This window comes from Gorilla gorilla, chromosome 5 (genome assembly GCF_029281585.2).
Source record: "Gorilla gorilla gorilla isolate KB3781 chromosome 5, NHGRI_mGorGor1-v2.1_pri, whole genome shotgun sequence".
NCBI lineage: Eukaryota > Metazoa > Chordata > Mammalia > Primates > Hominidae > Gorilla > Gorilla gorilla.
This window is the reverse complement of record NC_073229.2, coordinates 118,005,325-118,293,682: the sequence shown is the minus strand read 5'-3', so window position 1 is coordinate 118,293,682 and position 288,358 is coordinate 118,005,325. Positions and strand designations below refer to the sequence as shown.

Sequence of the window (288,358 nt, the reverse complement as noted above, 5' to 3'; positions counted from 1 at the left end):
CATGATTTAACAGGCAGAGAAATATATCTATTGCCTGTTAAACCACCTATGGTTGGAATAAGAACTTGCCTTATTTCCTTGATGAGTTACTGATTTATCATGACACATAAATTACTAAAATGCAAAGGGCACAAGGGTACTGTATTAGTTCATTCTGGCACTGCTATAAAGAAATACCCAAATTTGTGTCATATAAAGAAATGAGTTTTAATTGGCTCATGGTTCTGTAAGCTGTACAGGAAGCATGATGGATTCTGGGGAGGCCGCAGGAAACTTTCAATCATGGCAGAAGGCAAAGGGAAAGCAAGCATGTCTTACATGCCTTGGAGCAGAAAGAAGAGATGGTGGGAGGGCTACACACCTTTAAACAACCAGATCTCATGATAACTCAGTCACTATCACAAGAACAGCACCAAAGAGGAAATCCATCCCCCAGGTCCAATCACCTCCCACCAAACCTCACCTCCCACATTGAGGATTACAATTGGAAATGAGATTTGGGAGGGGACACAGACCCAAAACATATCAGGTGTGAATAATGATATTTTATGACTTCTTTATATTCTTTTTTAAAAAATTCTTTCATTAAAAAATTAGTTATTTCTTAATTGTTTGATTACTAATCCTAGTCTTCATCTGGTCATTGCACACCTCATGGCTGTAAAATTTTTCCCTAGAATAATTTTCTGGTGGCTATGAGAATGCCCCTCACAATCATGAAAGCACACGGAGGGTATTTGATGAAGGATCCAACTGTAGTACTAAGAAGTTCATTGAGCATTTCTGCACTGAGGACATTCCTCCCACAGGCTTGCTCCCAGCAATGAACAGGCACAGTTAGGAAACTAAAGCAGCCCTATTGCTGGGGAAACTGAGCCTCCTCTAAGGATTGACTTTGCCCTGGGGGTCCCATGGCATCCTTGCCAAACTCCTTAGACTGCACAAACCCACAACCCTTTAAGATGTTTTCACACAACTTTCTTTCCCTCATTCTTTCCTCAGGGTCAGACTTGCTTTGAGGTCTGATGGCCTTCCCAGCCATCAGACATGGGTCCTGTCTGGGCTTCTGTATGATAAACAAAAGAAGTATCGGGATTAGGTATAGATGTAGATATAGCATATTTGGATATGCCATACATATAATATATAATTATACAAATACTACACGTATTTGTATAGTTATATATATAGTATATGGTGCAAGAGTAAAGAGGTTTTTGCATTGTTGAAATTGCAATTTGATATTAGAATGCATTCTTAAATAAATGTGGTTATGTTATACATCATTTTAATGCACATTTCTTGTTTTGTTTTGTTTTTTTTGCTAATGACTTATTACTTGGTGTTTATTTTATATTTATTTTAGACTATGGAAATAATGTTAGACAAAAGCAAATTTGAACGATTTTCTTATTCGTGTTCAAAATGGGTCATAAAGCAGCGAAGTCAACTGGCGATATCAATAATGCATTCGACCCAGGAGCTGCTAACGAACATACAGTGAAGCGGGGTTCAAGAAGTTTTGCAAAGGAGACAAGAGCCTTGAAGATGAGGAGCTTAGTGACCAGCCATGGGAAGTTGACAACGACCAATTGAGAGCAATCATCGAAGCTGATCCCCTTACAACTACACGAGAAGTTGCTGAAGAACTCAACATCGACCATTCTAAGGTCATTCAGCATTTGAAGCAAAATGGAAAGGTGAAAAAGCTCTTGAGTGCCTCATGAGCTGACTAAAAATTTTTAAAAAATCATCGTTTTGAAGTTTCATCTTCTCTTATTCTATGCAACAACAATGAACCATTTCTCAATCAGATTGTGACCTCCGATAAAAAGTGGCTTTCATACGACAACCAGCGATGACTAGCTCATTCGTTGGACAGAGAAGATTCAAAGCACTTCCCAAAGCCAAACTTGTGCCAAAAAAGGGTCCTGGTCACTGTTTGGTGGTCTGATCCACTGCAGCTTTCTGAATCCAGGTGAAACCATTACATATGAGCAGTATGCTAAGCAAATTGATGAGATGCACCAAAAATTGCAACACTTGCAGCCAGCATTGGTCAATGGGAAGGGCCCAGTTCATCTTCAAGACAAGGCCCTACTGCACCTCGCACAATCAATGCTTCAAAAGTTGAACAAATTGGGCTATGAAGTTTTGTCTCGCCTGCTATATTCTCGCCAACTGACTACTACTTCTTCAAGCATCTTAAAGACATTTTGCAGGGAAAACACTTCCTCAATCAGCAGAATGCAGAAACTAAGGCAGAAAAGGCTTTCCAAGAGTTCATCAAATCCGTAAGCATGGATTTTTACACTACAAGAATAAACATATTTCTCATTGGCAAAAATGCATTGATTGTAATGGTTCCTATTTTTATTAATAAAGATGTGTTTGATCCCAGTTATAATGATTTAAAACTCACAGTCCAAAACCACAATTGCTTTTGCATCAACCTATGTACTACTTCTGTTAAGTACTGCTTGTAGTGGTGCAGTGGTGTGTAGTGGCTTGTAGTGGTGTCAGGCCCTTGTGGAGTAAACCTGGGTTCATGAAAACATGGAACAGAAAATATATCGGGCTGTCTCTGAAGATGTTGACTGTTCAGCTTACTCTGGACATTTTGAGCCTATAAAAAGGACCACTTTCTATAATAAGAGCTAGCTGTGGTGAAAGAAGTTGCAGAAGCCACTCTTACAAAGGCAACAGATGTCAGCCTTGGGAGCTGCCTCCACAGGCTCTCCTGGCTGCCAGGCTAAACACTAATGAAAAATTTTAGTACAACTTCTCTGGGAACTTGCTCGGCCTGATAAAGAAGACAAAAGACTGTATTTCTGAAGAATTGCAAGAACTAGCTGGCATACACTGCCATGACTGAGGGTAGTGAGCGTGGATTGGATTTTAATGATGCTTGATCAAGGGACCCAAAATTTCTGACAGGAAAGGCAAGAATTCATTGACATGTGGGCACTTGCTCAATACATGGCATTTAAACTCCCAGCAAGGATTTCAGGTGGCTCTCAAAAGTTTTAAAATGCCCTACAAATGGTAGAAGAGGAAATAAAGAAGCTGAGTAAAGAGAGCATATGGGATGCATGTATTATGAAAGGCTAGAATGATACTAGTGGATTCTATTTCATGAGATTATTATATTGCAAGTGTTCATCCTGTCAGCAATGGAGACCAACAGTGTAGCTCCAATAAGGCACTATTTCTCTAGGTGACTAATCAGCCACTTTTTGGCAAGTTTTCCACACTGGTTGCCATCTGTCCCAGAAGTGCCAGGTGTCCATTCGGATAGGATTAGATGCCTGTTCTGTGCATAAATTTGCTTTTCCAACCTACAAAGCTTTGGCAAGCACTAATATCTAGGAGCTTATGGAATGCTTGGTCCATAGGTACAGAATCACAAAAAGCACAAAATCTGATTAGGGGATACGTAAGAGACGTGGAAGTGGGTCCATAACTTTGGGATTCAGTGGTTGCATCTTATACTGCACCATGCTCAAAAAACACAACAATGGTGTTCAAAAGTGAGACTAAAACCACATCTGAAAGGATAAGGTGACATCCTTCAGAACAAAGTATACTTATTATACTGCAGAACTCTTTTTGCTCTATGTTTCCAATAGGAAGGATACATTGTCCAGGTAGAAGATGGAGTACTTCCTCCTATCACGAGCTCTGATGACCTAACTGGGGATTTTGTGACTTGTGTCCTCTCAACTTTGCACTTTGTAGGGTTGGATGTCCTCGTTTCCAAACAAGCACATGTTTACCAGCGAATACAGTAAGGGTCCCACTGACCTAAAATTTAGAGCTATTTTCAGGGCACTTTGGCATCCTGTTAACAGGGACAGGAAAGCAAGAGCAGTCACCATCCTGGCAAAAGTAACTAGCCCTAACAGAAAGAGTAGGCATATTTTAGGGCGTTTTTTTACACAAAGAGGACAGGAAAACAAATTAAACACAGAAGATCTACTTGGTCACCTCCTGGTAATCCCTCACCCTATTATAACTGAATGGACAGGTTCAGAACTGAGACTGGTACCATTATCAAGGGTATGAACACCTTAGTAACGAAGGTAACACCAGGTAAACCACCCGAACCTGCTCAGGTGATCACTAAGATTGAGGGGAATTTAAAATGAGTAGTAAGGGAGGAAGAAGATGAGTACCATGTATAGCTCGGAATTCAAGTGCAGAAATGAAAACTAATTTATCCCAATAAGTTTCTTCTTCTGAGATTCCCCTCAGGAAGAAAGTTTCAGAAAAAAACAGAGAAAACTAATTCTGAACTTTTGCGAAGAAGTAGACCTCCACAACTTAGAAGTTGTGGCAAAGCTTCTAAAACTATTTCCACATTAGCACTAAACCCACATTTCTCAAGGGCTACTTCAAGCACATGTCTGAGCTCGATGGGATACTATACTATGTTATATCTGCTCCCGGAAGGCACAGGATTTCTCTGTTGGCTGCATCTATCTTGCATTCTCCTGAAGTGCCTTGTTAACTTCTTTAGAACGTATGGCCATCTAGGACACCACTACCAAACTTCCTTCCCTCCCTCCTCTCTGAGTCAAGACTTGCATTGTTGTCCAGTAGCACTCCCAGACTTATTTTCTTTCAAAGCATTTTGCTGAGTAAAATCCTTGAGCACTGAATCCTTTTTTGTGTTTGTTTTCTGGAGGAACTAGATTAACATAAATTGTAAATTATAACTCCAAATGTGACCTTGGTCTCATTCATAAGAATCAGTTTTACCAAAAATTTAATTACTTCTTTATCATGTTATTAGCCTACAAGAGTAAATATTTTCAGACTTATTAAAGGAATTCATTTTTTAATTGAGGCTACTGAGATCCAGAGTTTTGTGATTTGACTAAGATCATACAGTTAAGAATTTGCTTCTTTTCTGAATCTTACTGATTTTCTATGAATTGCTTCAAATTTTACAAAACTTAGTTTTTTAACCACCTGTCATTCTATTATCAAATACCAACAGGAAATGGGGACAAAGAAAGTTTTGAGGTCCCACTTATAATAATAAACAACTGGCACCCTGAATTTACTAGGAAATTTCTTAGAAACACTCTTTCCTGTATATAACTTCTTTAATAATGCTTACTGTCCAGGATTTTGCTGTCTGTCAAAATACAATAAAATATCTTAGTGATGTCAGGGATGTAGGTCTATGGATTCACCTGAAATTGCTCCGAGTCCTGATGCCACTGGCCTGGGCTCAGGTATTAACTTGGATGATCCCCATGTTGTATTAGCACTCTCAAAAAATAGATGTGACATTTATTTGCCTCAAACTTCAGCAGAAGGAATAATAAAGGAGTCTGTGCCTTGTGAAATTTGACTCCACATTCTAGTTTGTCTGAGAGAGAGTCTTGATTTATTTCTGTTGTTTCAATGTAATTATTAAGATCACCCATCTCATCCTCAAAAGTGAGCTAGTTTTGATGATAAATTATATAATCATCAAAATATTAGAATAATATAATCTGCATACTAGATGTCTCAGTCATATTGCTGCCAAAAAATCCCAACCAACCAAACAGAAACTATAGCTGAAACTGACTTCAACTGAAATCAAGACTGAATTTTGAGTTCTAGCTCTCTACTGCTATTGTACATGACCTTTAGAAACTTTGTGCATACCTCTCTTTGTCTTTTATTATCGTTCTGTAAAATGGTCATTACAATAGAACCTGCCTTTGTGGGCTACTTGAGAAAATTAAATGCTATTACATATAATGCTTAGTTATAAAAAATGTTCACCATTCCATTACAACAGCTTTGCTTAGGGATATCAGAAAAAACAAAAACAAAAACAAAAAAACACCCTTGTGCAAAGATAGCCATTTGTTGGATCAGTTGGAGTATCTGATCCATATGCAAGTCACAGGTCAGTTACCCTGAAAAAAATGCTTTGTTCATTAAGCATCTAACCAATGAACTAAGCCAATCAATTTGGATAAGGGATTCTGAAAGGAATTGGGGAGAAAATAATGAGCCAAAAAAAAAGCATATAAATATATTTTACAGGTTTTTTTTTGAGATTGTAGCATAAGCTTAGAGCTGTATCTGATTCTGAATGACTTTCTGTTTCCAGTCTATGTGAATCCCTTCAGTAAAATTTCCCTTTACTTAATATTATTTGAGTAAATTTGCATATTCTGGACCCAAAAGTCCTTACAGCAGACCAAAGCAGAGTTTAGTTTCCTCCCCCTTACAGCCCTGTCTCCACATTATCCTTAAACATCTCATGTTCCTCAATTTCTTTTTCCTTAGGTGATTTATTTTCCAGGCAACCTGTCACTTTAAATGCAAATGAACACTTGCATGGGCCCAAGAGGACACCTCTACCTCCAAGTCTAGACACATCTTAGGTTTACACCAAGATCATTGTCATATTTAGCCTGGAGGATTGTATTGCTCATATCTGATTTTATTTTCTGATTAATTTTTCAGACTATTTATGACAGTCTTTCCTATACTACACTGTGAGTTCCAAATTATGCAGACTATACATTTATTCCAGGCCCAACAAAGAAAAACAATAAAAACTATAATCTTGAAAAATTCCTCAGCCATTCAAAAAAGGAGACTCCTATGTATAGCTAACATCAATATAGAAAAACAACATAGCATTTATTGAAATCAAGACTTAATTTTGAGTTCTAGCTCTCTACTGCTATTGTCCATGACCTTTAGAAACTTTGTGCATACCTCTCTTGGTCTTATATTATTCTTCTGTAAAATGGTCATTACAATAGTACCTGCCTTTGTGGGCTACTTGAGAAAATTAAATGATATCACATATTATGCTTAGTTATAAAAAATATTCACCATTCCTTTACTTTCTTCAAAATAAAGACAACATGGGCATTTAAAACTCAGAACACAACATGCATTCACATTTGACAAATACCTTCTAAATCTTTTTCAGCAGGAACATTTAAGATTTTAGATTGCAAGCGGTCTGTACTACATTTTGCACTTACCTGAACCCTTAAACACAGAATACATAGCATAACTTAAACTATTTTTGGTGGCTTATTTACCAATATAAGTAATTACTATATTATACTAGTTTGAATTCAGTGATGACACGATGCCTGGTTTTCAGCTCTGTTAGCAGGACGTAAATTAATGATTGATTTCCCTGAGCCTGTCATTTTCTGCCTTCAAGCATTCTTAATTTTTAGCAACAGCCACCCAAACTCCAACCCTTATAAATACTATTTCTCCACTGTCTCTAAGAGGCCAGAGACATTAGGCAAGCCAGAACACACTCATGTACCTGTTTACCATCATTTTTCACCACAGGAGAAAATCTTAGCAATTACACTGCCAAAATCTATCAATACTTCATCTACCACCAATGATAGCATTTTTGTTTCTGCTGACCCATAAGTGATCCAACTCCAGAATCCCATGCTTAATGTTTGCTTCCTAGAACAACTCCTGGAAGCATCATTTTTAGGTAAGATTCCCTAGAAGCAGAGCCTGAGACAGGAATTTGGTAAAGGTAGTGGGGGAGGCAGGATAGAAAAGGAGAATGAACTGAGGAAAGATACAGCCTCAGGTAAGTCTATCCTTGGCCTAATCTACAGGGTGATCACAAATCTCTACCAGAGCTGCAGTTTCTACAGGTAAGTGATCAGCCTTCTGTATTCACCTATCTGTCATTGGCTTGTTGGGTGCACCCAGGAAGAGGGTAAAGATATGGGGTGGTTAGCCTCCTGGAAAAGGGGGCTGCCATCAACAGAGATGTTCTCTAAGGAAAAGGGGGAACTGTGTCTGCACTGGCCATGAAAGAGGAATCTGAGTGGGACACAAACAGTTTTTCTATCCTCAATATTCAGATGAGAAAGCTTGGATATAGGGAATGGAGAGTTTCAGGAACCTGCTACATCTCTCATTTCTTGAGTTCATGTTTGAAGTTAATTTTCTCTTTCCAACGCACGTGGTCAAAGCAAGCCTGTACACCACCTCAAACAGGGGAACAAGGAGTCTAACATGGATTTGGGAAAAAAAGAAAGAGTGGCAAAAATGAGCAACAACGCAGGAAAATTCTATGGCTACACTTTATGGTAAAAAGACAAATGATATTGAGAGAAATCAAGGAAGTAAAGAGACAGAATTATGTCTAAAATAATTTTACTTCAATCTTCCTCAAGTTATATCTCAAAAGACAGAGGCAAGGAAAGTTTTAGAACAAGGATGAAAAACCTGAAGAAAACATGATGAAAAGACAGAGATGCAAAAAAAGGAGGCCTTTGAAATACGCCTACAAGAAAATACATCTTGATTCCGACTATGGAAAAAAACAAGTCTATATATATATACACATTTTTAAAACAGAGACTCAATGTAGCTATTTTAAAAGGGGGTAAGGGAGGGGCATGGACCTACAAATATAGGAGAAGAATTATATAATTTCTGGTTCTCTACATCAATAGAAACTAACTTCAAATTAAGAAACGTCCTTTAACTCTTTGAGAGATGTTTTAAAAATTAATACAAGGCACTGCAATATGCCTATGCTTATTTGTAAAATTATTTAAATGGTGCCTAAATTGTTATTGGGAAATAATTTTAGTATTTTCATTTTCTTTCTAAAGGGAATGTGCTGAAAAACATTTAATATTAATTTCCAAACATAGATGCTTCAAAAAAGAGTTTGAAGACATTGCTTTTTGTCCCCAGATACTTGGTCATCAGCATTCTTTTTATAATCCGCTAGCATTCCTAATCAAACCTTCAGAAGCTTAAATTATTATTGAGCAATTTATTTAGGATTATGGCTTAATTCATGACTCTACAATGAACATACTATCAACTTTTAGGAGTAAAATCACGAGTAACAGTGTAATCTTCAAGACCAAATAGGGTTTGAGCAATTTAAAATACCCAGGATTTGAAGGAATTAATAGATAAGAGGATAGATTCATTATGTGATCAAGAGGTCATTTCATAAAAATATTTTAAATTAAAAAATTAAAAACCTTTTGGTTTTAAGACTCAGGATAAAATGGATTGGCAAGAATTAAAGAAAATGTTGAGAAAGGCTGCAAATTACTCACCTGATTGAAGGACTGATTAAACTTATCTCGAAGGCACTGGAAGTTTTTATCTCTGAATTTTACTGTCTGTGGATGAAATGTTCTTTTATTGTTTTCCAAAGGAAAATATACATAAAAACCAAATTCTCTCCCTCTCCCTCTGAGAAAAATTTCAGATAAAATGTGTAAAGAACAGTTTTGTGCCCCACTCATGTCTTTCTTATGCTATCCCTGAGTGATGAATCTAAGCCAAACTGCTATGAGAGCTGGAAGCTAAGAGCTCATGACAGCACCATTCTGGGAATTGTCTTGGGTATACTAGAGCTATCTTATGCAGGAATACCTGAAGGGCACACCTTCACTCTGGGAGCAATATAGTAATTTAGGAATAACAAGAGTCCTATTCCTTTGCCTCAAATTTTGATTCATTGATGCAGCAGAAAATCAGATTGTGGCTAGACTTGAGCTGAACTCACATGTTTGCCATGCTGCTGTTCCTCACTTCTCCACAGGTTTCACTTCAGAACATTCTGTCAATAAACAATTCCCATATCAATCAGTGTGTCTAGGGAACTTGTTCTCAAAGTTTTGTCTGCACCAGAATGAATCACCAGGAGGGCTTCTTTTTTTCTTGAGATGGAGTATCAGGTTGGAGTGCAGTGGGCCCTGTCTCAGCTCATTGCAACCTCTGTCCCCAGATTTAAGCAACTTTCCTGCCTCGGCCTACTGGATAGCTGGGATTACAGGCAGAGACCACCACTCCCCGCTAACTTTTACATTTTTAGTAGAGACCAGGTTTTGCCATGTTGGCCAAGCTGGTCTTGAACTCCTGACCTCAGGTGATCTGCCCACCTTGCCTTGGCCACCCAAAGTGCTGGGATTACAGGTGTGAGCCACCACGCCAGGCCAGAAGGGCTTCTTAAAACACAGATTGCTGATTCAGTAGGTCTGCAGGGGACCCTAAGAATCTGTATTTCTAACAAGTTTGCAGGTACTGCTGTAGGTACCATTTTGAGAATTATTACTCTGTGATAATCAAGCTAGTACAGTGAGTAAACATTTATAAACTGTAGGCCTCTGTGATTTCTAGAATAAACTGAAACAATAATAAATTATTAATAGAATTTAACATTTAAAATGTATAAAAGAATGTTATAGACCAAAGTGTTAAAACTACTCATGGAAGTCAGAAAATAAAAGGAAAATAAAAGGAAATTTGAGCTAAATTAATTAAATGATTACATTCAATAAATATTTTATGAACTTGTTGTCAATTTTAGTTATAGACCAATAGTACAGAAGTTTGAGAAGAGAGACTCTCCACCCCCACCCCCAACCTCAAGAGGGTATATAATCCTGTATCTGGCCATTTCTCCTTTGAAGCGAAGTGGACAACCAGATGCAGTGCTTGAAGTTCTGCCCACTGGGAGAATTTCCCTTTGCCACTCTCCTTCAGGGGTGTCACAGAGAAGGGCTGTAGTGTTGCAGCTGTCTGTTTTTGAGTGATGTCTGTATGCCTTGCAGAACCATCTGGCCTGACTTCTTTTCCTCTGTCAACTGATCATAGGGAACTCCTCTTGAGGCCATAGATGCACACTAGGAGAGAAAAGGCTGTGTATCAGAAGTGGGAATCATGAGTATCTGGGCCTTCTTCATCTAACCTACTTGTGCCTTTAGGACTTGCTCAGGACAGATCATGTATATACCACTTTCCCTTGATGATAGAGCAGTGCTATTATGCATGCTCAACTTTTTGGCTTGGTAAGTCAAAACTTGGTGGTAGGCAGCTAAGGTCACCTAGTAACTTAGTGGCCCTGGTTAAGAGTTCACCTGCTACTAAGGCTTAGTAGTAGACAAGAGCTGTTTCTCAAAAGGAGGGTAGTTATTCATAGAGGATGGCAGGGCTTTGCTCCAAAATTCAAAGGTCCCATGATACAAATATATGGGTCTGCTAAAGGCTACAAACAGCATCCCTATTTTCCACTGACATTTCAAGCACCATTGAATCTATTAGATAATATGACCCAAGAAGCAGAGGAGTTCACACAGAAGCCTGGACCCATTGCAGAGCCTTCTCTTGTTCTGGGCCCCACTCAAAACAACCAGCTTTTCAAGTCAGTTGGTAAATGCGCCTGAGTAACACACCAAAATGAGAATATATTGTCTCCAAAATCTAGAACGGACCATTAGATGCTGTGCCTCTTTGTTCGTTGTGTCTTGACATACCAAGTTATACCCCAAAAGAAAGACTCAAAACTGTTTTGGAACAAGGATGAAAAATCTAAAGACAACCTGATGAAAAGAAGATGCAAAAAAGGAGCTGTTTTAAATAAGCCTACAAGAAAATATATCTTGATTCTGATGTATCATCACTGGATCCCTAGAAATTTTACTGACATAGAAATCCCCTAAATTTTTGTTGAATTTATCAGGCAAAATATTTTCTCACTCTCTGACAAGCAAATGTCTCACCAATAAGTCTAGAGATGTTATTTCTTCTTGCTCACTAGGTCCGAACCAGCAGAATATCATTATAAGGAATCAATGTGATATCTTGTGGAAGGGAAAGGTAATCAAGATCTCTGTGAACTAAATTATGACATAAGACTTGAAAGTTGCTATATCTTTGAAGTAGGACTGGACAGGTGTATTGCTGGCCTTGCAGCTGAAAGGAAATTACTTGTGGTGGTATTTACTAACAGGTATAAAGAAAAATCTTTGCCTGATCAATAGCACCATACCATGTACTTAGGGGTGTGTTAATTTGCTTAAACGATAAAATCATATCTGGTACAGTGGCTGCAATTGAAGTCACTGCCTAGTTAAGCTTATTATATTCTACTGTCATTCTCTAAGATCCACCTACTTTACAGGCCAAATACAAATAAGTGAGTTCAATGGATATGATGGGAATCATCACCCCTGCCTTTTCAAGTTTCTGATGGTGGCACTAATCTCTGCAATTTCTCCAGGAATGCAGTATTTCTTTTGGTTTCCTGTTTGTTTGTTTGTTTGTTTTTTAAGAGTGGCACTTGTTCTTTCCCACCATAAAGCCCCCACTTCATAATTCAAGGGATTGTGCCAGTTACTGAGGATATCTATTTCAATTATCCATTATGGAACCAGGGGAAAAAACACAGGATGAGTTTGGGAACTCACTGAGTCAAATATAAGATGAACTTGAGCTAAAATTCCATTGATCATTTGACCTCTATAAGCCCTCATTCTGATTGGTGGATCACAGTGACATTTTGGGCCTCCTAGAATTAGTACCAGTTCAGAATACTAAGTAGGCTGAAAAGGGTCTGAATTATTTCCTTTTCCCAATGCACAGTTATTCTGGTTAAAGGCCATAGACTCTTTTAGGGGAATTTGGAGGGAAGATTGACATTATACATTTTTTAGAGCATACGAGAGTTCTTTTTTAAGGGGAGCCAGGCTCTAAAACTGTTCCAAGTCTGGAAATTGAATGTGGGGCTGAGACTCTCTGTTTTTATTATTTGGTGTAGACTTTGTTCACTAGACATAAAACTTCTTATACAGATCAAGTGAGAATTTACTAAGGTTCTTACCCTTTTCTTTTCTATTACATCTTAATCAACTAGCCAATGCCGTATGCTGCAGGAGTCAGGCTATTCTGACTGTGCTTTGACTCTGCTGTCCATTACACTAACCACGCCCACCTTGCCTTTGGTGGGTAAGTTCCGCTACTTGCTCCCTACACCACAGGATTCAATTACTCCCATTGCATTTAGATTTTCCAGTTCAGTGACTGCAATCACGGTAAGACCTGAACTAAAGAGAAGAACAATAATAGAGCTCTTCAAGGATGTCTAGTCTTCCCTCACAAATGTATTTCTTCCAGTCATGGTGAACAGTATGGACCTTAGGTATGGACCCACCCTAGTGTGGGTGAGTAAGTCTTAAATGAAACATCTGCTCTAACATTCTAATCTTCTTGAATTCTTTTCTCTACACTAAACCAATGCAGTCCAGCATTGCCAGTTCATTTGCTGCAGACCATCTTTTGGTCTATACTTCAGCCAATCAACCAAACAAATTGTTAGAAACCTTTTTAAATCCCTGAGCTTCCACATTAAATGCGGAATATCTGCTTAGTGAGACCATATCAATAAGTTCATTCCATTCAAATTTGATTTTCCTTCCACCAATAGCCCAAGCCCATAACATTCATTCACATACATGTTCCCCAGATTTCTGCTCTATAAATAAGAAAATTCAAGTAATTTGGTGTGTAGTGCACCTTTTCATGGTTCACACATTTTACCTCAGTTTCAGGACCCTGATGGGACTTGAGTCTACCTATAAGTCTAGAAGCAATAAAGGTTAGTGTGAGTGGATTCTGAAGAAAATCAGCATTGTCTTGCATGGCAGCTTCCTCAGGAAAGGCTGTTATAGTTCCCTCAGGCAATGCAGTGGTTAATCCTCTTAGGTTGGGGTGGAGAGGAAGCTTCTATCACTGAGAGTGGGTAGGTAGACAGGCATTTTCCACTGGAGGGAAAAAGAGTCATTAGAATTTAGGGGGTCAGTGTCCACTGCTTTATCAAGATCTTCCCACACATCCCCATTTCTACTTACAAGATCTTGTTTTTTCCCATTGAATGCCCTCACTTCAATAGTAGACACTCTGCAATGCTGGAACTTCAACTTGAAATTCAGCCAGTTACAGAATGAGATTGTGTGCCTGCAGGAGAGAGGGGTCTCCTTCAGAGCACACATAGAAGGTTTTAGGTTATTCATGCAGCACTTGAGCTGGAAATTGAAATTCCTGAGCTCATCTTTTTATTTTACCACTTTGTCCAGCAACATTAAGAGAGGCCAGCCAAGCTCATTATATTTGTCAATTTCCTAAAAATGTTTGAAAGTGTCATATATCCAGTGACCCAGTTCCTTTCTTCTTCCAAGTGGTTGATTAGGAGTATACAATATAGATACTTGGTATATCTTTATTGCCATATTATACTATAGACTATCAGTGCTCTACTAGAAAATGAGGAATAAGTTTGTTTTTTTTTTTTCTTTGAGACAGAGTGTTGCTCTGTCACCCAGGCTGGAGTGCAGTGGTGCGATCTCAGCTCACTGCAAGCTCTGCCTCCTGGGTGCACACCCTTCTCCTGCCTCAGCCTCCCAAGTGGCTGGGACTACAGGCACCCGCCACCACGCCCAGCTAATTTTTTGTATCTTTAGTAGAGACGGGTTTTCACCGTGTTAGCCAGGATGGTCTCGATCTCCTGACCTCGTGATCCACCTGCTTCGGCCTCCCAAAGTGCTGGGATTACAGGCGTGAGCCACCATGAGTCAGTATTTTTAAATCTAGTTAAATAGCCAATTCACAAACCCCAGAATCAATTAAGCAAACTCAGATTTAACATTCTGTTTCTCTAGAACCACTTTTTAGTACCAAAATCTTTAGTAAAATAGAATTAGAAGCAATAGAATCTATCTTTATCTATCTGTCTGTCTAATCTCTCTCTTAATAGTTTAACAGAAATTATTATTTAAAAAAAACTGACTTACAATTATGTAGGCTGATAAGTCCCCAGATTTCAGTTCACAAGCTAGAGACCCAGAACGGCCCTTGTAAGTTCCAGCTCAAGTCTGAGTTTGAAGGTAGGAGAAGACCAATGTCCCAGCAAAAAAATTGTCAGATATAGAAGGATAATTCTTACTCAGCTTTTTGATGCTATTCAGCCCTTCGATGGATTGAAAGAGGCCCATCCACAATGGGGAAGACGATCTAATTTATTTTATCTACCTATTCCAATATTAATGCCATCTAGAATCACTCTCATAGATACACCCAGAAATAATGTTAATCAAATATCTGTGCATCCTGTAGCCAAGCTGAGATTACAGATAAAATTAACCATCTCAGATACTACATTTGAAAAAAAAATAAAAATAACCATCTCAGATATTATAATTGGAAAAAAATAAAAAGAACTCATATGATACTGCATCTGTTTAAAGACAGAATGTAAAGATGCAGTAGAAAATAACACAAAAATATGGAAGAAAAAAGAGAGATGTGATAATTTTCTTCAGGAATTTGGTGGAGCAAGGATTCAGAGACAAGAGTGAGGCAAGTGGTATGCTCCTGCTTGCCACTGGAGATTGAAAGGCACAGTCAAACCCATCTTGTTTATCTATTAGTGAATTTTGTAGGAATTGGTAACTTTTTTTCCCTGCTAGTACTAGTAGCAATTTAGGTAGGTTTAGAACAAAAAGACCTTGTATGAGAACTACTTACTAAGGAAAGACAAATGGTACTTACAGCTTGACTATCCTTGCTTTTCATTTTCTCTATCATAATTGAAACTTCTGCAATACATTCTAAGAGATGTTTTGCCCCAAAGAACTAATCAACCTACCATATCCCAATCTTCCACTTTTTTTTCCTGAATTTGTTTATTTATAATAAGACTAATGGAAAGATATTTTCCATACTTTTTTAACAATGAAAGTGTATATATATATATATATATTTTCCTTATTCAACGTCAGCTGGTGAATTTGTGGGTAAGAGGGAAAGTACTATCTACGCATAGAGAAAGATGCACTTTTTAAAATAAGCCACATTACTTCCAAGATTACCTTAGGATAAAAAAATGCTAACATAACTTTGTTCTTTTTATCTCCTTCCTAGGAAAGATGTTACATTTTGTGAGATTTTACAGATCTTTGTGTGATGTTTTCCTGGCCTGGTAATTTGCATTAATGGATATTCAAGAAACCAATTTATACAGCTCACTGATGTAAGTTATAACAAAGTCTGCAGACATATGAGGACACATTTTCAGTAGGCTTTTGAAAATGTGCTGACACATTTTAGGAATGCATCTGTTTTTGCTTGCAAAAACTCACATTTATGTGTGCAACATGAGAAACTGAATGCACAAACAGGTGGTATTAAATGGTTTTAAATACTCAAGCAGAATATAAATGGAGGCACTCACAACCTTACTGGAGCCTTTGAAAATTATCCTGAATCTCACAGTTAGATAGGTGGCAAATGTTTTGGTATTTCTAATATTTGTGACCTTATTATTTAATTTGAAATAGCACTAGATATAAAGCCTTATAAACATCTTTCTAACTTTAATAATGATTTACTATGTTACATTGAATAAGTTGTAAGTTTGCTTTACACTTTGATGTTCATATATTAACTGAAAATAACACCTCAATCTCAGAGAGTAAATATATATAAAAATATTCCTATTCAATACCAAATCTCTTTTAAAGATATGTATAAAGCTATAAATAATGTATAAAATGATGCATTGTAAAGACATTAGATCTTTAGTCACATCCATGTGAATATTAAACACACACGTACGAACATATGCACAAGTAGACATAACAAACACTTGTTTACGGCTCTATAAGCATCAGAAATTCTGTTAATTAATGGAAATCCCAAAAGCTAATAATGACTTGCATCAAGGCACATCAAGTTTATTAAAAAGAGATATTCAATACATATTTCAAGAATTTCAGATAAAGTGGTAGAAACATAAAGAATATACTGAGATTCAAAGATAATAATATGACTTTAGGGAAAAGAGGGCAGTGTATGATGTATATGGGACAGTCACGAGGGAGGTCTTAGGAGACTGAGTTTGACTTGAATACTGAAAGTGGTGTGTCTGTAAAAGTAAAGTGAGAATAAATGACATTCACAAAAAATGAAAATTGTAAAAAAAAAGTAGCTGTAGGAACGTAAAGGAATACATATGAAATTTGTTAAGATGATAGAATTCACAAGATCTGATGAGAAGTAGGAAGGAGCCAATTACACCTCCAAGTTTCTGATTTGAGTTATTGTATGGATAATGACAGAGTTAGGAAATATAGAAGATTCAATAGCTTTGTATTTGAGGTGATGATAATTTCTGCTTTACATAAATATAACTTCGAACTATCTATGGGTCCTTAGAGTGAATATACCCAGCAGGCAATGAAATCTTTTGGTTTAGAGCTTAAAGAATTAATCATATATATCAGGGCTTCTCCCACAAGAAAATATATTAAAATCACGTAGGCTTTTTTTTCCCCCAGAAAAAATAGCCCCAGTCAAAATTATTGACCTAGCAGAGAGATGCAAGATTGTATTTGCAAAAAATTTCCCTGTATTTTGATATGCATTTTAGATTTAGATCTGCTGGTGATGGTTGAAGTCACTTGAATGAAGGCTACTGCCAAGGGGAAGGGCGAGGATTATATCTGGGAGATACCAGATTAAGATATTGGCAAATAATGGATTAGTAAAGATAATAATATAGAAAGAATAAGAGGAAAGAAGATAATTAGAATGGAATAAATTTCTCACATACATTGATTTCAAGAAATGACCAACATTTTCAGATGACACAGAGTCAAATTAAAGAATTAAAAGGAGTATACTGAATTAGGTAGTTAGAATACCATTCGAGATTTTGCCAGATTTGATTCCATGAAGTATTCATTCAGTGAACAAGTGAGCTATTTCTTAGAGACCCTGATTTTGGGCAGAGAGGGCAACATAAAAGGAGCATGTATGTGCATGTGTGTGTATGCGTGTGCACAAGAGCTGGAGAGACCAAAATCAAGGTCTCCCTGGAAAGAAAATTCTTTTATATGGAATAATTTTTAGCATTTTTACAGTTTTAGAAAAGCCATCATTGGAAATGGATGAGTTGAAAGTGAAGAAAGAAGGGAGAAGCAACTGACTAAGTAATATTCAATGGAAGAAATTGTTAAAAACACTTCTACCATGAAATTAAGCCGGTGCAAATATTTACTAAGACTACAGTTGACCTTTGAATAATGGTTAAGGGTTAGGGGCACAAACCCCACTCCCATACAGAAAAAAATAAAACGCATATAACTTTTGACTCCCCCAAAACTTAAGTATTAATAGCCTTCTGTTGATTAAAGTCTTATCAACACGTAGTCAATTAACAGATATTTTATGTTATATGTACTATATGCTGTATTCTTACAATAAAGCAATACAGAGAAAAGATGTGCTATGAAGAAATCCATAAGAAAAATATATGTACTATTTATTAAGTGGAAGTAGATCATTATCAAGTTCTTCATTCTCATAATCTTGACTTTGAGTAAGCAGAGGGGGAGGAAGAGTAGGTCTTGCTATCTCAAGGGTGGCAGAGGCAGAAAAGAGGTTTAGGAGATGGAGGATGTGGAAGGCGAGGCAGGGGAGGCCGACATACTAGATGTAACTTTATGAAAGGCATTGTAATTCCTGTCGACTTTTTTCCTTTTTCATTTATCCAAAAATGTTTACAGTACCGATCTCCATCATTTGCTTTAATTTCAGGGCCCATATCATAGGACTTTTTTCCTTTTCCATTGATCTAAAAATGTTTACAGTACGAATTTGCTTTAGTTTTAGTGCCCATATCATAGAAGGATCCATGTTGTGAAAGAAGTCACAAACAGTTCTGAATAATCAGAACCCTTCTGCCAGATTGTCTCATGTCATTTGTTTTCTGGCACTGCGTCTACATCTTCTTCCTCATTGTCTGGAATTGGTTCAAAATCACTCATCTCCACAAGTTGTCTTCTGTTCATTTCTCTGGTGTCTATTAGCTTTTAAATTTCTCTAAGATTCATATCTTGAAATCCTTCCCCCACCCCATATTTTGTTTGTTTGTTTGCTATATCCACAACCTTTTTCATGATTTCTTCGATTGGCTTTGTTATAAATCTTGTGAAATCTGCACAACAGCTGGACAGAGCTTTCTCCAGCAGGAATTTATTGTTTGGGGCTTGCTGGCTTTCATGACTTTTTCTATAACAATAATGGCATCTTCATAATATGTTCTTTCTATCAGGGTTCTTTTCCATAGCACTGATGATCTTTTCCATAGAATATGGTGTGTAGTGAGCCTTAATGACCCTTATAACCCCTGATGGAAAGGCTGAATAATTATTAGAGGAATTGTGTGTGAGGGCAAGCAGATTACTTTGATGTCTTTGTTGTTAAACTCATAAGATAATGGGCCAGGGGTATTGTTCAATATAAAAAAAAAATATTACAATGTAGTTTCTTATTGACAAGGTACTTTCTGACCACAGGGACAAATCATTTGATAGAAACAATCTAGATAAAGGGTTCTCATTGTCTAGGCTTTCTTTTACAACCAAAAGACTGGATGGTGGTGTTTATTTTTTCCTGCAAGGCTTGGGGGTTAGCAGCATCAGAGATAAGAGCAGCCCTGGTCATAAACCCAATTGCATTTGTACAAAACAGTAGAGTTTCCTCTTCTTTCCTGCCTCAAATCCATTTCTCTTCCTTTCTAATAAATGTCATTTAAGGCTTTTTGTTGTTGTTGTTCCAGAATAGGACACTTTTATCTGCATTAAAAACCTGTTCAGGTGGCTATTTTTTCTCTTCAATGATTTTCTTAATGGTGACTGGGAATTTGCCTGATGTCTCTTGGTTAGCAGAATCTCCTTCTATTATCTTGTTATTTTTTAAGCCAAATCTCTTTCTAAAATTATCAAAGATTCCTTTGCTGGCATTAAATTATCCAGCTTTAGACCCTTCACCTTTCTTTTGCTTTAAATTGTCATAAAATAACTTCACTTTTTCTCAAAATATGTTAACGTCTATAGGTGTGCCTTTCTTATAGCAATCCTTCACCCACATAAAAGCTGCATTTTCAGTATGAGATAAAAAGGAGTTTTACAAAAAGTGCAAGGTTTTCATGCCTGATGGCATAGCTGCAGTGATGGCTTTACAAATTTCTTTTCTTTTTTTATGATAGTCCTTACACTGCACTTATTTATCTTGAAATTGTGGGTAACCACAGATGCAGATCTTAATCCATGATACAGGTCAAGCAATTCAACTATTTCTTGTAAGTCATGAATTTTCTCTATATCTTGGGAGCACTTCCAGCATCACTAGTGGCACTTCATGTGGGTCCCATGATGCTATTCAAGGTCTATGGTGTTGCACTGAAAATGATTAAAAATACACAAGAATCACAAAATATCAATTTTTACAGCAATACGCATTTACTGGGGAGAAGAACTGGTCATGCAGATGTGATTAGCATCACAAGGCCTTTTAAGCAGGCACTTGCAACACTTGAACTCACTACAATAGCAGCAGGAGGTGGCCATGAAATTATTACTGTAGTACAGCATGTCCTACAGTGAATTTTATACAGTTATGATTTAATAGTGCATCTTTACATTTGTTTACACTGCTCTCAACTGTGAATTGTGCCATGTTTGATCTCTAAGTGTGTATGTGTAAGTTTTCATATATCTTAACGTTTTATAATAAATGTGTGCATATTTTTGGTAGCAAATAATAAAATAAACTAGTATCTACATAGATGTCATGAATTCATGACACACCTAATTTTTTCTTGTTTTTTTTTTATATTTCTAGGCTCACAGTTTATCTGTGAGTTTTTTTTAAATTGTTGTAAATCTTCAAAAAAAATTTAATGCATAGCTTGAAAAACATCCACATGTAAGTGGGAACGCACAATTCACACCATTTGTATTTGACTCTGCAGAAGGTAGTATATCCATAACCATCCCTGCCTTCAATGCAAAGACAGTATGGAATAGGTAACACTTATTCTTAAAAACTAATAAAAGATACAACTAAAACGATGCCTAAGTTAAGTGGCAAAGTTATACCATGACTAACCTGTAATTGTGGTTTGTTGATAAATATTTCAGGTCTCTAGACCTGGAACAAACTGCAATGACTATAAACTTACAGATTTATACCTCTTTTTGAAATATCTTCTTTTTTTTCCCAAATCCAATAATAGTGGATGTATGTAAATCTTGAGAAAGAGTTCTGTTTCTCATGGCACCGGCTATTTGGTAGGCTTGATTAACATCATTTGGACGCATTCATACATTCATGGCACAGCAGACTGAACAGACAATGAGAAATATTTGAACTGCCTTTCACTGCACTCCTCCTATCAGTGTGAATGTCAGAGTGAATGAATCTTTACAAACCATATTAACAGTGAGACCAAGTTGAAGTGAAGCAAGGGGAACATATCCTAGCCTGATATAAAAGCAGTAATATTTGTTTCTGAATCACTTGTTTATGCTAATTCATACTAAAAAGAGGGCAGGTGGCGATCACAAATCCTTAGTCTTCTTATTCCCAAGAGGACTTAGTCACAGAAGAAAATACAAGAATGTATCTAATTTCAAAATTTTTGTGGTTATTTTACATTTCACCTGCATATGTATTGTCTCCCCAACTAACATATAAAATCTGTGATGGCAGGGAATATATTTTTGAAAATAGGTGTCTGAGAGCTCTTCGAGGGCCGTTAGTCATCTTTGTATCTGTTTACTAATTACAGTGGCCTTACATAGTAAGAATTCCTTGCTGCATGGAGGGAGTGAATGAATACATGGCCTACTGAATTTAAAAGTACATGGACATCATTATTGTTATTTTAAACACTATTCTTTTTTTCCTGATGTACCCTCATTTTCGCTTTTGATGTTTCAGTACAACAAACCATTACAGCAAATGAAACGGTGCTGTGTATATGGAGACTTCTTTTCTAAAGTAAAAGAACGTAAAATAGATCAATACAAAGATTGTTGCAATATTTGGGCCTCCTCAACCAAGCAGAGTGACAACTTGGAACCACAAAGGTGTATGGACTTATTGTGGAAACTACTGACATTTTTGCTTTCAACTCTTAGTTTGAGTTTTCATAAAAGTTTTAGATTATACGGAAACCTGGGAATTGTCTTCGCTTTAGTAATGTGTCTGGGAAACATCACAGCTGTTCATTAACATATGAATCTAGTAGAGTTTTCAAAATTCCCCAATCATTGTTATCTCTGAGTATATTCTTTGTTGTGAAGGGAAGTGAGTTGTTATTTTATTTATCTGAATATTGTACTGTGATAAGCAAAGTGTCAAGAATAATCACACCAAATGCTGTCTACCACAATAGCAACCAATTACGCTCTGCATGCCTTTCATCGAGGAAAGAAGTGAAGGAGTTTTTAAATTACTTATCATGACTTGATGAGCTGAACATTTTAATGAAAGAGTTGCTTAAATTCTGAGTAAGACTATTAAAGTTATTAATAAGATAGATTTCAGACCTGTCATATGTCAGAGCATATAGATTCCAAGAAAATTCCTGAAAGGTACCAAAATTTACTTTAGCTCTCAAAGTCTAAAGAGTTCACATTAATCTGGGACAAATAAGAAGCAGAATGTAAATAATTATGAATATCAAACAGCCAGCATTTGTCAACAGGGATTTTCACATCTTGGAGGTTAAGAAATGGGCTTCCTTATGGAAAACACAAACAACTCCCTGGAGAAGGATGTCTCTGTTGCTTATCTTTTCTTTTTTTCTATAGTTGCCTCTGATGTGTGTGTGTGTGTGTGGTGTGTGTGTGTGTGTGTGTGTGTGTGTGTTTCCCTTCCTACTCCTACCACCCAGAGATTCTATACAAGTTCAGGGATGGTTAGGTTCTAAAAAACATAACAAAACTAACCATAACTGTTATCTAAAAATGAGTTTATTAATAGATATAGAGTCAAACAAAATAACACTTTAATGTTTCTTTTTTTTTTCTAAAATAGGAAAATTACATTATGCTAAGGCAAGTATAGTCTCTTTAAAAGGCAAGTTTAGTGTACAGTTAGAGGAAAGTAAGGGAATGGATTAAAATATCTATTTTAATACAAGATCTTATTTCAAAGAGATATCACTAGAGGGAAAAGGAAAATGATGAAAGGAATTTATTTCCCATTAAATACATTTATACATTCAGTGTGTACTTCCTCTGGCAATCTGAAATATATGGCTCTATTTTAGCTTTTTAGTTTATAATTCATTAACCTCATGCTAACATTATAAAGTCTGTGAATAGTCTGGTCTGAACACATCACACCACTCAAAGCCTACTACAGGTCATTATTTCCTACAGAATAAAGAGCAATTCTTTAGTCTGAATTCATTAGGCTAAAGTTCAGTATTTCTCTACTTATATTTCTAGCCAGACCTTCATACCACATGTTCACCTAAATGTGATTATTTCCACAGTGTGTGTGTTGTCCTGCTAGTAGCAGTTTTCAAGAGCTAGATGACAAATTTTCAGGAACTTCATGATCTAACTAATAACATTCTTACCTTGACATGGGCCTTGGTGGGTATATTAATATCATGGAAATTGGTGTGCTACAAATGGTGTTTTTGTTTTCTTCCACGAGCCATTTAATAGCATACTATCGTTCAATTCTTCAGACACTCCCAGAATGATCCTGACTGTACTTCATGGCATTCTTGTTTGTGTCTGGGTGCCTCCATTCTGTCTTTGCCTGTTGAATCTCATATATAATATCCATCTTTCTTAAGATTCCACTTAAGCATTCTATTTCTGGCTCATAGTTTCATCTCTTGATACTCTGTTTCCTTGTTGTGTGCAGATCTGTAACTGTGGTACATGTAGCCCAAGTTTCCCGTAAGTCATCTATCTCTTTCCTAAAATGTGGATTCTAACATTTAGGTCACATAGAGTTACCCATCTTCTGCAGTTGCTCAAAAATCAGCAATATTATATATTTACATTTATCAACTACATTTCCACTACTCTTCTGTTCTTATTTGCTAATGCTTAAAAGAGTAGGCTAGGCTGGGCGTGGTGGCTCACGCCTGTAATCCCAGCACTTTGGGAGGCTGAGGTGGGCAGATCACGAGGTCAGGAGATCGAGACCATCCTGGCTAACATGGTGAAACCCCGTCTCTACGAAAAATACAAAAAATTAGCCCGGCGTGGTGGCGGGCGCCTGTAGTCCCACTTACTCGAGAGGCTGAGGCAGGAGAATGGTGTGAACTCGGGAGGCGGAGCTTGCAGTGAGCCGAGATCGCGCCACCGCACTCCAGCCTGGGCGACAGAGCAAGACTCCGTCTCAAAAAAAAAAAAAAAAAAAAGAAACTACTATGCTTCCGAATTCACTGTATAAAATTCACTGTGTTGGTGTGGTGGGAGGAATTCACTCAGGTAAATAAAGTTTCAGAGCTACCAGAAAAGAGGCTTCTGCCCCTTAGCACTAGGTAGAGGTTTGGCTCTATCAAACCTCTACTTAGTGACAACTGGTAAGTGATTAGTTGAACAAGCTTAGATTGTTTTCTCTTAAAGTTTAAATGTTACATGTTCACCATTATATGAATTTCATTAACAACCACATACAGATGTATTTCTTATATTCTGTGTATTTTGGGTGTTTAAGTTTTTCAAATATAAAGTTAATTTATTTATTTTTTCAATAAACAAATATTAATCATGTATTCTCTACCAGGAACTGGGGACATGAAGGAACATAACAAAGTCCCTATGTTATGTGGGCTCCATTCTGGTGGGTGAGAGACACAATTATCAAATGAGGAGTAAAAACGTACACAGTATTAAGTGCTATTAATGTATAGAACAATAATGTAGTATAACAGGATTAAGGGCACTCAGTAATTAGAAATAGCACAATTTTACACTAAAAATCATCTTCTTAATAGCCTGTTCTAAAATATCCTGTTGAACATGCAGTTTCAATCTGTTAACACCTCTATGCAAAAGTCTCCTATAAACGTGTGTGTTGTGCTAGGCGACATAGCTGCCAGTAATTAATATTGTCAAAATTCTTTATCTGTATTCTAACATTTATTCCTTCAGAATTCAATATTACCCTGATTAACATGCTTGTGTTATTACCTTCGTTTTGCAGATGTGGAAAGTGAAGCACTTCTTTTCTTTCTTTCTTTTTTTTTTTTTAACATTTCGTAGGTTATCTATGATCAAAGCTAGTAAATACCAAATTACCATCCAAAATCATTTTATTTCTGTACACTATTATGTTCTATATCTAGCTATTGTGTTTAACCAAATTTAAAAAGTAGGGATCAGTTAAATTAATACAATTAAAAATGTGCATTATTTGGTGGAGTTATATTTTGATATATTTACTGATGTGAATATCCCTCCATCCATATTTCTTTAACCCTATGTCATTCTCCTATTCCACAAGCTAAACTATAAGTCATTTATTTCTCAAGGAGATGTTACCACTCAATGAAGAATTAAATAAATTAAACTTTTGGTACTTGACTTTCAAAATCTGAGGTCTGGATATAGTATTAAAGTTGTTTTAATGTCTTCCTAATCAGTCAAATTTGCCCCCATTACTAGAAATACTTTTCCTAGACCAAAGGGAAAAAGAGGACAGTCATGAAAGGAAAAAAAAAAAAAAGCATCTTCTCTCTGTAGTAGGGGCCCTGGCTTGGTAATCCCATAATATTTTAGAGCTCTTCTTAATAGTAGAGGGGATCAGTGCCCCTTTTTTAGTTAGAACCTGAAAAGACAAGAGAAAGGCCTCTCATGCCATGGAATGGCTGTGGGCACAAGGTCCTCAGAGTTGTATCTACTCCGCTTATGCATGCTAGAGCACTGTATTATAAGAATGGCAAAGAAACTTCAAGCAACCTGAAGATATTTCAGGTAACCCTCTGTGTGGTTCAAAAGGGGTTAAAAGAGAGCTAGACCCAGAAAGTCCTTGCACTCAGAAACAAGGAACAATATCTCAGCAACCCTGAAGACTAATAGAGACAAGGATGTTTCTTGAATGCCATCATAAAAAGGTGATGAAGTTCAAGGAAAACTCATTCTACCCCAAGTCTTTGGTTGACAAAGGCTATCTGGTTATAGACACAGCTCTATATAAGCAGGTGAGAATGCTGGACCTGGAAGTATTCTGAATTAATGGACAATTTTTAGAAACCCAATGGAATGAAGACATGAAATAGCACAATAAGTTGAGGTTTTGAAAAATAACATTACATTTCTTGCCGATTTAATTTCACAGGCCAATTTAATTCACAGAAAGTGACCTTTGAATTAAATTATTCTAAAGTATTTAAGAGGTAGAATCACCCCCTCTCTCTTTATATTAAGAGATAAGGGGACTTATAACAATAACTTTAGCATAAAATAAAACATTTTATTAGTGGTAGATGTAATAGGCAAAGAGAAAAGAAAATCAGATTAATATCTTCAGCTTTTGGACTGTAAAAAATGAGAGTGAAAATCCTAAGACAGTGTCTCTCTACAAATTTGGAGAAAGAGAGATTGGCGTTCAGTATCCAAATCAAATGCTGAACTTGATTGAAGCATTTGATTTACTTGCTCAAGTAATTTTTAACTTCCTCTTCCTTTCAGGCTTTCATGTTAAGAGAAAATGAGACAACATTTTGAGGTACCAATTGCTGGAAAAAAATGAGAAAGGAAAACATCATTTATGTTTTAAAATATTTTAATCACTTTTGACAACATTTATGTACTTCCTGCTTTACTGATTAATTAAGAATTTTTGTCATCTTTTTAAAGGTAACATAAAGCAATGCTCTGTGCATTCATAATTATGGCATGCTTTCCTTTCTTTTTACCTGGTTATATATATTTTTCTATTTAGTGGCATTTAACAGGATTATGTCCTAGAAAACAAAATGTATATTTAAATAAGATAACCTAGCCATTTTTTCCCTCAAGTTCAATGCTCTAGAAAATTATTACTATGGTAAGCATATGTTTTAAAAAATTACTTTGTGTGTTAAATAGCATAACATGATTTGAAACAATTTTGTCATGTGTGGCCCTTTTTACATGAAAAGAATGTCTCTTTTAGTCTTCAGTTTTTACTGTCATTTTTTCCAGTGGCGATCCCTTGCAAAATGTAAGTCTCAAGCTACACTGCAGAATCTATTTTTATAGAAGGAAATATCCTTCTGTACGATCCTCAAATGAAAAGCTGTCATCCATCTTCTGAATAGGCTTTATCCCCCCTTCAATGGCTAGTTTTTGAAACTGCTGATGACTAGAAGCAATTCTTTATAACTCCCTAAATAAAGACATCAGTCTATCAGCAAAAAACAGTACATGAGCTGGAAGGGGCAGCTGTCTCTAAGAGGGGGTGGGAAAGAAAAACACTCACTTACTAGCTTAGTTAAAAGCTGCTAAAGGTTATTATTGAGTGAGTGCCAATGTGATGTGTCCTTACAATTTAAAATGCCACTTCAAGCAAAAGACTTTTATTTTTTTTTTATTTTTTCTTTTTTTAATATATGCTATATTAACCTAAGTATATAAATTCTTCTGTGCAAAAGAGTCTTACCCTACCATCAAAGGTAATTAAAGTCAGAAAGGAAACTTCAAAGCCCAAATGAGAACTGAATCCTAAAATAATCAGTTCATTTTAGGATGAAAGAAAAAGCATTATTCAGAGTGTCTTAGAGAAAAAGTAAAGGTGAAGCAAAAAATTCTATAGTGCCTCACCCACATATCCATCCCTCATTTAACTTGACCTTGCTTCTTTATTTTACTCTTTATGTGATATAATATATATTATAATTAGAATTCAATTAAAAGGTACAGTGTGATGAGCTAATCAAAAGCAAATAGATAGAGTGAGAAATTATCCTTCACATATCTTGTGTTTTTTATTTGTAGACTCCCGTCACTGTCCTTGTGAAGGCTTTGTCATCTTCTGTTTCTCCCCATGTTTTGAAAAAAACACCTTGGGGCAGATTTCTTAAATACCTGTTTTACTGGGCATATTCTTAGCTTCTTTAAAATGCAAAATCATTTCTTCTGTCCTGGAAAATGTTCTGAGATTATGTCATTGAAGGTTTCTTTCTCTTCATTTTTCTTCTCTCTTTTGAATCGTTTGAATGAATCCTCTAATTTTGTTCTCTGTGTGTTTTTGGCATTCATTCTTTCATAGAGACATATATAAGTGTCTATGTATATGTATATATAGTAGAGAAGGGCTCTAACTATGTTGCCCAGGCTTATCTGGAACTCCTGGCCTCAAATGATCCTCCTGCCTCTCAGCCTTCCAAAGTGCTGGGATTACAAGCTAGAGCCACTGTGCCCAGACAAGTACTCCATTTTCAGGACTAGTAATCTAGTGCTATAAAGCTATTAGTGCTCTGTAATCAGAGTAGAGAAAGTGTTTGAGAGAAAGATGGTGGGTCTTATCTTACCCCTAAATTTTCACTGTAGCTATTATTTATCTTTCTCACTCGCTCGTTCTCTCTCTGTGATGTATGAAAAGTATTAACCAGAAAGATGTGGATTTAAAATATCTGCACCTATACCAGTGTAGTCATTTTCTAAAGCAATGTTTTTCCTTATATAATGTGACTGGACACTCTCATCAACTGGAGAGGAAGAATAACCATAGAAAAATTGATGGTCACCTAGAAGTGTTTTCAATACGTGACTATGTGTTAGAATCAACTGGAGAGTGTCCAGTTACTGTATTTCACTATTCCCCAAACCAGCCCCAAACCAGGCCCAGTAAGTCGGAATTTTGGGTTATGAAGCCCTGGGATTAGATTTACTATCATAATTTTTATTTCACCTGGTCATTCTGATTATAGCTACAGGCCTTATAAAATTGAAAATAATAAATTTTCCAAAAATAATCATATCAGTTAAAAAACAGTAAGTAAGGGAAATTTCTTTCTCCCAAATTCTAGTCCTTTAAACTGGAATTCATTCAGGAAATATTTATTTCTGCCCAAAACCACCAGGTTACATAAAAACTTATTTGTTTCCTGATGAAATCTGAGAAGCATCCTAGTGAAGTGCTTGGAGGCTAGATTTATCAACTCAGTCATTGTCAATGTAGTCAGCATACCATAGATTCTGAAAAAAGAAGGGATTTTCTACCTAGGATATTGACCCTATGACCACACAGGCCAAATATATGTTTTATAGAATATCAAGAGATCTGACCTATATATTTTAGGCTAAGTATTCAATGACTAAACAGGGTCAATAGACAAGTATTTTTCAAACTTGTCTTATCCTAAATATCATCTAGTGCACTTATTAAAAACAAAGATGTATGAGCTTAGTAAGATATTACTAGACCTTGCAATTGAGACTGTAAAGAATATTCATGAAATCTGTATTTTTAACAAATATTTCATAATTTTTATAAACAGGTAAGTTTAGCCAACATTCGAGCTAGATTTTTGACTTCATGTTGTCAGGGACATGAACTTTTTTCTTTACTTCTAAATTTACTTCCCACATTGTCTGGTACTGTTTGTGAATGAATAATTTTTTTTAAGTGGTATGAATCTCAGACTTTCAAAATGTTAGAAAAGCCAAGTACAGTATCACAAAGCAATTTATGAAGGTCCAGATGATGAAGAAACTTAAAGAACAGCAAATTTCATGCATGAAATTACTAAAGCTAGGATGTAGCAATGATACTGGCACACTTCATGAGTAAACCTTGTAAAATTATTTTAGAGATTTGGAGGGGCCATTTCATACTGTGTAAAACATTCATAGAGTAGTTTTACATTTTTGTAATGACATATGTATCAAAATGAAAAAAAAGAAGGAAAAAGATAATTAAGAAAATAAGAAAGAGGAACAAAAAGGGGCAATTAATTCAATCTTTTATGTAGCAAATTAATCTATTGGCGTAATTAATATGATTGTCCCACATTGCCTATGCAATGTGACTTTTTATCTATTTATCTATTTTTATAACTATCTTTCTCTCCCTATAGTCACAATAAAAAATACTAATATGAGATAAGCTTATCTATTAGCTAGGGGTCAAAGTTGAGCACAAAACGTAGTTACATGGTAGATTATCTTCCTATGTCCTTTGATCTTTATATATTTTCACTTATATAACTAAACTGCATATTGAATTCAGTTAATTTGCATTGATCATAAAATATTTATGGCTATACTTTTTTCTCTGATCATAGTTTTAAAACTAAATCTCATATATTTTGATATTCTGTGATGCTTGTGATTATTTTAATTATATTCTAATTATAATTTATATTAATTTTTTTATTGTTGGGGAGTTTGGTGTTTTGATTTGCATTTTCAAGTTTGTTTTTTGATTTTGTTTTTTTTAAGTTGCATTGGTTATATTGCATGGTAGTCACAGAATGTGATATGTAAGATTTCTGATGTTTTCTAGTTAATTACAATACAAATTTTTCTCAAAATATAATCGATTCTAATTGTCCATTGGGCAGGGTTTGAAAATGAACATATTCTCTGTTCAAGATACAGTTGAAACTGTTAAATACAGTTGAAAATAAAATCTTCTGTATTTGTTATATTTGTAAAGCCCTCTGTAGTTTTTTGGTGTCTTCAAGATCTATCCAAGTATAATTATATTTATAATTACCTTTTTTATTTTCAATGTAATATTATTAGTACAGCCACTTTTCTCTTTATCAAGTAATATTATTTTTGTGATACACAATCAAATATAAAGCAACTTGCCTTGCTTTGTGTTCTATTTGCTATTAATATTAAAACACTATTTTTCTTTTTATGTTTATATTTTACTCATTGTTTTAATAGCTTGTTTTTATGCATTGCACAATGCATAAAACTATTGCATTTATTTGCTATTGCTTTGCTTTCAGCTAATCTGAGATTGTTTGCCCTCTAATGCAGAGGTTTACATTTAAATATAAACCATTTACATTTATTATCAAACTAGAACATTTGGGATTAACTTTGTTATAATGCTTTATAGCAAAGTTGTTTTATACTTTCAATTTGTCTTTATTATTACTTCAATTACTTATCCCTTAGGTTTTTGTTCTCTGGACTGAATCTAATTCTTAGGCAGATTATTTTTTTTGCCTTATGAGCTAGAAGTATCTAACTTTTATGGCATCACAATTTAACAAAAAATTTAAAAGTTCTTTGCTATACCACATAATTATATCTAAATTTCTTTTACTGTGAATGTTTAAACTGTATCTTGATTATTAATATCTTCTAAAGTAAAATTAGAAGTTGGTCATCTTTTAATTTCCTAAATTTTATATTCTCCAAGTGCAATTGAAATAACCTGTTTTTTAATCAGACGTTATTATTTTTATAATATTTTCCTATGTGACAGAAATTTTTCTTATTTTACTTTTATGTCTATTGAGGATGTCCTACACAAAGTGCTATCTTTTCTTATGATAGCTTTTTATTTTTTTCTTCCTAGCAAGGAGAATAATAACATGCATTCTAGTCCTTTCCTCTTGATAGAAGTGAAATAGTACTTTTCTGGAAGATGAATGCTTACATCTAACTGATCTAGGGTGGAGTATATGTGTAATTTAGACAACATTTTATCCATTTTGATGAATGATTCATTTAGGAAATAGAGAAAGACAGTGCATTCTCCCTTCTACCTGTTCTGGCCCCATATTCACTCTGTCATATATTCCTCAAATGTGATTACTGAGGGATTCTGTCGTTGTTTGTTTGTTATATGGTTTAATGAATTTAAGTGATTGCGAACATAATCTAGATTGGTAAAATAGGATAAGAAATTTGGGGATGGGATGGGGAATATTAGGCAAGAATTTATATATGGTTAGAATACAAAGGACTACAAGATTAATCAACAAAATTCAAGCATAGCTGATGCGCTCTCTATTATTAAAAAATTATGTCACAATCTAAAACTTTTAGCTGAATATGACTGGCTCCACATCACATACGTAATGAAATCTAAACTCACCGGGATGCCTTCTGACTCTGACTTGTGACTTCTGACTTTGACATTCTTTTATAGCCTTAAAACACACTGTTGTTATAGCTGAACCCAGGCTCCAACTTAATTTGACTTCTCTCTTTGCTCCAAACTGACCTCATTTCTCACTGACTGCTTTTCCTGTTTTCTGACTAGAATATCTTACTTCTTCCCCTCTAATAGTGCTGATTTGGAAAAGTCTAGCTAAACCACCAGGTTCTCATGGATGGTTTCTGTGAACACATTATTTGGAAGTAATCATATTCTCCTCCGATGATATATGTCCAAACCAATTATTAACAAACTTTAATTAAAACTTTTATAATTTGTACATCACATGCAATTGTAACAAATAATACAGAGAGTTTATACAAGGAACTGACATTGATACAATCCACTGATTTTATCAAGTTTCTGTTTGACTTGTGCTTGTGTGTGTATGTATGTGTATGCCATGAATTTAATTTTAGCCTTTCTTGCCTCTCATGATTTTACCACTTAAATGTCATGTTTATCTCTCATGTACATTATGGAATCTGGGACCAAGAGTTACATTGTCCATTTTCTTTTCTTTATGCTTAACCAATTCTCCATTCAAGCACATTACTTATAAATAAGATGCATGCAATAAATAATATTAATTGATTGATAAGGTAGTGGGCTGATTATTTCCCTTCATGACTCTGTGTGCTTAAGCATTTAAAAATAGAAATGACTAATACTTTTTTCCCAATAGTGATCTTCAGTTAGGCTGATCATAAATATCACCAAGAATACTTTCGGAACAACAAATGCCCATCTCCAAATGGAAGTTCCTGATTTAATAGGTGTGGGGTGGTTGTGGGCAATTTTGGTTTCCTAGGTGTGTCTGATGAGAGTCTGGCTTTGGCAGTAAAGCTTTTGGCCATCTAGTTTTATACCAAACCCCTCCTTAGAGATACAGAAAACTGGAAGGCAAGCCCAATACACTCATTTCTAGGGTGTAGTGTAAGACAGGAAGGTGGCAAAAGAACTCAGTGACACATGATGTTATTAGAGTAATATGGGTATTTTCTCAATAGTCTTTTGCTTATCCTTAGTATAACCACTAATCCTAAGAAGAGCACTCCATATCACCATTCAAAAGCTTGCATATTAATTTATGCTTGCCTTTTAATTTTCTGATTTACTCTATTCCCCTCTATTGCACAGGTGCAGAGAATATTATCTTTCTACAATCAAGGATTCTAAAATCCAACTTAAAAATTACAAAGTACAATTTATGTAAATGAACTCCCCAAATCTCAAGCCTAAACTCTGTATTGACTAAAGAATAAAGTACTGAAAAAAATTAATGGGCTGTTTATAGGAATAAAAATAAAAATATCATCAACACATAACATTTGAGGGCTTTTTTGTCCTACAGTAGCTTTAATATCCATGACATTTTATACTTTACAAACACTGAATTATTTTGACATTATAAAAAGCAACTTATGCTGTTAAGTAAAAATGTAAAACAAAACAAATATTAAGAATTTGAAATATATTTTATGTATCATTAGTAGACATAGTATATAACTAAATATACAGTTATATAAAACTACATATTATATATAACTATTTAGATTATTATAATTGAGAAATATACACAAAATCTGTATTTGAGAAAATAATTATCCTTATATAATAAATGACTTTGTAAGTTGAAAATATTCAAAATCCTAGGCAAAGACATTCCTAGATAAAAGTTGGTAAATCAGCTTTAGAAGATGACAGACTTAAGACATATTCAATTATTAGCTGATGTTACCTAAATCAAATTTGACACATAATTATATATATTTACATTATTCTAGCAATGCTAGAGTAAATAGCTGTAGAATATAAATACAAGAGTCATCTATTTAAGTTATATTTTGTTTTTCTATTTAATTAGTGGGTGCAGCGCACCAGAATGGCACATGTATACATATGTAACTAACCTGCACAATGTGCACATGTACCCTAAAACTTAAAGTATAATAAAAAAAAAAGAAAAAAAAAATTTAAAATCTTTTTTCAGTGTTAATTAGTCTCTGGGTTGGTATAAAAGAAAAACATGTTCTGGAGAGAAAAAGGGATACTTAATTTTAACAGCTTAGGAAGAGTAAAATCAAAATCAGATGTTCAGTTCAATGAAATAATACTCTTTTGTGAATATGTAATATGATGTTATCTGCCTAAAAACAGTTAAAATACATTCATAATTATTAATATAGAATCAAAATGAATTAATAAAATCCACATAGCAATATCCAAAAAAATCTAGTCTAAGGAAAATATAGTATTTACTATTTCATAAGAAATAACATTTGAAACTTTACAGAGATTGAAAAATATCAGAGAAAAGCACTGACATGATTATATTTCAGATGTGTATATGAAAGATAATTTATTAAACAGAAAATTAATAGTATGGGAATATATTTTCATAATTACTAGGAATGATTATTTTAATACATATAAAATATTTATCTCATTATGTAAATGAGCAAAAACATACACAATAGAGATAGTATTGTAAATGGTAACTAACAGCTACCAATAAGATTACTATTGACAGTAATTAAGGATATAAATATTACACAGTTTTGAGATACTATCTTAAAACTACTAAATTACCAAAACAGCTAACAAAATATTAAAAGCCAGCAAACTACCCAATTTGAGAAAATAGATTATTTATTGCTTGAATTGATATACCAAAAACCTTTTCAATGATCATATTCATTAACTAAGCATAACACTCTGTGGAGGTTATTCCAGAGAAATACATATTTTTTTTCAAGAGGCAAAAGATACTTGCATGAATTTACTTCATCGATATAATGGAATGATGAAAACACTGATGTTATAACTAAATAAATGTAGACAACCTAGCTATCCAAAAACAGATGGAAAACTAGATTATAATGCTTTAATCTTGTAAAATAGTTGGCAACTATTAAAATTAAAATAACATCAATCATAAAACATAAAAATATATATGAAATAATAAAAAGGCAGAAGACAAAATTGGACAGTATGATTATAAAAATCTGTCTCATTTAACTACTTGTATATGTACAAAATACCTTTTATGTTGATGGGCTTAAATTCTTACCTATTTTTCAAAATGTTCTTCTTATTATTACATTTTCATAATCAAAGGGGAAAATTGCTAATTTCAAAAAACAAGCAAACAAAAAACCCTTCTCAATAAAATAGGTATATAACCTAGTTAAATTTGCATACCATAAATAAAAAGCATACATTCTAATACAATTTAAAGGGAAAGATAACCAATGTTAACTTTATTTCTTGTCCGCATGACTTTATAGGTAATTTCTTTATACAATAAATTAATGTCATAAAAGCCTGACTATTTATTGTTGATTAAATACAATAAATGTCAAACAAAAGGGGAATAGTTAGCAAAAGAAATTATTATATATACAAAAATTATGCATGTATAATTTATATGCACTCACTTAAATAGAAAATAAATCACTGAAGACCAAACTTTAATGTTCAGCATTTGCTCTGCAGTGGAAAAAGATTCAGAAAATATCTATTATGAAAGAAACTCCTGTTTAACAAATGTAGTTCTAGGTATTAGACTTTAAAAGGATAGGAGAATGCTTTTTAATGAATGTGAAGTAATATTTCAAGGGAAAACTGTTCTCTAATAGAGAGTTACTATTCATAGAAACTAATTATAAAAGAGGATTTCACTAATTTTAAAGGTGTCTGACCAAGGTGAAAAATTAACAATGAATCATATTGCCATTGGCTGATCACCTGATGGTGTATGAGTACTTCATCATGTGTACCTCAGGTACAGTGCCCATGGAGTTCATCAACCCACCAACCACAGAAATGTTCAGCACAGGACTCCTAGATGTGTGCCTGAACAATGTGAAATCATTAAAAGATGTATTTTTAAATCCTAAATTTCAAAGAATGTCCTTTCACTAAGATATTCATAATTCAGCATAGTGACAAGTAATTACTCTAAGTGATTAATTGACAGATAGACCTTAATTAGGTAATGCTGATTTTGTAATTTCATAATTTAAAGGAAATATAAAAGACTGGGTAATTAATATTTTATTAGATTTATTTCCTTGAGCTTAAAAATATAATGTGTTCTTTGCAAATATTTTCTTCATCTGTATAAAATACAAAGGTCTTTACCACATTAAGTTTTCCAGCATTTATCCAAATACTTCATGCAAAAATTGAATTTTCCTTCTATCTTCACAGTTTGGATGAAGTTTTCATGCATTCGCTTGGTAATGCTTTGACCAAATGTATTAGTGACTTAAATTGTGGGTTGAAAAAATCAAGAAACGTATTTCAAAAACATTATCCTTCACTTTTGAACTAAGGAAATCTCATCTTCCATATTAATATTTCAACTTGTTCAATCAAAGCATTGCATGTTTTTAAAAGGACTAAAAATAATCTAAAGCTTTTGTATATAAAAACAGAAAAAAACCTAAAATGGTATGTTTCAGTAATGCACAATAAGTTAGTGTATTATAAATGGGATTTCTTCAGGGAACATTCAACAGATATCACAAGACAATAATAGTGTTTTCTCCTTTGAAATTGAAAGTTGGTACGCCTTCTCACATGATGTTTGATAAATGATATATATGCTTTAATATTATTTTTTAGGCCACTGTATTTTTTCCTTAAATGTACTTCCTGTATGGCCAAAATTTTTGAGAAAAAAAGATTCATCTTCTTTGAAGGAAGAATGATATCTAAAATCTCTGATATTTGCATGAGAAGACTGACGGATTTTTATTTGCCAGAGATTTCTCCGTGTGTGTATTCATGCGCATGTATATATTTTCTAACAAAGAAGAAAAAAATTTCAATTACAATACTTGGAAGCATCTGTTATTTTTAGCATGTATATATGTATGCATTTCATTTTCTGCTGAAAGAAAATAGTAGACTAGGATAGCCAAAAGAAGATTCATTTATAGGGTCTACCAAGGCTACTTGCTACAGCAGTTTACTACCACAGGTTGATTAACTTGTTGTGCATATATTATACTTGTTTAATTTACATTTAAGAGTGCTTTCCAAATTAGCTCTCAAGATAGAAGCTTCTTTTACTGATGTCTTTCTTCACAGCTCTTTGCAATCTCTAAAACTCATTCTGTCTTCTTACATTCTGTTGGAAAGATTATTTCCAATATACCTCCTGGGAAATATTCTCTTTGAAACTAGCAACACTTAATGAAAAATATATACATATTCATTAAAAGGAAGATACTGAAAAAATATTGCTAGTTTATAATCACTCTGATCAGAAGAATTATTTTGAACATGAAAGAAATCATCAACTGTAAATAATCCAGAGATCAAAGATCTGAGAGGGGGAAAAAGAAATGTGGGCTAGAGGGCGGACACTGCATCCCTGTGTGGGCTGGATGCAGGGCTATCAGAAAACAGGCTGAGAAAGGAAAATGAAATCAGCAAGGTTGTGCCAGCCACGAGGCTTCCTTCAGAAGACCGGAAGCACAGAAGAAGAGTGGCATTAACCATCAGAAGTAGTGAGAAAAGTCATGATTTTTTGTTAGCTACTTTTTCCCTTCAATTACCATATTAATGTTAAGAAGTTTTTCTGTAATTCTGGGTGACTTTTTGACGAAAAAAAAAAAGAATACATTGTTTTGGAAATTTACTTTTCTTCAATCAAACTCATTGACTCTGATTAAATAATGAAGATCCCACTTGAATGCATTTCTGGTCAGGCAAATTATTTATGCACCTTTGGGATTGTCAAAGAGATCATTTGGATCAATTGTGTCATTTTAGGGTTTACATTTGGCAACTATCTCTACTGTTAAATAGTGGCATGCATTTAAAAAGTGATCATATTTTATAAAATTGAGCATTACACACTTATGTTTCTCTACGTGGTATTCTTTTGGATACATATATATAGAGAGAGAGACAGCGAGAGAGAGAGAGAGAAATATATATATATATATGTTTCTGTAGCAGAGTTTTATCAAAAAGCACAGATGTAATTGTTTAAACATTTTTTTCTATTTTGAGAAATACTGTCCTGTCAACTAGGGATATATTTATTTTATAGACATAAATGAAAATATTTGAGGTTGGAAATATTATAATAAATTTGTATGTCACTAAGTTTTTAGGAGCTTAGAAATATACACTTACAAAAATAAAGTGATTAACACATTTCAAGATAATAGAAATTAGAAATAACAAAAAGTTTATTTCCACTTGTAAGTTGACAATGTTTAACACAATGTCTATGACGAACAGGAATGTATGTTTCAGGACAGCAGTAGGAATACATTATTTTGAAAAAGTTCAACTACTTTTATCTGTTTTATTGCAAATTAAAAAAGAATCTATAAATTAAAAATATAAATTTTGGTAGTAAAGTTAAATAGATTTAGAAGAATCAAGAGTTAGTGTTAGAAATTTTATATTAAAATAGATAATAGATACATAGACATATAGATATACATTTATACATAACTTCCAAAACAAAGTAGGTGTATTCATAAAGCATCACCATACAAATGGTTTGATATTGTGGGCAAATGTCCACCTCCAATTTAGTGGCAACAGGCTTATATAGTTCTGAACCATTTCCAGCTATCCATTGGCCTCTGCGCTGAAATGAAAATAACATCGTTTTTGAAGTAAGAAAAAACAATTTCAGTTCTACCTTTGCTATTTATTAACACCCTGACATTGGGAAACTTAGAGAAACAACCTGAGCCTCAGATTGCTCATACAGTCAAAAACTAAGGATAAGAATACATCTTCACAAAGTTATTGTGAGCATTAAACAAAGCAGTACATTAAATCACAGTGATACTACACGTTCACCCAAGTAATGTTTTCTTTTTATTTCCAAGATTCAGAAAGAATTTTGAGTACTAAGGTACAGGGATGAACTAATCCGGGAACCATTCAGTTGAAATGCAGTAGGTTTCCCTAAACTCACAGGATTTTGGTTATTTTTGGCCTAGAAAACAATGCATGTTACATGTGCAAAAGTTACGCTTCAAATCACAACTTTGTCTATTTCCACAGGTTATAAATTGACCCAAGCACTGCACAGTGTAGGAATTAATAACACTCACACTCACTGATAATGAGTAATGACAGTGTGGAAAATGACTCATGACTTGGGGGTATTCCTTATTTTCTCCTGTATATAATTTCTTATTGTTTTGTGATGCTTTGTCTTTGAACATTGACCACAAGCAAATGTTGCAGCCAATGCAAATAAATAAATAAATAAATAAATAAATAAATAAATAAATAAATAAATAAATGTATGTTTGAGATTTAGTTAGTACATTTAGTCTACCGTGATGGTCATTGAAGAAATTTTTAACCCTCAGGAAACATTAAAACTGTAATTAAAGGTGACCATTTTGCAATTTCATCCCTCCAATCTTGATAACTTTAAATCCTAACAAAAGAGTTATACTCAGTGGAATGGGCCAAATAATAACAGGTGCAAATTCTATTTGCATCTGAGTATCCAGCATCAAGATTGTGACTAAGGCTCTATGAAAATCAGTAAGAAAAGTTGGACTTTAAAACTTACATTTTATGAAAGATAAATATATATAAACAGTATGTCATAACACCTTTCAAATAGCTTGTTATTTTGTAATATATTTGGGAATTGATATAAAATTAATTGTTTGCTTTAAAAGATGGGATATTGGAAAGCAACTTTGTTTTATAAAGAAAGCAGGTTTATAAGAAAGACACAAATGCTATGGCTGACTTGTTTTGATTTTTCAAGCTGTGCTTATTTTCACTTTCATAACATCAGTGTAACATTTTACCTATATAGAGCACTTTAAAGTGAAATTTATTAATATATCAAATGTAGTAATAAAGCTATACCTTACCACTAAATTTTGCCCCCCTTCTCTTTGAATACTTTCTCCATATTTGTTGTCATTCAAATTATTTGTCTGAAACACAGACATTGTTTTATATTTTACTAGATCTAATATTACATTTTGGAAATTATCTGTCCTCTTTCAGCAAATATATTCCAGTCAGAAAATAAAATTATCAAAAATGTTATTGTCACACTATATTTTGTAACCAGAATATTTAACTGTCTTTATTAATTACTTTGTTACTGTTATTTAAAATAGCATAGAATAGAAACTCACAATAAAATGACACTTTTCATTTGTAATTAAATTTATTATTGAAATAAAACATAACTTTTCTATAGTATTTTAATGAATTGTGCTATTTTATGGGAGATTTATTTATTTGGTAAAAGGAAGTCATGTAGTGATATTTTATAGAGTAATTGAGTTGAGAAATTGTGGCATTTTCTCTCAAGAATAACTTTAGGGGGCACTGTGCTGCCAGTAGAGTTCTTTCTGGACAAGTCAGATTATCTTGGTGTTTTGTTTTTTTTTTTTTCCTTGCATGTGAAAATATCTAAGCAAATACGATGAAAGAATCATGTCGAAAGTATTAAACATTCTTTAATTTGTATTTTTCACTAGGACATTGCCTGAAAGAACAATTTTAAAAGTTGTTGAAAGAGCATGTTTCCAGAAAAATAGTTGTTTTTCAATAGTAACTTGGAGATGAAGGTTATTATCTACAGTTTGATTGGTAGTTAGGAAACAAATCATCCAGCAAACAATATATGTAGGAAAAAGCATCTTACCTTGGAGCAAAAGGAGTGTGGGGAGAACATTTACAATAATAATTTATTGCACTGCAACTGAAAAAAAATTCATGTTAGTTGTCTGTGATACAAGAGCAGATAGCCAGAACCAGAAGTCACAAAGTAAAAAATTCCTTATTAATTGTAGTGAACAGGAAGACAAGCAGGAAAAAGAAAAACAACAATGGTAACAACAACAAAAATAAAGCATACCAGCACACGTACCCATTTGGTGTTTCCAATGGCTTACCTCTGTAAACTGCCCCCACCGCCCAACTCTATCAATCATCTCTGTCATTCGTATTACATTCTAAAGAAGATCTTTTGTCATCTGGAGAAATCAAAGCAAGAGCTTTCAAGAGACAAGGAAGCTATTGTTAGAAATCCTTCCCTTTTGCTTGCATCTTTTTCAAATTGACTGATTATAAAAAATTAACTCGATTGCTTCTAATAGAGCTACCTGGAAGCTTTCTGTAGTTTATTTCCAAATTATACAGTTTCAGCTAAAAATTATATATAGATTTGGAAGTTATGAATTTATTTTAGGACCAATTACAGTGTTTTCCTTCCTATTAGAAATATATAACTAATATTTCCCCTTCTTACCTTTTCAGCTGATATTTGAGGCTAAGGCTCATAACAAATGTATGGATTTCATAAAAAGGAGGCCAAATTGACCGATTCAGAAAAAAGTTACGTGTCTTTTTTGTATATGACTTAATTCTCTAGAAAATATATGTTTATATATAAAGGTCATGTGAAAAGAAAAAAATAGTTTTGAAGAGATCACACATATTGAAAAGAGGCATGTTAGAGAAAAATGATATATTTTTTAAACATTGATTTTTGGGAAACAGATAAACATGTTATAGGTAAAGAAGAGTTTTGTATGAGTAATTCTATTGACAAGATTTTGCATACTTTGAATTCTAGTATATTTCAATAGATAGCTTATTGGATTGTGGCCCTCTTTTAAAGCCTGTAACTTTTATGATGATGAAATAATACAAAGACTATAAGTAGGCAAATAATGCACATTTAATAAACACTTTGCCACTATATATATATATACACACATGACACACACATGCATATTTTCATATGTATAAGGAAAAATATCTAGCAGTATTTGTCAAAAAATAAAAATATATAAGTTGGGATTTTTTTGCTAGATAAAAGACATTTTGAACAAATTAAAGATTCAGATCAATTTCCACTAATTTCTTTCATTAAGTACTAAAACGTATATGGAAATGCCCAAAAAGTATATGTAACTGACCTTATTTTAAAAAGTATTTAATTTACTCTAACCCTGCATTTGCGGAATCATTGGTGTTTCAAGTGGATTACTTTCTCTTTTAAATTCTGTATTATTATATTTATTAGGAATAGTTTGCTTCCATGTGGCAACTCGAGAGTATGTTATGACAACAAGTGGTATTGTTTTTTAACGTCAAAGGTGTTCAGGGTTACATGAACTGTAATGTAATTATTCTCTAGCTTTGTTTCTAGGCATTCCAATGCTTGTAGGGCTTAAATCAGTGGGAAGAATTAAGAAGAGTAGAAGAAAGAATATCAGATAATCCCAGATTTTATATCTTTATCAGTGCTCACTGAAAGAATTTTAAGAGATTAGCAACAGGCTAAGTGGATTTCTTACTTCCTCCTGTGAAATTTAATCATGTTCTTTATCTCCTATTTATGGCTTTAAAAAATTCAACAATATTTATAATGGAATTTTCTAAAATTCTATTGTCATTTATCTTCCATTTCTGTTGGTAATTCATAGAAAATTCTTTAATATGTCCTTTTTTCTTAAGATTTCTTAAATGAATTTGATTAGGCAAATGCTGTTTCTATTGCCATATGGATTTTGTGATACTGAATTGAAATTATTAATATTAAAAAATTACAATCACAATTCTAATTCTGATTTACACATTATTCACTTAATTTATTAATAATGCCAAACACTTTTACATCAAAATACTACCAAGAAGTTTCTACATCAGAAAGTACACGTATATACTCTTGGGTATAGTTTTATTTTGCAGTAAAAAATACATCGTGTCATCCATTTGAAATATATGAGACCCCAGATTTTAAATGTAATCTTTTTTTCCCTATGTTAAGTTTTACATTTTTACAAATCTAGAGAACATGTTCTGTAAGATGTTAATATATTTTTTAAAAATTTAAACTTTAAAGGATATTTATATGTTTACATATTTTTTTTAGGGATGTTGATTTCAATTTGTCATTTATTTACTTATATCTGTTTATTTAAATCTCTTATTTTTCAAGGTCTAGATTTTCTTTTGGCAATCACATGTTAAGTTAATGAAAAAATTGATTTGTCAAGTGTTAATAATATATACATATATATGAATGCATATATTGGTAAATGGAGATACATTAATCACTTTGATTTAATATTTTACATCCCTGACTAAGGAAAATATTCAAAATGAACAATTTTTTATGAGGAAACAAAAACTCTGAATCTTACTCAAAGAGATGACTGACAACATTTTTCTCTTCTATATTTATTAAGAGCACTCCTAAAAATATTCATAGATTTGTTGCAATTCAGAAACATTTTAAGACTGAAATAGAATGGTTATTTGTGGACATAGAAGGATATTTTTAATATAGGAAAAACAGTCTTCCTTACTAAGAATACTTGTAGAAGAGTCCATTTGGACTAAATTTTGACAGATTTTATGTATTTTTTTCTTGAATTGTATACACAAGAGTAATAAAATAACAACCAAAGTCTTCTCAGGGATAATACATTTATGTTTTATAAATACCCTAATTTTTAGTCCTCATTGATGTCATCTAAGGTCTTGCTATTCAGAGTATTTTCTGGTACCAGCATCATCAGAGTCACCTGGAGTCTTGCTAGAAATACAGAATGCTAGGTCTTACTGCAGACCCACTTAATCAGAATATTTGTTTTAACAAATTCCTAGGTGATCTCCATGATATCATTTTTTAGACGCACTGATAAGGTAACAAAACCTTGAAGTAAAATTTAAAAGCAGTAACCAGAAAAGGCCAGGATAGAATTAAGGAATCTAGCAAAATATTGCCAACCCGCACAAGGGTTTTTTTCTCTTGGGTTATCTGGCTCTATTTATGGTCAAATCTATTAATCCAGTAAATATGCTCTTTTATTCTTGTTTTTTTTTTCATTTATCTCCAGAATCACCAACCTCTGTTACAATGTATAAATATCAAATTCTCAGTAAGAAGTCATCAAATATTGAAGGGTGTTTAAGGAAGAGAAATACCAATGGCTGCTTGGTTGATGGCTTCTTTAAAGAGAACTAAATGGAGTCACTTTTTTCCAGCAATGCCTGTCTCTTTCTTGGCCACCCATAACATGAAAGTTAATGAGTACATTATTTGAGTCTTTCCAGTTTCTTAATTGTTGTGCTTCATCAGAAAGAAAACTGTGATTTTTTTTTTCATGGCTTGTGCTCCTTCATGGGAAAATTAAAAATTATTATAAAAACCTAAAAGCAAATCAAAACAAAACAAAACAAAGTTTGAGTTATGTTACTTTTATAAAAGGAACGTAATGATGGGAAATGGAAAACTTAAAAATATTTTTTTCTTCATCAAAATGTATACGAAGAAATATATGAATAAACACATAAGTATAATTCTTAGAACTTATATTTTATATGTTATCTTTTTTTTCTTTGAGAGATATGAATGACTCACTCTGGCCTGTAATATGTAATATTGAATGTATTAAATATAACATGATTATAACACTTATGTTGATATAAGTTTAGGAATGCATTTTGAATTGTTTAATTATATCATTACTTTAGCTCTATTTGAAAATACTGAAATATTTTTTAAACATTCAAACTTTATGATTAATGGTCTTTATATTTTAACACAAGATATTTATTCTAAATCAGCTGCTGGTAGACATTATTTTTCAAGGGCCCGATGGTAAATATGCAGGGTTTGGTAGCCATACAGTCTCAATCATTCAACACTGCCTTTATAGCACAAAAGAAGCCACAGATAATGTGTACATGAATATGTTCAAATAAAACTTTATTTACAAAAACAGGAAGCTTACCGGATTGGGCTCATGGTCCTTAGTTTTTCAGCCCTTTTTCAGACTAATTTTTATTCACAGATAAATTTTAAAAATAAATTATTTTAAAATCTAAATTAGCTCCTTCCTGAGTAACACAAGCTTAAATACACATAAATATGTATTTATCCAACTTCCAGGAAGAAAATGCTCATTTGGTCTGGTTTGTCCAGACTGGCATCTAAAACTAGGTCATTCCCAAGTCTCCTGTATCTTGGATTGTGCAACTCTGACTTAAGTATCCCATGAGTTAAAATAATACAATACAACAGCAAAATAATACAATGTTTACAACTCTTATTTCCATGGGCAATTTCATTTTATTTGATTCAATGAGAAGAGGATTTGAACATTGCTTAGCTTGTCATGTACACTTGTACCAATTAGTGACCCCCAAAATATTTAAAGAGGCTTCTTATATACCTCTGAATTACTGCTTCTAGCCTAATTTGTTTCTTTCCTCTGAGCAATTTATAAAATATAAACCATTTTTGCCTTTTTCAAACTAGTTTTTCTTGTACACATATTAGGTATTTGTTGATTGTAACCTGGATTATATAGTTTACAAAGTGTTTGCTGTTATCATTGGTATATTTAACAGATTACACATCCTCTGAGATACACCCAACTTTTTTAAATGAGCATTTTAGTGTATCTTATTTATTTCCAGAAAGATTCTTCAAGCTCTATTAGGGGAAAGGGCTTTGTTTCAATATAAATCATATTTGTGTGCTATAATAACAACATAATGGTAATAATAATGTTATTTGAATTTAAATCAAACAAGTTAATTGTAATTAAAGTTTATTTGTTTAACTGACTAGTTTGGCCTAATGTCTAATTTTAATTCTGCTATTTATAATGAATAGGTAGGAGTTTCAAAGAAAGACAGGGTTACTGATATGAATAAATTATTCTTATCTTTTTCTATGCAGACTGATGTAAATTAATACTGAACCTAAAATTTTACAGAAATGTAAATCACCAGCTACCATTTATGTGGTGATTCCTATTAAAGTCCTATTCCGTATAGAATGAATGGTAAACTGGTAATGCACTGAAGCGTGCTCAGTCCCCAAATGTACTGCAGATACTGGGTTACACAACCAAAAATTACTATTAAGACCCAATGACTTCCACAAATAAAAACAGATAAGAGGGGAGGAAATGTTGCCAGAATTGGTTACATTGTATTAATCCACTTAAATCTCCTACATTTAAAAAGAATTTCTATGTCTTTATGAAGCCTTTAACAACATTTCTGTCTTCGTTGGGACTCCCAAAGAGCTATGTGGTAGCAATAAAAAGCTCTTTACCACAGGGACCCCTACAATTAAGAAAAGCAGAGATTGTACACGTTTGCTAGTTTTGAAATATTAGCTTGCCTCCTACTTAAATCCAAACAAAAGCACACTATGGCTCTAGGTCAGCCCAATGCAGACAAGACCCGAGCTCTGATTTGCCCCATACAAGGAACTATAATGGAGTGGAAGCAGCAGCTACTTAATATATGAGTTAAAATTACCCGTGACTGAAATGAGCACATCAATCAAAAGTTTTGGCATGTAATGAGCCAAACAAACCAGTGTGGTAAGCTTGAAGGCAGGAAAAGCCTCTATTCTGTATTCAAAAGTTTTCAAATTACCATGACATCCCTTTGCATACACCACCCGACTTCCAGCAGGTGGATTTTCGAGGCATTGTGCTTGGAACACAAAGATGGATCAACTAAGAGCATTTGAGATAGTTTCCTGTTTTGTGTTCAGAAAACTAGGTCTGCATAAAGCCTCCCGGATTCTTAGCATTTTTTAGGTGTTGGGCAAGGGATAAATATACATAACTGAGAACAGAAAATTAAACAGTGATGGAATAGAAACAGCTATAATTGCTGATATATGTTTCGAGTAAAAATTGCACATCCATTCTGACCATCTCAGCATAAATGTAACTTGTTAATTTAGGTAATTCCACTTCAAAGTGCTACCATGTCTTGTTGTCTTTATCAATTTCAATTAATTTCTAAATATCTTGAAAAATTAAGGGAGACTTTCTTAATAATTATATGTTTAAGCAGCAATTTTGTGCCAGCATGTCTAGAAAGACTGTACAGTACAGAGTAATTGTAGTATACATCTCATTTCTCACTCCTGATTTCAGTTAGTAGTCTGAACGTATTATGCCCATAGCTCTGCATAATCACTTCCAACTACAGTTTCTTTGAGAAGCAACTACAGAAAACCCAGAAGTAGAATTTTATTCAATAAGTATGAATGTGCGGAAATATTACTAGATAATTCTATCAGTTTTCTAGTTTTATTTAACCACAGCATAATGCAAAGAAGTGTGGCATTTTATTTCCTTCAAATATTGTATCCATTGTTAATTTTATTAACTAATCATTTAAAAAACTCACTTTTAACTTATTATTAAGATATTTTAGAAAACATAACTTCCAAACTATTATAATCACAGAGTAATAGAGTCATGTCTGGCTAACTACAAAGAAAACTAAGAATCTTCTAGGTGCTAAATACATGATAAAATGTTTTTGTTAGAGGGTCAGAGAGTAAATGAACTTTGTTAATTCAGTGGCGAATGAAAATTGTTAAGTAGTTCTATATTAATTCTATAAAACTGGCTGGTAAATGAAGAGTGTAGTTCAATAAGTGTACGGTTATACCACCCTGAAAGTGCCTGATCTCATCTAAATGGACCTTTGACAGAAAAAAAGGAAAAAACACTATGTTTCTGAAATTATTACCCACTAATTTGACTAGCTGAGATGACTTCAGGAAAGCATATAAATGACTTCAGCTATCAATGTTTCAGACTTGGAATGATAATTTCCTCCTGTAGCGCCTCTTTTTTAATTTTTTCTCTTGTTCTTCAATAATTGTGTGTTATAATTATTTAAAAATATATATGCCTAAGAGGTCCGGGATATGTATAACTTCTGTTAATAAGAGTGCCAGGAACAGTTTTTAAAGAGATATTTAAAGTGCTTTAGTTATATTCACTATGTAACCACTCTACTATGCCATTTCATATTATACAGTGATAGAATAATCTTAAACCTATAAGCATTCAGAGAAGCATAGTACAAAGTTTACAAAGTATTTTGTACAATAGTTTCTGTATTCCCAACAATATGTTGTTATGCTAACAATATGAAATTTATGATTTGACTTTAGCATTTGCATAAGACATACATAGTTATAATACAAAACACATTTTTATTATGATATGAAAGTTAATTACCAGAAAGCAAAAAAAAAAAAAAAGATACATGAGAATTGTTGAGAAGTGCAAATAAAGAAGCTGAAGTTTCAAAATCAAAAGTTCTCACCTGCTGAGTCGAGAGAGGAAGTAGAGGTTAAAGGATATGGCTTCTAGTCTTTGTTCTGCCTTCAGTTTATTTTCTAATGACAATCGAAAAAGTAAAAACATTTAAACTTGGAGAAGATATTTTGAAATATGGAGTGACAACACATTAGTATAATGAATACATAAAGCGTTTGTAAAATCTGTACAAAAAATTTAAGGCAATAAAATGGTCAAAAGACATGAATGAGTATACCATCAAAGAAAAACATACATAACATAAATAAGTATATATGAAGAGAAATTTAATCTCACTAATAAGCAAAGCAACTTAAACCAAGACCACCATTTATTCCATTTTATGGTCAATTGGTTGGAAAAAATAAGTTTGACGATTGCATGTGGTGCGGAGGGTATATATTCACAAGCTCTCATTTATTTGTGGTAATGCTAACTAGTACACTTTGGAAAATATTTTAAAATTATATTGCAAAACTAAATATTTGCAAAACTTATGACGTAGCAATAAAGCCCACAAGAATATATCTAAGACAAACTTTGGCACATATGTACCACAAAATAATGCAAAAAAAAAGTGTCTATAGCCCATTATTCATTATAGCAAAGCACGGAGAACAAAATTTTCACTAGCAGAACTCATTAATACATGTTGATGTATTGAGCAAAGAGAATATTATACAACGATGAAAATGAGCCACAATGAAACCAATAACATGGATGAAACTTAAGAAAATATTGACTGAAAAAAAGTGAGTTTAAGGAGTTAACATGTAGTAGAAAAAAACTAATATGTTATTTAGTAACAAAGCTAAAAAGAAAACACAAAGGAAAAAAGAAAATGCAAGAGAATTTTAAAAATAAATATCAGAACTTTGGGAGACAATATACGTAGGGAACATATGAGGAGAGGTAAGTTACTGGTAATAGTCTACTGCTCCAGTTAAATAAACACATAAAATAGAAGATGACCTTGCAATGACAACTGGTAACAGTGAGTATGAACCAATAATTATGATCAATCAATTCTGTGAACTTTAGATCCTTAGTAAGAAAAATTAGCAATGGCTGCATATATTAGTCAGCTTGGTCTGTTATAACAAAATACCACCAACTGGGTAGCTTAAACAAGTGACATTTACTTTCTGGCCATTTTGGAGGCTAGAACTTGACAATCAAGGTTCTGGTAAGTTCAGTTTCTGGTGAACTCTTTCTTTCGGCTTACAGATTACTGCTTTCTTGCTGTCTTCATGTATCCTGTTTATGTGCTCATGAAGAAAGAGAGCTCTCTGATGTCTCTTCCACTTTTTATAAGGACACGAATTCTACTGGAGTAGAGCCACATCCTTATGACCTTATTCAACTTTAGTTGCCTTTTTAAAAGCCTTATCTCCAAATACAGTCACATTGGCATTTATGGGCTTCAACATATGAATTACAGGGGGACACAATTTAGTCCACAAGACTACATAATGGTGACAATATGACACTCAAATTTATTTGTATACATCTAACAATTTAAGAGATAAAACATTCTGTATAAACTTTTAAATTTATATTACATATTAATATAAATATTTTTACAATAAAAGTAAAATATTTTACATATTAATATAAATATTTTTTCAATAAAAACTGAAATATTTTACATATTTTGTAATTATTTCTAAAATAAAATAAGTAGTTAAGTTTTTCTCATTTTCTAAGTATATTGCCCAATGTGCATGACAGAAAGAATGAAGACATGGCAATATTAGCAGATCTTTTGAGTTTTTTAAAACTAAAGATATTAAAAATTTATAATTAAATAAATGTTACTTCCATCTGAGTTACTGTATTTAAATAATGCATATCTTCAAGAAAGGGTAAATAATTTTTTATAATGGCAATTGTGTTTAAAAAATAGAGAAAAGTTAACTAGAGCAAAGCCTTACAAATAAGAATATAACTATGCAGAAAATCTCCCTTTGAAGTAAAAATATATATATAAATAGTAAACTAAAACTTTATTTTGACTTCATTATTAAATTTGTTTTCCTAGGCAACTAATTTCAGGGAAATGGTTGAATGACAATGTCTTCATTTTGTTTAAAACAAGACTTCATACTTTGTAGATACAACTCATATAGGAAAATAGTCACTTTACCCTAAACATAGTCATTCTCTAAAGTCCTTCATCTATGGCAAGGAATAAAATAAAGAACTAATGTTTCTACTTATATTTGAATTTATTTACTTTGTAGTTTTGGAAATTTCTGAACAAAAGGTGAAATTGTATTTTCCTCCAATTTCACAGATTTTCAACTTTGATGCTTTTACAATCATACACACTTAACAGAATAAAATTATAACACTTAAATATCACAAAATTAAGCCACTGTGTCTATTTTTTAAAGTTTATTTAGCATCAACATAAGCTGTTTAGAAAATCTGAGTAGGATATTTTTGCCTTCATTCTTATTTTCTTCTTTAACTCCCTAGAGGTACCTTGTCTAGGATGCATAGTTATGTATTTCTACAAACAAGGAAGCACATATAATTATCTATAAAATTTACAGCTCATCAATCTAGCTATTTTTCTGTTGTTTTCCTTTTCATTGCACCTTTGAAAGCTTAACAGATCACATAAGAATACTTGGCTATTCTTACAACTTTTTGAATTTGGGTCATGGCCCCGGACTTCACTCTGAGTGTTTTTCTGCTACACCTTTTATAACATTAGTTATGCAAATATGGACAGCAAAAACAAAGGTTTTCTATTTAGAGAGTTGTATCGTAGGATTCTTTCCCATATTTACTCAGTACATCCATTCTCATGAAAGTCTCAGTGAGGTCAATGAAAATTCTGAACATGTGAAGTTTATGCTGGGCTGCTCTAGATTGGCATCCACAGAGTCTGCTCAAGGGCTGGTAGGAGCAGCAATAAAAACTCATTAGTGATGGAGTTCCAGTCCAGAGCACAACAAGACCTGGACTGCATGTTGTACAGTGCCAATATTTGCATCTATGGGACTTCCAAAATGGGGGGAGGTGAGTGCAAATGGTGACAATGACTGAATTAATAATCAAGACTGAAAGAATTCGCAAGGTGAACAGTATGTTTGTAAGGTGGGAGCCTGATTGAGAATAGCTTTGAAATTTAATTAATAAAAGTAATCAGGAAACATTACCTATTATTTTCTTGGCTGTTTCACAAATTATGATACGATCAAGTTCTGTGAACAAGCTGATTGCCAATAATTTCATTCCAACACTCTAAGGTTGAACCTAAGGTTTTCAGAAGCATAGGAGTCTACGTAGTGGCTGTGTTATGTACATACTTCCATGATGAAATCTTTATGAGTTTTTTTCACTGTTCTGTGACTTAGTCATCTAATTCAACAGTAATGACACTTGCCAAGCGTGACTTCCTCTCACATGAAGGCACCTGGAGACCCAGGTGTGCTTCTGCAACAGAACTGTGAGAACTGGTTACTTCTTAATTTGACCAGGTTCAACTTCAAATTAAGAAGTAGGCAAAATTTGTTATTAGTGCTCTACCACTCTCCTTTTTTTCTGGTAGTTCACATCTCCTTGCATTTAATATGCCCTTTTTTTTCTGTCTCAGATGATTGTTAAATAAGTCACACTAAAGAAAACCCTTTCTAGATGTAATGAAGCTATGGGCTCAAGATTCAAAGAAAGAGATGTGTATTCCAAACATGTCAGAAAGTGAGTGAGGTAGCCACCCCTCAGATTACCCCATGTGAAGATATACGATTCTGCTTTGAAATAAGGTAGACTCCTTTGTAAGAATGATATGAGCCCTCTAAGCCAGCCTCTCACCAAACTAAGGAATCCTTTCAGTGACCATCTGGACAGTTGTCCTGCCGCAAACTCATTGATTCATAAACCAAGTAGTTTTACTAATTGAGGGCTCTAACCAGAGCTTTCATTTTTATATTAAACTGAAATTTATTTATCAGTTTTCTATTTTTCTGTACTGCCATGTTTGAGTCATAAAATATCCTTATTCCTCTTTTCCTTAGTAGAATGGATTTATTCATTTATTTGAAGAAATAAATCATAATAAAGCATGGTTTTCTGAGACTAAGCAAACATAAAGGAAATATACCTGGACTTGATTTGAGTAATGTTAGGGGACAAAACTGTAAGAATGATATTTAAAAATTAATCATACTTAAACCTGAATATTAGCCTGATCGAAATAAGGCACTGTTCAGAAATTGTCAGAATTTTTTAACCAAATGGAATAATGACAATAATCTCAAAAATAATTCCGAAATCAAATAATTATGCATCTTGTTCTAAATATATTACACATATTAATCCATTTAATCTTCACAAAATACCCTGTGAGTTAGGTATTATTATTATCTCCTTTTTTCTACAAATGAGGAAAATGAGGCCCAGAACAGTTAAAAAGCTTGCCCAAGGTGCAAAGTAGAGAATTGAGATTTATTAAATTATTTAAAGTTAAAATTGTATTTTAAAATACAACAAACAGCCTAAATATGAAAGGTCAATGACAGTAACAGTTAATCATTCTTTCATACTTTTTTTTTGTTATTTACAGATACTACCATGTATAGCAGGCATAAGTTAAATAAAAAGCCATTATGGTGAAAAAGGAAAGTATATTTTCATCAAAGAAAAAGGTAGAAAAGAGAATAAAGATTTTAAGTAAAATGTTTTGTGTAGTTTTAGAAAATGCTTCTATTAATTGCTATCCAGAAGGCATCTATTAAGATTGTATAAAAGATGCAACAAACAATTTGGGTGTCTAATTCTGATTAGACTAATGTTCAGGTTTAAGAATGGTTGATTTTTAAATATCCTTCTTACCTATACAGTTTGGGCCCCTAATTATAACACTCAAGCAAATGATAAACCCATGTACACTTCCTTCATGTTTGCCTATCCTCATAAACCTTTGAATAGATAGTAAAAGCAAAAGGCTAAAAAGGCTTTGTAACCTAAATATATTAATCTTTCATATACTTCTGAGAACAATAAAGCAGGATTTAAAAAAGATGTATTGTGTATAAGGTTGAATTTTTGAATTATTCTTTGAAAATATTTATAATCAATGTATTAATATAAACATGCTATTTTCTACTTATGAGATTATTTTAGAAATTGACAATTTTTAACTTACCATCAATAAGTATTGACTTTTCACATAGTGAAGATAAGTTGCTCTAATTTATTCCTAATCTTCTCTAGTATTGGCAATAATGAAGAATAAACATGCCAGTGCAGGATAACAGCCAGAATAAATGGGTGAAAATAAACCTAGAAAAATTAATGTGTTGGCCTTGGCTTCAGCATCGTCACACTTTGATTTGTTAAACTATGGTTGTAAAATATAAATAGTTTATATGAATATATCACATATATTCACTGTTCACACTTTTATTTCTTTATTATTTCAAAGAATAGTTACTGAGGCTTACCACATGCATAGCAGGTATCATTTACTGATAGTACAAACAAATTTTGCACATGATGCTGCTTTCTGGGTTGACAGCATTAACTGGAACCTGGCCTTTGCCCTTAGGAAGATTACAATTAACTAGAAAATAGAATCATATAAAAATATATGCAGAAAATCATAGTATATGGACGAGAGGCTAGACTATAGCATAGGCAGAATGCTATAATTCTGTGATAGTAGAGAAACACTTCACCAAGGAAATACCTTTTGAATTGATCTTAAAAAAATAAATGAATATATTGAGTGGAGAAGTTAGAAAATGACATTTTATTGAGTGGAGGTATCCTGTGCATGGAAAGACAAAAGGGCATGAGAAGTGCCTGGAAAGGTAAATGCTGCAAATACACAGGTAGTATGGGTGGAGTTGTCTCAGTGAACAGTGAACTTTGCGAATAATCCTATTACTTATGACATCAAATCTATTGTTTCTAAAAAGCACCATTATTTACTTCTGAGAAAGAAAAAAAAACTGTCAGTTAAACTATAACACAATGTTCCTTATCACTGGCACGTTGGCCAGTGTAACTACCTCCCTGTACATATAGGTAAATGGGTAGGTAGATAGATATATCTAGATAGCTAATCATACTTGTTGAAATAACTTTTTTTTTGAGGTAGGGTCTCTCTGTCATGCTGGGGTACAGTGCTGCAATCTCAGCTCACTGTAACCTGGACTTCCAGGGCTCAGGTGTTCCTATTACCTGAGCCTCACAAGTAGCTAGGACTACGGGTGTGCTCCACCATGCCTGGCTAATTTTTGTGGGTTTTTTTTGTATACGTGGAATTTTGCCATGCTGCCAAGGCTCATCTCTATCTCCTGGCCTCAAGCAATTTGCCTGCCTCAGCTTCCCAAAGTACTGGGATTACAGACGTGAGCCATCATGGTTGACCTGAAGAAACTGTTTTAAATATCAAGTGTTGATTTTTATCATGTACAAATTTTGTACATACATAAAAATTCATGAGTAAAATAAATTTGTTAAGGTATTTTAAAATCACTTTTATGTTCAGAGTCCCTCTAGCCAGCTCTTCTTTTTTTTTTTTTTTTAATACTTTAAGTTCTAGGGTACATGTGCACAAAGTGCAGGTTTGTTATGTATATATACATGTGCCTAAAACCATAAAAACCCTAGAAGAAAACCTAGGCTATCCAGCTGTTCTATCAGAACAGCTTTGACTCATAGTCATCAATATCAATGTTTTCTCCTCTATGGTATCTCCTTTTATGATTGAGTATTTTCTAAAAGAGTGTTCCACTATGGTCTGAAGGATTTTCTTCCAGGCCTTGACACTTATTCCACAAGTTTAAGGCACTTATGAAGACAAAATAACCATGTCAAAACTGCTGCTGTCCACATCCTAATTCAGAATGGTACAATATGAAAAAGTAGATTTCTAACAGTGAAGAGTCTTAGAAAAACATATTATTATTTTCTCAATAGCATTTTATTGCATATATTACCATTATTTGACAACTTTAGGAAATAATCGCATTTCAATTCATATTTAACACAAAATATATATATTTTCTCACTTGGAGCAGCTTTGCATGATTTTATGGTCACAAATACAAGTGATTGGATTTTGGTATCTTTGATAATATTCATGTTCCCATATTTTACTTACTCTACTCCATTGATATAAGACAGGCGTTTTGCGTTTTTCATAACTAGATTTACCTTTTGTTTTGTGGCAATACTGTTATTGATAAAGTATAGAAGAATAATCTCTAAAACTTCCAATCATTTAGAAATCAAATTTTTAAAATGGAAGAATCTCCTGAAGGTCAGCAATTTTGATGCCTACTTGATACAGTTAATAAAAATGGGCTAGCCCAGCAACTACAATCTATCAAAGCAAATTCTGTCTCACTTTTTGATGAGGAAAAACTTTAAGATGTCATTTTCTCTATGATTTCGTTGGATTGTGAAGCTCCACAATACAAAATGCATGTTATTTACTCCTATCCTGAGGTCATGTAGTCAGTAATATGATGAAGAGTGTTGGAAAACAAACTAAAGGTGTGGGAATAAGTTTCATAAGACTCCTTCAATTATTTAAATCCATGTTTCTAAATTGCACGCATGTTTAACTGTATTACATCATTTCTACATTGAAGATAAGATTGTTGCGAAGACCAAATAGATAGGTAGATACACAGACAGGCAGATAAAAGAAGACAAAATAACAAACAAATGAAGCCCTCCAGGGTTTTATTTTGACAAGCCAAACATTGTCACACAATATTGAAATTATTGCATATAGACATTAAATGATGCCAAATGCATAAGAGGGTATTATCCACTCCGAGCTGAATGCTCTGTTTAAAATATAAAGGTAACACAACAATAGCACCAAGAACATTAGCATTATATAGACCTTAAAACACATAAGAATAATAAATTGCAAAATATATAGAATATTCTTTATTAATATAAAGAATAATAAATTGCCAGCTATTAATTGTTTTTGGATAGTAAAACAGAGGATTATAAATATTCCTGTTTAATACTTGATCTCAATATTATAATTTTGCCACATGCTAACTTTTCTTCACAAATTCAAATTTGAATATATGGGGTTGAATACATATAAAATACATGTTCTAAAAATTCTCTCCATAGAAAACATTTTTAGTATTATTCATTTGAATGTTACTGAATTTTAATTTATTCCAAAATATTTTAATTGGAATAATCTCCAACTTAAAGATACTTTATATAATTTATCTCCTTTTCTAAGTAGAAAATGTATGGACACATCAACAAAATGTTGTTACGAATTCTATTTAGGTGATAATTCAAAAAACAAGACAAATTAATGTTTTGAATAAATACTGTGCTTATCCTATTGTTTCTTCTTAGTTTCATTATTGATTCATCCCAATAATTTACTTATCTTGATTAGATTAGTAAAACTAATATCTTTGGGAAGTTTCTATATTTAAATAAAGTATTTTTGTTTTGTTATATAAGTGTCATAATTAAAAAGGCATAATTATATTTCCCTAAAAATATATTACAAAACAATTCAGACACAGTAAAATGGCAATTTTTTTCTCAGAATAAAACAAACTTAAATATATAAATTATTATTAAAATTTCACAGGAATTCATAGTAATTTTTATTTTTAAATTTCACATACCATATGCTAATTTTATATTGATAGCCGTGTGTCTGGCTAAGAATCAAGGTGATTCTGCTTAATAAAATTTTGCCAACTAAACTACTAAATTACCCAAATTTGGGCCTTGTTAAATTCAACAACATTTGTTATAATTAACCCATGTAATTAGTATATTTATGAAAAAGGTACATTAAAGGACTGGACATTAAAAACAGTAAAATTAAATATAAAACAGCAAAAAATCATAAATATTTAACTTTTGACAATAAATTCGCAAATATCTGACTAAATCATATTCCAGGTACAATTTCTAACAGCTTTGTAAAAACTAAAGGGAGGTCACAAATTGAGAAAGATAATTGAGTTCAAAAAAAGCAAAATCAGGCTATAACAACAGGCGTCATTTTCAGTAAAGTGTAAGTGCCTGATATTTAGAAATCTGCAGATAAAAATACTGAAATACAGCAAATAATTCAGTCAGAAATCAGAGGATATGTGACGAGTGGGTGACTATGAAGGGAAAGGTACTTGAGTATGTGGGGAGACAGTGTGATTCTAAAGTTTGAAAGGAAATGAAAAATCAAATGAAACAGACTAAGCCTCCACTCTCCTTTCTTTCAGAAAGAAGCCTGGGATGATAGAGTTTATTTTACTTTTGGCCAAGGAAATTGTCCCTTTAAGCTATGGGAATGAATTGTCTCTTTTTAACTGCATTTTCTCCCTGCAGTACATAATCACTGTCTGTCACACTTTGATGTCATAATCATCGGCTGAAGCTCCACCGTTAAAGAGTAAATCTGCTTAACTCACAAAAAAAGGAGGAAAATTGCACAGAGGCACTTGCTTCTCTTGCCTCAATGGCCGCCCATTTGAATTACAGAAGTGCAGTATTATGTCACTTTGGTATTACGGGTGCCATTTCAAAAGCCAAAAGCCTATTTTTTAAAATATATCTTAATCATTTCAAATAGAAACAGCAATTATTTGCCATTAAATGAGCATTGTGTGTGTGTGTGTGTCTGTGTGTCTGTGTGTCTATGCGCGTGCGTGCATGCATGAGCAGCATTAAGAAGGCATTAAACAGCGGAAGAATGTCAATGTATCTTCAAGCTGCAACTTCCCAACTGCAAAGAGCTCTTAAACTTTGCATCTACTTCCCTCTCTGAAGAAATGTTTTGCATTAAGAGTTCAGTCCTAAAGGATATCTCTTAATTTGCCCTTCCTGTAGCAGATAAAAGGATAATTAAGTTAATCTTGTGAAATAAAGTGGAAATATTTTACCAAGATTAATTTTATGTCAAATCAATGTGGTTTTTATTATTCAATGTTTTTAAAAAGTGAAAACCTGAATATTCATTCATTTATTCTTGATCTTGGCTTAGCTGGCTATGGAATAATTTATTTTTACAAATGATGCATGGCATATTTCTGATCAGAACAATTTTAATATCAGTAAAAGGAGCTTCTCCCTCCTTACATTGTTTTTTCATTTTTTGTTGTGTTCTACTATTATGCAGCTGGATGTCATGTCAAAAATTTCACAATTTCAAGAAAAAATTGAGAGTCCATGTAAGTGGCCCATGTCATTTCCTCTGCAAGCATTTTCCACTTGAATTCAAGTTTTCTTTGAATTTTCTCATATATCCTGTAAGAATTGTTAAATGCATAAAGATAAAAAATCTCACTTTATTAGTTTCATGTCAATACTACTTTGTTGTATCATAATGGGTATTACATATGTTGAAGAAACCCCACAGGAAATTGTGTCAGTCTATTTTGTGTATAAAAATACTTAAAGCTTGTCCTATTAAGAACAGGGTATCTGAACCTCTATTTAAGTGGTTCCCTGCTGTTGCTCTGGCACTTACCCTTTTAATAATAATAAAGAGTTCCTCAAAAAAAGTCCTTTGAAAGATTATTTTAAATCAGCTTTCACACTAAAACATTCAAAAACCAATATGTGTTATACTGTAAGTCATCATGCAGGCAGTAAAGAAATTGCTGCACTGAATGTTCAATGTTTATTTTGTATGAAGTGGATAACCTTGGGTTAATTTTCAATCCTTTAGTAATGTGATAAAGTCCGTTCGATGTAACCTTTTTGATATAATGGATTTCAGTAGGGTGGGTGTTTTTCTTACTGCTGTGTCTCTAGTTGTCATTTGATGATGAAAGATATTTTGATCTTGTCTCCAAATTTAATCACTTACATGATTTAAAATGGGTTAGGTCACTTGCTATAATAAGGTAAAAACATGATTACTTTTTTGTCATTATGTAAAGATATATTATTCAGTAAATTAATACAAACAACTTTTTAAGCCTCCTAAAATATGTAAAATTCACTAATCATCTTTTGGTCTGTCTTAAAACAAACTCATCTAATGCATTTCAACATAACCATTCCTTTGTTCGTAAAATCTATTATCTCAGAGTTTCTAATTACAACTTGTAAATTACAAATTTAGGTAATGCATCCAGAAATAAGAAAGGTATAGTAAGAAAATGAGATACTTCCTACAAAATGAGGATGAATTGTTTTCATAACTTGATCACTAGAAACAGTACCTGCCTTCCTAGATATAATTTGTCAGAGATTGCATTTTTCTTGCATGTGATACCATGATAAGTTTTAAAACTTTGTCGATGGGTAAATCCTTAAAAAGGAAGCTTTAAATCATATGTTTAAAGGGATCCAGTTCCCATTGTAAGACTGCCCACACTTTTTTCACACCAAAAGGGGATGCTATTCACTAACGAGAGAAAGGCTTGACACAGCAAGCAGTGTGAATCACAGTTCACCCAGGGGTTGTGCAGCTGTGAGGGCAGAACACCTTCATAAATCAGGACATTTGGGGCTTTCTTCCCTCCATCTCCACTTTTTAGGTAATTACACATTCTGAGTTGCAAAACAGTGTGCACTGTATCTAAAAGTCATGAGTTCTGCATTCTGTACCCCATCCCTCACCTCTCACTTCAACCTAGCTCATGGGAACAGGGCCCTTATAGATTTGTTAATATGAGCATTGTAAGCAAAATAAAATTTGTAAATTAGATTAACAACAGTTAAATCTCCTCAAATAAATTTTCTGCAAATGTGCAGCGGTTTAAAAGCCACAGTGCTTTCTCGCTCTCTTTTGTTGTTGTTGTTTTTTTTTTTTTTTTTTTTTTTTTGAGTTTTGCCCTTGTTGCCCAGACTGGAGTGCAATGGCGCGATCTCAGCTCACCGCCACCTGTGCTTCCTGGGTTCAAGAGATTCCCCTGCCTCAGCCTCCTGAGTATCTGTCATGTGCCACCACGCTTGGCTAATTTTGTATCTTTAGTAGAGAAGGGGTTTCTCCATGTTGGTCAGGCTGGTCTTGAACTGCCGACCTCAGGTGATCCGCCCGCCTTGGCCTCCCGAAGTGCTGGGATTACAGGCATGAGCCACCACACCCAGCCCATAATGTTCTTAATATGCAGTACTGATTTTCCAATGGTCTGAGGCCTAGGTTGGAAAAATCATAGTAAGTAGAGGATACATAACTGCATTGATGTAATATTTGTTAGATAGATGATAGATAGATAGATAGATAGATAGATAGATAGATAGATAGATAGATAGATGAGAGATAGATGTGAAAGGCAATGAGAGAGGAACCATGAATGCTCTAATATTGTTAACTATTATTGACAGAGAATTGCAGTTATCATGCAGGTAGGAGAAAAATAATGGTCTTAAATGTCATATTCAAGCATTTTTCCACTGAGCTTCATGATAAGAGACATGACATGACTGTGTCTGAACTTTAGAGAGACACATCTGGAGGCAGTTTGCATAACCGTTTGGTGGGATTGATAAGGAGAATGTAGGGAAGCTAGCAAGAAAGTAAAATTGGAAATACAAATCTACAGTTATGAAGACCTAAGTTAGGAATTCTGCAGTAAAAATGGAGAGGAATCAACAAAATTGGTAGCATCCTATGGGATGCAATAAATAAATTTAGGGACTAGTTAGAAATTGGTTGCAGTAAGGGGGAGGGTTATTTTGTTTGATTATTTGTTTTGTTTTTCTTATATCCAAGGGTTTTGGAAAGGGAAAATAAAAATTATGCCGTGAGTGATGGCTTTAAGCTTTCTGGCTTGGAGGTCTGAGAGGAAGGTGATCATAATTGAGACACAGGACGTATGAACACAGAACAGAGTTATATGAGAGAAAACAAAGACAGTTATTTTGAAAACATGATCAGTTATTGCACTCAATAATGCCATATTGATGTAATATTACCTTAGTGTAATATATTACAATGATGTAATATTAATGTAATGTAATGTAGCAATAAGAAAAAGTGTATTATTTATTTTATTCAGATCATTTTATTCTTAACATTGTGTTTCTTCTTAGCGCTGATGCCTGCCTGCTCACTAGCCAGTGGCGACACTCTCCTGTCCTCTTTTTTTAAATCAACTAACTTCCAATAGACTCCAATCACATGAGGCACATTCATTCTCTATATGCTTATTTATGGACTTCCATGTATCTGTATTTTTCTGTCTAGTAAAACCCTGCCAATCCTTTGAGCCCTGATAAAAAGTGTTCTCTTATTTGTGGTTATTCCTTCCTGCTCCCTTCATCTCCATGTCTATAGCACTTGATTCACACTGCTGCTCTAGCACTATCTCCTTATGTTGGTAGGAGTCATTTTTTCAGTCCCTTTCTCCACTCTTGTCCAGCAGACAGACAGATTGTGAGGACTTCAGTAATAGAGGCTGTCTCTCATTCGCACTTGTATGTCTGACCATTATACAAATACCTATGAGAGGACCTCAATAATTTTCCATTGGGTTGAACTGAAGAGATAAAATATGTGGCTCAACTGGCATGAGCATTGAAAATTAATTTAATAACTAATTAAACAACCTACGAATATATTCCTCATCCTCACATGAAAGCCAGAAGTCCTCAGGGGTTTTCCTACCCATTGAGATGCAGCTATTTGCTTCGAGGATGCTCCTTCCTTATATCATGCCCGCTGGAATTCCAGAGCATGCTGCAAGTATTCTCTATTTAACTGAAGGTCTTAGGATAACCTTATATTCTCATGTTCAACTCTGGAGATACACTATTTTCTTTATCGATTTAGTTCAGTTGTTAGCTCATGTCACTATCCCCCACATGTTGCTTATGTTCTGAATTGCTTGGAACCCAGGCATAAAACTTCAGTTGGGTTTCATAACAAGTCTAACCATTATCAAATGTGTGCATATGTGTGTAATGGGCTACATTAATGGATGTGAGGCTAAGTTGGGGTGCTAATTTTGCAGACGCAAATTACCTTAAATCTAATATTTGACTTTACTCATAGTTTTTCTAAAAGCCTGAATCAACTAACAGGTATATTTTAGTGATCACTTCACAACACACTGTCCTAGCTTCACACCACCTTATTGGCTCCCTGATAGATTTCTCCTCCTTCTGCTTTACTACTTCCCTTCAGCTTTTTCTGTCTTGGTTATTCAACATGATCCAGTTGTAACAGCCCTTTCTGTCCACCTTTGCTGCTCAGATCCACTCAAGAAGTATGATTGTATACAGGAGGTGTTTTTTTTTTTTTCTCCATAACTTCCCTATATTCAAATTATATTTTCTTTAGTAAAGAAGGTAAAACGTGATTGTTACAAAATTAGCCTAGACATTTTTCATTAGATGGTAGGAGTAGAAGTAGTATAAGTTCTCTTATATTTTTCAATAATATCACATATAGTTCATATTTCTGCATTCTCTGAGAATTCTTCAATTTTATGCATTTTCTTTCTTAGTGTCGATTTGGCATTTTCTACGGACAAAGTAGAGTTTTTCATCTTTACTTTCAAAATTATTAGGTATAAATGTAAAATTATTCAGTTTCCTTTATTAACCTCAACTTTGTAATTTAGCTTGTACTCCTCCCCTTTCCATAACCCATTCATTTACAAATGTATTTCCAACTAAGTTCAAGTATCCTTTTGCCTTGATCTTAGCTTTAAACTGCTTTACAATTATCTTCACTATAGAATCAGGAAACTAGCACTATTATCGTCTTGATTTCTTGACATTATCTATCATTGTTTTTATTCTGACTCCTAAGGTTTATTATTTGTTTTGATAATCTTTTTTTTTTTACTTTTACAATTAACACGTTGATATTAAATTCTTTATATAAGATTAAATATTCTACATCTCATATTTCAAGCAGTTGTCAAGAAAACTTTTCCACTGAGAAACCATTATGCTACTTGAAAATCTGAAATTATAATTTCTTTGTTTTTTATCAGTCTTGTTTTTCTTACCATTATTAGATCAATATCATCTTTTTGTGTCTTAAACATGTGGTTCACAGCCATGCCACTTCTCATACCACATTCCATGTATTCCTAACCCTGTTTCTTCCTTCACATTTCTAAAACACCATCCAAAACAAACACGTCTTTCTCCTTCTTCTTCTTCTTCTTTTAAAAACATGTTTTCTCTTTTCCCTGGGGGCAGATACTGTCTCTCACATGGTGGGTCTAAAATGTTTTGAGAACAGATACTATAAGAGAAATAATCTTCAAGACACAAAGCTGTGGGGGGCACAGAATTTATTACTAGAATGCATCTCTGGACCTGACTGTTCCTCTACTCCTTTTATCCCTGACCTGAATGGCAGTTGGGCAATGTCTGTGTTTAAGGGAACTATGAGCCTTTATGTTCAGTACAATGCTTCACTGTCTTAAAGTGCTCACAGGTGCTTTTATTAGTTACTACGGATATTCTTTGTTGATAACTAAGATACTGATGTTAACAATAAAGCAAAAATATTGAATGCAACAGTGGCCACCAATCAGAGGAATATCCAATTTAGAGAATGCAGAAGCTTACCACTGTGCCATCAAAGTAAAATCTTTTGAGGTGAGTCAAGCTGGAAGTGGGGAAACTCTCACATCTCCACAAGAAGAAGCTCACATTTTTAAAATAGGAGGCTCTAAATGTGTGTATCTTGAATGACGGTAGGGTCAGAGATATTGGAGAGGTTTAATATCTTTCTGAAAGTAAGAAAGAGAAGGCTGATGTCATAAATTGTATAGGGAATCATTAATTCTGCTTACTTAGAATTCTGCTTCTTCCCCCTTGCAGGAACATGATAGAATTACACTTTCTTACACTTTTGAGGTTAGTTGTGGCCAGATGGCTTACTTTGGCCTGTGAAATTCAAGTGACTGTGTCACTTCCAGATAACATTTTCATAGCTCATGTGCAATTTCCCATATTCTTCTCTTCCTTCTGGTATGGAGATGAGAAACATTTGGGAGATCACTGCTCCCTCAACCCCGGGCCTCTAGGGACTTCATTAAGCCGTGAGCTCTGATGCCACAGAAGGGCATGCAGAGTAAGTGAGATATCACTTTAAGTGGCTGGGATTTGGTGGTTATTTGTCACTGCACCATATTGTAGCTCAGTCTTTGCACAGGACACTGAATGCAAAAATATTCCACTATTTACTTTACATAGATTGTTAAGATAAAACAACAACAACAAAAACCTTTCCTCGAACTTGATATTTTTACATGTTGAAAAACCTAAAAAAGTATAAATTAAAATCTCTATTATAACCAAATCTACTTGTGGACAATATTATAATCAATCTACGTTTGGTGCAGAAAATTTCTTTATAGCTACTTTCACTTTCCTTTGAAGATTCATACGTGGCTCAATCAGAACATTCAGGCAAAGCTCATGACAAATATTCATAAAGAATGGGTTTTCACTGAAAAAAAAGAGTTTTCAGTAATTGAAAAAAATTACCCATGAAGATACTTCATCAATAACTGTAAAATATAAATTAATTGGGGAGCTAAGTCAAAAAGTCTTCCAAATTAAAATTTTTACCTAATTATCTATTTAGCATTATGAAACTGAATTCTGGAAAATAATATGCGATAAAAATTTAGATTTAAATTCCTTCTAGATATTAAGATATTAGTTTTTAAATTTAGAAAATTTTAAAAATCTGTGTAAAAATGAAAATCATCTGGAAGGGCAAATAGTCATCTCCTACTCACTTTTTGTAAGTTTATTTCAAATATGTATTTATTTTTTAAATAAAATATTCAACTATTAATGTACTTATTAAGCAGGTATTGAGCAACTTTACTTCTAGAATGTTAAGTGTAATGAGATATATATTATATAACACAAGCTATAATTTTAAGATGCTTACTATGGAAAAAATATAAGTATATAAAGAATTAAGGCATTGATATAAATAATGGTGAAGGGGTATTCAGGGGAAAAAATTTAAAAAAATCACTAGCACATATTTTCAGTAGGTATCTAAACATGCTTAGGAAAAATATAGATCCTCTCATAGCCTAGATCTAACATATTTCAGGAAATCCTTTTAAAATTGATAGAATAATGAAATAGAACATTAAAGTTAGTAAACAAGAAAAACACAAACATTCAGGTATTCATTCACATTTCTTTGAATATAATTTCTAAATGCATAGGGATATTCCTTTTCAATAAGTGGAATTATTTTTCATTGACTCTTCTAGGTAAATAGCCTTTAACAACTGTTTCTCTTTTTATAGATTCCTTAGACTACTCTGAGTAAATTCTGTGGGGTTAGTGGCTAAAGTTGTGCATTCATAGGTGCCTGACTCTTTTAGCTAGAGTAACTTTGAAGAATTACAGCACTTAATGCCACAATATACACAGTTAAATAATTTATACAATGTGGAAGAAAGCAAGTCTAAAACCGATTATCAGCTGGTAGGCAAATTCACTTGAATGTTGGGATCACTGTTGAATATTCAATTATATAGATAAAAAGAACTTTAATAGAATTCTAAACATATATAAAAACTTGCAGTTAGTTATTATTGTATATTCTAAAGGACCTTCCAGACTGCATAAAGATGCACATTTAAATCAAATAAATCAAAATTAAAAGAGAAACATTTTACAAGATTTATGCATTAAATATCAAGTCATTGTATGTATTTTACTTTCTTTCCTTTTGTCCTAGTAGTTGTTTTTGGTAACAATTTGCAAGATACTCTAACTTATTAAAATTAAGATATATCTTATTTCTTCTGTATCAATTTCTTCCACATATAAATTCAAGAAATTCTCACAGGTGGAATATAAGATTACAAAATATCTGACTGCTATGGAAAGGTTGTTTTCAGCAAAATAGAAAGGAAATGTTATTCCTTGAATTTTCTCAAGTCTGTATCTCTACAGAGCTCAAACATAATGTGACAATGGAGAAAAATGCTCTTTGTTTGGCTTTACGGCTATGCTGAAGCTAGCCTGATGTTCTGTAAACAGAGGTGTGTTATTGATAAGGTATTGAAATATGTGTGCCAAACAGCCCAGAAAAACCACTATGCTTTCTGAAGAGAAGGTGGAAGGAAAGCTTGCTCTCAACCTAAACTTTCATTTGCTGGAGTTTGGACAGTTTCTTAACAAACAACAAATCATCACTTTCTATCCGTAGGAACTTTGTTATAAAGAACTTTATTCAGTCTTATTTCAATAGTTTTTATTCTTGGTAATATGAAGGATGAATTAAGTTGATCACAAAAGACTTTCACTACTCTGAATTACCTGTTTCACCTTGGAAAGCCACACAAAATGAACCTCTTAAGCCTTTTGAAAATGACCTTTTTCCTCAGAAATGATTTATCTTTCCCCTCGAAAATCCGTTTTACAAAAGGAAGTATGAATAAAGGAAGCCAAGCAGCACAAACACTTGCTGAAGATCTTGCTTATCTGGAACTCACTTGACAATGTGTGTTTTTGGGGTTGGGAATGCTGCAGGTTCAAGGGATAATTCTGCCTTTCAGGCACTTCAATTTATTTCATGCCTGAGCACTGTCATTGTACGCAGACAAGATGAAACGCATCGTTGTGTAAAGAAATTGAAATGGAATCCTACTTGACCCAGCAGGATGGGGCATTATGTTTGACTCAGTAGTGATTCCTGGGATAATATCTAATTCCAGGAGGAAAATTTCTTGATATGGCCACCTGCTGTGAACGGCTTTGTCCAGGGATCACAAGTTGTTCTGGGTGACTAGGCTCAGGACATGCCTAGAAGAATGCAGCTCGTCTCCTGCTGGCATTTAGATCTCTTCATTTTCTCGATGCTTTCTATTCAACAGAAACAACTGAATGGAACAGGGGGGTTGGGAGAATATGAAGCACTCCATACTCTAGCAGCAATGAGAGTCAAGGCCCGCTTGACCCGAGATTCTTATTTATTTAATTTTTTAGAGAGCCATCATTATTTCTTCACAGGGCACTTTTTAATTTTTACACTTCTCGGGCCAGCCCCCTTGCATGTCTTTCTCTGTTCAGTGTGTGTGAAGTATTTACTTTGAAAAGGCTGCACACCAACAGATTAAATAAAATAGGAACATTCTGTCTCACAAGAGAGAATCGTGCAGACAGCTTTATTACTTCTATCAGAGAACAAAGATATTTCCCAGCATGCAGAGGATTATTAGGCCAGAAGCAAATAAATGGGATGTGTGATGTCAAAGCTTCAAATGCGATCAAGAAAAATTGTCTAATTGATTTTGCTGCAATTATCGTTTTTGGAAAGCAATTCCTCATTTTTTTAACTTTTTCTTATCTTTTAGAATTTTTAATGATTTATCTCGATATATACATAGAGGGAATATGTAATCCATTATCCTAATATCTCCCTCACAAAACCTAGAGAATATAGTTTTAAACTAGCCTCACTCAAAATAAAACATTCTTAGGTTAACATGATAATTATCAACACATCCCTCCCTCCTCCATTCCCCTACCCTCAGTCTTTTTTTTTTTTTTTTTTTTTTTTTTTTTTAAGAATGCTGACACCATGACACATTCATTATCTAAACTTCAACATTCCTTACCTTGGTCAGCTAAAAGTGAATTAAATGAATAATGGAAAACTTTCTTCTTAAATCTTGTTAGGCTTTCATCTTTCCTCTTATTTTCTTAATTTCTCTCTGGATATTGAAGTTAGGAGATGTTGCTCGTGAAAATTTATTTCCTTTTTCTGTTTTATTTTTGTGTGATAGCTCTGAGAACAAAAATAAACAATTACTTTTTTTTGTCTCCCATGTAAAAGAAACAAGCTCTCAAGCCTCAATTCTCACTCTAATAAAAATGAATGCTTCTAAAAAATGCACATATGATATTAAATATGTGCATATGTACATTCCCACTATATAAAAATACTTAAAACACATTCACACATGGCCAGCTACATATGGCATAATGCATGAACATATATATGTGTATATACACACACACATATACATACATTATAAGACACACACATATACACACATTATATAATAAAATATAACCATCTCCATATATTGTAATCTCTTTGTGTACAAGTATATTTACACATTAATGCAAATGATTACATTGTTCTGAATTTTGTTTAATTGTGAATAATTTACAAAGATTTGAAATCTATTTAGAAATATATTTTACATTTTAAGCCAGTAAAATTCCAAAGGTATTTGGCAAGTATGTGGGAGTAGTTTTTCTATTGTCTTATTAGATATTCCTGAATTTGAGTCATTTGAATTACACAAGAATATATTTCTATAAATTCAGTTAGAAAATCTGAAGTAATTGAAAACTGTTAGCTTTCATTCTTTAATAACTATTTCAAGCTAAGAAATGTCTGCTATAAATGAAATATAGCAATTAGCCAAAGATTTTATAAATAAAAAACAAACAAAAAACCAACAGAAGTATACTATTTTTAAAGGCAAAGTGGCAAATGTATAAATTATTTCTTTTATTAGAAAAATTACATATGCACAGCTTTGGAATAATAAATATTTCATTAAAAGTATTATGTAAAATTTTCAAATGGTTTCTTGCTTTTTCCCTTCCCTTCTTTTCCTTGCTGATCAATTCATTCTAAAAGTCATTATGCAGGATTGTGTAAAGTAAGGCTCAGCACAGGAAATGTTCAACTACTGTGGTGGACAAGTGCAAGGTATTCAACACAAGCAAGCATGTTGACCAAGGTATCTGCCAAGAAGGGTGGTCTGGCTCAGAGTATTAGAACCCAAGTGGTATAAGGAAGGTTTGTCTGCTGAGGCAGCTGAGTATACTGTGTTGGAGCTCAGACAATGTAAGAAAGGGATTTATGTGGGGCTTGGCCAACTATAAAGTATAAGTACCCAAGTAGGGTAAAAGGGCATCCCCAGGGGGAAGATGTAGTGTAGCATGGAGTATCAGGACACAAGAGAGAAGAGGACTCCTGAGTGAGAGAAATCAGATATGGGGTTTTAGAGTCAGTGCAGGTAAAAAGAGTGCTTGTAGGAAGAGTAGTTTAGCTCAAGATCTTGGAGTCTGAGTGGATGAGGAAAATATCCATGTGGTTTATCTCGGGGATGTGGTCTGGCAGGGGTGTGTAAGTTCAAGCAATGTAAAGGGATTGTTGGCATAGAAAAGTAAAAGCAATGGCAATGGAAGATTGGTTATATAAAGGAATATTTGTTTAAATAAGTAAATATATTGACAATAAGTATAGTTACGGTGAAAAGGCTTCCATTTAACGGCTCTGGTACAATCTGAGCATTAAAATAAATAATGATAGTAACAAATGATAAGCCATTGAATAAAATAGAAATACATAAATTAACGGAGAAATTGAAATTTTGATTAGGAACAGGATATATTCGTAGTACCAAAGAACTCATTCATAAAATTATTAATTTAAAAAGAAACAAAAATATGTAGAAGTCTAAGAAACACTATATTGATCAAGAGATCACAATTAACACCACCACAAAGTGTGGAGATAAGATCTCTGAAAATCTATTTCTCCATAAAAACACTGAGAACATAGGAGGTATTGTTAAAATCAACTTTTTCAGAACCGTGGAAATTAACTAAAGACTTCTAACAACTCAGTAAGTGGTTATTCAAGAAAAATTGCTGAATCTCACTAAAAACATTGAGCATTGTGGCAGATTACTTTATTCTATTTTCATCCTGTCTTCATAGGTCACTAGGAGTATAGAAAATAAGCAGCCTCATACCCATGGTCACAGTGAAAACTAGGAGGATAGCAGCCAATGGAGAGGGAAGAATGGGTTTGGAAATCCCCACAAAGCTCCATCTTCAGAGAACTGTCATTATTTGACCTGCCTGGAAGCTCCCTGGAAAAGCCCCATTCAAAGGGTTGTCTTTATCTGACCTGATTCAGAGCTCACTCAGTGTGAAGGCTCTATCCCCTGGTGCTTCTCTAAAAAATAAGTGGCAATTATTTAACACATAGTTACCTGAGTTGGCAATATCAGCTGGAGACACCAAGAGTCTGTCCAGTGAATTTAAAAAGGAAAGGAGAATTCCATAAAGCGCTTTGAAAGGATCTGAAAAGTCTAAAGGAATCTAGAAGGCTATGCATATGTTCAGGACAGTGCTCATGACTAGGAAAGGCCTGAGTACATCTTAATCGCTCATGTTTGGCTGACATTAAGACTCTGCAAAGTCAGGAAGTGAAGACCAAGATTGAATTGTAAGTTTCCAGAGCATTGCAAAATTACTTCAACAGAGATAGTCGCTCAGCAAAAAATGGAAGTTATTTATTCTAGGCATTTTTATAAGTCTCTGTTTAATCATTCACTGGACAGTGCGGAAACTTTCAGTGGCTACGTAAGAAAAAAAAACACACACACAGACTCCACAGAATGAGTTTGGAAGGTCACTGAATAATCAGCAACAGCAACAACAATAACAAACAACAACAATCAACCATGGAAAAGGGTAAGGATCTGAATCCCAGAGTTACGACATTATATAATTTTAAGTGTCTAGTATTGAACAAAATATGATAAGATACACAAATACACAGGAAAGTGTGGTCTATACATGCTTTACATATATTAAAATCTGTCCCTGTGAGTAATATCCAGAATCTACACAAAAACTCAAACAAATCTGTAAGAAAAAAAACAAATAACCCCATCAAAAACTAGGTAAATTACATAAATAAACACTTATCAAAAGAAGAGAGACAAACATATGAAAAAAATACTCAGCACTAATCATTGGGGAAAAGCAAATTAAAACCACAATGAGATACCATTTGGCCCCAGCCAGAATAGCTATTACTAAAAAGCAAAATAAATAAATAAGTGTTGTCATAAATACGATGAAAAGGGAATACTTATACACTGATGGTGGGAATACAAATTAGCACAGCCTCTATAGAAACTAGTATGGAGATTTCTCAAATAACCAGAAATAGATCTACAATTCAATCCATAAACCCACTGCTGGGTATCCACCCAAAGGAAAATAAGTTATTATATTAAAAAAGGACATCTGAATGCATATATTTATCACAGCATAATTCACAATTGCAAAGATATGGAACCAACCTAAATGCCCATCAAAGGATGTGTGGATAAAGAAAATGTGGTCTATAGGAAATCCATGGAATATTTCTCAGACATAAATGGAACCAAAGAATGTCTTGTACAGCAATGTGGATGGAGCTGGGGGCCATTCTAAGTGAAGTAACTCAGGAATGGAAAACCAAACACCCTATGTTCTCACTTATAAGCTAAGCTATGAGTAAGCAAAGGCATACAGAGTAGTATAATGGACACTGGAGACTCAGAAGTGGGGAGGCTGAGAGGCAGGTGAGGAATAAAAAACTACATATTGGGTACAGTGTACACTACTTGGGAGATGGGCTGACTAAAATCTCAGACTTCAACACTATACAATTCATCTATGTAACCAAAAACCACATGTGTTCCCAAAGCTATTGAAATTATATATATATATATATGATATATATATAGGTGTGTGTGTATGTATATATGTATATATATATGAAATTATATGTACGTATCTGTGTATGTGTGTGTGTGTGTGAATTTATATATGTATATATATGAAATTATATGTACGTATCTGTGTATGTGTGTGTGTGTGTGTGTGTGTGTATTTATATATGTATATATGAAAACAAACCTGCCCCTATGGATGTCTAGATACTGGACATACTAGACAAAGAGTTCAAATCAGCTAATATATATATATGATATACGTGTGTGTGTGTATATATACATGCAACAAACTAAACTTATGTATAAATTCAAAGAAATAAAAACAACCATGTCTAAAGAAGTAAAGTAGAAAACAATGTTTCATCAAATAAAGATGTCAAAATTATAAGGAAATTAAATAGAAATTATGGATTTTGTAAAGCATCACAGCCAAAATGAAAATTTACTAGAGGGTCTCATATGTGTGAGTGCAGAAAAAAGAATCAACAAATGAAGAAGATAGGTCGATTGAGATGTTCTAATCTGAAAAAAAAGAGGAAAACGTATGGAGAAAAAAATCAACAGAGTTCCAGAGACCTGTGAGACAGGAACAAGCACATTAATATAGCATACAGAGAAACTAGAAGTAGAGTAGAGAGTGAAAGGGACAGAAAGAACGTATAAAGAAACTAGGGCCAGAAACTTTTCAAATTCAGTTTTTAAAAAATGTTAGTCTATATACACAGAAAGCACAATGAACTCAAAATAGACTAATCTCAAAGAGATTCCACCTAGACAAACATAATAACACATTTTTTGAAAGTAAAACAGGGAATCACGAAAGTAGAAGGAACAAAATGACTCATGATATATAAGGAATCTTCAAAAAGGTTGATAGCTAACTTTCCATCAGAAACTCTGAGGCTAGAAGGCAAGAGGGTGACATATTTAAAGTGCTGAATTGAAAAACTTTATACAAGAATTCTATATGAAGGAACACTACCCTTCAAATATAAAGGATAAATTAAAACAGTTCATATTTTTTTTAAATGAGAGAATATGTTACTAGCACCAGCCTTCCACAAAATACAAAAGGCAATCTTTCAGGCCAAAACAAAAGGACATTAAACAAGAACTTTAACATGTACAAAGAAATACAACTAACTACACAATAAAAGCAACTATACAGGTAAATATAACCAACAGCATTAAAATATTTTTATGGTAATTCTTTTCTCCTCCTATGTGACATAAAAGACAAGAATATAAAGCAATAATTACAAAAGTTTGTTGATTGGATTATAAATAAGAATGAATTATTAGGATGACTATGATAACAGAAAGGAGGAAGTAAACAGTGCTCTATTAGAGCAGAATTTTTATATAGTATTAGAAATAAATTGGCATTTTTCTGAATGAGATTATTTAAGTCACAATGTTAATTGTATTTCCTAGAATAATCACTAATAACGTAACTCAAAATATAGTAAATGGAATAAAAAGAGTTTGGGCTCAGAAAAGGATACCCCAAAATATGACACTTAAGTAGACTGAGTGTCTTGAATTAAATGAAATTGGAAGGTCTTTGAAGCTGCCTCGGAACCAGTAATTTTCTAACATTATTTTGTTCCTTCTCCCTCCAAGTGCAAGGAATGACTCTCTCTAAAATTTTCTTATCTCATTAAAGAAATTTCTTTCCCAAAGAAATGCAATATTCCCAAGATCCCCTCCCTAAGGATCTCATCAAATAACTAGGAAAGATTAACCACTGGAAAAGAGAAGAAACTAAATATCATCGTCAAACTCAGATAGAGTTTTCCTCTATTCTTCTAAGAGCAATTCTGAGCAATTATCAGGAAGATTTTGTATACATAATAAAACAAACTTTGTTCACAGTGCAGTTCTGACCCTCACTTTCCCTTGACTTGACAATTCTATCTAGTTTCCTAACAGAATCATTAGCAAGATATTGTCTGCCCCTCGGTTCTATCCATTTCTCCTAAAAATCATTTTCCACTCCTCTAAGACTGTCTACAGCACCCCCAATTCCCTCTTTATGAAGAAGGTATTTCAGTCTTAACCATCTGGCCCTTCATCGAATCTCATATGTGTGGGACTCCTGTGTTCTTGTGTCAATCTGTTTATTTTCAGTTCATTTCAGCAGTTAACCTTCAGATGAGAAAGGGAGGCTTTCCCTCCACCCCTACACAAGTAAAAGGAAGAAAGAAGATAAAGTCCAATCAGTAACCAAAGACAGTGGGAGTGGCTGTATTAATACAAGGATTAATAAGCTTCCTTTTAAATACCCCTGAAACTTTCTCCAGAATAGACTATATGTTACACCATCAAAAAGCTTCCATATGGTTAAGAGGATTGGCATCATAGAAAGACTGTTTTCCAATAAAAATGAAATTAAATTTTATACAATAACATAAGAAAATCGGGGAATTCAAAAATATGTGAAAAGCAGACAACACACTCCCAAATAACCGATGGTCCAAAGGAGAAATAAAATGCAAAAATAGAAAATATTTTAAGATGAATGAAAACGAAAATACAATATACCAAAATGTATGACATGCATCTAAATCAGTGTTTAAAGTAAATGTGTGGCTCTACAGCAGGGGTCCTCAATCCCCTGGCCATGGATCAGTACTGGTCTACGGTCTTTTAAGAACCAGGTCACACAGCAGGAGATGAGTAGCAGGCAAGTGAGCCTTATCACCAGAGCCCCACCTCCTGTCAGATCAGTAGTCACATTAGATTCACATAGAAACATGAACCCTCCTGGGAACTGCATATGTGATGGTTGCACGTTCCTTATGAAAATCTAGTGTTTGATTAGGTGAGGTAGAACAGTTTCATCCCTAAATCATCCCCATCCCCATTCTCTTGCTGCTATGAAGAAATACCTGAGAATGTGTAATTTATAAAGAAAAGAGGTTTCATTGACTCACATGGATGGGGAGGCCTCAGGAAACTTACAATCATGGCAGAAGGCACCTCTTCACAGGACAATAGTAGAGAGAACGAGTGCCAAGCGAAGGGAGACACCCCTTATAAAATGATCAGATATTGTAAGAACTCACTCACTGCCATAAGAACAGCAAGGGGGAAACCTCCCCCCGTGATTCAATTATCTGCATCTGGTCCCAATTCAAGGTGAGATTTGGGTGGAGAAAAAGAGCCAAACCATGTAATTCTATCATTCTACTACTGGCCCCTCCCAAATCTCATGCCCTCATATTTCAAAACAAAATCATGCCCCTTCAACAGTCTCCCAGAGTCGTAACTCAATCCAGCATTAACCCAAATGTCTAAGTGCAAAGTCTCATCTGAGACAAGGCAAGTCCCACCTGCCTATGAACCTGTAAAATTAAAAGCAAGTTAGTTACTTCCTAGATACAATGTGGGGTACAGGCATTGAGTAAACACATCAATTCTAAATTGGAGAAAATGGCCAGAACAAAAGGGCCCATGCAAGTCCAAATTTTAATAGGGCAGTCATTAAATTCTAAAGTTCCAAAATGATCTCCTTTCATTCCATGTCTCACATCAAGGTCATGCTGATGCAAGAGGCAGGCTCCCATGGCCTTGTGCAGCTCTGCCCCTGTGGCTTTGCAGAGCACAGCTCCCTCTCAGCTTCTTTCACAGGCTGGTGTTGAGGGTCTGTGGCTTTCCCAGGTGCACAGTGCAAGCTGTCAGTGGATCTACCAGTCTGGGGTCTGGAGGATGGTGGCCTTCTTCTCACAGCTCCACTAGGCAGTGCCCAAGTGGGAACTGTGTGGGGGCTCTAATCCCACATTTCCCTTCTGCACTGCCCTTGAAGAGTTTCTTCATGAGGGCTCTGTCCTTGCGGCAAACTTCTGCCTGGACATCCATGCATTTCTATACATCCTCTGAGATCAAAGTTGTGGTTCCCAAACCTCAGTCGTTGACTTCTGTGAACATACAGGTTCAACACCATGTGGAAGCCACCAAGGTTTGGGACTTGCATCCTCTGAAGCACTGGTCCAAGCTGTACGTTTGTGTCTTTTAGCCAGGGCTGGAGCTGACACAGCTTAGACACAGGGCACTATGTCCCAAGGCTGCATAGAGTAGGGGGATCCTAGGCCTGCCACACAAAACCATTTTTCCCTCCTAGGCCTCTGAACCTGTGATGGGAGTGGCGGCCGTGAAGGTCTCTGACATGCCCCAGAGACATTGTCCCCATTCTTATTGTCATTAACATTAGCCTCCTTGTAACTTAAGCAAATTTCTGTAGAAGTCTTGAATTTTTCCCCAGAAAATGAAATTTTCTCTTCTATCACATTGTCAGGCTGCAAATTTTTCAAAATTTTTATGCTCTGCTTCCTCCTGAATGTTTTGCCACTTTGAAATTTCTTCTGCTGGATACCACATATCATGTCTCTCAACTTCAACTTTCCTCAGATCTCTAGGGCAGGGGCAAAATGCTACTAGTCTCTTTGTTAAAGCATAGGAAAAATTACCCTTATTCCAATTCCCAACAAATTCCTCATCTCCATCTGACGCCACCTCACCCTGGACTTCATTGTTCCTATTACTATCAACATTTTGGTCAAAGTCATTCAACAAGTCTCTAGGATGTTCCAAACTTTCCTCCATCTTTCTGTCTTCTGATTGCTCGTAACTAGAATGCTCCAAACTTTCCCATGTTTTCTTGTCTTCTTAGCCTTCCAATCTATTCCAACGTCTGCCTGTTACCCAGTTCCAAAGTCACTTTCACATTTTTGAGTACCCTTATAGCAGCACCCCACTCCTGGTACAAATTTCCTTTATTAGTCCATTCTCACACTGGTATAAGGAAATACCCAAGACTGGGTAATACATAAGAAAAAGAGGTTTAATTGACTCACAGTTCTGTATCACTGGCGAGTCCTCAGGAACTTATAATAATGGTGGAAGGCACTCCTTCATAGGGCAGCAGGACAGAGAATTAATACTGAGAAAAAGGGGTAAGTGCCTTATAAAACCATTGGATCTCATGAGAACTCACTCACCATTACTAGAAGAGCATGGGGAAAATTGCTTCCATGATTCGGTTATATCCACCTTGTCCTATCCTTGACACATGGGAATTATTACAATTCAATGTGAGATTTGGGTGGGGACACAGAGCCAAACATATCACCCATCCAGGGAAAAATTGTCTGTCAGGAAACCAGTCCCTGGTGCCAAAAAATTTGGGGACTGCTGCTCTGCAGGACTACATCTTAAAAGAAAATCTCAAATCAACTAACTCATCACTTTAAGAAGGGAGAACAAGAGGAGTAAAAATCAAGCTGACAGAGAAAGCAAACAATAATCATCAGAGTGAAAATAAATGATGTAGACAATTTAAAAAATAGAAAAAAACAAAACCAATTTTTTTGTAATTATTAACAAAATTAACAAATCTTGAAGTAGACTGACAAAAAAAAAGAGAGAAGACTCATATCTAAATCGGGAAATAAATCAGAGATATCACAACTAGTCCTACAGAAATAAAATTATTAGAAAATCTCATTATCAACTGTATGCCAACATATTCTATAACTTTAGTTGAATTGAGCAAACACTAGAAAGACAAAAATATGGAAACTGTCTGAAGAAGAAACGGAAAACCTGCATAAACCTATAACACCTAATGAGCTTGAATTAGTGAAAGCAAAACAAAACATAAAAACACTCCAAATTTTCTTCAGTAAAATTACCACTGAAGATTCCCAAATATTTAAGAGGAATTAACAGTATTCCTTCACAAAGATATACACAAAATAGATGAGGATGGGACACTTTTCAATTTATTTTATGAAGCCAGCATAACTCTGACATCAAAACTACACACATGTATCAAAAGAAAATAAAAGGAATTAATGAATAAAAGAAAAAAACACACACCATTATTTCTATTTCTCAACAGCAATAAATTTGGGAGTGAAATTTAACAATGAATAGAAACAAATGAATATCAAGTAATTTTACCTCATAGAGGATTTAAAAGTAAGTTAAATAATTCCATGCTTTATTTTGTTTAGAATGAAGATGAACATCACCTAACTAGGGATCCAGTTGAGCAGGAGTCATCTCGACAATTTCATGAATGAGAAGATGGACACACTCTCCACTCCTCAATATCCATGAATAAAAGCTCTTTATGTATAAGACAATCTATATTTACAAATTCTAATCTAAGGTAGACCAATAACAACAACAAAACAAAAGTTCCTAGGTAGAGACAATTCTAAAATATATCAACTAATTTTTCTTTTCATCCACAGTTAGGTGCAGGGGCAATCATTTCATATACACTCAACTTACACAGCAATTGTTGGTTGTGAGTTAAGGGTAGAATGACCCCATGCTTTATTGCTTAGAGATGCAACTAACAATTACAAGTCTATTCTTGGGCCTTTCAGGGTTACCGCTGCTAATGAAACCTGCACCTGCCAAATTTTGAACTTCTAAACTGCTGTACACTTGAAGGTAATTATCCAAATTCTACAGTGCATCAAATAAGGATGTATTGTGGTAGTTGAACATTTAGTCATTAAATATAAAACTGATTTGTGCTGATATATGTCTTTTTAGTTTAATGGAGAAAACGCCAAAATAATTCTCAGACATTTTAAAACTATAGTGAAAACTCAGAGAGCATCCAGAAAAACTAATGAAAATTGGATTTGGAAGCAAACTTACAAGATGTAGAGTTTGCGTTTTCTGAAGAATAAAGTAATTGTCATTTCCTGCTAGCAACAGAATTTATTCTTATACACTTGCTTGGACTAAATTAACTGAAGTAAATCTACCACATAAATATCCCATTTTTATTCAGTAATTGTTCTAGCAGGACACACTAAAGAGCAAGTCATGTAATTAACAAATTATCTACTCTCTCCTTCGAATAAATTTTAAGAGGAGAGAATTTTAAATGGCTATGTAGACAAGTAGGCCCTGGCTAAGTGTTGACCAGTCATCTGCTACAGCTTGAAGCATCTTTTTTCTCATGCAGAAAATGGTCTGGAAGTTATTCCAGCAATGATGTTCAAGAACATAAATTATCACAACAGTCCCCTATGAAATTATCGGTATTTATTTCAGTCAATTACTAGCTTTTATCATTCCAAATTATTGTTTTAGTTTTTTATCCTCTTTACCCAAGCTGAAGAAATTATATCTCATAAGAAGCTAAACTATTAGCAATTAATTAACTCACAAATTGGAGTATCCAAACTACCCCAGTACATTTAATTTCTCGGTTTTAAGACTTCATCTACCTCATACACTTAATATTTTTCATATTCTTTCAAAATAAAAAGGTTGTTTTCACATGCTCAGTGACATCAATGAAACTTTATAACACACACACAGACACACAGACACACACACACACACACACACACACATAGGGAAATAAAGCTCATAATAATTTAGCCCTATCTGTTGAAGATCACAGGGCAGTAAACTAGAAGTGTCTAAAAATGTCAAGCTCAGAATAAGAGTTAATTTATAAGTTATTGTATAAGTTAATCTTTAATTCTAACTCTATTTTTTCCACCCTAAGATACAGATTAAAATATAAAGCCAAACAGAAAAGAGAGGTACATGTATACCTTTTCTTCCAAATCAGTTTATTGAATGTAGTAAGCCCTTCACTCTACAGAAGCTCACTGTTCCTTCCTTCATGGTGGATAGCTAAGGCAACTTCTACTGATAATTCTTGGTCACCACTACTTAGCAGATTTAGTTAACTATTGCTATTCTAATTATTTCTATTTTATGACATGCCCCAATTCTGCTGCTTACTTCCAGGCACTGATGCAATAGGCTCCTTTACCTTGTTACATAGCATCTTCAATAAGTTGTGTATGTGTGTGCATGTATGTGTCAGTGAGTCAGTGTGACTGTGTGTCTTCTACAAGGCCCTGGCAATTCTTCCCAGGAGAGTTAAATTTCAGGCTAGCTCCTAAAATTCTCTTAGGGAATCAGAGTAATTATAAAGTATAGCCTTCCTTACCATCAATCAACCAAGCCTTGTGATTTAGTGGAAGCCTGTTTACTATCAGTTTGTTCTAATCTTGATTTCACATATTCCTGGAAATGCAGGGTACAGCCCACCATTCGTCATAAAATATAAATTCACATAGCCCTAAACCATTGTAAACTCGTGTATTTCCTTTATACGCTCACTGTCATTTCTATAATGCAATGATGCCAATTAAATAAACTTATCCCATGATGTACATTTCTCTTTAGAAATATATCTTTAATGTTTTTTAATTGTGGGGGTTCATAGCAGGTGTATCTACTTGTGATGAACATGAGAAACTTTGATACAGTCAAGCAATATAGAATAAAATTTTCTTTGTCATGGAAAATAGGGTATTATTCTCAAGTATTTGTTATTTGTGTTACAAGCAATTCAGTTATACACTTTGGTTGTTTTTAAACATACAATTAAATTGTTATTGACTATAGTCACCCTGTTGTATTATGAAACACTACCTTTTATTCGTTCTTCATTAATAGTTTCTGGTACCCATTACTGATCCCTACTTCCCTCGCGATCCCCACTATCCTTCCCAGCCTCTAGTAACCATCCTTCTGCTCTCTATCTCCATGAGTTCAATTGTTTTCATGTTTAGCTCCCACATACAAGTGAGAAATTGTGAAGTTTGTCTTTCTGATTCTGATTTATTTTACTTTACATAATGTCCTCAAGTTCCATCCATGTTGTTATCAATAATAGGATCACATTTTCTCAGGGCTAAATAGTACTCCTTTCTGTATATGTACCAAATTTTCTTTATTTATTTATCTGTTGATGGACACTTAGGTTGCTTCCAAATCTTGGCTACTATGAAAAGGGCTTAAACAAAGATGGGAGTGCAGATATCTCTTCAATATACTGATTTTCTTTGTTTTGGGTACATATCCAGCAGTGGAAGTGCTGGGTTGTATGGCAGCTCTATTTTTAATTTGTTGAGGAACCTCCAGACTCTTCCCCATAGTTGTACTCATTTATCTTCTACCAAATGTACAAGGGTGCCCTTTTCTCCACATCCTCTCCAGCATTTGTTATTGCCTGTCTTTGGGATACAAGCCAATTTAACTGGAGTGAAATAATATCTCATTGTAATTTTGATTTGCATTCCTCTGATAATCAATGAATTAGAGCACCTTTTCATATGCCTGGTTTTAATTTGGATATTTTCTTTTGATAAATGTCTATTCAAATCATTTGCTCACTTTTTCATTGAATTATTAGATTTTTTTCCTATAGAGTTCCTTGAGCTCCTTATACAATCTGCTTATTATCCCTTTTCAGATGGATATTTTGCAAATATTGTCTCCCATTCTGTGGGTTGTCTCTTCACTTTTTTGATTGTTTCCCTTGATGTGCAGAAGCCCTTTAGCTTGATGTAATCCCATTTGTCCATTTTCACTTTGGTTGTCTGCCCTTGTGAGTTATTGCTCAAGAAATTTTTGCCCCAACCAATGTCCTGGAGCATTTCCTCAATGTTTCTTGTAGTAGTATTATAGTTTGAGGTATTAGATTATGGCGTTTAATCCATTTTGATTTGATTTTTGTACATGCCAAGATATATAGTTTCATTATTTTGCAAATGCATATACGGTTTTCCCAGCACCATTTATTAAAGGCACAGTTTTTTCCCTAGTGTGTGTTCTTGGCACTATTGTCGAAAATGACTTCATTGTAGGCATATGTTTCTGGGATCTCTATTCTGTTCCATTGGTTTATATTTCTGTTTATATGCCAGTATTATGCTGTTTTGGTTACTATAGCTTTGCAGTATAATTTGAAGTCAGGTAATGTAATTCCTCTAGTTTTGTTCTTTTTGCTCAGGATTGCTTCAACTATTCTGGGTCATTTGTAATTTCATGTAAATTTTAGAATTTTTTTTCTTTGAAGAATGTCATTGGTATTATCATAGAAATTGCACTGAATCTGTAGATTGAGTAAGTAGTTTGGTCATTTTAACAATATTGATCTTTCCAATTAATAAACATGGAATATCTTTCCATTTTTTCTGTCTTCTTCAATTTTTTTATCACTGTTTTATAGTTTTTGCTACTACTACAGAGATCTTTCACTTAATTGGTTAAGTTAATTCCTAGATATTTGCTTTATTTGTGGCTATTGTAAATGTGATTATTTTCATTTCTTTTTCAGATTATTCACTATTGGCATATAAAATACTACAGATTTTGTATGTTGCTCTCGTATCCTGCACCTTTATTAAATGTATTTATTAATTCTAATAGTGTTTTGATGGAGTCTTTAGGTTTTAGATTTTTTTTAAGTATTAGATCATATCATCTGCAAACAAGGATAACGACTTCTTTCTTTCCAATTTGGATGGCATTTATTTCCTTCTCTTGTAGATTGTTATAGCTAGGACTTCCATTATTATGTGAAATAATAATGGTGAAAGTGCGCATCCTTCTCATGTTCCAGATCTTGAGGAAAGGCTTTCATTTTTTCCCCACTCAGTATGATAGTAGCTGTGGATCTGTTATATATGGCTTTTATTATGTTAAGGTAAGTTCCTTCTATGTCTAATTTTTCTGAGGGTTTTTAATCATGAAGGAACGTTGGAATTTATCAAATGCTTTTTCAACATTAATTGAAATGATCATATACATTTTTATCTTTCCTTCTATTGATATGATGTATCATATTGATTGACTTGTGTATGTTGAATCATCCTTGCATCTTTGGGGTAAATCCCGCATGGTCATGATAGACACTTTTTAAATTTATTGTTGAATTCAGTTTGCTAGTATTTTTTAAGGATTATTGTGTCAATATTTATCAGATATATTGGCCTATAGTTTTCTTTTTTTGATGTGTCTTTGGTTTTATTATCAGGGTAATCCTGGCCTTGTAGAATAAGTTTGGAAGTATTCTCAATTCCTCTATTTTTCAGAATAGTTTCATAGAATGGTATTAGTTCTTCTTTGAATGTTTGGTAGAATTCAGCAGTGAAGTCATTGGGTTCCAGACTTTTTTTTTTTTTTTTTTTTGGAAGACATTTTATTATGTCTGTGATCTCATTACTTGTTATTGGCCTATTCATGGTTCAATCTTGGTAGGTTGTATGTGTCTAGGTATTTATTCATTGCCTCTAAATTTTTCTCACATATTTGCTGACTGCAGCCACTAATGATCCTGCGTATTTCTGCGGCATCAGCTGTAATGTCTCCTTTTTTATCTCTGATTTTATTTATTTGGATCTTTCCCTTTTTTTCCATTAGTGAGGATAAAAGATTGTCACTTTTATTTATCTTTTACAAAAAACAACTTTTTGTTTTGTCCATCTTTTGTATTGTTTTCTTCATTTCAAATTCATTTATTTCTGCCCTGATCTTTATTATTTCTTTTTTCGTATTAATTTTGGGTTTGGTTTGCTATTGTTTTTCTAGTTCTTTAAGATTCATTATTAGGTTATTTACTTGAAGTTTTTATTTTTTTGATGAAGGCATTTATAGCTACAAATTTTGCTTTTAGAACTGCTTCCACTGTATCCCATAAGTTTTGGTAAGTTGTGTTTCCATTATCATTTCTTTCAAGAAATTCTTCTAATTTCTTCTTAGTTTTTTCAATTTTCTTCTTAATTTTTTCACTGACCCACTGGTCATTCTGCAGCACATCATTTAATTTCCATGTGTTTGTATAGTTTCCAAAATTCATCCTGTTACTGATTTCTAGTTTTATTTCCTTGTGGTCAGGAAAGATGCTTGATGTTATTTCAATTGTTTTAAATATTTTAAAATTTGTTTTGTGACTTAACATGCTGTCTATCTTTGAGGATAACTCATGTGCATAGAAGAATATGTATTCTGCAGCCTTTGGATGAAATGTTCCATAAATATCTATGACATCCATTTGGTCTATAGGGCAGATAAAGTCTGATTTTATTTTTGTTGTTTGTCTGTTTCAGAAATCTGTCCAATGCTGAAAGTGGGGTGTTGAAGCTTCCAGGTATAATTATATTGAGGTCATCTCTTTCTTTAACTCTAATCATATTTGCTTTATATATTTGAGTGCTGTGGTGTTTGATATTTACATATTTATAAACATTACATCTTCTTGGTTAATTGACCCCTTTATCATTATATAATGATATTGCCTCTTCCTACAGTTTTTGCCTTGAAATTGTTTTGTCTAATATATGTATATCTACTCCTGCTCTTTTTGGTTTCCAGTGGCATGGAACTTTTTTCCATTCCTTTATTTTCAATCTATGTGTATGTTTATAGGTGAAGTGTGTTTCTTTTAGGCAACAGATCGCTGGGTTTTGCTTTTTTATTCATTCAGCATCTCCATGTCTTTTGATTAGAGAGTTTAGTCCACTTTCATTCTGTGTTATTATTGATAAGTAAGAACTTACTCCTGTCATTTTGTTTATTTTTTTATTGTTTTGTGATTTTGTGTTCTTTTTTTCCTTCCTGGTTTCCTTTTACTGAAGGTGATTTTCTCCAGCCATATAATTTAATCTCTTGCTTTTTATTTTCTGTGTATCTGTTGTATGTTTTTCAACTTTTTGTTTCCTTGAGGCCTTGCAAATACTATCTTGTAACCAATTATGTTAAATTGATGACAACCTAACACTAAACAATCATGTAAAAAGAAAACTAATAAAATTTCTACATTGTGATTTCTTTCTCCAGTTTAAAACTTTTTATTTCTCTTTATGTCTTATTGTACTATGTCTTTAAATGTGGTTGTATTTATTGTATTTGATTGATTCATCATTTAATCTTTCTACATCATATAAAAGCAGTTTACACAACACAATGACGTTATTATAATATTCTGTGTTTTTCTGTGTGCTATTACCAGTGAATTTTGTACCTTCAGCTGACTTCTTGTTGCTCATTAACATACTTTTTCCTTCAGATTGCAGAGTACCCTTGACCATTTGTGTAAGACAGGTCTAGTATTGATGAAATCCCTCAGTTTCTGTTTGTATAGGAAGGTCTTTATTTCTCCCTCACTCTTGAAGGTTATTTTCACCAGATATACCATTCTAGGATAAAAGTTTTTTGTTTTTTGTTTTTTGTTTTTTCCTTCAGCACTTTAAATATGTCATGCCACTCTCTCGGCCTGTAAGATTTCCACTGAAAAGTCTGCTGCCAGATGTATTGGAACTCCACTGTTATTTGTTTCTTTTATTTTGCTGCTTTTAGTATTCTTTCTTCATCCTTGACATTTGGAGTTTGTTTATTAAATGCCTTGAGTACTCTTTGGGTCAAATCTGTCTGGTGTTCTGCAACCTTCTTGTACTTGAATATTAATATATTTCCTTTGCTTGGGGAAGTTCTCAGATATTATCCCTTTCTATAAACTTTCTAACCCTGTGTCTTTCTCTACCACCTCTTTAAGGACAATAGCTCAGATTTTTCCTTTTGGGGCTATGTTCTGAATCTTGTAGGCATGCTTTTTTGTTTTATTCTTTTTTCTGTTGTCTCTTCTGGATGTATATTTTCAAATAGCCTATCTTCAAGCTCAAAAATTCTTTCTTTCTGCTTGATAAATTCTGCTATTAAGAGACGCTGATGCATTCTTTAGTATGTCAGTTGCATAGTTCACTTTAGAATTTCTGCTTTTTTTTTGTTATTTCAATCTCTTTGTTAAATTTATCTGAGAGAATTCTTAATTCCTTCTCTGTGTTGCCTTGAATTTCTTTGAGTTTTCTCAATGCAGCTATTATGAATTCTCTGTTTGAAAGGTCACATATCTCTTTTTTTAGGACTCATCGCTGCTGTCTTATTTAGTTCATTTGATGATTTCATGTTTTCTTGGATAGTCTTGATGCCTGTAGATATTTGTCAGTGTCTGGACACGGACAAGTTTGCTATTTAGTTTAGTTTTCAAATTCTGGGCTTGTTTGTGCCCATCCTTCTTGGGAAGACTTTCCAGGTATTAAAAAAACTCTTGGGCTCCAAGTCCAATAATGCTGTGGTTCTTGCAGACTCATAGAGGTACCATCTTGGTGGTCTTGGATAAGATCCAGAATTATGTGAATTACTAGGTAGAGATTCTGTTCTTTTCCCTTAGTTTCTCCCCAACAAATAGAAGCTCACTCTCTCTGTGCTGAGCTTTCTAGAATGTAGGGTTGAGAAAAACAAATCCCAGTGGCCACCACCACTGGGATTTCACTGGGTCAGACCTGGAGCCAGCACAGAACTGGGTCTTGCCCAAGGCCTGCTATAACCACTACTTGGCTACCACCTACAATCACTCAAGGCCCAAGACTCTATGATCAGCAGATGGTGAAGGCAGCCAGATTTGTGTCCCTTCTTTTAGGTCAATGAGCTCCCCCAGGCCCCAGGTGGGTCCAGAGATATTGTCCAGAAGCCAAGGATTAGATTCAAAGACCTTAGAAATTTACCTGATGTTCTATTCTACGTTTGCTAAGCTGGCACTCAAACCACAAATAAAGTCCTTCCTGCTTTTTCCTCCCATTTCCACAGGCAGAAGAGTCTCTCCCTGTGGTTACCATCACCACTGGCCCATGAAGTTTTCTGCTAGGTCACTGACATTGTTCACTTAAAGCCCAAGGCTCTTCGATTAATTTGTGGTGAATCCAATCAGGCCTGGGACTAACTCCTCAGAGCACTGGTCTCCCCACCAGCTCGGGGCTGGTCCAGAAATGCTAACCAGAAGCCAGGCCTGGACTTGGGCACCTCAAGAGCCTGCTTGTTGCTCTATACCACTGTGGTCGGGCTAGTACCTAACGTATAAGATGAAGTCCCCTTTAATTTTCCCTCTGCTTTTCTCAAATAGAAGGAGTCTTTCACTATAGCCACCACAGCTTAGAATGTGCTGGGTCACAACTGATAGCAGCACATCTCAGAGCCCAAGGTTCATAGTGTACTCCCTAAGTATCACTGTTGTTTATTCAAGGCCCATGGGTTCTTTAGTCAGTTCTTTAATCCTGCCAAAACTGGGTCCTTCCCTTAAAAGAAATGGGTTATTTTCTGGGCCAGAGAGTATCTTGAAATGTCATCCACGAGCTAGGGCCTGGAATGGGGGCCTCACAACTCTATTTGGTGCCTTATCCTACTGTTGTTTTGCTGATATCCAAGATGTAAGATAAAGTCCTCTTTGCTCATCATTCTCCTCTCTTCAAGCAATAGGAAGGAGTCACTTTCATTACACTGCCTGGGGTTGGGAGAAAGGTGGTGCAAGTACTCCCTTTGCTGCCCAGTCTGGTGTCTCCCTAGGTCATGTGACCCTCAAGTCCACTGGCTCTAAGCCCAGCCCAGGACTGAGACTTGCCCAGAATTTGCAGTACTTATGTCCTAGGCTGCCTTTCAATTTTACCTATGACTCAAGAGTATTTGGCCTGCCATAGTGAAGCCTGCAGAGAAACTCAAATTCTTACCCCTGGGCTGGGCTCTTCCCCTTCCCTCGGTGTGAGGGCGCTGACTGATTCCAGCATGGCTTTGTTCTCTGCTGACAGGGCAGCATTGACTTTCAATGTAAAGTATTCTAGTCACTGAACTTTTTATCCCCCAAATGCACAGATTTTCTCTTGGCACAGTACTGCGCTGCAGGACAATGTGAGAGGGGTGACATCCAAGGTTCAAGACTGTCTGTCTTAGCCTCTTTAGTGCATTTTTCAGTGATATGAAGTTAAAACCAGGTGCTGCAATTGCTCACCTGGTTTTTGGTTCTCGTGTTGGTGTTTTTTTGTATGTAGTTATTTGTTAAAATCTGCTGTTTCTGTGTGTAGGATGAATGGTATAGTTCAGCCATCTTGCTCTACCCTTAGAACTATATCTTGATGTTTTAGAAATATGTCTTGATTACATAAGTGGGTAACAGTGGCAAGTTTGAAACACAGCTGGATATTCAATCTTGAACAAAATATTCAATCATCCATTCATTCATTCAAAAATACTCATTGAGGAATACCTGCTCCATTTCAGGCATCATGCTGGATAACTGTGAACAAGAAACAAGGCAGATCCCTATGGTCACTGACTGTAGCAAAGTTACATTCTGGTGAGAAACAGAAATAAATAATATTTTTTTCTATCCTTGAAGATATTCAAAATTCCTTTGAAATGGAAAATTCTGGTTTTCATGACAAGAAAGAGATTTGGGAATAGGCAAAAATTGAAACAGAAAAATACAGAGATTTTTTCTTTTAAATTATGCCAGAATTGAAAAAAGCTCATGACTGAGCGCAGGTCTCTACTGCCTAAGGAAGTATGTGAATTCAGGTGCCTACATGAACTAATAATTATTTTAAGTTTTATTTCCAGTTTCCAGTATGAACGGATTCATCTTCCTTATAGGGTTTCCACAGCCCCTCAGAAAGAACACAGAGAAAACCCAGACATTGGAGCAGGCACATGGGCAAACTGGAGCTATAGAAAATTCAGAGGGTCAGGAAATGGAGGTAGTGTTTATAAACAGCCACAGAAGAATCTGATTAACAGCACTTGGTTTTCACTGAGTCCCGTGCTTCCCCAGAAGCCGTGGTCCATGCCCATGACCTTTGTCTCCCCAGCACTGAGGCACAGCATCTATTCTACTATGCTCACTTAAGTTATCTTGAGCCAGAAGCTATCTAAGAGACCCTTGCCTTAGTGGATATGGTAAGATTCTGAGTATAGACAGAATTTGGGATAGAAGTTATGAACCATAAACATAAAGTATTTAAGGATTCCACAACTTTACCAGGGGAAAAACTAAATTCCAAGGGATTTGAGGAGAATATGACAAAGCAGAAGTGATCAGTGTAGTCACTGGGTCAGTGGAAACAGGGGCCCCAAGCCTTTCTTCTAAGCAGAGAACAGGGAGACAGCAAAAATCCCAACTAAGCATCTGATTCTGACAGCTAAAATTAGTTATGCCACAGAGAGATGGCAACACCTGAGAATAGAAACAGTTCTGTGATGTGGTTGGACATACGATAACAGTACTTTCAGAGGAATTCCTCTGCTGAGCATGACCTAGAAGGGGAAAAGTGATTTTTGTGTGCCTGTGCATGACACAGAATTAAATATGAAGGCCATCAGACTTGAAGCTCTTTTGCCAAGATAAATGAGAGGTGTCCCAGCAGATTCCTTTATGAACAAATTGTGTGGAAGACCAGACTCTAGCACATCCACATTACACCTCATGTCCATCAATACCTTAGTGTTGAATGAAATCATGGAAAATTGACACCTTTATCAAGTTGAATAAAGAAAAATAAAGTTACATATTATGTGGACCCAAATTTGTGGACTGAGATGTATATCCACCAAAATTCAGTGACAAAGGCAGCAATTTGAGAAGATTCATTAAGATAAAGTAACAATTGTATACCTGGACTTGGAGTCTCTTCCAGAGAAGATATGACACCAATAACTTGGCAAGACACTAGAGAGGATCCTGGATAGGCCTGGGCAGCCACCTTAGCCATACTGGCTAAAAGTGGTCATAATCTCTTTGCAAAATGTTATTTAGAAACTTCACAATCTCACACAAAACCACACATTTGTTCCCTTTTAGAGCGTGGGTTTAGATTTCTTCAGAAGCGATTTTCTTGTCCTGGTAAAGTTTCTATGAAGAATCCCTACAGACTCTGTTAAAGGTGTCTGATACTTACGCTTTAGGTCTTACCTAAGTCTAACATTGATTCCGGAAGCACAGAGTGGAAAAACCCAACAGGCAACGTCCTTAGAGATGCTGCCCTAATGAGGTTTATTTCTTCCTGGGTATGTTGCCTGACACACTTGTACCTGATACTTTTGGTGTTTTCTTATGAGCAGATCACGTTTTTTCACTTCTACCTTTGAGAATTCACAGTAAGTGGATTCACATATAACGAAATAGATTCATCACTACGCCCTATACTTTTTCTGACTATTTCTTCAGTAGTCAAGTGTACTTTTCAAAAATGAAACAGATGATGAAACAGAGGGGACAATGTTCAGAATAAAAGTCCACATAATGAGCACATATCAACCCTATCTTGTCACAATTTACAGGTAGATGTGTTGAAACAGCCGGGCAAGTTTCTGAGGCTAATTCATTGGTGGATTCTAGAATATTATATAAATAAAATTAAAATCTCCATATACTCTTTATTGCTTTTATTCTTTTCTCCCACACTACCATCTCCTTTCCTGATTAATATTACTTTTCCTGGAAGCTGTTCTTTGTTTTTTTTTTGTTTTGTTTTGTTTTGCTTTGTTTTGTTTTGTTTTTAATCCCGTGAGGACCATTTATTGTGGCAGTCCATGTCCTGCCCCCATTTCTCATTGTTTTCCCTTCACTATATTATTTCTGGTGACACTGCACGACTTCCAAGTGACTCTCCCTCCGTATTATTTGTCAACTTTTCCTGCCCATTCAGTGTCATTTTGATGTTTTTCTGAGAAGCTGGCAGCAGCACAACAGATGTAAAACAAGACAGAACTGGCAGAACCCATGGGTGAACAGTTACACTGGAAGACACTGTCCAACATGAATAATTCAGAACTAATTTAATGATAGCACTATGATGTACATGTTCATGTGAGGCTAGGAAGAGCAGAAAAATAAAATATGCATACACATATACACGTATCAAACACATTTAGTGAGCATTTAGTAGTAAATCATAGGATGTTTAAACTTTAAAATAACTTAAGATCAACAACCCAGTATGAGAAAACTGAGTATTAATCATCATGATAGGGGTAGAGATGGACATGATCTTGTTCTCCTCACTCAGAAAAGTTTCCATTCCAGTATGTAGTATATCGACAGGATAAATGCATGATTTTCATCAGCCACAAAAGTTTAACTATCTGCTCTTTTAAAATTATCATTTTCCCCCTTTTGATTAAGATAGCCATAGTTTTAATGTTTGATATCAAGAACTGTTTTGATTTGGACCTGATAAGTGTTCATTGATATATTTCCAGTCTGGTAAAACCCGAGATGAAATTTAGTCTGCAAATAATCTATACAATAGTTTTTAATCTTTTCACATTTTTACTTTATTTTCAGGAATATATAAGGTTTATCTCCTAATCTTTCTAGTTTTTTTTAATATTTTGCTACTATTCTATATATTTCTAAGAACTCAGCCTTGATCTCTAAAAACATTTTTTTATTTATTCATTTATTTATTTTATTTTTATTATTCTTTTGAGACAGGGTCCCTCACTCTATCACCCAGGCTGGAATGCAGTGGCACGATCTTGGCTCACTGCAACCTCTGCCTCCCAGGTTCAAGAGATTCTTGTTCCTCAGCCTCCTAAGTAGCAGGGACTACAGGCATGTGCCACCACGCCTGGTGAATTTATGTCATTTTTTATTTTTTTGAGATGGACTCTAGCTCCGTCACCCAGACTGGAGTGCAGTGTTGTGATCTCAGCTCACTTCAACCTCCACCTCCTGAGTTCATGCTATTTTTCTGCCTCAGCCTCCTGAGTAGCTGGGACTACAGGCATGCACCCCCACCCCTGGCTAATTTTTGTATTTTTAGTAGAGATGGGGTTTCACCATATTGGCCAGGCTGGTCTCAAAATCCTGACTTCATGATCCGCCCCCCTCAGCCTCCCAAAGTGCTGGAATTACAGGCATGAGCCACCGCACCCGGCATTATTTTACTTTTAGTAGAGACAGGGTTTCACCATGTTGTCCAGGCCGGTCTCGAACTCTTGGTCTCAAGTGATCCACCTGCCTCGGCCTCCCTAAGTGCTGGGATTACTGGCATGACCCACTGTGCCCAGCCTAAAAATTTATTTTTTAAACTCCGGTTCTTATTTTATGGGTGAAATAACTTCACTTAGCACTCTGAAGATGAGAACTGTTTTTATTTTTACGTTTTTTATTTTTTTAATTCCTCCTACAAAATATATTCTCCTTCTAAGTTTTACCATAGTAGTAGTTGTGGTTTATTTGTTTGTTCAATTCTTCAGGTAGTCTTTATCTTCCAGATTAGAGTTTTTATTTTTATTTTTATTTTCTCAGCTATCTGGCATTCCTTAGATGTTTGCTCACATTTAAAAACTGAGAACCAAAAACCTGTTTAGAAATTTGAGGTCAGGTGCAGCACAGCAAATGTGAACTTCATTTTTGACTAATCTGATTGGGTCATTTCACTGGGGATTTTTAATGTAAATATCTTCCCTTGCAATGGTCAGATTTTGAGAAAAGATATTTCCAAACCTATAACTTGAGTAATAAATCAGTTTTCTAACATTCTAGACATGACTGAGAGAGGAGTGCTGGAAATCTCAGAAGCCATCATGTAAACATTCACTTAATCACCCTCTTTTGAGTGTATGCTACCTTAAACTGGACCTAGTATCTTTCAATCCAGATACTCTGTTAATCTCTCCAATCTTCTGCTATCACTGAGAAGAAAAGGTGAAGGCTAAAGACTTCTTATTTGGATTTGTAACCAAGTCTCCTGTTTTCAGCCTAGCATTCAACCCCCTTCAATGATACCTTTTGTTACCATGTCATATGATGGATTTTCAAAAAATTCACGAAAAATGTGTTATGAAAAAACTACACGTGGATTGTTTAAAGTTGTACCAAAATCAGTCTATACTAAATTGTTATAACATATACAGGACATATTTTGAGGCATTAAGAAGCATATGACATCTGTTTGAAAAAGCTCTTATCAGAATGACATGAGTTATGCTAAATTTGAAGTAAGAATGAACATCAAAATAATGGTGAAGCTGGGGTGTAAGAATGTTGAAATCACTAATACTTTACAAAAAGCTTATGGGGACAGTGCCTCCAAATAAATCATCAGTTTACAAGTAGATAACTTATCTTAAGAAGGGATTGGACAGTGTTGAAGATAGACCTCACAGCAGTAGACCATTCACATACATTTGCAAGAAAAAATTAATGTTGTGTGTACGTTCATCGAAGAGGACCAATGATTCAGCAGAAATAACAGCCCATACGAAAGTCATCTCTGTTGGCTCAGCTTACACAATTCTAAGAAATTAAACTTGAACAAACATTCCATTCAATGGGTACCAAAACTGCTGTACTCAGGTTGACTGCAGACAAGAGCAGAACCTTCAATGGAAATTTTTAACAGTGGGATCAAGATCCTGAAGCATTTCTTCAAAGAATTGTAACACATGATGAAACATGACTTTACAGGTATGATCCTGAAGATAAAGCACAATCAAAACAATGGTTACCAAGAGGTGAAAATGGTCCACTCAAAGCAAAAGTGGAACAGTCAAGAACAAAAATCATGGCAACAGTTTCCTGGGATGCTCAAGGCATTTTGCCTGTTGACTTTCTGGAAGGCCAAAGAATGATAACATCTGCTTATTATGAGAATATTTTGAGAAAGTTGGCCAAGGCTGTAGCAGAAAAATGTCCAGGAAAGCTTTATCAGAATGTTCTCCACCAGGGCAATGCTCCTGATCATTTCTCTCATCAGAAAAAAGGGCAATTTTGGAAGAGTTTTGATGGAAAATCATTAGACATCAACCTGTAGTCCTGACTTGGCTCCTTCCAACTTCTCTATTTTCTAATCTTAAAGAAATCTATATAGGACATCCATTTTTTCTTCAGTTAAGTAAGACTATACTGATATGGTTAAACTCCCAGGGCCATCATTTATTTAGAAGTGAACTAAATGGCTGGTATCATTGCTTACAAAACTGTCTTGAAGTTGATGAAGCTTATGTTGAGAAATAAAGTTTATATTTTTATTTTTATATTTGAACTTAATTTGTTTATGAATTTTTTGATTTCTCTTATGTATTTTGGTGGCTGTGCCTTACATCTTTTTTTCCTTGCTGATAGCTTTCTCTCTTCTAATTTAGTTAGTTCATCTTTCATTTTTCAAAATTATATTCTAATTCTCTTGATTGTTTTTCTCTTCATCCTCATGAATTTGTTGTGACCTATTTCCCATTTACTGAGGTTCTCTGAGTAAGTATTCACTGCAGTTAATCTTCAGGCTTTACATTAATGTCGAACTTCTTTTTAGATGCTTAAATTGTTATTAGTACTTGTAAAATCAATAGGGAAGGATTCTACTTCGGTTGTTCTGTCACTTAAAATAAGTGCCTGGTGGATCAAGTATCTGAGAGTATTCTCTAAGAAATATGCACCAAACAATCCCCGAAATTTAATCTTCTATTCTATTTTGCTAGACAGGAGACTTAACTCTTTTTTACTGCATTCATACATCCTTCATTAATAAAAGTATGACTTTACCCAATATAATAACCCAACTTTACTTAGTTAAATGTAAATTATCAAATGTCCTTCCATATTACAAGACATTAATTATACAAGAATATATTTAAAATCTATGACAAACTCACAGCCAACATAATACTGAATAAGGAGAACTGGAACAAGACAAGGATGTCCACTTTCACCACTCCTCTTCAACATAGTACAGGAAGTCCTAGCCAGAGCAATCAGACAAGAGAAACAAATAAAGAGCATTCAAATTGGTAAAGAGGAATTTGAATTGTCACTGTTTGCTGATGTTATGATCATTTACCTAGAAAACCCCAAATACTCCTCCAAAAAGCTCCTAGAACAGGCAAATTAATTTAGCAAAGTTTCCAGATACAAAATTAAGGTACACAAATCAGTAGCTCTTCTATATATCAACAGCAACCAAGCTGAGAATCAAATCAAGAACACAACCCCTTTTACAATAGCTGCAAAGAAAAATAAAATAAAATATGTAGGACTATACCTAACCAAGGAGGTGAAAGACCTCTACAAGAAAAACTACAAAACACTGCTGAAAGAAATCATAGACGACACAAACAAATAGAAACACATCCCATGTTCCTGGACGGGTAGACTCAACATTGTGTGACCATACTGGCAAAAGCAATCTACAAATTCAATGCAATTCCCATCAAAATACCACCATTATTCCTCACAGAATTAGGAAAAACAATTCTAAAATTCACATGGAACCAAAAAAGAGCCCACATAGCCAAAGCAAGACTAAGCAAAAGGAACAAATCTGGAGGCATCACATTACCTAATTTGAAACTATACTATAAGGCTATAGTCACCAAAACATCATGGTACTCATATAAAAATGGGCACATAGACCAGTGGAACAGAACAAAGAATTCAGAAATAAAACCAAATATTTACAGCCAACTTATCTTTGACAAAGGAAACAAAAACATGAAGTGGGGAAAGAACATCCCTTTCAACAAATGGTCCTGGAATAATTGGCAAGCCACATGTAGAAGAATGAATGAAATCCTCATCTCTCACCTTATAAAAAAATCAACTCGAGATGGATTAATGACTTAAATCTAAAAACTGAAACTATAAAAATTCTAGAACATTGGAAAAACTCTCCTAGACATTGGCTTAGGCAAGGATTTTATGAGCAAGATCCGAAAAGCAAATGCAATAAAAACAAAGATAAATTTCTAGGACTTAAACTAAAGAGCTTTTGCACAGCAAAAGGAATAGTCAGCAGAGTGAACAGAAAACTCATGGAGTGGGAAAAAAATCTTCACAATCTATACATCTGACAAAGGACTAATATCCAGAATCTACGATGAACTCAAACAAGTCAACAAGAAAAAAGAAATCCCATCAAAAACTATGCTAAGGACATCAATAGACAATTCTCAAATGAAGATATACAAATAGCCAGCAGACATAAGAAAAAAACTGCTCAACATCACTAATGATCAGGGAAATGCAAATCAAAACTACAGTGGGATATACCACCTTACTCCTGCAACAATGGCCATAATCACAGGTGGATCTCAAGGTCAGAAGATTGAGACCATCCTGCCTAATATGGTGAAACCCCGTCTCTACTAAAAATACAAAAAATTAGCTGGACATGGTGGCGGGTGCCTGTAGTCCCAGCTACTCGGGAGGCTGAGGCAGGAGAATGGCGTGAACCCGGGAGGCGGGGCTTGCAATGAGCCAACATTTCGCCACTGCACTCCAGCCTGGGTGACAGAGCAAGACTCCGTATCAAAAAAAAAAAAAAAAAAAGAAGGGCCATAATCCACAAATCCAAAAAGAAGGGCCATAATCCACAAATCCAAAAATAGTAGATGTTGGCATGGATGTGGTGAAGAGGGAATGCTTCTACTCTGCTGGTGGGAATGTAAACTAGTACAACCAGTATCGAAAACAGTGTGGAGATTCCTTAAAGAACTAAAACTAGAACTACCATTTGATCTAGTGATCCCAGGACTGGGTAGCTATCCAGTGGAGAAGAAGTCACTATACGAAAAAGATACTTGCACATGCATGTTTATAGCAGCACAATTTACAATTGCAAAAACGTGGAACCAACACAAATCCCCATCAATCAACATGGATAAAGAAACTGTGATTTTATATATATATATATATATATATATATATATATATATATGAGGGAATACTACTCAGCTATAAAAAGGAATGAGTTAATGGCATTCACAGTGGTGACCTGGATGAGACTGGAGACTGTTATTCTAAGTGAAGTAACTCAGGAATGGAAAACCAAACATTGTATGTTCTCACTCATAACTATGAGCTAAGCTATGAGGATGTAAAGGCATAAGAATAACAAAATGGACTTTGGGGACTTGGGGAAAGGGTGGGAAGGGGGTGAAGAATAAAAGACAGCAAATATGGTGCAGTGTGTACTGCTTGTGTGATGGGTGCACCAAAATCTCACAAATCACCACTAAAGAACTTACTCATGTAACCAAACACCACCTGTTCTCCAGTAACCTATGGAATTGATAAAAATAAAAATAAAATTAAATCTATAACCCTATTCACTGTCATGAATTAATAGCATTTCAGAGCCACCAAAGTAGAGATGGAAGGGATGTCATGTTAAACATCAAAGAGGAGACTTTCTGAACTAGATTCTCAATAGTACAGTGAAGAAATTTCATGAAGCTGTAGGAATCCAATATAAACTTGAAGGGCAGCAATTTGAGGTACCTACTTAGGGTCCAAGAAAGAGAGAAAACACATTCCATTAAGAATTATGCTGCTACCTCAAAAGGAAATCATTATACAAAAAGATACTTATACAGGCATGTTTATAGCAGTACAATTTGCAATTGCAAAAACATGGAACCAGCCCATCAATCAACTAGTGGATAAACAAAATTATATAAATATGAAATTATATATATATGAAATTATATATATATGAAATAATATATATATGAGATATATATATGAGATATATATGAGATATATATATATGAGATATATATATGAGATATATATGAGATATATATATATGAGATATATATATGAGATATATATGAGATATATATGAGATATATATGAGATATATATATGAGATATATATATGAGATATATATGAGATATATATATGAGATATATATGAGATATATATATGAGATATATATGAGATATATATATGAGATATATATATGAGATATATATATGAGATATATATATGAGATATATATATGAGATATATATATGAGATATATATATGAGATATATATATGAGATATATATGAGATATATATATGAGATATATATGAGATATATATATGAGATATATATATGAGATATATACATGAGATATATATATGAGATATATACATGAGATATATATACATGAAAGATATATACATGAAAGATATATACGTGAAAGATATATACATGAAATATATACGTGAAAGATATATACATGAAATATATATGTGAAATATATACATGAAATATATACGTGAAATATATACATGAAATATATACGTGAAATATATACGTGAAATATATACGTGAAATATATACGTGAAATATATACGTGAAATATATGTGAAATATATACGTGAAATATATGTGAAATATATACGTGAAATATATGTGAAATATATACATGAAATATATACATGAAATATATACATGAAATATATATGAAATATATATGAAATATATAATATATGTATATACCATTGAATAGTATTCAGCAATAAAAATCGTATTCAACAATAAAAAGGAATAAAATAATGGCATTTTCAGCAATCTGGATGGAATTGGAGATTTATTCTAAGTGAAGTAAGTCAGGAATGGAGAACCAAACATCGTATATTCTCACTCATATGTGGGAGCTAAGCTATGACGACACAAAGACATAAGAATGACACATTATCACACCACTGCACTCCAGCCTGGGCAACAGAGCGAGACTCCGTCTCAAAAAAAAAAAAAAAGAATGACACATTAGACTTTGGGGACTCAGTGGAAAGGGTTGGGAGTGATGAGGGATAAAAGACTACACATTGGGTATGCTGTATGTACACTGCTTGAGTAATGAGTGCACCAAAATCTCAGAAATCACCAATAAAGAATTTATTCACATAACAAAACATTCACTATTTGTTCCCCAAAAACCTATTGTAATAAAAAACATTTAAAAAATTATATTACTACCTCAGATGAACAATGATCATTAGCAAGTCTATTGGCCTGAGGATTTAAGTGGTCAAATTAATTCATAACTGGGAAAACACTTTCCACATGTGGAAGACCACACCTTCTAGTAGAGAGTAGTTGGAGAGAGTATGGGTTGAATTGTGTTACCTCCAAATTCCTGTTTTTCCCAGAATCTCAGAATGTGACTTTACTTGAAAATTGAATCAGTCATTGCTGATGTAACTAAGATGAACTCCTACTGAAAAATGTGTGACTTAAATCTTTTTTATGACTGATATATTTATAAAACAATAAGAAACAGAGATACACTAGAGAATGTCATGCAGTGACAGAGGCAGAGATTGCAGTGATGCATCTACAAACCAGCGAAGGCCAAGTAATGCTGGCAACACTAGGAGCTGAAAGAAGGGAACTGAGCAGATTCTTCCTACGGCCTTCATAGAGAGCAAGCCCTTCCACTGTCTCAATTTTGGACTTACTAGTCTCTGTGGAATAAATATATGTTTTTTAAACCTCCCTAAGTATGATAATTTGTTAAGCAGTTCTAGGAAACTAATACAGACACGATTCCCCAAACTCAGAAGGTGGAATCTTCTAGAAAAATGCAGAACATAACACAATATGTAGCTAAATCCAAGACCATGGCAATTAAAAAGCTAGGTAGAAAAGGCTTGCTCACTTGCAAGTAGTTTCAAAACCCATAAAAAAAAAATCCAAGCAGAGAAAATGTTGCTTCCAGAGGTCTCCCCAGTCTTCCTAAAATGCTAAAACTTTTGAACGTATGGACCTACGACAGGGTGACTTTTTATAGTACTGAGTCAATATGGCAGTTGCCTGAAAATAATTTACTACAATTATATTTGTACCTGGAGACATATGTAGGGATAGGACTAGACTGGACACAGAGCCTGGGGACTTAGGAACATATACAAAAAGAAGGCACTGCACTTTGACTAAGTCGTATTTGATGATAGTCTTTACAACTCTCAGTTAGTATAGTCTCTATTCGTTCTCCTTAGATAAGTACAGCACCTACCCAAATATCTTGGTGCTTACAGGAGGACAAACACAACATGTAAGAGATAAAGAAGAAAGCTACGCGTAAAGGCAAGCAATTCAAGTAAACCAAGTATACATTTGGAGCAACTGAACTGCAATACATTTTTAAGAAAATTTTAATTGGCCTGGTCTTGGATTTAGCTACATGTTGTGTTATGTTCTGCATTTTTCTAGAAGGTTCCACCTTCTGAGTTTGGGGAATGGTGTCTGTATTAGTTTCCTAGAACTGCTTAACAAATTACCACACTTAGGAAGGCTTAAAAAACATATATTTATGCTACAAAAATAATAATAGTAGTAGCAGTACTAACAATAATGATAGAATAACGTCGTAGTTTGTGGATATATAAGAGAATGTCATGGCAACTGTCTCATATGATTATGGAGCCTGGGAAGTTCCATCATGTGCTGTCTGCAAGCTGGGGACTCAGGAGAGCTGGTGGGGCAATTCAGTCTGAATCCAAACACCTGAAAAGCAGGGGAGCTGATGGTAAAACTCCTAGTCTTAGGCCAATAACCTGAGAACTCTGGGGATTGGAGTGGAGGATGGAAGTCTCAGATCCTAAAGGCTGAAAACAAAGAGATGCAATGTCTGAAGACAGGAAAAGATGGATGCCTCAGCTCAAGAAAAAGATGAATTTGACCTTCTTCTGCCTTTTTGTTCTATCTGGCCCCTCAATGAATTAGATGATGCCTGTTCACACTGATGAGAACAAATTTTCTTTACTCAGCATACTGATTCAGATGTTATCTCTGCACTTGTATGCCTGAACTTAAAAGTTAAAATAAATAAACAAACAAACAAACTGTCTAACAAGTGTTAACCTCTTCTGGAAAGCCAGAAATAATCTTTTACTAGTTATCTGGGCATCCCTTAATCCAGGCTACTTAACACATATAAATGGCAATTACAATGATGAAATCCAAATCCAAAGACAGGCAGACTGATTCCATAGTCCTTAAGTACTCTGCCTGGATTGTCCAGTCGAACATTTCTCCAATAATAGAAATATTCTTCTGTGCTGTTCAATACTGTTTCCACCAGCCAAACATAACTGGTAAACACTTAAACCTGTCCAATGTGATGCAAATGAGAAACTGAATTTTTAATTTTATTTAATTTAAATTAACTTACATTTAACTAGTAATGTGGCTAGTAGCCATTGCATTAGGCAGCCAACTCTATAGTTTATAATTTCTATAGACATGTGGAACAAAAGGGCTCAGTATTTTGCAATGTTCATGAAAAGTAAGCAATATCTGGATGTATCCTGAAATGTTATTGAATCCTAAGACTGAGGATAGAATCTGTCATGGACCAGTTTCCTTACCTTTTTTTGCATGAGTAAATGAGTTCTAACTAGAATCATAATATTAAATATCAGACAAAAATGACTCTATAACTAAATAAAGTCACTAATTATAAATTAAGTACACAAGCTGAAATATTTAATATATGCCTATAAATTGCATTTATAAAATGTATTGATTTAAATAGTCACATTCATAATAAGCAAAAATATAAAATACTAAGGAAAGAAGTGAATGAAAGAAGTATAGAATTTGTATCAAGAAAGGTCTAAACATCTCCTAATAGTTATAAAATTTGCTTTAGTGAATGGAAAGTTATACCACCTTTTTATATGTGAACACTCAATCACATAACTTTGCCTATTCTTTCTAAATTTACATATGAATTAAGTGCAATGCCAATAAAATTACCTTGGCTGAAACTACATAAAGTAAGTTAAAACTTAAAGAATAAAACTAAAAAGTTATTAAACCATATATATGGCAGGAAAGGACAATCTACATTTTAACAATTTATAAAAATATCTGACACCCATAAAGGAAAGAACATGCCAGTAGAAGTGGAATAGAGACAGAAAAGGGAAAATAAATGAAAGAATTTATAAGCATCTAATCAAGAGAAAGTACATTGTAATTTAAAAAGTTCTTTTCTTAAAGTTTTGAAGGACAGTGATTGTTGTAGTCTCAGATTTTGAAAAATTACATTAAGAATTACCAGCTGATAGTTAACATGTACTGGATTAATTATGTAATCAATAATGTCAGCTGGTAGTTCTTGGTTTTCTATGTAAACCAAAAATTTGCAAAAATAAGCTTTACTGCCTCTTGCAAGTGAACTGAAGGTGAATCTGTGTAATTTTGTGACACCTGCTGAACCTGGCCAAAGAATTCCATTCCACTTCCTTTCAAGGAAAGTTTAGAAAAGACAGATATAACCTTAAGTGGATAAGTTATCAAATCCATGTTCTCTTATCAATAATTAGGGAAGGCTGATTTGTAATACAGGACAGAAGAGATTGTTTACCTTCTTTTAGAAACACTTATCAGAGGGAGACTTGAGGATATTCCAAGTCTATTGCATGGCACTCTGGAAGAAGACTTGCATTCCCTATTTTTGACTAGTCATGGAGGGATTGGGGATTCTGTCATACAGGTTTTAAGAGCAGTACAATGATTTAAATAAAAACTATTATTATCAGACGAACTAACTGGACAGCATTTATAATATTCTGAACAATGGATTTAAGATCCATGTGGACAAACTTTGTCTGTTTCGTCACTGATGTTTCTCCAGCCGAGTCTCTGTCATACATTTGATACTGAATAAATATTTAAGTGAATAGATTAATTGATGTTCAATTAAATATTTTCCCATTCTGTTCAGTTTTGAAGCAGAAAGTGTTCTTCTCAGGCCATCTACAGTCTACTTTTGAACTAGGGGTGAAAAATTATACAATTTAAACAAAAACAATGTAGTTTATTGCTTACAACCATAATCACTGATCAAACCCATATGTGGGTTTTAATTTTGGAAAATTAAGCCAAGGTCGGTAGCAAAGGAAAGAAGAAGGAAATCACTATAGGAAAATTAGGTAGGAGAAAAATGTGGAGCGTTCACAAGATGAATTGTTTATAATTCATCTAGAAATGAGAGAATGTGTTACATCTAAGTAGAAGAAAAACATATCCTGAAATTCTGTATCTCTTGCTTCCACTGACAAACTTAGATACTTAAATTCACATGTTTTAATCAATGGACTATGCATTCTCCGTTTTTGTTTGTTTGTTTGTTTTGTTTTGTTTTTTGAGTAACAAAATAATGGAGGTAGCAGGTGGCAAATATATTACAGGACATTTAGCTAAACAATTTGTATACATCATACACCATTATTGTCTCCTTTTCTGCTATCATAAATACTGTTTTTCAATCTCTTCCAGTTTTAACAATGAGGCAATTGAGGTGTTCTGAAAATGTATTTTCAGATTTGGTGAGAAAAACATGTTTCTCCTTGAGCGTCTTCTGATGCCTAATTTACATCTGGTTGCTAAGAAAGCCTTCTGTGTGTGTGTGTATGTGCGCGTGCGTGCAGTTGCGCACATGTAGATGCATATATACTCTTGCATGTTCATTCTCTTGCTCTCTGAACTAATGCTTAAAAACTGATAACGAGTTTTAGATGATAGAGCATTAAAATAGACATATTGCAAAGATTTTAAAAATAAACACATATCTGCCACCCTCATTGTCATTTATTATAAGAAAAAAACTGCTGAAAGATGATTTCTATTTTAGGAGCAAATAAAAAAATACACGGATTCTATTACTAAGCACATGCTAAAATAATTTTGTTTGCCTATGTTTGAATGCAATAAAAGCATCACAGCTGAAAAGCTAAATGTAAGGATCATTTAAATTAGTGTCTGTATATCTTCTAGAAGGTATATGGTAATTAATTTATCCCTGGTCCATCAGGGGCTATGATTTTTTGTTCAGCCTCCTTGGATGTATTCTCTCTTAATGATTATAGTATTGCAGAAGGAAAAAAAAAAAACCTAGTGAGATTGTAAGAATATTAGTTTCTCATTGCCTTGGTTACAAATTAACACAAACTTAGTGACTTAAACCAACACAAATTTATTATTTCATAGTTATGCATCAGAAACCCAGCAATAACCTTAAGTGGATACATGATCAAACGGTATGGTTCTCATGTCAATGATCAGGGATGACTGAGCTGTCAGAAAAGAAGAGGTTGTTTAACTTCTTTTATAAACATTTATCAGAGGGAGACTTGATGATCTACTAAATCTACTGTGGCCTGGCACTCTGGAAGAGGACTTGGGTTCTCTATTTTTAATTAGTCAAGGAAAGATTGTTGATTCTGTCATATAGATTTTAAGAGCAGTACAATAATTTAAATAAAAGCTGCTACTTTCATGTGAGCTATTATGTAATTGAGTGTTCATATATAAGAAGGTGATATAACTTTCCATGTACTTAAGAAAATCAGTTTCATTTGGTTAAAATGAAGATATGGCAGGGCTGCATTCCTTCTGGAGTTTTTAGGGAGAATCTGTTACCTGGCTTTTTGCAGCTTTTGGAGGCTGCCCTCTTTCCTTGGCTCCTGACCCTGCATCATTTTGATTTCTGCTTCCTTTATCATATCTCTTGCCTTCCTCTTAAAAGGACTTTTGTGATTATAGTGAGCCAACCTGGATATTTAAAATAATATTACCATTTCAATATCTTTAATTTATATCTACAAAGTGCCTTGTGCTATGTAAGGTAATGTATCGCAAACACTGGATTATGGCATGGGTACCTTTTGGGGTCATTATTTTGCTTAACACAATGGATTTCTTCAAAAAATATCAACTTGACTATGTGAATTAGAGAAAATATTTTGAAAACGTAAGTAAGTAAAATGATTTCTTCTTTTATATCTCTTGACTAATTGTTTTCCAAGCTGGTATTTGAAAAAACAGGTAATAAAACATCTGTGGCGTGCTCCTGGCTCAGTTTGGCACAGAGTAACAACACAGTTTTAAAAATCATGCCCAAAGGCATGGCATCTCTCTCATGTTAAACATCAAACTAAGTTTATAAAATATGTTCTTGAATGCAAAGGATAGGGTAACTGGTGGCTATCAAGGATCTAGGGAACTTAGATTGGGAGGAGACCACCTTCCTCCACTTCCCAAACCATTGTTCATTAAATCAGCAGTGTCTCTGACAGGTGCATGACAATTTTTCTCAATGATAAACAATATTTTGTTTCTATGCGGCCTGAGGTTACTGAACATGAGACATTAAATTAACCTCAGAAATCTAAGTCTTGAATAAAGTATTTTTCTACCTTATTCCCTTTTGCTTTAATATGAGATTACATAAACTGAAATTCACTTCAGAGCCTCAAACACAGTGAAAACTGTCAGAGATTCCCATTAGAGAACAACCATATTTTATGTTTTGTTTGTTTGTTTGTTTGTTTGTTTTAAGGTTTAAGACGTTTAATCTGGGCTTGTGCATTTGTGCATGGATATTGCTTAGATACTAAGATGTGCCAAAAACAATTTCTAACTCCACGCAAAACACAGATATTTCTATAATTCCTCTAATGAGACAAAAAATGTATAGCTTAAAAGAAAAAGACCTAAAATCAGCATTAGCTACAAATCTTAGAGGGTTAGAAGCAGACTCTTCCAAAAGGAACTCTTTATAACTCATAATATTTTGTATTTTATAAAAATGTTAATTCAGAGATTTAAATGATTTATTCAATGTGAAAAAATAAGAAAATTGATTAAGCAAAATTATATGAAATAAAATTTCATTAGATCAACCAATTAATGACCTAAAATATAACTAATTACATAAAATTTTAAAATAGAAACTGCATTTAATCAACTAGACTTAGATATGCAGTTAGTTTTAGACAACGAGTTGAAAGATTCTACTGCCAGGCGCAGTGGCTCACGCCTGTAATCCCAGCACTTTGAGAGGCGGAGGCAGGTGGATCACCTGAGGTCAGAAGTTCGAGACCAGCCTGGCCAACATAGTGAAAACACGTCTCTACTAAAAATTAAAATTAAAAAAAAACAATGAGCCCGGTGTGGTAGCGGGCACCTGTAATCGCACCTACTCTGGAAGCTGAGACAAGAGAATTGCTTGAACCAGGGAGGCAGAGGTTGCAGTGAGCAGCGGTCGCACCATTGCACTCCAGCCTGGGTAACACGAGTGAAACTTCATCTCATAAAATGAAAAAAAAGAAAAAAGAAAAGAATTTCAAACTAAATCCACATAAAGAAAGACTGTGTCTGTAATCTTTAAGACAATTTAAAGTCTAATTTGATATTACTTTTTTTAAAAAAAAGTTTATATCCATGGCAGAAAAGATGTTTGAATTTGGAAAGACAAAAGAGTTTTAGCAAGAATATTTAGAAGAATAAAACACATTTCAGGTTGAGTAATGAAATGAAAACAGTGATAATTTTTTAAAATGTTTTGTTTTCCATAAATTTATTTTACATTCTATACTAAAATTTGTGATGTGTCAAGAAGTTATTTATATCTAATTGAATCTATGAATTGTATTTCATTCTTCTCTTTTCAAGATTGTTTCAATGATATAGTATTATAATTGGTATTTTTTAGAATTGTGAAAGTTTTTTGAGATCAAATAATTCAGTTAATTTTAAACTTTAAGGAGAGCTGAGAGAAAAGACAGAATAGAGGTGAACTGATTTGCTACCACGTAAAATAAATTACATAGTATCGTTGGTTTACTACAAACATTTATTTAGTACCCACACATATTCGTTGGCTGAAGATCAGCTGCAGATCATCTTTAGGCTAGGCATACCTAGGATGTCCCTGCTCCATATAACTCTACTCTTCCTACTGGTACCCCTGAACTAGGCTGTGCATATTCATTGTGTATTGATTGCAGTGGCAGAGGTAGTTGAGTCAAACTTTTCTTTATCCTTTATGTTACAAATAGTCCAACTGTAATATTTTAGTCATTTTAAATGTACAATTAAATTATTTTGACTATAGTGCTATCAAATACTAAGCATTGTTGTTCTATCAAATACTAAACATTATTCATTGTTTTATCTATATTTTTGTACCCAAAGCCATCCCCACCTCTCCCAACACATCTCTTTAATATGCACCAGTATATATTGATTTTCGTTCTTTTGGGTATATACCAAGTGGGACTGCTGGATCGTATGGAAGCTCTATTTTTATATTTTTGAGGAACCTCCAAACTGTTCATCACAGCAGTTGTATTAACTTATTTTCCCACTAACAGTATATGAGGTTTTCTTTTCTTCACATCCTCTCCAGCACTTGTTATTGCCTGTCTTTTTAATAAGAGCCATTTTAACTGGAGCAAGATGATATCTCACTGTCATCTTGATTTGCATTTTTTGATGATCAATGATCTTGAGCTTTTTTTTTTTTTTTTTTTTTAGAGAGTCTCACTCTGTCGCCTAGGCTGGAGTGCAATGGCACTGTGTCAGCTCACTGCAACCTCTGTCTCCTGGGTTCAAGCAATTCTCCTGCCTCAGCCTCCTGAGTAGGTGGGATTACAAGTGTCCACCACCACGCCCAGCTAATTTTTATATTTTTAGTGGGGGTGGGGTTTTACCATGCTGGGTAGGCTGGTCTCGAACTCCTGACCTCAAGTGATCCACCCGCCTAGGTCTTCCAAAGTGCTGGGATTACAGATGTGAGCCACCACACCTGGCCTGAGTACTTTTTATATGCCCATTTGCCATTTGCATATCTTCTTTTGGGAAATGTCTATTCAAATTATTTGCCGATTTTTTATTGGATTATTAGTTTTTTTCCTATAAAGTTGTTTGAGCTGTTTATATATTCTGGTTATTAATCCAGTGTCTGATGAATAGTTTTCAATTCTCCCATTCTGTGAGTTGTTTCTTCACTTTGTGGATCGTTTCCCTTGATGTGCAGAAGCTTTTTGATTTGATGTGATCCCATTTGTCCATTTGTGCTTTGGTTGCCTGAGCTTACAGGGTATTGCTCAAAAAATTTTTTCCCAGACCAATGTCCTGGAGAGTTTCCCCAAAGTTTTCTTGTAGTTTCATAGTTTGAGGTCTAAGATTTAAGTATTTAATCCATTTTGATTTGATTTTTGTATATGTCAAGAGATATGGGTCTAGTTTTATTCTACTGCCTATGGTTATACAGTTTTCCCAGCACCATTTATTGACAAGACTGTCATTTCTTCAGTATATGTTCTTGACACATTTGTCAAAAAATGAGTTCACTCTAGGTGTATGGATTTGTTTTGGGGTTCTGTATTTTGTTCCATTGATCTATGTGTCTTTTTATGCCAATACCATGCTGTTGTGTTTACTATACCTTTGTAATATAATTTGAAGTCCGGAAATATGACTGATTACTCCAATTTTGTTCTTTTTGCCCAGGACAGCTTTAACTTTTTTGGGTCTTTTGTAGTTCCGTATAATTTTTTAGGATAATTTTTTTATTTCTGTGAAGAATGTTATTGGCATTTTCATAGAGATTACATTGAATGTGTAGATTGCTTTTAAGTAGTATGGACATTTTAACAAATGTTGATTCCTCCAATTCGTGAACACGGAATATCTTTCTAATTTTTTGTGTCCTCTTTGATTCCTTTCATCAGTGTTTTATAGTTTTAATTGTAGAGATCTTTTACTTTCTTGGTTAAGTTAATTCTTAGAAATTTATTTTTATTTGTGGCTATTTTAAATGGGATTACTTTTTAATTTATTTTTCAGATTGTTCATTGTTGGCATATAGAAATGCTACTGATTTTTGTATGTTGGTCTTGAAGCCTGCCACTTCACTGAATTGGTTGATCAGTTCTGGTAGTTTTTTGGTGGAGTCTTTAGGTTTTTCTGTTTGCAGACCTAAGGACCCTGCTCAGTGTCCTATCCTACTATGGGTGAGCTTGTATCTAAGATAAAGTCTTTCTTCTTTTTTTCCCCTCCTTTTAAGCATAAGGAAGAAGACACTTCTGTTGCTGGCAGACCCATTGCCTGAGGTTGGGGTGGGGTGGGGTAAGCAATCCTTTAGCTGCCCTGGCTGGTATCTCTGTAGGTCACATGCCACTCTACTCCTCTGTTTCTGAGCCTAGCCTAGCACTAGGAGTTGCCTAGGAATTACAGTCTTTGTGTCCTACATTGCCTTTCAAGTTTACCTAGAGACCCAGAGCACTTTGGCCCATGATGGTGAGGCTTGCTGAGAAACTTGAGTTTTAACAGACCGGATAGGTGAGATTCCTTTCTAGCTAGGGCTGGTCCAAATGCTCCCTCTGTGCATGGGTGCTGGCTGAGCCCAGCGTGGCTCTATACTCCACCATGACAGGATAGCACTGAGTCTAATATAATGTCCCCCAGCTGCTGTGTTCTACCTCACCCAGGTGCAGATTCTCTGCCCGGCATGGCCGGCCACTGTTGGTGGATGGGAGAGGGAAGGCATTGGCAATTGAAGACTGTCTCTCCTGCACTCTTCTATGCCTCTTTCAACAGTATGAAGTTAAAACCAGGTACCAGGTAGTATGATCACTCACCTGATTTTTGGTTCTGGTGATGGGGCTTTTCTTTATGCAAACGGTTGTTAAAATTTGGTGTTCCTGTGGGGCAGGGAGTACAACCAGTGTTGGCCTCTATTCCGCCATCTTGCTCTGTTCATTGGTCTTGGTATTTTCTTTGTGAAAAGTTATTTATTATTCAATCTCTTTAATTAATATACATCTATGCAAATATTCTGCTTTTTCTTGAGTCAGTTTTGCGAATTTGTGTTTTTCTAGGAATTTGTCCATTTTATCTAGGTTATCTAATGTATTAGCGTACAGTTGTTAATTGTAGTTCACTGTAATCAAGGCATCAGCAGATTCAGTTTTTAGTGAGGGTATGTCTTCTGGTTCACAGATGGCAACTTTTAGCTGTGTCCTCACATAGTGGGAGAGGCAAAGCAGGTGTCTGGAGCCTCCCTTTTAAGGGCAGTAATCCTATTTATGAGGGCAGAGCCCCGTGAATTACCTCCCAAAGGGTGCAGTTCTTAATGCATCATGTTGGTAAGTAGGTTTCAAAATAAGAATTTGGGGGAAACACAAACATTTAAACTATAGCAGCATTTTTATTATTAAAAATGTTCTTCTTTGTCCATAGTAGCATTTTTTGTATTAAAGACTTGTTTTTTGTTTTACTGATACTAGTTTAACCATATTTTCTGTCATAGTTTTCTGTTTGCATAATATGTATTAATTCATTATTTTCCTTTTAATCTTTTGGTGTCTTTGAAAATAAACTGTTTTGTAGATAGCATATAGTTGAATCAACTTTATTTAAAAATCTATTATGCAAATTCTTGTTTTTAATTGGAGTGTTTAATTCATTCACATAATTACTGATAAATTACAATTTATGTCTGAAATTTTGCTTTTTGTGTTCCAAAAATCTTTAGTATTTTTTTCTCTATTCTTCCAACATTGACTTATTTGAGTGAAATATACATTTACAAGAGTAAGATTTAAATTTATTTATCATTTTTCTTACTATTTTTTGAGTTTAATTTTAACAGTTTCCCTGTGGTTACATTTAAGTTCTTAACTTATAAAATCTAGTTAAAACTAATCCAGCTTAACTATAATAGTATACAGAAACTTTCTGCTAATATAGCTCCATTATCTTTCCTACTTTTGTGCTTACTATTTATACAGATGACATTTTATACATGATATATCCAAGGACAGATATTTATAATAATGTTTTAAAATGTAGTTATCTTTTAAACCTATAGAAAAAAAGATCTACCAATATATATTGATAATTTTTTTATACTTAGTGAACTGCCTCTATCACTGTACTTTATTTCTCTAAGTGGATTTTTAGTGTTAATTGCTCTTTCATTTCAGCATAGACTCTTTAGTATTTTTGTAGGATCATATAATAATTCTATTTTTAATTATTTGAGTACCCTTTATACTTTTTTCCATATTGGCTGCACTATTTTTCTTTCCCACCAACATTGTACAAGGTTCCAATTTCTCCACATTCTCACAATCACTTTTTGTGTTTGATTTTTTAAAAATAATAGATATCTTGATAGGTATGAGGTGATAACTCATGGTGCTTTTGAGCTGCATTCCCGTGATGATTAGCAACTTGGAGCATCTTTAAATGTACCTATATCCATTTGCATATCTTGTTTGGAAAAATATCTGTTGAAGTCCTTAGCCTATGTTTTAATCAGGTTGTTAGGTTGTTTCTTTGAGTTGTAAGTGCTCCTTATATTTTGGAGATTAACTCCTTTTCAGACATATGGTTTGCAAATATGTTATTTCATTATGTAGGCTGCCTTTTCACTCTGCTAATTGTTTTCTTTGCTGTGCAGAAGAATTTTAAATTGACGTGGTCTCACTTGTTTATTTTTATTTTCATTGTCTGTGCTTTTGGTGGCATATCTATGAAACCATTGTTAAGACTAATGTTCAGCAGTTTATTTTCTGTATTTTCTTCTCAGAGTTTTACAGTTTTTGGTCTTGTGTTTAAGTCTTTAGTCCAGTTTGAGCTGATTTTTGTGTAGGGTGTAAGATTACAGCTCAATTTTCTTATTTTTCATGTGGATGTCCAGTTTCCCCCAGAATCATTTGCTGAAGAGACTGACATGGTTTGGCTGTGTCCCCAACCAAATCTCATCTTGAATTGTAGCTCCCATAATTTCCATGTGCCATGGGAGGGACCCCGTGGGAGGTGATTACATCATGGGAGCGGGTCTTTCCCATGCTGTTCTCATGATAGTGAATAAGTTTTAATGGATCTGGTAGGTTTATAAAGGAAGGTTCCCCCGCACAGGCTGTCTCTGGCCTCCTCCTATGTAAGACGTGACTTTGCTCCTCCTCACCTTCTGCCATGATTGTGAGGCCTCCTCAGCATGTGGAACTGTGTGTTCATTATACCTTTTTTCTTTATAAATTACCCAGTCCCAGGTATGTCTTTATAAGCAGTGTGAGAACAGATTAATACAGAGACTATTCTTTGTTCATCATGGATTCTTCTCATCTTTGTTGAAGATCAGTTGACTAAAGGCAAGTGTTTTAAATCAAATTTTCTAACAGAAAGAAAGTCCTGCCTATCAGAATATTATTTCACTCCATTTTCACCAAATGAGCTTGCTATTTTGTATTTAATTCATGGGCTTGACAACAAACATTTTCCAGTGTCAAATATAATCTCTCATTTTCAAGAAACAGTGGAAGGAGCATTATATCTAAATAAACAGTCAAATTAGTGTTTCTAAGGACTGAGAATCCAACCACAAAATCAATGTGTTACTTTCTAGCAGGCAATGGCTATATATATATATATATATATATATATAAAATTATTCTTCTAAACAACACAGTGCCTTTCTTATGTAGCAAGTTTTAAATGTTAATATTCTTCAGTAGGAAACTTGCCAAATTCAAAGGAGGGATTAAGCTTAAATAGAGTTGCTCCTCCCTCCAATGCAGATTGCATTTTTCTCCTATACGTGGTTTAAATTTTATGTCCCTTTTTTTCAGGCATATATAAAATTACAAAGACCCTGTGAAGCTGCTGTCATCTCCAGTATGAGAAGTCAGCAGCAGGCACTGCCAGAGCAATCGGGAAACAAACTTTTACTTTCCTACCTGATGCATCCCCTTCAATCAAATCTATCCCAGGAGAAGGAGGAAAGATGTTGTTTGTCAAGCCAAACAGCAGAGTGAAAGGAATGTCACTTTTAACTTAGAAATAGAGGAAGAGAAAATAATAGGCCCAGAAATGAAAACAAAAAAGTTTACTATATATTCAGAATCAAACTGTGTAAATAACATCCTACTATATTCCCAGGTGTGGAAATTGCATGTTATCAGGACTACGGAAAGTAATTGGGTTATTACAGCATTGCATTGTACATATCCACTCTTACATTTTCTCATCTCTCATTGATCATTTAACTCCATTTTAGGAAATCCAGTCTGTCATGAAAATCTTTAGAAATAATTCTTTAATTATTGCACTTTATTAATCGATCTTGAATTTTTCCATGAATGTTGAGAAAAGTTATCTTTAAATGGATAAACTAAGTATTATTTTAACAGCTGCTTCTTTTTGTGTTTACAGTTTACTAACTGCTTTCATTTTAAACCTGTGATAATAATATGTATTTCACTACACAGGCTATCTTTTAACAAAATTATTTGTTTTCATGCTGAAAAGTATGCACACAATGAGATAGTAAAATCATTAGAGGCAACTGAATTTGTGTACAGGATTTTTCAAGTTGCCAAATAACATCTGTCATAAAAGTATAAACATTTAAAAAAGTAAACAGAAATCGTTTTTTGTTTAACCTAGTGGAATGCTTTTTCTGTGGTTCTGTTAAAATGAACTATGGTATATTGTTAAATTTACAATACATTAGATTTATTTTTGAATAATTCTATTGATTATAATGAAATGCTATTTTCAAAGAATTTTTGAATTTCTGGCTTCAAGAGTTCTATTTTATTCTGTTTTTAAAAATTTCCTGAGCAATTTATTGTTTTCTCTCACTTTAATTTTGCCAAAAAGAATTGCTAGATACCAGGGAAAACTCTGTCTTAGTCTATTCAGGCTGCTATAGCAACATATCATAAACTAGGTGACTTAAACAATAAACATTTATTTCTCAGAGTCCTAGAAGCTAGGAAGTCCAGGTACAAGGTTTCAGCAGATTTGATGCCTGGTGACAGCCTATTTTCTGTTTTATAGAAGCAGTCTTCTGCATGTCATCACATGAGGGAGAAAGGAAGCAAGATCTCTGGGGACTCTTATAAGGACACTAATCCCATTCATGGGAACTTCATCCTCATGACCTCATCTAATTCTAGTTGCCACAGGAAGACCCCAGCTCCTCATATCATCACGTTAGAGAGTGGAGTTTCAACTATGCACTTTGGGGAAACACAAATATTCAATCATGCATTTTTTTTATGTACAAAGAGTCCACTCAATCGTTTGGAGGAAGTAATATTTATGCACAAATAATTATAAGAAAAGGATCAAGTTTATTGTCAAAAATAGCTCCTAGGGAATGCTTCCAGTTTTTGCCCATTCAGTATGACGTTGGCTGTGGGTTTGTCATAGATAGCTCTTATTATTTTGAAATACGTCCCATCAATACCTAATTTATTGAGAGTTTTTAGCATGAAGAGTTGTTGAATTTTGTCAAAGGCTTTTTCTGCATCTATCGAGATAATCATGTGGTTTTTGTCTTTGGCTCTGTTTATATGCTGGATTACATTTATTGATTTGCATATAATGAACCAGCCTTGCATCCCAGGGATGAAGCCCACTTGATCATGGTGGATAAGTTTTTTGATGTGCTGCTGGATTCATTTTGCCAGTATTTTATTGAGGATTTTTGCATCAATGTTCATCAAGGATATTGGTCTAAAATTCTCTTTTTTGGTTGTGTCTCTGCCCGGCTTTGGTATCAGAATGATGCTGGCCTCATAAAATGAGTTAGGGAGGATTCCCTCTTTTTCTATTGATTGGAATAGTTTCAGAAGGAATGGTACCAGTTCCTCCTTGCACCTCTGATAGAATTCGGCTGTGAATCCATCTGGTCCTGGACTCTTTTTGGTTGGTAAACTATTGATTATTGCCACAATTTCAGCTCCTGTTATTGGTCTATTCAGAGATTCAACTTCTTCCTGGTTTAGTCTTGGGAGAGCGTATGTGTCGAGGAATTTATCCATTTCTTCTAGATTTTCTAGTTTATTTGCATAGAGGTGTTTGTAGTATTCTCTGATGGTAGTTCGTATTTCTGTGGGATCAGTGGTGATATCCCCTTTATCATTTTTTATTGTGTCTATTTGATTCTTCTCTCTTACAGACACTTCTCAAAAGAAGACATTTATGCAGCCAAAAAACACATGAAAAAACGCTCATCATCACTGGCCATCAGAGAAATGCAAATCAAAACCACAATGAGATACCATCTCACACCAGTTAGAATGGCAATCATTAAAAAGTCAGGAAACAACAGGTGCTGGAGAGGATGTGGAGAAATAGGAACACTTTGACACTGTTGGTGGGACTGTAAACTAGTTCAACCATTGTGGAAGTCAGTGTGGTGATTCCTCAGGGATCTAGAACTAGAAATACCATTTGACCCAGCCATCCCATTACTGGGTATATACCCAAAGGACTATAAATCTTGCTGCTATAAAGACACATGTACACATATGTTTATTGTGGCATTATTCACAATAGCAAAGACTTGGAACCAACCCAAATGTCCAACAATGATAGACTGGATTAAGAAAATGTGGCACATATATACCATGGAATACTATGCAGCCATAAAAAATGATGAGTTCATGTCCTTTGTAGGGACATGGATGAAATTGGAAAACATCATTCTCAGTAAACTACCGCAAGAACAAAAAACCAAACACCACATATCCTCACTCATAGGTGGGAATTGAACAATGAGATCACATGGACACAGGAAGGGGAATATCACACTCTGGGGACTGTGGTGGGGTGGGGGGAGGGGGGAGGGATAGCATTGGGAGATATACCTAATGCTAGATGACGAGTTAGTGGGTGCAGCGCACCAGCATGGCACATGTATACATATGTAACTAACCTGCACAATGTGCACATGTACCCTAAAACTTAAAGTATAATAAAAAAAAAAAGATCGTAAAAAAAAAAAGAAAAAGAAAAATAGCTCCTAATATTAAGGTGAAAAAAGACCAGATTGCAAAAGACAATTCCAGACTACTTCCAGGGTAGCTTTAGCTTTTATTTAGCGAAGTAAGGTAATGAAGTGGCATTGTTTACACATGTAGTAGTTGCTTTGCCAATTTACACTAATGTTGACCATATTAATCAAATGGGCTACCATAGAATACAATTAAAGGGCAAATTTTGAAGTATGTACAGTGTGCTCATTATACATACTTAGTGTTACTTGTATAGGTACTCTATCAACAGAGTTGTAAATTATGTAATGATCTTGTCATTTTGTAAACTTTTTGTCTTAATGCAATTGGTCTTGATTGTTGCAGAGAATTATTCTGGAAAAAATAAACATTCACATGAATTGCAAATACAAATGTAAAAGCATTACATTGTTGAACAATATTGCAGCATATCAACAACAAAGGTAAAACAATGTTTTCATCTACATAATTGACTACATAAGCTATGTATTCATGGAGTAATAAAAGTACTCAATTGCTGTTTAAAATCTTAAAATAACCTTGCTTAAAATATGCTTCAGCCTCCAGTACAAAAAAAGTAATAGTTTAGCTCTCTTAAGAATTTATGTTTAGCCAGGAGCAGTGGCTCATACCCGTAATCCCAGCACTTTGGGAAGCTGAGGAGGGAGCATTGCTTGAAATCAGGAGCTTGAGGCTAGTCTAGGCAACATAGCAAGACCCCCATGTCTACAAAACATAATATAAAATAAAATATTTTATATTTTTATATAAGATAACTTATTTCTAAGTATTAGTTTTAATAATTTTCCCTTTGGAAAACTAAGTCACTACTCTATCTAGAAACATTATATTGACAATTAAAGGGAAAAATAATATTTTTTATTGTAAGGATAATTTTTAGATGGACACAAAGATATTAATTGACATTTTTATTTTTGGGGTTTTCTCTTGGTAGTTATTTTTTCTTCTTTAAGTGTTACTAGAGTTAAGATTTTGTAAGTGGGCCTAAAGAAGATGTTAGATAGAAACACATGACTACCCTGATATTTAGATACAATATAGTCTGAATCAATGAGGCCTGAAAATGACCCAGATATAAACACTATCTGCTTTAACATCTTTACTTTAAGTGAGGGTCCTGAGCCCAGAAAGTGTAGCTATAATTGAGGCAAATTTTAAAGATTAAAAAGTTGGAAAATAGTGCCCTGATTACCTGCAAAAAGGAGTTTCTAAAACTTACTCAAGTTTAAAGTTTTGGCACTTTCAAAGCATGCATTTTACATACGTAATTACCATCTGCTAAATCTTCTGCATTTTTGTTACCTAATAGCTCTAACTAGATTTGAAGTTCATTTGGCTGGCATTCATAGAACCAAACATGAATCACAGAATGTTTATTTTGTTTCCTAGTAATTGATAAACAGATAATTTTCACTTACATATTAGAAACTTATAGTGCCATATACTATAGACTTTTGTGGATTTTACTTTCCTGAATGTATTGAGACATACCTGGAATGTTTTGGTGAAATACTACTAAACAAAAAAGCAATACAAAATGGTATGAATCAACTAAGTTAAAGTATCATCTACTTATGATAATATTTAATTGTTAAACTACAACAAAAATCATTCTACATTAGTTAAACTTGTAATGATGAGTTTTTCCATAATAACATTTATTTATGAATTATCACTGGGGCCATATTGATCCTCTATCTGTGAGTATAAATATCAAACCTGGTAATACTAACTGCACTCTTTTCCTTTACTAATGTGCTTCAATTCAGAACCAAAAAGTTCTTGTAATATAGTTCTCTTTCTGCAGAGGTCTTCAACAAACATAATGGCTGTCGCCAACGAAATTATTGCATGCAAAGCAAATGCTTCAAATTGCAATGCTCTCCATCTTTCCCTTGCCTAATAGATATTGTTGAAATGGCAAACATTTTGTTCTGGCCTAGGAATCTTTGGTTGAGCTATGATTTGTAAAATTTAAGGCCTTGTGCCTTATTGCTAATTTATCCTCAAGTTTCAACAAAAGTGTTTTTGCATCTGCACACCATCCATCTCCCTCACACTCACATTTTTCTTGTCTGGTTTTAAGCTCCATAGTATAATGTGTTTCAGCTTTGATTCTTTGATACAGGCAGCTTCTGCTTGTTTTAATATCTAAAGCTGTAGCTGGATGCATTATTGATAAGTGCAGTGGAACTTCTGCTGAAGCTTGTGAAACAGTTATTTGGTGTCTGAGTCATGAAAAAAACATTCTTATGGAAACTTCATTATGCCTTTTCTTACACATGGCATGTGTTTGATTACTTCTGCCACCTTCTTAATGTTGATTGTCACTTTAGTTTCTTTCTCCTTGAAATCGCTAGGTATCATTTAATGCAGAGAATATACCCATCTGTAGTGTAAATTATGCATGTTTTTATTTTAGCTCACTTGCTATCAAATCCAAATTCTTTTTCTGAACAGCAAAAAGTTAATTTTACATTTATGCATCTTTCCATGTGGTTTGTGCTTAGTTAGATAAAGTTTCAAAGCAGTAGTCACATTTTTACTTGTCTTTTTTAATTAAAAAAAAAGAAAGCTGAAATATTTTCTGCATTTTTTTCCCAAAGGAAACCTAAGTTGCTATATTGTGACCTTGGACCAAATGTACAATTGAACTGTTAATACAGTCAATATTAATGTACCTCATATTAAAAAATGAAACAATAGTTTAATGAATGCAACTTTTATCTAATTTCATTTACTTTTATTGGAATGATGCACTTTAAGCTTACAAGGCTTTTTCCATCCATTTCTGTGGACTTTGACAGAGTAGCAGAGCCCTCTGCTCTTCCTAATAGAGAGGGGACTTTCAGTGGTTAGTTGGTTGCTTTCTTGAAGGGACTAATGCTTACTAGAGAAAAATATATTCTTCAACAGCAGAAGCACGGAGACATTTCAACTGAATGTGTTTACAGAGCACGTGAGCTCTAAACCAACGCTGGCTTTCCATTACATTATAGAGTCTCTCAAAGAAGCTGGATGACACATTTTCTGCACTATTGAATATACTATGTTCCTATATGATTCATATTGTATGCAAATGACCTTAAGAGATATATACTTTTAGTACACTTGAAGTTTAGATTATTTTATTGTCTAACATGCACTAATTTTTATATTTATTTAAAATATTCTGATATAAATCACACTGAATTTAGCATTTAAGAAAATAGTTGTGAGTTTTTGCTCTTGACTGACTCACTTATGACCAACCACAATCTCTACTTACACAAAGACTGCTCAGTAGCTTTCGTTATAATCTACCAAGAAAAGGAACAGACACTTAATGCATATGGAGAAGAAGACATTTAGTAAGTACCTGTCTTGTTTTTCAGTGTATGGTTTAATTATTTATACTCACTATCTAATTGGCATTCTAAGCTTTATTGTCAGGTTATTTTTCCTGATATAGTAATAGATGATGACTTCTTCTCACCCTCCAACTATAGGGAAGTATTCATACATTAATTCAATACATATTTATTAACTACCTACTACATCCCACTTTTCTAGCTCTTGGGATTCATCAGTGATCAAAGCAAAGTAAAAGCTCTGTCCTTTAAAACATTTTATTCCTGCAAGGAAGCATGAAATAAAGATAATAAATAAGTAAATTATACGTGAAGGAGAAGGTCCCAACTGTTGTAATGTAAAGTAGAGCAGGTTAGGAATGGTACCTCAATGAAAAGGTTATTTGAAGTGCATAAGAGATTCAGATATGTAGAAATACAAGGAAAAGAATCTTCAGAATACACTAATGTGGAAGCACACTAAACAAGGTGATAGAAGGCAAGATCATTATAGTTGGAGAAATGTGAGACAGCGGAGGAATAGCAAAAGATTGAGGTTGGAGAGATGTATGTGGAGTATGGGACACTTTGTGTAGGGATTTTGGCCATTGTAAGCAATTTTCCTTTTACTTAGGGTTTTGAATATGGGAATGGTCTGAACTATTTAAAGGAATCACTCTGGATGCTGTGCTGAGAGTATCCTGTAGGGATGAAGGATAGAAGTATGGGAATCAACTCGGGAGTCATTGTAATAATTCTGGTCAAAGTTATTCATGGCTTGGACCAGAGTGGTAACAAAAGGTTTTCAGATTCTTAATATTGATTTAGCAACATTGAAAACCTTAAAAAAAGAAGACCTTAGTACATATTCAGTGAGCCAGAGTTATTGGTTATTCTAAGAATTGCATTTTGGATTTATCATTTGTTTTCCTAAAACAACAGCATAATTTATTGAATTACCAGGCTAGATTAAAATTCCAAGTATTAGGACCTATTTTGACTATCATTTTTAAATGCACGTAAAGGTTCTCCCATGCACAATGGGCATGATATTCTTCATTTATAAACTGTATTATCAATTAACTCTCATTAGCTGCCATAAAGAAGTTGGCTTCTGATGGAAAAGCTGGATTTTACTAACCTCCAATTGTCCCTTAATAAGGTGCATGTTGTATTCATCAGCTCACATCTGAAGGATGCAATCTGTCACACGGGGAAAGTGTGTGAACTGTTAATGTGGCCAACTGAGAATCTGTGTTAACTTATTGAAAACACACTGTTATTCTTTGGGAAAAAAAGGTAAAATGTGATTTATATGTTCAGTTGTGTGGAATCTAAAAATTCATGGGGTTATTAATCAGTTGATCAGTCAGAAATAAAAATTCAATGAGACAAACATATGTTCTACTGAACTCCACAAAACTATTTTTAATTCCCACACTGATCCTACATCATTGATTCTGCATTTAAAGAAATCTCATATGGCTTCTCTGTATGATATTCTAAGTTTCTTCATTTGTATATTATTACTAAATGCATATAGTAGGAAAGAAATAGTCAAAAGATTTTTTATTTTATTACTTGTATTATGTTCTGTGTATTGTCCAATATGTTTTGTGTGTCTCCTGAATAGTCAGTTTTTGCTTTGTTAATATTTGTGACTGTTAGAACATCCTTTTCTTTTGATTCATAATTTTTAATATGCTTGTGTATTTTAATAATAGCTAGCAATGTTATACACATACGAACACATGCTCTTCCATATCCTAATGATACCTTCTTGAAATAAACAATTCATAGGTTTAAACAAGATAAGAAACTCTTTTGAGAATTAGTATAATGTCTTTTTTTTTTTTAACCCAAGAAAAGCCAACGAATAGCCTATCTGAATCTATATTAAGCTTACCTAAATAATTGGTAGCAGTTAAAGTAAATCTTATATCATGCCACTTAGCAGTTTACTCACTTAACTCTCAGGGTCTTGTCTAGTGTTTCCTGTATTATAAAACTATTGTTCATATTATAGTTTTTGTGTATTTGTTATCATAATGATACTTTGAAACTGTTGAGCAGAAATTGTCCTTTTTAAAACTCAAAGCATTTTAAAGTATTATTCTTTATTAAAGATGTTCCTATGAGGTATAAAAAACAAATGTTACTCTGATTCTGTTTTGAATGGAAACAGCGAGTTGATAGATGGTAGTTGATAGATGGTTACCCAGTTTTAGTAAGTAACCAGTGGCAAGAAATGGTTAACATGTCTTCCAGAAAGGGTTAATGTAACTATTTCACATCAAAGTCCAGGAAGTGAGCTGATGGTAAATAAAACTTGACTTTGTGTTCCATTGCCATTTAAATAAGAACAATCATATTAAATATATACTTATAGCATAAGGTACATTTCTAGGTTACACATCTAAAGTCATTAAGCTGTATGTGAGACTCACATAATTTCAATGGGCCTTTTGGAAGTAAATGAATTGTGTTCTAATCCCTTATTGAATAATGTATCAATTTCATTAGTAGTATATTTTTTCATATTAATGGAAGACTACTGCTAAACAACTCCAAAGTATAGTAAGACAATCTTACCAATATTCCATTAGCTAAAGGAATATGGATATTTTGAAACTCAATTGGTTTTAGAAAACATATAAATTTTGATTAAGGATCAGAATAAATTGGGCACTATGTTTAGTTTACGTTATATATATATACTTTTATTTTTATTTATTTATTTTTTTAAGAGATGGTGTTGTGCTATGTTGCCCACTCTGGTCTCGAACTCATGGCCTCAAGCAATTCTTCCACTTCTGCCTCCCAAAGTGCTAGGATTATAGGCATGAGCCACCGTGCCTGGCCTAGTTTAAGTTAAATATTTTCAGTAATATATCTTAAAGTAAAGTATTTGCTTTAAATACATTCCATACTTCTTTTCAAACAACTATAACTGTATATATGCATATTGAACAATTTGTTGAATTCTAACTTTTGTTAATGCATATCCCACATATTTATAAAGTATGTAAAGGCTAGACTTAACATATACAAAAACCTCACGTTTTTAAAGAAAATAAATGTACAAAACCAAAAGTATGTTCCTTTCTTCATTCCTTAGTTCTTCAAGTGGATTCCTCATATTCCAAAATATATTCCTCATATTCCAAAATATACTGGCTCAAAATATATTGCTTTCTTCTCAGTCACTATTTTGTACATAATGATACCCAATTTTCCTATTTTATCTACCTTGAAATCTACTGTATTCTATGATTTTTATTTTTGCCCGATGATATCCATTTTTATTTGTTATCTATTATTTCATTATTTTCTAAATATTCATTTTTGCCTCTGCATGGCAATTCACCTTCAAAACACCTGTCAGATTACCCTTCTAGAACATGATTTGATTGTTCTCTCTTACTACTAGATACTTTTTAAATGCCCATGAACAAAAAACATCAGGTCTTCTCTATGTAATAAAGTCTTAGAATCTGACTTCACTTCTTTTTCTTATTTATCTCTTTTAATACACTTTACTTCTCACAGTCTTTCATCCAGCCAAATTATAGTGCTCACCGTTTCCTAAACACGGCTTGCATTTTCCTTTTATTTCTCCCACCTGAATTCAGTCCAGAAGGCATTTATTGGGAATTTGGACTGTGACAGTTTCTATGCCAGGAAACAAAACAGATTAGTATTCATCTTGTGTTTTGTGAAGCGTTCTCAAAGCCTAATGGTGGAAAGACACATGAAAGTCATTTTAACAAAAATATGAAAAAAGAGTCGTAAGTTCAAAATGACAAAGAGGTAATCTGCCCACCACCCACACCAACTTTTAGCTAAAGATTTCTTCTCCAAATGTCAAGCTTCCGTGAAGCATTGTACGGTTTACCGGCTCACTCACAAGTGTTCTCTCCTTGCTCAGAATTACATAACTCATCGACTTCACCTTCACCTAGACTTCTCAGACACTTTCTTGCATTTCAGTGGTTTGTAAGCAGGTAGAATACCTCCTGCTATATTGTAAAAATCTTCAGGAGAAGACCTTGTCCACTAAAATGTAAACTCTAAATAGCAGCAGCACTTAACCACTAGTAATGGACATTCAATAAAAATTTTCATCAGTGAATAAAATGATCATGCAACATATCTGCAATTTTCATGAAATCTAACAAGTATATGGCATAAAATTAGGCTAAATCAATATTCATTGAAGAAATAAGCAGGAAGTGGCATCTTAGTTACCTTTATATTCTTTGCAATAGTGTGCTGGTAAATGCTTAACAACTGTCATTTATCCCCTCACACAACCCCACTCCACACACAGAAATTTATTTTCAGCATTTGCCAATTTATTTGGTGTAAATATTCCTAGTATGGCAGATTTCAAGATGAATTGTGATGCTACTTATTGCAGACTTGAGAAGAGAGGGGAAAAACTTTCAAGAGCTAGTGCAAGCCAAATCTTGCTAGCATAATTTCTATCATAATAAACCATCAGTGATTATTTAATGACTAAATTAATGAAAGTTTTAGGCATGTGGCTGAACTTTAAGTAAAATTATTTACTACATAAATAAAATGTAAAATATTTTCAAAATTGAATTAAAAGTTCAGAGGTATTAGATAATAAATTATATGTGGACCTTATATAGCAATTAAACATAATTTTACTACATACTAGAGTTATTTTAATAATTTGATATAATTTAAAAATTTTAATAGTTTTAACTAGGTATTTTAATTCAAAATTGATTTAATTTTGTTTTTTCTTGGTGAATGACCCAACTGATCATTGATCTTTTCAAATTTTGAAATAACTCATTGTTTCAAAAATAACACCAAATGATGGTTTGTTAATTACTTCAGGGAAATTCTCTCTTCTGATTTCAGATTTAAAAGAGCTTGGTAAGCAGCAGATCAGGGAAAACTTATTGTAGCATAATATTGGCTTTGATCTTGACTTTGTGAGAAATTGGTGCTTTCTAGTGGACAATAGCCATAGGGAACTTTATCATACATATTATGACCACCTACATCCCTAAGCACAAGTCTTCATGGATAATAAGGTTACTTTGTACCTTATTTCTCTTCCCAAATACTGGATTTGACTTGAAAAGAATGCCATAGTTGGGATTATGTTTGGCTTAGGATGAAAGAAACCCAATTATCCAGCTTAAATAAATTGCTCTCTCACATAACAAAGTCTGGAAGTAAGCCATGCAGGAAAGTTCCATGATGCCAAAAGAGATGGAGATTCTTCCTTCTTCCTACTCACAAGCTGCTACCACACATTGGTCAGAGTCTAAAATGAAGAAAGAAAAGTAGAGGTCATCAGGCCCATGCCAGGATGCTTTGTCCCTTTATTATTATTATTACTTTTTAAAAACATAGTGACTGTTATGACACTCCCACAAATCAATATCTAATGACATCTTATTGCCCCATGGCAACCATCATAGAGGCAAAGGAGCCAAGGAAACTGGACACATTTCTATTCGAAACCAAATTAGGATTATATTAATAAGGGCAGAGGGCAAAAACGATATTGGGCAAGAAACTGCACTGTTTGTCACATGAGTCATACTGATATCTTTGCTGTAGTGTGAATAAAGAAATTGCAATCTCATTGTACTTAATATACCAATGATAAATTTACTCAATTCTCTTACCTACTGTGTCATTGGTTGAGAAAGACTGAATATCTCTGACGTGTGGGCCATACAACATTTTATTAAGTCAGTAATTAATTCGGCTCATACTGTATTCATGGTACTGGAATAGTTGCTATTGAGAATGCTGAAAATTATAACACTACTCCTTGGCCTGGACTGACATCACTAAACAGGACAAATTTCACCCACTTTTTAGAGTACATAGCTAAGAGTCAGAATCCTTAAGCTCTGACATGCTCTTTTCATTAAAGATAACTGCCATGTGTCTATTTTAAAATCTTCTATCATTTTTCCATTGGTAAGATATAGTTAGGAGGGTCAAAATAATACATTTTATGACAAACACTTGGAATTTCCATTTGCAAGCAAAAACTTCCCTGGATCTGAGAGAAAACAGGTAAGCATAAAGAGTGTATTGAGCTCACCTCTGAACTAGGATTGAGAACAAATGGGTCAGAGACAGATCTGTTTATCTTGTTCGTATTAGTCTCTATGAAAATTTAATTACATAAGCACTTGATTTATATTATTATAGATTACTTATTTGGCTTATTTCTGTATGCAGTGTTGAGAGAGGCAGCTACAGATGCAAGAAAAACAGAAATCTTTCCAAATTTCCCGGGGAGAAGGAAAGCAAGAAAGTGAAAGGGTGAAACCGAGAATAGGAGTTCCAAGTCAGAATAATATGTGGATCTAGTCTTGATCTTGCTGCCTGTCACTTTTGTGATCATAAGCAAGTCATTCAAATTCTCAGAGTCTGACATCCTTTTTAAATACATTACAGACTCAAATACCATAAGAACAAAGTTTCATACTTGCTTTACAAATATTCCATAATACCACAAGAGATGTAACTAGGCAAGTCATAGTAAATTGTCAAATGAAAGAAAGAGATTCAATTTTATTCCTAAAAAAGATTTGGAGTACACTGTAAGCTGGTGTGGTTAGAAAAGTCTAAGGTGAACATTTAAATTTACATATAAATTTAGAGAGCTAGAAAAAATCAAATATCAGATTTCAGGCTGTGACAATGGCACAGTCATCATGCTATGTAAATATTATTAATAAAAATGACGATTTTAGAAATGAGGTTTTATTGTATATTTATTGTACATACTTGGGATAAATTTAAAAAACAACTTGAAAATCACATTAAATGGACTTTACTTGAAGGTAATGAGAAAGCCTTAAATATTCTAGAGAAAGTTATTGACATAATGAAATATTATTTATTTTCCTCTGCCTAGGATGGGCTTTATTTCTTCTAGTAACCATCCATCAAACTGGCCACCACATTAGCAGTAATCATTTTATTTAGAAAATTAACTCTAGAAGAACTAAATTAAACAAACAAGCAAATAGACAAACAAGCAAACAAAACCCCCCTGCAATTTTTGACTTTTAAGCACAAAAGGCTTATTTTAGGTATCAAAATGGAAAGGAATGACAAAATATGAGAATAGATTATCAATAATAATGAAATATTTTTATTTCTGAAAACAACATGACTAGAAGTAGGAGAACTGAAAGGAAGCAAGAGTATTAGATGCTGTTCCTGGGCTTTGTGCCATTCCCGCTCCTTGGGTTCAGTGGAGGTAAGAGGAAGAAATGAATCCTCTTTATTGAGCAGAAGGCAAAAGAGAATCGTGATTAATTTCTATAGAATTGCTGGTGTAGATACAGCAAGATGTATAGTAGCACAGTTTAAATGGGTTCAGTGACAACCTTGATTGTGAAAACCTTGACAGTTTTGAGAAGATCTCATCGGTTTTGTTAGAATATTCCTCAATTTGTGCTTGACTGATGTTTTCCTTATGATTATACTGAGGTAATGCATTTATTTTAGAGATGAGATTATAAAAGTAAATGCCAATCTCATGACATCATATCAAGGGCATGTACTATCAACATGACATATCATAGTATTAACTTTGATCACCTGGCTGAGGTAGTGTGTGTCACGTTTCTCCACTATAAAGCCACATATTCTCCCCTTTCCATACTTTTCTGAAGGAAGTCACCAGTGCAAACCACCCTTAAAAGGTTACATGAAATGCTTTGTTTATCAATGGAAAACATAATGTATTTTGAGATTTGTCATAATGTACTTTAAAGTAGTGAGAGAACAAAAGTGATTACTTAAAAAATTAAGAATTGGCCGGGAGCAGTGGCTCACGCCTGTAATCCCAGCACTTTGAGAGGCCGAGGCAGTCGGATAAGGTGATCGAGACCATCCTGGCTAATATGGTGAAACCCTGTCTCTACTAAAAATGGAAAAAATTAGCCGGGCGGGGTGGCGGGCGCCTGTAGTCCCAGCTACTCGGGAGGCTGAGGCAGCAGAATAGCTTGAACCCCAGGAGGTGGAGGTTGCAGTGAGCCGAGATCACGCCACTGCACTCCAGCCTGGGCAACAGAGTAAGACTCCGTATCAAAAAAAAAAAAAAAAAAAAAAAAAAAGAAAAAAAAAAGGAAAGAAAAGAAAGAAAATTGAACCAACTCTAAATGTATTCCTACCACTTTTCAGGGAAAAAGTAATTTATACACCAACAAGGCATATATATATATTTTTTTAAGTTTAAATTTTTATATATATAAACACACACACAAACACATATAGCTTATATATTGCAGAATTTTTAAGTTTGTTTCAGCCTTATTGTCTGGCTTATGTCATGAATTAAAGAAGGCTGGGGAAATAATTGTGAATTGAATATATATTAAAATCTACATTTATTTAAAATGGTGCTACTCTGAATATAGATCCCTGTCTTGGAATTGTCATGATTTTTTTTGTTATTTATAAAAAGATAAATGAAGAGAGCAAGGCATTGTGCATGAAAATAACTTCATCAAGGAAAGAATAGATATACTTTAAGCTAATGCTTGGACTGACACGTCGGCCCAAACAAAACACCTGAAATGTAGGCCAATCTTAAAAAGTTAAAATGAATTATGAAATATCTAGGAAGTCTTTTCAGGCAATAAGGCTATGGAAACCAGATATATGTATTCAACAATTGCATTTTCTGTTGCTCTTCTATAGGGAATTAGGTTCAATGTGGATTGGTGATCAACATCAAAAAGTTTGGATGAAATGGTTATTTGTTTATTCATTGGGTACTTCTGTATTTTGGATTCTTATTATAGAATACAGAGAAGACTGCCAATTTACAGTCAATTTACTGCCAATTGCCTAAATTGAGCTGTTGTTTGGTGTCATGAGGCTAACTTCTGATAATATTTAGTATTATTTAGTATTCCAATATTTAGTATTGGCAATTTTTTTTAAGTGAACTGTTCTATAACTACTTGTTTTAGGGAACCTGTCTTCTAGGAAAACTAATTATTGGATCAGTAGTTCATTTAATACTGCCATCAATTTCTCCTTTCACATGCTATCCCTGCACCTTTCTTAATGCATTTCTGTTCACCAAATCCACAACCCCCATTCACTGCCCCTTACATTTAACTCTCTTTCTGCTAAGTAAATATCTGAATTCAGCTATTCAGCTGCTGTTTCTCTTGGTGGCATTCCAACAGACAGAAAAGATAACATAGGGATTAAAAATGCCACAACAAGCCACACGAGAACAGTAAATGCTTCATTTCAATTTTAGCTCCTTTTTTCCTTTTATTACTACAAAATTTGGACAAAAAAGGTGACACCTTCCAGAAAGGAAGTTTCTTACATCAGTGCCTATTTTAAAAGAACACATGTCCTGGAAACTAAATTAAGCACCATTTACCAATTAATTCTTACTGAGTTCATTGCGAGCTCTATTACTCTCTTATTTAGATCCTGATTTTCTTATGTGAACACAGAAACATACAAATGAAAAATGTTCACGTATGTGTAAACTGAGTTCCCGCTCTCCTTTTTTTCCACATTGCTAAGATTTTGCTTAGCCCTCAGGCAAATTTCTGCTTTTTATATGACCCAATTTAATTTCTTTAGATTTTATGGCCTACCTGACCTATTACAAACAGACCTTGAATTTTATGAGGCAAAGTGAATAATTAAGAGCTCAGCTGCTTTCAATAAATTAGGATCAAATTGAATTTTTATAATCTGCTATTATTTTATATCAGTTTTATTTTAATAATCTTGGCATCTGTATAATGACTCTAGCACTTGTTATACATTTTATGCTATTTTATAACTATCACACAATATTAAAATATTATAACTAAAATATATTTAAATATAAATTCAAACATTTAAAAGATTAATAATTATACTGTGGGAAATAAACATAGAAATGTTTCTTTATAACTTTAAAATATAAAGTTAGAAATTAATAAGTGATGCCCTAAAATCTACAAACACCCAAATAAAGTATATTTTAGTGTTAAATTTATTTATTCAGTTAATAAATTTTGTACCAACCTTTTAAACAATCAACTGTATTATTCATTGAAGCAATATTGAGAGCAATATTTTTGGAGTAAATATTTTTTTCTTTTTAGAACTTACAGTAAAATCTGAAGAAATTCAGGCTATCAACTTAATAACTTTAAAAAAATACATGCAATGTTTTTGCAGTTATTTGAAGCTTTGGGGTAAAGGTGCTATAATTATTGCTTATTGTTCAATACAATTACTTCTTTAATGTTAAGAGAATCACAAAATTTGGGGATGGTTAAAAATAAAGGATCCAAGACACATTTTTAAATTTATAATAAATTCATAATTGTACATATATACGGGGTAGTGAGTGAGATTTCAATACATGTATACAATGTGCAATGATCAAATCATGGTACTTAGCATATTTATCACCTCAAACACTTATCACTTCTTTATGTTGGGAACATACAAAATCCTCTCTTCTAGCTATTTAAAAATACACAATAAATTATTTTTAACTATAATCACCCTACACTGTTACAGAACATTAAAACGTATTTCCCCATCTAACTGTAATTTTGTATCCGTGATCAATCTCTCCCTATCCTCCCCTCACCATCTTCCCCAGACTCTAATATCCACAATTCTACTCTGTACTTTTGTGAGCTCAACATTTGTAGCTCCCATATTTGAATAAGAACAGGTGGTGTTTATCTTTCTGTGCCTTACTTATTCACCATAATGTCCTCCAGGTTCATCCACACTGCCTAAAATGACAGAATTTTGTTATTTTCTATGGCTAAATAGTATTCCATTGTGTATATATACATTTTCTTTACCCACTTATCTTTTGATGAAAACTTAGGTTGATTTTATGGCTTGGTTGTTGTGAATATTTCTGTTATAAACATGTGGTTACAGAGATATCTTTGCCAAACTAATTTCCTTTCCTTTAGATAAATACCCATTGGGGCAATGCTGGATCATTTGGTAGTTCTATTTTTAGTATTTTGAACTAGCCCCATACTGTTTTCCCTAATGGCTGTACTGATTTATATTTCTACCAATAGTGTATAAAAGTTCCCTTTTCTCCAGCATTTGTATTTTTTTCTCTTTTTGGTAATAACCATTCTAACTGGAAGGAAATAATATCTCATTGTGGTTTTGATTTTAATTTCCTTGATGATTAGTGATGTTGAGCGATTTTTCTTATGGTTTTTGAACATTCGTATATTGTCTTTTGAGAAATGTCTGTTCAGATTATTTGCCCATTTTAATCAGATTGTGTGTGTGTGTGTGTGTGTGTGTGTGTGTTGCCACTGAGTTGTTTGAGTTCCTTTCCTTATATATTCTGGATATTAATGATTTGCTAGATGAATAGTTTGCAGATATTTTATCCCATTCTACAGGTCATCTCTTCACTGTGTTGGTTGTTTTCTTTGATGTACAGAAACGTTTTAGTTTGATATAATTTCACTTCTCTGTTTTCTATTTTATTGCATGTGGTTTTGAAGTCCTACCCATAAAATATTTGTTCCAAACAAGGCCTTGAATCATTTCCCCTATGCTTTCTTCTAGTAGTTTTATAGTTTTAGGTGTTACATTTTAGTCTTTAATCCATTTTGAGTTGATTTTTGTATCTGGTGAGTGGATTGAGCCTAGTTTGATTCTTCTGAATATGGATATCTAGTTTCCCCAGAATCATTTATTGAAGAGGGTATCCTTTCCTCAGTACATGTTCTTCGTGCTTTTGTAGAAAAATCTATTGGCTATAGATATGAAAATTTATTTCTGGATTCTCTATTCTCTTCCATTGCTTTTTTTTTTTTTTTTTTTTTTGGCAGAATCTCACTCTGTCGCCCAGGCTGGAGTGCAGTGGCATGATCTCTGCTCACTGCAACCCCCGCCTCCCAGGATGTGTCTGTTTTTATAATAGTACCAAGCTGGTTTGTTTATAGTAGGTTTGTAGTATACATTTGAAGACAGGTTGTGTGACACGTTCAGTTTTGTTGATTTTGCTCAAGACTGCTTTGGCTATTTGGAGTTTATTTTGGTTCCATATGAACTGGGATTGTTGTTTCTATTTCTGTGAAGAATTTCATTGGTATTTTGATAGAGATTGCATTGAATGTATAGGTCTCTTTGGGTAATATATTCACTTTAGCAATATTAATTACTCTAATTAATGGATATAAAATACCTTTCCAATATTTTGAGTCATCTTCAATTTTTCAATCTATGTTTTGCAGTTATTATTGTAGAGATCTTTAACACTATTGGTTAAATTTATTCCTAGGCATTTTATTTTTGATAACTATTATCAATAGGATTGCATTATTGATTTTTTTCTGCTAGCTTATTATTGGTATATAGAAACACTATTGATTATTGCATGTTGATTTTGTATGTGGTAACTTTACTGAGTTTATTTATCAGTTCTAATAGTATATTTGGTGGAGTCTTTGGGTTTTTCTATATATATGATGATGTCATCTGCAAAGAAGGACAACTTGACTTCTCCTTCTCCAATTTGGGAATCCTTTATTTCTTTCCCTTGCCTAGTTGGTCTGGCTAAGATAAAAGAATGGCAAAAGGGGGCACCTTGTCTTGTTCCAGTTCTCAGATAAATAGCTTTCGGCTTATCCCCATTTAGTATAATATGGAATTAGCAGTGGGTTTGTCATATATAGTGCATTGAGGTAAACTCCTTCTAAACCTAATTTCTTGAGAGTTTTTATCATGTAGAGGTGTTGAAATTTATCCAGACTTTTTTCTGTAACCATTAAGGTAATCCTATGGTTTTGGTTTTTCATTCTGTTGATGTAATATATAACATTTGTTAATTTGCATATGATGAACCATTCTTGCATCTCTGGGATGAATCCCAATTGATTATGTTGTATAATATTTCTGTTGTGCTGTGGGAATCTATTTGCCAGTGTTTTGTTGAGAATTTTTGCATCTATATTTATCAAGGATATTGGCTTGTAGTTTTTCTTTTTGTTGTGTCCTTGTCAGGAATTCCCATAATCCCAGCCTTATAGAAAAATGTAGGAAGAATTCCCGCCTCTCTACTTTTTTAAAATACTTTTAGAAAAAAATGGTGTTAGTTATTTTTTAAAAGTTTGGTAGAATTGAGTGATGAAGCCATCCAGTCTTGGGCTTTACTTTATTGGGAAACATTTTATGACTGACTCTATCATTTTACTCATTATTGGTCTGTTCATATTTTTTATGTATTGATGATTTAATCTTGGTAGGTTATATGTATCCAATCATTTATTCATTTCCTCTAGTTTTCCAATTTATTGGCATATACTTTTTCATAATAGTCTCTAATGATCCTATGTATTTTGATTGGTGTCAGTTGAAATATCCCCTTTTTTGTTTCTAATTTTATTTATTCAGGTATTCTATTTTTTTTCTTAGCTGGGCTATATAATGCCTTGTTGATTTTGCTTATATTTTCAAAAAAATACCTTTTAATTTTGTTGCTTTCTGTATTTTTTAGCATCTATTTTGTATAGTTTTACTCTGATTTTTACTATTTATTCCACTATTCTGAATTTGTTTTATTCTTGCTTTATAATTTCCTTGAGATATTTATATCACTGGGTTATTTATTTGAAATCCTTTTACTTTACTGATGTAGGTTTTATTGCTATCAACTCTTTTCTTAATACTGCTTTTTATTTATCCTATAAGGTATAATAACTTATTTTTCTATTTTTATGTGTTTCAAATTTTTAATCTGTTTTTCAATTTCTTTGTGGACCAATTGGTCATTTAGTAGCATCTTGTTAAATTCCTATGTATTTGAACAGTTTTTAAAATTCCTCTCATTATCAATTTCTAGTTTTATCCCATTGTAGTCTGATAAGATACTTGATTTGATTTTAATTTTGAAATTTTTTTAGACTAGCTTTGTGTTCTAGCATATTGTCTATCCTGAAGGATGTTCCATGTGCTGATGAGAAGAATGTTTATTCTGCAGTTGTTCAATGAAGGGTTCTATAAATATCTATTGAGTCAATTTTGTCTATAGTGCAGTATAAGTTTGATATTTCTTTGTTGATTTTCTGTCTAGACGACCTGTCCAATGCTGGAGAGTAAAGTGTTGATGTCACAACTATTATTATACTTGAGTTTCTCTCTCCTTTTAGCTCTAATAATATTCGTTTTAAATATCTGAGAGGTTTGATGTTGTGTAAATATGTTAATACATTTAGAACTGTGATATCCTCTTGCCAAATTGATCCCTTTATCATTGTAATAACCTTCTTTGTGTCTTTGTATGAGATCTTACGTAAAGTCTATTTTATCTTCTGTAAGTATAGGTAGTCTTATTTGCTTTTGGTTTCATGAAATATATGTTTTCTACACCTTCACTTTCAGTCTCTGTGTCTTTACAGATGAAGGGATATTTTTAGGCAGCATACAGTTGTGTCATTTTATTTTTTAAATCATTCATCTGTTCTATATTTTTTATTGGAAAATTTAAACCATTTAAATTCAATGTTGTTAGTGATAGGTGAAGACTTACTTCTGTCATTTTGTAGTTGTTTTTTGATTGTTTCATATATCATTTCCTCCTCTACTATTGTTTATTTTTTGTGATTTCGTAGTTTTCTGTAGTACTAATGTTTGAATCCTTTTGATTTCTCATTTGTCTATCTACTCTACCAATGAGTTTTATACTTTTGTGTATTTTTATGATGGTAGAGATTGTAGATTTTCCCCTAAGCATTTCTTGTAGGTGTGGTCTAGTAGCAATGAATGTCCTCAGTTTTTGCCTGTCTGGCAAGGACTATTTATCCTTCATTTCTGAAGGATTGCTTGGCTTGGTATAATATTCTTGGCTGGCACGTTACTTTTTGTTTCAGCAGTTTGACTATATCATCCCATTCTTTTCTGGGCTATAAGGGGTGTGCTGAGAAATCTGCTGTTAGTCTGATGGAATTTTTCTTATTTGTGACTTGATGCTTTCCTCTTACTGTTGTTTGGATTCCCTGTCTTTGATATTTGGCAGTTTGACTACAATGTGCATCAAAGATAACTCTTTGGGTTGAATCTATTTGGGAATTTTTGAACTTCGTGCATCTGAATTTCAATATCTCTCCCCAGACATGGACAGTTTTTAGTTATTATTTTATTAAACAGGTTTTCTATGTTTTTTCCCATCCTTTCTCCTTTGGTATTCCCACAATGTGAATATTTGTTTGCTTAATCATTTTCCACATGTCCATAGGCTTTTTGCTATTCTTATGTATTCATTATTTTTGTCTGACTGTATTACTGAAAGACTTGTCTTCAAGCTCAGAAATTATTTATTCTTCATGATCTGGTATACTGTTGAAGCTCCCAGTTGTATTATTTTTTTATTCCAGTCTTTGAATTCTTCAGGTCCAAGATTTCTGTTTGATTCTTTTTTATATCTGTTTCTTTGTTACATTTCTCATTCAGATCATGAATTGTTTTCTTTATTTTGAATTGTCTGTTTGTGTTCTGTTACATCTTGCTGAGTTTTCTTAAGATCATTATTTTGAATTCCTTTTCAGGCATTTCACATATTCCCTTCTGTTTGGAGACCTACTATTGAAATATTTTGTGTTCCTTTAGAAGTGTCATGTTCTTTGCTTTTGCATGTTTCTTCTATCCCCCTGCATTCATATCTGCACATCTTGTGGAACTGTTTTTCTTTCAATTTTATGAAGTAGCTTTCAAACTGAAGAAAGTTTGCAGAACTTTCTTCTGTAGATTTGTCCTATACTGTCATTTGGGTATGGTGCTTCGGCTTCAGTTCTGGGTAGAAGAAGTAGGGTAGTTTCTATGTGATTTCATTGGCTGTAAGCCACATCAGCGGTGTCTGCAAGTGCCTTAGTGCCCTAAGTTAGGATTATTGTGGAGGCTGCGATGTGGCTTCTCTTAAGGCTGGGATGCCTGGCAGACCAGTCCTTGGGCCCCAAGAGAGAATGAAAGCATGCAGCTGGTGACTCTACTGCTGTAGGCAATAGGGTTGCAGTTAATGGAGGTACCTGGGTAGGCCATCACTTGGGCCCCTAGGGTGTATGTGCATAAGCTCCTTCTGTAATAAGGAGAGTTTCCTTGCTGTGAAGGATCTTCTGCTTCCCATGGTGTGGGCTCAGATTCCAGGGACACAGCTGCTCCACTGGGTCCAGCTGCTGTCACAACACTACAGGCCTCTGGGTGGATGTGGTAGGATGATGGTAGAGCCCCAGGGATGTGGAGATGCAGGGCAGAATGCACTTTTGTGGTGACTTCATTCTCAAAATGGCATTGTGTAACAGCAGTCACAGTGTGGGGACCCACTATGAATTTCATATCAGGAATAATGCAGTTGAGTGTACTTAAGCAGGTTCCTGTACTGGACTCAAGGGTTGTGAGTGCTGTAGGGCTCTCCTGTAACTAGGATTTTAAGGTCCATGGTGGAAATATGAACTGCTAGGTATCTTCCATTTACTTTTTTCTTGCAATGAAGAGTCTCTCTTGGTTCTGAGCTGATTCTGGCCAGGTAATTTACTTCCCTCTCTCTCGTCATCCCAAGTTTTAATGCCTCAAAAAGTCTTCTTTACTTTCTTGCTGAATTTCAGCATTCTCTCTTAGATACTATATTCAATGTGTTGTTATTTGTTGTTTTCTTCCTTTTTTTGTGGAGAAGGCAAGTGCTGGCCACCTCAAATCAGCCATTTTGAACAGATAAATTTCTGTTAAGATTGAATAAATTTTGAAGCCAGACAGATTTTCTAATCATCTTATATGGTAGGTTAGAAAAACGGAAACCAGGTCAGGGAGCGGTGACTCACACCTGTAATCCCAGCACTTTGGGAGGCCAAGGTGGATGGATCATCTGAGGTCAGGAGTTTGAGACCAGCCTGGCCAACATGGTGAAACCCAATATCTACTAAAAATACAAAAAATTAGCCAGGCATGGTGGTGGGCACCTGTAATCCCAGCTACTCAGAAAGTGGAGGCAGGAGAATCACTTGAACCTGGGAGGCAGAAGTTGCAGTGAGCCAAGGTCTCACCATTGCACTCTAGCCTGGGCAACAAGAACGAGACTCCATCTAAAAAAATAAACAAATAAACAAATAAAAAGTAAAAAAGAAAATGTAAGTCAAAAAGAGTACATTATTATTATTTTTAATGCAGAGATGTATAATGAAAGATTAAACATCAAACATACTTTCTAAAGCCCACATAGACATATATACACAAAACAGACATACAAACAATACTCAGAGACAAATGTGTTAAAAGACAATATAACTTTGGGTGCAAGTTCTTCCAAGGGACTAAGAGAATAAGAACCAATCTGAATTGCAACTAGAATTTTACAAAGAATTTACCATAAGATTATCCTTTGAGAATTAAACAGGAACATCAAGACATAATCAACCTGGACAGGGATGGACTATCTGTCTTAGAAAGACAAAGATCCTCTTAGAAGAGAAAGCTTTTAATGAATCCTGATTGCATAAATTTACACATCCAATAAAATATCAATATCACTAGAAGGAAGGTAGCTTAAGCATGAGAAATAAAATAAGCAGTGTTCCAGTACCAAATATAATGACTGCCCATCCAAGGACAGTCCAACGAAATGGTTGCTATGGGCCAAAGACTTTCTCTGCCCACTTGTAACAATATAGCTTAACCTAATTTTATCAATTATTCAAATATTATATATAATTCTCTGCTTTTGACGCCATATTCACTAAAGTATCTTCTGACTAATCTATGTTTTCCCTTTGAAGCTCCTGTAGAACAAAATATGCCACCCAAGGACTTAAGTCCTCTATATATTAACCTTGCCTATTATATTTCTAATCATAAATCAACAGCAAATTGGTTGAATTTGACAATCTGCGTAATTTATCCAAAGGGAAAAGTGTTGGTCAGAAGACTCAAATATCTAATACCCCAACAATTAAAATGTATGCTATAAAATGACATAGATGTAATTGTTTAACAACAGAATTGTGGGCTTAATTAATATGAATTAATTGTATGCTGACCAATCCAGATTTGGAGTTTAAAGAAACAGGGCAGATTTTGGATCACCTCAGAAATTCATCACCTGACGAATCTGAGGTGAGATTAAGATAGCTCCAGTTTCCCCAGTAACACCAAATTAATGGTAGGGAATATCCGTACTACTTGAAATATCTGCAACTTACTTTACCTTAAATTATAAGATAAAGCAGTTATGGTTCTTATTTTATATAGGAGAAAACTGAGGCTTAGTGAAGTTACATGAGTTTTTTTTTCAAATTGACACAATTAATAAAAGGATCTAGAATTCAAACCACATTTTTCTAGATAAAGATTGCAAACTCAAATAACTACAAAGGTAATAAGCAGGTAAAGAAGGCATACTAAGGGCTCCTTAAACTTGTTATAGCAGTATAGTTTACCAGTTTCTTATGAAAAGCCAAATATCCTGATTCTATGTAAATTCTCCTTATTTTGAAGTGTTATTCAATTCAAAAATAAATTTTGGAAATGAGAGGTCAAATAAAATTCTTATATTTGAGCCAATTTGGGCCATGGTACATCAATTTGCGGCCTCTGGGCCAAAGTGAGTGCTTCCACCATCCATAGTCAAATAAGATTTTTCAAATTCATAGGAAAATAATTATTATTCTGAAATAATACTTTCTGATAAGAACTTAAGAGTGTTAATATTTGATCGTACTTAGTGCTGGTATATAAGATTTAGAAGCCAGAAAAATAAGTGTTATTGCTGTTATTATACAAAATATGTAAAAGTATATCCTACCTCTTTTAAACAAGGATTCAGATGTACCTGAAGACAAAGCTATAATTTTCCTAATGAAATAGTTATCTCTACAAGTGTTTGAAGATTTTTTCTCTAAATTCTTTAGAATAAGGCAGGACTGGAACTTAGACTTGAGACCTTTTTAGCACATTGCTAACAAGACAGAATCATACATTAAAACATGTATAATTTGTGGTATAGATGATTGTATATAAGTAGACTGCTTTGAAAATATAAATCATTCTCATTCAAGAGTGTGTGCTCACCAATCTCAGTTCACCTTTGGTTTGCCTTTCCTAATTCTAAAGTCAAAGAACCTCTGGACTTGGAGAATCCAATTAAAAACTGTAGTTATACCAAAGGAATCTCTTGCTATGTATAATGATGTCTTAGCTACACTAAGTTTTGTCTAGATGTTTATTCATGCATATTCTTGCTCTCTCTGACATGTGAAGTAGGGAAATTTGTTTCCTTTAATAATGTTGCATTTTACTCCACAATATATATTTAAAGAGACCCATCTCTTTATATTAAAAAAAGAATATGCCCCTTATAAAATAGTTTCTTTGGAAACTAGAGTATGGTTTTATATACTGAAACATTTTATATCATCTACATAATATAACTTAAAATTTGTCAATGGTTGTTCCAGGTTTTGTTCAAAGGGAGAATATTTCCCAAATGATTACTTTGAAATAAAATGCTAAAGTTATGAGAAGAATATGTCAGTCTGTGAGGGTCATGTTCAAAAATATCCTGAAATTAATAAATACCAAATGTTTTCATGATGTTGAAGGTTAGACAAACTAGACATGGATTCTATTCTTTTATTCTGAAAGCAGATTTTTGCTCATGACATGAAAATAATTGTTTAGTTTCAGTAAAATACAGGCAGACAATTGTATCCTGCAGCAGTTTCTCCTGCTGCATTTAGAGCTGAAGAATGACTAGGAAACCCTTAAGATAGGTCAGGGCAACTGAATAATTTCAGTTGACAAAAGCAATTGTCTGTTGAGTATAGGCTGGGCAATTTTTCTTCAAGTTTCACACTTCTTAAGGACCACATCTAAGAGGTAGTGTGAGTCCTATTGTGAACATATTAGATATCCCTCTTCGGATTAACTCTACAGAGGCTTCAAGTAATATAAAAACTAACCCAACAGTACCCTAGATATTACACTTCAAAACACAAATCTTGAGATGCAGTGCCTTTTGTTTGATTATTTCAAAAACAGGACTTCTTATGTTCAAAGAGAGGAACTAAAATCACAGAGAATATTACTACAGAAATGTATAAAGTTGATGTCACAAACACAAATTAGGCAAATTTTGCATATAGGAAACCTTTCCATTAATAATTTTCCTAATTAAAATCCCAGTGATGCTAGTATTTTCTGGTCCAAGGATAATAATAAATTAAACTATTGCTATATCTTTCTTTTTAAAATGTAGATGATGCCATGTTATGAAGTTAATAGTTATTTATTTAGTACCTACTGTGTGCCATTTACCTACAACTGTGCTAAGAAGTTCCATTTTTACAGTGAACTGTATTTGATATACTCTACTGATAGAGTGATATTTCTGGGAACTATCAACAGGGGTCTCATCACTAGGCTTCACCTAAATCACTCTTGATTGATGGCTATCTCCACAGTCCTTAAAGATATAAAGTAGAAGTGCTACAAACCCATTAACAAATTATATCAGCAGGAAGTTGTCCCTAATAACCAATGTTATCATGGAGCTAAACTCTTTTGTGTCAAATTTTATCTACGTTAAAATTGTAAATAGCTAGACTATTACTATTTTATCTTAATTAAAATCATCTAAACTTAAATATATTTTAGTTTTTTTGTCTTACTTCAAAAGAAGATACCTCTCATTATTATTATTATTATTATTTTGAGATGGAGTCTCGCTCTGTTTCCCAGGCTGGAGCCTCTCTTTTTATCTCTAACATTAATCCATCATGTTCCAAGTACCACTTTCACATTTTGGACTTCCCTATCTTTTCCCCTCTTTATCCTATATTTTTGGCCCTTTCTTCTCAGCATGTAAATATGTACAGGTTATTCCCATATTTAAGAAACCATTTTAATCTGAATCACCCTCTATTTGTTAAATTATCTTCTTTTCATCCTAGCCAGGTTATTCTGCCTTCTCTTCTATTCTCATCTTAGCCCTTGGTGATCTGCCAACTTTTCTTACCCTAGACAGAAATTGTTCTTGCTAAGATCCCTAAAAGCCTAACTGCAAAATCTAATTGTCACTTATTATTCTTAAATTATTTGAATTTGCAAGATACATAACACAATTGACTACTTCCAGCACTGTTTAAAATCCCTGCCATTTAATGCACTTTAATATATTCTCCTTTACATTTTACCATCTCTTAGATTTTATAAACACAGTCTTTCTTGGTTTAATTGTTCCACTTACTCCTTGCATTATCATTGGTGATTCCTCTTTTCTCCTTAGATATTGGCAGTATTCAGAGTCCTGAACAGTTGTCTCTTCCCTTTATGTATATGTTTTATGAACTATCTCATGCACATTCACAGATTATACTACTACTTTGTTATTTAAAAAAAAAACTCCAAATCTCTATCCCAACACAGAACATTCTCGATTGTTCAAGGTCCAACTGCCTTCTGAATTCAACTTAAACCAGCTGAATGTGTGAACTTTATTCTTGGTTATAATTGATAGGATGGCCATTCTACTTGTTTATCTGCAAAGATATGAGCCACATTGTTTTCTCTCTTTCCCTCTACATTACACATCTAATTAGATACTAGTTCCTGCTCCATGATTTATATGTCATCTCCATTTCATATTCCTGAATCTCCATTTTCAATAGCATTAGTTATTCAGAATCATATCATCCCCAAAGGTGGATGCTCTCATCTTCTTCTAGCTTCACCTTCCTTTGTCTTGTTCTTTTCCTCATTATCAAAGTGGTTTTCAGAGTAATTGTTCTCTAACACAAACACTATACCATATTACTTCTATTTATAAATTATTTGTTCCCCAATGATTATCCCCAGGAAATTTTAGCTTTCATACTTTGGCATCTTAAATCTCATTTTTGCTGGATTTTTCAATACTATTACCACCAATTCACTACTGAGTCCTCGATCCACACTCACACTTATGCACACATCCTATGCCTCAGCAATATCAAATTTCTTTAAAGTCCCCTGTATCAAATGTCTTTGGTGCCTGTGTCACATCTCTGTCCACCTCTGATTTCATCTGCTGCTGTGATAGATAGCAGTCCCATCCAAGTTCTGTTCTCATTGCACTACCACAAATGCATCAAAAGTCATGCAGCATTCTGTCCCATGTCCCTCTCCCCATGCCTCAAGAGCTCCACTGACCCTCGCATGATCACAGCCAGAATGTGGGGATGTTATTCCCCAAGAGCTATCCTCAGCCAATAGTGGACAGAAATGATAAATGAATGTTCCACCCTTCTGACTTTTAGCTTTCAGGGACCACATCTAAAAGGTAGTGTGAGCCCTATTGTGACCAAATTAGATATCCATCTTCAGATTGGATAACTAATAATTAAATATTGGAGCTTTTGTTTCATTGAGGTACTGGCAGAAATGAATCTCTGTTGCCCAGAGCAGGAAACTCAGATGAAATCTTACATTCATTTTTAATCCTTTTTTGTTCCCACTTAGGCCTTCTCCATTAGTCCTGTTTTCTAGGTTCACTCCCACCCTGCCAAGTAAACCACGTGTATTCAAGACGTTATCTCAGGTTTTACTTTTGAGGAAACCAAACTAAGCCTCTGCCAAACATATCAGCATTTGCACATACAATTATCCTGATCTAAAATGCCTTTTTCACAAATAATTCACAAGAAAAATTCCCATGTCCACCCATACTACAGTTTGTGAGCATTTAGTGACCCCTTTGGCAAATATTATTTTCAAACGTTTTAAAAGATCACCATTTTTTATTGTCATTGATAGCAATGGTTAGCTTATTAACATCTCTCCCATAATAGACCATGAGCTCCTTGAGAGTGCAAATCAATCTTAGTTACCTGTGTCCCAATGAGTAGTATAGTAACTAACACATAGTGACACTAAATTACTCTTATTAAATGAATGACATTTGTAATTTAATACAATGGTGTTTGATTGAAGGAGACAAGGCATTTTTTTCTGATAGGAATCACTAATGTAATCAATAATTCTTTAAACTGAATTTTCAGAAAAAAGATAAAGCTTAGCTAAAAATAAAAATATATAAACATATTTAAAATATATAGTTATATATATATTTTATACATAAAATATATAAAGTTAGCCTACTTTCTAGTCTATCACGTATGATATAAAAGGGGCAGCATTTATTAAGACCCTCAAAAGTTAGAGGGTGGAGGCAGTAGTGCCATATGGAGCCAGAAAGGGCAGAAGAAAATAGCCAAGATGAAGGGTCTAAAGACCAAAGGTTCCAGGTGGATCTAATTACCCTTTACTTAGAACTGAGAAATATGTCTAGTAGCTGTGGAATCCTGAATTGTCAGCGAGTACTCCAAATGAAATGAGAAACTATAAACATAAGAGGAAAAAAATGTGCAAAGCAAAAAATCAATTATACATTCACAGGAATGGAGACAAAGTTTATTGGGATTATTGAACCAGGGAAGACAGCCAGATTGTCAGGAATCAACATACATAGGAAGAACAAAATTAAGACATGCCAAAATTTGAATAAAGTTGTTTTAAAAGATGACAGTTATCAGAGTCACATGAAAAAAAGAGACAGAAGTTGAGTTATTTTTTATTTTGGTTTTTTTTTTTTGAAGGCTGAAGGCTACTTTGAAGAAGTAGTCCAGCTCTACCAGCAATATCTCTCTAGTTTTTCAAAGAGCTATTCCCAGCTGGGCTGTGAGGAACATACGAAGTCAGATTTCTCTAAATTAATTTCAAAATAATGGGTACTTATGGAGATTTGATTTAAACACAATCAAGTGATTATATTTTATATTATAGGTTATGATATTTCAAGGATATACCTGCTTCCAAATGAACAGTGGTGGTATTGAGAAAGAGTACAGTTAAAAAAAGTTCTAGAATTACATAGAAATATGCAGGTAAGAGCATAAGTGCAGTGGATATTAAAGATTAAAGCAGGGTCAACTAGAATTGATTTAACGGTGGGAGTATATTACATATTGTTCACCCAATGAAGGTTAATATTGATGTACTCAATATTGTATTTAATAACTTTCCCTGTTGTAATGTGACAGTCTCAGTTGGCTAGAAAAAGCACACATAAGACAAATTTTAACAGACATAAAAGTAAAACACCATACTCATGTCTTTAAAAGTTAATTGCAAATCCTTACCAAAATATTAGTAAATTAAGTCCAGCTATATACAAAAGCGTTAAACACCATGATCAAACGAGAATTACACAAAAAGTACAAGGTTAATTTAACATCTGCGTGTAAACTAACATAAAATACCATATTACTAGTTTCTTATTGCTATGTAAGGTCACATTTTCATAGGAGCCAGGGATTAGGACATGGACATCTTTGACGGTTATTATTCAACCTACCAAAATCCCTCCTCTGGTGCGAAAGGGAGTCATTCCACACACAAAATATATTCAGCACATTCCAAAGTTTCCATTATATCATCAATTCAAGCCCAAAATCTCACCTAAGACTCACCAACTTAAAAGCCCTATATTTCATCATCTAAATTAGCTATGGAGAAGGCTAAGGACATAATTCATCCTAAGGAAAAATTTCCCTTCATCTATGCATCTATAAAACTATAAAACAAATTATCTGCTCCCAAAATGCAATGGTGGTGCAGATATAGGGAAATGATAATATTAATAGAAATTCCCACTGAGGAAGGGAGAAAATGAAAGGACAAAGGAAGTCACCTATCTTAAGAAAATTCTAAATCCATCTAGGTAATCTCCATTAAGTTTCAAGCGCTATGAACAATCTTCTGTGGCTTGCTGTAAGCAGCATGAAGAAATCAGGACACGCCGTCAACACTTTGCTTTGAAATCTCCTCACATAAACATCCAAGTTCATTGCTTAATAAATTCTACCTTTCACATAATTTGTAAGATGCAATTCAGTTAAGCTTCCTGCCAATATACAATAAGGATTCTCTTTCTTCTAGTCTCCAATAACATGTTCCTCATTTTGCTTTGAGTTCTAACCAAAAGCACCTTTAACATTTATATGTCTACCAAGTTTATTTATCACTATTTAGGTGTTCTCTATGACAGTAGTCTTTTTTTTTTACTTCCTCACTTCATTCTGTATTCTGACTAGCTGTTTCTTTAATGCTGTTTGTTCTAGGCAATCTATAATTTTTCTACCATGTTTCTCATAATTCTTTTAGTCCTTGCCCATTGCCAAATTCCTAAGCCACTTCAACATTGTTAGGCATTTGTGAGAGCAGCACCCCATTTATGGGTACTATTTATGTTTTAGTTTCCTATTTCTATTTAAGATAGCATAATCACAGGTCTTTATCACATCATATTAATAAAAGAGAAAAAACACATGGTTTCTCAATAGACTAAAATGAAATGGGTGAACTCCAATACCCATTCATAGTAAATATTCATAACAAACTAGAAATAAAAAAGAATATCCTAAACCTGATAAAACACATCTGTTAAAATTCTACAGTTAACATTATCCTTAATGGAGAAGGCTTGAAACGTTTTTTCTTAAACTGGAATTAGGTAAGAATACCTGCCCTAACCACTTCTATTCAACAACATGTTAGAGGTTCTAGCCAGTGCTAAAGCTATTAAAAATAACTTAACATCCTATGAAGATTAAAAGGAAAGAGTAAACCTGTATTTATAGATGACGTGAGTCTGTATCTAGAAAATTGCAAGGAATACACACATGCACATACACACACACTGTTAGAGCTAAAAAATGAGTTTAGTAAGGTTGCAGAATACAAGAGGAATATAGAAAATTAAGTTGTATTTCAATATTCTAAGTATGTATAATCTAAATTGAAATTATGAAAGTAATTTTGTTAACAATAGCATAAAAATAAATTACTTAGGAATACATTTAACTAAGAAATACACAATTTGTATAAAGATACAAAGCATTGCTGAGACAAATAATAGGAGCTCTAAATAAATGGATAGACATTAATAATGGTAATTCTCTTCTGTCTACTGCACAGAAAGTTTTCTCATCCCAGATTAGCCTCAACACTTTCTCCAATGTGGAATGCTACTGCTTCCCTGTGACACTAACATAGACACTATCTTCCCGTTGCTTGATCCAACAACTCATGCTGCTCTGCCATTCAGTTTCAATGAGTAAACTTACCTTGATCAGCACAATGTAACTGACTGTAGACAGAATCATTTATATTCAGGAAGGATGTCAGAGAGGGAGAGATGGAGGAAGAGAAAGGAGAGAGAAGTGTTTCTTTTCTTTTAAAATTAGATATATATTTTTCTTCAAAGTCATCACCCAATGTCCCTATACGCAGGCTACAAGAGCACAATACTCCCATTTTCCATCTTGGTCATATCAAGATGGAATGTTGTGTTTACTACCAAACATCACAGTTAAAGAGTATGAAGACAAAAGAGTGGTTAAAAGTATTGAACTTCTTTAGCCTGTAATTGTATGAAGACATTATCTTCAAACATTTGAAAGAATGTCATGTTGAAAGTGTGATAGTATTTTTTATACGTTGCAGAAAGAAAAAAGTAGTCTCAATGGAGAGGCCTTGACTGAAAAATGGTAATACCTAAGATTTTGTGTCCTGGAGTTCTTAGACAGAGACCAGATAGTCAACTTTCAGTTTGTTCAAAGACTCTTTGTTCTAGGATGGCAGGCTGTTGCAAGTTTCCTCTGACATTAATTCCATAGCCCATATGTTAAGACTATAACAATTAAAACATTCTCAACTAACCTTGAAATATTTGAAATGTCTAGAGGGAGTAATTTACTTAAAAGTTGTCAAATGCTGGTTCTATAAATGTTGGATGCTCGACTGATATTGATACATGGCTCCTGAAACAATTTTCTTCACAGTCAGTAAAGTCATGAGTTTGCTTCCACACAGCAATATTAAGCTGTACGTCAATTTAGATGACATACATGTATGCCAGAGCCATGTCAGAATGGATAGTTCCCTTTAGTTGGTGATACAGACAGTTTCAAATCAATTCCTTGATGATAGCAATGGGGAGCAAAAAGATAACCAACTGTTGCCACAGGTCTTACATTTTCTTGGCAAATGAAAACACACACCCAGTCAGAAAAATCCTAAATGCTATAAAAATACCTTTACAATGTTGCAGCTTAAAAATGTATTTAAAATATATGAAAATTTTAAGCACCTGCATTTTCATTCATTAACTTTCAGGATAAATCAATAATAAAAGCAAGTAACATGATGCAGAGTAAATGAACTCAATTTAGTAAGCCAGTCATAATTGAGAAGCCTACATGTGCCTTATTCATGAATATGTCCAGTCTTTATATTAAAAATATATCTTATTCTTGGAGCTAAGCCTTACTTTTACTTTATAACATAGTTTGAATAAATATAAAATAGCAGCCAAGTACACTTATATAAATCAGACAGACCTTAAAGGTTTTCACCATATGCACTGAGAAAGAAACAGGTTTACCAATTTATTCTGGCAAAGGTTAGAGCTTGAACTCTTTGAGAGGAAGCAAGCGATATTAAAGGCTGTTTGACAACCCACACTAATATTTGAGTCATTAAATGATGGGTTTTTTAAGGTTCATAATTTAAATGAGTCTGCAATCTGATTAGGTAGCATTAAAAATGAGCTTTTAGCTGCTAATAAGCTTCCCCTTGGTTACACAGCCTGTTGTTTTTCTGAGGCAAAGAGAAGAGGGAGCTGCGTGAGCCACTGTTTGCAGTGTATGAATATGATGACAAATGGGAAGAGGGCATGGATGTTGATGAAGAAGGTTTGATTAGCAATTGGCAGCATGAAAACTTCTGAATTATTTTGCAAATTTAAAGAAAGGTTACACATGCAGTTGGTGAGCAGAATTATAGACACAAAAATAGAACTATCTGAAGAAGCAGACATTTTGTTTCCATGCATGTGATTTGGGTATTTTTGCATCTCTTTATCTTTAATCAAAACTCCAGGCTAGGATCTTGATACAAAGCCGATGAAATTGACTTGCATGGTGCTTGGCCATCAAGCAAATGTCGGTGGCATTTCCCCAGGCCACACCAGTCTCGGATAACAGTGGAATGACAATAAGTAACAGAATGTAAATGATAAGTGCAAAGCTTCAGCAGACTGTGAGAACACATGAGGTCACATTTAAGTTAATACTCCAAATCTCTACACTGGAGCCTCCACCTGTTTGACTAGCATAGGGAACTCTAGGCCATTCCAAGTATTCTTTTCCCCTAAATATTTGCAATACCCCAAACATTGCATGTTGCTTTGGGATGTCTCAGCAATAAATCACAAATAAATTTACTAGAATCGTCTAAAACAAGAGGAAAAAAATGTTTTCTAATAAAAAGAACAGAGGTATTGGTGTTTTATCCCTTACTCACTAGCATCATCAAGCACACAAATTCTGTCCATTGCTCACCCTACCATTACCAGAGGACTGCCTTGGTGTATTAGTTTTCTGGGGCTTCCATGATAAAGTACTACAAACTTTGTGTCTTTAAAAAAGTAAAAATTATTCTCTGACTGTTTTAGGGGCTAAAAGACTGAAATCAAGTCACTGACAGGTCTGTGCTCCCTCTAGGGAAGAATCCTTCCCTGCCTCTCCCCAGCTTCTGGTGGTTGCTGGTAATCCTTGATGTTCCTCAACTTGCAGCTGCATCATACTAATCTCTGCCTGATTGTCACATGCTTTCTCCCTGTGTCTCTGTGTGTCTGCACTTTCCTATTCTTATAAAGAATCAGTCAGCCGGGCGCGGTGGCTCATGCCTGTAATCCCAGCACTTTGGGAGGCCGAGGTGGGCAGACCACGAGGTCCAGAGATCGAGACCATCCCGGCTAACACGTTGAAACCCCATCTCTACTAAAAATACAAAAAATTAGCCTGGCATGGTGGCATGAACCTGTAGTCCCAGCTACTTGGGAGGCTGAGGCAGGAGAGTCACTTGAACCTGGGAGGTGGAGGTTGCAGTGAGCCGAGATCGCACCGCTGCACTCCAGCCTGGGCAACAGAGTGAGACTCCATCAAAATAAAATAAAATAAAATAAAATAAAATAAAATAGTATCAGTCATTGGTTGAGGTCCTGCCTTCCTCAAATATGGTCTCATCTCAGTGCGACTACATCTGCAAAAGGTCTTCTTTTCCAATCAAGCCACATATAAAAGTTTCTAAGTGGACATGAATTTAGGGAAGATGCCTTTCTACCCAGTACATTTGTTCTCTCACTCTCTTACTCATATTTGAAAAATGCAGCAGCTGTTGCAGATGTCAGGTTCTCAACCCAACTAGATTCAGGGTCACAAAAGAATAGTTTGTATTTTTTTTTCTTGTTTTCAGAAGGAATAGTCCATTCCCAAAAGGTTCACCAATTCCACTGGGTCTCCTTGGTGAGAAATGGTTGCCCTTACTAAACCATTAATTAGCCTGGAGAAAAAACAATTTCCATGACTGGTGTAAACTAAGCATATTTTTATTCCTGGATTATGAAAGGATTCATTTTTACTGAAGCACACAAGTACCAAATTCTGAACAGAATTAGTGTTCTTTGGCAAATAAGACTTATGTGACAAAGAAGGAGTTTGAAAATGGCTGTTAAGTTGGCAATAAAAGTCTGTCATATTCAAGTTTCTTTACAAGAGAATCAGTCCTGGCGATTCTCAAGACCAAAAAAAAAAAAAAAAAAAAAAAAAAAAGCAATGAATCAGTTACATATTTCAGGTTTAGACTCTATAATTCCAATTCTTTATTAATTCTAATACACTCCCAATTGATTTATAATTCTCACATTGACTTGTCTCAGTTGTTTCGATCAGTGGAACCACCAAAGAACAGCCCGGGCTATGGATGCTTCTGCCTACACATTTGCCACTGATAAAAAACAAAACAAAACAAAAATACTACCAGTTTTTGCCTTTATCTTTAAAGACTTAACAGTTTGAGCCTGAATAGTCCCAGTTAATCACTCTTATAATCCTTTGTATAACTCTATGTGTTCATGGAATGTATGGTATTAAGGAATAAATTGTGTCCCCCTTAGATTCATATGTTGAAGTCCTAATCCCCAGTACCTCAGAATGTGACTGGAAACAAGATCTTTAAACAGGTATTTAAGGTAAAATGAGTTCATACTGGTGGGCCCTAATCCGATATGACTGGTGGCTTTATAAGAAGAGATGCGTACGCACGCATGCACATGTGCAGAGGAAGGAACGTGTGAGAACACAAGAAGGCAGTCATCTACAATTCAAGGAGAGAGGCCGCAGAAGAAACCATAGATGCTGGCGCATTGCTCTTGGACTTTCATCTTCCAGAACCATGAGAAAATGAATTTCTGTTGTTTATGCTACCCAGTCTGTGGTATTTTGTTATGGCAGCCCTAGCAAACTAATACAGACAGTTTCAGTGTCAGAGGGGCTGAGGACTCATATCAGCCATATGAGGTTAATGAATAACTCAAAGAAAGAAAGTCCTAGAGTTTTCAGATTTCTCGTGAATCTAATCTTTTACCACACATGCATGCACACACATAATCATTCTTGTCAAGATGTGCCCTGGTACCAGAAAGGCTGATTCAGAACACACTTTTAATATCTGTCGTCTGCTACTCAGCTAAGTGGCAGTCCCCTTAAGAATCCTCTCTGTTAGTTTAATGAATCCTCATTGCCTGGATTATCTGTAACTTTTTCCCTCATCAGTAGACTGCTTGGCCAGTGCTCACTGGCAGATGCGCTAGTGACAAGCTTCCTGATGGCAGGATATGTCGTTGTTAAGTGAGCAAACACTAGAGTCACATTTTCTGTGTTTGAATCTATTTTTCTAGGCATCGCTTTGGGCAGGTTACTTAAGACTTCTTTGTCTTTACCACATCATCTAAACGATGGGGATAACATAGCAGCTTACTTTACAGGCTTGTTAAGTTTAAATGACGTAATATGTATAAACTTTTGAAGTTTCAAATGAATGGAAGCTAGAAATAATAGCAGCAACTCCCTCCCTCTGTTGAAGCAGCACTGCACTGTGGAGTGGTAGCAATAAGTTGGAAGGAACGGATGAGCTTCTCCCTGAACCTTCCTCACCTTGATGTCAAAGCAGCACAGTCCATGCTTGAGCTTTCATGATTACATCTCTCATTATTTGTTTTCTGTGCCTGTGTCTCTCACCTTGTCTCTTCTTCCACACCTCTATCCCCATTGCTGTCTCTTAGCTCAAACCAATTCTTAGCACCGAGGAATGAAAGGAATAGATTACAGCTGCTTGTTTATTTAAAGTTGCAGTTGCTTCAACAAAGAGTTACTGATACACATAAGCAATGAGCAATGCATTGTGCTTGACTTGCAGTGAGAAAAGACACATTCCCCACCATCATGGAGATAACTCTCCAGCAGATGCTGTAAGCAATTAGCTGCCAAGAAGTACAAGTCCTATGGATGCATAAGGTATGGAATGAACTACTTCCTGTGTGGAGAGTTGGCTGTCAATTAGCCAAGCTAGGATAGGGAGGGGAGAGGATCCAGGCAGAAACAAAGTATGAGTGAAGGTCCTGAAACAACGTAGGGGAAGACAATTTGAGAAAATGAATGCTGACTAGTATGTCTGAAGCAGGGAGAGCTAGTGTCAAAGCACAAAAGGATTCCAAAAGTCAACAAGGTCCTGATTCAACAAGACCCTGTAGGTCAAGTTAAGTACTTTAATCTTTATCTAAAGAAAAATTTAAGGCATTGTGCAATAGGACAACATAAATATACATGAGTTTCTAAGAGATATTTCGGCTGCAATACAGGTAGATGCTGGATTGGGTAACCGCAGAGAGGGAATGAAAAATGTTCACAGAAAGTCCAGTTATGAAACTATAATAATATTTGAGGTGTCAGATGATTAGGTCATTTGCAGGTGGCAGATGGATGGATTTGAGATATGTCAGCAAGTTTTTGTGACTGAATAAATTCTAGACTTAGAGCTCAAGTGCTGTTTGGATGGTTGTGCCATTTACCAAAGTAAACAGGATAAAGACAAGAATGGAGCAGGATTAAAGATGATGACCTCGGTTGAGCTTATGTACTTACTTATGTGTCTATTAATAATAGATCTATAATTCTGGAGCTCAGAGGAGCATTTTAAGCTAGAAGACAAAATTTGAAAATATTTTTTACAGGAGAGACAGCTATCACTTATGAAAATGTAGTCAAGGTAGAGAATTTAAGTACAATCTCAAATAGTTGCTGTGAAGACAGAATTTAATCACAAGATGCACTTGGCTTAGTGTTTGATGGACAATTAGATGCCTTTCAATAATTGGTGGTTATTATCTTTATTTTTATTTATTTTCACACTAATATATGAGGTTAGTACTGATATTAATCCCATTTTACAGATTAGAAAGCAGAGAGGTTAACATATTTGCCACCATCACGCAATTAGTGAGACTCGGAGCCAGATTTTAGTCCCATATTCATGTTCGTTTAAATCCAGAGCCCATGTACAAACCTTTCTTTCTTCTTACAATGAATTCAAATCTATTTATTATCAGTGTAGTATTTCTTTGAGTATCAGGTTTTCTGAAAAGAGCCAGGCTAGTAAATAATCAGGTCATTCAAAAATTCCACTCCTGATATTGCCCATGAAAACCTGTATAAAATAATTAAAGAGTTGTTTTAAAAAAATATATGAATTAACATTAACAAAATTGCCAGTATGCAAAATCCATGTGTTTTTAGCAAAATATTACAACTTTTATTACCCTGAAAGTAGTTGTTCAGTCAGATATCATTGGTTTGTAAGGTATCCTTGATTTAAAATGGAAGAATTAGCTCTTGAAACAAAGAGAGACATTTGTTACATCTTTAGAATACTCATTTTGAGGCTCATCAAGGGAGCTCCTGGAGGGCTTCTGTGTGTGATGCATTTTTATTCGCAAAGAGTGAAGCTAAGCCCTGCATTGTCGTTTGCAAGGTACTTGTTTGAGTTATCTGGTGCTGAATTATGAGAGCAAGTCCATCATTTAAGTGTTATTGCTCTTTTTCTTTCTGGCTCTTTGCTCCTCTTCCCAGACTTTGCTAAGGTACTTCAGTGGCTATAATGAAGTGAATCCAAATTACTAGTTTGAGACCAGCAAGAGACCTGACTTGCAGACAAAATATTCTTTTAACATTTCACTGAACTAATCGTCCTAAAAGATTTACTCTGCCTTTCATAAGCTCTTCCTTGGCTTTGATTTTTTTTCTCTTCGTGTGTCTTGGTTTAGCTAAAGGAAGTTTCAAAATGTCGACCTGAATGTTTTAGTAAAGTTGTCACAAAATTTCCTTTTGTATATGTATTTAGTTGATGATTTTAAACTTATAGAAAATAGAACAAGACCGATCAGACTAGCCTTAACATTTTCCTGTTTATATATAGACACACAAAATATACACAGTATGTTTTCTGTGACAAATTATTAGACTCTGACCAATATGCATAGTAAAAAGAAATGCATGAGGTTTCAATTTACTCTTCTGTGGTAAAAAATATCACATTAGCTCACATGAAATTTTGTTAAGATATTAGAGCATAGAAACAATATTACACTATTAAAGAGCTTTAAGGTCTATGAAAGGACAAACAGGAGGAGTGTTAGCATTTTATAGAATCAAATATATGTCACCGTCACCCTTAATTCCTCACCTATTTGAAACTTTTAAAATTGACACAGTAGTAACCCCAGTGGAGTTCAACCCATCACCTTTATATTGATGAAAACTGGATTATATGTCATGACTTGATCTGTTAAGTAAGCGGACTTGCCAAAACTGTAGTGCTAAAGGAGTAGTCCCATTCAGGTATGAACACAGGTCAAAATCCACTGGCTTTTCCTAAGAATACTGCATCTATAAAACTCACCACACTAAACCACAGAAAACGTGTGTTTACACACAGGCATATTTCAAAGAGAAAAAACCAACAAAAAGAAGAGTGTGAATCAAGCAGGCTTAGTTCCTTCTTTCAAAGTGACCATTCCAACCAATCAATCTTCCTCCCTTAAACGGAAGGAGAGAGAAAGCAAACTGAGGTCAGCAATACTACTGAAATGATGACTCCTTCACCTGAAAACTTGAGGAAGGGCAAATAAATGTGCCCTTTAAGTAGGAGGTCACAAAAGGATTTACAAAACAGAGTGTCATAGTGTTTTGTTTCTGTTAGTAAATAGGTATTTTCCCTCAGTTAAAATGAAGGGTATTTTAACTCTAGACCTCATTTAAGTTTGAGTCTTGATTAAAAAAAAAAAAAAATGACTCAACTACTAGGAAGCCCTGAAGAATAGTTGTTCAATTTTACACTCCAATAAGGATTACAAGTTTCGAGTTCCCTAATGCTCAACACGCCATTCCTTATTTGTCAATAGGTGTCCATCCTGTCATTACCAATGGAATTAGGTATCCATAGTTGCCTCCATCCAGACCAGGGAAGTCTTGTCACCCAAATTTGCTGCTTACACCACACTCATTTGGCCACAGGTGTTTGCTTATCTGGGATCTATGAAGTAAGAACCACATATACCATTACTAGTGAGGTAATATAACATGTTTTACACAAATTTCAGAAACTATAGACTAGAAAGCAAAGGCCACATGGATCACCTTCTAAATATATTCCACCCAGACTGACCATTGTAATAAAAATATTCAAACTCAAATAATTAAATTAGCAATTATATTTCTTGCATTTAGAATATCCACATTGTGGTCACCTGGAATCTTTACATCTTCTAATACGTAAGTGCCTTCTATTCTCACAGTATTCACTTCCTGGTGGAAAAATGAAATTAGGTAAAGTGGTAAATGTTTTATACATGCCATGGGCAACAGGGATTCAGTTTAATTTTGTGATTTCTCTGGAGTTCTAACAATTATATACCTCAGTGGTAACCTATACTGGTTAATTTTATGTGTCAATTTGACTAAACTAAGGGAGGCTCAGATAACTAGAAAATTATTATTTCTGGGTGTATCAGTAGAATGAGTAAAAAAGATGGCTCTCACCAGAGAGGATGGGCATCACCCAGTCTGTTGAGAGTCCCAGTTGAACAAAAGGCAGAGGAAGGGTGAACTTGTTCTCTCTTCTTGAGCGTGAACATTCTTCTTTTTTCCTTCAACATTAGCACTCCTGGTTCTTGGGCCTAAGGACATGAACAAGAACTACTTTCCTAGGCCTCTGGCTTACAGAAAGAATATTGTGGGGCATCTCATGGTCCATGAGAGTGTGAACTAACACTCATTATAGATATAGATATATATAGATAAAGATATAGATCTAGATAGACATAGATATATACAGATATACATAGACCCTACTGGTTCAGTTTTTCAAGACAACCCTTATGAATACATAACTCCAAGGCAATTTTGTACAAAAAAGACCACCCTGTTTATTTTATCATTTTGATCTGCTGGTATTTGATATGCCTTCCAAAGAGGAGGAGAAACACACAAATTTGTTATGTATAGGTGTTTTAGCATAGGGTTATACCCTTTAACATTAATAGTTTATGCATTAACTCTTAACCAAAGGATATATCTTTTCTACCTTTCTTTCATCTTTGCCTTATGTCCAGTGTCTCCTGCCTCTCTCCACCTTGCATTGTCCCAACACATACATACCTCACTAAAAATGAACACAAGGAAGTTTCCTATCTAAATTTGACTGAGCTCCAATAGGTGGCAACTGACTTTTTCTAAGTGTAGATAAGGGGTAATAAATCAGATATATGTCTTAAAATACACTCTAATTCATTTTTGTTTATTCTAAATTTTCAGTAAAAGCTAACACCACCCTGAAGTTTTGTGTTGTTGTATTGTAATGGGAAGAAATTTATGAGCCCATGAAAGAGACTGAGCCATACTCTGATAACACTACTATCTTTCCCTGAAGCCCTGTTTGTATGGCACAGTCTCACCAAGGTGGAATTGGCATGCATCTGTCCTTCATATACAAGAGTGGAATGAAGAGAAACATCCTTCATGGTGGGGGAGAAATATAATATTTAGAAGAGAGGTCTTCCAGTGAAAAATACAAAAAACACTGTAAGACAACCTCCCTCTCCCATACAAACGAAAGAAAATAGTACTTTGAATAGGAGGGAAAGTATAATTACAATGCCAATGTATAATATACATAATGTGTTTCACTAACAATAACGATTTAGAGTGCTTAGCTCTAGAGATTTGGGAAAATTGTGTGAACCAAAGAGACAAAGCTTATTAAAGCCTGTACAAAGAGAATAAAACAAAAGAATCTATTGATCGTTATGCAAACTTTGTTTGAAACAGAAACAGAACCATGTTATCAGAAGTCAACAACTTCCTGGCCCTGTTGAAGTGAAATAAATAATCTTAAAAAGAGTGAAGTTGTTATCACTGTCACAATAGAGCCTGTGAGAAACTTGAAACAGAGGAAAAGTTTTACCATGAATGGTGTTACCAGAGATCCCTATTTATGGTACCTATTCAGGAGATCCATCCCTATGCATCCCTATGCAAGGGTCCTGGTTTTCACCTATTTTCCGATATCTATCAACAGTGCCACTTCCATTCTCGGTAGTCTTGGTTTGAATAACAAATGACATGATCACTCTAAATACAACCCTATACCTCTGATGAGACTAAAATATATCTCAGTGTCCTAGACGAACTTTGGGATCCAAGGCTCCATACTTGGTTATCTACTCCAGATAAAGATGAGACCTTCTTTGGTCCAAAAGACAATCCAGTGTCAATAAAGTCAATAGTCTGTTTCTCCCTCTCCTGCATCTGCCTGAAGCCCAAGATAGGTTTTTGACTTCCCCCAGTGGAGTAGAAAAGTCTTGCCCAAGTCACAGTTGGGCCTTAATAGGCATGAGTCTAGGTTCTGAAGGCTATCTGACAGCAGTAACTAAGTGACAGTAAAAATTTAGACTTGTTTTTATTTAAATTTAGATTTGTTTCTGAAAGTCAGGCTCTGGAAAAGTGGAACATCGTCATTTATCAACCATACCACCTGAGTTAGGTGGAAATAGTAAAATCATTCATTCTTTTTTTTTACTCATTTGCTTTTTCATGGAAAAATATTTGTGAAACATTACTGCATACTATGCTATTGCTGTCCTCAGATATATATCTGTGTCAGCAAAAATAATTTATGATCTTACCATGATCCTGATTCTTCACTGGGAAACTGAAGTGTTTTCTTGAAGGAGAGTGGAGAACTGCAATTCTGAAAGTTACATGGGGAACTTTAAACAGGAAATATTTTGTTCTTATCCTTCAAATTTTTGAAGTCTGGGTTATACAAATTCTATATATACACAAAAAGAGAGACTAAGAAAAAAAATTAGATGAAAATTACACGTCATTATCATGAAACTACAAAGAAGGTAAGATGTATTTTGGTACTATCTTGAGTACCACTGTCTTGAAGATTCAAACTATAAAGCAGGAGGCCACCAGACTTCCACTTCTATTTTGTATCATCATGTAAATATTACTTCAATTTTTTTGCTGATCAAACAGAATCAACCTTCCTATTAGAGAACATTTTATTAGAAAATGCTTTGAATATGCACTTGGTGAATGGTTGTTATATACAGACAATAAACAAAACCTGGCATTCACAAAGGCATTGGCATTCTAAAAAACTCCTTTTCTGAGCCTATCTTCCTAATAGTTCCCATTATCTACGGCGTGCTTGACTTCACACACATCAGCATATTCATTTTACAGCCCCCTTTGTAAACATTCAAACTCCACTCTGCAAACTTTCAACTCACATTTTTATTTGTGCATCAAACACATCAAAGAACAAAAGATCTGTGGGAAAATTATGCACCACCACATAACTCCTTTTTTTCAGAGCATAGAGCCTAAATAAGTATCCCTAGAGTCTTTTATCCAAAGCTTTGCTCCAAAAATGAATTATACCTCCCACTTCCTCATCTTCTACTGTCACCTACTTTGCAGTTTATCTCCTTATTTGTACTTTTCTAAATTCTGATGACATAAAGAAAAAGGAAAAAAGAAATAAGCACATATGTATTAGAAACTGTAGAAAGGCTATCATGACACAATATAAAAGATAAAGAAAATAATGAAAAAATAATGATTACTGACTTACATAGCTCATTTCTTAACGTAAATAAAATATCCTAAAGTGTAGTCAACCTATTCGCACATGAAGTAAGGACCAAATCTGGCTAGGAAACAAAGTAATGTGAAAACCGTAAGCTTAAAGCAATCAGAACTGATGGAAATGGCTAATGAGAAAATTGATCTGTTTGCATGGTAGAGAAAGTGGAAATAATTTCTTTCACATTACACAAATCAAGGCTTCATAATTAGATTTGACACAAATACATGTATAACCTCATTGCATGGGACATTAGGTTGTACTACAAAGTAATTTAAGTTGAAAATGTAAGTTCCATTAACAAATAAATTCACCAACCTGATAAGACCAGGAACATATTCATGATAAAATAACAGAAAATCAATAACACTTTACTAATTTAAATATTTAGTGTAGCCTGGGAGAACAAAATGAAGGAAAAGAATACTGAAATCTAATTGTATCGCTCAGATTCAGTAAAATGTGAATAGTAAACAAGCAAAATACATATTAAAAATTAAGTGGCACTTTTTTCAATTTATCCCAAATTAGTTGTGTTACTATATATTCACTCAGTGCTAGTTTACTATAGACAGAAAATCAAGGAAAGACTAGCATTCTGACAATCCTAGAATTTAAATTACCTGTATATTCATTACTCTGCAGTTTTATTTACCATTAAAAAATACAAGAACAAGTCAAAGACCTATTATGGTTGGGAAAACGGTGAGAACTTTCAGAAAAGTATATACTAAGGTCTTTCTTATACCTGGAGCTAAGAAAAAATATAAATATATTTTATTTTTACTTATTTGAAAGGAATGGAATAACTATAGTAACATTTGGTTTGATTTATATTCTGGCAATTGAAAATACTCAAAAGAGAAGGAGATTGTTTGGTAGTCTCTTACATGCTTTCCTTAAATGTGCCAGCCAGTTATCATCAATTCATTTTTTCTCACATCCAAATGTACCCTTAAATATCTGATTTGAGATCATGAACTGCACTCTCTAAGCATTTCTTCTTTACAATGGATATATATTTTGTCACTGGAAGGTGCTGGAAGGGCACTGCAAGAAGGAGAGGGAGCTTATCTTCCCGGATCCAAACTGCTACTTTTGCTCTGCCTTGCTCCTGCTACATAGAATGTCATCAATGTGTGTGTCAGTGAGGAGGGTGGAAGGGAATTCCTCCAAACTGCAAATCCCTCAGTGACCTTGCTTCCTTGGCCCTGACCCTGACAACACCTTGTCATGGCCCTCCTTATGCAGACATTTATTGATCTAAGACATGTGCCTGCAGTGCCTGGACCCCATCTGTGTGCCTACACACCAGCTTCAGCTTGACTATGACTCACAGAGTTGCTTCATGTGGCCTTCCCAATGCAGACTAAGAGCTCCAAACCTCCTACAGGTGGTGGCTCACTGACTTCCCTGTTTGCCTGCACACAAATGTGTCTTGCCTTTGCTGTGGAAGGCTGTTTCCTGCTTGCACAGTGACTATGGACCAGATCTAGCCTGGGCAACAAAGTAAAATTTTTTGCCACTCATTGGGTTACAACTATATCTTCTTCATCAAGGCCTTGGAATGGGACCTCCCTTCTCAATTTGTCCTTTCTGAGTGACTTTCTCTCTACCTTAAAGCATCCTTCATAGTTCTCTTTATATTTGTATAGTAGCCTTGTATGTCAGTGGTCCTTAGTTCCATCCCCATTTTCCATAATTGGCTAAGACTAACAAGTCTCAGCATGTATTCTTCTTCATGGCTATAATTTACTACAAGGAAAGGGTACAAAGAAAAATCTGCCAAAGGAAAAGTTGTATTGAACGAGGTTCCAGGTAACAAGAGTCTTCTCCAAGTCAAGTCACAAAGAACTCAATTTTTTCAGCATCAAATACTGACAACTATACGTGAGGGATTATCTATTAATGGAGATCATTAGAGATGCAGCAGCCAGGGATTTTATTGGAGGGGGGTCACATAGGCACCCTCTTACCTAGTATATATCAAAACTCTAGACTCCTGAAAGAAAACAGGCGTTCCACCTTAAACAGATAATTTTCATAAACAGGTTAGTCACTGTGAGCCATTTTTTATCAGGGAATGGTTGAAACCCTTCTAGAATCCAAATTTCCAGAAACCAGACAAGGTCCAACTTTGGAACCAATCCTTTCTAAGAATAGTCATTTCAAGCCTGTTAAGTTAACTATTTTTCTTCACACCTAGCATCGTTTAATAATTCTTTATATTAAGCTTCTTCTGTTGAAATTGTGGTGAGGTTTCTATCTCTTAATTGAACTTAGACCAATATGTATACAATTACTTCTTGGGGCATATTAGATTTTTTCAATGTTACACTAACTTCTAATCTCTTCAGAAAATACTTAGAAAATTACTGCTGCAGAATACTAAATATTATCAGAAGTTAGCCTCATGACACCAAACAACGGCTCAATTTAGGCAATTTAGGAGAGGAAATTTGGACAGCTGGTAGCTAGGTTTATGTCTATGCCCAAAAGTCATTTTAGACTACAGCAAGCAAAAAAAGGAACAAGTGTGAAGTCTGTGAAACATGTTCTTGTTTTTATGTTAAAAAAAAACTTTTCTTTCAACTATTTTGCTATATTTTGAATATTCAAATTATTTTAAAATATTCATTAAGAAAAAGGATTGGCTACTTTAAAATTCTATGAGCTTAAATATAGGAAATGGGAAAATGTTAAAACTGGAGATAGCAGAAGCAAAATGTATTTTACACATGTCCTACGAAACAGGTGGGAAATTGAAAACGTAATGCAATCATGTGGGAAACTCATTCTGAGTACTTTCTGATAAGGCAAAACTGCCATCAAGCCAGGGTAGTACCCAGGCTACTGTTGTTACCTTTGAATTTTATTTATTTAGCTCCAGCAAAAGCTAAAAAGCAAAAGCTGAGTTGAAAAGGGCCATTTTTTTTTTCCTGTGGATTTCAGATTTATTGAATTCTTGGAAAGCAAAACTGAAGAATTCCTGACTAAAGGCTTTCTGGTAAGTACCTATGAAAAGCTATGATTCCTATGCATAGCAGGATGAAGAGAGACTAGCATACGCCTCTCTGATGTTGCAAATAGTAGATACAAAGTAGAGGCCATCTGTCATCAAAACTCCCCTGAGAAAGTAGGTTCTGTTTGGACTTTGGTGGTAAAGAATCAAATAATTTCAGAAGGTAAATATGCTATACTTAAAAGCCAGCCAGCCTAGCCCTATAAGCTTACAGATAGGGAGTTAAGGGAGCTACAGGAGAGAGAACGTTATATGCCAAAGAAGCACAAGTTATGAGTACTTGCTGATTACCAGTAAGATAGTAGAAACAGAATTCGTAACTATAATACAAATACAAGTCAATAATCTTTTCATAGACCATTTGATCCTATTAGAGCGAACACACAATGTTAGAAACTTATGACTCCTAACAGAAAAGCTGAATAAGAATGCAATGTGGTAGGCATCAAGAGAGGTTATGTTAAAATCATCGTATACTTGAAACATCAGGGAGGGGACTCACTTTGGATTTTATAATTTACCTTTCTTTTATCTGCTATATATTTTATACAAGTTTTTAGAGGCCATTTTAATTATTACTCTTCCTGATGATTTATCTAGTATATCTTCATGTAAACAGCATAGTTGATTTGAGAGGTTTTTGGTTTTGCTTTTGACGATTTACACTGGTCACACGAGATCCAATTAATCAGATGCCTAGCACCAGTACTTCAGACTAACATTCAGCAAGAGTTAGCACCCTTATCTTGCCCTACTATATTTTACACTTTCTGACAGTCTGTAGCATTGCCATCCTTGTTATCTTACAACAGTAATTTAATTATGGCTTAAAGTTTTAATTCAGCTGCCAAATACAGACATGATTCATGTGGTCTTGAGGTGTTACAGTGTACAGGTTTTTTTCTGGGTCGTTCTGTACCCTAATTTAGCATTTAGTGATGCATTTCATCCAATAAAGATTATCTCCTTCAACATCCTTAATTACCTTGGACATCTTCATGAATGGGGAATTGAGATGTTATTTATATTTTTAGCCAATCCTGAGTGTAGGAAAGATAACTCTTATACTCAGGCATATGTATTTCCACATAAGTCTCTCACGTTTGGTCTAAATTTGGCTAATGGGTGGTAGATAAACAAATGAAAACAACCAAGGCAGTCTTTCAAGTGTGTACAGACAGGTCTATGGCCATGGCAGGGCTTCTCTTCTCAGCACTAAACTTCATAATTTTATCAACTTTTCTTTTTATATTACTCTGCTCCTACCAAACTCTTTAGAGTAATCTTATATATTTTCAATGCTTTCCCAAAATAAGAACTCAAAAACTGAGCTCAATACATCTCATCAATGCAGACTACAGTAGCATGTTTCTAGTGTACTACTATTAATGAATTAATAAATTACTTTAATATTTTACACAATGTTTTCATAGTTATCAAATTTCCTGAGGTATAACTTTACACAAATAGCTGTAGAAAAAGAGCCCCCTCTTACTTTTAAAAAGTGAATAAATAAATAAATAAATTTAAAGAGTACAAATTCAGCTTTGTTACATGGATATATTGCTTAGTGCTGAAGTCTGGACTTTCAGTGCAACCGCATGAATAATGTACATTGTACTCATTAAGTAATTTCTCAGCCTTCATCCCTCTTCCACTCTCCCCTTTTCCAAGTCTCCAATATCTGTTATTCCACACTCAATTCCAAGTATGTACATTATTTTGCTTTCAGTTATAAGTGAGAAAATGCAGTATTTGACTTTATGTTTCTTAACTATTCTTTTGTAGTGAATTTTATGAACATGAATGCATGTCTTAACTTTTATTTCTGTAGATTGCACTTCTTAGATTTTGATACTTTTTAAACCTCAATTCTATCATTCATTAACTCTTCCAATCCAGTAATATTTGTATTTGTAGATTTAATAAGGAAACTATCTAAGTTCACCACCGCCCCCCAAAAAAAACTAAATGAAGGTGAAAGCCCTATGATGTTAGGTATCAGAGGGTAACTCTCAACTTCCTGATTTCATATCCATTTATGTGTTATATAATGCAGTTTGGGAAAGAGTGTTTAAAGTACAACCTTTCATTATATAAAAAACTATTCCACTAAATTACTTAATTGGCACTCCTTTAGCGTGCTTACTTAACAAACTAAAAACCTTTCACTGAACTCAGCACACATTTCTTGAGATTTTACACAAAGATACTATGAAAAATTTTGAAAAAGCCATGATGGAGAAATTACATCTTAGATATTGTTTCTATAGTTGTTACATTATATACACTCCTTGCAAAACGGATATGAGGCTAGTTTAAAATGATTTCTTTTATCATAATGGTTTTTGTTCTGATCCTTTCAGAGGTGTATATCCAATACATTAAATGAATTGAAAGTGTATTTCATCGGAAATCCACACAAATACATGCTAGAGGAGAGATATGGGAAACATGAATTAATTGCATTTTTCACAATTGGACTGCAATACTAAAGATAGAAGTAATGGTTTCAAAAGTTAAAAATTATTTAATCGGAGATGAAATTTGGACATCATTCTAGGAAATACCAAGACCAGGATATATTAGTTTGTTGTCCGAAACTCTGCAGGTTTATAAAAATAGCTTCTCCAGTGACAGAGAAACATGTTTGGTTTTGTATAACAGCAAAAATTCAATGGAAATATAGTTGATTAAGAAAGATAGATCAAGGTGGGACAAATGACCCTATTGACCCTATTGAGACAGAAAGCCACAGTCCGTGTTCTGAAGCCAGGATTCAGACTCTTGACATTTGGGCCCCAAAGTCTCTGCTCCTATTCACTTCAGTATGCCACTTTTTGTTTGTAATTCATGTCTCAGTGTGGAAGTCGAACATTTGCCCTGTTTGGAAAGCAGCTATATGAGCAATTCGGGAATTAGAGTTATAAAAAAGGCATTTAAAATAATCTATAACATTAATACTTTAAGCATTCATTATCATTCCTATCATTTAATCATTATCATGTAATTGTTATTACCAAGACTGATAGAGATAGATATTATACTATATAAGTTTTACCTGTGTTTCATATACGTTGTTTGATTTACATGTTACAGATATATGGTTTACATATTATAGATATAACAAGAAACGGACTCTCCCTCCAGGTTTCTCACTTTTAGTCTGCTATTCTTCTATCCTACAAAATAAGTTAAAAACCATTGGAAAAAATCACATGGAACAGGTCTCTTAACAGAAGTCAACTGAGCATTTTATGCACTTTTGTTTCCAGCTTTACTGAGATGATTGACAAACAAAACGTAAAAGTATTTAAGATGTACAACAAGATGTTTTGATATATATACATTTTAAAATGATTACCACAATCAAGCTGGTTAACATAGATCTATCACCTCACAGAGTTACCACACTGTGTGTGTGGTAGAACACTCCTAAACTATTATCTTAGAATAGATCAGAGAAGATAAGCCCTATTCTCAAGTATACATTATTATTAATTAACTATAGTTACTATACTATTAGGTCTCCTGAATTTATTAATTCTTTAACTAAAAGTTGTACCTTTAACTAGCGTCTCTCATATCCCCTGCCTCCCAACCTCTAGTAACCACTCTACTATTCGCCACAATAAAATATTATTCAGCTGTTAAAAAAAAGAAGACAAAAAAAGAAAGACAGAAAGAAAGAGAAAAAGAAAGAAATCATACTATTTGCAACAATGTGGATTAACCTGGAAGACATTCTGCTAAATGAAATATGCCGAGTACAGAAAGAAAAATACTGTGCTGTCTGGTAGCACAGTAGGGCAATTAGAGTTAACAATAATTTATTGTACATTTCAAAATAACTAAAAGAGGGAAATTAAAATGTTCCTAACACAATTATCCTGATTTGATCATTGCACATTTTATGCTTGTATCAAAATATCAGTGTACCCCATAAATATGTACAGCTATTATGTATTCATAATAATTAAAAATGAAAGCACTGTAAAATGAAAAAATGAGACAATGTGACTAAAAAACTGAATTTTAAATTTTATTTAATTGCAATTAATCTAAATTTAAGTAGATATATGTAGGTATTGGTTACCATACTAAACAGTGCAGTTATAGAACATAACATTACCGGTTTTTGGAATAGAGTCATTTGATCACCTTAACCTGGAACTTCAGATCTGATTTCTCTAGTGAAAAACTAATTTCTTAAAATAAAATGTTATGCAGACCATAATATATAAATCAGAAATGGGCGAAGCCACCCTGGTCAATGTGTCAAGGAAGGGGAAACCTGGATTTTGCAGAAAGAGTAGAGGTTAGCAGCTGGACTCTCAGATCCCTACTTACACTCACATCAGAAACAGCTAAGGGACCACTAAGACACTGAAGAACATGATTTGAAAGCAACTGATGAAAATGTTTCAGTGCCTCTGGCATCTTTCAGGATTTCTTAAATATTTATAAAATTCATTTTATGATTAACTCATTTTAAAAACATTTTTCAAGAGATTTCCACTGTGCTATCAGCAATGATGCTAAGATTAATAAAACACAACTATTGCCCTCATGTAACTTAAAATTTAAGATTTTGTAAAAATCCAACATTGCAATTTTAGTGTGTTAAATTCTATAGATGATATAGGTATAAAGAACAGGGTGGGTAAGTGCAAAGGAAGGAGAAATAATGCTTAACTGAAGACATAACACATAGGCTGAGTCTTGAAAAATTAGCGTGAATCAGGAGGACAAGGGGTGTCGGTTGGGGCAGGATATCCTCAGTACACAAATTCTTGTAGTATACTAAGTAGTCGTTATTTAAAGGTAATGAATCTTCCCTTTACCCAAAGCCAGGTAAAATTTTCTTTTCTTATTTGTTGAGACTTAATCATTTATTATAATCATTTCTTCATTTTCTAATTAAAAGATAAATATCTTTGAAATAAATGAGAAACCAAATAGTATTTAAGTCCTTTTGCCTTCTCTATTATATGGATTCTTTAGGCCACATTTTTCCAACTTGAAAATAAAATCAACTATTTTGTCCCTGCTTTCAACAGATCTAGTAAAGCAGTGAGGAGAGAGAGGTGCTCCACTGGGAATATTATGAAAAATGTATGTAGAGGTGTATACCCCAGAATATCATGTGATAAAGCAGCTATAAAAATGATAATTTATTTGTGTGGGAATTTATAGTTTGTAAACATTTTCATATTTTTATTTATTTGTTCTGAAGGTATAGTGGACAAATAATTATTTCTGGTCAAACAATTATTTCATGTTTTATGAAAGCATGTAACAAAAACAAGTAATCCCTGATTATTGCAGAAATATCTGATGTTTTATAGATTTGTCTTACCTATTTCAAGAGGCAGGCAATCTTAACAAAGAATAGATGCCTACAGAAAAAAAAGAGATAGTTTTATCAAGTTAACCCCAATTACATTAATTTGGAAACACTTGAGCTTGAAGAAAGAGTATTGAATCATAAAAAGAAAGGTTGAAAAAAAGAAATTAATAACAAGTTAACAATAGAGCATAGAATATATTTTAATTATAATAAAATATCAGGAGTCAAGAATAGCTAGTTGAAAAGTATAAGGACTCAGGCTATCCAGTTAAAAATCTTTTGGCAACAATGCTTGTGGTGAACATTCTATAGAATATTATATGTAAATACCATAGGTAAGAATATTTATAAATAAAAAGTTGTTAATTTCATACTCAGAGGACAGATGATAGTATATAAACAGCTATAGACATTAAGTAGAAAAATTATCTTCTTTAAAAATGAACATCTATTGAATTTCTTACATGAAAACCATAGTTACCATTTTCTTTTCTCAAACATTGTTACATTAATGTTCACTTACTGTCTATACATTTTCCTTCAAGTTGACATAAATATATGGGTTACAGACTGTAGGCAACTCAGAGAGTATTACTTCTTGATGTTCATTGGTGTCTAGCTGATTTATTTTTGAACTCTCTGCTATGTCTATCCTGATGGCATGTGCTATAATGATCAATGTGAATGAGATGTATTTCCTGACTGAGCCAATATAAAAAGCATGAAAGTGAAACATTGCAGAAGGGTAAAGTCATTTTTATTTCTGCTTAGAAAAAACAAAACAAAAAAAAACATACTTTACTGCCTTTGACCTTTTGGTTTTTTTTTGTGTTAGCCATCATATCATCCATTCTTAAAAAAACAATCACTTCCAAAGTGGCATAAAATAAACAAAGATATTGGGTAGAGGATGAAAGTATTCAGTAACACCCAATGTATAACAGAAAAGAAAGATTTGCAAATCATCGACTACAATGTATTTTGGTTAAGGTTTTTTATACATATCAAGATTTAAAATACATTTTCAAGATGTAAAATATATTTTCAATATGTTTTCTCATGATTCCTCTGAAATTCTGTTATTTCTATGCATTCTTTTTGTATTTTCATCAAGGTCTAAATATTTAGATATATAAAGATGATTAAATACAGTGTGGGGTCTACTTTAATTCAAACAATAATAAAATTGTGAAATTTAAAGAACACAAATATTTAAAAACTCCTATTTATTTTTTATGTATCTTAACTTACTATTGTAGTTAAGTTTCTCATGATTTCATTTTACAAAGGGAGAGGCTGAGGTGATTAAGATGCTTGCTCAAAGTCAAGCACTAAATGATGGTTTAGTAAGGTCTTTCTGATTCCTGAACCATCCTGTCCTTTGCACATATGTGTGTGTGTGTTTGTGCATGTATATACACACACATATACATATATATATACACGTATACATATATATATACACATATATATATACAAACATAGTCTAAATGGCTTAGAAATTGCCTAGTTAAGTGCCCTTTAGACAGAATAACTCATTTAAACTTCCAAAGAACTCCATCATGTAAGTACAATTACTCTGCAATTTCTCAATGAGGAAACAGAGAGAGAGTGTTTAGGTGACTGGCCCAAGGTCACAAAGCCAGAGAGTGAAGCCATATATATATATATAGTGGGTATGGGGGTGGTGTGCATGCATGCACATGTATGTATTTATGTGTGTGTGTCTATATATAGATATATATCCTCCTAAATACTATCAATGTTTCTCTATGTAAAAACATTATGGATCATCTAGACAACGTTCCTCGGTTTTTGGTTTGGGAAACTAAAGGACTAAGAAATTCTGTGAAGAGTCCAATTTTAATAAGTGAGTTGGTGTGAGAGCCAGAAACTAGAAAATGTCTCTTGAGCTTCCTCTAGGGTACTTTTCATTACATCATGCTGTTTCTGTATTATTACCATAAATTTTTGCCTATTCAACTTAACATATTAATGCATGTTTTAACCAAGGTGTGAAAATACAGATATTCTGTCAGTTGGCTGGCATTAATAATGACCCCAGATATTAATGGTTCAGCAGTTTTTACCCCTAGTTGTGCTCCAGAATCAATCAGTGTATATAATTATTGTAAATATAAATGTGCAAGTGTAAACCTTGGAGTTTCTGACATAGTTGGTCTATCTTGAGGCCCTAGAATTTGTGTTTTAATAAAGTTCTACCAATATCGTCATACAAACAGTAACAACAATTTTAGCTAACATATAATCACTTAACAAAGCGGTCTCAGTGCCAGACAATGTCTAAGGCTTGTAGACAGGATAACTCATTTAAACCTCCAAAGAACCCTATCATCTAAGTACTATTACTATGCAATTTCTAGATGAGGAAACTGAGACAGAGAGAGTGTAGGTGATTGAGTCGAGGTCACAAAGGCAGAGTGTAAAGCTAGGATTTAACCACCACTATCATGGAGCTCTGTGATCTTAAGCAATACATTACTCAATTTCACCGAATCTCTTCTTTGGGGAGAAAAAAAATTAGAAAGATGGAATCTTAATAAATATTATGCCTATTCATAGATGAAATAGAAAAAACTAAATGTCTTTTTCTAGTTACAAAACTAGTGAGAGACTGAATATGCTACTCCAGGCCCAGTGTTTTTTCTCCAGCAAATTTACCTTTCCATTATAGCAATTTTGCTTTTCTCTAATTGTGATATTAAATGTATTATTCATAATTCTCCATTACAATAAATCTTTGGTTGTATAATACAAAAAGTTGATCAGAAATATATTGAGAAACTAACAGAATTGCTAAAAAGGTGGTTCAACACTCAAGTTTCAGGAACGGTGGTCCAAAACACTCCAGGAACTGGCTTGAGAAAAACATGACGGAGACTACTGCTACCTCTACTACGTTCAGCTGCCAGGAACTCAGTGTGACTGCCACCAAGACTCTGATGCATTGCCATCAGCTCTATAACCACAGTCAAAATTTTAACCACTATTCCTCCCAGAAATCCACTAATCAATTTTGCCATCTTGCCAATGAATAGACCCTACACAGAGTGTACTTACCCATGGGAATTACTGCCAGATAAAGCTTCACCCAGGCAAGTGCAATTGTTGAAATACTGAGTATGGTCCTGTGCCATAGCTGCGAGAGTGAGAACATGCACTCTTAGCCTATGTCTATTTATAGATTGAAGAGAAAAAGCTAGGGGAGGTAGAACTCCTAAAGCAAGCAATTCTCAAAACACAGCAAGTTTGTTCAAGAGATACTAGAAAGCCAAAAAACATTGGGATAACAGATTTAGGGAAGGATGATGTTTATGTGATGAGATATTTGAAATCCAAGCCCTTGGAGTGTTAGTTGGATGAAAGGATATACCATTAGGAGAATCCCTCAAAAATAAGTTTTAACTGTATTATTTTAAAAAGGCTGAGAAAGTTATTTTCCAGTTCTGCATCTTGGATTTGGAGGCTTTTGACAGCTTAAGGTATATTAAAAATAATAAAATCTCAGAGAAAAATCTAGATTTCAATACTACTAATATTTATTACTAGCAATGTAGTCCTGGATATGTATTTTTCTTTCCATTTCTGAAACCATATCCGTATCAGGGAAGTAGAAATAATATCCCTTTCTTCACAGAGTTGTGTGAGAATTAAATGAGATAGTACAAGTAAAATACCTGATACCAAACTATTAGTCTACTTTCTTCATCCCCTTGGGGGGATTTTTGCAATATATTGGAGATTTTTGAAACCAAAATCATTAATTAAAATACATGCAAATTATTCTGCTTATGGGTTTTCCAATGTAACTTGACCACTCCATCTATTATGACCCACACTACAAAGGAAAAGACCTAACTACTCCTAAATACTATACCTACCACTGAACTTTATTTAAGTATCTATTCATCTATTTATTTGAAGGCAGGAAGAAACTGTGAGATTAAGATGGCTAGACTGCCTACAATCATACAACATACATTTTTCCTTATCTATTCGTTAATAGAATTATGATTTTATTTATTGAGATAATGACTGCTGGAAACCTGTGGAGTGCAGACCATTTCAAAGCCATATGGCTATGCGATTGATTTGTAGAAAGTGCCATACGGAACTTCTGGAAATGTGTGTTGAAAGATGGGGTACCTTTTAAATTTCCTTCTCTCTCTGATTTTCTGCTCCTTGAAGCAAGATTGTAATAACTGAAGCTATGGCATCTTGGTCATCGTGGTCCATGAGATCAATCTGAAAATTAAAATCACATTGGGCAGAGAAAAGAAACAGAAGGAACAAGAGTACATGATCAGTTTGTGTAGCTGCAGCATCACCCTTTCCCTGGACTTCTTACACATGAGAGAATAGATATTTGTGTGTTTTAAAACATTTATGTCTCAACCATACATTACAATAGCCAAACTCAAAACATAACTGATCTATACTGGCTCTCATTTAAATATGTATTTCCAGTACTTATAACGGTACTTAGCAACAGTAAGTATTTAATAAAGGTTAGATTAATTAATTAATTAATTAATTAATGGCTTTAAGCCGAATATAAATGACTTGATTTATCTATTATTTTACATTTTTGGAAATACTGATTCATACAATCCAATTGCCTTCCATTAGAATCTTAATCCATGGTTGATTGTACTATAGAAAATGCCTAAGGTCAGAAATTTCATGTATAAAATTTTGAGTTCTCAGTTCGAATACATGCAAGATGGACTAAATGGCTGGTATCATGACTTACAAAAATGTCATGATCTTTGCTGGGCACAGTGGCTCATGCCTATAATCCCAACACTTTGGGAGGCTGAGGAAGAAAGATCACCTGAAGCCAGGAGTTTAAGACCAGCCTGGGCAACATAGTAAGACTCTGTCCCTACAATTTTTTTTTTTTTAATTAGACAGGCAGGGTGGCATGTGACTGTAATACCAGCTATTCTAGGGGCTAAGGTGAGAGGATTGCTTGAACCTAGGAAATCGAGGCTGCAGTGAGCCATGATCGTGGCACTGCACTCCAGCCTGGGCAACAGAGAACACCCTGTCTCAAAAAAAAAAAAAAAAAAAAAAAAGTCATGATCTTGACGGAACTTATGCTGAGAAATGAAATTTATATATTTTTATCTTTTACTTCAAAAATAAGAAAGATTAAATAGAATAATTACCTAAAGATAAGAAAAATATGGGATCTTTATTTACTTTTTCTAAAAATAATATTATTCAACATGGAAAGCCAGTGAATTAAAGTTGACCTATCTCTATTTGCTTCTTTTGCTAGAGACCTTCTCAAGAGCATGCAAAGTATTCTTTTTAGCTAACTTTTGGCAAATGTGCAATAGACCAGAAACAAATTTTACAGGAGGAGCTCAATCTTGTGTGTTCGCTATTTTCAATGGGTAATTTAGTTCCAGCATGAGAATTGTTTCAGAAAATAAGCACTAATAGGAATATGAACAGTGGATATAAAAATTAATATGAAACATGCAATCTATTTACCTTTTCTATTCTATTTCTTATTCTCTCTTTTTTCTAAAAGCCTGGCTTTGTCTTTTAAAGGCTTCCCTTGTATTATTGAGAAAGGTATAGGAATGAGATGGGATACAGAGTACAGTTGGAAAATTGGTTTAGATACAAGGGAGAGACACCTAAGACAAAGGAGGTAGAGCTTGACAGCAAAGGTAACGAACATGTAGCTGTACGATAAGAAGATGGTAAGAGACTTCTGAGCTGATGTCTGTTTTCTATGGAGGAATATTGTCCATCAGATCAAGTGTGTGGTTTGGTGATATTAAAATCTTAAATTTCTTTCTTGAAATTTTTGTCCGCATGATCTATCCTGATAGAAGTTTGTGAAATTCTTCTATTGATGATGGAATTGTAAATTTTCTTCATAATCTGTAAATATTTGTGTTATATACTTAAAAGCTATTTCCTAATACTACAGGCCTGCCTTCTTTTTTAGCACCATAAATTAGACAGTTTATCATATATTTTATACAATCAACCTATGTTTAGATATCCGATATTCTTTCCTACATCAGAGACTTTCATTATGAGATCATTTTCTTTTTTTTTTTTTTTTTTTTGAGACGGAGTCTTGCTTTGTCGCCCAGGCTGGAGTGCAGTGGCGCGATCTCGGCTCACTGCAAGCTCCACCTCCCGGGTTCACGCCATTCTCCTGCCTCAGCCTCCCGAGTAGCTGGGACTACAGGCGCCCACTACCACGCCCGGCTAATTTTTTGTATTTTTAGTAGAGACGGGGTTTCACCGTGTTAGCCAGGATGGTCTCGATCTCCTGACCTCGTGATCCGCCCGCCTCGGCCTCCCAAAGTGCTGGGATTACAGGCGTGAGCCACCGCGCCCGGCCGAGATCATTTTCTTTAATGCTGAAGTTTATTGTATGCGGGACCTAGTTTGTCTGCCAGCTCAGATTTGCTTGGTTCGTTTCCTTTCTGTCCTTTGCCTTTTGTTAAATTGAAAGACCCTGCCATATATCTGCTGCTTTCACCTAATCACCTGAGAGCTATGTCTATGTGAACCTTTCTGGGGAGAGAAACCAGGAGCATACAGTCATTTGATCAACATTCTTCTATAGGATTCTCCAGAATCTAGTGCAGAGGTCTGATTTGACATGATTCACGCTGTCTACATCTACTTCCTCCACTCTGGGCTCACTTATTGTGCTTTCTTTCATATTTGGCTTTTGGATTCTGGAAACTTTCCTCACTTTATGATTATACACACACACACACTTCACTACTATATACTTAGATAATGCATTTTCTTCAAGGACAGTTTTTCATAACAGCAAATGTGGACGATACGACTCTAAAGACAAATTATCTAACTTACATTATTCAATTTTCAAATTTTGACAATGCGAATATATTACTTCAATAATCAGGAATACCAAAAATAATTTCCAAAAAGAGAAACAAAATTATAGCATTATCAAATTATATCCAAAATAACATCTTATTCCTAATATACTTTGAATTTTAAATACTTATATTTGGCTCAAGAAAATCTTGGTCTCTCTAACAGTATAAAATAGATGGTTTTTGTAGTGAAACTTGATTTGTGAATACTTTGCACTTGCTAGATTTGAATTTAAAAATAGCTAATATAGAAATAAAATGTTTTCAAAATATAATGAATAACTAAATATACTTTTTCTAATATTAAATAATGTCCCCTAGTTAAATTGTTTCTTTATATATAAATTGTAATTTATCTCTATCTCATCTTTTAAGAAACTAATGTGAGAATATTCTACCACAATTATTCAAATCAATAATAAATATAATTTAGCATAGGCAAATGAGGTTAGAGATTATGAAGAGAAATTAATAACATATGCAGATGATACTTCATAATATAGCTTATCTGGGGAATATTTTAGATTAGAAGTTTTCATTGCTCTAGAGGTCCGTAACAGCATTAAAATACATTTCTTGATTATAAAGTAATTACATTTTTTTAGCACCATGGAAACACTTTACTGAAAATGTAGAAATGAGAGGGAATTAAAATGCTTATAACATGTACCCAAGTACTTCTGAATTACCAAAAGGCAATCACTGACTCCAAATAATCAACTGAAAAAAAACAGAAAATGTATGAATAATATTATAAGTAAATATAATTATTAGGATGATGGCTTTTATAAAAATAATTGTGTGAGAATACATATTTTATAATAATAAAAAGGTAATATGTACTAATATATTTCAAAGCCATATTTCACTAATAGATTGGAGATTTCTAGAGTAGAAATCAGGACTCTACATGCACCAAAGCAACTTGATGATTCCATGTGAAACAAAGTTGAAATTGACTGGTTGAGAATAATATTGTGTACACGGCTCTATACCTTGAGTTTAGGATTTTGAGTTTACATTTCCATCAGTGGGTGACCACTGAAAGGTTTTAAACAGAGAATGAATGTCTGCTTCAAAATGACCTCTGTGTCTATAGTATGGAAGCAAGGAGCACAGAACGGATAGTGATGAGCGAATGTAAGAATGCCAATTAAAAAGCTACTGCAGTAAGTGTTGGAGATTTCATGTATAACATGGTGACTATAGGTAATAATATTGTATTATTATTTATATTTATACTTTGCTAAGGGAGTTGATCTTGAATGTTCTCACCACAGAAAAAGATAATTATGTGATGTGATGGATGTGTTAATTAGCTTGACTGTGGTAATCATTTGGCAGTGTATATTTATGTATATGAAATCATCACATTGTATAGCTCGAGTACTTACAATTTTTATTTGTCAATCACACTTTAATCAAGGTGGTGGTGGGGGGTTTACTGCAAACTCTTTCATGCAGAATTCCAAGTAATTTATACAGATACTCTTCCTTCAAGAAGGTGGGGCATAACTCCCCACCCTTCATGGGTGGGATGTGCATAGTCACTTCTGAGTAGAGTGTGGAAAAGAGGGGAAAAGATGAGTACATTAACAATGAAGAAACCCAATGAACACCACGTGACCAAGATTAACAACAATAGTGATGCCTTATTTTGATAGCATGTGCTTTTGAAAGGTTGTGATGAGAAGAGCATTTTCCTTTTACACTCTTCTCCCCAGAAACCCACGGTTTCTGTTGAATCATTAGGAAAAATCAGATAAATCCCAATGTAAGTGATCTGACCAGTACTCCTGAAAACTCTCAAAGTTGTCAAAAATGAGTAAAGTTTGAGTAACTCTGATAGCCAAAGTGATTAAAAGGAATGACAAACTTGTAGAAGAGTTGATAAAGGAGTAAAGTGAGGAATGCTAGGGGCAGTGAAGAAAAATCTGGGGTGCTAGATGAAAGCCACAACTTTTAATTAACACCAATCTCAATTATTCTCTTGTCTTCTCTCACAATGCTCAGCCGCTCAGTGAGCTCAGAGCTGTCATGAAAGAGGCAGTATATTCCGTTTAAAGATGATTTGGGCAATGAATTTGAAAATAAAAAACTCACCAAGCTATTCTCATGAGAAATGCATAGACTGAAAACATAAATGCTGAATAAACATCAAGGTGAAAAGTGGGCATACAAAGAAGTCAATTAAGAGATTAGGCCAAATGATAAGCCAGAATTAAAAACATCTAATGAATCTGCCATGGAAAGACAGATTGGGAAATGGGAAGAATCTCCAAAATTATTAAAATATTCAAAATAGCTTAGAAACTACTAAAACTGAAAAAAAAAGAAAGGCTTGAATGAAGGGACATTGTGTTCTAACAAAAAGGTAGTTTGCTACCTTTTTTATTAGTTTGCTACCTATTTATTGCTATATAATAGCAATAAATTGATTGTGGATTTCTCTTTTACTGAAAATACTTCCTATTCAGCAATATAACCAGAATGTAGTATGCCTGTGGGTGAATAGTTTCTCTAATTTAGAACTTGGGATCTGCCCATGCCTAGCCCTAAAACCTAATTTATTAAAACTCTGACTTCAAGGATGATTCATACTTGGCTTGTTCTCAGCTCCTCAAATCTGCCCTGAGGCCTCTGCTCTGAAGTCTCTTCTGGGTACAGAAAAGTATCCTTCTGGGAGTCCTTCTCTTATTTTTCTCCTAAAATTTTATCAACAGAGAGAATTGTGGTTGAGTCTAAGTGCGTTCAATGACATTTGTGAATAAATTGCTTGACCGATTACACAACTTCCCTTCCGTCTTTGTTTTGTTCTCCTCAACCCCTTGTTATGTGGCCACTAAGATTTCTGGTATCTCATATAGGTAGAACACTTCTTTTTTCCATAGGAACTTGTAGTTCTCTGTTTCATTCAAATTAAGCCAATTCTCAACATTGCCAGATGATCTTTCAAGTTTAGTCAGTGATTCTCAGTCCTAGTTGCACATTAATAAAGATCTGGAAGACTTAAAAACACTGATGAAGTTACCCAGGCAACATCCCCATAAATTCTGATTTAATTATGTTGGGGTAGGGGCAAGGCATTTTTTTTTATTTAAAGAGCAGACAAGGCTTTACAATATACAGTTAGAATTGAAAACCACTGAGTTATAGGTGCTAGTAGAATAGAGGCAGTAATTCTTGGCTTTCTGTACTGTCATTTAATCTCTGCTGTTTCCCTACCAGGCTTTCCTTAACTCAACCTCCCCAGCCCTTATTGACTCCAGTAACATTTCTTCAGAATTTCTACCTCAGACCCAAATATTTGTCTTCCATTTTTGGTTCTACACTCCTACAACTTTCTCTTCTAGGAGCAGATGCACTAAATCTGGTGCCCATTGACGTGAAAGGAGTAGTATGATGAACAGGACAAGACTGTGAAGCCTAGCAAGTATCTTGAATGCATCAGTACATTTTCCACATCTCTCTCTAAATAGAGGAAAGATCTCATTGCCTTAAGAATTTATATTTATGTGCCAATTTCAGGATGGTGTTTCTTAAATTTTCCTAATCTATTGAACACATATATTGTAATATGCACCTAGCTTCCCATTATACATACAGTTTAAAAGAATGCATCCTCTCAATTTCAATCTCAAGAGTAATCAACATAATTTACTTCTGACTTTAAAGTTGTATACCAAGAACCATGAGGGCTCCCGTTAGGTCATTCTCCAAATGCTTGTGTAACAACTCTAACATCTTAGTCATTATGGTATATTGTACTGTTGGCTTTCCTCAATGATGATTTAATCAGAGGAGCAGTTGGATATTGTATCTGAGATTCAGAATTTCTGATGATGGATCTCCAAGTATAGCCTGAGTATTACTGGGTTTCTTTGAGTCAGCTATGCTCTCATTCAGTCCCTGCCTGGATGCCATCTCCTGCCATGCTGCCAGCAAGGGGAAATACAAGTAAGACCAAGTTTCAAATGTGTGAAGAGTAATGTGAAGAAAATTACAGTTTCTTGAGCAGATAGGAAGAACCAAACTCAAGTTGTGTGTGGAAGGAAGAGCATTACATGATATATCCTACAACAAAACGTTCTAAATTATTTTTAAATATCTCTAACAGTGGTGATATATCTACTAATGCTCATAGAAAAATGCCCAGATGGTTACTTCCAGGGCCTCTTTGTTTAGAAGGTGTGCCTTTCCTTCATGGTATTTATATGTCATCAAGCTCCAACTTCCTACCTCCTTTTTAGAGCTATTTGAAAAGTGTGTTGTCCACAGGCAAAGACAGAGTTAGATGATGGAGAGAGATGGGACGAAAAGATAATGGGGTTTCAGGCCTCTCTGGACGACCAATGAGAAACTCTTATGGGTTGTGTTAGTCCTGTTTCTCCTTCTCTACTCTACACTAATGACAGCAGTGATCAGCTCTGGGGAAAATATTTAAAGATTTTCCTTAAGATCAACCTTTCTCAACAGGAGAGGAATGAAGTATTGTAAGTGTTTAAAACATAATATTTTCCCTGTCATGATTAGTCATGCCATTCAAAACTTTTGAAGGTTCTTAAATTGGCAAATGGCATGATGAAAATAATGTTTGAGGAAGACAACATCTTCACAGCAAACACTTATGTCACTGACTGATTGCAACCGGAGGGAGGACAAGTAGTTAAAAAACTGTAACTGCAGCTTAAGTACAAGATGATTAAGTAAAATTAATAGTTTAGGGTTTGAATACATATGAGAGAGAATTTGACTTTGAGAGATAGTACATAGAGGAAGAAAATCTTATAAAAACAAACAAATAAAATAACTTCCAGATTTAAAATGATATCTACATGGAGGAAAAAAAGAAAGGAATCAAAATAACTTCAGTGTGTCTAGACTTACAAGTGATACCATGGTGGTGGATATAATTATCACAAAGCAGTCCTAACCACTGTTTCTCTGAGTAGCTTTGACAGTTCTGTCTCACAGTTGGCACTCAGCTTCCATGACTACAACACCCATAAGCCTTCTCTCTGCATCTAAATATTCCATCTGGTACACTAAAACTGGATGACATACAAATGTATATACTTCAAATGAATGAAAGATATCTCACTAAGAGAAAGCTATGGGATTATTTTTCTCTCTTTTCTTACATTTAAGCTCAATTAAGAAGCAATTTTTCCCCTTCTGAGTCATGGTCTTTCATCTTCTCTTCTTCACAGGTATATTGTTGTATTTTTCTCCTTCATACTAAGATGATGGTACAGAATACTGATGAGATAATGCTTACTTTAAAACTGCTCATTTCTTTGAGCACGAAAAACCTGATCTGCATTTTAACAGATGTTCCACTGGTCTGACTTCAGCCTTATGGGGGTTATAGGTAGTCCCACAGCGAAAGGAAGAAAATAAAGATTTCACACTCTAGGTTCTTCTGGATTGGCAAAGGAGGAGTTGGAAAACAAACTACTGTACATCAAAAGCAACTGCTGGAGGCTATAGGATTTGTATATTATTCCCAAATTATTTTATCTCTATAACAATAGGTCCAATTCTCAGGACAATTACTGTTCAACAAATACTTTTTTGAGGAGTGGAGAAGAAAGGAAAATACATTATATATGGGAACAGGATTGGTCTTTATTTCATTTTTTTAGAAATGTGCAGATAACTAGTGGGACAACACCCATATTAAAATAATAGTGGCATGCCCCAGTATGAGAAATTCTGCAGCTCTTTTGAAATTGGAAATTTTTTCTTCAGTGGGCCTCTATTATTTTCAGAATTTGAATCAAATTGATGCAGAAGGGTAGTTTTATAACAGTCTCACATTAGAAACTTCCAAAATATATATAGATTATTTCACTGGTGTGATATGATTTGCAAACATCTATCGCTTTTGTTGAATTTAAAATATGTTTACAATTGAAAAGAGAATGTATAATTTCCAAAGAAATTAGCATTTGCCTAACTGTTATGATTCAAACATTTTGATAGCAATGGCCATTTTACTGTCTGAAATCTTTCTGGTATCCCCAAGAACTGACAGAAAAAGCATAAATAGTAGGTTTGTGTTGGTTCTGCTGTGAGAAACCCACTAGAGGAAACAGAGTGAGACAGCCTGTCCTGATCTAAGGAAGCAGTGATTAGACAACAAAGTGAGATCCAGTTACAGGCAAGAGCTGAGTAGACAAAAACAGATGTGGTGGTAATTAACATCAGCCACTAATATGTCTGTACACTTGCTGTTTTAGGAGCTCTCCTATTAAGATGTGAGATCCAGAAATAAGGGATAATGGATCACTATTTTTTTAAATTCCTTACAGCCCCTAACATATTATATTCAGCTTGAAACACTCACATAAGTAATTAATTGAATAAAATTTACCAACTCACTCTTGATTAGACATAATTATATCCACCCATCATCCTCAGCATACTGCATGTGTCCAAACATGCACTCGCACGCGCGCACACACACACACACACACACACACACACAGACCGACACATTTGGGTGAACTTAGCCTTGGATGGGGGAAGGAAGATATGATAGAGGACATAGGCATCAGTTATCTAGGAATGTAGCCAAGACATACAGGGCCCAGAGCACCTCGAAGATACTAATTGCAGTTTGGCATGCTTCACATGCTTCACAACTATTCCCTGAGTCATTTATACTTTTGGAAACTTTAGATAGAAAATTGTAATAATGTAATTTGTTTATATATTTCCAAACGATAGCAATGAGAAGTATGGTGCATATCTATCTATATATATAAAAATATGTAAAATTTCAGTTCATTTATTTATCCAACAAGTACTATATGCATACTATTTATGAGGCACTGAAGAAACAAAAATGAATAAGATGTTGCCCCTTACACCAAAATACTTTAAGTAGAAGTAAATAGGAATTTGAAATATGGACTTAATCTAGTCTTGAAGAATTATTTTTCTTCAAATGTGGATACATATAGCCTTATAATTTTTTATAATGTGCCTCTCATCACTTTTAATTAAGCATCGAGCTTGCAGGTGTCAATTTAAATGGTGAATGTTGCCATAGTAGAGCATATCTATGAAGGGGAAAATTACCCTGAAAAAATTTCTCCATGTTGCTATTGACATTCTATGATAACTCTGAAGTCTCATATATCCCTGATAATATTTCATCACAGTATGGAACAATAGACTCTCATACCTAGAAGGAAATCAGAAAATAATTGATTCAATTTACTCATTTCACAGAAGAAAAAACTTAGATTCAGAAGGTTATATTCGCTGGCCAAGAGCAAGAAGTTGTTAGTGGCATGGTTAAAAGTAATGACCCATTCTTCACACACAAAGTTACATATGATTTAAATCTCACAGTCATTTCTAAAAGAGTGAATGACACAGAATTAAATTAAAGGCATAATATGATTATGCTCATTAATACAAATGGATTCCACTTTTATTGAATGTCAAAACATCAATGCTTTTCTTTTCTGAGTTTGCAGCCTAAATCAAACCAGAAACAATTAAATTGACTTAAAATATTTCACGAAAGATTAATTATAAACATGTTTATTTGATATTTTCTCTTACAAATTTTATATTTCTATTTCTGGCAATATAAGCTTGTGATAAAACAAAGACATAAAGGTCACTAATAGAAACCCAGTGACCCTAGGAAAAATTAAATCATAACATAGATAGTACATTAGATGAAGACATTACATGAAAATTAATATGACATTTTATTTGTTTAGTACTATAGTATCAATTAGGTGCTAGAGATGACATTAAGCGTGTTAAAAATATTATCACATTAGACCTACAACAAAAACTGAATTCCAATATAGACTTAAAAACAAGGAGGTCTGTACATATAATTAATCTGTACCTTAAACAACAATATTACTCTTATTGAAAATATAAGTTAGAAATAAAACAATAAATGAGGGGAGGGTAAAGCTATTACATTCTAGAAAAGAGTTGAGCCCTCCTTTTCCCACCCACAAAATGAATATTTTGGTCTTGATGAGCCCTATAAAATGCATATGCAGAGTATGGAACAGCAGGAGAGCTCCTGTCTGGTGGGTGGGTATGACTCTACAGTAGCAGGACACACACACACACACACACACACACACACACACACACATAATGCATTATTTATTAGGCTTTCCTTTTTGTGCCCTTTATGCATTAACATGATCAAATTCACTCCCCTAAGTTCTCATTCTGTATTTATTGTGCAAACAGCTACAAACAGGACGATCTGTTCAGGAAATGAAAATATTTATAATTTGGATATGTAATCTTATACAAATAAACTAGCACTTTATGCATTATTATTTCATTTTCCATTATTTGATTCCTTAGAAAAATATTTTTTGACTTTTGACTGTCTAGGAACTCTCAGATGTCAGTGACATGGAAATGAAGATATGTGTCTGCCTATACACAAAGTAGGCTTACCTAACAGGAGAGGCAGGCAAGGCTAACAACAAATAAACTAATAACAAAAGAAGTTGATTGTTGTAGGAAAATTATATATGGAATGCAGTTTGGCACACAGGAAGTAGTCCAAAGTCATGGAATCATTTGCACTAGAGCTACTATTTGAGCTGAGTCTGGAAGAATTTAACACAGTTTGTCAGGAGAACACTTAGGAAAGATATTTCAGTTAGAGAAAAGAGTTTGTGTGAAGGAATGAATGCTTGAGTTAGCAGAAACTACAAATATTTGAATTTTCTCAGAGGATCTCTTGTGATTTGATAAGCATTTTAGGTCCTGTGTAACTTATTACATTTGGCTATAGCAACCAAATTATGTTTTTGGACCTTAAAGCAATAATTTAGCCCCTAAACCATCAGGGCCACCAGCAGAACTACATCCTGTGAGGCTGGGCTTGGACATCAGCTGGTGCCTAAAGATAAATCTAGTCTTGGTTTCTTCCTAACTGCTGCAAACACCGCTTTTAACTTACTGATAGATAAATAGAGGCACTCTCTTAAAAGAAGAATTATACCCTTCTATCAAAATTGTCTACTAAAAACATATTGACCAAAACAACCAAGACTAACTTTTACTTTTATATATTTTTGGCAAGAAAGACAATAATGATATATTAGGCTTTTATTCAAACTATTTAACCTCTCTCTCTCTCTCTCTCTCTCTCACACACACACACACACACACACACACACACATATACACACACAAACACACTTCCCAGGTTACATTGATAACTTCCAGGGTTTATCGGGTGTTGCTTTGTTCATTTATTCATGAAAACAGAAATGCCCATAGGCAATAGTATGTAGTGGTTGTGAAGGGGAAAGCACAAAGAAGAAATTTTGGCCCAGCTTTCATGACACGTGGCTAGGATTAGTACATACGTGGCTTCATTTTATACTCTAGTGAATCCTAGATAGAGCCAGAGAGTAGACTACATGAATCATGAATGTCAGCCTGTCTTTTTTTTTTTTTTTTGGCATTACACCATGAAATATTGGCATAATAATTTTATAATATAAATTTAAAACTAATTTTACTAGTAGAAAATAACCACCACTTTAACATTTGGATGCAAAATAAATAATTATATGAGTAGAAATAACAGGGTTATCAAACTTACCATGATCAGCTATTTCCAAGTAATTCTGTTGAAATCCATTTGCTACATGTTTATTCATTTTGTCACCTGCTCTTACTTTAAAGCAGCTGCCAAAGGTTTAAGAAAAGCTAAGCTAAGAAAATATTAAAATTGAGAAAACTTTATCCATTTTTTTTCCTAGAAACTATTGGGAAGACCCTTGTATGAATTAATTCACTTTGCTCAACCTAGCAGAATGCTAGTGTTATTAGTGTCCCAATATTAGAAATTTGTTATTTTATGTCTATAGTATTATATTAAAATTACTTTTCAATATCATTAATTAAAACTTTTACTGATACTAATCACAATTCCTCATATATTTTTGTTTAAACAAAATTTTCAGTAAATATTTAGAAATATGTTATGCTTCCATTTCTGGAGTGGATCACAGAAATTATGCTTATGTTTCTTAAATAAATGGAATTACATTAAGCCTTATTCAAACGTCATGCTATAAGCAATGCCATTTACATAACTAGGTTCTTTTAGGACAATAACAACGAAAAAGTTTTAATCATCAATCAAACTCCATCCAATCTTGCTGATACGTATGTAAGCAACCACATTTAACATGGTCATGGAAAGTATATATGGCTCCACTCACATACACATTGAATAGAAGATATTTTGTGATACCTTCTCAATTTCTTCTTATTCCTTTTAGAGGAACCAATTTGGAATATAACATTATTTGCAAATAAATATATCTAATATAGTCTTCTGAATTTACTCTATTATTTCCTTCTCTCCCAAATTATTACAGAGTCTCAGTGAGGTACAAGAAATGCAGAGTGGCTTTTTTCATGAAACTTACAAACTGGGAGGGAAAATGGATCTCAGACAATTAAGAATTTATTATTATACTTATGAAAACAAATGTATAAAGGAATTGCAACAAAGCAAAATAATACTGAGGGTTTCAGTCAAAGGAATCATAATGAAGCTTAATCAATTTAAATCAAAAATAGTTTCTGGACTTTGCCTTTATGCCTATTTCTTTATAGCTTAATTATCAGGTTTATTTACAGCAAACTCGTGTTTCCTGGCAAATCTATTGGATACAATTTAATTTACAAATAAAGAGTTTAAAGCATACTTTTTTTCAGATTTAACGTGTATATATGTTGTATATGAATACAAACACACACACACATATATTCACAATGGTAAGACAAAATTATACGTCTTGCTTTTCCCCCACATTTTTCTTAGATTTCCTGTCAAAACCTTTCACAAGTTTTGGTAGCATAAAAACTTGTCATGGAAAAAAATTATTTCATTTATTGTCAAGATAGGGTTAAACAACATCATATTCATTAAAGAAAATGAAGAAGCACTTCATTCATATTTCTGACTAAAAGACATAGGATCAGCTAGATCATTTTTTAACATTTATGCTATTTTCACCCAGTAACTCTAAGTTTTCAGAGAGGCTATGTGATTAAAAAATGGTTTAAATCAGTTTGTTATTTTAAATTGATTTTTTCGTTAAAAACATTTTAAAATGGAATCTGACTAGATTCACCCGGAAAAGTCTATTGAAGGCTTAATATGTGAGAATAATAATAATAATTTTAAAATGTGAGTGGTAATATCATTGACTTTTTTTGTCTTCGTGCTAAGCATTTGTGTACATAATTGTCTTCCCTTTGCTATCCTGTTACAGCCATACTTTTATCTTTACTATTTTGGTGATAACGAAATTGTACTTCAGATCATCCAAATGAGTTGACTAAGCCGTGCAGGTCATAGAAATCAGAATCGGGATATGACCTAAAATCCACATCTTTTAACATTTTATTATGTTATGCTACACAGTTATATTTTAAAACATTGGAGAAATGTATATGTACATATACATATTTTATTTCAATAATAGGAAAGCTACTAATTAAGGCACAGATGTGCTACTGGTAAATTACTAGAGACATTATTTATATCACATGATGTAAGATGTGTGTAATCAATAGCATTAAAAAAGCAAGGGCATATTGGGTTTTTTTCGTTTTTTTTTTTTTTTTTTTTTTTTGAGACGGAGTCTCGCTGTGTCGCCCAGGCTGGAGTGCAGTAGTGCGATATCCACTCACTGCAAGCTCTGCCTCCCGGGTTCACGCCATTCTCCTGCCTCAGCCTCCTGAGTAGCTGGGACTGCAGGAGCCTGCCATCACGCCTGGCTAATTTTTTTTTTTGTATTTTTAGTAGAGATGGGGTTTCACCATGTTAGCAAGGATGGTCTCTGTCTCCTGACCTCGTGATCCGCCCGCCTCGGCCTTCCAAAGCACAGGGATTACAGGCGTGAGCTACCGCGCCCGGCCACATGGGTTAAATTGAGGGAATGAGAATGAGATGCTACTAATAGAAACAGCGAGAAAAATGTTTTAAAGAAAAATTAATTTTCAAGGTTTAAAGTAAAAAAAAAAAAAAATCTCAGTAAGTAGATCAGAGGTACCAAGAGAGATTACTTGTGGGGAAAAGTAGATTTAAAAAATATATATATGAAGTGTGTTTTTGGTTGTCAGGGTTTGAAAAAGGAGACTCACAGAAATGTTGAGTGAATGAAATTAGAATGGTGAATCTCAGGAACAATGTGGGAAAATTAAACAAACAAACAAACAAAAGCTTCCAGGAATGAGTGTAGATACGTAAACGTATTTTAGAAATAGGAACATGAAGAAAAGAACAGGGCACACAACAAGCTAGCAAAACGCCCTTCATTTTGCAGTAGTGTGTGCTCATCTCTCCAATTGTCCCCACAAGTACTTCAGAAAGTGACTATAATTCATGTTTCTTGAGCTGGAAGTTGAGCCAGCTTCCATTTGTATACAGTTGCATTTCATTAAAAGTACTTTGGTTATTTAATACGATGTACTTTAAGGTATATTGCCTGATCTTTAATAGATTACAAACATGAGACAGAAACTTGACCCTCTAGACCTGGGAGTTACACACTGCATTATCCATAATCTGAGAAGATTTTTCTTTGCTTTGCTTCTCTATCTGAAGGGAAAAAAAAAATCAAAATAGTCTAAGGTTGCCTAGGTCTGGGAGTAGAAAGATGGGAAGTTGGGGAGTGATTCCTATTTGGTAAAATGTTTCTGTTTGAGGTGATGAAAATCTAAGACTATGGTGATGATCACACAACTTGATAGATAAACTAAAAACCATTGAATTATAAACTTTGAGTAAATTTTATAGTATGCAAATTATATCTCAATAAAGCTGTAAAAATAAGAAAAGAAAAAGAAGCAACTCTAAATGTTTCAGGTCAAATGGTAATGAATTGAAAACTTAAAATATTCACTTGTTGGTGAGTGAATTTGCTTTTTTAAAAGCTGCCTAAGCTCATGACTCTAGGGAGAGCATAATTAATGTTAATGGAGAAACCTCCTAGAAAATACAGCTCTCATTTCTCGAAAAGCTCTTTAGTGTTTCTTCTCTGCTATCAACTGGTCTTGAAATAATTGTCTCAAAATATAACTATAATCTACTTTCATGTAATTTTCTCTTAGCATGACATAAAAATGAAAAGTAAAGGAGTAACAGGGAAATTTTCCAATATGATTACAGTTAACCTAATATTATGGATTTGGGTTTTCTGATTGACTTTTCACCTCAATTAATTGTTTTCATAAATGTTTCATAAAGAAGTTTTAAAATATTTCTCCTCATTCAATATATATTAGACTGGCAGTCTTGTATATAAAGTAAGAAACCTATTCTCTTCCATCATGGTGTTTATGAAATAGAAAAAGGTTTAAAAAAGGTAAATATTTGAGTAATTAAATGATTCAATATAGCATTTGTTATCTAAATATAGTCTTTAAACATATATAATTTTATCTCCCAGTTTCACCTATTGATTTTAAATATGAATTTTTGGTACACACACATATATGTATGTAGAAACACACACATACAACTGGTAATATGTATTTTCATTGCAAACTGTTTTATAAGTTCAAATCCTTGTATAGAGTAAAACTTGATAATTAATTAATCCGGTTGGGATATGTAAAAACTATGTTACCAGACCCTCAGACCCCTTTAATAAATAAAAATTGGTTTGATTTGCAAGTGGGTACATAATATATCAGATAGAAAAATAGATAAAAATAAATTTCTGAAAGTTAGTATTGAATTTGTCTGTGCTTAAGTATTGTTGAACAATACTTAGACTTTGAAGAAAGACAGCCTGGGCTTGAATCCAAGTTCTTTCTCATGTTAGCTACATAACCTCAAATAAACTACTTAATTCCCCTTAGCCTCAGTTTCCTTATATGTAAAGTGGGAATAATGATTTTTCCTGAAAGTTGTGTTGTGATGATTAGATTAAATATTCTATAAAATATTTTAATCATATTATTATGCATAATATTTTCTAAATGTTTATTTATAGAAGCTGATTTGAAATTTAAATTTATCTAAAATATATTAGTGGTGTGGACAAAAATTTCTATCGATTAGCAAAAACTGTTCCAAGAAATTTAGAATTAAATCCTGTCTTTTAGATATTCAATGAAATATAGTTTCCCTCTCAGAATTATAGCATTAAAATGGAGTCTTACATACAATACACTGAATTTTAAGTAAGCATTTGCATTATTCCCCAAAGTATTTATATTACTTAAAGCATTATGTTTGCTTGATAAATTTTATACCTAGTGGATTAAAAATGCCAAAAATGGACCTCTGAGAAGTGCAGTCTAATTATTTTTCCCATTGAATCTGAACTGGACCTGTATCTTCTGCAACAAAATATGACAGAAGTTATACTGTGCCAGTTCTGAGCCCATATGCTAAGAAGATTGTCAGCTTCCACTTCCCTCTTTTGCAACTTGGGTGCTATTCTGTGAGGAACCCCAAACAACCACACAGAGAGTCCTCTGGGATAGATAAGTCATGTTTCCAACTGACCGTTCCACTTAAACTGCCAGCTGAAGAGAGAACCAACTTTTTATCCATGTGAGTGAGCCATCTTCAAATTGTCCCTCCAGGTCCTGTGGAGCCTTCCCAAAAGATGCATGTGGAACAAGCATGACTTATTACCTCCAAGCCTTGACTAAAATGCAAAATCATGAGCAAATAAATTATTATTGTTGTTTTAAGCCACTGTATTTTGAGGTACTTGATCACGCAACCATAGATAGCCAAAACTCCAACAAGAAAATAATCGGTATCTTCAGAGTTTAAAATATATGATGGAAAATTTTTTCTCCCTACTCCGTTAAGAACCTGTGAATACTGCTAATAAAGCATTTACCAAGTTTTAACATAATCACTTACCTATAACTACATCATTTTCACTAATTAACCTGAGTCCTTCTAAAGACATTAGTTTTGTTCCCTTATAACTTAAATAGTGTCTGGTGCCTGGCAAATATGTAATGAATGCTTATTGAAAAAAAAAAGAATAAATGAGTGAATGGTTTCATAAGAATTATAGCCTTCTTTATTATTTTAGGAATAAAAACTGTTAACACTGATTGTTACACCTGGAAAGCATATATTGATAAATCAGAATAAAAGCATTCAGTTAGAGAAAAGGATACTGACCATGTATCCTTATGGAAGCAAGATCTTAATTTATAATACAGGTATTAGAAGAAACTAAACTTAAAGGAACATAGATCATTTAGAAAAATAAAGCTAACTATAGTTCTCTTTTCCTAGTGTCATCTTACAAAATATTTATTTTAAGCAATGAATATCAAATTTTGGGGGATTTCCATGATCTTTAAAACAACAACAACTAGCACCTTATAATTAGCAGCAAAGAGCCTGTGTACTGAGTTACCATAATGTACAGTCATTCCGTTAGATGCATGCAACCGTGTGGTGTGAGGTGGGAATAATTAGACACCAGATGGTGATATCAACTCCAATAGAGAATGCCTATGCATTACGCATGAGAAATGACTTTATTGTTGTTTCTATCCATTTGGTACCATTATGCTGCTCTTGGACCTCAATCCATGTCTCAAAGAAAAAAAAATTCTTTGGATCTGGAATTTTTCTGTTCTGAACAATTTGTAACATCACTTTGTCAGATTCTGATCTCTCTACTCAACTTGCAGAATTTCTAAGAGCATATTATTTTCTGGCAGCACCATAGAACTGAGTTTTTCCATTATCCAAAGCATCTGAGCTTACTGGATATAATTTTATGTTTCTGCCAGCAGAATATAGTTTAAGATTAGTATCTTTGAAAATTGAATATGATTTTTAATGATTGTAGTGTCATATTTCTGGGCTGAGGTACTTTAAAAATGTCATTAGTAGATATGTGATTAATCACTTTGTGTCTTTTGACCACTAAAAATATCTTTTATTTTCATTATAGAGGTAAAGAATTTGAAAGTAGAAAAAAGTTAGAATATACAGCGATTAGACTGTAGATTTCATTAATATTATTAATTCTTCAGTGGAGAGCTCAACAAAATGGTTGTTTATCTTGATTCATTTTTGAAAATGGCAGCTTTTAAGGGGTTTAAAGATGCTGTATCAGAATTCAAGGACAAGTTTCCTTCTAATACTCAGGCCCCTTTTGAATGGTTCTGTGACCCCTAGCTCTGGAAATAAGGCAGTTAGTGCTCAATAAATATTTTAGGTAATGGTCCTAATAGATTACATAGTTGTATCAGGCAAGATTTTTATCAGAAAAGCACAACCATTAGGGAAGATATAAATATATGGAACCTGTAATATAGATTTTACCTTATGACTTTTGGGAACTGGTTAAACATTTTATGTTAGTGTGTTGCTTCAGCACCTGGTGGTTAACCTGACGTTAGCAGAGCAGGCAGTTGGGAAGGAAAGAAGAACATGAAGCCAGGGAGAACAAGGGCATACTGGAATCCATGAAAAGAAGCTGGGACCTGGACTGATTGGTCACTGCCTCCAAGCCTCTAGTTTCAATGATGCCATTGACTTGCAGGGAAGGCTGAGGCACATCATCATGGAGCTAAACACATACATTGATCAGGAGTTAGAGAAGCTGGAGGAGGAAATTTGGAAGAATCTAGAGATGTTGCAGGGCATGCCTGTGGCCATACAAGGAGGTGAGCTAATAAGATTAGTACCGAAGTCTGTTGCCTGCAATAGTGCCTGGTGCTCTGCACCCAGATTCCCCTATTGTTGACATCTGACATTACTATAGTAAATTTGTCACGAACCAATATTAATATATTATTATTAAAGTCCATAGTTCAAATGTCCTTGATTTTTACCTAATGTATTTTATTCATTATCCAGGACACTATATTGCATTTACTCATCATGTCTCCTTAGGCTGTTTGTGGCACAACAGTTAATCAGACTTCCCTTGTTTTTAACGACCTTGACAATATCAGAAAGTATTGGTCAGGCCTTTTGCAGAATGTCCCTTCACTGGTATTTGTTTGATGTTTTTGTCATAATTAGACTGGAGTAAGAATCACATCTTAGAAATCACCCTAATCTCACCACTGCAACTTTGCTCCCATTAGCATTTTGCAGATTTCCTTCCTTTAATACCCAAAATTTGGAAAACCGGCATAATGTGTTTTGCATTCTTTCTACGACATTGTATTTTAGTTCCTTCCGTGCTGTTAGGAGGGTTTTGGTTGCTGCATAATATCCCTATATACAAATAGCATGTATTTACAAAGTAGTTTTAGCTACTATAGCAAAAGAAGCCAAAGTTAACAGTGACTTAAATAAGACAGACTTTTATTTATCTCTCATATAAAAGTCTTAATAGGTGGCCCATGACTTTTCTGCAGCACCAAAACTATCAGGGACCCAAAATCCATTTAACGTGTCCCTCTGTCATGCAGTTTTCTATCTTATGGATCAGGATGCTTGTTCCAGCTCCTGCTACCAAGCCCATGTCACAGTAAGAACAGAGGGGTAGTAGAGAGCTACACTTCGTCTTTAAGCCCTCAGATATTGCATATATATTTTATGCTTATACTTAATTAGCTTGATCTAAGTCATATAACTACTTTAGCTGAAAGAAAGGCTCATCAAAATTATAGTCTTTAGGTGGGCATATATCTAGTCAATATCTGAGGGTTGCTGTGATAAAGGAAATAAGAGAGAATAGATCGTTAGGCAATATCAACAATATCAACATAGATATTTCTTTTACTCTTGGGATTTAAAAAATAGCTACTTAATTAATGATGCTATGTTAAACACTTTTAAACAAGATATTCTGTCTACATTCCTAATTTTCTGAAAATTATTAAAGCTATGAATATATTAGAGACCTTGATAAATATTTCAACATTGCTTTTTAGAAATTTTGGGCCAAGATGACATCTTGTTAGTACTGTAAATCCATCAACATTATTTTAATTCTCTAATTACTTTGGTGAGTCTAGCAAAATACGTGTATATAATTATCAACTTATTTTGCATCATTTTAATAGTTCAAACATTTGCATTTTTTTATTTTTAACCATTTGATTTTCATAATATTTTTATGTTTTGCTCATTTTTTTCTTTTAGAATTTTTATGTTGATTTGTAAAAGTTCTTATGTATGTAACTTGAGAAATATATAAATCATACACTTATACACTGGCATAACGTTAAAGAAGTCAACTTGGCAATATTTATCAAGAACAGTAGAATAGTCGTAGGTATGATGTATTATTATTTTCAATTCTAGTGATTTATTCCACAAAATACATCAGAGTGTGAATGAAACTTTATGTGCAGTATTGGTAATAAAATGAACCTAGTGAAAACCCTTTTGTTAACAGTAGAGAAATTGACAAATTATAGAACTCTGTATATTATAGAGTTATATAATATATATAGAATATATAATATATTATATATTATATATATAATATTATAGAATATATAATATATTATATATTATATATATAATATTATAGAATCTGTTGATTCTATTTACAAGATGTTTACAAAAGTTAGTGCATGTAATAGAAACATGCTTATGATGCAATATCAAATGAAAATGTGCATTAGGAATCTCCAGGAATTCGGTATAATGTGCAGAACTTCATAAACTAAATTTAATACAAACTTCTTTTCTTATAGAATATTTTGAGGACGAGTATTATGCAGAACACACTTAGTGAAATAATAACCTGCCTTATCAACATCCTAATTAAGGTCTGTTACTGCAGCACAGACAACTGAGGAAAGATATAAAAGAGTTTCAATGGCTGATACACACAGTAAACTGTCAAAATCTTCTTAGCCTATATAGGTTATAACTAAAAACCAAGGTCGTATTTCACAGCCAATAATATATTACCATGCTTTCTGTTCACTTAGTCCTACTTAACAAATTGATATTTTGAATTCCTGTGATGAGGGATAGTAATGTCCTCTCCTACGTATTTTAGAACCATCTGTCTGTTTTCTGGTTTAAAGAGTAAAGCATAAGATTAGGTTACTCTTCTGTAGTAAGTAGTAAGTTTTATAATCTATGACCTAGGTTAAAATGCTCTACAAAGTATAAATATAAGAATGTATGTGTGTGTGTGTGTGTGTGTGTGTGTGTGAAGATATGTGTGTGTGAATCGAGATATATGAATATTGGAAAAAGATTTCTCTTGATCCTAATAAGTGACCAACTGCTCCCCTGTAAATATCGAATTTATTTATAGAATTTATAATTGATATCCAGAAGAATACATTATGTCATTAAAGATAATATAAAAAAGAAATAACTAGGCTTCACTAGAATTATCTTTTCATAATTTCAAAGTCTATCACCTCCTTACTGAAATATCTGAAATTGAAGATATTAGCAACAATTATAGTTAAACAACATTAAAAATGACAGTACTCCATTTACACTTGGATCTATTCAAACTGTAAACTGCAACTCACAGTATGATTTTCATTTATGAAAAACCTGCCTTCTTAGTTGACACAATATGTGGACTTTAGATTACGTAAATTAATCAAATGATTTCTTCAGAATATTCCATTTTTCAAATTAATGAGCTCTTACGGTAGTAATGTTCAGGGAGGAAAAAAGGTCCCCAGAGAATAAAACCACCTAAGGGTATTTGTGTGTAGAAGACCATTTATTGTCCATTTATTTATGCACCTGTGAGTTTATATTTTTCATGCTGGAATAATTTTCAGCATAATTGTTAAATGTTCACTAAAGAAGGAGATAGTGGATATATAAAAACATGGGACATCAAATACCCTCAACAGTATTTTTTAGAATCATACTGCGCCTTGACTATTTTTCTGAATAGCTGTTTGATTTTTCTATCACTTATCACTACATGTATTTTTTTCTGTCTGATACTTTACCATTGTCATCTTTATCCTTCTATCTTTATAGTTCATTGCCCTCTACACACATGTGCACATGCACACACAAATACACACACACACACACACACACACACACACACACACCCCTCAGATCCTTTTGTGTGTTTCCTATGGCATTTCAATACTCATTTAGAGCTTTTTATACATTTCAAATAAATATCTCCTGTATTTCTATAATTATTTGAGATGTTTTAAAATTTTATTTTAGTCAAAAATTTCCATGTAATCTAAAATAAAATAATCAGCTAAGTTTCCTTATTTTTATAATATGTGAGATTTTTATTATTATAGAGCTGTGTGTTGTATCTGAATACCCACTTACTTTGCCAGCTTAGTGTGCCTGGAATGTGCTGTATTTGTCTTCCTTTTTAAAACAACCACCACATACGGTTATGAGACCCAACACAATTAATAATAACACATATTCAAATGGCCTCTCTCCTCTTACAGGTTATTAAAAGGGCACACAAAACTAATATTGCTATTTTTTCTAAAATCCACTCCTAAATCCTACACCCACCTACTTTTCCCAGACCCTTATCACTCTGCAAAATGATTTACAGTGAGAATGGTGGCAGTTAATCCATAGTAGTAAAGGAAATCTCAGTAGTGAGTCATGAAGTCCCTGTATTAGTCCATTTTGTGCTGCTATAAAAGAAGACCTCAGGCTGGGGAATTTATAAATAAAGGAGGTTTAGACCAGGCTTGGTGACTAATGCCTGAAATCCCAACACTGGGAAGCTGAGGCCGGTGGATCACTTGAGGTCAGGAGTTCCAGACCAGCCTGGCCAACATGGTGAAACCCTGCCTCTACTAAAAATACAAAAAATTTTCTGGGTGTGGTTGTGTATGCCTGTAATCCCAGCTACTCGGGAGACTGAGGCAGGATAATTGCTTGAACCTGGGAGGCCGATTTTGCAGTGAGCTGAGATCACGTCACTGTACTCCAGCGTGGAAGACAAAGTGAGACTGTGTCAAAAAAGAAAAAAAAAAGAGAGAGAGAAGAGAAAAGAAAAAATAGAAGAAAAGAGTAAGTTTATTTGATTCACAGTTCTGCAGGCTGTAAAAGTGGCATGGCACCAGCATCTGCTTTGGGTGGGGCTTCAGGAAGTTTTCAATCATAGCCTAAGGTGGAGGGAAGTAAACATATAACATGGCAAGAGAGGGAGAAAGAGATTGTGGGGAGGTCCTGTGCTTTTTTAAATAACTGGCTCTCCTGTGAACTAAGAGAGCAAGAACTCCTTCATTACCACAGGGATGGCACCAAACCATTAATGAGAGATCTGCCTCCATGACATGACAGGAACACCTCCCACGAGTCCCCACCTCCAACACTGTAGATCACATTTCAACGTAAGATTTGGAGAGGACAAATATCCAAACTATATCAGACCCTTTCACTTGTTTGAAGAAATCCCAAGGTTATTCCTGAAACTGAAATTTTGAAAGTGAAACCTATAAACACAGTAAAGCACTAAGGAAGAAACTATGATCTAGCCAATGTGTTGGGATTTTAATATATGTTATAAACGTTGCATGGATTTGGTTGGAGGTAAAGTATGGGGAGACAGTAGTAGTAACTTGAATTTGAGGGGTTACTTTTGATCTATTTCTGTTGATTGTTACAGAGTTGAGTCCCTTTTTGCTAAAAGGGTTTCTTCCTAAGAACTTATCTCTATTTTGCTACACTTAACATTCCTGATGCCAGAGAGCTGCAGGCAGGAAGCAGTCATCCCCAGAATTTTACAAAGTGCACCAAAATCACAAGAGCTTCTGTCCATAGAGTTAAACTTTATTATTTTGTGTGAACATTTCTAACGAGAATATTTACTAACCACGACTCAGCCCCATTATTCTTTAAATTCCTATGATTTAAGTTATTAAAATTTAAATGATGTGTAAATAATTGGACTGATGATCAGACAAAACCAAGGCTTGCTGAACAAACATATATGCTGGAGTATGGAAATAGAGGTGAATTAATACAGAAAGAGCACATAACAAATTGATTATATTCATCCTAGTCAGTTGATTTAAAGAGGATTTTTGGATAATGTATTTCAAGTCAAAGAATCGTAAAAGGGAATCTAAACCAGAGCTGCAAGGTGTAAGTGGATGGAGCTCTAAGAAAAGTGTCTCTGTGTGTGTGTGCTAAAACACATGCAGTAAACCGCAGCTGTAAAGGACTATGTGGCTTTAGATATATGCATTTTCATCTCATGATAGAGTATGACAAGTTTTGCTCTACCACGATTGTATATCTATTTTTATGGTAATTTTGTGTCTTTTTCTTGGATTTTTTTTTTTTTTTTTTTTACAAAGCTAAGGATGCTTGGCTTTAGGATAAAACAAAAGTATCTCTCACCCAACACTGTCATTTCTCAGATGATGATTGCAAATTTAAGCATTACTACTCTATGTAAATTGTAAAAAAACTAAACAAGATGCTTAGCCCATAAAATGACAATATTCCTGATATATCTGATTACAGATATATGAAGGTTGATTGTGTCACACTTACTTGGTGATGGAAAAGCAATAGCATTGAATAATAAGTAAACATAGGAATCTCTCTATATTTGGTTTACCGGAAGGTATAAATTCATATAAATAATTTCTGATATATTATCATTTTGAAGCAATGTTGGTTGGGGGTGCATAGTTTGTTTGCTTGTTTGTATTTGTTTTGTCCATGTAGTACAGTAATTTCCAAAACACTGCAGAGTTCGAATACTCATCGCAACTGAGCTTAGTTTAAATACCTCTAACTTATGAAGCAGTTGCAGTGCCAAATAACAATGATGTTTATCATAGTTACATGAGTTAGAACTTTTCGTATTTATTGAATAATTTTTCACAATATCTAAAGAAAAAACATAGAGAATAGGCTTGCTTGATTTTGCTGTTTTTCAGAAAGTTATATATTTAATTTACTTTTAGTACGTTTAACACAAAAAAGTTTATACATTTGCAGTAGTTTATCCACCAATCTAAAGATATCCTAATTTAGGTAGTGAGTTTGCTGAACTGAGACTACATAGTATTGAGTTGATATCACAGTTATAATAGAATGTTCTCAAACACTCACCAGATCCAATTATTTCCATATGAGAAAAAGAGCAATGTGATATATTTTTAAATGGTAGAAACACTAGCAATTACACACAATTTGAAACTAGACTTCTTGTGTTTTGAGAATTGCAGCATATTAAAGCAGATTATTTTTTGTAAACCCAAATCACATTTCAAAAATAAAGTATTTGGTTGCTATGGATTGAAATGCATTATCCCACCCAAAATTCATATATTCAAGCACCAATGTGATTGCCTTTGGAGGAGAGGCTTTTAGAAGGGGAATTAAGGTTACATGAAGTCCTAAGAGTGGGGTCTGCATCCCATAGGATTAGGGGCTTTGTAAGCAGAGAAAGAGATTCTTTCTCTTTGCACTCACATGCACCAAGGAATGCCCAGGTGCAACCCAATGCGAGAGCCATCACCAGATATTGATCTTGCTGGCACCTTGATCTTAGATGCCCAATTTCCAGGACTGTGAGAAAAATTGAAATTCTGTTATTTAAGACTCCCAATTCATAATATTTTGTTATGGCAGCCTTAGCTGACTAAGACATTGTCCTTTAGGGAAAAAAAAAAAGCATTTCAAAAAAATTCTTGCCATCATGGGAAATCAAATAGAAATCAAAGAAGAAACTCACTTTCTACATATTTTTCCATCTTTTCTTTTCCCTGTAACCTATTTAACTACATCCTGGTCAATGTAAAATTTATTGTTTTTATAACTCTTCCTTAGTATCCAAAATTTTCAGAAGTTAATTTTGCTTTGTTGGGTTTTCTTTAAACCTTTAGCCTTGAAGTATTGACAGTTGATGCTATTGCTCTGTTTAAACTCATTAAGAGTTGCCCTGCCTGCAGGATAAAATCCAGATTATTGGGTATGAGATTCAAATCTTCCCAAAGACCTTTCTAATAATCTCTCTAAATTTGTCTTCTACTGTGCCAACTGGACTTTCAGCAAGAATTAGGAATATTTATAATTTTACAGGTAGAGGATGGCATCTAGAGAATGGCTTATACAGTGAAACATTTAATTACTGAAAAAGTCTGAAGTAGTATTGCAGTATTTTGGAGGCCGCTTGAGCTCTTTATGCAAAACCTTGACTCATTTAAGTAAGAAAGAAATGGTTTAAAAATTACCTTTTATTTTTGGGCTAAAATAAAACGTTTGGAGGAGATCACCAAAATCTAAATAATAATTAGTTGTGAGAACACCTATTTGCATTGAGTTAGTAAATTTTGATTGACCATTTTCTTTTTGAAGGTGATAATTTCTATGAAGTAATACTTTTCATAATTCATAATCTGCACCTCAGTAGAAACTCAGCTTACATAATCAGAGTTCACCTATAAAACAGTTGCCTATCTTTGAATCATGTTACTATGACAATCATTATTTTAGTTTATACCAACATGTTCTTGAATTTTTTTTTTGTTGTTTATTTTTTGTAATATCTAGAATTTCCATGAAAACTTTTCTCTCAATTCTGGAGTAGTTCACTCTCTTTTCACTCTAAATATTCTCTCTTTAGCTAAAAATACCAATGTATTCCACAGAGTTGTTAAGAATTTGCAATGTCTTGGAACTGTAAACATCTACTTTGAAATGTTTTTTATAGAGAATTTATTGAACAACGTGATAGCCTTTTTTATTGAGAGCTGATTACCTTGCTTTTTCTTACTTTATATATATATAAATATATATATAAAACTTTATTTTTATTTTTTTATTATACTTTAAGTTCTAGGGTACATGTGCACGATGTGCAGGTTTGTTACATACGTATACATGTGCCATGTTGGTGTGCTGCATCCATTAACTCATCATTTACATTAGGTAAATCTCATAAAGCTATCCCTCCCCACTCCCCTAACTTCATGGCAAAAAAAAAAAAAAATGATTTTGCAAACCTTGAAAAATAAATGGATAAAATACAATCATAAGTTTATCATGTTAGAGTGGCAGATTATGTAGATAGATGTCATTTGGCATTAAGTGACAGTAAGTTGCAGTATGCTGTTCACAGAGACATGGATGGCTATTCTATTTGTTATACAGATGCTTAACTTAATGCTGTGCATTGAATTTTGAAGATGCCCTCTGATTTGCCCAGATTAGTATGCCATACTTCTAGAGATATGACACAGGGGATAGAAAATCAAAATTGTTTCCATTTTCTTTTTGTTGTTGTTGTTGCCTGACATCCTTGACTCTAAGATTTACTCATTATGCCTAACACCTTCCTATCAATTTGGATGTTAGAATTTAATTTGAGTAGAAAAATGCGTAGTGTTTGTAGAGCTAATTTGGATAGCTTATATCTTTTAGATATTTTGTAATTTTAAAAATTAGAAAATGGTATTGTCATTTATAGTTCAAGTTGTATTTGACTATACAACCAAAAGATAATGAATATTCTTTGCATACATTGTGGTAGACTTTGCATGCATCAATTGAATCCTCCTAATATATCTCCACATGGATCCTGGAAACACTGTTCAATGGTATAAATTCCCAAACAGAGTGAGAAAGAACATCTGCTGAGGGGGTTATGTAATTTTCCAGTCAATTTGTTCTGTCAGAAAGATAAAGCATTTCATTCCTTTAAAGAAACCAGTAGCATTGGATGGGGTGAGGGTGGAGCTTAAAATATTATACAAATTGATGACAATATCTCTATATTTAAAATAAGTTTTCTATCACACAGAGGGATATTAGTGCTACTAAATATCTCCTATTTCTAAATTAGTAGTTCTGATACAAAAATATATTATTTTTCAAGATAATGTGTCATTTCATGACACTTAAAAACTGCTTTGTCATAAAAATGTTAAGTGGGTTTATGCAAGAATGTTAAAGTAGATAGTATCAATCTTGTTACTCCAACTGCCAATAATTTTCTCATTTTGAGTGAATTTATGAGTATTTATGTTAACATAAAGCCTTTTCTTTTTTTACTAAAACAATTATTATTTGAAAAATTATTATTGCTAGTCCTCTTACTGACATGAAGAATTTATGTAAAACATTAGAACAATTTCTACCTGTGGATAAATAGTACCATGTAAAAACTAACATTTTATTAAGAAATACCTAAAGAATTATGACACGTTATACTTTATTTTAGCCAACATAGACATAGAACTTATAAGATATAGTTTCCAATTATTTTGAAATTTATCTTTATTTTAAGAACATATGAGACAAAGTTTCTAATTATCTTGAAAGTTTAATGAGTGCCTATTAAACCGACATTACTGTTACTTATTAAGAAATAAAATTTGAAGTTGCAATGAATATTAGAACTATTAGAAAAGTCTAATATTATGGTAAAATTCATGCTAGAAAGATAAACGTTTCTGATTTTCACACATGCTCACAAATATTTGTATTAGTTTCCTTAAGTCTTCACTATTTTCTTTCTTTATATAAAACTTAGAACTTTCAGTTATGCATAAAATAGTTTCCTGTTTCAAAAAATAATGGTTAGCTTTTTAGAGAATAATAAAACAAGTGCTTAATAACTGAAATTGATTCTTTGATCGGAAAGTACTTTAATTTTCCCTATGTGAGTCTAACTCTAAAATGACAGATTTTATGTGTATTGAGAGCTGCCCTTCTTATGACAGTTAAAAATTCAGGTTAGAAAATGTATTCTTTATGGAAAGGGGATGTATTTATCAGCATGTGGAAAGTTCATTAGATGGGCAGCAGGAATGTGTGCCCTCTTAGTTGACTGATGCAAGCTGCGGTGGAACCCCCTGGTGCCCTTGCCAGTCATCTGGAAAAGATCACCAGTCAAGGATTGGCCTTTACTGTGACACATTCACAATATCACATGTCAAATGCAAGGAACAAAAGGTATTTTGGGTTTTTAAATTAGAAAGTGAAGTTGCAGGGAATAGAACAATGCTATTTTACTCTGCTAACAAAATATTCAGGACATAATGTTATTCATCCTTTCCCTGATCCTATTCCTATGTCTAATTTGTCAAATCAATTCTGTTAGCGCAATGATTCCTAAAACTTTTTAAGTCATATGTTAGTATTATGTTTTATGCTACATCTAAACATTATACACAGTTAAACCAAATCATATTTTAACTTAAATAAATGATATATTTTTAAAATTTTTTATTTTAAGTTCTAGGGTACATGTATAGGATGTGCAGGTTTGTTGCATAGGTAAACATGTGCTATGGTGGTTTGCTGCACTTGTCAACCCATCATTTAGCTATTAGCCCAGCATGCATTAGCTATTTTTCCTAATGCTTTCCCTCCCCCATCTACCTCCCAACAGGCCCCAGTGTGAGCTGTTCCTCTCCCTATGTTCATGTGTTCTCATTGTTCAGCTCCCACTTATAAGTAAGAATGTGCAGTATTTGGTTCTCTGTTCCTGCATTAGTTTGCTGAGCATAATGGCTTCCAGCTCCATCCATGTCCCCACAAAGGACATGAGCTCATTCTTTTTTATAGCTGCATAGTATCCATGGTGTATATGTACCATATATTCTTTATCCAATCTATCATTGGTGGGCCTTTGGGTTGATTCCATGTCTTTGCTATTTTAAATAGTGCAGTAATAAACATATGCATGCATGTATCTTTGCAATATATATATACACAGTAATGGGATTGATAAAAGTTTTATATCATTATAGATGAAATGTTTGTATCACTTAGTGTTCAAGTGAAGCAAATAATTTATTTTTTCTAATATATTAACAAATTATTATTTTTTCTTAAAAAAAAAAAGACATGCTCAACGTGAGGAAGCTGAAGTATACACTCATATCACACTTTGAAAGCCATTACTATTAGGTAGACAAGTCACATAATAAGGCCAAAAAGGGTTTTGGTTTTTCCTGGGCATTATTAAGACAAGTTGTCTCAAATTTATTAACTGTATAATCTCAGTCTATTTACATTTACATGTGCAAGTATCCCACATGATAATAATTTGAAGAGTGTGCCCAGTTTATTAAAACTGAGGCTTTGCTACACACACACACACACACACACACGCATGCACATAAATGTGAATGGCAAAAATGGCAACAAGACACCTGCATCCCCTCACTATCTAGAGCACTTGCTATAACCCATTTGTATTACCACATCTTGCTTTACTTTTGGACTTCTGCTAAATTTTTCCAAGTACAGTGAGAACTGATGCTTTAAACTAAATGTCCCTAGCTAAATTTCAGGTTCAATCTTGGATTTTTATTCATTTTATTTCTTCATTTAATATCATGAAAAATCCCTCACCAACATATTTTTTAGTTTAGTGTAGCTTATGGAATACATAATTTCTGTAGAGTTCACCATATGATGCCCCACTATACTTTCATCAGAATCTGTGAGGAAGATCAGAACCCTGGAGAACAGGGAAGAGAAGGAGAAAGGGAACAAATTGGAAAAAAAACATTTATATGTAGCACAGACAAGAGTAATATCAATGCCTCTGCTTTAACAACATTTCTAATGACATTTATCAATGTAAATAAGTTAATTTTATAAAGCATAAAGAATAGAATGAAGTTATTACCATTACCGTCATTGCTAATATTTATTGAATTTGATTCTACCTATCGTAACCAAATTTTACAAAAGTCATTCATTCCCAAAAGGGTTCTATGAATTCGTTCCTATAATTATATTTATTTTACAGATGAAGAAACCAAAGCACAAAAATTTAACATATTCAAAGTCACACAAATAGTAATAGAATCTAGGGAAAAAAAATTGATATCAGAGTCTGAAACTTTCGTTTGTCTATAACACATAATCTATTAACTAAAATTGAACACTATTAATATTTTGTCATATTTACTTTCAGTTCTTATTCAAAAATGGGTACATATATATTTGAATCCTATAAAATACAGATCATAGTATGCTATTGCATGTTATATATGTTCTTATTGAATGTTTTTAACTAAGTAGTGTTATCAAAGGCACTTCATAAGAAATTAAATATTTATTTTATGGACCAAACAGCATTTTTTGAGGACTTACAGCACAGATTTCCAAATTTTCCATTTATGAAACTGTTAGTGTCTCAGTAGTATTTCTTGACAGTACTCCTAGAAAAAACACAGTTCCGTTTATTAAGAAGTTAAGAGCATATAATTTAATAAGTGTTTATATCTTTAAAAAGTAATGTCATTGAAAAAATAATACACATAAAAATAGGAAATTATTTTATTATTAAATAACTACAATCAATTACAAATGGAGTGTATAAACCTGCCCAGCACTGCCTAATACGCAAACATGGGAATCATATTGGACACTGCTACCCTCATTTTCTGTTCCAATATTGATTTTTGCACAGCACCTGATGTTCTTCCTGGAACAGCTGAAAACCCAGCTTGGTAAAGATATGATGTCACTGGAAATTGTAGCCCATTCTAATGTTGAAACAGTGAACTGCATGAAACTAGTAAACATACAATATCTGTCAGGTGTCAAATACTGTTGTGTTTCTCTCTAAAACTTAAAATATCTCATGGAACTCCTAAAGGGTTTCTTATAGTACCCCATGGTGTCTCGATATATAGTTTGGAAGCCACAGGCTAATATGGAGACAAGCATCACTAATTTTTTCATGGATTTGGTTTTGCAGTTTAGACAGGGCTCCGAAGGAATACCTCATCCTTGCTCTATGTGGTCTACGGTAGGGAGACTTAACTGAAATGGGAGGATCAATTTGAAGATGGCTCACCTTTATGGCTAAGAAGTTGGTTCTGGCTTTAGCTGAGAACTTAGGAGAGAAACTGAAGAGGAGGCTTAAATTGTCTGCCTCATGGGTCTCTCCATATGGCTGCCTGGCAGCCTAACGGCCATATTCCAAAGAACAGAATGGAAGCTGCTTAAAGACTAGGCCCCAAATCGGCACATTATTACTTCTATCAGTCACAGAAGATACAGGTGCAGTACAGATTGAATGGGATGAACAATTAGACTGTACTTCTCAGGACAGAGGGGCAAATTTTAGTTGAAGTTTAATCTACTATAGTTAGTTTAAAATATGTCAAGCAAATATAATCCTGGAAATACTTTAGGGAGTCATAAAAGCTCACTTCATTTAAATTCCAGTGTACTGTATGTAATATGCCATTTTAATAGTACGATCCTGAAGAGAAAATACTATACTGCATGGATTGTCTGAAAGGCAGTGTTTGATTCCAGATTTCTTGAAAGAGTATGAGTATGGGATGATCAATGTACATTTAAATACATTACTTGTTTTTCAACAATTATCTTTATAGATTGATAGAGAAAGAGAGGAATTTATTATAAGGAATTGGTTCACATGATTTGGGAGTCTAGAAGTTTCAAAATTTGTTGCCAGCATTCTAGAAACCCTGGCGAGCTGCCAGTATAGCTTCAGTCTGAGTCCAGAAACCTGAAAACCAGGAGAATCAATAGTGTCAGTTCCAGTTCCAGTTCAAGTCTGAGTCCATAGGCAGAAAAAGACCAATGTTCTAGTTTGAAAACAGTCAAAGAGCAGATTCTCCCTTACTCAGCCCTTTTGTTCCATCCAGACCTCCAACCGATTGGATGAAGCCCACTCCATTGGGGAGGGCAGTCGACTTTACTCAGTCTACCTATTCAAATGTTAATCTCATCCAAAAACACCCTTATAGATACACCCAAAATAATGCTTAGCCAAATATCTGGGCATCCCGTGGCCCAGTCATGTTGACATAAAAATTAATCATCACGTCAATTTTTTCATAATTAAAAATGACAATGAACATCCTAATATATAAATACTTGTTCCCGGCCTCACTATATTTTAGGATCAATTCCAGAAGTAAAAATGCTCTATCAAAGGATATGAAAACCTATTTTTTTATATTGCCAAATTATCTCTAGCAGTGTGAGTGCCCATTTCTTCACATTCTCACCAGTAGCACCTGTTTCCCTTGTACTTTTTAATCTTCATTCCCCTTGTCTAATGGTCTGCAAGCAATAATGCTTGTGATTAAAAAACTTGGAATATTTAAGGAAAAAATATGATTTCTGGAAATACAATAAACCACTACTCTATGATGAGGTGTGTATACCTCTGTAGTTTGTTATAGCATGAACCATAAATACTATTATTTTCCGTTGCTAAATTGTCATCTTTCTGGTTGGTTTGGCTTGTTCCCCTTTACTGTCTCTGCTGCTGCTCTCCTTCCAGTATTTAACAAAGTTTCTTTATCCATAATGCCTTGTTCTGTGATAGATAGCAGCTGTTTTGTCTCAGAGATACTACAAATATATTCATAGTGATTTTAAGAGTTAAAGTGAAACTTTTAATAGCTTAATTCTATAAGAGTGCCTCTTCCTTTGTGCTTTGTGAAGAGCTTTCTGGGTTTTTTTGTTGTTGTTCTTTCTTTTTTTTTTTTTTTTTTTTTTAAATAGCATCTCTTTTCCTCCAACTGGAGACTCCTGGGGAATCTTTGTTCTGTGTTGTAATCCGTACTATCTCTTATGTGACATTGACAGACATGAGTCTATTGTCTGATCCCTCTGTTGGGAAAAGCAATTCATCATCACACTTCCAAGTAAAGCTGATCTAATGGGGAGTGACTTGGCACTTCCGGTATAACATCATTAAACATCTTCCTGGCAGCCAAAGTTCAGGAATAACTGGACCTACCCAGTTCAAATTCAGTTTTATCCAGAATTCACTTATCTTGAATTGTATTACTAAACTTGATATATGCAATCTAACAAACATAATAGCCAAAGCGATATAGGAACTTCAAGTTTTATCTCAATTTTCAAGAACTGATATCTAACTTCATTCCCTTTGACTTAAAGTTTGTTCTGTGGTTTTTGATTTTTAAAAAGCAGTTTACCTGAATTAACATTGACCATGAATTTGTAAACAATGCCTCAGTCTTTTATTTTACTAAAATATTGTGTAGTCAGTATCTGCATTTTGCATAGTACAAGAAAGCAACAAAACGTTCTCTTAGCAAATGCAAGTGCCTTCTGGTTCTATGCACAAAAAGACTAAATGATAAAACAGGAAAGATGATATGACTCACTGTTCTCAGCTCCACCCACATCTTCAGGTTCTTTTAATGATTGCCTAAAATTACTGTCACCAGATTTTATTTTATTTTTTATTTTTTGATCTTCTAAAGCTTATTAGGGCTACCGTAACTGACTTCTACATATCTGGAGGAGAATGATACCTTTCCTGGAGATACTTGATTTTCTTCTATTTTTAGTCAGTAATTTTCCTATCTAAAATCTTTTGAAATCCATTAGTCTAAAATATGCAAGTAAACAAACAGCCTTATCAAATTTGATACACACCAAAGAGGATGGAATTTGTAGAAACCAAGGGAAAGTTTCTTCTCAGACCTCTGAAGATTTGCTGAAAATGAACTGACAGTGAAACCACTTTTGCGAAGAGTATAACACTAAGAAAATTATGACAGTGAAAGAGATCTGACCTAACCAATTCCATCTTGTTTCTAACTTCCAAGCTTCGCTAGTTCATTGCTGGGCATAGGCTGAACTAACTTTGACAGGAATTTAGTTTATAGTTTAACTTTGAAACAAACTCTGTCCTTGCTTGAAAACCAGTTTGCCTTTGTCAAACCAACAAATTAGCTGAAAGATTAGAAATTACAGCTCAGGAGTCATGAAGCCAGAGGCCACAAGATTCTTAACATCCTCAGTTGCTGCTATGAATAACATCACTATTGTAAACCTAAGGTTGGTGTCTGAGGTGTTTTTTAGACCCTACATTCTGATGGATCAGTTGGCACCACCTGGACTGGTAAACTGGCTTATCTGGTTTTATGGTCCACACACAGGAACTGATTCAGTGCAAAAGGACAGCTTTGACTTCCTATAATTTCATCTCCAAACCAAACAATCAGCATTTTCCATTCCCTAGCCCCCTGCCCACCAAACTATCATTACAAAATCCTAGCCTCTGGATTTTTGGGGAAGTTGATTTAAGTAACAATAAAACTCCAGTCTCCTGTTTAGCAGTCTTTACATGTATTAAATCTTTCTCTATTGCAATTCCCCTGTCTTGAAAAATCAGCTTTATCTGGGCAGCAGGCAAAATGAACCTGTGGTGTGGTGACAACAGTAGACAGAAAAATAGGCGATTTATTTAATATAGCTAGCACTGGGCAATCACAGAAAAATGATTACTCAATAACCCAATGAGGTACAGATGCTAATATACCCTTCTTCACAGGGGAAATGGGGAGAGGGGGAAAGTAGACAATTCTTTCAAGAGATAGTAAATTGATTATTAGGGAGAATTAATGGAACTGGGAGATAGAAATTAGCTTATAAATGATTCTCTTTGAAATTTGCAATAGGTAAACATTATCTTGTGAAAAACTCTGTTCAGGTGTGGTTGCATTCCTCAGTTTACTTTTTCTGGGCTAGATAATGAGATTTCGGGAAGGGGATTGACAGCAATCAAGTTTTCTTTGGTGGGTCCAGTCTTCATGCAGTTAAGGGAATAACAGAGAAAAGCATCATCCTGAACTTTGGGAGAGACGGAAGGTTGAGAGATAGGAGAGGTGACAGAGAGGGGTGGTCAGAGAGACCTCAAAGTTGCTTCTATAGTTGTCAAAGCACCATAATTTGGCATACTGTCTTCTGAGTCCCCATAGAAATCTAATAAAGAGGCATCATTTTAAACTATGAATCCAAAAGACTTTATCAACTAAATCTCCAATTATTCCCAGATCAAATTAATGGAAGGAATACAGCTAATATTTGAATTCTGGATTCTGTAAACAGAATCTCTCTGGTCCATCCTAATGTAAGTACATCATGTGCAAAGCAATTACTTCTTTTTGTATTTTTATTTATGTGAAAAATTAATTAAACAAACCTTTTATATAAATAAAAAGGGACATTTAATATATCACTTAGTTTTAAAGATTTTGGCTAATTATCATATGTAAGTAACTTCAGTTCTAGGAATGAATAAATGTCACTCTTAACAATGCCTGTGTGTTTAATCACTAGAAAAGGAGTCCTTTATATTCAATTCACCCTCCTCTGTTTGGCTTATTAACCATATCAAATTAGCTTTAACTGCTGTTTCCAAAGGTCACTTCTCACTTTGTAATTAAATATCCTATTCAATCACAACCAATACAACATGAATCTATCTTTCACTGGAAATGTGCCTAGGTTCTATTTGTTTTTCCTGGCATTTAGCATGTACTATATTGCAAATCTTGCTTCAAGAAATAAATGAAACAAATGCCTAGAAAAATACGAATGATTTAAAAAAATGGCTAGCTATGAGAAGAAAAATACTGATCTATAAGAATTTATTACAATAAATTACTTAAAATAAAAGGGTAACTTTTTCTGTTTTTCTGTAGCTGAAAATAGTAAGTAAATATAATGAAAAAATTAAGATAGAATTTAAATAAATTATAATTTAAAAATTGTTAGGAAAAAATAGTTAAATTATTACTCATTTATATTATGAATTTAAATGTTTAAATTTGTTTTCTATGCATACTGATATTTATGAAAAAGTATAATAATCAATTCACCAAAAAAAAAATTAAGTGCTAAAAGACAGTGTGGCATACATACACAAGGACATATGTACGAAAATCCTTAAAAGATAGTCAGCATCACAGAATGGAAATTATATCAACTTTGGAGCAAAGAACCTGACTCAAATCCCTGTTCATTTGTAATCAGTTTTGTGATGATTGTCATTCATGTAACCTCGCTAAAGCTGTTTATTCACTAGTAAAATGGATAAAAGTGTAATTTTGAAGTTTTCGTAGGAGGATAAAAATACGGAATCCATATAAAGTGCTTAGCACCATGCTTGGCTCATATTTGGGGATAAATTAAGGATACTACTAATAATAATTACAATTACTAATACTAATGACAGAGAGTTACTTACATACCCTAGACAAATACAGCTTGAAATGGCAGAGAGTTAACAGCATAGGATCTGCTCTTATTCAAATAGACATAAAGATATAAAAAAAGTGTAAGAGTCTCAATGAAAACAGGAATAAAGAATTCCATGTTACCAGAACCAAAGATAAACTTTACTTTTGGAGCAAATACACAAATGTGAATTAATCAGCTTGTGGCTGACATAAAGTTTAGAAAACAACATGTCCAAAAAATGACAGTGGAAGATGAAGATCAGGCTCCTGTCTACTTTCAGAGCCAGAATTGAGCTCTGTTAGAGACACAAACCAATGTGAGCATGTACACTGTCACCAGAGTCTGCTGTCCCAGGTAATTAAAATTACGTTCTTCCTCTCTTCTGCTCCCGGTAAGGATCTAGCTGTATTATTGTAAACAATATAAAATTCGTATATTTAATCCCTTCTATGAAAGAAGGGACACAAACTGGTGAACAGTCAAGCTCAGGAGCAAATTCTTTTAACCACTCTTGGTGCTGTTGTTTCTTATCCTTTTTTCAAAGGAATAATATGGGAAATAAGCTCACAGAGCAGCAAGGGAATGATAGTTTCTGTGATTGACTTTGCTTGATCACGTGCTTGTTCTTTCCTAGCTATTTAGCAACATGGATGAAGTATTACGATTTGGTAGTCCTGCTTGGGATTTCAAGAGTACCGTCAATTCCAACTAAATCTCACAGCAAAATTATTTGTAGTAATTAGAGATTCTTATGCCAGATGAAGTGGCTAAAAGAGCTAGATATGACCAGAGATTTCACTATATAGATTTAAGTATATCCCATGTATTTAGCAATGTAGAAGCCACTGAGAGCCTTAAAGTTATTTGATTTGAGACAAACGGGGTCCCAATGAAGAGTATAGAAATAAAGACAGATTGACGGAGAGCTAAAGAGGCTGGGTAAATAGATTGGGGGTAGTTGGGGAATCATTCCCCTGATGCTCTAGGTTATTATTTTTTTAATGAAAAGGTTTAAGCCAATTTAAAAGTTTTTATAAAGGACCTATTTGAGAAGTGGTTAAAGGGCCCAAAGAAAGGGTTAATTCTCAGTAGAAGAAGAAAGATTTCCTCTATTTTAGCAAGAACAGAATGGGGACATATCTCATGGTAATAAATATAATTACTTATATTTTTATTGTAAAGTATAAGGCAATGTGAGAGTAAACTCAGTGAGGACTCAGATGGACATGAATCAAAATGGTTATGATTGATGGAAAATATATGAATTATGCAAAGGCTCATACTAAGATTGCAAGGGGGGAAGTGATGTTGGTAATTGATGTTTTTTTTAGGTTATAATTGATACTTCTTTGGGTATACTTTTCTTTTATGTGATTTATTCCAGTAGTGTTTGACTCCCCTTGATATAGGCAAAAATAAAAATCTAACACTAATTGCATTCATTCAGGGTTACACTTTTGACTACTGAGGCAACAAAAGTAGAGGGTCAATAAAGTTTATGTGTTGTAAGAAAGTTACAATAATTGATCTAGGATTTTAAGCTGTGGAGGAAGATTGTGACAGGAAAGAAAAAAGCTAATGAGAGGACTCATAAATAGTGGTAGACTGGAGATCCTAATATAGAATGATGACAGTTGTACTAGAAATATCTGAAAAGCCAATTGGAATGAGGTAAGATTAGAATCAAAAAATGCATTGCAAAATTTAGAGGGAACAGTTCCATGTTATGAAATCTCTAAATAGAAAGGATATGGGGAGAATTGAAAGTGTACTCTAGTCTTCACCTTATATTGCCAGTCTATAGGTTCTGTTTCTTTTGTGAAATTGAACATTAGAGGGAAATGAAGTATGACTGTAGAGAGCACAAAAATAGCCAGAAGTTTTGTAGGAAGGAATTTGCATCTTTTTAATGGAGGGAAAAAGGGTAGAGAGATCCTAGCTTAATTTGGCATAAGACCAGACATTTAAAAATCAAATCAGTAAGCATAAAATCAAATTAAAAATAAAATTAGATGCACCAATTATTTCAGTTAAGACTATTTTTGTTGTAATAATAGAAGACAAATTGAATAAAATAAATTGGAAAAGAAAAATTGAAATGTCCACAAAGCATATTCAAAAATAGTTTAGTTTGTACAGATATTCAAATTACATCAATGAAATATTATTTTATGATCCATAAATTGTTAAAAGAATAAAATATAATAGTGTTGGCAAGTGAAGGCTTAAATTAGTTCTTTTATAAATGTCAAGTGGTAGTAATCTGGTACATTACAAGTAAACAATTTTATAATAGGTATAAGAATTTTATATAATATGACCTTGACCCAAATACTGTATATCTAAAAATATATTGTTAGAATATGTATAAGACTTTTTAAATCTAGACATTAATAAAATTTTACTTATAGAATCCAAACTGGGAAAATATTAATAATAAATTACCAAATTGCATTTTTGAAACCAGATAATAACGAACAATTATTATCACTGCCTACCAGATAATGGGGACTTTATTTTTTCTTTCACATTTCAGTATTCTTTAATACATTTTCTATTTGGACATAATATTTTCATAATGAGAATGAATTTTTCTAGCTTGAAATCCACAGTCCCCAGAAAACAAAGCATAAAACAAGTTCTCAACTTGAGAAAGAATGTATTTGGGGTTGTGAGCTCAGTTAACAACTGTGAAGATTGAAGAGACTAAAAAGAGAAAGAAGGAGTGATAATGGCCAAGTGTGGTACTGAGTTGTCTTCTCTACTGTGGAAAACTATGAATCAGTCCTGCTAGGACCTTCTAAAGAGCTATATAGGAATGCATCTTAAAATTGTTCACCTGAAGGATGAAAGAGAAAAACATTTACCCACAGAGTCACATCTCATGCTAATTGAGCATTGCCTTCAGAGATGTACCTCTGCAATTCCAAAACACATATGAATACATAGCAGGTCCCACAAATTGTCCTGAGACAAAGAGAGAGAGATGCAGCATTCTCCAGGTAAGTTACTGTGCAAAACAAGTCCAAGACCACATGGAACCGTACAACAGGTAAAGCTTAAAACACTGCTAAGTCCCAGAAGATATGAGTCATAGTAAAGAGAGATCTGATTAAATAATTCAATAGATTATACTTAGAATTGTATATGTAAAACATACAGGCTGTGTTTTATTGACATTGTTGGGGGCTCAGAAAGAGACACTCCAAAATATGGCACTTTGACAGGCTGAACTGAAGAAGCTTCAAGGTCTCTCAAACCTTCTCTACACACCTAACATCCTCCATCCCTCTGAAAGAGCAGGATGAAATTGAATTTTTTTATCTGCCTAAGATCCAGAACCACCAAAGAGAACATTGTTTTTTCTCCTCTCTGTAAGACCAAGAATGCAAACACACCTTAACAAACCATTTCACAAGATAACCTCTGTGTCTCCCACTCATTCAAATTCCAAAGAAAACTATTTAGAAGTTAATCTCTGTTTTCTGAGCCATTCATTCTCCCTAGTAATCACTTATTGTTCCTCAGCAGAATTCATCTTCTATTCCCTGACATAACCTGTCTTCCCAGGATGGTATATTAGCTTCTGAACCCCCTTGGGAAGCATGTCATCACTCTGCAGTTCTTCCCCTGTACATGTTAATACAATTTGTATGCCTTTTCTGCAATTAACCTACCTTTTCCAAGTTGACTTTTCAGCAAACACATAGAAGGCAAAGGAGAATTTTCCCTTGGCCCCCTACAACATACTAGATAGTTTAAATATTTGAACTCTTATTTATTTCTAATGTACTTACTAGTTATATGAACATGTTTATAGCAAAAAGCAAGTTGATAGTGCCTAAAAGTAAGACAAAATATTAGAAATATGTGATTTCTTCTTCAAATCTAACTACTCTCACTCATAATCACAAACATACATGCAAATGTGCACAAATATGGTCAATCCTATACAAGATGGCTTTTAAAAGTTCAGGGAATGTGTGTATTATGAAAAAACTATGCATGGATATCAATTTTTTGCACCAAAATAAACTCATACAAACTTGTTATAACATGTCTGTAAAGGATCCAGCTTGAGGCACTAAGAATAAGACAATTTGAGAAGAGCCACCATAAGAGCAACATGAATTCTGCTAAGATAAAGAACAAATTATTAAACTTATTGTGAAAATTGAGTAGAAGAATGGTGAAATCATTGATGCTTCATGACAATGCCCCAAATAAGTCAACAGGTTACAAATAGATGATTCATTTTAAGAAGAGACAAGATGGTGTTAAAGATGAAGCCCACAGCAGCAGACCATCCACATCAATTCACTAGGAAAAGTTTAATCTTTTTTGTGACCTAATTGAAAATGACTGACAACAGAATAAACAATAGCCAACACCATAGACATCTCAAGTGGTTCAGCTTACACAATTTTTACTAAAAAATTATGGTTGAGCAAACTTTCTACTCAATGGATACCAAAACTGTTGTGCCCAGATCAGCTCCAGACAAGAGTAGAGCTTTCAATGGAAATTTTCAAGTGAGATCAAGGTCCTAAAACATTTATTTTATTTTCTTTAATTTTATTTTAATTTTCAGGATACATGTGCAGAATGTGCAGATTTGTAACATAAGTAAACGTGTGCCATGGTGGTTTGCTGCACCTAACAACCCATCACCCAGGTTTAAACCCCGCATACATTTTTATCCTGATGCTCTCCCTCCCCCTACTCCCCTGAAAGGCCTTGGTGGTGTTGTTCCTATCCCTGTGTCCATGTGCTCTCATTGTTCAGCTCCCACTTATGAATGAGAACATGGGGTGTTTGGTTTTCTGTACCTGTGTTAGTTCGCTGAGGATAATGGCTTCCAGCTCCATCCATGTCCCCACAAAGGACATGGTCTCATTTCTTTTAATGGCTGCATAGTATTGCATGGTGTATGTGTACCACATTTTCTTTATGCAGTCTATTGTTGATGGACCTTTTTGTTGATTCCATGTCTTTACTATTGTGAATAGTTCTGGAATAAACATACTCATGAATGTGTCATTATAACAGAATAGGCAAATATTTTATGATGAATCACCAAAAGCGATTGCAACAAAAGTGAAAATTGACAAGTGGGATCTAATTAAACTAAAGAGCTTCTACACAACAAAAGAAAGTATCCTCAGAGCAAACAGGCAACCTATAGAATAGGAGAAAATTTTTGCAATCTACCCATCTGACAAAGGTCTAATATCCAGAATTTACAATGAAGTTAAAGAAATTTACAAGAAAGAAACAAGCAACCCCATCAAAAAGTAGGCAAAGTACATAAAGAGACACTTCTCAAAAGAAGAGATTTATGTGGCCAACAAACATGAAAAAAAGCTCAACATCACTGATCATTAGAGAAATGCAAATCAAAATCACAATGAGATACTATCTCATACCAGTTAGAATGGTGATTATTAAAAAGTCAAGAGAAAATAGATGCTGGCAAGGATGTGGAGAAATAGGATCACTTTTTTTGTTTGTTTGTTTGTTTTGTTTTTTGAGACAGAGTCTCGCTCTGTCACCCAGGCTGTACTGCAGTGACATGATCTCGGCTCACTGCAAGCTCCACCTCCCGGGTTCACACCATTCTCCTGCCTCAGCTTCCCGAGTAGCTGGGACTACAGGTGCCCGCCACCATGCCCGGCTAATTTTTTGTATTCTTAGTAGGGACGGGGTTTCACTGTGTTAGCCAAGATGGTCTCGATCTCCTGACCTCGAAATCCACCCACCTCGGCCTCCCAAAATGCTGGGATTATAGGTGTGAGCCACTGCGCCTGGCCGAAATAGGATCACTTTTACACAGTCGGGAATATAAATTAGTTCAACCATTGTGGAAGACAGTGTAGCAATTCCTCAAGGATCTAGAACCAGAAATATCATGTGATCCAGCAATTCCATTACTGGGTATATACCCAAAGGAATGTAAATTATTCCATCATAAAGCATTTCTTTAAAGAATTGTTATAGTAGGTTGAACATGGCTTTACCAATATGATCCTGAAGACAAAGCACAAACAAAGCAATGGCTACCAAGAAGCAAAAGTGGTCCAGTCAAAGCAAATGTGAACCAGTTAAGATCAAAGGCCATGGCAGTAGTTTTGGGGGGATGCTCAAGGTATTTCTTTTGTTGACTTTGTGGAGGGCCAAAGAACAATAACATCTTTTTATTACGAGACTGTTTTCAGAAAGTTAGTCAAAGTTTTAGCAGAAAAATGCCTAGGAAATCTTCACCAGTATTTCCTCACCAAGAGAATGCTCCTGCTTGCTCACTTCTCTCATCAAACAAGGGCAATTTGTGAGAATTTTGATATGAAATCATTAGGCATCCACCTTACAGTCTTGATTATCTTATTTGGATTTATTTTCACTTTCTAATTTTATTAGTCTGTTTTCACACTGCTGATAAAGACATACCAATATAAAGATAATTCACAAAGAAAAAGAGATTTAATGGACTCACAGTTCCACATGGCTGGGGAAGCCTCACAATTATAGCAGGTGAGGGAAGAACAAAGGCACATCTTACTTGGCAGCAGGAAAAGAGAGAATGAGGCCCAAGTGAAAGGGGGGACTCCTTATAAAACCATCAGAACTTGTGAGACTTATTCACTACCATGAGAACAGTTTGGGAAAACTATCCCCAAGATTTAATTATCTCCCACCAGGTCCCACCCACAACACGTGGGAATTATGAGAGGTACAATTCAAGAAGAGATGTGGGTGGGGACACAGCAAAACCATATCACTATTCTTAAAAAAAACTATAAAGGGCACCCATTTTCTTTAATTAATAATGTGAAAAGACTGCATTCACATGGCTAATTCCCAGGACCTTCATTTCTTTAGAAATGGACTAAATGACTCATGTCATTGCTTTCAAAAGTGTCTTGAACTTAATGGAGCTCAGTATGAGAAATAAAGTTTACAGTTTTTATTTTTATCATTTAATTCCATTTTTCTATGAACTTTTTGAAACCCTCTTGCACATTTCTCCAGTTGCCACTATACAGGCAGTAAACTTGTTGTTATTTTATCCTTTCATATTGTTCTATATTTTCCTCTTGCCTAAGAGATTATCTCATACTACGGACCCTAAAACTTACTTGAACATTGTGTGATCCCTCTATTCTGCTGTCCTAAAATACCAACTAACATGTCTTTAAAGGACTAATTCTGTCAATTCTTTGAAGTGACAACTAAACTAGTAAAATATACACACCCTACATTTGAAGTTCCAACATCTCCGAGACTTCTTACTACAGCTTGTTACTAATTTTTAAAATGCAGGTGGTTATGGGGATAGAAAGGAGAATAGATCTAGAAGGCTATGACACACTTAGTGGAAACACTTCCACTTCTCCAACTGTCTTAGGGGTCTTTATGGCTGAGTCAAATAGGTCTCCATCAGTACATCTAGAAGAAGAACTATACTTGCCAAAACCCTTCATATAATCTTTAGAGAACATTGTCATTACCACTCATTGTACTGCCCTCAAGAGACAGTGTTCTGCTGTGATGACCTGCTCCACTGCAATATATCAAGAAACCCTTGGCTTCCCTGATCTATATCCCCATTATACCCACGTGATCCATATTGAAATGTGAGAGACTCTTGATATGATTTGGCTGTATCCCCACCCAAATCTCATCTTGAACTGTAGTTCCCATAATTCCCACATTTCATGGAAGGGACCCAGTGGAGAGTAATTGAATCGTGGGGACAGTTACCCTCATGCTGTTCCCATGATAGTGAGTGAGTTCTCAGGTGATCTGCTGGTTTTATTGTGAGCTTCTACCCCTTTTGCTTGGCACTTCTCCTTCCTTTCATCATGTGAAGAATAACATGTCTGTTTCCCATTCTACCACGAATGTAAGTTTCCTGAGGCCTCCCCATCCATGCAGAACTGTGAGTCATTAAACCTTTTTCCTTTATAAATTATCCAGTATCAGGCAGTTCCTTATAGCAGCATGAGAATGGACTAATACAGTAAATTGGTACTTCAAAGAGTGAGGTGCTGCTATAAATGTACCCACAAATGTGGAAGTGACTTTGGAACTGGGTAAGAGGCAGAGGTTGGAACTGTTTGGAGGGTGAAAAAAAAAAAAAAGGAAGATGTGGGAAAGTTCAGAACTTTCTAGAAACTTGGTTGAATGGCTTTGATCAAAATGCTGCTAGTGATATGGACAATGAAGTCTACGCTGAGATGGTCTCAGATGGAGATGAGGAACTTGTTGGGAACTGGAATAAAGGTGATTCTTGCTATGCTTTAGCAAAGAGACTGGAGGCATGTTGCCCCTGCTCTAAGATCTGTGGAACTTTGAACATGAGAGAGATTATTTAAGGTATCTGGCAGAAGAAACTTCTAAGTAACAAAGCATTCAAGAGGTGATTTGGGTGTTATTAAAAGCATTTAGCATTATGTATTCACAAATATATACTTTGGAATTGAAACTTAAGTTTAAAAGGAAATAAGAGCATACAATTTCAGAAAGTTTGCAGCCTGATGATGTGATAGAAAAGAAAATCTCATTTTCTGAGGAGAAATTCAAGCCGGCTGCAAAAATTTGCATAAGTAAGGAGAAGCCAAGTGTTAATTGCCAAGACAATGTGGAAAATATCTCCAGTTCATGTCAGAGGTCTTCACAGCAGCCCCTCCCATCACAGGCCTGGAGGTCTCGGAGGTAAAAATGGTTTTGTGGGCTTGGCCTAAGAGCCTTGCTGCTTTGTGCAGTCTCAGGACTTGGTGCCTTATGTCCCAGCCATGGCTAAAAGTGACCAAGATATAGCCCAAGCCATGGCTTTGCAGGGTGCAAGCCCCAAACCTTGGCAGTTTCCACATGGTGTTGAGCCTGCAGGTGCACCGATATCAAGAATTGAGGTTTGGGAAGCTCTGCCTAGATTTCAGAGGATATATGGAAATGCCTGATGTCCAGGCAGAAGTTTGCTGCAGAGGCAGAACTCTAATGTATAGCCTCTGCTAGGGCTGTGTGGAGAGGAAATGTGGGGTTGGAGCCCCCACATTGAGCTCCCACTGGGTCACTGCCAAGTGGAGCTGTGAGAAGAGGGCCACTAGACCCACCAGACCCCAAAATGGTAGATCCAATGAAAGCTTGCCCCATGAGTCTGGAAAAGCCACAGACACTAAATGTCAGCCTGTGAAAACAGCCAGGAGGGATGTGGTATCCTGTAAAGCCACTACTGGGAAGGCATGGTTGTGTTCTGAAATGTAAGTACATGAGATTTTGGAGGGGGAAGGGGTGAAATGTTATGGCTTGGTTGTGTCCCCATGCAAATCTCATCTTGAATTGTAGTTCCCGTTATCCCCATATGTCATGAGAGGAACCTGGAATCATGGAGGCAATTGCCCTCATGCTGTTCTTGTGATAGTGACTGAGTTCTCTGGAGATATGGTGGTTTTATAAGGAGATTTTCCCCCTTTTGCTCAGCACTTCTCCTTCCTGCCATCATGTAAAGAAATATATGATTCCTTCCCCTTCTTCCATGATTGTCAGTTTCCTGAGGCTTCCCCATCCAAATGGAACTGTGAGTCAATTAAATCTCTTGGCTTTATAAATTACCCAGTCTCAGAAAATTCTTTATAGCAATATGAGAATGGACTAATGTACCTCTAAAACATTATCTCTGTTTGAGAGAGGAATAAGTTCCTTCTTAAATTCAAATCATATTCCAACCTCCCAGAGGCTCAGAAATCCCAGTGGTATAATATGAATGAATCTTGAAAGAACTCAGATTGACTCTCGTAAGTATAAAAATATTGTTTTTAGACAATTTAAGGAAACTCAGTAGATTAAATAGCTTTTTTTTTTTTTTTACATAATGGGAGCGATGTCAAGTTGAGTTGCAGCATCAAATATTTTTAGCAATATAAAGTGGTAAATAGAACAGTTATCTCACACTACAGAGTAAAAATACAAAAGAAAGAAAAGAAAAATGCCAGGAACAAGAAAATCATGGAGATGGAGAACAGATCCAGAGTGCCTGATTTTTTGAATGATGATAGTTACAAATTGAAAAAGAATGATGGAGGAAAAGTAATACAGTCAAATAGAATGTTTTGACTAGTCATTTCAAGATTTTTCACTAAGAGTTAAGACACATATTGAGATATATCCCACGAAATCTTCTTAATATCCAGGTGTATTAGTTTGCTCAGGCTGTCCTAACAAAATACCACAGATTGAGTGGTATAAACGATACAGATCTTTTTCTCACAGTTTTTGAGGTTACTATATCCAAGATCAAGATATTAGCAAGGGAGTTTTCATTCTGAGACCTCTTATTTTAGCTTATAGGTGGTTGCCATCTTGCAGTTTGCTCACATGGCTTTTTTGTGCATGTGTGTGTGGCAGGACATGGTGGAGAGAGCTCTCTGATGTCTCTTCTTATAAGGACATTTATCCTATTGGATCAGGGATCCACCTATATAAACTCATTTAACCTTAATTGTTTCTTTATACGTCCTGTGTCCAAATACTACCACACAGGGCATGGGGGATTAGGTGTTCAACATATGAAGTTTATAGGAACACAAACATTCAGTCCATGATATGAGGGTAAAGAGAATCTTAATGTTTCCAGATATGCAGACACATTATGTATAAAAGGGAAAGAGAGAGTGACATTCAATTTCTAGTCGGCAACACCGGAAGATACAAAATTCTGGAATACTTCATAATATTAATGACAAACTGGCATGTTGCATGTTTTGCCACCTAATCTTATAAGTATTTTAAAAATATTGCTTTATGAAAATCCCACATTTAGCAGAAGTTACTAAGCAGTTACATCAGTTAGGAAGAGAAACTACTACACTACAACCAAATGAAAATTTAAGAGAAAACATATCTTAAGATAGGAAACAAAGAGCACAAAAGATTGTAAGTGACAAATCTAATAATTTATGTAGTTAACTAAATGGTGATGGTAATAATATCACTAGAAACTGAAGTATAATTGTTCATTCATTCATAAAATCGAAGAGTCTGTAAGAAAAAACCTAATGGTCTGAAACTAAATTTCAGTTCTGAGTTAACAAATTAGGAGTTAGCTAGGAGAGAAAAGGAAAGTAAGAAAGTGAAAGGGCCCTATAATCATGAGGTGGGGCTTAGTAAATATTTAATTTTAATCTATAGGTAAAATAATATTTGCTTTAAAAAGTCTATTAAAATATAAACAAGACAGGGCACAGTGGCTCATGCCTGTAATCCCAGCACTTTGAGAGGCCAAGGTGGTTGGATCACCTGAGGTTCAGGAGTTAGAGAGCAGCTTGGCCAACATGAGGAAACACCATCTCTACTAAAAAGACAAACATTAGTCGGAGGTGGTGGCGTGCACCTGTAGTCCCAGCTACTCAGGAGCCTGAGGCAGAAGAATCTCTTGAACCTGGGAGGTGGAGGTTGCAGTGAGCTGAGATCGTGCCATGGCACTCCAGCCTGGACAGCAGAATGAGACTCCATCTCAAAATAATAATAATAATGATAATAATAATAATAATAATAAAATAAAATATAAAGGATTATTCAAATACTTCTAACACAAAAATTTCTGCTACATCCTATTTAAAAGAGACACAAATACAAATAATAAGAAAAGGCTGAAAAGAAACAAAAATAATGGAGACGTGTATCAGGCAAAATAAATTTAAAATAAATCAAGAGCAGCAATGATATAACTTCACTAAATGGACTTCAAGCCAAACCTATTATATGAGTTAATAAGGAATATTTTACAATAACAAATGGTATAACTGGCAAAAGTCAATGTTATTGACAATTACTTTGTACTCAACAATATGGCAGAAAACTAAACAAAACAGTCTCCTAGAAATATATAATGATGATATCTAAATATCTTGCACTTAACATGAAAGATGAAGTAGAGGAAACTTAAGTGAATAAGAAATACTATCTTGACCCATGGAGTCAATTAATTATGTATATAAATTATATACAATGTATTCATTATTGTTTAAAATTATGTAACAATAATAATACCAATCACTATAAGCACATACCATGCATCAGTAGTATTCTAAATAAAGCACATACATTAAGTCATTTAATTCTCACATTTACCCTAGAGTATGTACTAACATATTCTCCATATTATAGATGAATAAACTTATGCGTGAGAAGTTATTTGCTCAAGATCCCGCAGCTTTAATTGGAAGAGGGAGGATTTAAATACAGGCTAATTTGTTCAAGTGTCCATGAACTCAGCCATTTTGACAGCAAAAGCATAAACTAACACTAACTACTTAGAAATTTCAAGAGGCAAAAAGAAATAGTCATCAACGTAACTCTTGGATCAAGAGATTAAAAAGTTGTCTTAAAAATTTATCTTATTGCAAAATGTTGGAAATTTTGCTAAGAAGTCATCAGAAGGAAAATATATCACCTTAAATAGTTTTTTTAACAAATTAAAAAGATATATATGCCAATTTGCTTAATTAATTCTTAAAAACATATCAAAACACCACATTTTACTCCTTAAATACATACAATTATCATTTTCAATTAAAAATAAAATTATATTTTAAAAGTTGAAGAAATAATCCATAAAGCTTTTATAACTATAACAGAATGGGACTGACATAAAAGTGAACAAATGAACCTGTTGAAAAGTACAGCATTAAGATACATCCAAATATAGCTGGGGACTTAATATATAAGAATGGTGGCATTTGAATTTTGTGGTTAAAAAGCAGATCATTAATAAAAGTGATTAGAAAATGTCCTATGAATTAATTTAAAAATAAATACAATTTTGAAACTACATATGAAATAGAAAAATCAAGACTGACTACTAAAATGTAGGCAACAAAATTTAAAATATGTATATGTATATAAATACACACACACAAACAAACATACACATATTTAAAAGTCTGGACAAAATGTTCACAGTAGGCAGAATTTAGTAATTTAAGTCATGAAACCCCAAATAAAAAAAGAATGTCTTGTCTTATATAAATATACAAAAATGTATAAGTTCTATAAGATACAAAACAAAGCTAAAATGCAAATAAGAAATTAAGATAATAATATTCAGAATATATTAAAAAGACCAATATACTAAACATATAAAAAGCACCTACAATTTGCTTACAAAAAGAGAATGATTTTTACAATAGGCAAAGATAATATAAGACCAGCCTGTGAAAATTGCTCAGCTTCACTATTAAGGACACACAAATTAAGTAATAATAGTCTTCTTTGTTTATTACATTGACAAAAATTTCAAATAATTTCAGTATCTATACAGCATCCAGCTTATATATATCAGGATATACAAAAGAGTTGATCAACAGCATATATAGCTTCTTCTTTGCTACTTGGTCTCACATTAGTCTTCCAAATTATTGTACCAGTTTATACTCCACAATCAGTACATGAGAGCCCCTTACCATAAACATATGATTGTATCAAGATTCCATTTTTTGTCAGTCATATGACTATGAAAGATGAAGTAGAGTATGAATAATATTTTGTAAGTTTTTATTTTGTATAACTCATTGTCAGTGAGTTTTACCATATTTCATATGGTTATAAATTATTCTGGTTTTCTGTGTGGTGAATCATTCATTTATACCCTTTACTCACTGTGTGATTGTGTTGTTTGCAATTCCTTTATTGATTTGAAGTTGTGTTCCTTCCAAACAGAACTCATTTGATCTCCTCACTTGGAGCAAATTCCTTCAAAGGCTCCTGATTCACTGAATGTAAAAGTCCTATCTCTAACCACAGCCTACAAGGATCTACATAGCTTGAGCTCTGTCCCATCTTACCCTCTTTGACATCCTCAACTATTAATCACCTCCTCCTTTCTCCTTCCACTCCAGCCATACTGGCTTCTATATTTCAAATGCACCAACAAGCTCTAACAGTAGAGCTTCTGCAACAGTTCTTCTTCCACCTGAAAAGTTTAGTACATGGAAAGCCAATATTATACTTTCGTAAGCCTTTGCCTGGATGTAATATTCTCAATGAGGTCTACTCTGACCACTCGGCCCCAAACTGCGATTTATCACCCAACTTCATACTCGCAATTCTCATTACCCTGCTCTGGTTGCCCTTCCACCCACCACCTGCCCCCTGCAATATAGCACATCACTTATCTAATATCTTTAGTCTCTCTTAGTTAGAGTGTAAACTCCCAAAAGGTTGAGATCTTCTTTTCCTTTGTTTGTCTATTTATCCTAAGAGCCTATGAAAATGCCTGATATAAAACAGGTATTTAATAAATAAATTTTAAAGAATAAGTGATTTTAATGATGTATGCATTTACACAGGTTTTTTGTTTGTTTCTTTTACTTTAAATATGTATTGTAAACTCTTCTATGCACTCTTTGGCAATTTTTTTTAGCTTTATTCATGGTTCCTTTTGCCATACAGAAGTTTTAAAAGATGTATTTTAACGTAGCTAAATTAATCAAACCTATTTCTAATTGTGTGTGTTTTCATATCTTGTTTTTAATATTTTAAAATTTTGCTTTCAACATTTAATTTTTTTCTGTACATATAATCCATTTTAATGTGTGATATTGAATTTTTTTTCATATGAAAGACCAATTCTCCTAGCACAGTTGTTGAAGGGTCCATTCTTTCTCCACTGAGTTTTTACCACCTCTGTTATATATTAGTTTTCATATATGCAAGGATCTATTTTTCAGCTCTTTGTTCAATTTCTCTATTTTTCTATTCCTTTTTATCATGTTATCTGCAAATAAAGAAAGATTTATTTATTTCCTTCTTATACTTATGGACTGGCTCCTATTTAATCTTGAGTATTTTTATATATTATTTTATAGATGCAGATATATATAGACACACTTAACTGCATATACATATATAATATTTACTTACTAATATTATCAATTATCAAAACAGTATTTTTAGAATGAGCATTTTACTTCATATGTAGAAGTCATGCTCTAATAATTTCAGAGGCCTTGACTCTGAAGGTATTTTACATATAAGTATTCTTTTAGATATGAAATAACAGAAGGCACAGCATGATATAATGAATGATACTTTTGCAAGGACATATTCTGTATTTTCTATTTGAAAATTATTTTAAAAGATTTTAGCAATTCAAATGTGCAATACTGCTCAATGATTAGAGACATAATTATTTCTACTATAAAGGAATTTTTAAGTGAAGGAATATAAAATCTCTTAGTAGAGGAGATATGATCAAATGCGAATGTTACATTTGTGATTATAATTCTCTTGAAATCAATATTTTAGAAATGTTTTCACACCAGTTACTAAATGGATTATTGATTATGAAACACCTTAAATCGTTTTCAGGGTTGATCAATTGGTAATATATCCACATAATATTCAGACAAAGACCACTGTTTCCAGGCTTACGCTTTTCTAATTTAGAGAGAAATCAGAATCAAAATTTTTGCTCAATATTTATTTATAAATATAGAAAGTATCAGCTTCTGTCCTATTGACAACATAGCCCACCATTTATTAAACAAATTAGAGCACCTATTGGGCACCAGGAAGTGAGTTAGACCCTGAGCGTACAATGGTGAGGAACAGAGGCAGATGCTCTGCCTTTATGGAATTTGTACTCTAGAGGAAAATGTACAGAGAGAACAAACCTTGAGAGGAAAGCTGGAGACACAGAGAGACACAGGTGAAAAGTCCATGTGACTTTGGAGGCAAATATTAGCTAGATTTACCTACAAGCCAAGGTACACGAAGAGTTGCCGGAACCCAGAAGCATGGAACAGATTCTCACTCAGAACATTGAGACAAAGCATAGTCCTATTGACAGCTTGATTTTAGACTTTCAGCCTCCTGAACTATGAAAGAATGCATCTTTGTCGTTTAAAGTTGCCTAGTATGTGGTACTGTGTCCCAGCAACATTTGGAAACTAATATAGTTAGTCGCTATTATTATTCCGTTTAAAGACAAAGGAATCAAGGTCATGTAATTAAGTGATTTATTCAGTTAGAGAATTAGAAAGTGGTGAAATTGGACTTTTAGTCTCAGACAGTTGGACTCAAGAGCATACCTTTTAACCATTTTGTATTCTACCTGTATGAATACATAAACCTAATACCTATTTTGTAGCCAATATTTATTGCAATGCTATTATGTGTCCAGAGCCATTCTAAACATTATCAGTGCAACAGTAAACAAAACAGAAAAAGCATTTACAGTTTGTTATAGTAAGAGAAGCCAAAAGAGTTAAGAAAAAACTATGTGTTATTTTATATATTAATATTAAAAGGAAAATAGACAGATAATGGTGATAGAAAGTTGTGATTGCAGATGGGACTTCTAAATTGTGTGTTCAGAGAAGATCGCACACTTCATATCACATTTGAATGAGTTTTGAAAAAGGAGAAGAAAAATGTATATTCATATCTGGGATAACAGAGTACCAGACTGAGAGAAAAACAAGTACAAATGTCCTAAGATATAAGTACCAAACAATTACAAATGTCTTAAGGTACGCCTGGGTATTTGACGAATTAGCAAAACGCCATTTTAGGTGGAATGAGGTATAATGATTAGTAGAAGTTGTGGTTAGGGAAGAGTTAAAGGAAAACATTTAAACTGAAGATGTGTATTACTGCATAAATCCATAAGATTGTATACTCATGCAATGGAAAATTGATAGAAAAATGGAGAGACCCATATGCTAAGTTATGAACACTTCCAATTTTAAAAGACCAGGGAGATGAGCAGGACCCGACCCAGCAAAAAGAGAACAAAAAGTAGATGTCATTTAGTAATTAGAATATCCAAGATATGTTGATCTGGAAGACAAGTTTATTCCTCTACAAGGAAGTCTTACATATCAAGGAAAATAGCAACTCAAAATATGTATGAATAATCCTTATATAAAAATTTCTAGCTATACTTCATATTCATAATCTATGCATGTACAATTTTATTCAGAAGTATTGCAAGAAGAAAAAAAGGCCAGTTACCATAGTTTTCAAAACCACTTAGTTCATAAAATTTTGTAACATTTTCTTAAAGGAATACAGACAACAATTCATCAAAGCGGTACAGATCAGTTTCTATGTATGATGGGAATCGTAAGGCTGATAAAATGAATATTATTGCATCATTTCTTCCTTTTAACTCTTCATTCTTCCTTAGGATGGAGTGGCCATTATTCCCCTACATTACTTGCTTTGGTTGTCTACATTTGGTTGCCTTTATATTTAGTCAGTGTCTTCATACTGGTAGGTATATTGGCTTCTTACAACAGGATATATTTTTAAAATAACAGTGTAATATTTGATTTTCTTCGACATTTGATTTAATTTTCAAACATTATACTTGTGAGCAAAGGTCAGAAGTATGGTCTGTGATTATGAAGCATAGGAAAGCCAATGGGTTGATGTAAGATTAGAGTTATAACCTTGACATTCTTCACCTAATTAACATTGTACTGTTAATATCTACTATTCACAAGTAATAAGGAGTATTTTGTAGTTCTAGATTAAGTACCATTTTATATATTTTATCAGTGACCTAGATATATAAATGTGTGGGTTGGCTAGCCCTTTAGAGGAGAAGATTATAATTCAAATCGACCTTCACAAGTTGGAAGAGTAGTCAGAAATAATGAAAATCTTGAGGTCAGGTATAAAGCAGGAACTACTCTAAGGAAAAAACATGATACATATAAGACGGAGAATGACTAATTAGGCATGAATGTGGCAGAAAAGAACATAGAGATCACAGCAGACACAATTTGAACATAATTCAGCTCAGCAGCATTATTTTAGCAGTTTGAACACATAATGCTGAAATCTACTATTTCAGCAGGCCATTCTGATTAAAAATGATAAGATAAAACTTCAACTACATTTTACATTGATCAGTTTAATGTTAAAACAGTGTATCAAACTTTGGACAAGTGAAATCTGGAGAATTCATAGAGGACCCAAAAGACAGAAATAAGATTAAGTGATTAGAAAATGGAATTTCAAAGAGGCAATAACATTATTTCAGTTGTTGGATTGTAAAGTAGTGTGAGGAGTGATTTAATAACTGTCTTCCAAATCAAAAGTGGTGCTTTTATGAATTGTTGACCAGCTGCTTTCAACCTTCATTGTGTTCAGAATTCTTGTTAGAATTTCAGCAAGGATAATATAAATTGATGGTGAAACAAATCATAGCTTAAGAAAAAAATATAACCTGACATTGACTTGCGGGTCTTATTGTTAATTTTTATTTTATGAGAATCAAGGTGTGGGTTCAGGTCTATAGACAATAAGGTCTGAGCAGCAACTTCTCCCAACCCCCCTTCTTTCCTCAACTCAACGTTGGTCATACGTAGTTTAGCATCCCTCTATACCAGTACACATTTTATTAGGGACCAAGTCATTAATTATTATGTTAGTTTTTTTCGGTACTAATTGATACAAGCAAACAACATATTAAGAATATTAATATTAACTTACAAAAAATCAATCACAGAGAGATAAGTTGAAATTTATCTCCCAAATGTAGTCTTTACTTTCATATATGAATCATAGTTAAAAGTTTTCATATTCAGTTTTCCACTCTCAATTTTGACCTTGTAGAAAGGCCTAGTTTCATGTGGAAACAGAATAAATTATGTCACTGCTGTGATTTAAGTGATTTTAAAAACGTGCTTAAAAATATGTCCTTCATATTATTCTACTGGTTGGCCCTTATGTTGAAACTCTTCACCACTGATATCATACTTTCAGGCACTTATTGAAAAGATTTTATATTTTAACTGGGCTAAAGGATTGTTATTTAGGAGGTACCATGTATTTAGCTAGCTGTGAATTTGACATGCAGTAGTCCCCCCTTATCTGTTTGGAAGGTGTCCTGAGACTCCCAGTAGATGCCTGTAACCACAGATAGTGCCAGAACTTATATATACAATTTTTTCTATACACACGTACTTATGATAAACAATCACGTTTTCATTTAAAGTGAGCACCTTACAGACTGCCTTTGGCAATCTAAATTGCCAGCATCACTATTCTTGTGCTTTGGGATCTAAAATGATACCATGACAGTCAATCTGATAACCAAGACAGCTACTAAACTGACTAATAATGTGTGGAGAGCCTACATGGCATGTCTATACTGCACAAAGGGATGATTTGCATCCCAGCTGAAATGGTGCTAGATTTCATCAGGCCACTCAAAATGGCACACATTCAATTTATAAATTAGAAGTGGTTTATTTCTGAAATTTTCCATTGAATATTTTTGGGCCAGAGTTGACCATGAGTAAGAAACCACAGAAACTGAAACCACAGATAAGATGGGACTATAGTACATCACTCTTTTCCCAACTAAATTTTGTACCTTTAGTTGTTTCCCCTGGCACCAGCAATTTTAGGGTTTTAAGATCATTATTAGTTGGAGAGATAATTTCTAGTAGGTAGGGAAGAAAAGAATTAGGTCTACCTGGAAATCTTGGGTCCTGCCCACATTAAGGGCAGAGAGCCTTGGAGGCATAGGAACACAGGCCATAACGGAGATAGAAGAGATCTGAAAAGATGAATCAGATTTTTAAGCTATCACTTATTTCAATATTTTGCTAAAGGTCAGCCATTCTTATAGATGTGCCATAGACATGGCAGGGGTTACCAATGCAATACTTTATTTTCTTAAAAGATGCTAGTAGGATATTATGTAATATTAAAATTTTCAGTGATTGGGGGAGGTCACATTTTTGACATCCCCTGTGAGTTCTCAGGGAAGAAGTAAGTGGAAAGCAAGGTGAAAATGATATTCTTGAATATGCTACTTTTCTCTAAACCACATAAGAAGCACGCAAATTGTTTTTTAATAAGTTATAGCTGTATCGGTGTTGGGAAATGAAAGCATTCTGGCCTTCTGTTTTACTCCAAAGTAATCATATTCCTTTGCCTTAAAACATTTTTAAAAGAAATCAAATAAAAAAGAATTATACAAAGGATTTTATAATAATTTCAGAGTCTTTTAAACAATTCTGAGGAATATTAGCATTTTGATAGCTGAATAAGTCAAACACCATATGCCCAATTTCTCCTCACTGATTTTGAATCTTCTCAGTGCTGGATTTATTGACTACCTAACCAGTCATTCTTCAATAACTTCAAAAATCTTGACGTATAAATGGGAAACGTATTAATTTTAACATTCAGGCCAGTGAAATTCAATCACATGTGTCAACGTATATTTCTAATGTGTAGCCCATACTTTCCTGCCTTCACAGAGCTTAATGTCTATAGGCAAAGTAGACCATGAAGCAAAAAATTATTCTACAGAGTGGTAGATGTTTGTAGTAGATAAGAGGAGTGGCATGAAAACAGACCAAGTAATTGCAGGAAACCTCACGGAGGAAATACTTTACACATGAAACAACACAGCTGCACACACTGTGCCATTTATGCCTTTCATACTTTTGTCCCTGCTGTCCCTTTTGCTGGAATGTTGTCCTTTTTTCCACTGTCATCCCAGTAACTGCCTTATTTCCATGAAGTCTGAGTTCAGGTGCCTTTCCTATAATACCTCAGGGCCCAAAATGCCCACATTTCTTTCTCTGCATGGCTGCATCAGGTTTTAATTATCTGTATATATTTCTGCCTCTCAGGCTAGACCTCTTCACAAGGTTAAGATCTGTTTTGTTCATTTTTTATATCTACATAGAAAATAATAAATAGCCCTCAACTAAGACAGAAATGAACGTGAGAATATTTGCAATGATGAGAGTTGAAGAAAACTCAAGTCAAACAATTAGCTTGAGACAAAACAAGAATTTAATAGTTCTTGAAACTCAAAAACACAGAGTTTCAGTTCTTGCTTGATCCAGGAAAAAAAAATTATCATTTATATTCAGTCTTTCTGTATTTTTTCTCTCTCCCTCTCTGAATGTTGACTTCGTTCTCAGGCAAACTTAAATTGCTATGGAATAAAGGATACTTTCTCCCTCCTTCTCTTTCTCTTAAAAATTCTTATAAACATCTTATTGTGTTTCAGCAGTTCTAGATGGTTATTATAATTTCCTCCAGTGGCAGGGTAAAAGAAAATAATAATAATGTGCCTTCACAACATATCCACACTTAGAACTAGGAAGTCTGTCAACTCTAAGTATGGAAAACTGTGAAACTGTTGTTTGTTTCCTTGTTTGTTTCCCCCAGAGGAAAATATTGAGTCTGTGACCAGAATTAAAGTATTCTGTCAGAAAGCAATTGTTAAATACATTACATTTTCTTTTCCTCTTCATTATTCATTTAGTTTACTACATCACAAAACTAGTAATTATAGCCATTAAGACCAATCAATAAGCTCCAAGACAATAAAGGGGGGGGAGAATAAGGATTAAATTTGATGTATAATTGGGCATTATCTTAAAAAGAAAACTGTTAATAATTTAAATAATATTTTTGGTTGAAAAGTACCTAACACTTCCTGTTCCTCTTTTATTAAATTGTGGAAACATTTACTTCTAACATTATTAGTCACTTTCTGTGTGCTACAGTGAGTGATTAGAGAGACCAAAAGTTTAAAACAAAGGACCTCATCTTATATGAGGAAAATAGTAAGTTTGTTTATGAAGACGTTAAATTTGAGATAAATGTTTAGTAGGAAAAGGGTTATTTGGTGCCTATTATGGGCCGACTATTGCACGTGAATTAGTGAGCCAAAGGCCCCAGTCTCATGGAATTTATATTCTAATGATATTAAGAGACATCCAAGTTTATATTCATATGGCAATTGGATATGTAACTGTACCTCAATGGAGATGTTTATGCTTGAGATATGTACTTGAGAGTCATTCACATCATCATCGCCCTCCTCCCAGTGAGAATTTATGAGGTGACACAAGTCTATTCCCACCTCTTACTACCTCCAGTCTCATTTCCCTGAGTTGACTTTAAGAGTTCTATTCTTGTTGTTGTTCTTCTGGTGGTTACCTCTATAATTCTAAATATTATGGTTATTCCTCTTTCATTAATTTATCTGCTCAAGACAATATCTCTTGAATCTCTAAAAATAAAGATGACATTTGAACTCACTTGTATTATTCCCTGTAATATGTGATCACCTATTTCTAAATTAAAAACACTTTCAAATCCAGAAGCATTTAATTGTTCCTCATTGCTTACTGAATTATGTAGCGAACGTGATTTTGAAATTCAATGTCCATTAGCACTCAGGTCATTCATTTACTAGAATTCACCACTACTCTACATAGAAAGTTTCTTCTGCCAGTGGTTATTTTGTTGCCTAATCAATGTTTCCACCACTTTGATTTTTTCTCATAATATTCCCTTTTTTCGTTAATCTCCACCTGTTGAGTTCCCACACATTCTTTCATGTCTAGCTCAGACATTATTTCCTTTGACAAACCTAGTATCTCCTAACCGTAAATCAACTCCCTGACTTCTTGATCCTCATAGACTTTCTTCCACCTTATTCATTTTATTTACTTATTAATTTAGTTTAATTAGTTAATTTATTTATTTTGATACAGGGTCTTGCTGTGTCACCCAGAGTGGAGTGCAGTCGTATGAACACAGCTCACTGCAACCTTGACCTTCTTGGCTCAAGCGATCCTCCTACCTCAGCCCCCTGAGTAGCTGAGACTACAGGCGTGCACCACCTCGCTCGGTTACACTGAAAAATTTTTGTAGGGACCAGGTCTTGCCATATTGTTCAGTCTGGTCTCAAACTCCTGGGCTCAGACAATCCTCCCGACTTAGCCTCCAAAAGTGCCAGGATTCCACATGTGAGCTACCAGGTTCAGCCTTTCCACATTACCTATAGCATGCATTATATGCTTTTGCTCATAATTATTTCCACATTACCTATAGCATGCATTATATGCTTTCGCTCATAATTATTTCACAATTTAATTTTTCTTAATTAAATTGCAAGCTTCTTAGAATCAGGGTCCAGGTCATCAATATAATTTTATTCCTAGAGTGGCCTGGTGCAATATACTCTACATATTGGTTGATTAATAACTATTATTTTACTATTGAATGAATTTATGCATAAATATTAGGATCTTCCTGATATTAAAAGATGTTCTCAAGTCTTATTTAACTATGTAATATGTTATAATGTAGCTAACCTAAAAATATACATATTGTCAGAAAAATATATTAATGGAGCAGAAAGAGAACTGGTAGTATTTGATAGACAGCTACCAGCTCATAATCACTATTTATGTTTGGAATTTTAAAATATCAAGGAAATTAATTAAAATTTGAATGCTTGGGCTTTGATTGTCAAAAATTATACTTTCCACAGAGTCTTAAGGGAAAGAAAAAATTTCAGAACAGTTTAATTTATGTTTCCAATGTTTAAGTTCCTGGGAGAGGCAACTGTAGGTGATTATTGGTGGAAGAAAAAATTTCACATTTTGATCAGAAATCATATCATTCAATTAGATTTCTCTCACGGGAAGTAAAATAAAAGCACATTTATCTATATATGTTTGTTATTTTTGATAAGAAAACCCAGAAAGGCACCCTACAAACTACTTCTTTCTCTTACTTTTAGCAAACTATTCTGTAAGGAACATTTTAAGAAAGATAAATTTTGGAAACCTTTGTAAATGGATAGAGATGAAAAGAAACAATAATAAAAGAGATAAAGGCTAAAGTGAGCGAAACACCAAATGAGACCAAAAAAAGGCAACATGAGCATAGATTGCTCTAGTCTATGTTGTAGGACCGGTGTTTCTCCCCATCAAGTCTTCCAGCATTTTCAAACCACCTGGAAATTAGTCACTGCAAGATGTCTACTGGAGGCTTTCAAAGCCATAGGGAGTGTTGCAAGAAGGTGGAAGGAAGATAGTGATATTTTGCAAAGGGTCATGATGTTTATATTTCATTTTTCATCTGGGAAATGTTTCATCAAACTTTATGAAAGGGAAAATTAGTTATAAAAACAACAACAACAACAAAAAACCACCAGACCTGTGGGCTAGGCATCAGAGAAGGCCATCTTCTCATAAACACAGCACTGAAATAAACGACTTTTTCAATCCATGCAGGGAGTATGCTATCATACCAAGCTTTCTTTTCACTAGGTCTCCCCTTGACTTTTCACTAAGTCAAAACATGGGGAAGCCAATGAGCTTACAAAGCTGAGCAGTGATGGTTCTAGCTCCTCACCTCACCACACACTGCTCTGCATTGAGTGATTTGGGCCCAGTGTAACATTATCCTATATGGAAAACCAAAAAGGTTGTATCACAGGTGGTAATGCCAAAATTCCAACAATTTGCTTTTTCAAGTAAAGGTCATATGTCACTGTAATTAAAAGCAGTTTCAGGGAACTGGGTTTTAGAAAAACTAAAATAACACTTTGTAACATACTATTTTTAATTGGCTTAAGTTAAAACATGATTTGTTAATTTTACTCACAGGTTTTGATTTAAAATCCAGCTATATCCAGTTTCTAAATAAAAGTGTTAGAGCATAATTTAAAATAATTTTAAAACTAATAAATTGCTATAAAATCTGACTTTGTTATGCATTATTTGTGCCAATCAACAACCACAAGCCACAGGATTGGCATTCTAAGAACTCTAAGAATATGTAAAGGAAAAGATGATGTTAAAGCACAAACGAATGCATCATTATTTGGCTCAACTTGGATGCATAAATAAATCAACAAACACTTTTTATTCTGCATTCTTCATCATTTTTTTCCCATTCAAAAGATAGTCACACCTTGAGCCTGAAACTTGGGAGTCTTTCTGGATTCCTCCCTTTCCTATGGCTTCTATATTAAATAGGCCTGTCAAAGTTAATTGCTGTGTCCTAATATCCCTGGAATTCGTATTTCTCCATTTCTACTTCTAGTGCTTACTCCAATTCCTCTTTTTTAAATCAAAATGATTACAATAGTACTTTTCCGGTCTTGCTCTTTCTAATGTTTGTCCAGACCCACTCAGGACCAGCAAATGAATTGTAGTGTCCATCTGTGTGAAAATAGTATGAAAAAAAAACAGTTTCAAAACACTGAAATGATGTACATTTAAATGCTGTGTGAATAATATGATTTATTTAATTTATGCCATCATCCTTATATTTCTTATACATTGCATGTTTTCTAATATAATTGCAAATGGTTTTACTTAAGAAAAATATTACTATTGCGAATGAATTATCTATCACTTGAAACTGATCAGGCACTTACTTGTAATTATCCAGGGGCACACAATTATTGACACAAACAGCAAAGACCCCCCAATGGGAAAATAAGACATTTAGATCTGACTTCTTCCAATATTTTGGCTATATTTTGTGTAGGTTAAACATATAACTTATGGTCCAAACCAAGACAGATTAATAGGGAAAGAGTTCCTCTTAAGAAATACAACCGAACGGCTGGCCTAAACTGAGACTGGCCAAATAAATAAAAGATATTTCTCATTGGGCTTTTTTCTTCTTTGTTTATCTGTGTGAAGGGGGGGGGGGGCAAATAATTATTTTTGCTTTTAGTTTTTCTTCATATTTTAGCTTATGTGCATTACTTATAACTGGAAATAATCTTCTTCTTACTCATTGGGATATCTTTCTCCTTAATTTGTATTCTCCAAAGTCCAAATATATGATATGATACAGATACAAACTTATTTAAAATTATTGGGTGTAATTCTGAATTATTCCAGTAGAATGTAAGCTAGATGTGGGTAAAAATGTTTGCCCAGCTTTCTTTTTATTGAGGGAGTAAACGCCGTGCACAAGTGTAACAAATGTCCACCACAGTTGAAGTTCAGATTTTGAGATGTCTTAAATGTTGTCTGTAGATGAACCAAGGCTTCTGTATCATATTAAGATTTTTCTAAACCTCAAGTGATGAGCTTTGTCTGGCTACTGACCTTGTATAGAGCTCTGGTTTCCCTAGTCTCAAATTGAAATGGAGAGCACCTATTTCATTAATAGTGTTAACCATGATGACTTGAAAGTACCTGACATATAATAAACATTCAATAAATATTTGTTGAATGAGATAGGTTGATTAAAGGTAAAATGATCAAAAGAGCTTCCATGAGGTTATTATTGTTATTCTTCTTTGAGACAGAGTCTCCCTGTTACCCAGGCTGAAGTACAATGGCGCAAGGCAATCACGGCCATGAGGTTGTTTTTAATACTCTTATTTTTGAAAAACAAAACTTTATTTACTGTACTTACTTAAATAGTGTTTTGCTAAATGTCTATTGTGCAGATTTGTCATAAGTAAAAAGAAAATTAAGAACTATGGAACAGATTGGAGTTCATATCATTCAAACTTACAAATTTTATAGACAGGGAACTATAGGCCAGGACGTGAATATGGGCACAAAGCATGTTAGTAGCTGAATGCTAATTAAAGCTCAGGTCATAATTGTACAGCGTTCTCCATTCCTTATATGGCCTTTACTTTCTCTTCACTAAAAACAATGTTTGCATCTGAATAAAGTATGGACTTTAATTAATAACATTATATCAATTGGTTATTTAATTGTGGCAAATGCATGGTTCTAAGGTAACATATAAAGTATAGGAAAAACTCATTGTGGGAGTACGGGAAGTCTGTATCATCTTTGCACATTTTTGTACATCTAAAACTTTTCTGAAAAATAAAGTTTTTTTTTAAATGTCATTTGTATTCAGCATAAAGATGGTTAAATAGATTCCTAACATAGTCTATAAATACTGCCCTTGTTAAAGAGATGAAACTGAATATTAACAGAATCAGTTGTAATCCAAATACACTATTTCCAGTCCAGGAACTGAAATTTCTAAACAACTCTTGTGTGCTTTCCAACTGTAACATATTTTATATGTCCTTGTATATTCCTACATAAAACTGTGGTATTGGCTTATCCTGCCAGAATTAGTTAATTAATATAGTCACATACAGAAGATGCTTGTTTTAATATTATGAACCAAAAAGCCATGTAATAACCATCAACTAATACCTGCTGCCTCTGTAGTTTTTGTTGACACTAAAGTCCACTCACCTCATGAGTAAATTTTGAGAAGTAAGAATACTGTTGACATCATATTTAGATGATATGGAGCTGTTCTTCATACCAAATGTGACCCAAAACAAAAAACTAGCAGAGTCTTTCTACTGCTGCCATCTTAGGCCACCAAAGAAGGCAAAGAAAATGTGTTTAAATATATATATATTTTTCATTTTAAGTTACTGATTGGAGTTTCCACTGGTATTTGTGGACACACCATTTTAAAACTTATAATAAAGAAATTGAATCAAGACAACTTCTCACCAAGGTAATCAGCTTTCCCTTTGTAACTCTTTTAATAGGATTTTACTGGGTAAAGTTTTGGAATATTTCTCCGTATTTCGTATCCGGGCTCAACCTAATGTTTTTATAACTTTGTGTACATGTCAAAGGTCCTCTGCGGGAATTCTGTGGGAAATATGCAGACTGACCTGCACATAAGGAACAAGGAAAACATCACAGCATGGGATGGGATGGAAGTTAAAATGAAATATTTGCAGTTCTGTGCATGATTCTTTTAAAATCTTCCACAGGAGGTCTGCGTTCTGCTGACAGAGGAGTCACATTTTTTGGGTTAGAATGCTGTTTAGAATTAGACATTGTCTGAGCATGTTTCTGCCCAGATTTAGAATCCATTAAATATTGGGTAAAATAACAGTGGTATCTGAGACTTCGTCACTTAAATCAATTTTCTTTTGCTGCAACACACCAAAGTTAGGGTAGGAGAGACAGATTGTCCCTTCCAATCTCTGTTAACTGATGTCTTAGTAATAAATGGAAGCTAAAATGTGCTGTCAGATGTAGATGTCAAATCGTCACTGCTATGCGATTAGCTGCCAACATTATCGCTGATTGTTGCCTTTAACAACAAAAAGAATGTTGATGTGAAGTTATGGGAAGCTCTATTTGCTTAAGTTCTCTGAGATCTATTAAACAGGTCTACTCCTTAAAAAAAGTTCCACTATAGTTTTTTTTAAGTATTTAATTTTTTAATAATCTAACCATTATATGTTGTGAAGGTTAAGAAAAAAAGTGATTTAAATGAGAATCATTGAAGAGATCATGAGAGATCAATGCAAGTGATATGTTGTTTGTTGTCTCACATGATTTCTATTAATTTTATTTTTGAGTTATCAGCTACACTCAGCTCTTAACATATTTCAAAAGGAAGGCAGGAGAAATAAATGAAGCAAAGTAAGGAGGAAAAAAAAAAAGGAAGCCCATTACTGCCATCCTAGAGTTAAATGGAATTGTTAAGAACACAAAACGACTTTAAAAGAGATAGTATTAATAGGAATTGTTGCTTTATTTTTACCTGCTGACAATAAGTGTTTATCATTAAAATTAGGCTGCAAAACAGATCACAGTTTGAAAATTCATGCTGGAGTTTCAGTAAATGATGTTCACTATTATTTCTACCTCTATTTATACGTATCTAAATGTGGCTCCTCTGTCAACACAACACAGAATCTTGCAAATCCATGTTCTAAGATTTATCAGAGTCTACTGAAGTGACAGAGAAATGATACATCCACTTGTAGCTCTTTCCACTTATTGACTGACTTAAGTACATCCTTTAAGTTTTGCGCTATTCTTCCTTGAAATAGTCATTATTATGATTTCCCTAATTCCAAGGGTCTAATAGACTAAAAAATGTAAAATCAGTAAATTTAAAGATGTTTTTAAAACTAGGGTAAATATTTACTGATGGCTAATTGTTTATATGACAAGCACTTTCCTGCTCTTAGAAATATTTGACAAAAAGTATTTGATACAGGATAGTAAAGTTTACTAATACATTAATAATAATAACACTAAATTGACAATCCACTAACTTTCTGATTATGGATGAGTATCAGAATCAGGAGAGATGCACTGATAAAACAAAACAGGCCGGGCATGGTGGCTCACGCCTGTAATCCCAGCACTCTGGCAGGCCCAAGCGGGCAGATTACCTGAGGTCAGGAGTTCGATACCAGCCTGGCCAACATGGTGAAACCCCATCTCTACTAAAATACAAAAATTAGCTGGTCATGGTGGTGTGCGCCTATAATCCCAGCTACTTGGGAGGCTGAGGCAGTAGAATTACTTGAACCTGGGAGGCAGAGGTTAGAGTGAGCCAAATACTAACCTTCACAAAGAAAGTTTATATTCCTTGTCCTTAATCCTCTGTGATACTGTAATGCTGTGATACTATTTTATTCATATTCCATCTCTGTTCTTATTTCCCAATCTTATTTTCTTTCAACTTTCAGCACTTACTCCTACTAAGAAATTAAGTTATATTGTGTCCTTTCTCAAAATTCATGTTTGAGAATAATTTTCTTAACCCTATGAAGATCCAAGTTGACTATCTCTGAAAATACTTTAAGTCTTCAAACAATTGTTGATTATATAATTATAGGATATATAGTTTTTAGCAGCAACAATAGAAATGTAATTATTCTATAGATGAACTGTTTCAATAGGTTAATGGCACTTGGGAAACTCTAGGTAATATACTAGGAAACTTTAATTATCTTTTCACACAAAAATTAATACAAAGCTTTACTATGTCAAAATGTGGAGGTAAGGATTTAAGACAGAGTTAGGGACAGCTTCCTTAAGCAAATTTATTTAAATCTACAAAGCAAGCAAGTACCTTGAATTGGACTCAGTACAGGGCACAAACAAGTAAAGACAATTTAGCTTTAATAAATATTGATCACTTCACAAGTCAACATTAAGATGAATGAGTAAAAATTTTAAATAACATGCTTAGCAACTTTTGAAAAGGAAACTATAGTAAAATATAAGCCATTAAAATTATTAAAAATAATAATTAGTTTTGAAATGAAAACTGAATGGATTATCTTAAAACACAATCTTTGTCATGTTATTTGTACCAAAAGGCCAAATGTTGAAAAAAGAAAGCACTTTTTACAACTCAAATTGCCAACTGCCAAGATAGATTGTCATTAAATTAAAAAATCATATTTTAAAAACGTGGGAGGGTGAATAAAATAAGACAGCAACTGTCATAGCTAGATGCTGCATGAAATTGGAAAGATATTTTCACAAAGAAAAAATGGCTTAAATATAGCCATTCAAGTTCTAAAGCAAGCTTTTTAAAAAAAAAATTTAAGTGTGAAAACGTATTTGGTAAGCACTGTGTAAAAAGGGTGATATGAAGTAGGAGTAAATCCCACTGAATAGTTTTCACCAAATCTTCAGTGAAGAATTTTTTTGTGAATTCTTTTCAGTAATTATTTTTGAAAAAGTAATAAATAGGGACATAAACATAATAAATTCATACAAATGTTTGGGATATTCTATTAGTCTTAATTAGGAAACTTGATAACAACATGATATATAAGTAAAAAAAAATCCAGGGTATCTTAAGAAATATCAGCATAAGGTTTGAAAAAGTTTCATAGAATTTGGAATTTTTATAAATTGCTATTATGCTTGAAGAATGACAGTTTGCCAACATGTTCCTATAACTACAAGATATTCTCCAGAAAATTTTCTAGGCAGATAACTCTCTAGAGCTACACTGTTCATATTGGTACTCAGTGGTCACACATGGGTATTTAAATTTAAACTTACTAAATTAAATTAAATTTCAGTCCCTCTATTGCACTAGCCACATTTCAAATGCTCAATAGCCATACGTCACCAATGGCTATTGAACTGGACAGCTCATATATAGAACATGGCCATAATAGCAGAATGTTCTATTGAACAATCCTGTGCTAGACAACTAGTGATACTCATTTCAAGTGTATAGAATATATAAAAATTTCCAGCATCGTAGACTACTCATCTTCTGTAATGATCTGTGGGAGAAAAGCAATTCTATTGTTCATTAAGAAGGGAATTATGACTGACTGAACTAAGAGATTTCTGAGAAGCTGTGTAAAAATGTGGGTAGGAGAGCAAATACACATAATTTATTGAAACTGGAATGTGAACACACATGCACTGTTCACCTAAACTGTTTATTAAAAAGTGATTATATTAAAATGAATGATTCTATCAAATAAGAAATAAAATACTGATCTTAGAAACCAAAGGAATGTAGAAGTGAATACAGAGATGCCAACAAAGTGGAAATTCATTGATAAGCTCTAAAATTGTCTTAAATAAATGAATAAAACACAAACCTTCAAAGCACATTTGAATAATGTGACATATTTAGGGTAATTTATTCTAATCAATCTGAAATGATAATGTGTTCTACAATATTAAATAGTTATTTGAGTCATTTTCTCTCCTGAGGAGAAAAGTTTTTCACATAAAGTCCAGAAAGACGATCAGTCCTATACTGTTTCAGCGAATGATACACTAAAAGAATCAAAACCTAAAATACACTTTAAATTCATGTAACACATAGAGTGTTTCCATAACCTATAGAAAGCCTGCAATGTTAGATAAACTATAGCTCCTCTTGCAGTTCTGTTTTGCTTGCAACCAGGAGTGAATGATTTCTTTGATTCGCTAATATACTTTTTCCAAGGATACTCAGATAAGTAAAAAATGTAATTATAATTCCATATGAACTTTAAAGTAGTTTTTTCCAATTCTGTGAAGAAAGTCATTGGTAGCTTGATGGGGATGGCATTGAATCTATAAATTACCTTGGGCAGTATGGCCATTTTCGCGATGTTGATTCTTCCTATCCATGAGCATGGAATGTTCTTCCATTTGTTTGTGTCCTCTTTTATTTTGTTGAGCAGTAGTTCGTAGTTCTCCTTGAAGAGATCCTTCACATCTCTTGTAAGTTGGATTCCTAGGTATCTTATTCTCTTTGAAGCAATCGTGAATGGGAGTTCTCTCATGATTTGGCTCTCTGTTTGTCTGTCATTGGTGTATAAGAATGCTTGTGATTTTTTGCACATTGATTTTGTATCCTGAGACTTTGCTGAAGTTGCATTGCCAAGTCAATCCTAAGCCTAAAGAACAAAGCTGGAGGCATCATGCTACCTGACTTCAAACAATACTACAAGGCTACAGTAACTAAAACAGCATGATACTGGTAGCAACACGGAGATATAGACCAATGGAACAGAACACAGCCCTCAGAAATAATACTACACATCTACAACTATCTGATCTTTGACAAACCTGAAGAAACAAGAAATGGAGAAAGGATTCCCTATTTAATAAATGGTGCTGGGAAAACTGGATAGCCATCTGTAGAAAGCTGAAACTGGATCCCTTCCTTACACCTTATACAAAAATTCATTCAAGATGGATTAAAGACTTAAATGTCAGACCTAAAACCATAAAAACCCTAGAAGAAAATCTAGGCAATACCATTCAGGACATAGGCATGGGCAAGGACTTCATGTCTAAAACACCAAAAGCAATGGCAACAAAAGCCAAAATTGACAAATGGGATCTAATTAAACTAAAGAGCTTCTGCACAGCAAAAGAAATTACCATCAGAGTGAACAGGCAACCTACAGAATGGGAGAAAGTTTTTGCAATCTACTCATCTGACAAAGGGCTAATATCCAAAATCTACAAAGAACTTAAGCAAATTTACAGGAAAAATCAAATAACCCCATCAACAAGTGGGTGAAGGATATGAACAGATGCTTCTCAAAAGAAGACATTTATGCAGCCAGTAGACACATGAAAAAATGCTCATCATCACTGGCCATCAGAGAAATGCAAATCAAAACCACAATGAGATACCATCTCACACCAGTTAGAATGGCAATCATTAAAAAGTCAGGAAACAACAGGTATTGGAGAGGATGTGGAGAAATAGGAATACCTTTACACTGTTGGTGGGACTGTAAACTAGTTCAACCATTGTGGAACACAGTGTGGCAATTCCTCAAGGATCTACAACTAGAAATACCATTTGACCCAGCAATCCCATTACTGGGTATATACCCAAAGGATTATAAATCATGCTGCTACAAAGACACATGCACACGTATATTTATTGTGGCACTATTCATAATAGCAAAGACTTGGAACCTACCCAAATGTCCATGAATGATAGACTGGATTAAGAAAATGTGGCACATATACACCATGGAATACTATGCTGCCATAAAACAGGATGAGTTCATGTCCTTTGTAGGGACATGGATGAAGCTGGAAACCATCATTCTCAACAAACTATTGCAAGGACAAACAACCAAACACCGCGTGTTCTCACTCATAGGTGGGAATTGAACAATGAGAACACTCGGACACAGGAAGGGGAACGTCACACACAGGGCCTGTTGTGGGGCGGGGGGAGGGGGAAGGGATAGCATTAGGAGATATACCTAATGTAAATGACGAGTTAATGGGTGCAGCATACCAACATGGCACATGTATACATATGTAACCAACCTGCACGTTGTGCCCATGTACCCTAGAACTTAAAGTATAATAAAAAAAAATAAAATTGTAATTCAAATATATATTCATCTGTTGGTTGGAAAACTCATGTGTAATGGAAAAATATTTGTGTGAAAGCATGTATTAACATAATTCAGCATATAAATATCTCATTAATAATAGGTAATTTGTACTGAGCACTAACCATAACACTATACATGTGTTAATACATTTTGTTGTAACATTTTAAAAAATGTAGTTATAGACTTGATCCATGCACCACCCTCAGATGCAGATAGAAAATTTTTGAGAAAATTCCAGGGATCGAAAGACAACCTAAAGCTAATCTTGGGATTCTCTCACATTTCACAGTATAGAAGATAAGTCCCATTTCAAAAGATAACACAGGAAATGATAAAATGTATGTCTTTGAGAGAATAGTTATGTTCTTAGCATCAACTTTGATAAAGGGTAGATGTTCCTTATGAAGTAGTACAGCTTTCATTTGGTTTGCTCTTTTGCTGGGTACAGAGGTATTCATATTTTGTTTACAGCGATACTGTGTATTAAAGTGCTTAAATGAAATGTTAAATATAAATTATATCCATGAATTATATAAAATAGATGTTTTTATTGGTATATGTTTATTTAAATTTCAAGTTTATGCTGTGTATTTATTATAAAGTTTATCCATGAGAATGTTTTCATGGGCCCAAAATTTTATAATTGAATATTTGGGATACCAATGTTTTAAACTGTAATTTTTAATAAAGAGTAATCTACCTTAAATCTGAGGATACACTTTAATTAGTTTCTGAGTTATTTTCTTTCTATCTGTCATTTGGTTAGCCTGCCTTTTGTAGAACAGATAGAAAATTTTAATTTTCACAGATAAATAATTGCCAGAATAGTTTCCATTTTAAATAACCTACTGTGCAATCTAAGGATACTGTTTAATTTCACTAGTCCAGAAGTTTGAATATATAACAATAGAGTTTTCTTTAAATGGAATTACCAAAGCTATATAAAAGCTACTCTCATTTTTTAAGTCAATACATTCTTTATCCAAAGAATTTCACATGTTGTGATTCCTTTCTTTGCCCATCAAGGTCAGCTAAGTTCCTCTAATTGAACGAAGATTTATTTTTAAGTCAGCCCTTTTTAAAAGAAATTGATGCTTAATCCGTAGTTGTCCTGTCATCTCACAACTTTTTTTGTCTGGGCTTCTCTTACCTTCACTTGAATATGGACATATTGAGGACAACTTTAAAAAGTCCCCCACCAAGAATCTTTTCAATCTAATTTATTCAAGCAATTTACTTTAGGATCATTTTTAGAGCAGATGGGTATGCCTGCTTCTTAATTTCTGACACCCTTCCTAAACATGAATGGGTTCAAATAATATTTTTTATGCTATCATACCCAAGAACAGCATAGATGTGTTGGATATGCCAATACCAAAGGCAAAAGCAAATGTATTACTTGGTCTTTCATACTTTTAGAAACTCTGCCTTATATTATAGTTCCTCCCCACAGCTCTAATAGTCCTATGAGTAAAGCAAAATCACAGTTACACTAGATGTTTCCAGATGGTGTGGCTACAGAAAAAGCCCTATCGTGTTAGACCTCAACTAACTCTCATTCTTTAGTACAATAACATGACTAAAGCATTGAACATTTCCAGTAAGAACTAAAACAGTCAATAATGAATTATTTTCATAAGATATCTTGCCCCATATTCAACTATTATTGTCCAACTGACTATTACAAAGAATACATTTTATATCAGGCATATGTAACTTAGCTCTCTTGACTACATGTGCAATAGCATATACCCATTTTTACATTTACTCAGGTTCAACTGATATGACAAAATAAAGAATAGTCAGTGGAAAGCTATAAACTACTACTAAACATAAAAGCATGTGTACCAGTTGCAGTTACCATAAAGAAATATATGTATATGTAAATATATATGTGCACACAATCTCATATTAAGAACTTTGTATTCATTAAAAGCCATTCCTAGAAAAAGTAAAAACACAAGCCACATAGTAGAAGGAGTTGTGTAACAGAGAAAGAGCCCAAATACAAAATATATTGAAAAGGTCTCCTACCATTAATAAAAGACAAAGAGCCATGCACAATGTCATGCCTGTAATCCCTATTACATGAGAGACTGAGAAGGGAGGATCACTTGAATCCAGGAGTTCAAGACCAGCCTGGACCCCAACATTTAAAAACATTTTTTTTAAAAAAATTAGCCATATATGGTGTTTTGCACCTGTAGTCTCAGCTAGTCAGGAGGTTGAGGTGGAAGGACAACTTAAGCCCAGGAGTTCAAGGCTGCAGTGAGCTGGGATTACATCACTTAAGTCTAGCCTGAGCAACAGAACAGACCCCATCTCTTAGAAAATAATAATAATAAGTAAAAACTACAAAGAATTCAGTAGAGTATGAACAAAATGCTTGAACAAGCATTTCACAATCTAGGGTGCCTACATGTTCGATAAAGATATGAAAATTCCTCAATATTATTAACTATCAGAGAAATGCCAATTAAAATACAAATGAGATGTTCTTATACATCAACCACAATGATTAAAATTAAAAAGTAACTACCTTTTAAGAATTGAAGAAAATGCAGAGGAATGGAAAATCTCATACATTGCTGGTGGGAGTATAAGTTGATATAATCTTTTGGAAAGTGTTTTTGGCATTGTCTACTAAAGCTAAACATACTCTTACTGTATGATCCAGCAAGTGCACACCTAGAAATATATCCAAAAGAATTGTGTGATTACACACGCAACAGTATATAAATATGAATACACAGAACAGAAAATTTTATAATAGTCAATACTAGCAAGTGACTTAACTGTCTAACAAACTAAAATGAGCGCTTAAATTGTGAAATATTTACAGAATGGATAATGAGGAGTCAATAAACTCTATGCAACATGAATAAATGCCATATCAAGTATTTAGTGTAAAAAGCAAAATAGTCTAACGTGTTGTAGATTTCTTTTAAAATGAAGTCTGAAAATGGAAATTTAATGCTCATGTTTAAGAATATATAACTTTAGAATGAAACAATAAGAATATCAAAAAAGTGATTCTCATGAAAGACAAGATGTTGGTTATGTTTGGTGGAGTAGATGGAGAAGTAATTAGAGAGGACAGAATGAGAACTTTGAGGCTGCTAGCAATATTCTATGTCATCATCTGAGTCAAGACACGTTCACTTTCTGATAATTCATAAACTTACATTTTTTTTGTTTTGTATACCTATCTGTGCATGTGTTAAATAAGTGTTAAAATACAACATAATTTAGATCACTCGCTGAGGAGACCCACTCCATGTCTATCTGGGTCATTTACCGTGGGGTGTCAGCCCAGAGATTTGGCAGTAGTTACCCAAAATATCAGACTTTTAATCATACTGTAGCTTTTGTTTGTTTATAAGACTAAATTAATAAATGAAAGTTATATCCCAGAGTGTGTAACAAAGATCAAAGCTAAGGACGCCAAATTCAATCACTGAGATAAACACAACCTTAGAGAAGCTGACTTTGGAAAGAAGCAGAATGTGTCAGTAAATGCTGGAAGTAACTCAATGTGCATTTTTACTAACCACTGATCAACCATGCTGTTTGAGATTTGGCCAACCTCAGGGTAAAAAAATAACAAATTATAAATCAATGTTGTATCACATGGACCCTATTAAATATTTGACCATGAGTTTTCATAAGTCATGTAAAAAGATAATCTTGTCTATTTCTGTCAGTTCTTTGAAGGTCCCCAAAAGAAATGTGTACAACAAGCTCAATACCAAACCTACACAATCTTATTTTTATAACACTTTGCCACCAAAGCCCAAAATGAACCATTTTTTGAGCTAGGTTGATGAGGCACTTTTTTGTCTAGGTTAAGGACAGAATTAAAAACACTATCTCCACTTTTTCAGAGCCCACATCTATTCTAAGACAGATGGTAAGAAACAGCTCAAATAAAAACATATCCATATGTGTAAGAAAAGGCAGGAGCACTTTCCCTAATGCTTAGTGAGTCATTGGTCTTTCATATGCTATCTCATTTATGTATTACAGAAATTCAATAAGGAAAGTGTTATAGTTTTACAAATAGGGAAAGTAACAATCAAAGAGGCTAAATTTCATGGGGTCGTGTAAGGTAATGAAGGAAGCTAGGATTTTAATCAGGAACTTACTGACTCCTGAACAAATATTTTTCTAGCTAAACCACACTGACTTAGAGTCCTCCCATGTACCAGCCTCCACATAAAAAAACTTGAAGAGGGTTTTAGATTACCATTTATTTTTTTTTTAAAAAAAGATAAGAGTTAAAAAAAAACAGAAAAAGGAAAGGCATTTATAAGAATAAGAAAATTTTTCAAGAGGACATAATATATTCTGCTGTGAGACAAGATTATAAAAGATTTTTTCCTTGCAAATATAAATATTAGATGAAAAAAGGGTTAAACTAATAAGATAACATAAGCTCTAGATATGATTACCTATACAGAATTCTGTGATTTACATAGACTTATACATAAAATCCAAGAATGCTCTAATAAGTATTTGTTACTAACTATAAAAGAGCCCATTTAAAATAAGTCAGATGGAGGATCCCTCAGTCAGTAGGCGGAAAGCTTACAGATTTCTACATCACCACATATTATGCATAATAAAGGGTAAAGTTAAATATCTGTTTGATAGACAAAAGCAGGTCTTAATGACACTGTGGTATCATCCTAAATTTGCCATTGTGTAATATATTTTGACCAAAATTCCAAAAAGTAAAACAAAAAAAATAGAATCATAGAAAGTATGGATCACTGTCCTAGCCAGTATGGCAAATATTCCATACTGAGGTATTCATTTTATAGTTGTCACTGCCTGAATTATTTGGATTTTTTCTTTTTAATTTTTTTACTTCACTCATTATAAGAGAAATGTATAAATTTCTACTACAAAGGTAGAGACTAACCATTTAGATCTGCATTCCAAATTACTATGATGAATAAAAGTGTTTAATAATTGTAATAACTTTGTAACCCCTTGACAATCTTACAGATAATTATTATTTTAGACTATAAATACTACCTCCAAAAAGGCAAACTGTCATCTACTTTGAATCATGTAATTGTCAGTCTTCTGTTCAAAATTCTAAACCATAGCAACAGAAATTTACTTACCATTTTAAGGAATGCAGGTAGGAAACTAGAGAATAATTAGCTAAGAGACCAACAGGCAGAAATTTAAGGATCTTTAAACATTTCATATGAATTTTGTTTTTAGCTTACTTGTATTTGTTTAGAAGACTATCTATTTAATATACATACACATTATTTATATGTGTGTATTATATATATAAATATATATTCCATATATACATATGCATGTGGTATTCTATATATGGTCATATATATTTCATATATGTATAAGTTGAATATATGTATTTATTACACACACATATACAAACACACATGTATATCTCATGTATACACATATATGAAGATAATGTGGCAATCTGTGGTCATTGCTTTTACAATTGTTAAAGATGAAACAGTTCCTGTAAATATCTTGTTTTAGAGAGCTAAATCACATTATGTGAAAGACAAATCAATAAACCTGTTTCCAGGGGAAATAATTGAAGATTTGATTTATTTTACATCTATGTTCAGAAGTTGAGCAGCACCTCAGTATTACTTTGTTCTGTAAGACTTTTCAGAATAAACTTTACATGATGAAAACTGCCAATATATACATTTCCTTACATTATTAGCATTTTGGTAATATTATTTATAAAAGGGACCCTAAAGACAAATTCAAGTGAAGTACAAAAAATTATATTCCAGGGAAAATATTCTGAACTATTCTAAATTTGAACTCAATGATATCATAATAATATAAAGATTCCAAGTTTTTCAGTTGTAATTTTAATTTTAGATTCAGGGAGTACATGTGCAGGTTTGTTATAAGGGCATATTCTGTGATTCTGAGGTTTGGGCCTCTATTGATCCCATCACACAGATAATGAACATAGCACCCATTAAGAAGTTTTTTATAGCCTTTGTCTCCTCCCTGCTTCCTTGGTTTTGAAGTCCTTGGTGTTTATTGTTTACATCTTTATTTCATGTGTACTCAATATTTAGCTCCCACTTTGTATTAGGCCGTTCTCATAGCCTTACACAAAATATCTTAAACTGGGTAATTAATAAGGAAAGAGGTTTCTTTGGCTTATGGTTCTGCAAGCTATACAGGAAGCATGACAGTATCTGCTTCTGGGGAGGCCTCAAGGAACCTTTACTGACTGAGGAAGGCAAAGTGAGAGCAGGCAGTTCACATGAAGAAAACAAGAGCAAGTTGGGGGGAAGTGCAACATGCTTTAAACAACCAGATCTGAGAACTCACTCACTACCACAAGAACAGTACCAAGGGGATGGTGCTAAACCATGTATGAAGGATCCACCCCCATGATCAAATCGCCTCCCACCAGGCCCCACCTCCAACATTAGGGATTACAATTCAACATGAGATTTGGATGGGTACACAAGTCCAAACCCCATCACATTTATAGGTGAGAACATGCAGTATTTACTTTTCTGTTTCTGCATTAATTAACTTCGGATAATGGCCTCCAGCTGCCTCCATGTTGCTGCAAAGGACATGAAGAAATCTAATTTTTTCAAGACATTTTATAGTATATATTTCTTGCTCAAAAGCAAGAATTTTGTGAAAGACTGGATACTAGAGACTGTTCATAAGTCAACATATATATTTGATAATATACTTCAGGGGACAATTATGAAAGTATCAGGGAAAATATACTGGTAATTTAGATAGCATGTAGAACCAACCCTGTTAATATAATATATTCTGCTAAAACACAAACAAGAATAAAACACATCACACTAGTTATTATCTTAACATGTTAAATACTGATGATTTGATTGAGTCTTAGAATTGTGTTTTTTTGACAATTAAACACTCAGAGTATGTAACTTTCTGTTAAAGCCAAGGCTTTGTTGAGACCTGAAATAACAGGTAAAAGCTACTTGGAGAGGTGAAGGTGAACATTTCCAGATTGTGTTCTGAGAACCATTTGTCTAATTCTCAAATACTTCACTTGAATCCCGACTGCAAAATCCAAAAATAAACAATGATCTTAGCATATATACTGACAACAACACACGGAAGTTATTGCCACAATTGCACATGCTTGAGATATGCATAAAAGAAGGTTATCATGTAGATTCTGTTCAAGAAAGTTGCTTGGTAGTGGTGAGAAGAACTGGAAGTGGACAGCTGGATTCCTGGGAAGGCATGGAAGTCATAAAGCCAGATGTGAGCATTTTAAATCCAGTAAAAATATTTTAGTCATCAAAAAAGACTAGTGATTATGAATACAGCAGAGTGGCTGTCACTTCAATTTAGATCTTTGAAATGAAAATGGCTATAAGGAAAAAAAAAAACCGAAAGAACATTTCTGTAAAATCTTGGATCACAAGCAGAACTGCTTTGGGACCCTCTAGTGGGATGTGACATTAAGGGGATTAAAGCTTTCTTCTTTTCCTTGCTATACTCCCTTTGATATAGTTGTCACACTATGTTGGCACCACAAGTGCTTTGGTGGCAGCTACAAGGGATAGGCAGAAGCAGGTCCATAGGACATAGATGGATATTCCTGGAAGAGCAGTGAAAGTTTCCCTGCACTTGTTGTTAAAGTTACAGCTATTTGGTGAAAAAATTGAACTGTCTGACAAAGCATCAGGGGTATCCAAGTAGACGTGAATGCCCTGAATAGAAGAAATCATCAGGCCTAATCAGGACAACTTTGAGGACTTGTAAAAGAGTAGGAGAAGCTGCAATGTTCAATGGAAAAGGAGTGGACCTAGAAAGAAAAACAACAATCTAAAGCAATGGTAAAACTATAATGACCCTAATGGAGATGGTTAGGCTTGGTCAAGCAAGTGCATACACTGTGGAACAGCATACACAGGTATCAACTCATGAAACAGAAAATGGCTCCAGCAGAGAAACAGCAGCCCCAACAGAAGGAGCATATGTAGAAATCAGATCACTCCCCAAAGTTCTGAAAGCTTGGTAGGCGATGGGATGGGTGGTAGGGTGGGCAATGGAAACAGTTCCTACATTTTGCAGGTTGCAGTACGATCTAAGATATCTTGAGTTATGCTAATATAAATAATTTACATCAACAGGCAGGCAGAAACTAGGGAAAAATTAATATATCAACATTTAAACAATTGAAAATATAATTTCTTCCATTTTTCTCTGAATTTTATTTAAATAAGAAAAACCCTAGACCAAGGTAGACCAAGGTTACTTTTCATTGAACTAGATTCTTTCAAGTTATAGTAAGAAATTACATGAAAATTTAGATGATAATGCTAGCCTTCAAAACGTATCATTTTAAGAACTGGAGAGTATTGATGGATGTTTAACAGTTTACATGTGCTCCTAATTATCGGATATTAAAGTCATTTTCAAATTTTTACTGTTTTGAATAATTCCACAATAAAGATATTTCTGTGTAAGACTTTATCTGCCCCCCCAACAAAGGAAAATCTCCTTATATTAGAACCCAGGAAGTAAAATTGCTTAAGGCACTTAAATATGGCTAAATTATTTTAAAAATTGGTTATTCAAACTGCACTTCTATCAGCAAAGTAAGAAAATACATATTTTACCTCTTTTATACCAATATAAAATGTTCTTCAATTTTTCCTAAATTGTAAGAAAAACATGCATGCTTCATTCATTGATGGCTTAATTGACACTTCTTTACTTACATACATACATACATTAGTTATAAAAATATTATATTTCAAGTTAGTTATTTGTAGTTAGGGTGACTTCAGTGATATCTTCACCATTTGTATTTTAGAACTTTGATGTTACAAATTTGTATGATTTGTTGTTAATTATCCACTTACAATTGCAACAAATAATTTCCAAATATATTAATTTCATTGTATATTAAAAACATGGACATTTTCTATTGCATTGTACATAAATATATTTTTATTTGTGTTTCCCCTCATTATATCTGAATTTATAATATTTGTTTTTTACCACTCCCACACAGATTTAATAAATATTCATTTTTGTTTTCTTCTCTTTTTATAAATAAGCAAACATTCAGCATACTGAAATGTGTTTGATATAAGGTATAAAGTAAAAGGCTTATTGATTTTTCTTGACAAATTGCAAAGCAGTCATTTCAATGTGATTTATTGGATGATATATTCCTTCCCTTCTGATCTGTTAGGTCTCCATACATATATTTTTAAGTTATTATTGATCAAACCAGATGAGAATTTTACCCAACATATTTGTTAATTATGCACTGCATGTGAGATACTATAACAGTATAGGATATACATTACCAATTTGATCACTGAGCAGACATAGCCTTTATTTGTCACATAGTATTCTTATATTAATGTGTATATCTTTATTTAAAGCCCATTTATGTGGAGTAACATGACAGTAATGTTAGTTTCATATTTACTGGTATGCAAACCATTATTATGTATTATTTTCATAATATTTTCTAATTCTGGCAAAACTTTACATAACATACAAAAAGTGTTCTCAATTTACCTTATAAGTTCAGCAATTTAATTTATCATTTTGTGGACACAATATATATACCGTAGGTGACTTGTATGTGACTAAGTGAGTGAAATTAAAATTTGGAATCAGACAGATTTGCACTGAAATTCTGGCCTGGGAATTTATTGGTCTTTAAAATATTATTTAACTTATCCAATCCTGAATTTTGTTTTATATCTGTCCATAAAAATGCTACAATTTTAAGTGACAAAAAAAGAATGCCTAGCATTGACCATGACATATAGTAGGCTGAAAGTTACATGTTTAATAGTTTGTGGAAAGAAATTACTTTCTAATATTTTTACACCATAATTTAATCACCTAGCAACTACATGTAATTAAAGACGCAGACTAGCATTTTCTCCAGAAGAGAGGGTTGAAGGGTTATCAACTATGCTAAACTATTCTGATCCTGGCTGGGGAAAGCTAAGGAATGAAAATGATGTTATATCTTATAATAACAGCACAGCTAGGAATAGAGAGAATACAGTTCCAATAAGAGGAACACATAAAAAATAGTGAAGAAAATAATACTTTGGTTGAACCCAAACTTTAAAGGAAAGCTTGAGCAAGAAGCTCAACTAAGTTCAGAGTAGCTTTGCATTTATTACTATAAATAATAATTTGTTAAATCCCCAAGTTCAAATGGAAGCATCCATTAGTCTCTGCTAATTTTTTATTTTATAGGACAGCACAGACATGCAGAAGAAGCTGAAAACTCATGACAACACTGAAAACCATGTTATATCAGAGTGTGGGGGAGTGGAGGAGTAAGGTGGCAAACGTCCACTAAAATAAAGGATCTTACATTTAGGGAGAGAATTTCAGAGTGTAACTGAGTAATTAAAAAAAAAATAGTTTTGAACAAATGCCAAACTCCCTGCAATGTAAACACGGTTCTAATAAAAGGTATCAATGAGTGAGACTCTAGCATAGATAGTAATTCAAGAACCGGTAGCGTCACAGACTAGAAAAGAAATGGAGTTAATTTCTTAAAATAATTTAATACAAGTCTATTGATTTTCTATAAATTTCAAAATCAAAATCAGATGGAAATAGAAATATTTATAAAATATCTCAATGAGTGAGGACATTCAAGCTTAAAATCAAAGGCGTATACTGAAATTAAAATGTTTTATTTATTGGACTACGTAATAGTAAAAAATGGGAAAAGTTTTATAATAAACATATTTTAAAATATTGTAATTAGTGCTCTAGTTCATTTATTTACACTTCTAACAATCACTTACTGGGTGCACAGATGGGTCAGATGCTGGTCTAGACTTATCATGTACGTAGTGTTGAAAAATACACACACATCCATGTATTCACAGATGTTAAAATCTTTCAGGGATAGGAGAGTAAATGTTACACAAGGAGATATCCAAGTTAAAATTTGATAGGTACTTCTTAGCAGAAGTACAGGAAACATTTAAAGAAAACTTGACAGGAAAGATTTGAGTGAACAAGTGACATGTCTAAGGTGAGCCCTTAAGGATATTTATAAGTGAAAGGGGCAACGGGAAACATTCCAAAAAGAAAGAGCAAACTGAAATATCCCTAGTCTGAGGAAATTTCAGGTATTTGAATTACTGAAAGAAGTTTCCAACACAGCTCCTGCATGCTGTCTCTTAGACTACTACTATGAAAGCCCTGAACTAAAAATAACTCACTTCTAGGAATATTGAGTCCACCTGCTAGAGAGACCATGGGAGGAGACTCTGAGTCTCTGTAGAGAGGGACCAGGCCCAGCTGAGGCCAATCTTCCAATTGTTCTTGCCAAAGTACTACATATGTGATTAAATCTTGGACCCTCCAGACCAGGCTAGCCAACATCTAAATGCCACCAAGCGACTGCAGTAATTATCAGGTAAAGTAGGAGAATCACTAGGGTTATCCCTACCCAAATTCCTGACCCACAAAATTATGAGGTTAAAAAATTGCCTGTTGTTTGAAACTAATAAGTCATTTGAGGGATTCTTGTAGTTAGGGAAATACATTACCCACTTCCAAAGATAAGGGTCTAATAATTATTTACAGGTATGTTTCCAGGTTTTAGTAAAATATCTCTTCACCTGTGGCATATAGAACTGGGAGAGAAGTTCAATTTGCATTTAAAGTCCTGAAACTACAAGAGTGAGGACAGTGATAGTGCATTTTGCTTTCTGAAAGTTAAAGTTTAGGAAAATAGTTCATAGGAAGACCAGCAGGCTCTCAATCCCTTGGCAAGAAAGTTCCTCAAGATCCCTAAGTGGAAAGCCTCTGGAGGGAATGGAAAGTCTGAACTTCGTCCAAGTTTAAATCAAAGTTCCTAAGGGTTGGTAAGGGTGGGCTGATTGTAGTACCATGCATAAGGGAGGCTGGAAGCCTGATAGGAACCATTCTTTAGGCCACAATGCCATACTTTGGGCAACCATGGTCTAAGAAGTGAAGGATCATCTAAAATAGGTAGGAGCCTGGAAGCTAAAACAAGGCATCATTACATCACTAGCAAGATGCTGGACCAGCAAGGGTATTACCACATCAATGGGCTTGCATGGGAGTTCAACAATGATATCACATGACATTCGTTCCTTCATTTTGCAAATATGTATTGAGTGCCTATTATGTGCCAGTCTCATAAGTGCATGAAATAAAATCGTAAGCAGCAATCCCTGTTCTTAGAATAAACAGTTTAAGGAGGAAATAAAAGTCACTGCTCTGGCTGATTCATGAAGTATTCTAGTGTGAAGTATTCAAGTATTCCAGGATTGGCCCTGGAAGACTTGAATAATATGGGATTTGAGATAATTTTAGAGATTTCAAAAGATAATTACAAATACAGTCATAAATATAAATGCATCAAGAAACTTAAAAATTTAATATTTTTGACAAAAAGGAATTATGAATTTATCATGGGGAATATATAATTTTCTAAGTATAGGGAAAGTTATGTAATGAGAAATTTATCCTGATACAATTTAAAGTAGTTGTAGAAACACACAAAAATTGAAACCACTCTGACTTCCACTATAGTGAAATGGTTAAGTAATCTCTATTTTAGGATTGCAAATTAAATACTATTGACTAAAAGTCATAAGTGAGAAAAGAGTAAGTATATGTTAAGTGAAGAAACAAAATTCAAATGGTAATTATATACCATCATTTTAACTTAGAAAAAAATGCATAGATAAAAATCATACTAATTATGAAATCACACCAAAACTTTTAAAATTTAAAATGTTTTTTAAAAAAAGATGTATTTTTAATTTTGAAATCATTTATATCTAGTGTTTTAAAATTACTTTATATATATCATGCATTTTATCTCATTTGAAAACATGCTGGAGTCTTCTTTATGTATAAGTTCATAAGACAAATATGCTAATGCTGATTCTGTTGTGCAGAATAGGACACATTGAATCACTGTCATGAACCAAATTTCATAGAGATTAGTAGTTTATTTTTAAGTCATTATTCAACATCTTTTTAGCATTTACCTGCATTAATCACACCAGAAGCAACTGAACATATACATCATGATATTTGAAATAATAAACTACAGTGTTAAATAAATTGCAGTCTATTTTAAGAGTGAAGCCTCATACAATCATTCACTGCCTTTCTCAGTGGACGTGATAACATTTTGAATGCCTCATAACCAGTTCTATTTGAACAATCTTTGAAATAATTTTCTAATGTTCCATTTTTATTATGCGGCTAGACTTGTCGTTTTTCATTTTTAACCAAAAAATATCTCATCATAAACCAATTGTTTGTGGATTTTTTCCCCTAAGAGAAATTATGTAATAACTCAACTGGGTGTGCAGTGTTTAAGTTATGGGCCTGTCACACTGATGATAAAAATAATAACATTCAAACTTATCCAGTGAAGTATATTAATAGCATATTCAACTTGACATTATGACCAATATGGCCCTCAGGAGTTGGCCTATAAATGTCATGAATTGTCAAAGAGTTAAAGGGTTTGTTTCTCACAGGCTATAGTAGCCACATCTTTTTCTTTTCTTTTTTTTTTTTTTTAGAGAGACGGAGTCTCGCTCTTTCTCCCAGGCCGGACTGCAGTGGCGCTATCTCGGCTCACTACAGGCTCCGCCTCCCGGGTTCACGCCATTCTCCTGCCTCAGCCTCAAGAGTAGCTGGGATTACAGGCGCCCGCCACCGCGCCCGGCTAATTTTTTTATTTTTAGTAGAGACGGGGTTTCACCGTGTTAGCCAAGTGGTCTCGATCTCCTGACCTCGTGATCCGCCGGCCTCGGCCTCCCAAAGTGCTGGGATTACAGGAGTGAGCCACCGCGCCCGGCCCACTCCTTATTATTTATTATCTTACTGGTGATGTTTCAAATGTATTCCCAGAATGCACATTTATTTTATATATATAATTTGAAATACAATGTGCTGGATATTATGCTAGTTCCTGCCTTCAGGGATCTTATACCCCACTTGTAAAAATAAAAGTATTTAGAAACTTGACTGTAATATGTGATTCAGTATGTTGTACAAGAAAGAAAATAACATGGGAATTTTAAAAAGGCAATTATTGACAAATTATTATACAACTTCCTATAATTAAAAATGAAACAATGCAGTTTTTCAACATATTTTTAAAAAGAAAAAAATGCAACAGCATAAAAGTCCAGAATTCTGGGGAAAAAAAAAAGAAATCAGTTTGCCTGAACAAAATTCTTGAAGGCAGTTTTTGTAAGAGAATTATGCCCAGCAATCTGTATCTGCCCAGGGAGAGAGTTAGTTGAATGTCTTTGTTTGCTCATTGTTGTATTTCCACTGTGGCTCTCCTGGTTGCATGGTAAAGACAGTGAGAGAGTCTCAGCACTGATTGTCGCAGTTCCTGGGCCTAAGTTAACTCATGTAAGTCATCAGGAGATGAAGCATCTACATTTTCTCAATCCTCGGTCTCTGTAACTTCCTTCCTGATATCATGTTAAGAAGCAAAGCACACGAGACTTCTTGAATATTTAACTGCATAGACTTGACCAAATTCAGTGGGAGAAACTCAAATTTTATAGTACCCAAAAGCATTCTCAAATTTGCAAACTAAATTTAATCCTCTTATGCAGTACACAAGTTCTCTCCTTTTTAATTTACACTTTAACTGTCTTACAATGTGAGATTCTTTTTCACTCCTTCCTTCAGAGTACAGCTAACTGGACCAGCTATGGATTAGCATCTAGTTTCTGGTTACCTAATTTGCATGTGATGTTTCTCATTATAATATGATCATTATAAAGTGGGGAGACCATTGTCCAGGACTTTGCCTGGACAATTCTATATGACTAATCTCTTACTGTATTCTTATATCCTCCTAAATTATTTGGTTATAATATTGTAAATGTGATATCCTTTATTTTGAGCATATTACCTTAATTTATTTAATTCTAAAATGATATCCTCCTCTTATCCCATAAAATGAATTTCCACATTTAACTCCCCCATTGTTAATATAGCCCAATTAACATTCACCCATTTTTACACATTTACCCAAATGTTTATCTCCCCAAAAAATAGTCCTATATTTTTCCCTTTCTGTCTTCCTTTTTATAATTCTTTTCTTACATGTTTGCCTTCACAACACAATTCTGGAAGATAGTATTATATGCATTATTACCAATTACAAAAGTAACAATATTAATTTTTCTCTTCATGAGAATAGCATTCTCTTAACGAGAACAGTTGTAAATTTAGAGGCATTATTTCAACCATTTAGGTAGTTTTAACTCTTCTTTGCTCCATTATGTGAAAGTGGCAATATTCTTCCATTATTTCTTCACTTTGTGGTTTATTGACTTCTGTATTTCCAATTATACACTTCTAATTATAAATTATACAAACAAACAAACTAGCTAGTTATGGATTTGCTGTATTTTCTATATTCCTTCCACCAAGGACCACTTTAATTTCCCTAATTGGTGCTGAAGTTAGAAATCTGTCCATCTCAAGGGAGCCTTTCTATGCGCTCCACTTGAATATTTAACTGCATCGACTTGACCAAATTCAGTGGGAGCTGAACCAAGAGCATCATATCATATGTTGACTGTCTATACATCTAAATTCTATTTATCAGAATCTCTATTCCAACTATCCCAAGCACCCCAGCTATAATCTGATAGCTCTCATAACTGCATTTTAAGCCAGGATGTATCTTACCCTTATCCATTATAGGCTTATATATCTGTTTAATATTGAACTGTACCTGCCAACTGATATATGAGTTATATTATTTGTATGTATTCTCTACGACATTTCCCAAAATTTGCTTGTTAGGTAGTTGACAAATAAGTTATGAAAGTCATCAAACATATAAAGCTACTAGTACTATGGTAGTGCAGTTACAGAAATCATGAGAAAAGCCAAACACACCAGTTAACGTATTTTTCTTCTATTACTACTATCAAGCTAACAAGTGCTAAAAGCTTTATGAACTGAATATATGTTCTTTGCTTGCATGTTCATTACCATTATAAAAATTGGCAATGTTTACTTACCAAGTGATCCAATAGGATGATAATGAGATTTCACCAAACCCACATTGCTGATACTGAGAGACCGTAATTGTTGTGGGAGAAAGGGCTATTTAATCACCCATTCTTAAGATAACAAGACTGAGTACAGAATTATAATTGATTCCACAGGAGAGCTTACTGCAGGAATGTATTGGGTTTATCTGAAAACCAAGTTAATTATAGAGTGAAAAACAGAAAAAAAGTTGATTACAGGTCAACTCTAATAAAAAAAAAAATACAACGTACCATCTGAATTTTGTAAAACATAAAGCTGATGATGCGAAAAAAAAAGAAAAAAAAAGATGACTTTGGAAACATAAGCTTTTAAATGTGTAATGGAATTTGAAGTCTCTGATAAAATGTGTATACACACAGACATTTATATGTGTGTATATGTATATATGTATATTAATTATATAAATACATAATATCTTATATCACCAATTAGATTCCCTGGAAAGAAAACTCTGGGAAAATGTTAGCATAAAAATATTTATTAGAGAGTGGTCTTGGGATTAATACCCAACACGTGTTGAAGAGAAGAAAAGGAAGATTGAGCAGAGAGTGTTGGATGCTAAAAATATAAAGCACCATTCCTTTCTGAGAATTAGCCTTAGCCTAAGGGAGCACTCTCACCCCTCAGCCAAACCCACCAGTAGCTCTGGAGCTGGGATGATCTTTCAGAGTTGATCTGAGATGGCCCAAAAAGCTAAATCTTTTAATTTCACCTTAATTTGTCATGGAATGCACACTGCCCACAGAATGTGGCATGGCCTTGGGTGAGGCAGTTTTCTTTATATAAAAAGGGGGCTAAAAACTATGACTCCATTCCCAGCAGCTTGAAAAATAGTTCCTTCAATTCTGTAAAGGGAGCTAGATACTGCATTGCAGCATTACCCACAAATGTTTAAACATGGTATTAGGTTATTCTTAAGTAATTGCAAACATCATTATTCCCAGGTGACCCTATTCACAAGTTATTAGTAAGTATCATATGTTATCCCAAGTGTCTTTTTATATAAAAGTGTTTTTTAATAAGAAATTTGGAAATTGACACTTAGAGATTTATTAGGGTGTTCTCTGGGGAACCGCATGTGTAAAGAAATGAAGGAAGAATAATTGAGTATATGGATATTTCCAACACTGGGGACTCTGGAGCTAAAATAGCCCTTCAGAGATGTCCTCAGTTAAAGTAGGGGAGAAAGCCTTTGTACTCATCATCAACCAGTCATATTATATGACCTGTTCCTTGAGAAAGTGTGAGACCCCAGGTGAGGCAGTTCATTTTGGCCAAGGGCAATTCCCAGCAAAAGATTGTGTGTATGCTGTCAGTATGCACATTCTAAAAAGCTGTAGGAATGAGTTCCTTGATTCTCTAAGGGGATCCTGTGCATCATCCACAATAATATTTATTAAAAGTATTATTCAAAAATATCATCAGAAACACAAACCAAGCTTTTTTTCGAAGAGGGCAGATTGGAGGCATTGTTAGCATGTCTGTCCTACTTGGAAAGATGAAATCTTGTGTAGAGATTCACATTGTGAATGTTTTTCCAAGAAATTATACAGGAATGTAACAGGAAAATAGGAAAGAAACCACAGACCCTTTGAAAGAAGCAGTTGACAGCAGCCTACAGAGGGAAAATTCCCCAGAGAAGACAATGAACCTGCTAATATACCCAGCACATCACTACTACAACCAGCATCTGAGAAAGTCATTATACAAAAATTCTCTATAACCAAGGAACTCATATAGAGTCATTGCCACTGAAAGAAACTAGAGGCGAAACTAGATGATAATAAACTATAAACATTAAAGTCACAACCTCATGGGAAAAAATAAAAACCCAATTGAATAAAAAATATGATGGGTGCACCAAAATCTCAGAAATCACCACTAAAGGACTAAAGGACTAATGAATGAATGAACGAATGAATAAATAATTATAAGAGAGAGTGTATTTGTTTCTTCTCACGCTGCTAATAAAGACATACCCAAGACTGGGTAATTTATAAAAGAAAAAGGTTTAATAGACTTACAGTTTAGCATGGCTGGGGAGGCCTCAGGAAACTTACAATCACGGTGGAAGGGGAAGCAAACACATCCTTCTTCACTTAATGACAGGAAGGAGAAGTGTCAAACAAAAAGGGAGAAATCCCCTTATAAAATTATCAGATATCCTGAAAACTCATTCACTAACATGAGAAAAGCTGTATGGGGGTAACCACCCCCATGATTCAATTACCTCCCACCAGGTCCCTCTCACAACATGTGGGGATTATGGAAACTACAATTTGTGATGAAATTTGGGTGGGGACACAGCCAACCCATAGCAAATAGTCCACTCAGATGAGAAAGAACCAGAAAAATAATTCTGGCAATACAAAAAAACACAGATCTATAACACCCCCGAAATATTACAATAACTATCCAGTAGTGGATCACATCCAAGATGAAATCTTTAAATATCAAAGAATTCAAAAGGTTGATTTCGCAACCAACCTTTCTCTTGTATGTCCTAGTTATGTCAAAGACATACAAGAGAAAGGTGAAAACCAACATATATAATATTTCTTAAAAACTCAGGATATGAATTAAAAATCTTCTGATAGATAATTTAATGAGAAACCAAACCAAACTTGTGGATATGAGAAATGCATTTAGGAAACTACAAAATGCGGTAGAAGATTTTAACAATAAGCTAGACCAAGTAGAAGAAAGATTTTAGAGCTTGAAGGCTTTCAAACTAACCCAATAAGACAAAAAGAAGAAAGGCTTAAAAGAAATGAATGAAGTCTCCAAGAAATATGGAATATGTAAAATGGTTAACCTAAGAATTATAGATTTTCTTCAAGGAAAAGAAAACATGCCAAAAACAAAAAGCAAAAAGTTTGGAAAACCCATTTGAGAGAATAATTGAGGGAAATTTCTCTGGCCTTGCTAGAGACTAAAACATCCAAATATGAGAAGCTAAAGAACTCTTTGGAGATGCATAGTCAAAAGGACATCATCAATGCATATATAGTTATCAGGCTATCTAAGGTCAACATGAAGGAGAGAATTTAAAGAGCAGTGATACAAAGACATCGGGTAACCTATAAAGAAAACCTATCAGACTAACAGATAATCCTTACAGATAATCTAAACCTAATCCTTACAGATAATCCTATCTGTAAGGATTCCTCAGCAGAATCCTTACAGACCAAAGGGATTGAAGTCCTATCTTCAGTCTCCTTAAACAGAATAACTGTCAGTCAAGAATTTTCTATACAACAAAACTAAGTTTCTATACAACAAAACATAAGCGAAAGAGAAATAAAGTATTTCTCAGACATGCAAATGCTGAGGAAATTTGTCAATACTAGACCAGCCTTATAATAAATGTTAAAAGGAACTCTAAATCTTGAAACTAAAAGTCAATACACACCAGAATAGAAATGCCTGAAAGCACAAAAATTCACAGTGCTTATAAAACAATAACACAATGCAGAAAACAAACTCACTAGTAACAAGACAATGACTGGAGGAGTACCTCAAATCTCAATATTAACATTGAATATAAATGGCCTATATGATCCACTTAAAAGATACAGATGGATAAATGGATAAAAATATCACAAACTAGATATCTGCTTTCTTCAGGAGATACACCTAACGTAAGTATTCTTATAGACTCAAGATTAAGGGGTAGAAAAAGATATTTCACGCAAATAGAAAGTAGTAACTATTCTTACATTAGATAAAACAGACTTTCAAGAAACAACAATTTTTTTAAAAACACAAAGTCATATAATGATAAAAGGATGAAGTGAACAAGAAAATATAACAATCCTATATATATATATCCACCCAACTCTGGAGCTCCCAGATTCATAAAGCACTTACTACTAAACCTAAGAATACAGATAGACAGCAACATAGTAATAGTGAGATAATTTAACACTCCACTGACAAACTAGACGGATCATTGAGGCAGAAAGTCAACAAGGAAATACTGAATTTAAATTGCACTCTAGAAGAAATAGACCTAATATTTACAGAACATTCTATCTAAGAACTGTAGAAGATACATTCTTCTCACCAGCAGATAAAACAGTATCTAAGATAGACCATATGAGAGCCCACAAAATATGTCCCAATGTATTTCTAAAAATTGAAATTATATCACATATCTTCTCAAACAGCAGAATAAAACTAGAAACTAATTCCAAAAGGAACCCTCGAAACTATACAAATCCATGGAAATTAAACAATCAACTTCTGAATGACTTTTGTGTTAACGATGAAATCAATATGGAAATCAAAACATTTTTCAAAATGAATGATAACAGTGACACAAGTTACCAAAATCTCTGGGATAAAGACAAAGCAATGCCGAGAGGATAGTGTATAGTGTTAAATGCCTACATCAAAAAGTCTGAAAGTGGCCGGGCGCTGTGGCTCACGTCTGTAATCCCAGCCCTTTGGGAGGCCGAGATGGGCGGATCACGAGGTCAGGAAATCGAGACCATCCTGGCTAACATGGTGAAACCCCTCTCTACTAAAAATACAAAAAATTAGCCGGGCGCGGTGGCGGGCGCCTGCAGTCCCAGCTAAGGGGCAGGTGGGGGCGGGGGGAGGCAGGAGAATGGCGTGAACCCGGGAGGTGGAGCTTGCAGTGAGCCGAAATCGCGCCACTGCACTCCAGCCTGGGCAACTGAGAGAGACTCCATCTCCAAATAAAAAAAAAAAAAAAAAAGTGAAAGATCACAAATTGACAACCTAATATCACACCCCAAGAAACTAGAGAAACCAGAACAAACAAAACCCAAATCTTGCAGAATAAAAGAAATGGCAAAAATTAGAAGAGAACTAAATAAAATTGAAACCAAAACAAAAACTGAAAGATCAATGAAACAAAGAGTTGGTTCTTTCAAAAGATAAACAAAGTTGATAGATCACTGGCTAAATTAACCAAGAAAAGAAAATTTACATAAACTCAGTTAGAAATAAAAATGGAGATGTTACAACATACAGCACAGAAATAAAAAATACCATTTATGATTACTATGAACATATCTATGCACACAAATTAGAAATTCTAGAAGAAATGCATAAATTTTTGAAAATATACAACCCCGCTAGCTTGAATAAGGAAGAAATAGAAATCCTGAAAAGACCAGAAACAAGTAGAGAGATTGAATCAGTAATTTTTTAAAAACTGCCAACAACAACAACAAAGCCCAGAGCCAGGTGGATTCACAGCCAAATTCTACTGAACATTCAAAGAATTGGTCCTAATTCTATTGAAACTATTCTGAAAGGTTGAGAAAGAGGGAATCCTTCCTAAGTCATCCTACAAAGCCAGTATCACCCTGACATCAAATCCAATAAAGGATGTAACAATAACAAACTACAGACCATTATCCCTAATAAATATAGATGTGAAAATACTCAACAAAATACTAGCAAATCAAATATAACAGCAGATAAAAAAAAATTCACCATGATCAAGTGGGTTTCTTGCCAGGAATACAGAGATGATTCAATGTATGCAAGACAATAAATGTGACTCATCACATTAACACAATTAAAAATAAAAAACCTTATGATCATCTCAATAATGCAGAAAAAACATATAATAAAATCCAGCCTTATTTATGACTAAAAACCCTCAACAAGCTAGACATAGAAAGATCTTACCTCAAAGTAATAAAAACCATGTATGACAAATCCACAGCCAACATCATGCTGAACAGGAAAAAGTTGAAAGTGTTCCCCCTAAGAACTGTAGCAAGTCAAGAGTGCCCACTTTCACCACTTCTCTAGAATGATTCTGAAAGTCCTAGCCAGCGCAATAAGTCAAAAGAAAGGGCATCCAGATTGGACTAGAGGAAGTCAAACTATCCATTTGCCTATTACATAATCTGATACAGAGAAAATTCTAAGGACTCCTCCAAAAGACTCCTTGATCTGATAATTGAACTCAGGAAAGCCTCAAGGTACAAAATCAACGTACACAAATCAGTAGCACTGCTATACACTAACAATGACCAAACTGAGAACCAAATTGAGAACTTAATAAATTTTATAGTAGCTCCCCAAAATAAATTAAAATATCTAGGAATGTATTTAATCAAGGAGATGAAGGATCTCTACAAGGAGAACTACAAAACACGCTGAAATAAATCATAGATGACACAAACAAATGGAAATACATCCCATACTCATGGAATGGAAGAATCAATATCATAAGAATATCCAGACTGCTCAAAGCAATCTATAGATACAGTGCAATTTCAATCAAAATACAAACATCATTTTTCACAGAATTAGCAAAACAATCCTAAAATTCATATGGAACCAAGAAAGGATAATAGCCACTGAATAGCCAAAGAAATCCTAAGCAAAAAGAACAAGTATGGAGGCATCACATTACCCAACTTCAAATTATACAACAAGGCTATAGTAACCAAAACAACATGGTAGTGGTATAAAAGTAGATACATAGACTAATGGAACAGAACAGATAACCCAGAAATAAAGCCAAATATTTATGACCAACTGATCTTTAACAAAGCACATAGACACATAAACTGGGAAAAGGACACCCTATGAAATAAATGGTGCTGTGAAAATTGGATAGCCACATGTGGAAGAATGAAACTGAATCCCTCTCACTGTGTATGAAACTTAACGCAATATTAATTAAAAACTTAAATCTAAGACATGAAACCATAAAAATCCTACAAGAAAACCTAGGAAAATCTTTTCTGGACATTGGCCTAGGCAAAAAAAAAAAAAAAAAAAAATGTAAATGCAAAATAAGCAAAACTAAATACATGGGATCTAATTAAGGTAAAAAGCTTCTGCACAGCAAAAGAATGGTCATCAGAATAAATGGACAACATACAGAGTGAGAGAAAATATTTGCAAATTATCCATCCAACAAAGGACTAATATCCAGAATCTACAAGAAACTCAGCCAAATCAGCAAGAAAAAAAAATCAAAGTACATAAATAGACAGTTCTCAAAAGAAGACATACAAATGACCAACAAACATATTTTAAAACGTTCAACATCACTAATCATTAGGGAATCACAATCTAAAACTTCAACGAAATAACACTTTACCCCAGCCAGAATGGCCATTATTAAAAAGTCAAAAAAAATAGATGGTAATGTGGATGTGATGAAAAAAGAATGCTTATACATTGTTGGTAGGAAATGTGAATTAGTACAACCTCTATGGAAAAAGTGTGAAGACTTCTCAAAGATCTAAAAGTAGATCTACCATTCTTCCAGCAATCCCACTATCGGGGTTGTACCCAAAGGAAAAGAGGTCACTGTATCAAAAAGATACTTGCACATATGTTTATCACGACACAATTCACAATTGCAAATATATGGAATTAACCTAAGTGCCCATCAACCAATGAGTGGTGATATATATATATATATATCACACTTTCTTTATCCACTCATTTGATATACACACCACAGAATACTACTCAGCCATAAAAAAGAATGAAATAATATCTTTTGCAGGAAATTAGAGGTAACTGGAAGACATTACTCTAAGTAACTCAGGAATGGGATACCATATGTTCTCTTATAAGTGGGAGCTAAGCTATGAGCATGCAAAGCATACAGAGTAATATAATGGACATTGGAGACTCAGTGGCGATGGGGGTGGGGGGGCGGCAGTGAAAAAAAAAAAAAACTACCTATTGGGTGCAATACATACTACTTGGCTGATGAGTGCACTAAATTGCCAGACTTCTCCATGATACAATTCATCCATGTAACCCAAAACCACTTGTACCTCTAAAGCTATTGAAAAAAAAATTTTTTTAAGAGAAAGAACACATACCAGGTTTTCTTTATGGAAATGAATGGTAAGATTCTATCTTAAAAATATCACTGTTAATAACTTTCACTTTCTAAACTACTACTTATTTCTTTTTATCTATAACGATCTTTGTGTATATTTTAGAATGAATATGGAAAATAAACTATTAGCATTGATTTTGAAAAATATATATTCACTGTGTCCTCTTCAATAAAAGGTGTTATATAACTGAGAATATTTAATATAAAATATATGCCATTTTCATTTTTTAGATATGTGAAAGGAGAGAAAGAGAGAATGGTATAAAAATATCTTTTTACATTCCTAGACTCTGATATTGATAATCTTATGAAAATCTCTTGTTACAAAGTGACGTAGGAATCCATGCTGTACATTTCTGTTCTATGCTCAATAATAAAACTAGCACTCTTAAGTACACAATGTTTAGGACTTTACAGTTTCCATGACATAAAATTATTCAGACATAAGTGAATAATTTAAATACCCTGCTTCTGTAATAGTCAGCTTCGGCTGCCGTAATAAAGTATTGTTGATCATTGACTGAGTAACTTAAACAACAGAAATTTATTCTCCGAGAGTCTGAAGGAGGCTGGAAGTCTGAGGTCAGTGTGTCAGCACTGTGGGGTTCTGGTTATGGCTCTCTTCCTGGCTTGTGGCCACTTTCTCCCTCTGTGCTCACATGGCCTCTCCTAGGTACATAAGTGTAAACAGAGAGAGCGATCCTTCCTCTTCTTGTAAGGCCACCAATCCTACAAGGATTAGAACCCCAACCTTATGACCTTATTTAAGCTTAATTACCTCATAAAAGTTCTATCTCCAAATACAGTCTCTTTGTGGGTTGGAGCTTTAACATATGATTTTTAGGGGAACACGGTTCAGTTCATAGCAGCTTCTTTTGAGACTACCACTCTCTTTTGTTGATGTTTACCTGCAGGCATTCAATTACTTCCACTGCCATAAATAAAGTGTATCATGTATAACTCTCCCCGCAAAAATCTATGAGGCACACTTTTAGATTAATATCTATTAAGTAACTATTAGAAAAGAATGTAGAAATTTTAAATGTGATATATAATAAATTACAATAATTTTTGCCTTACATCTATAACAATTCATTCAAAACTCTAGGCCAGAAAATGAAAATGTGTGACTTATTTATAGTTTATAATTTCTGACATAACATTTTGAGTATTGTTTTAGAGATATTTTTGTAGTGTATATTTTTAAAATGTGACTTTTATTTAACTCTCTTTTGTATCTGATTTTGTTGCTACATTTTTGTAGCTTTAATAATGTTCTGTGGTCAACTACCTGAACCACTGTCTGTTGCTGTACTACAAACATATAATTTTGTACATTAAAGTATTTCAAACATGCCTTGTCTCATGGCCTCTTCACAATACAGACATAATATTAGCCTTACTTTTAGAGATATTGAAGTTGCTAACAAACTAAGCAAAAGTCATGATGTGAAAACATAATGTGAATTTTCTATCATTTAAAAATGTTAAATATATTACTACTATTTCAAGTACTATGTATGTAAAAATATCTATATGCATTTGAAAAGTATAGGAATTAGTACAAATTAATCTTTTATTTCAAATATCCTAAAATTTTGTCATAAAGGTAGTTATGAATTATGATTCTGAAGTGGAAGAAATCACTTGTGTATGTTAAGGTAATTACCACCTGTAACTCTGGGCATTGTTTCCCAAATGCACTGCATGTCTTTTACTGCTTCTGAGCATGACTACATCATTTTTAACATAAAATTTAATTAATCACATCACAGAGAGTGTACTAAACACTTTGTAATGTGGAAACAATTACACATGATTAATGGATGAAGTAAATTTCAACTAGAAAGAGGGTTGCACTGCTTGTAAAAACATGCAGGTAAGAGGAAGTTCTGCAGGTTTTCTTGTAGCTAGACATTAGAAAAGTTTTTGAAAATGGTATATCCTTCTTCTGATAAGCTTTGTAAAAGAGCTGTGGAGTTTCCAGGTCATTCACTAAGATATAAATCAAATGCAATAATTCTGAGAACAATTTTTTTAAGCTAGAGATAGGGTAAGGTTTAAAGTTATAATTAGTGGATTCCATTGTCAGATTTCTCCATGACATCGTAGCCATGGTTACAACTGACCATGGTTTCACACCACATAAATCAGGACATTGCCTGCTTTCACAGAGAATTTTGAATATCACCTAACAATAAAGAAAACTGTATATAATATGGCACCAGTAACTAAATACGGCATCCTTTCTACACAATCTTTTTAAGATTCACATAGTTCCAATTTAGCTGTCGGCAAAATTTCTCATCGTTCTTGTGATGGAGCAGCTTCAGTCTTATGCTAATTACTTAGCCATAGTCACAGCATCTCAAATGTACACAAACATTTTCTTCACACCTCTGTTTCTTTTGTTGGATGGCAGACTGCAGCAATGACCTACTGTCTCCTCACACAGTTTAGCAGAGGAGGGAGTCGCAATGCTGTCTGGAGTTTGCGGCTACACAAAGAACGGATGCATTGGACTAACAAACACATTGCTGCTCATAGCTCCACTAAGAGCTAAATGAGGTCTTTATTTTTTTTCAAGACAAAAAGAAGCTCAGGCCCTGCAGCTGCTCCATAAAATACAGTAAAAAAAAAAAAATCACTGGAATTTGAATAAGAAGGGTATGAAACAGACTGATTCATTCACGGTCTCATTTTGAGATGTGCTATGTGGTTTAGTTAAGTGTAACTGAGAGCAAGGGATGTACATTCCTCAAATTACCAAAAAGTATATTTTTTATGAAAAGTTTAGAAACAGTTTTTGCTCATACCGAATATACCTGGGTGTCTATGATCATTGTATTGCACATAATGCTACCACTGTGGGTGCTCATTATATAGCTTTGTTAAGGCTGCATGTAAATACCTTGCATGCACAGAGGTTTAAAAAACTGTCTGTGGGGCATGCATTAATCAGCATTTATTTTTAATGAAAACAGTGATTTATAGAGGAAGAATAAATGAAAGGTTTTGTGAATGAAGAATAAAATTGTCAATAGTCTAAGTCTTTAGCTTAGATTCCTATCTGGAATTTATCTTCTTACATGTATAGTCAGTGTACAGTAATGTAATTTTAGTCTCCGAAATTCTTAATTTTTGAAGCATTTCCACTATGCTCACGAATCCTTCTGTAATATTAGATTCAAACAATTGCAATTACACAAAATTTGTAAACTTTTAGCTCCAAAAATATACTACAGACACTATTTTACATAGGTTAAAGATTACAATATATAAGCTTAAACAAATTAAGTACTTATGCACAAATAAAATGAATCTGCTAATGATGGTAGAAAACTAATTGTCTCACAAATATTATAGTATTATTTCTGAAATATAAGAGCTAGATAGAGAGACAACTAGCTCAGGTCCCAGCATTCTTACGTTCCTTAGGCAAAATTGCCTAAATGACTAAGTGGACATCACAATACAAATGACAAATATTGTTCCCTTAATTTCTATCAGCATTTTGAAACTACATTAATCAAGACAAAGAGTAGTCCTTTGTTAGTGAGTGTTTCTATAGCACATTCCTGAGTTCCTAGAGTCAAAGAGCAATAACAAATAGAAGATATGTATAATGGTTAATATAGAGTGTCAACTTGATTGCATTGAAGGATACAAAGTATTGATCCTGGGTGTGTCTTTGGGGTGTTGTCAAAAGAGATTAACATTTGTGTCAGTGGGCTGGGGAAGGCAGATCCACCCTTAATTTGATGGGCACAATCTAATCATCTGCCAGTGAATATAAGCAGGCAGGAAAACGTGAAAAGGTGAGACTGGCCTAGCCTCCTAGCCTACATCTTTTTCCCTTGCTGGATGCTTCCTGCCCTCAAACATGGGACTACAAGTTCTTCAGTTTGAGGACTCGGACTGGCTCTCCTTGCTCCTCAGCTTGCAGGCAGCCTATTGCAGGACCTTGTGATAGTGTAAGTTAATACTTAATAAGCTCCCATAAATATACATACCTACATATATATATATATATATATGTGTGTGTGTGTATATATATATATCCTATTGGTTCTGTTCCTCTAGAGAACTCTAATACAATATGATAATGCAATAATAAGGCAATATCAAATTAAAAACTCATTTCTTCAATAAATTCTGTCTTTAAAATTAACCCCATATGGTTGTTATACAAATTTCTATATGGTACTATTAATTAAAATATGTGGAAACTCTTCTGATAAAAATGTTTACATAGCCATTGGATATGCCAGAGAAAAAATATTTTTATTATATGGAAACTCAATAAAAATGATTCTATGAAATTTGATAATTACCCTTATTCACAGGACAATTGCTCTAAAAATGCTAGCACTTTCTAAAATTGTATCTGCTATCAAAATACAAAGAGTAGTTATCATTCTATTCATTCAGAGCCTTACTGTATACTGAAATACATGCCCATTCATCTCCAAATCTTGCAAATCATTTCCTAAATTACTTAGAATCTGTCTTCTCCTTCTTAACTATTTGAGTTTTGACTCAAGTTTTATATTCTTTTCCCTGAATCACCCTTGTGGTTTCCTATACTAAACTTCCTTCAGTAGATGACCTACGTCTTGAGATGGCTTTAAAAAAAATGATTTTTGTTTGTTTGTTTGTTTTTCACCACACCAATACCAAACTGTTCACATTTTTCTGGACGCAAAACTTAATTTCACATTTTGCTACCTCATGAACTCTTATTTAATATTCAAAGACCTAATGAAGACATTTTCCACTCTTATGAAACTTTGACAGTTACCATAAACACTGCCTCTCTTTTTATGTATATTTATGATTTACATTCCTTCAGCAATCATTTATTGAATTCTTACTTGGGGTCAGTCCCGGTGCCGGTTTCTGGGTAATCCCTGCTCTGTATAAATGTCAGTCAGATGGAAATCAAAGACGCATGTCAGTTATGGCTCAATGTCAAAAATTCTGTACTGAAATACAAGAGGACGCTGTGCTATGGTGCTTATTTGTGACTTCTGTTTCTCCTACTGGACTATAAGCATTTTGAGGAGGGAAATTATGCTTACTCATTTTTCATTGCCAGCACCAAGAATAAAATACCTTGTATATTGTATATGGTGAGTATTCAATGTGAATTGAAGATCTTTGTTTTATATGATTTGAACGTGGTTTCAAAGGAAGGCCTGCAAATAGATTTTGAGGAATGATAGTATCCGTGGAACTGGGGCAAAGGCTCCCAAAGCCACTACAGTCATTTCTCTTTTCTAACACTTTGAGTTTTAATAATTTATACAGACAATAATTATAAAGCTAACATTTGTTGGAAGCATACAATATTCCAGGCACCATTATAAATATTTTACGTATATTAACCTATTGACTTTTTTAATGCTCACAAGTTCCATATAAGCTGAGTATTCTTATTATGTAATATGTTTCCACATTTATGACTTTATAAATGTGGAAACAGAGTTCAATAACGTACTCAAATTTTTGTAACTAGTTAGCAGCGGAGCCAAGATTTAACCTTGGCAGTCTAGCCATTCCCTGATGTACCTTTCCCATGCCTTTGATGGTTTCTGCCTTAGGGCCAATGACACTAGTGCTAGGTTTTTCTGATGAATGCTATCAACAAGCACTTTTTCAATACATAGGTCAAAACTGACGATTAGCACACTTAAGATTATGTGAGCTCTCCCTCAAAATATTCTATCACAATTGTATCCTTAAGTTTCTATTAATAAATATCAGGGGTTAACAAAATTTTTATATGTTTTCTTTAATTCTCCATCTTGAAGAAAGATTTATGAAACAAGCTTTGCTATATTAATTGAATTAATATCAGTTTAGACAGGTGGCCGATACATTAAAGGTTATATATCTTTAAAATTTAATGTTTATTAAATCAAATTTGGTTTATACAAGTGAGTATATTTGATTTGTTACCTTAGAGAAATTTTCCACATTTTAACCCAATATTGTATTTTTACATGTTGTTTTATATTGAATCCCTTTTCATCTCAGTGTCATGACTTATTAAACTCAAAATATATTTTGGGCCCTGTGAGTGAAGGGATATAAGCTTGGGAACTGTGTTGATCTTACTCTGGTAAGCAGTGGGTTGCAAAAGTTGTCTTTTTAGTTATTTTATCACCATATAAAAACCACAGTGGGATTATTGAGCAGTTGAAAATTGGAGGCTATAAAAAATTAAGCATGAAAATAGAGTTGCAGTAAAATAAAAACCTTCATTTTAAATATGTAATAATATTTAAATGAACAATTTTTAGGTTAGTCATAATACATAGCAAATAGCTGAGCCCAATTTAGGGGAAAAAAAGCAGGAAGAGCAATTTGTGTACTAAAGGACCATGGTTTTAATAAGCTCACAATCTGATGCTACAATATAATTCATTAGGCCATGGAAGCAAAATTACAAGGATATGGGTCGTATGCTAAGATTTCCTGCCCAAAATGCTCTAAGTATTATAGAAATTAGGAGTAATATTTGTATAGTGGCTTCTGTCTTGTTCACTATTTTTTTCTGTTATTTTTCTTCTCTCATTTATGGAATTAAGACCTCCCTCCTAACCCTTAAAGGAGATAAATATGTATGTAATTTATTAAGGATAAAATAATAATTGTAGTACTTAAGGGAAACAAAGCAGCAAATAAGCATTGAAAGTAATTCAAGGTAGCTCTCAGCAAAACTGAGAAACTGGTGGTATTGCCAGTAATAATTCTCACTGGGCTCTGTGTTCCCCTAGGCACCTGAGACCTGTGCCCTGGCTCCTGAGATTCAAGGAAATCCCTTTACCCCATAGTCAATACACACATATGTATAAAGAGACAACCAATTAGGTATTCTATTTTTACACAGCATGCCATGTGTAAGCATTTCCTGGCACCTTTTTTTCCAAATGTTTATTTGTCCCTTAGAGTCTTTCTCCCTATCAAGAGCTATTTGGAAAGTTTAATTCCTGTTCTATATCACTTGATGTTGTATTTTTGGTATTATTTTACAATAATATAATGTGGAATTTAATTGAATGCTTTAAGAAATAAAATATTAACGAAACAGTGAATTTAAAGGAGACCCTACCTTTTAAGGTTCCTGCAAGGAACATCTTTCTGCTATTTTCCTTTTCTTTGTGAAATTTTCTTTAAATTCATCACTAACAAATATTTAATTTAGTCTACTCTTTAGAAGTCATTTTACTAAAATTCGTGAAGAATGAAGATGCTGACCATACTGAGAATTTAAAATACAGGAAAACTGGATAGATATATGCTTATGATGTTGAAAAAGCAATTTATACAATAAAATAAAAATAAATTCATCTGATAAATCCAAAGATTTCCCCTCAACACATCACTACAGATTTTGCCCCATGAACGTATCAATGATAGATCAAACAGGAAAACAAAATGAAACAAAAACACTTTTAAGGGAGTTAAGGAAGTAGGACTGGGCAGAAGGACAATATGGACTGTGATGCATTTGCAAAAAAGGACTTAGCAAATGCTGCAAAGGATGCTGTAGAGCTGAGATGACATTTTAGAGTTGTTCCAAGTTAAGGGGCTCACATATTTTATTCCCTCATGAAACAATCATTAGAAGCAGGCAGTCCCTGGGATAAGGCCATAAACTTAGTTGAGGCAGGTCACTTTGGTCAAGGAAATTCATGGGCAGGGACTCAACTGTGACCTGTCAGCAGTCAGCTCTTCAAGCAGCTGGGGAATGAATTTCCCAGTCCAGAAGAAGGAATTAGCATTCATTATAGCCCACCACATATGAGAATAGCCTTTTCAGGAAGATGGTTATTGTCATTTCCTGGGAAAACTAAGAGGAGTGGTAGAGAGGTGACCTACAGCCCTTCCTGTTGGTGCTGATTTCACTGACAATCATCATTTCCTTCCTCTACCAATCCTCCAAAATCTTCATCTTCAGAGGCCACCTCTGTTTATCTAAGTGGCTTACTTGATGGCATGTTCAGACCAAGACCTTGAAGGTTCTGAGTCTGAGTCACCAGGCCTTTTTTTATGCTGTTGCTTTTACATCTGTCAATTTATCAAAATTGATCAAAGAAACACTGAGAGACATTCAAGTGAATGAATCACTTAGGTATCATATATATTTTTTTCTGACTCCATTGTGAATCAGAAACAATATCTCCTTAGAATACTAGAATCAATTACCCCTGTAAGAATCATGAATTCTTTTCTCCTCCTGGTCTCTTGGCATAAGGAGATCAAATATACTATGAAGTTAGTAATTGGTTAACATGAAACTAGATACTTTCTGTAATTTTCCCTGGTGGAAGTGTATATCTCTAGGAACAGAGACACATAAACCTGCAGAGCCTAGAGTTTTGGGGAGGAAAACAAATTATCCAAGTAGATCACTAGAAGTCATTATGAGTAGGATGGTTCCTACTTATGTCTGTCAGTTCTTGAACCTATGTGTTCAACTTCTTAGGGATACAGCATTATGTAACAGTTTTTAATTCAGGATGTATCCAGCATCCTAGAGGATGGCTCTTTATCCTAACAGTGCATCATCTCCAAGCTGGTGCTTCAGCTATGCCTCTGTTATTCCATTACTCCAACATAGTTGCAGTACATAATAGAGTCAATAGTGACCATATGCTCACTGGTACATCTTTTTTCTGATAAAAATGTTACTTTGGTTCTCTGTAAGACTGTGGATCCAGCGTTCTAAAGCTCTTAAAGAGTGATGTTGCCTTAGATCCTTAGGTCCTTCAGGTTGAAATTTATAAACTTGAAACGTATGTTGATTCCAGTCAAGATGAGTCATTGTTCCTTCCAGGGTAAAAGGGGTACAGTGTAATAAACTGGACACCAAAAAGCTGGTTGGTCCCCAAGAGATAATGGCATACTGAGTCTTTCTGATGTGAAAATTTTATGTTTCCATTTGACTGTACCATCAGAGTGCTCAGACATTTTGACAAATATTATTTTCAGTGTGTCTGTGAGGGTGTTTCTCAATGAGATTAACTTTTTTTTTTCTTTGAGACAGAGTCTTACTCTGTCGCCCAGGCTGGAAGGCAGTGGTGCCATCTCAGCCCACTGCAACCTGCACCTCCCGGGTTCAAGCGATTCTCCTGCTTCAGCCTCCCAAGTAGCTGGGATTACAAATGCCTACCACCACACCCGCCTAATTTTTGTATCTTTAGTAGAGACGGGGTATTGCCATGTTGTCCATGCTGGTCTAGAACTCCTGACTTCAAGTGATCCTCCTGCCTCAGCCTCTCAAATTCATAGGATTACAGGCATGAGTCACGGCACCCCGCCAAGATTGACTTTTGAATCTCTAAACTGAATAAAGTGGGTTGTCTTCCTTGGTATGAGTGGGCCTTATCTAATCAATTGAAGACCTGAATAGAAGAAAAAGGCTGATTAAGAGGGAACTTCTGCTGCCTGACTGTTAAACTGAGAAATGGGTGATTTCCAGCCTTCAGACTGTAAGCAAATCATTGACTCTTCTTGAGTCTTGAGCCTGTCGACATTCAGATTGGAATTTATATCGCTGGCCCTCCTGATTCTCCAGATGGCCAACTGGAGATCTTGGGATTTCTCAGCCTCCATAACTGAATGAACCAATTTTTTATATAGTAAATCTTTATATGCATATATACGCACACTACACACACATACACATGCACATATACACATACATACATTCCATTTATTGTTTCTGTTTGTCTGGATAACCCTGACTAATATAGTTTCTGAGCATTGGCCACTGAAAGATATGCTATTTGTCATTGGCTGTAACTGAATCAGCTTTAGGAAATGGGAGTGCATCCTCTTGGGTCCACTTATTACATCCTTTAATGTCATCATTGCTACTTGATTTATGTGTCCATTGTGCCAAACTTGAAGTCTGGCTGATGGCAACTTGTCAAAACATACTTTCTACTTGGGTTTTTAGTGATATATATACACGTATATATACATATATATACACATATATATGTATATATATGTATATATATATATATGTATATATCTATACATATATATGCATAGATATATACATATATATATATTCTCTAGTGGGCATTAACAAAAGAAACAATAATCTTCAGGCATTACACCCACAGGACCCTCTATGACTCATCCCCAGTCCTCTTAGTCCATTATTTTTTGAGAGGGTGTTTGTTTTATTTTATATATTACAAGGTTTTAAAATTCCTCTATTTTGCAAATTTGTGCTGTCAATGGAGAATTTGAAGAATTCCCAAGGACTGAAGAGAACAATGAGTCAAAACTGAGCATCATGCTCAGTTATGGAAACAAATAGGTTTATTACTAGACATTGTTAAGGCGATTGCTATCTATAACCTCTGCTTTCTTTCATCCAAGGTTGGTAACTTCCACTCAATGACAAGGGCGCGACATTTTAGTTTAATTCTTCCAATCTTTTTCTTTTTAATTGCAGTTAATAAGAACCCCACATAACATAAAATTTACCATCCTAGTCATTTTTAAGTGTACATCAGTAATGTTAGGTATACTCGCATTGGTGTACAAGAGATCTCCAAAACTTTTTCATCTTGCAAGACTAAAATTCTATACCCATTAAGCAACTAAAATTTCTCCCTCTGTCCAGCACCTAATAAGCAATATCCTACTTTCTGCTTCTATGAATTTGACTACTTTATATACCTCATATAAATGTAGGCATACATATTTGTCTCTCTGTCACTAGCTGATTTCACTTAGCATAATGTCCTCAAAGTTTATCTATGTCAAAGCACGTGACAAGATTTCTAAGGCCAAATAATATGCCACTCTATGTGTGTACCACATTTTGTTTATTTATACATCTATCAAAGGACATTGATTTTGCTTCCCCTTCTTAGCTATTGAGATTAATGCTGCTATGAACATGAGTGTTCAAATATCTCTTGTTTCTTGTCTTTAATTATTTTAGAGATATATCCAGAAGAGAGATTGCTTGATCACATAGTAGTGTCATTTTTAATTTTGGGGGGAACTACTATGCTGTTTTCCATTGCAGTTGCTTCATTTTATAATCTACTAAAAGTTTGAAAGTGTTCCAATTTCTCCACATACTTTCCAACACTTGTTTTCTGCTTTGCTTTTTTGTTTGTTTGTTCATTTGTCTGTTTGTATTGATAGTAGTTGTTATGGACAGAAATGTATCCCACAAAATTTATATGTTGAAACTCTAACCCCTAGTACTTTCAAAATGTGACTATATTTAGACACAAGTCCTTTAAAGAGGTGATGGAGCTAACGTGAGGCTGTTAAGGTAGGCCCCAATTCAGTCTGACTTGTATCCTTATAAGACCAGAAAATTTGGACACAAACTGAAAGACCAGGTATGTGCACATATAGGGATAAAAATGGGAAGACACAGGGAGCAGATGGCCATTTGCTAGTCAAGGTGACATGGTTTGGCTGTGTCCCTATCCAAAATCTCATCTTAAATTATAATTCCCATAATCCTCACACGTCAAAGGCAGGATCAGGTGGAGGTAATTGGATCATGGGAGCAGTTTCCCCCACGCTGTTCTCATAATAATAAGTGAGTCTCATGAGATCTGATGGTTTTATAAGCTTCTGGCATTTCCCCTGCTTGCACTCACCCGTCCTGCTGCCCTGTGAGGAAAGTGCCTACTTCTCCTTTGCCTTCCACCATGATTGTAAGTTTCCTGAGACCTCCTCAGCAATGCAGAACTGCAAGTCAATTAAACCTCTTTTCTTTATAAATTATCCAGTCTTAGATATTTCTTATAACAGTGTGAGAAAGGACTAATACACAAGGAGAACAGTATGGGGAGAAATAAAACATGCTGACACCTTCATCTTGAACTTCTAAGCCTACAGAACTTTGAGAAAATAACTCTCTGTTGTTTAAGCCACCCAGTCTGTGGTATTTGTTATGGCTTCCTTAGCAAACTTAATATAGTAGCCATCCTCATGGGTGTAAGGTGATATCTCATTGCGGTTTGGGTTTGCATTTAACTGAGGACTAATGATATTGAGCATTTTTAATATGCCTGTTGGCCATTTGGATATCATCTATGGAGAAATTTCTGTGCAAGTCCTTTGCCGATTTTATAACCAGGTTATTTGTTGTTGTTGTTGAGCTGTAAAGAGGTACTTTTCAATATATTCTGGATACTAACCCTTTATCAGATATGTAATTTACAAATTTTTTCTTCTATTCAGAATCCCATGATATTTTATATTTTCTTCTTCCAAGTCCCTAAACGGCCCTATGCACACAGGATATTCATCCAAGTTACTCAATAAAAGTGTTAAAGAAGTATTCCAACTACAGAGTATAGGCCTCTAGATTGCAAAGTGGCCTGCCTTTTTTCAGGTGAAGTTACTGGTGAGATAAAATACTTTATTTTTGATTTTGAATGGGGATATCCTGGCATTCTCAAAAACGCTAACTTTTAAAATCTTTATTTAAATAATGAATCTCTGAATCATCATAGGATTTATCAAAGTACCTTCTGAGTTCCAAGTAAAACAAAAATAATATTTTTTTAAACTTTTAAGTTCAGGGATTCAAGTGCAGGTTTTTAACATATGTAAACTTGTGCCATGGGGGTGAGCTGTACAGATTGTTTCATCACTCCAGTATTAAGCCTACTACCCATTAGCTGTTTTTCCTGAGCCTCTCCCTTCACCACCCTTCACCCTCTGAAAAGCACCGGTGGGTGTTATTCCTCTCTATGTGTCCATGTGTTCTCATCAATTAGCTCCCACTTATAAATGAGGATATGTGGTATTTGCTTTTCTGTTTCTGTGTTAGTTTCCTAATGATAATGACCTCCAGCTCCATCCATGTCCCTGTAAAGGACATGATATCATTCTGTTTTATGGCTGCATAGTATTCCTTGGTGTATATGTACCACATTTTCTTTATGCAGTCTATCATTGATGGGCATTTAGATTGATTCCATGTCTTTGCTCTTGTGAATAGTGCTGCAATAAACATACACATACATGTATCTTTATAACACAACGATTTTATATTCCTTTGGGTATATACCCAGAAATGGGATTGCTGGGTCAAATGGTATTTTTGTCTCTAGGTCTTTGAGGAATTGCTACACTGTCTTCCACAATGGCCAAACTTCTTTGCACTCCCAACAACAGTGTATAAATGTTCTACAACTTTGCCAGCATCTGTTATTTTTTTATTTCTTGATAGGAGATATTCTGATTGGTGTTAGATGGTATCTCATTGTGATTTTGATTTGCATTTCTCTAATGATCAGTGATGTTGAGCATTTTTTTTGTATGATTTTTGGCCACACGTATGTCTTCTTTTTGAAAAGCATCTGTTTTGGGTTTTACATTTAAGTCTTTAAGCCATCTTGAGTTAATGTGTATATAGGGAGTAAAGAAGGGATTCAGTTTCAATCTTCTGCATATGGCTAGCCAGTTATGCCAGCATCATTTATTGAATCGGGAGTCATTTCCCCATTTTTTTTACTTTTTTTATTTTTTGTCATGTTTGTCGAAGGTCAGATAGCTGTAGGTGTGCAGTCTGATTTCTGGGACCTCTGATCTGTTTCACTGGTCTATGTGTCTGTTCTTATAATAGCATTATACCTTGCTGTTTTGATTACTGTACCCCTGTCATATAGTTTGAAGTCAGGTAGTGTGATGCTTCCAGCTTTGTTACTTTTGCTTACAATTGCCTTGGCTATTAGGGCTCTTTTTAGGTTCCATATGAATTTTAAAATAGCTTTTTCTAGTTCTGTGAAGAATGTCAATGGTAGGTTAATAACATTGAATATATAAATTGCTTTGAGAAGTATGGCCATTTTAATGATATTAATCTTTTCTATCCATGATCATGAAATGTTTTTCCATTTGTTTGTTTCATTTCTGATTTATTTGAGCAGTGGTTTGTAGTTTTACTTGTGGAGTTCTTTCACCTCCCTAGTTAGCTGTATTCCTAGGTTTTTTATTCCTTTTATGGCAAAGATAAAAAAAGATAAAGAAGGGCATTATATAATGGTAAATAATTGAATTCAACATGAAGAGCTACCTATCCTAAATATATATGTGTGTAACACAGGAGCACTCAGATTCATAAAGTTCTTGGAGACCTTCAAAGAGACTTAAACTCCCACATGATAATAGTAGGAGACTTTAACACCCCACTAACAATATTAGATAGATCATCAAGATAGAAAGTTAACAAAGATATTCAGGACCTGAACCCAACACTAGATCAAATGGACCTGATAGTTATCTGCAGACCCTAAAACAATAGAATATATATTCCTCTCATTGCTGCATGGCATTTCCTCTAAAATCAATCACATAATTGAAAGTAAAACAACTCCTTAGTAAATGCAAAAAACTGAAGTCACAGAAAATGGTCTCTCAGACCACAGCGCAATCAAATTAGACCAAGACTAAGAAATTCACTCAAAACCATATAATTACATGGAACTCGAATAACTTTCTCCTGAATGACTTTTGGGTAAATAATGACATTAAAGTAGGAATCAAAAAGTTATTTGAAACTAGTAAGAAAAAAGCACAACATACCAGAATCTCTGAGACACAGCTAAGGCGGTGTTAAGAGAGAAATGTATAGCACTGAATGTCAGGCCTCTGAGCCCAAGCCAAGCCGTCGCATCCCCTGTGACTTGCACGTATATGCCCAGATGGCCTGAAGTAACTGAAGAATCACAAAAGAAGTGAGTATGCCCTTCCCCACCTTAACTGATAACATTCCACCATAAAAGAAGCATAAATGGTCGGTCCTTGCCTTAAGTGATGACATTACCTTGTGAAAGTCCTTTTCCTGGCTCATCCTGGCTCAAAAAGCACCCCCATTGAGCACCTTGCGACCCCCACTCCTGCCCGCCAGAGAACAAACCCCCTTTGACTGTAATTTTCCTTTACCTACCCAAATCCTATAAAAAGGCCCCACCCTTATCTCCCTTCGCTGACTCTCTTTTCGGACTCAGCCCACCTGCACCCGGGTGAAATAAACAGCTTTCTTGCTCACACAAAGCCTGTTTGGTGGTCTCTTCACACGGACGCGCATGAAATTTGGTGCCGTGACTCGGATCGGGGGACCTCCCTTGGGAGATCAATCCCCTGTCCTCCTGTTCTTTGCTCCGTGAGAAAGATCCACCAACGACCTCAGGTCCTCAGACCGACCAGTCCAAGGAACATCTCACCAATTTTAAATCAGGTAAGCAGCCTCTTCTTACTCTCTTCTCCAACCTCTCTCACTGTCCCTCAACCACTTTCTCCTTTCCACTCTTCAATCTCTCCCTTCTCTTAATTTCAATTCCTTTTATTTCCTGGGAGAGACAACGGAGACACGTTTTTATCCATGGACCCAAACTCCGGCGCCGGTCACGGACTGGGAAGGCAGCCTTCCCTTGGTGTTTAATCATTGCAGGGACGCCTCTGATTATTCACCCACGTTTCAAAGCTGTCAGACCACGCAGGGACGCCTGCCTTTGTCCTTCACCCTTAGTGGCAAGTCCCGCTTTTCTGGGGAAGGGGCAAGTACTCCTGAACCCCTTCTCCTTCACCCTTAGCGGCAAGTCCCGCTTTTCTGGGGGAGGAGCAAGTACCCCTCAACCCCTTCTCCTTCACTCCTAGCAGCAAGTCCCGCTTTTCTAGAGGAGGGGAAAGTACCCCCAGCTCGTATCTCTGCGCCCCAATCCCTTATTTCCATGCCCCAACCTCGTATCTCTGTGCCCCAATCCCTTATTTCCGTGCCCCGACCTCTTATTTCTGCACCCCATCCCTTATTTCCACGCCCAGACCTCTTATCTCTGAGTCCCAACCCCTTTTCCCACTTTTCTGGAAGGTAAGAACCCCCGAACCCCTTCCCTCCATTTCTCTACTCTCTCTTTTCTCTAGGCTTGCTTCCTTCACTATGGGAACCTTCCACCTTCCATTCCTCCTTCTACTCCCTTGGCCTGTGTTCTCAAAAACTTAAAACCTCTTAACTCACACCTGACCTAAAACCTAAATGCCTTATTTTCTTCTGCAATGCCGCTTGACCCCAATACAAACTCGACAGTAGTTCCAAATAGCCAGAAAATGGCACTTTGAATTTTTCCATCCTGCAAGATCTAAATAATTCTTGTCATAAAATAGGCAAACGGTCTGAGGTGCCTGACGTCCAGGCATTCTTTTACACATCAGTCCCTTCCTAGTCTCTGTGCCCAGTGCAACTCGTCCCAAATCTTCCTTCTTTCCCTCCTGCCTGTCCCCTCAGTACCAACCCCAAGCATCGCAGAGTCTTTCTAATCTTCCTTTTCTACAGACCCATCTGACCTCTCCCTTCCTCCCCAGGCTGCTCCTCGCCAGGCCGAGCTAGGTCCCAATTCTTCCTCAGCCTCTGCTCCTCCACCCTATAATCTTTTTATCACCTCCCCTCCTCACACCTGGTCTGGCTTACAGTTTCATTCCATGACTAGCCCTCCCCCACCTGCCCAGCAATTTACTCTTAAAAAGGTGGCTGGAGCTAAAGGCATAGTCAAGGTTAATGCTCCTTTTTCTTTATCCCAAATCAGAAGTGTTTAAGCTCTTTTTCATCAAATATAAAAATCCAGCCCAGTTCATGACTTGTTTGGCAGCAACCCTGAGACACTACAGCCCTAGACCCTAAAAGGTCAAAATGCCGTCTTATTCTCAAAATACATTTTATTACCCAATCTGCCCCAACATTAAATAAAACTCCAAAAATTAAATTCCGGCCCTCAAACCCCACAATAGGATTTAATTAACCTCGCCTTCAAGGTGTACAATAATAGAAAAAAGTTGCAATTCCTTGCCTCCACTGTGAGACAAACCCCAGCCACATCTCCAGCACACAAGAACTTCCAAACGCCTGAACCGCAGCGGCCAGGCATTGCTCCAGAACCTCCTCCCCCAGGAGCTTGCTACACATGCCTGAAATCTGGCCACTGGGCCAAGGAATGCCCGCAGCCCAGGATTCCTCCTAAGCCGCATCCCATCTGTGTGGGACCCCACTGAAAATCGGACTGTTCAACTCACCTGGCAGCCACTCCCAGAGCCCCTGGAACTCTGGCCCAAGGCTCTCTGACTGACTCCTTCCCAGATCTTCTCGGCTTAGCGGCTGAAGACTGACACTGCCCGATCGCCTCGGAAGCCCCCTAGACCATCACGGACGCCGAGCTTCGGGTAACTCTCACAGTGGAAGGTAGGCCCGACCCTTCTTAATCAATACGGAGGCTACCCACTCCACATTACCTTCTTTTCAAGGGCCTGTTTCCCTTGCCTCCATAACTGTTGTGGGTATTGACGGCCAGGCTTCTAAGCCTCTTAAAACTCCCCAACTCTGGTGCCAACTTAGACAATACTCTTTTAAGCACTCCTTTTTAGTTATCCCCACCGGCCCAGTTCCCTTATTAGGCTGAGACACCTTAACTAAATTATCTGCTTCCCTGACTATTCCTGGACTACAGCCATATCTTATTGCCACCCTTCTTCCCAATCCAAAGCCTCCTTTGCATCCTCCTCTTGTATCCCCCCACCTTAACCCACAAGTATAAGATACCTCTACTCCCTCCTTGGCGACCGATCATGCACCCCTTACCATCTCATTAAAACCTAATCACCCTTACCCCACTCAATGCCAATATCCCATCCCACAGCACGCTTTAAAAAGATTAAAGCCTGTTATCACTCGCCTGCTACAGCATGGCCTTTTAAAGCCTATAAACTCTCCTTACAATTCCCCCATTTTACCTGTCCTAAAACCAGACAAGCCTTACAAGTTAGTTCAGGATCTGTGCCTTATCAACCAAATCGTTTTGCCTATCCACCCCGTGGTGCCAAACCCATATACTCTCCTATCCTCAATACCTGCCTCTACAACCCATTATTCTGTTCTAGATCTCAAACATGCTTTCTTTACTATTCCTTTGCACCCTTAATCCCAGCCTCTCTTCGCTTTCACTTGGACTGACCCTGACACCCATCAAGCTCAGCAAATTACCTAGGCTGTACTGCCGCAAAGCTTCACAGACAGCCCCCATTACTTCAATCAAGCCCAAATTTCTTCCTCATCTGTTACCTATCTCAGCATAATTCTCATTAATTCTCATAAAAACACACGTGCTCTCCCTGCCAATCGTGTCCGACTGATCTCTCAAACCCAAGCACCTTCTACAAAACAACAACTCCTTTCCTTCCTAGGCATGGTTAGCGCGGTCAGAATTCTTACACAAGAGCCAGGACAACACCCTGTAGCCTTTCTGTCCAAACAACTTGACCTTACTGTTTTAGCCTAGCCCTCATGTCTGCGTGCAGCGGCTGCTGCTGCTTTAATACTTTTAGAGGCCCTCAAAATCACAAACTGTGCTCAACTCACTCCCTACAGTTCTCATAACTTCCAAAATCTATTTTCTTCCTCATACCTGACACATATACTTTCTGCTTCCTGGCTCCTTCAGCTATACTCACTCTTTGTTGAGTCTCCCACAATTACCGTTGTTCCTGGCCCAGACTTCAATCCGGCCTCCCACATTATTCCTGATACCACACCTGACCCCCATGACTGTATCTCTCTGATCCACCTGACATTCACCCCATTTCCCCAAATTTCCTTCTTTCCTATTCCTCACCCTGATCGCGCTTGATTTATTGATGGCAGTTCCACCAGGCCTAATCGCCACACACCAGCAAAGGCAGGTTATGCTATAGTACAAGCCACTAGCCCGCCTCTCAGAACCTCTCATTTCCTTTCCATCGTGGAAATCTATCCTGAAGGAAATAACTTCTCAGTGTTCCATCTGCTATTCTACTACTCCTCAGGGATTATTCAGGCTCCCTCCCTTCCCTACACATCAAGCTCGAGGATTTGCCCCACCCAGGACTGGCAAATTAGCTTTACTCAACGTGCCCTGAGTCAGATAACTAAAATGCCTCTTAGTCTAGGTAGACACTTTCAATAGATAGGTACAGGCCTTTCTTACAGGGTCTGAGAAGGCCACTGCAGTCATTTCTTCCGTTCTGTTAGACATAATTCCTCAGTTTAGCCTTCCCACCTCAATACAGTCTGATAACAGATGAGCCTTTATTAGTCAAATCAGCCAAGCAGTTTTTCAGGCTCTTAGTATTCAGTGAAACCTTTATATCCCTTAAGGTCCTCCGTCTTCAAGAAAAGTCAAATGGACTAAAGGTCTTTTAAAAGCACACCTCACCAAGCTCAGCCACCAACTTAAAAAGGACTGGACAATACTTTTTACCACTTTCCCTTCTCAGAATTCAGGCCTGTCCTTAGAATGCTACAGGGTACAGCCCATTTAAGCTCCTGTATAGACGCTCCTTTTTATTAGGCCCCAGCCTCATTCCAGACACCAGACCAACTTAGACTGTGCCCCAAAAAACTTGTCATCCCTACTATCTTCTGTCTAGTCATACTCCTGTTCACCATTCTCAACTACTCATACATGCCCGGCTCTTGTTTACACTGCCGGTTTACACTGTTTCTCCAAGCCATCACAGCTGATATCTCCTGGTGCTATCCCCAAAGTGCCACTCTTAACTCTTGAAGTAAATAAATAATCTTTGCTGGCAGGACTATGCTGAATCTCCTTAGGCGCTCTCTAATCAGATATCCGGAGTTATTCCAATTCTTAGCCAAAACTGTATCCAGGCCATCACCAATCATTCTATACGACAAATGTTTCTTCTAACATCCCTACAATATCACCCCTTACCACAAGATCTTCCTTCAGCTTAATCTCTCCCACTCTAGGTTTCCACACCGCCCCTAATCCTGCTTGAAGCAGCCCTGAGAAACATCGTCCATTCTCTCTCCATACCACCCCCCAAAATTTTCGCCGCCCCAACACTTCAACACTATTTTGTTTTATTTTTCTTATTAATATAAGAAGGCAGGAATGTCAGGCCTCTGAGCCCAAGCCAAGCCATGGCATCCCCTGTGACTTGCATGTATATGCCCAGATGGCCTGAAGTAACTGAAGAATCACAAAAGAAGTGAATATGCCCTGCCCCACCTTAACTGAAGACATTCCACCACAAAAGAAGTGTAAATGGCCGGTCCTTGCCTTAAGTGATGACATTACCTTGTGAAAGTCCTTTTCCTGGCTCATCCTGGCTCAAAAAGCACCCCCATTGAGCACCTTGCGACCCCCACTCCTGCCCGCCAGAGAATAAACCCCCTTTGACTGTAATTTTCCTTTACCTACCCAAATCCTATAAAACGGTCCCACCCCTATCTCCCTTCGCTGACTCTCTTTTCGGACTCAGCCCACCTGCACCCAGGTGAAATAAACAGCCATGTTGCTCACACAAAGCCGGTTTGGTGGTCTCTTCACACGGACGGGCATGAAACTAAATACCTACATCAGTAAGTTAGAAAGATCTCAAGTTAACAACCTAACATTGCAAAAGAAAGTACTACAGAACTGAGAGCAAACACATTCCAAAGGTAGCAGAATATAACAAATAACCAAAATCAGAGCTGAACTGAAGAACATTGAGACACAAAAGACTATTTGAAAAATCAATGAATCCGGGAGTTGTGTTTTCAAAAAAATTAATTAAAAAGACAGCTAGATAGACTAATAAAGAATAAAAAAGAGAAGATTCAAAAAAACACAATTAAAAATGATAGGGGGGATATTACCACTGACACCACAGAAATACAAACAATCATTAGGGAATATTATAAACAACTCTATGCACATAAACTAGAAAATCTAGGAAAAATGGATAAAGTCCTGGATTTCATGCGTGTTACAAGTGAGAACATGCAGCATTTATTTTTCCATTTTTTGCATTGATTCACTTAGGATAATGGCCTCCAGTTGCATCCACGTTGCTGAAAAAGACATGATTTCATTATTTTTTATGGCTTTGTGATTACATCATGTGTATGTTCCTCATTTTCTTTATCCAATTCATCTTTGATGAGCACCTAGGTTGATTCCATGGCTTTACTATTGTAAAATAGTGCAGTGCTAAACATACAAAGGCATGTTTCTTTTATTTATTTTCCTTTGGATATACGGCCAGTAGTGGGATTGCTGGGTTAAATGATAGTTCTTTTAGTTGTTTGAGAAATCTCCTAACCGCTGTCTAAAATGGCTGAACTAATTTACACCCGCACTTGAAGTTTTTCAAGAGAAAAAGAAGAAACAAAAGAGACAATGGGAAGGTAAAAAAGGAAGAACAAAATGGACTGGGAGATCTGGAAATATCAGGAATTACAAGAAGGTGTCAAATGGACAATTATTAAAAATGTTTTGACAAAGTGGGTAAGGACAATTGACAATTTGCAGTTTGGCAGCATTGCATTTTATTGAGCACAGGACTAGAGTCACCTTTAGGAGAATGCACAGGACTCAGCACAGGACTGGAGTCACCTTTAGGAGAATGACCTAGAACAGGTGGAAACCAGAGTAAAGTTTGGTCAAATCTGTTAGCACAGTGTTCAAAAAAGTCCCTGATGCCATGTGGGAGTTCAGGTTTACATTGATAATTGACTAACAGCAGAATTTTTATCAACAATAAATACCTTAAAATTAAGGAGTAATATCATCCACAATGTCCAATAGATATTTTTTTAAACCGAGCTAGACATGCAAAAGAAAATTTAATGACTAGGAACGGACCTAAAAAGTACTCAGATGTTTCATTAATATAATCTGATGAAGGAATTATTTGGAAACTATATTAAAGCACCTATATATTATACCTGAAAGCATATTAAAAATAAGATAGAAGAATGAATTTGAAAAAGCATCAGATTAAAACAAAGATAAGAAAAATTAGAATTTCAGATGGACAAAACAGAAAGGATATTATATGGAAAATACTTGAAGAAATATTGTTTGAACAATTTCAAATTTGATTAAAAACATTAGCAACTGCATTTAGGAAGTTCAGCAAACACTAAGCAGGATAAATCAAGGAAACCATATCTAGGTAGAGTATAGTCATAATAGTCCTAAAACAAGAATAAAGAAAAGTATCTTTAAATATCCAGATAAAAAATACATTACACACAGGAGAATGTGTGTAGAAACAAGGAGCTGGGAAGACAAAGAAATGATATAATTGGAGGGTAAAAGAAAATGCTTTCAACTTAATATTCTTTAGCCACCAAAAATATATTTTAAAAATTAAGGCAAGATGAAGGCAACACCAAATTACTGAAATTTGAGATAATTATATCACCATAATCTATAGAAACTGCATGCTGGATTTTGCAAATGCTAACACAAAGTTTTTCAGGAAGAAGGAAATTATATCAATGGAGATTTGAATCAATAGTAAAGAAGTAAGAATAAAAAAGCATTTGAAAATATAAATACATATTAGCTTTTATATTATTCAGTTATTTAAATTTCCATAAGCCCTGTAAAGCAAAAATTATCATATGATACTGTGAGTTTATAAGTATTTTGAATAAAACAAAGAAAATAATAACACAGAGAGTATGCAAGTAGAATTATATGGTTTTAAGTTTCTTAAATGTGAAATGGGTCGTATTAATTCAAGATGGAATGTGATAATTGCAAATGCACATTTTAATCCCTTTAACAATATGACCACCATCGAGAGTTACAGATAAAAAGCCAGTAGAAGAGACAGAATGGAATATTAAAAATTTCTCATTTCCTAAATGAGGTTAAGATGCTAGATTTAAACCTAGACCATCAGAAATTACATTAAAATGAACAAAAACATACTAATTAAAAAACTGAGATTGTCAAACTGGAAGGAGTGGAGAGGTGTCATTTCAAAATGATAAAAGGGTTAATCCTTAAAATGTACATGCACTTAATTACAAAGTTATAAAAAATGTATAAAGCAGTGATTGACATAACTAAATGAGAAATAAAAAACCACAGGCAGAATTAGAGATTTAAATATTCTTCTCTCAGTAATGATATAACAAGTGGACAAAATATGAATTAGGAAATACATTAGGTTTCTATTGTTGCTGTAACAAATTATCACAAACTTAGTGGTTTAAAAATCACAGATTTATTACTTGTCAACTCTGAAAGTCAGAAGTCCAAAGTAAGCCTTATGGAAGACAAAATCAAAGTGTGAGAAGAGCTGCAGTCCTTTTGGAGGAACCCACAGAGAATTCATTCATTGTCTTTTCTAGGTTCTAGAGGTTGTCAGCATTTCTGGGCTCACAGCCACATCACTCCAACTGTCATTACATATTTATTGTAACACCTCCTTCTCTTAGTTTCCTACCTCCTTCTTGTGAACCCTTCTAATTACATTTGCCTACCTGGATAATCCAGAATAATCAAGAGCCTTAACTTAATCACACCTGCAAAATCCATTTGCCACATAAATTAACATATTCACAGGTTCTGGGGATTAGGACATGGAAATCTTTGGGGGATCATTATTTATCTTACTAAATATACAGTATAATTTAATACTGTTTGCAATGAATATGCAAATAGATATTTATAGAAAATTTTATTTAGCAACTTCAAAACATATATTATTTCAGTGTTCATGGAACATTTATCAAGATAGACCATATACTAGGCCATAAAATAAGTCTTCATAAGTTTCAAAGGTTTGAAATTATTTAGAATATGTTTTCTAACTACAAGTAAAATGATTAGAAACATATAAAAACAAAACAATGCATTTAGAAAATTCTCAAATATTTCAAAATTAAGCAACTCACTTCTAAATAACTCATAAGTAAATGGAGAAAACACAAAGCCAATTAGAAAATAGTACACCAGAATGATAATGAATAGACAAAATATAAAATATATAAAATATAGCCCAAGTAATCTTTACAGAGAATATAAAAGCTTCATATACAAGGAATAAAGATCTAAAACTAATGTTCTAAATGTCTACCTTAGTAACCCTAGAAAGTAAAGAGCAAATTAAACCCCAAAGTAAAGACAATAAAAAATATGTTAGAATAAAAATTAAAGAGAAAATAAATAGGAAAATTAATAGTCAAAAATTGATTCTTCAAAAAGAGTAATGAAATTGGAAACTCCTAATAGACTTTTTTTAAAGATAAAATACAAATTAACAATATCAGGAATAATAAAATGGCCATCATTATGGATTCCACTCTTATGAAAAGGGAAACAGGAAACATTAGTGTCTCAGTCCATAAAGCTAAGTCCATTCCTTTTATAACAAAATAACAAAGACAAGCTTCTTGTTAAACAACATAAATTTATTTCTCCAGTTCTGAGAAGTTGGACAGTCCAAGATCAAAGTGCTGGCAGATTAGTGACTGGAAATGACCCACTTTGTAGTTCATGGATGGCTGTCTTTTTGTTCTGTCCTCACATGGTAGAAGAGGCAATCAAGTTCTTTTTGGCCTCTCTTAAAAGGGCACTAATCCCATTCATGACAGGGTCACCTTCATGACCTAATCACTTGGCAAAGGCCCTCTCTCCTAGTACCATTACATTGGGAGCTAGAATTTCAACATATGAATTTTGAGGGATCACAAAAATTAAGACCATTACTATTAGGAAATTCTTTATGTAAAAAATTCTCCAATTTAGATAAAGCAGACAAATATCTTGAAATTACAACTTACCAAAATTAATGAAGAGAAAATAGAAAATGTCAATAGTCCTTATGTGCATTAAAATAATTTATAATTTAAAACCATTTCAAAAAGAATATTCCAAAACCAGAAGCATTAAATGATAAATTATATCAAATGCTTAAAGAAAATACTGTCAATAAAGGTGAAAGAAATCTTCCCAGCTTGCTTTATGAAGCCAG

General features: G+C 34.3%; 1 long non-coding RNA gene across 4 annotated transcripts; it reads right to left on the bottom strand.

Annotated features, from left to right (window-relative positions):
- Positions 1-67,438: 67,438 nt before the first annotated feature.
- Positions 67,439-221,843, bottom strand: LOC129534183 (uncharacterized). 4 transcript variants are annotated; one of them, XR_008680653.1, is made up of 7 exons: positions 221,798-221,843; positions 200,232-200,299; positions 168,453-168,551; positions 164,295-164,334; positions 122,942-123,049; positions 121,321-121,474; positions 67,439-67,593 (listed from the first exon to the last, which is right to left on the bottom strand). It is a non-coding gene; the product is annotated as an uncharacterized lncRNA (long non-coding RNA). The 4 variants fall into 4 exon arrangements; XR_008680652.1 differs by having other exon boundaries at positions 121,321-121,413; XR_008680654.2 differs by lacking the exon at positions 67,439-67,593 and adding an exon at positions 114,458-114,745 and having other exon boundaries at positions 121,321-121,413.
- Positions 221,844-288,358: the final 66,515 nt, after the last annotated feature.